Source organism: Balaenoptera ricei, chromosome 5 (genome assembly GCF_028023285.1).
Source record: "Balaenoptera ricei isolate mBalRic1 chromosome 5, mBalRic1.hap2, whole genome shotgun sequence".
Lineage (NCBI taxonomy): Eukaryota > Metazoa > Chordata > Mammalia > Artiodactyla > Balaenopteridae > Balaenoptera > Balaenoptera ricei.
In genome coordinates, this window is record NC_082643.1 from 100134548 (window position 1) to 100369995 (window position 235448).

A 235448-nucleotide genomic window follows, 5' to 3' on the forward strand; every position below is an offset into this window, starting at 1 on the left:
TGCTTGTAGTAATCTCTCATGATCCTTTGTATTTCTGCGGTGTCAATTGCTATTTCTCCTTTTTCATTTCTAATTCTATTGATTTGAGTCTTCTCCCTTTTTTTCTTGAGTCTGGCTAATGGTTTATCAATTTTGTTTATCTTCTCAAAGATCCAGCTTTTAGTTTTACTGATCTTTGCTATCTTTTCCTTGATTTCTTTTTCATTTACTTCTGATCTGATCTTTATGATTTCTTTCCTTCTGCTAAATTTGGGGTTTTTTTGTTTTTCTTTTTGTAATTGCTTTAATGTAAGGTTAGGTTGTTTATTAGAGATGTTTCTTGTTCTTGAGGTAGGATTTTATTGCTATAAACTTCCCTCTTAAAACCACTTTTGCTGCATCCCATAGGTTTTGGGTCATCATGTTTTCATTGTCATTTGTTTCTAGGTATTTTTTGATTTCTTCTTTGATTTCTTCAATGATATCTTGGTTATTTCATAGTGTATTGTTTAGCCTCATGTGTTTGTATTTTTTACAGATTTTTTTCCTGTAATTGATAGCTAGTCTCATAGTGTTGTGGTCAGAAAAGATTCTTGATATGATTTCAATTTTCTTAAATTTACCAAGGCTTGATTTGTGACCCAGGATATGATCTATCCTGGAGAATGTTCCATGAGCACTTGATAAGAAAGTGTAATATGCTGCTTTTGGATGGAATGTCCTATAAATATCAATTAAGTCCACCTTGTTTAATGTATCATTTAAAGCTTGTGCTTCCTTATTTATTTTCATTTTGGATGATCTGTCCATTGGTGAAAGTGGGGTGTTAAAGTCCCCTACTATGATTGTGTTACTGTTGATTTCCCCTTTTATGGCTGTTAGCATTTTCCTTATGTATTGAGGTGTTCCTATGTTGGGTGCATAAATATTTACAATTGTCATACCTTCTTCTTGGATTGATCCCTTGATCATTATGTTGTGTCCTTCCTTGTCTCTTGTAACATTCTTTATTTTAAAGTCTATTTTATCTGACATGAGTATTGCTACTCCAGCTTTCTTTTGATTTCCATTTGCATGGAATATCTTTTTCCCTCCCCTCATTTTCAGTCTGTATGTGTCCCTAGGTCTGAAATGGGTCTCTTGTAGACAGCATATGTACGGGTCTTGTTTCTGTAGCCATTCAGCCAGTCTATGTCTTTTGGGTGGAGCATATAATCCATTTACATTTAAGGTAGTTATCGATATGTATGTTCCTGTTACCATTTTCTTAATTGTTTTGGGTTTGTCACTGTAGGTCTTTTCCTTCTCTTGTATTTCCTGCCTAGAGAAGTTCCTTTAGCATTTGTTGTAAAGCTGGTTTGATGGTGCTGAATTCTCTTAGCTTTTGTTTGTCTTTAAAGTTTCTAATTTCTCTGCCAAATCCGAATGAGATCCTTTCTGGGTAGAGTAATCTTGGTTGTAGATTTTTCCCTTTTGTCACTTTAAATATGTTCTGCCACTCCCTTCTGGCTTGTAGAGTTTCTGCTGAAAGATCAGCTGTTAACCTTATGGGGATTCTCTTGTATATTATTTATTGTTTTTCCCTTGCTGCTTTTAATATTTTTTCTTTGTATTTAATTTTTGATAGTTTGATTAATATGTGTCTTGGCGTGTTTCACCTTGGATTTATCCTGTTTGGGACTCTCTGCAGTTCCTGGACTTGATTGACTCTTTCCTTACTCATATTAGGGAAGTTTTCAACTATCATCTCTTCAAAAATTTTCTCACTCCCTTTCTTTTTATCTTCTTCTTCTGGGACCCCTATTATTCGAATGTTGGTTTGTTTAAAATTGTCCCAGAGGTCTCTGAGACTGTTCTCAATTCTTTTCATTCTTTTCTCTTTAGTCTGCTGTGCAGTAGTTATTCCCACTATTTTATCTTCCAGGTCACTTATCCGTTCTTCTGCTTCAATTATTCTACTATTGATTCCTTCTAGAGAATTTTTAATTTCATTTATTGTGTTGTTCATCATTGTTTGTTAGCTCCTTAGTTCTTCTAGGTCCTTGTTAAACATTTCTTGTATTTTCTCCATTCTATTTCCAAGATTTTGGATCATCTTTACTATCATTACTCTGAATTCTTTTTCAGGTAGACGGCTATTTTCTCTTCATTGGTTTGGGCTGGTGGGTTTTTACCTTGCTCCTTCATCTGCTATGTATTTCTCTGTCTTCTCAGTTTGCTTAACTTACTGTGTTTAGGATCTGCCTTTTGCAAGCTGCAGGTTCGTAGTTCCCATTGTTTTTGGTGTGTGCTCCCAGTGGGTAAGGTTGGTTCAGTGGGTTGTGTAGGCTTCCTATTGGAGGGGACTGGTGCCTGTGTTCTGGTGGATGAGGCTGGATCTTGTCTTTCTGGTGGGTAGGAACGCTTCTGGTGGTGCATTTTGGGGTGTCTGTAACCTTATTATGATTTTAGGCAGCTTCTCTGTTAACGGGTGGGGTTGTGTTCCTGTCTTCCTAGTTGTTTGGCATGGGGTGTCCAGCACTGTAGCTTGCTGGTTGTTGAGTGAAGCTGGGTCTTAGCATTGAGATGGAGATCACTGTGAGATCTTTTGCCATTTGATATTACATTGGGCTGGGAGGCCTCTGGTGGACAAATGTCCTGATCTTGGCTCTCCCCCCTCAGAGGTTCAGGGCTGACACCCGGCCAGAGCACCAAGACACTGTGCACCATTTGGCTCAGAAGAAAAGGGAGAAAAAAGAAAGAAAGAACGAAAGAAAGAAAAAAATAAAATAAAGTCCTTAAAATAAAAATTGAAAAATATTATTAAAAATAAAATAATTAAAAATGTAATAAAAAAAAGAAAGAAAGAAGAGAACAACCAAACCAAAAAACAAATCCACCAATGTAACAAGTGCTAAAAACTATACAAGAAAACAGAAAAATGGACAGACAGAACCCTAGGACAAATGGTAAAAACAAACCTGTATAGACAATATCACACAAAGAAACATACACATGCACACTCACAAAAAGAGAAAAAGGAAAAAATATATATTAAGAAAAAAGGAAGAGAGCAACGAAATCAGTAAACAAATCTACCAAAGATAATAAGCTCTAAATAGTAAACTAAAATAAACATAAAACCAAAAACAATTTAGATGCAGAAAGCAAACCCCAAGTGTACAGTCGCTCCCAAAATCCACCGCCTAAATTTTTTGATGATTTGTTATATATTCAGGTATTCCAGAGATGCAGGGTACGTCAAGTTGACTGTGGAGATTTAATCCACTGCTTCTGAGGCTGTTGGGAGAAATTTCCCTTTCTCTTCTTTGTTCGCACAGCTTCTGGGGTTCAGCTTTGCATTTGGCCCCAAATTTAAATTTTGGCCTCTGCTTGTAGGTTGCCTGAGGGTTTCTGTTCCCTGCCCAGACTGAAGGGGGTTAAAGGAGTGGCTGATTTGGAAGCTCTGTGTCACTCAGGCTGGTGGGAGGGAGGAGTATGGAATGCAGGGTGAGCCTACGGCAGCAGAGTCTGGTATGACATTGCAACAGCCTGTGGTGTGCCATGTGTTCTCCTGGGGAAGTTGTCCCTGGATCACGTGACCCTGGCTGTGGCAGGCTACACAGGTTCCCAGGAGGGGAGGTGTGGATAGTGACCTGTGCTTGCCCACAGGCTTCTTGGTGGCTGCAGGAGCAGCCTTAGCATCTCATGCAGGTCTCTGATGTCCTTGCTGATAGCCAAGGCTCGTGCCTGTCTCTGGAGCTCGTTTAGGCAGTGCTTTGAATCCCCTCTCCTGCACACCCCTAAAGAATGTTCTTTTGCCTCTTAGGCAGTTCCACACATTTTCCCAGCTCCCTCCCGGCTAGCTGTGGTACACTAGCCCGCTTCAGGCTGTGTTCACGCAGCCAACCCCAGTCCTCTCCCTGGGATCTGACCTCTGAAGCCCGAGTCTCAGCTCCCAGCCCCCACCCGACCCAGTGGGTGAGCAGACAAGCCTCTCAGGCTGGTGAGTGCTGGTCGGCACTGATCTTCTGTGCGGGAATCTCTCCACTCTGCCCTCTGCACCCCTGTTGCTGTGCTCTTCTCCGTGGCTACGAAGCTTCCCCCCATCACCCCCCCCGTCTCTACCAGTGAAGGGGCTTCCTAGTGTGTGGAAACTTTTCCTCCTTCACAGCTCCCTCCCCGAGGTGCAGGTCCCTATTCTTTTGTCTCTGTTTTTTCTTTTTTCTTTTGCCCTATCCAGGTACGTGGGGAGTTTCTTGCCTTTTGGGAAGTCTGAGGTCTTGTGCCAGCATTTAGCAGGTGTTCTGTAGGAGTTGTTCCACATGTAGATGTATTTTTGATGTATTTGTGGGGAGGAAGGTGATCTCCGCGTTTTACTCCTCGCCATCTTGAAGGTCCCCTCTCCCTTATCTTTTAATATTTAACTAAACTAAAGCAGTTCATAAGAATTATACATCTCCTCATTATGTTCTAAAATTATTGAAAGGCCTCATTCAAATATGGCATTTCTTGCAAAAATTCTTATGCAAGCAAAATAAATGAATCTAGCAGACTTGTTTTAAATTAAAATGCAAAAATCTCATTCTTTTAGGTTAAGTGTTCCTATGTGGCTGAAGAGTTTTTAATCATGAATGAGTGTTGTATCACAGCTTTTTTTTTTTTCCTGCATCTTTTGAGGTAATGAAATAAGACTTTTCTTTTTTCATCTCTTAATGTTGTGGATCACAGTGACAATGTCAAACTTTTCTTGCATTCCTGGGGTACACTAAACTTGGTAAAGATGTTTTAGAAATTAATTGTTGGATTTAGTTACTAATATTTAGATTATTTTTGCCTTAATGTTCATTACTGAGTTTGGCTTATTGTTTTTCCTTTCCTGTATTGTTCTTGAGAATAAAGGATATTCTAATATCTAAAAAGAAGACTAATCTTTTTCTTTCTCTCTCTCCCTGTTGTCCTCTGTCTCTCTGTTTCTGTTTCTCTCTCTCTACCTCTTTAACACACACACACACACACACACACACACAATCTGTTTTATGAACTTGTCCATAAAACTTTGGGTATGGTGAGATGTTTTTATTATACACACACACACACACACACACACACACATATAAATGACATTAAGTTTTCCATTTTAACCACTTTTAAGTGTACAATACAGTGACATCAGTTACATTCACAATGTTGTGCAACTATCATCCCTATCTATTTCAAAAACTTCTTCATTACCCCAAATAGAAACTCTTTGCTCTTTAAACAGTAAATCTCCATTTCTCCCTTCCCCTAGCCCCTGGTAGCCTCTTATCTACTTTCTGTCTCTATGCATTTGCCTATTCTAAATATTTCATCTAAGTGGAATCATATAATACTTGTCCTTTTGTGTTTGGCTGTTCATTTAGCATAACATTTTCATGGTTCATCCGTGTTGTAGCATGTATCAGTACATCATTCCTTTTTAAGGATGAATAATAATCCATTGTATGCATATACTACATTTTTCTTATCCATTCATCTGCAGATGGACACTTGGTTGTTTCCAACTTTTGGCTGGTATGAATAATGTTGCAATGAAAGTCACATACAAGTATCTGTTTGAGTCCCCATTTTCAATTCTTTTGGGCATATCTATCTATCTATCTATCTATCTATCTATCTACACACCTAGGAGTGGATTGTTGGGTCACATAGTAATCCTATGTTTAACTTTTTGAGGAGATGCCAAACTGTTTTCCAAAGAAGCTGAACCATTTTACATTCCCATTAGTCATGGACAAGGGTTCTAATTTTTGGATATCCTCACCACCACTTGTTATTTTCCATTTTTTGATGATAGCCATCTTAGCAGGTGTAAAGTGGTATCTAAATGTGGTTTTACAGTAAGTCCCGTATATACGAACAATTTCCCTTCTGAGAGTACGTTCGTAAGTCCAATTTCTTCAAAAGTCCGACAAAGTTAGCCTAGGGACCCAACTAACACAATTGGCTGTATAGTACTGTACTGTAATAGGTTTATAATACTTTTCACACATAATACATAAAAAACAAACACAAAAAATAAAGAAAACATTTTAAATCTTACAGTACAGTACTTTGAAAAGTACAGTAGTACAGTCCAACAGCTGGCATACAGGAGCTGGCATTGAGTAAACAGGCAAAAAGAGTTACTGACTGGAGGAGGGAGAGGAGGTGGGAGATGGTAGAGCTGAAGGATCGTCAGCAATAGGAGACAGAGGGCAAGCTGCAATTTCACTCATGCCTGACATTGATGACACAGGTTCTGGTTCCTTGCTGGAACCAGATGCACGTTTGCATCTTTGAAATTTCGCAGCCTGAAGGTTTGTACATAGGGGACTTAGTGTAATTGGTATTTCCCTATGAGTAGTGATGCTGAGTACCGTAATTCATTGTATTTATTGGCCATTTGTACATCTTCTTTGAAGAACGGTGGGCGTGTGTATTGGTGGGGGGATGGTTGTAATTAGATTTTTGACCACTGATTTAATTTCTTTAATGCTTATAATCCTGTTCAAGTTCTACATTTCTTCTTGTCTTAGTATATTATATATTTTATGAACTTGTCCTTGTTTTTTGTTTTTAAATTAATTGGCATAAGGTTTTTCAAAATATTCCTTATTAATTTTAAACTCTAATATACAAGTAGTTATATTCCTTTTATTATTCCTAAAAATAAACATCCTGTGACCTATCATGATATGCCCTGTGGTGGTTTTAAAATGAAACCTCCAAATTCATTGATATTCCTTCCATCAAGAAGTGGTGTCTATTTTCCCTCCCCTTACAACTGCATGGACCAGCAGAATATGGTGGAAGTGCTGCTGGCTTGCTGGCTGACTTCTGAGGCTGAGTCATAAAAGATGATGTGGTTTCTATGTTGTTTGCTAGAACTTTTGTGCTTAGAATCTTGAAGAAGTTTGACTATTCTGAAGCTACCATGCTGTGAGGGACCCAGGCCATCTGTAGAGGTCATGTGTACACACTCTGTTTGGCAGGCTTAGACTGAGTTATCCTAGCCAAGGTTCCAGATGTGCACCTGAACAAGGCTTTGGATGTTCCCAGCCCCTAAACACTGAGTCACTTCCCAGAGTTCAAGTTTGCTTAGCTGAGACCCCAGACTTTATGGAGTAGAGATTAGTTGACCAGCTCTGCTCTGTTCAAATTCCTGACTCACAGAATCCATGCACATAATAAAATTATTCTTTTAAGTCACTGTGTTTTTGGGGTCATTTGTTACACAGCAATAATAACTGTAGCAGTCACATCTTTAAATAAGTAAATAAATAGATGAAGGAATGGATGAATTGATAAATAAAATAAAGTCATTATTTTTTACGTGGGACTCCAAGGCGCATAATTTTTACAGTGTATTCCTAAAAAAATAGACAAATGCATTCAATGCCTTCAAGTGTAATGTCACTAAAACGATGCATTTGAAGCTTCTTTGGGAGGTTAGAACACTAGAATAAACATGGAAAAATTAAAGCACCTGAGATGAAAGTATTATGCTGTATAAGAAAGCACATAGAGAAAAGCTGCAATGGTGCATTATTTATTTATTTATTTATTTATTTTTGGCTGCTTTGGGTCTTTGCTGCTGTGCACGGGCTCTCTCCAGCTGCGGCGAGCAGGGGCCACTCTTCACTGTGGTGTGCGGGCTTCTTACCATGGTGGCCTCTCCCGTTGCAGAGCATGGGCTCCAGGCATGCGGGCTTCAACAGTTGCAGCACGTGGGCTCAGTAGTTGTGGCTCACAGGCTCTAGAGTGCAGGCTCAGTAGTTGTGGCACACGGGCCTAGTTGCTCCGTGGCATGTGGGGTCCTCCCAGACCAGTGCTCGAACCCGTGTCCCCTGCATTGGCAGGCGGACTCTCAATCACTGTGCCACCAGGGAAGCCCTGGTGCATTATTAAATCAATAAATGGCTAAAATATGCTTTTTACACCTGGACATGTGGAACACAATTTCAGCTTTAGATGAATGTGTCATTCTTACTCAGCTCTTGGAATTTTACAATATTTTTGATTGTAGCTGATTTATTCTCCATGAAAGAAAAATGTTTCACAAGGGAAAATGCATCACTAAAATAAGGCTCAACTTGGAAGCTGAAGAATCACCTTTGAATCATAAATTTTATAAAACCGTGTTCTTCTACATTTGATTTATATTTTCCAATTTATTGAATGAGATACATCTTCTCCTGAAATAAAACTTGAACTCCAGTAAATTTGAACCTCTTGTTTCTATAGTAAATGGAGAGAAACACTTATTGACTCAGATGTATCGGTTGTGTAGCCTATTTTTATTTTATAGATATTAAAGCATTTAATTTTCTTTCTTCAGGGCTATGATTTTCAACCTGTTTTGAATTGCAACACTTTCTTCTCGTTTGCTTCATTTCACACCATTTTCACCTCCTGAGAGAGCTGTATGAGCTACTGAGAATAAAATGATGTAGGACTCATTTTATTTAGAGACTCATGTCATAATTTGAAATTACTGGAGATGCTCTTACATAGAGAAAACTGCTGCTCTAGTATGAGTAGTGAATTCTCATACTTTTCTCATTGAAAAGTTACTTTCCTAGAAATTTTTTTTTACATTCTATTCTCTCTAGCTACTTCCCTTAAGTGCATCTCACTAGTATGACCTGTGTCAGGAGCTTAGGGTAACAATTATCTTCATGACACTCTCATTTTCTAATTAGTTGCTTGAAAATGCTTGCTTTTATTAGCAGGACATCCTTGAAGCCCCATTTTCACTCGGAGTCGTTCATAAATCTTGAGGGGCTTACTCGATTCAAACGGCGGTCCTATGTCCAGATGTCAGAGGAGGGAGAACAGAGGCATCTAGCTAGCTGCTTACCGTGGGAAATGGCTCCCAGGAAGTCTGAGCATTTTTGCCCTCGGCTGCACTGATGTGTCTGTTGGTCCAAATACCCTACCCAGATTCCTCACATTTGATTTTTCAAAGTTACCTTCTTCTGTTCATAACAGTGCTTCTCAATCAGTGTTGACTTTGCCATCCCAGGGGACATTTGGCAAAGTGTGGGGGTAGTTTTGGTTGTCACAACTTGGGGCAAGATGTTACTGGCATCTAGTGGGTAGAGGCCAGGGATGCTGCTAAACATCCTACAGTGCACAGGACAGCCCCCTCCCCCACCTCCCCAGTGGAAAAATGATCTGGCACAAAACCTTAATAGTACTAAGGCTGAGGAACCCTGGTTTCTCCAATATGCTTTATGCCAATATTATCCAGCCTCTGGAGAGGTTTTAGACCTCAATCACAGCTATGCTTAAATCAGCAAACAAACACCCCTTCCTCGTCCTTCCCCTTCCCCTCCCACCACTCCTGGCCTTCTGAGTTCTGATTGGAACCCGCATCACCAATCCAGTCCACATCCCCCTCTACTCCTGTTGCACTCTGCCCCATGGTGCTAAGTATCCCTTCAGGCTAATCAACTCAGTTAGGACCATCAAGTTTATCAGAGAGGTTTTAGTGCTGTCGAAATTCAGCACGAAAGAGGTCAGCATCTAAATCTCTTTTGTCTTTTCTCCACACCCTCTCCAGCATTTACTGTTTGTAGATTTTTTGATGATGGCCATTCTGACTGGTGTGAGGTGATACCTCATTGTAGTTTTGATTTGCATTTCTCTAATGATCAGTGATGTTGAGCATCCTTTCATGTGTTTGTTGGCAATCTGTATATCTTCTTTGGAGAAATATCTATTTAGGTACAATGGAATATTACTCAGCCATAAAAAGAAATGAAATTGAGTTATTTGTAGCGAGGTGGATGGACCTAGAGACTGTCATACAGAGTGAAGATATATGGAATCTAAAAAAAAAAAAAGGTTCTGAAGAACCTCAGGGCAGGACAGGAATAAAGATGCAGATGTAGAGAATGGACTTGAGGACACAGGGTGGGGGAAGGGTAAGCTGGGATGAAGTGAGAGAGTGGCATGGACATATATACACTACCAAATGTAAAATAGATAGCCAGTGGGAAGCATCCACATAGCACTGGGAGATCAGCTCAGTGCTTTGTGACCACCTAGACGGGTGGGATAGGGAGGGTGGGAGGGAGACACAAGAGGGAGGAGATATGGGGATATATGTATATGTATAGCTGATCCACTTTGTTATAAAGCAGAAACTAACACACCATTGTAAAGCAATTATACTCCATTAAAGATGTTAAAAAAATAAAATAAAAAATAAATCTCTTTTGTCCCCAGGACATTTTGTAGATTTATTTGCTGATGTCAAGGACTGCAAGGGGCACTTGGAAAGGGCAGCATCTGTCATGTCACAGAAAATCCTGTGATATCTCCCTTTCCCAGGGCGGTGGGTGTCCCCTTGTCTTACGTTTGCATAATCAAGAGGAGGTGCTCAAGTGACACTTCACTGAAACAAGATCTTATCCAAGGAGACTTGCTGGGCTCACTAGATAGAGGAGAAACTGACAATATCTCTTGATAAAAAAATATTATATTTGGCTTCACTCTGCACTGATCCATCTGTTATTTTCTCATGTCCTGTGATGTCACAAATTGTACTGCATTTCCTTCAAATGCACCAAATGCTAAAGATACTTGGGAAACAGGCAGTTTGCTAGACTCAATTTAGGAATGATCTCTCTACTGATTCCAGGTCACAATTATCTTGTCTCTGCAGCCACAGGTCCCTATAGGGGCAATTATGCTTTGTCTCCTGATGCAGAATTCTCGGGAATCTGGTAGGGGATTTGGGTCCTTATATTGGTCAGATGATATTTGGGTATAGAGAGTGTCTAGGACCATCTATACTCGCTTCCTGATTTCTGCCAAATTGGGAAGCTGTATTTCTTACATCCTTAGATGGACCAGGGTATACATAGAACTTTCTGGGACTTGCCTCTGTTTTAAATCACTGTTGATATTTTGGAAATGCATGGGAGGTTCCAAAAAACTGTCTAGCAAATAGATTTCTGGAGTAAAAGCCATCTGTAATTTGGCAGCTGCCTGTGTTTTTACAATGTGAGAGATGGAATTTGGAGCAGAGGGAAAAGGGACCCTTGTCATCATGAACATTTCTGCTCTCTTGGGCTTGGACTCTGAGGGGCTTTGACACACTTGAGGAGTTTCCTGGGGTAGTAGGGAAATTTGGACACTGCCATATGCTGTCTATCCAGAGCTAGACAGGGAAGCAATCCTGTAGGAATCTGGCCAACCTCATGAGGGTGGCCTGTAGGTCTTAAGTGTCATCATGTCTAGTTGCTATCTTTTAATAACTTATAATTCCTCCCCTTTTCTCTGAGACTTCAGTAAAATCTTGTAATTGTTCCAATATGGTCTCATCTGTGCTGTGGGGAATTACAGAAAGGGCTTATATCCATGCTTGGGATGGAAGGGTAAGGAGAAGAAGAAGAATTTCTGGAGCCAGTATGATGGTATCAGTAGAGATGCTAAATCCTCAAAAGCCAAGTGAATTCTGGGAATAATAGTTGGGGGAAAGGAGACATGAGTTTTGTCCCTTACCATATGAAGGTTCTCTCCCTTCACCACCAAACTGGGTTACTTTACCAAGGGATGCTGAGGTTTACTCATAAACTCTTGAAGATTTCGATCTATGCTCGAAACCTTCAGGGCTATGTCCTAATTCACATCTCCACTAACACTGGGGAAGGATCTATCACCAATATCAAGACTTCCTTCTTTCTTTATCTTCCCAGCACTTATCACTAGCATAGTGGTTGGGACATCATTTTGTCTTTCTCACTGGGTTCTCATTACTAAGGGAAATTCATGACACATTGTAAACACTCAGTAAATATGTGTTGAGTGATTGAAGAAACAAATCAACACATGAAGGAAAGTTTTTATTGGGTCATTGTTTGAGGGCAAAAACTTTTGCCTGAGCATCTGAAAAACACAGTCTCCTCTTGAATCAGCTGTGCTAATTCAGAGAGTCAGAAAGGCTGCTTCTGTGAAATTTAGGACGGCCACCCTCAGTAGCAGGGGTCCCTAGGGCAAGTGGTTGGGATGGTAGCTTTTAGTGTAAGACTGAACTGCTGCTCTCAAATCTTAGATCTGCCACTTGCTAATTGGAAAATGAAGCAAGAGGCTTTTGGTTTTAGTTGATGTCTAATTTCAAGTTCAAATTTATCTGTCCATCTATCTACCCATCCATCTGACATTTATTAAATATGTGCCATGTGGCAAGTATGGTGAAAAGTACTAGAGAGTCAAAGATAATTAAGAAAAAAATTCTTACCTTTTAACTGTTTACCATCTAGTGGGAGGTTGAAATCTCTATCCACATTTATCCAATCAGGTTTGTGGCAAGTCACAGAAGGGTTGTCTGAAATTGGAATTTGTCATTGTTATTCTATTCTATTTTATTTATTTTTTATTGAAGTATAGTTGATTTACAATGTTTCAGGTGTACAGCAAAGTGATTTAGTTATATATATGTGTGTGTATACATATATATATATATGTATATATATATATATATATATTCTTTTTCAGATTATTTTCCATTACAGGTTATTACAAGATGTTGAATATAGTTCCCTGTGCTATCCAAAAGGTCCTTGTTGTTAATCTATTTTATATATAGTAGTGTGTATCTTTTAATCCCAAATTCCTAATTTATCTCTCCCCGACCCTTTCCCTTTGGTAACCATAAGTTTGTTTTTCTATGTCGGTGAGCCTATTCCTGTTTTGTAAATAAGTTCATTTGTATCATGTTTTTAGATTCCACATATAAGAGATAGCATATGGTATTTGTCTTTTTCTGTCTGACTTACTTCACTTAGTATGATAATCTTTAAGTCCATCCATGTTGCTGCAAATGGCATTATTTAATTCTTTTTTAATGGCTGAGTAATAGTCTAATATATATATATATATTTATATACAACATCTTCTTTATCATTAATCTGTTGATGGACACTTAGTTTGCTTCCATGTCTTGACTATTGTGAATAATGTTGCTATAAACATTGGAGTGCATGTATCTTTTTGAACTAGAGTTTTCATCTTTTCTGGATATATGCCCAGGATTGGGATTGCTGGATCATATGGTAACTCTATTTTTAGTTTTTTAGGAACTCTGCTTATTAGTTGTAGTATATATGGAAGGGTAGCTTTTAAGTACGTGCTGGGCAATGGGAGGAGATGAACCGAATGAAAGACAGAAGATCTTGGCTCCAGTCCTGTCTTAGCGACCACTGACAAGTTCCTCATCTTTTATGGATCTCTGTCTCCTCTTCTGTATCATGAAGTGGGCAGAGAAAGATGAACTCTAAAGCTTCTCCAAGCTCACTCTTGGATTTTCTCAGAAAATCTGTTCTCTAGCAGAGGAGTTACCATTGCTGGCCACTGGAGGTCAGTCCCTTAAAAGTAAGCTGGCTACATTCCATTCTCCTGTCATCAAAGTCAGCCTTGAATCAAAAGCAAAATTACTATTTTTTCCCCTTGTTTTGGGAAGGAAGAAACATTCCCAAAGAAACAGTTTTACTTTTGACATATTAGAGCCTCGGTCTTGACATCCTTAAACTCCCGTGCTAAACGCTGACTGCAGAGTTTACTAACAATCCAGGTGTGAGAGACGGAATGAACAGAAGATACAGCCCTACTTACTGAAGCATTTATGGTTTCTGTACAGACCTAAATGCAGTGACGTGTAACAGGACGAAAGAGAAATAGAAAATGACTCTTCTGTAGAGCAATTCCCTCTGCATATCCATCCATTGGCGGCCTTGCTGTTATCCATTCACTGAGAATTAAAGGGGAAATAGGTTTTCAGATCAGCTCTTCTGATAAGAAATAGGTTTTCAGCTCATAGAAGCACAGGGAAGGCATCATTTTTCTCCCTCTCCCTGAGTTCCTGCAACCTTGAAAAATAGGAACTTTGTGTCTCTTACTGGCTTGAAATTGCCAATCTCTATCTTTCAATGACCCTTTCCAATGGTGGGAGGGAGAAGTAATTTCTCTGTCTGGTGAGATGGCAAGAGTCTAGAAACCACTGGTCTTTATGTCATTCTTGGGAGTGGTCTGTGTGTAAAGGGCCACTTGCAGGTCTGGCCAATCTGGGGTTCTATGAAATTGACTTAGGGTGAGGCAGACCTTGGTCCTTTCTGAGGACCAGAGAAGTTTCTGATCTGCAGGGCAAATGCTCCCCAAGGTCTGGACCTAGAGACAACCATTGGGAAATTTTTTTCAGCCTCATATCCAAGTTGCATTCTCTGATTTTGTGCTACAGGTAGGAAAGCCAGTGTTTGGTTCCATTTTTGACTTACGAGTATATTTCTCAATTGGCTTAGTGCTGTCTGAGGAGGGAAGCTGGATAACATGGAAGCATCTCTCAAATCCTGTCAATGGAGGTGGGTTCATATTGTCCCCTCACGCTTATTACTGCAATCTTGTTTGTGACCTGATTAGGGTGGGGTTTAAGCAAGAGTAGGGCGCAGGGTTGTCTTTGGGGACACAGGACTGGGGAAAGAAGACAAATATGGCCCTCCTCCACTGATCATCACTGTATACAGCTGAAATCAAACTGAAATGAATATAAAGGACAAATGGTAGAAAAGAAGTTATTAAAATACAACTTGAATAGTATGTAGGTGGAAGATATTTCTTAGGCTTCATCCAAGTCATGGTAGTGGTGCCAAAAGAGTTGGTATTAAAAACCAGGCCTTGGGCTTCCCTGGTGGCACAGTGGTTAAGAATACACCTGCCAATGCAGGGGACACAGGTTCGAGCTCTGGTCTGGGAAGATACCACCTGCCGCGGAGCAACTAAGTCTGTGAGTCACAACTACTGAGCCTGTGCTCTAGAGTCCACGAGCCACAACTACTGAAGCCCACGTGCCTAGAGCCCGTACTCTCATTCCACTGCAATGAGAAGCCTGCGCACCAAAACGAAGAGTAGCCCCCGCTCGCCGCAACTAGAGAAAAGCCCACGTGCAGCAGCGAAGACCCAATGCAGCCAAAAAAAAAAAAAAAAAGCCAGGCCTTGTCTGGTACCAGCTGGTGGTCCTTTGTCCTGTTTAATGCTCCGTTTTACCCTTCTCTAATCATATTAACTCTTTCATTGGCATAAGGAGGCAAACAAATAAGGATCCACAACAATGGCCCCAATAATAACCATTACATTCATTTATATAGAACTTTTAATAATTCATTCATTTGCTCATTTATCCCTTAAATATGTCTTGAGCATCTATTATGTGCCAGGCACTGTTTCCCCTCCCTCATAAAGCTGACATTGATTTGAGAGTTGACAGAGTGCTACAGGTGATGTCAGCGCCTCTCCTCTACTTCTTAGACATTAACCAGTTCAGGGTGCACTGGAAGATATCCATCTGTCTTATCTTCCTCTCTGTGCCTGAGGCCTTTTTCCAGAACCTTGGAAAGCCACTGTCCTGGAACACCAGTGTATGCCCCAAATGCTGGGAAAATAACAGCCCCAGGAGTAGTCCTCCACCAAGGACTATTGGGAGTTGGTCTTTAAATAGTTCAGCTTCCACACTTTTGGGGTGAGCTCATTCTAGAGGGGGTGTGTTTTCTCCCATTTCCCTTAACTTCCCTCTGGGATAGGCTTCAGTCAGCTACTGTGGTAGTTGCTTAGTAGCAGATGCTTATGAGTTGTCTTCCTTTCCTTCGATCGCTTCCTCACTACTTTATTGGTGTTTCCAGCACCTCCCAAATAAACTGCTTACACTCAGGTCCCCACCTCAGCGTCTGCTTTTGGGAGAAACCAGCTAAAACGTCACTTTTGACATACATGGTCACCTTTGGTCCTTGAAAAGACCCTATGAAGTTATGAACATCATGGTGCCTGCCCTTCAGACCCTTTTGAAAAGAAAGAGAGAAAGCAAACAAACAAACAAAACAACAACCCACTAACTTCTTCTGCTGATGGGCTTTGCCCAGGCAACCATGTTTTATACAGGTACTTAGAGTCCTAGCTGATTGGACCAATGGAGGGCTCTGACTCAGCGTGCAGCCAGTCCCCAGACTGGCCCCTTGGCAAACAGGGGCTGGCTAAGACATGAGACCCTCCCTCTGGGGCATCCGAACTGGGAAATGGGAAGAGAATCAGGCAGATATTGAGCAAATGGATCTGAAGCAAAAAAGATTTCTTGACCTTGCGCTGGACCACGAGAGGCTAGGAGAGGTGGAAATGATGAGAAAATAGAATCCATGAAGCAGAAAAGATACACAGAGCTGAGGAAGCCAGGGGGTAGTACGAGAAGCCCGTGGGTGCAGAAGGAAACAGACACGAGGAGGAGTGGAATCAAGGTCAACGTTGAGGGCAGGAATCAGGACCTGCCTCGTCCTCCACTGAGGTCCTTGAGGACAGTTCCTGCAAGGTCTGGTCAAAGCAGGACTCCATGACCATTTCTCCTGCTCTGAATTAAAAAAAAAAATCTACTTCAGAAGGCAGTCATGTTTTGATTTTAACTGAGGTGTGAAACTAGGTATGATCTTGCCTTTTAGGGTTGAATTTGGAACAAAAAGTATTCCAAACTTTCATTGGAGCTGGCTCATTTAATTCAAGGAAGATAAATAGATTTCTTCTCAAGGGTGTAAGTCTTGTCAATGGATGGTGGCTCCCTGGAGACTTTGCTGAGAAGAATTCTGAGGCTGCACCTGGGCACAGTGGGGAGGAATGCTGTGATCGATTGGCAATGTCTGCTGTGAATTCAGAGAAAGGAATGCAGCCGCTTATTTTCCACTACAGATATAATATGGAAACAGAATTACAGGATTTAGGTGACTTGTCCAAAAGTCACGCAAAGCTGGTTACTGGAGTTGCCAGGACTAGATCTTCTGTCTTCTGACTTTCCATCCAGCTTTTCTTATGTCTTTCTGATTTCTCAATTTTTTAAATTAAATTAAATTAAATTTTTTATACAGCAGGTTCTTATTAGTTATCTATTTTATACATATTAGTGTATTTATGTCAATCCCAATCTCCCAATTCATTCCCCCACTCTCCTGCCCCAGCTTTCCCCCCTAGGTGTGCATATGTTGGTTCTCTACATCTGTGTCTCTATTTCTGCCTTGCAAACTGGTTGATCTGTACCATTTTTCTAGATTATACGTATATGCGTTAATATACAATATTTGTTTTTCTCTTTCTGACTTATTTCACTCTGTATGACAGTTTCTAAGTCCAACCACTTCTCTACAAATGACCCAATTACAGTCCTTTTTATGGCTGAGTAATATTACATTGTATATCTGTACCACATCTTTTTTTTTTTTTTTTATAATAATTTGCTTAGTCTTTTTTTTTTTTTAAGAAATTCACGTTCTTTCTTTATTTATTTATTTATGACTGTGTTGAGTCCTCGTTTCTGTGCGAGGGCCCTCTCCAGCTGCGGCAAGTGGGGACCACTCTTCATCGCGGTGCGCGGGCCTCTCACCATCGCGGAGCACAGGCTCCAGACGCGCAGGCTCAGTAATTGTGGCTCACGGGCCCAGTTGCTCCGCGGCACGTGGGATCCCCCCAGACCAGGGCTCAAACCCGTGTCCCCTGCATTGGCAGGCAGACTCTCAACCACTGCGCCACCAGGGAAGCCCAATACCACATCTTCTTTATCCATTCATCTGTCGATGGGCATTTAGTTTGCTTCCATGACCTGGCTATTGTAAATAGTGCTGCAATGAACATTGGGGTGCATGTGTCTTTTTGAATTATGGTTTTCTCTGGGTATATGCCCAGTCGTGGGATTGCTGGGTCATATGGTAGTTCTATTTTTAGTTTTTCAAGGCACCTCCATACTGTTCTCCATAGTGGCTGTATCAATTTACATTCCCACTAACAGTGCAGGAGGGTTCCCTTTTCTCCACACCCCCTGCAGCATTTGTTGTTTGTAGATTTTCTGATGATGACCATTCTAACAGGTGTGAGGTGATAACTCATTGTAGTTTTGATTTGCATTTCTCTACTAATTAGTGATGTTGAGCAGCTTTTCATGTGCCACTTGGCCATCTGTATGTCTTCTTTGGAGAAATGTCTATTTAAGCTTTTTGCCCATTTTTTGATTGGGTTGCTTGTTTTTTTAATATTGAGCTGCATGAGCTGTCTATATATTTTGGAGATTAATCCCCTGTCCATTGATTCGTTTGCAAATATTTTCTCCATTCTGAGGGTTGTCTTTTTGTCTTATTTATAGTTTCCTTTGCTATGCAAAAGCTTTTAAGTTTCAGTAGGTTCCATTTGTTTATTTTTGTTTTTATTTCCATTACTCTAGGAGGTGGGTCAAAAAACATCTTGCTGTGATTTATGTCAAAGAGTGTTCTTCCTATGTTTTTCTCTAAGAGTTTTATAGGGTCCGGTGTTACATTTCGGTCTTTAATCCATTTGGGGTTTATTTTTGTGTATGGTGTTAAGGAGTGTTCTAATTTCACTCTTTTACATGTAACTGTCTAGTTTTCCTAGCACCACTTACTGAAGAGGCTGTCTTTTCTTCATTGTATATCTTTGTCTCCTCTGTCATAGATTAGTTGACCATAGGTGCGTGGGTTTATCTCTGGGCTTTCTATCCTGCTCCATTGATCTATATTTTTGTTTTTGTGCCAGTACTGTATTGTCTTGATTACTGTAGCTTTGTAGTATAGTCTGAAGTCAGGGAGTCTGATTCCTCCAGCTCAGTTTTTTCCCTCAAGATTGCTTTGGCTATTTGGGGTCTTTTGTGTCTCCATACAAATTTTAAGATTTTTTCTTCTAGTTCTATAAAAAATGCCATTGGTAATTTGATAAGGATTGCATTGAATCTGTAGATTGCTTTGGGCAGTACAGTCATTTTCACAATGTTGATTCTTCCAATCCAAGAACATGGTATATGTCTCCGTCTGTTTGTGTCGTCTTTGATTTCTTTCATCAGTGTCTTATAGTTTTCTGAGTATAGGTCTTTTACCTCCTTAGGTAGGTTTATCTAGGTATTTTATTCTTTTTGTTGCAGTGGTGAATGGGATTGTTTCCTTAATTTCTTTCTGATTTTTCATGTTAGTGAATAGGAATGCAAGAGATTTCTGTGCATTAATTTTGTATCCTACAACTTTACCAAGTTCATTGATTAGCTCTAGTAGTTTTCTGGTGGCAACTTTAGGATTCTCTAGGTAGAGTATCATGTCATCTGCAAACAGTGACAATTTTACTGCTTCTTTTCCAATTTGTATTCCTTTTATTTCTTTTTCTTCTCTGATTGCTGTGGCTAAGATTTCCAAAACTATGTTGAATAATATTGGTTAGAGTGGACAACCTTGTCTTGTTCCTGATCTTAGTGGAAATGTTTTCAGTTTTTCACCATTGTGAATGATGTTTGCTGTGGGTTTGTCATATATGGCCTTTATTATGTTGAGGTAGATTCCCTCTATGCCCACCACCTGGAGAGGTTTTATCATACATGGGTGTGAATTTTGTCAAAAGCTTTTTCTGCATCTATTGAGATGATCATATGGTTTTTATTCTTCAGTTTGTTAATATGGTGTATCACATTGATTGATTTGTGTATATTGAAGAATCCTTGCATCCCTGGGACAAACCCCACTTGATCATGGTATATGATCCTTTTCATGTGTTGTTGGATTCTGTTTGCTAGTATTTTGATGAGGATTTTTGCATCTATGTTCATCAGTGATATTGGCCTGTAGTTTTCTTTTTCTGTGGCATCTTTGTCTGGTTTTGGTATCAGGGTGATGGTGGCCTCACAGAATGAGTTTGAGAGTGTTCTTTCCTCTGCAATTTTTTGGAAGAGTTTGAGAAGGATGGGTGTTAGCTCTTCTTTAAATGTTTGATAGAATTCACCTGTGAAGCCATCTGGTCCTGGACTTTTGTTTGTTGGAAGATTTTTAATCACAGTTTCAATTTCATTACTTGTGATTGGCCTGTTCATATTTTCTATTTCTTCCTGGTTCAGTCTTGGAATGTTATACCTTTCTAAGAATTTTTCCATTTCTTCCAGGTTGTCCATTTTATTAGCATAGAGTTGCTTGTAGTAGTCTCTTAGGATGTTTTGTATTTCTGCAGTTTCTGTTGTAACTTCTCCTTTTTCATTTTTAATTTTATTGATTTGAGTCCTCTCCCTCTTTTTCTTGATAAGTCTGGCTAAAGGTTTATCAAGTTTTTTATCTTCTTAATGAACCAGTTTTTAGTTTTATTGATCTTTGCTATTGTTTTCTTTGTTTCTGTTTCATTTATTTCTGCTCTGATATTTATGTCTTCTTTCCTTCTGCTAACTTTGGGTTTTGTTTGTTCTTCTTTCTCTAGTTCCTTTAGGTGTAAGGTTAGATTGTTTATTTGAGATTTTTCTTGTTTCTTGAGGCACGATTGTATTTCTATACACTTCCCTCTTAGAACTGCTTTTGCTGCATACCATAGGTTTTGCATCATTGTGTTTTCGTTGTCATTTCTCTCTAGGTATTCTTTGATTTCCTCTTTGAATTCTTCAGTGATCTCTTGGTTATTTAGTAATGTATTGTTTAGCCTCCATGTGTTTATGTTTTTTTACATTTTTTCCCCTGTAATTTATTTCTAATCCCATAGCGTTGTGGTCGGAAAAGAAGCTTGATATGATTTCAATTTTCTTAAATTTACCGAGGCTTGGTTTGTGATCCAAGATATGATCTATCCTGGAGAATGTTCCATGAGCACTTGATAAGAAAGTGTAATCTTTCTTCCTGATGGGAGGAACTGGTGGTGGGTAGAGCTTGGTGTTGCTCTGGTGGACAGAGCTCTTTAAAACTTTAATCTTCTTGTCTGCTGATGGGTGAGGCTGGGTTCCCTCCCTGTTGGTTGGTTGGCCTGAGGCGACCCAGCACTGGAGCCTTCCCGGATCTTTGGTGTGGCTAATGGTGGACTCTGGGAGGGCTCACGCCAAGGAGTACTTCCCAGAACATCTGCTGAGAGTGTCTTTGTCCCTGTGGTGAGCCACAGCCACCCTCTGCCTCTGCAGGAGACCCTGCAACACTAGCAAGTAGGTCTGTTTCAGTCTCCTATGGTGTCACTGCTCCTTACCCCTGGGTCCTGATGTGCACACTACTTTGTGTGTGCCCTCCAAGAGTAAAGTCTCTGTTTCCCCCAGTGCTGTTGAAGTCCTGCAATCAAATCCCGCTGGCCTTCAAAGTCTGATTCTCTGGGAATTCCTGCTCTTCTTGCCGGACCGCCAGGTTGGGAAGCCTGAGGTGGGTCTCAGAACCTTCACTCCAGTGGGTGGACTTCTGTGGTATAATTTTGCTCCACTTTGTGAGTCACCCACCCAGCAGTTATTGGATTTGTTTTTATTGTGATTGTGCCCCTCCTATCTTCTCCTTGTGACTTCTCCTTTGTCTTTGGATGTGGGGAATTTTTTTGGTGAGTTCCAGTGTCTTCCTGTCGATGGTTGTTCAGCAGTTAGTTGTGATTTCAGTGGTCTCATAAGGAGTGAGCACACGTCTTTCTACTCTGCCATCTTGAACCAATCCTCTCTTTCTGATTTCTGATTCAGTTAAATTTGGCTCTTTGTCACTGTTTTTGGAAGCTAAGGATCCCTTCTCATAAGAAAAGCTGCTTCTTATAGGAGAAATTAAGGCATAGCTCTTCTGAAGGTCACATGGAATCATATCATGCCTTTGCAGGAGAATTCTAGGGGGTGTAGAGTTACCAGATTTAACACTTAAAAATACAAGGCACCTGGTTAAATGTTTGGAACATCCTTATACTAAATAATTATTTGTTGTGCTATGTGAAATTCAATTTGATTTGACATCCTGAATTTAATCTGAATTTTGTGCCTAGGAGGAGTCAAGTGGATAAGAACTTCTTGTGTGTGTGCCTATCTTTATATATTGATGTATGTGTATCCTGGGCTCTGACAATCTCGCCTACCAACCATCTGATTATTTTTTTGCCAATTATCTGACCACTGGAACACTTCAGGCAGCTGTACTTTAATTTTAGTTCTGAATACAGTTGGTTCTCAGTATCCACATGGGGTTGTTTCTAGGTCCCCCGCAGATACCAAAATCCCTGGATGCTCCAGTACCTTCCAGTCAGCTTGCGGTATCCTCGGAAGCAGAATGGGGATACCGAGGGGTGACTGCACAGTAAGACCTGGGTGTTTTCTGTAGAAAATCCCTGCAACTCCCTGTCATTGTTTCAGAGTAATTTCAATAATAACAGGGACACACTGCAGTGCAAAGAATGTTATCTGAAGTTGTGGTAGGGAGAGATTATAGAGACAGCTTTTTCCTATTATTTCAGCCAAGGCAGCATCTCACAAGCAATCTTGTAAAAGATAGCACTGTAATTTAAGAGCATCTCTGCAACCTCTTAGAATTTATGATTTTTCTACTTTCAGTGTTTTCAGATCATTTCTTGGAATTCTGACCAGGTTGAGCAAGGCTTTGCTTCAGTAAATCCTGCCACCTCCGTGATGGCACTGGAGCAAAGCCACAATTCAGTCTTCTTCATATGGCTGCTCATAAACGTCTTTGCTATCCAAGAAATGCATCGATTCTAAATGACTTCATACTGTGGTTAACCCATTGAGTTTATGGTTCCTGACTCAATAAAAACTCAATAAAATGATGTCAATTCGAGTCTCATTTCCTTCCCTGTTCATGTTAGGGTGGGATAATTTAAAATATATATAAACTAGGGTTATTTTGTTTTATTCTTGCTTTGAAGAATCCTCTGGAATATACATGCAAATGTGCCACCAGAAAACTTCAAGAATGATGTTGGTGCATACTTCAACGTACAGTGTTGAGATTGTTTTCTTCTCTTAGACTTTTTTTTTTCTGTAATCCTTTGGGAGTGTAATAATGTACAACTACCCTGATTATCCAAGAGCTTATATAAAAAAAGTTTTATGTAAAATATGTTTATTATAAAAATTGAAATTCAAGATGTAGAAATTTAAAAGCCTCTATCAATAACTAATTTTTATCCAGACTTTTTCTATACACACATGCAAAGATATTTTTAAAATGAGATAATCACTGAGAATGTTTTTAGTAATCTACTTTGTTTTCTTAATATTTCATAAATGTCTTATTGTGCCAATGCATTTCCATCTTCATCACTTTTAATGACACTGTATATATTCTATTGGATGAATGTATCACAGCTCATTTAAACATTATTCTATTAACAGACACTTAGGCTATTTCCCAGTTTTCTATATTATGAACCTTGCTGCAAAGATCTTTCTTGTAATTAAATCTTTGCACATTATTAATTATTTTCTTGGAATACATTCTTAGAAGTTGGAGACTTTGTGATTTTTGTATCCTAGACAAAACAAAAAAGAAATATGTTGGCTATAGTGAGAGGGATTTGGGTGAGGGTAGAGTTTCTGGCTGCTTCTCATGTGCTTTCAGGACAGGGTACACTTCAACTAGGGGTTCTCAGAAGGGAGCAAATATCTTACCTGAAATGGTGAACAGCCATGTGGTTATGTCTGTAAAAAAAAAAAAAAAAAGTCATTTGGAAAATGGTTGTTGGCAAACAGGTAGATTGTGGGGACTGAGTAGATTCTGCCACCATGAACATGTTGAACAGAAGTTCTCAGCTGGGGACAGTTTTGACCCCAGGGGACATTTGGCAGTGTCTGGAGATATTGTTGATTGTCACCACTGGAGGGGGGTGCTCCTGGCACCTCCAGCGTAGAGGCCAGGGATGCTGCTACACATCTTAGAATGCTCAGGACAGACCCACAGAACAAAGAATCATCTGACCCCAAATGTCAATATGGCTGAGGTTGGGAAACCCTGATGTAGAGCAGAAAGAAAAGGCATGTCAATGTCACTGTGTCTCTTGGAAACCATGACACAGCATTTAAGCAATCCTCATGGCAAATTTTATGTTTTTTTTTTTTTTTTTTAATTATCTTCTCCAAAGGACTCTTCAGTTACCCAGTGTATTTGGCACGTCTTAAACTTGATCTGCAACCACATGGAGGGACACATGAGGTCTGTGAAAAGGGTTGTCCTGCTTGCTCCTGGCTTCTGTTTGGATTAATCTTGACAAGAACGTGTGTGTGTGTGTGTGTGTGTGTGTGTGTGTGTGTGTGTTTACTATAGAGACTGTCTTGCAAAGAAAACTGAGGCATTCAGGCTGCCTGATTTTTCTAAGCATGTGATATAATGATGATGCTAAAAGATTGCCTGGGTTCTCCTTGGCAGAGCTAAACCAGACCCACGGACCCAGCACCAATCTCTTAGGGCCAGTCTTTGTCCCTTTTGCAGAACAAGGGAAGTTGGTGCAGTTTTAGCTTCTTAAAATTTGCCTGGTCTAGCCACACTGAATATCTTGGTCGTGCTTGAGCATGTCCTGATAGTGATGAACTTAGTTCCCAGCTGAAGTAGGAGGGAAAGGATATTTACCAGCATCCAAGGAAGAGGACTGAGGAAGGAAGCTTTTCCCTCATAGTGCAATGATCTATCTATGAAACAGTGTCTCAACGAAGTGGTGTTGAGAGGTGGGGAGTGAGGTGTGTGTGCTAATGACAGAGCATGGGGGTTGGAGGTGAGTAGGCAGGACTTCGAACCCCATGTGTATTAAGGCTTGGCTCTGGTCTCCTTGCTCAATGGCTCTGAGCCTTGGTTTTCTCATCTCTAATGGGGTAGGGGGAGCAGTTAACTCATGATGAGCTGGAAAGCTATTTGGTAGAATCTTGAACCCTTGAATGCACAACCAGCTGCCTGTGGCCTTTGCAAGTTTAGGAGAGGGATTTACGGAGGGGACACCTCATCAACATCTCTTCAGCACTGCCAGGTCTTGGCCCCAAACGCCAGTGTAATTTTCTTGTAAGTCGAGCTGGACCACTCTGAGACTGGAGGGCTCCTTGTGCATGAACTACCAGGCAGCCCTAAGCAGCACTAGAAGGTTTCCCTTCTGCTCTTAACAACATGGGGCACCAGTTCTATTGCAGCCCATCTATGGAGTTTTGGAGAGACTCTAGAGAGGGGAGGGATTAAAAAAGTTTTTTTTTTATTGGAGTATAGTTGATTTACAATGTTGTTTTAGTTTCAGATGCACAGCAAAGTGAATCAGTTATACACATACATATATCCACTCTTGTTTAGATTCTTTTCCCATATAGGCTATTACAGAGTATTGAGTAGAGTTCCTTGTGCTATACAGCAGGTTATTATTAGTTATCTATTTTATATACAGTAGTATGTATATGTCAGTTCCAATCTCCCAATTTATCCCTCCCCACCCTTACCCGCTGGTAACCATGTTTGTTTTCTACATCTGTAACTCTATTTCTGTTTTGTAGATAAGTTCATTTGTACTGTTTTTTTTAGATTCCACATATAAGCTATATCATATGATATTTGTCTTTGTCTGACTTACTTCACTCAGTATGACAGTCTCTAGGTCCATCCATGTTGCTGCAAATGGCATTATTTTGTTCTTTTTTATGGCTGAGTGATATTCCATTGTATACATGCACCATATCTTCTTTACCCATTCCTCTGTTGATGGACACTTAGGTTGTTTCCATGTCCTGGTTATTGTAAATAGTGCTGCAATGAACATTAGGGTGCATGTATTTTTTTGAATTATGGTTTTCTCTGGATATATGCCCAGGGGTGGGATTGCTGGATCACCTGGTAACTCTATTTTTAGTTTTTTAAGGAACCTCCATACTGTTCTCCATAGTGGTTGTACCAATTTCCATTCCCACCAGCAGTGAGGAGGGTTCCCTTCTCTCCACACCTTAGAGATGGAAGGTATTAAAGAGAGGATCCCTGTGCTGTTTAATTTCCACTTGCTCCCACCCTAATTCGTGACTTGCCATCAATTTTCTATCCTTCCATATACTGCTCTTTATGTGAGAATCCCCTTTCTGTGCGTGGCATCACCCAGTCTCCCTTGCTTCCCGGAGCTGTTGGGTTTGGCAGGGGGAGGACAGATAGGAGACTGGAGGGTGGAGGAGAGCATGGTCAGAGATCTACTGCCTTGGCTTCTTCTCCACTTCTGCCTGGTTCTAGCAGTGGCCAGGCTCTTCTCCAGGTGTGCTTCCTGGAGGAGGGTCTTCTTCCAAGTCTTCCGCTCTCTGCTGCACTCAGCAACGAGTCTTGCCTCCTCTGCCCTTCAGACCTCGGGGTCGTGATGGTTCTTGCCGTTGCTAGTGCTTGGATACCTCAACACCTCTGCTTGGTTCTTTTAACCTTGCCTGCACTTCTGAATCCAGTTATTCCACTGAACTCTCCATAGGGAAATCCTTTTGAGTGTGTCCTGCTGCTCCCTTCTTGGACCCTGAGTGACATGTTCCCAGGAGAGAAGAACCCATTTAGACTGTGGTATGTGACCTCAACTTTGACCTCATCCCTTGTCATTCTTAAGCAACATCCCAGGATTGGGCGTCCTGACATGTTCACACTATGCTCCTCCTTCTAGGGGGAGAGAGAGGTGGAGAGGCACTGTTTTTCCTGAGAATGAAATAAGGTACAAAGCTAAAAGGACCCAGCATGGTACTGGTTACTAAGAAGACACAGAGTAAATGACAGCTGCTGGTATCATTAGGCATCGATTGATGATCTTTCAAGAAACAAGAAGGAAAACATGAGGACAGCAATACAGTCAGTCGATAAGCTAGGATAGCATTTCAATCCCCAATTTCAGTGCTGTTATTATGTTGGCCAAGAAATGAATTGGATTTACTGGCCATTTTTTAATTCTACAAAGAGACTAATCTCCAAGGATGCTTTCTCCCCTCTTTTTATAGTTATCAAAGATAACTGCATAGATTATTGTACATTTTAGGCTATTGATGTCAAAAATCTGAAGGCTGGAGGGGGAGAAGAAGATTTCAATTGAGGATAATACATTCTTTCGTTAAAAGTGTTGACTGGGAGCTAGCATTAAGACAGCCTGTAGCAAGAGATCATCACAGATGCCAGGTTCATAGAATATACAATATTTAGTCGTCTGACAAAATATTATAAAAAATTAAATTATCTCAGAGAAAAATCATTCTGGCAACAGATTTATTTTGCATAATGCAGACAAAATAAATGTGGTTTTGATTTTATATGAAATCAACCCACAAGGGTCACCTGTTGCTTTTGACTGACTATCAACAATCTCTCTTTTTCTAGACCTGGCACCTTTATTTTTCATATGATTTAGGTGGGACTGATTCTGTTTTTAGCTCTGGGGATGGGCATATGACATGGCCCGGCCAATGGGAACATCACATCCCCTTAGATGATCATTGATTACGGGGCATACTCATGACTCAAGCAGAACCAAGCAGAACGAAAGGGCTGTCATCCCCAGGTCTTTTGCTAGGACTACTGAGAAAAAGAAGTATATGTATTTTTCCTGCTGAGGCTGCAAAATGCAAACCTGGAGCTGTTGGTGGCTGTCTTTGCCACAATGGCAGGTGCCTGCCTGAAAGTGAAGTCTGCACTGGGGAGAGGTGATCTGTGAGATGGGGAGAGATGAAATCCTGATGATAATGAATGAGAACCCAGATATGGCTCTAGAATTTTATGTGACTTCAGTGAATTCCCTCTTCTTGAGCCAGTTTGAGTTGGATTCTGTCAGTTGTAATCTCAAGAGTCTTGATTAATTCACAGGACGATCATAGGGCTTTTCTGTTGTGATCTCTTTCTCTCCACATGCAAAAATTGTATTTGAAAAGAACTTGTCACTGATTAATTCATCCCATTTTTTATTGAGCACATATTATGGCAGGCATTGTGTCCAGTCCTGGAATGTAAAAACGATAGGACAAAACCTCCATCAGATAGACAGATGTAGAAATAGGCATCATATAGGACCAGCTATATGGTGATGGCACTGCTGTGAAATGAGTGTGAAATAGGACAAGGACCTAGCATGATGATTAAAAAAGTAGACTCTGGAGCCAGACTGCCTAGGCCTACTGTGCCACTTACTATTTCTTGTGCCACTTATACATTTCTTAACCTCTCTGTCTCTCTGTTTTCTCATCTGTAAAATGGGGAGAATAATTGTTGTGAAGACTGAGTGAGATGATACACGTGAAACACTTGAAATAGTGCTCAGTAAGTGTTCACTATTGCTACTGTGACTATGCACTAGTTCCCAGATGGTAAGGAAGACACATGAGGTCACCTGTGATTCCCCTTGTGCACAGGGGAAGAGGAATAGGAAGATTAGAGAAAAGGAAGTAACTTTTGAGCTGAGCTTTGAAAGGTGACCTGGCCAGGCAGAGAAGGACAGCAATGACATTATGAGCAAATGAAACTGTGTGCAAAGGTCCTGAGGCATGTAAGAGCAAGGCATCCTGGGACTGCATTTATCTGCATTTTCTTCGATTATAGGTTGCATGTGGGTGACTTTTGGAAATGTGACTATAAAAGTCAGCAGAGGCTAGATCCCAAAGGGTCTAATGTGCCTAGCTAAAGGCTGCTTGCATTAATATTAGGTAGGATAACATCTCTTGTAAATGACTGAATACCCACCTCAAAAGGGCTTAAGTGAAAATAGCATTTAATGGCAGCCATAACTGAAAAGTCCAAAGGAAGAGCTGGCTATTATAGATATGTCTAGATCAGGATCCAAGTGATGACTCCGAGTGCTATTTTTCTCCCTTTATCTCTGTTTTTCGACTTCATCTGTGTGTGGTTCTATTCTCATATGGTATTATGCTTTGTTATCATAAGATGTGTTAGAGTTTTACAGGCTCAAGTCCACTGGGAAAGAATGAGATTCTCTTTTACAGACCTACCAGCAAAGTCTCACGGTTCTGTTTGAGTCACCTGAATGAATTATTTTAGTGAGCAGAATGCTATGTCTGATTGATCAGGCCTGAAATTTACAAACTGCAAGAGTCAATTCTACTTAGAAGCTTAAAGACTTAGCATGTAAAGGATGGTGGTCCTTCAGGAGGAAATTGGGTATGAATACCAGAAAAAGGATATACATATCAGGTAGCAAAAGCCAAATAAGTTCAAGACACATTTTATATTGTAGAGATTGGAGGGACATTGCTGGCTTCTAAGCTGTGGAGTGACATGACCATATGTGTAATTTAGAAGGATAGATCTAACCTAATGCGGAGAATGGATTGGAGGGTTGTGGCCATAGGAAAAGGCTCAGTTAAAAAGTTTTTACTAGCCTGGAGAAGAGATGATGAGTATATGAATGAAACTTTGGCATTGGGAATGGAAAGCTGCAATGACTCAGAAATGTACACACAGGAGCTAGAACCATAAACATTTACGTTGAACAAAATTCACTGGGGAAGGGAAGGAAGACATATAGAATATCTCTTCGGTTTTGGCTTTGGTGACATGGTGAGTAGTGATGCCATTCACTGAAAGTGGAACTACAGAAGGAGAGAGAGAGGAAGGTATAAAACAACAAATAGCTAATATCTAAAATGTATTTATGTCCATGATCTTTTTCATTGAGTGGCAGAGAAAAAGTATACTTAAAGTTTGTGCAATCTTTTTTTTTTCCACTACAAACAACATCATTCACAGTGATGAATGACCTGAGGATGCCCTTTTGCACACACAGATACAAGGAAATACACAGGTTCTATAAATGTGTAACATAGGTACAAGCATGTTCACGTACACACAGTTTTGTATCAGCCTCACTTTGGTTAGTTTTGTCCTTTTCTTCTCAACTGCTTTTTTTTAAAAAAATATATATTTTTTAACATCTTTATTGGAGTAAAATTGCTTTACAATGGTGTGTTAGTTTCTGCTTTATAACAAAGTGAATCAGCTATACATATACATATATCCCCGTAGCTCCTCCCTCTTGCATCTCCCCCCCATCCTCACTATCCCACCCCTCTAGGTGGTCACAAAGCACCAAGCTGATCTCCCTGTGCTATGCAGCTGCTTCCCACTCGCTATCTATTTTACATTTGGTAGTGTATATATGTCCATACCACTCTCTCACTTCATCCCAGATTACTCTTCCCCTCCTCGGTGACCTCAAGTCCATTCTCTATGTCTGCGTCTTTATTCCTGTCCTGCCACTAGGTTCTTCAGAACCACTTTTTATTTTTTTTTTTGATTCCATATATATGTGTTAGCATATGGTATTTGTTTTTCTCTTTCTGACATACTTCACTCTGTATGACAGTCTCTAGGTCCATCCACCACACTACAAGTAACTCAATTTCGTTTTTTTTATGGCTGAGTAATATTCCATTGTATATATGAGCCACATCTTCTTTATCCATTCATCTCTCAATGGACACTTAGGTTGCTTCCATGTCCTGGCTATTGTAAATAGAGCTACAATGAACATTGTGGTACATGACTCTTTTTGAATTATGGTTTTCTCAGGGTATATGCCCAGTAGTGGGATTGCTGGGTCATGTGGTAGTTCTATTTTTAGTTTTTTAAGGAACCTCCATACTGTTCTCCATAGTGACTGTATCAATTTACATTCCCACCAAGAGTGCAAGAGGGTTCCCTTTTCTCCACACCCTCTCCAGCATTTATTGTTTGTAGATTTTTTGATGATGGCCATTCTGACTGGAGTGAGGTGATACCTCATTGTAGTTTTGATTTGCATTTCTCTAATGATTAGTGATGTTGAGCATCCTTTCATGTGTTTGAAGGCAATCTGTATACCTTCTTTGGAGAAATGTCTATTTAGGTCTTCTGCCCATATTTGGATTGGGCTGTTTGTTTTTTTTGATATTGAGCTGCATAAGCTGCTTGTATATTTTGGAGATTAATCCTTTGTCAGTTGAATCATTTGCAAATATTTTCTCCCATTGTGAGGGTTGTCTTTTCGTCTTGTTTATGGTTTCTTTTGCTGTGCAAAAGCTTTTAAGTTTCATTAGGGCCCATTTGTTTATTTTTGGGTTTTTTTTACATTTCTCTAGGAGGTGAGCCAAAAAGGATCTTGCTGTGATTTATGTCATGGAGTGTTCTGCCTATGTTTTCCTCTAAGAGTTTTATAGTGTCTGGCCTTACATGTAGGTCTTTAATCCATTTTGAGTTTATTTTTGTGTATGGTGTTAGGGAGTTTTCTAATTTCATTTTTTTACATGTAGCTGTCCAGTTTTCCCAGCATCACTTATTGAAGAGTCTGTCTTTTCTCCATTGTATATTCTTGCCTCCTTTGTCAAAGATAAGGTGACCATATGTGTGTGGGTTTATCTCTGGGCTTTCTATCCTGGTCCATTGATCTATATTTCTGTTTTTGTGCCAGTACCATACTTTCTTGATTACTGTAGCTTTGTAGTATAGTCTGAAGTCAGGGAACCTGATTCCTCCAGCTCCATTTTTCTTTCTCAAGATTGCTTTGGCTATTCGTGGTCTTTTGTGTTTCCATAAAAATTGTGAATTTTCTTGTTCTAGTTCTGTGAAAAATGCCATTGGTAGCTTGATAGGGATTGCATTGAATCTGTAGATTGCTTTGGGTAGTATAGTCATTTTCACAATGTTGATTCTTCCAATCCAAGAACATGGTATATCTCTCCATCTGTTGGTATCATCTATAATTTCTTTCATCAGTGTCTTATAGTTTTCTGCATACAGGTCTTTTGTCTCCTTAGGTAGGTTTATTCCTAGGTATTTTATTCTTTTTGTTGCAATAATAAATGGGAGTGTTTCCATAATTTCTCTTTCAGATTTTTCAACATTAGTGTATAGGAATGCAAGAGATTTCTGTGCATTAGTTTTGTATCCTGCTACTTTACCAAATTCATTGATTAGCTCTAGTAGTTTTCTGATAGCATCTTTAGGATTCTCTATGTATAATATCATGTCATCTACAAACAGTGACAGTTTTACTTCTTCTTTTCTGATTTGGATTCTTTTATATCTTTTTATTCTCTTATTGCTGTAGCTAAAACCCAAAACTATGCTGAATAATAGTGGCAAGAGTGGACATCCTTGTCTTGTTCCTGATCTTAGAGGAAATGGTTTCATTATTTCACCATTGAGAAGGATGTTGGCTGTGGGTTTGTCATATATGGCCTTTATTATGTTGAGGTAAGTTCCTCTATGCCTACTTTCTGGAGGGTTTTTATCATAAATGGGTGTTGAATTTTGTCAAAAGCTTTTTGTGCATCTGTTGAGATGATCATATGGTTTTTCCCCTTCAATTTGTTAATATGGTGTATTACATTGATTGATTTGCATATATTGAAGAATACTTGCATTCCTGGGATAAACCCCACTTGGTGATGGTGTATGATCCTTTTAATGTGCTGTTGGATTCTGTTTGCTAGTATTTTGTTGAGAATTTCTGTATCTAAGTTCATCAGTGATATTGGCTTGTAGTCTTCTTTTTTGTGGCATCTTTGGTTTTGATATCAGGGTGATGGTGGCCTTGTAGAATGAGTTTGGGAGTGTTCCTCCCTCTGCTATATTTTGGAAGAGTTTGAGAGGGACAGGTGTTAGCTCTTCTCAAAACGTTTGATAGAATTCGCCTGTGAAGCCATCTGGTTCTGGACTTTTTTTGTTGGAAGATTTTTAATCACAGTTTCAATTTCAGTGCTTGTGATTGGTCTGTTCATATTTTCTATTTCTTCCTGGTTCAGTCTAAGAAGGTTGTGCTTTTTAAAGAATTTGTCCATTTCTTCCAGGTTGTCCATTTTATTGGCATACAGTTGCTTGTAGTAATCTGTCATGATCCTTTGTATTTCTAAAGTTTCAGTTGTTACTTCTCCTTTTTCATGTCTAATTATATCGATTTGAGTCTTCTCCCTTTTTTTCTTGATGAGTCTGGCTAATGGTTTATCAATTTTGTTTTTCTTCTCAAAGAATCAGCTTTTAGTTTTATTGATCTTTGCTATTTTTTCCTTCATTTCTTTTTCATTTATTTCTGATCTGATCTTTATGATTTCTTTCCTTCTGCTAACTGGGTGTTTTTTGTTCTCATGTGCTTTTGACTAATGTGTTCTTTCTGTATTTTATCAATCTTTGTAAGTGGCTTTAAATCCTTCTGGATCTGAAAACACGTTTTGTAATGAAATGCATTTAAGAGATAAGTAAGTAAACAACGTCCAAAAATGAATGCATTAAAGGTTCATGATCGGAAGAAAATTTAAATTACATAATGCTCTTATGGGTTTTGACTGTCTGTAATGACTTCTCCATTTGCAGTTTCTCCAGCAAATCCCATAGTCTTCAAAGGGCCCATATTTTGTTGTTCCCCACATTGGCTTCTTCCATTGGGTGTTTTTAAAAATACTTTATAGTTTGGAATTCCAGGTTCAGATGCTATTTAGAGGTAGGTGACTATCTCAAACACCTCTTCTCTCTGTTCTTTGTCTAATCTTTATTGCCCTTGGTCTCCCAGACACATGTCCTGACTCAGAAGGAGAGAAAAAAATGGATAATGCATGGTAGGTAGAGGAAGATGATGAAAGCAAGATAGATCTGCAAGATGGGAGAAGGAAGTATTGGCCTTATGTACAGCTGCTTGATCATTGTAAATTTCACCCTTGATAATAGTAGCACCCAGCTTTGGAACACACAGGGGTTTCACACTTTCTCATGAATAAAGTCCCCAATCCTCAGGTAGATATTTGAGACTTTTGAAATATGGCCTATGGATTCTTCTTTTTGGTCTCTGCTCTCACTTTCATGCTTTGTCCCCATTGTTCCCTCTGTTGGAAGTGCCCTTCTTCCATTTTGGCCCCTCCACTTCTTATCTGTCACTGCAGGCCAAGGGGGCAGAGATTTCCCTAGTTGTTTTCTCTTACATCCCAGTTTTGGAGTTAACATGTTCCCCTCAGCATTCCTTCTAAACTATTTTGTCTTTATCTCCAGTTTAGCACTTAGCATATTTCAGCATGTTTATTTCCAGAATTCTAGGTATTTTGTGTGTGTGCATGTCATTTCCTTTCTTATGTCCTTAGAAATTTGATGGCAGGGGCTGCTCTATATTCATCTTGGTGTTGCTCTGCCTTCACAGAACCCAGTGTGATGATTCACACATAGGAAGCATTAAATGATATTTATTAAATGAAAGAGCAAAGAGAGGAATACATGGAAGGAGGGTCAGATGATGCCAAAAAAGAGGGAGCAAGAGAACACCATTATTATCAGCCAAGGGAGTGTAGGTGAGAGTATCATGGGTGAGATTAACTGAGGAATTGCAGTTCAGTGGCGAACAAGATGTTGACACTAAGAGAAAGTGGAACTAAGGTATGTGTGAAACTTTGAAGAGACAGCTATTTGCTCAGATATTTGGTCACACCCTCTTCTCCTCCTGTTCACTCCTCCATCAACTTATTCATAAATCAATGGTCATATGCTTTGCTTTATTTGAATTTAATACTTGGGAAATCCATGAGAAATAATGTCTTACTATAATGTAAAGTTGTGTCTTTATCTGTGAGAAAGCTAAGAGGACAAATATATGTCCTGGGAAACCATCACAATAAAGAATTTAGGAGAATGATCTACTGACTGGTCTCTGTAACTTGTTTCTCTTCATTTCCATTACCCCTCCCAGGGTATCTCTAGATTTTTCACCCATTCCTGATTGCAAATACCAATGGTGTTTGAGGATGAGATGGGGAGAATGCAGCTTCTGAATTCCCTGTTTTATTTGCATACCTCCCACCTACTTAATAATATACACTTAGCACACATAATATCCTTCCATGTGTAAAATCTTCTCTGTCCCCCACCCCCAGGAACAGATGCCTCCAGCATCCAGTCAATTTATTTGCCATGGTGCTCATCACACTGAACTGTGAGAGTGTGCTCATCACACATTAGCCTGTATGAAGGTACAGATATTGTTTTAAATTATTAAATCTGACCCAGCATCAGAGTGTCTGGCTCATATGGGCTCATTAAAGAGTTGTTGAGTGAATATATACAAGCATGAAGGAATGAATAATACAGTAAAATAATCACTTCTCTTTAACTTGCTTGAAATTACTTGGCTTCTCTTACCTTTGGGTTTTTATTTTTTGAGAATTGTCAAGGACTTTGGGATGTTATGACTCTCTTAAGTAACAGGCAAAAATGTAATTTTATGAAGATTTAATGATATAATATCATTGCCAGCTGGTTTTAGCACTCAGGGAATTTAATAGAAAATTTGTAACATTGTCTTTAATTTGTTTAAATATTTATGAACATCGTTTTTGAGAAAACATATCTGGGGTTATTGTTTTATAGAATTCAATTTGGTGTGGTTTCAATGGTTTGGTGGTTCAACCTGTTTTAATAAATTCTGCTAGAACTGTCTGTAAATTCTCTGGAATCTGAGTGGGTGTCTTTTTGTATCTCATTTCTGCTTGTCCCACCTTCCAGGGCCCCAGATTAAATCAATGTGTCTGTCACAAGGATCTTGGGACATTCAGACCAGCAGTCCTCATCAGAACTCGTCATCTTCTGATATGGAATCTAGATAATCTGTGTCAACATATAGGAGAAATCCAGAGAACAAGCTGTCTGCCCAACCTGGGTCTGAGAAGAGGCCATTCTGGTCAGTGAAGAAGATCTCCAGCCAGACTTCATCTTCTGGCTGCAGATAGATGACTGTGGACCCTGAAGCCACGTCATGGTTTCCTGTGTTGGCGTCAAAGGTCTTTATCCGGTACTGCCCATTGTGTACCAGCCCAATTGCCAGATGCTTATTTGCCAATGTGATATCATAAGAAAAGTAATAGATCCCTGGGAAAGCACAGATGAACTTCCCTGTTGCAGGGTTGTAGTGCTCTCCCTCATTGAAGAGGACCTTGTTAAATATAATTGGTAACCTTTCTTCTGGGTAGCTGGTTGTGATGCCAACAGAAAAGGCAGATTTGAGCACGATGCTTCCACATCTACAAACACCAGGCAGCCCTGGGTCCCCTTGCTCTCCTCTGTCTCCCTTTGGTCCAGGAGGCCCAACAGGACCTACTTCTCCTTTCTCTCCCTCAGGTCCCATGGGTCCTTTCTTCCCAGTCTCTCCTTGGTCCCCTTTCTCTCCAGCAAGGCCCAGTGGTCCAGTCTTACCTCTCAAACCTTCAAAAAGAGTTTATAGTTTAATTAACAGTTTCTGTAAATATAGAGTCACAAACAACATGCCCACATACCCTAAATATTTTTTCTCAGTCAACTTTCAACAGTATACTACTACATAATTAATATTTAAATAAATCACTAATGCACTAAAATGGAAATAGAAAAATTTCATCAAAATGTCAAGAAAATTTTCCTGAATATGTAAGAAATCATTTAAAACCGGATTAATTTAAAATAAGTAACCGTCATTTTGATGACAGATTACCTGCTGCTAAATTAGACACATATAGATACTTATCTCTATAGGAGGAATTCAAGGAGCATGATATTATTCCCCAGAGTGAGGTCATGGGGGCAGACAGAACAAGATGAATCCTTAGAGGCTACTTAGTCTTATGCACCATTCTACTTCTATCAGGATTATTAATATTAGGTTGGCCAAAAAGTTTTGTTTGGGTTTGGAAAAAGTCCGAACGAACTTTTTGGCCAATCCAATAAAAAGTTAATCAAAGTGAGATTAGCTCATATTTATTGAACATTTACAATGTATCAGGGTCAATGCTTTAGGTGCATGCATTATCTTCTTTAAGTCCTGCAACAACTTTATGAACTAAGAATTATTATCATTTCCACTGTAGATGAGAAAACTGAGCCATGGAGAAATTAGTTTGCTCAAGGAAACAGAGCTAGGGAGTGATGGAGCTGTGATCTGAACTCATGCCTGCCTGACTCTGGCATCCAAACATCTGGGGCAGTGGCCAGAGTGTCATTTGTAAAGTGCACCACAGTAAGGGCTTTTCAATATGTCACGATAACCAAACAACAGTGACTGCCACCACTGTGCAGGAGTTCTTTTTTGGAGGAGAAAACTGAATCCCAGAGGGGTGAAGAAACTTGCTTCAGTAGCAAGACTAGGACTGGAATCCAAGTCTTAGCCTAACGATGTTTCTCCTTCATCAAAATGCTTCTTACTTTTGGGGCTAAAATAAAAAACCTTTAATTCTTTTTGGCTCTGCAGCTAAATGGTTGTATTATTTTAGGCAAGTCCTTTACTTTCTCTGGGTCTCCATATTTGTAGAAAATACATAAGGGCTGTGAAAGGATTTCAACAAATTTAAAATCATCATACTGGAATATTTTCTGTTTGTTCAGATATTTATATCTACAGGTCAACCATAGGCTAAATGTAGAGAAATTGTGATCATGGGTTGAAAGTGATAAGCAAAATCTATTTAATTTTTAAACCTTATATGTAATAACAGTGACTTAAAAGTATAAAAAATGTCATTCAATTTTATGGCCAAATCCATTCCATAAATATTTTCTTGAAAAGTATCCAAATGATTGGTAATTTGTAATGCACTTTTGTAGTCAGGGAAAGCATATTGTTGTTATATTGTGTACTTTTACTCTTAATTATGTATTTGTTCTCAGGAACTTTTATTAAGCTAAACCTTTTATTTGATAGTGCTTTGATATCATTTATTTGAATATTACACATACATCAATGTATGAGTTTGATCATTTTTCAGTTATTTGGCAAATTTAGCAATGAAGTGTTCTGGATAATACAAGTTTCAGGAGAATTAAAGCTTTACCCTTTAAACATCAAGTATTTTGTTTCAGTAATTTTAGAAAGAGGTTGTGTAATAATTTATGATGCATAGAAAATGCTAATAATGAATGTAACCCTTTTATGGTGACTAGGATCAGCGTTGTTACGAGTCATAGGACCATCCTCCAGCTCTAGATGACTTTTGTTATTAAGTCGAAATTCCACTAGCCCCAGCCAGAACAAACTGGTATTTATTTCTGGAAATAAGGCCATAATAGTCTAATCTTTCAATGTTTGTTTCTTTTTGGTAGAAATGAAATATGAATACTATTTTACTGTTAAATTAACTTTTGAATCAAGGACTACAACTTATACATTGTTATTTTATTTTCAATAGGAGCTAACTTTTGCTGTCTTCATCAGTGACTGATGCATCAATAAAAAAATTTTGGCATCAGTAACAATTTCTGCCATTAAATTTCATTATGTACTGAAATTTCTTTGCCTCTATAACTTTGGGCAAGTCACTTATTGTCTTAGTTTCAAATGCCTCATTTGTACTATGAAGAAATTGGATCTAAGTTCACTCTAAAGCCGTTGGGAAAGTAGTAAACAGTGACTCAGCAGACTTGGCAAGCCCTAATTCAGCCATGGATTAGTTAGGTGACTGTGAAGAAGGGGCTTTACCTCTCTGACTTTAGTTTCCCAGTCCTTGAAATGAAGGTGTTGGACTAGATTGCTTGAGGTTTCATCCTCTTGAAAATTCTTTGAGACCAAACCGTAAATACTAAGATGCAATTTTACAATGCTAGCCGTGAAAAAATCTTTATAATCTCAGCACTTGGATCTCTGTAGCTATTTAATATTTTGAACTGCTGGGAGTTAGATAATCAGGGACTAGTGGTAATAATTTACAGTAATTCTTTCTGTTTGCGTGAAGGATTTACCCTTGTGATAAAAGCCAATTAATGAAGAATGGAATGAAGGGATAAATCATTCCCCCTCCCTATTCAGTCAGACATAGGCTGGGTAGAGAGGAGAATTATGGAGTGTTAGTCTATGCTTAGATACTGAAGCTTAGAGAGAAAGAATTTCTTCTTAGTTCTCCACAAAACAAGCTTACAAGGATTTTTTTCTTCAGTGCCATTTCTTTTTTTCATCCATCCATCCATCCATCCATCCATCCATCCATCATATATGTATGTGTGCATGCCTACATTTATCTAAACCATCTAATACTGATTGGTCATCCACTACATGCCAGGCACTGTTCCAAGGGCTGAATGCCATTGACATGAATGACACCTGTCCTACCCTCAAGTTAGCTGTTATGACATATGTTGTGGTCTGCAAATATGGGCCATAGCTAAGTTCATGAATATCTGAAGTCATATAATGAAATAGAATAATCTGTTCATGAGGTGTTTCTAGTGTTATCTGAAGATATTTATATGGATGTGCATTCACATTAAATTAGATTTTAAAAATATGCTACCACAATAATTGCTATATACCAGTGAGGGAGACAGATATTTTTACAGAAAATTGATAATTCAGTATAATAAACTCTGTATTTGTAATTTAGAGTAGGGAAGTTGGAAAAGACATATACTTGACCTTGCCAGCGGGTTGAGGTGGATGTGGTGGGGATGAATGAGAAGACATATATGGTATTAAAGGGGAAACAGGAAGCAGAAGCTTCCAGCCAAGTTGTGTCCAGTTCCAGCCACATTAAAAGCTAATTCTCAAAGCCACAAGACTCTGTTCTTATTGTTTGTAAGTGAGGTGTGCTTCTCTTCATTGACCACAAAGGCATTCTTACCTTTCTTAGCTGTCGTATATCCTTACTTGTGTATATGTATCAATATATATTGGATTTAAATAACTAAGGTTGGGAAAGTCTTTTTTACTTTTGAATCTCAGTTTTGTCATTTGTAACATTATTATTATTGATTGTAATTTTAGCTAATAAGGTTATGGCTGAAATTAAGTACTAAATGTAAAATTGCTGACACCTAGTAAGTTCTTAATTAATGGTGATGATGGTGATGTTGATGATGATGATAGTGACATATTGTAATCATGTGTTTCCACATTGGCCTCCCCCACCCAAATGTTTGCTTATCAAGGCAGGGACAATGTCTTGTTCATGTTTGCATTCCCTAGATCAGTATTCTCAACTGGGGGCAATTAAACACTGCCCACCAAGGGAAAGTTGGCAATGCCATAAGACATTTTCGTTGTCACAATTGGTGGAGGATGTCACTGACATCAAATGGGATGCTGCTAGATGTCATTCAATGCACCAAATAGCCATCCCACAGTTAATAATTATTTGGACCCAAATATCATCAGTGTGGAGGTTGAGAAACACTGGTTTAGAACAAAACTGGAGAGCAAGAGGTGCACAAAAAAGTTTGTTGAATGAAAAATGCATGAATGAATGCATGGATGGATGAATGAATGGATTGATGAATATGGGGGATAGCTGATCTCATATATGGTTAAAATTGTAGCAATTATGAACGTTCAATTTGCTCTGAATACATATCCATATACATATCTTTAAATAACACTAGAACTACCTCATGAAATGGATAGCTCATTTCTAGTTTATTATATGGCTTTGGATATTCACAAACTTAGCTAAGACTAATATTTGCAGATCACAATGTAATAAATAATAACAGCAAACATTTACGGAATGCTTACTACGTGACACTTATTCTATTGAGTACTTTACATGTATTACCTTCCTTAATCTTCACAATGACACTTACTACCCCCAGCTTACAAATGAGGAAACCGAGGCTCAAAGAGGTTTTTTCCTCAAGGATGCTAAGTTAGTAATTGAAGATGTCATGTCTTTCTGACTCCAGTGAATGTTTCTGTGACTCCTACATTATTGCTTCTAGACACAATAAACTAAAAGGACCAGTAATATCTAACTATGATCCTGGTGTTATTATAGGATTTCAAACGTATTCATGATCATGATACAGCAGTAAGAGTGTTCATATGTGCTACCAAATAGAGCCTTTGAAAGACGTAAGCTCCAAATGAAAAGTTCTTTATCTGATGTTGAAAATTTACCTAAAGATACTTTATCTAGTGTTGATTAAGGGTCATAGATTCAGTAGCTGCTTATTTGCGAAATATTTTCTGCATGATAAATTCAGCAATGAATTGGTATCTAACCTTCTGAATATATATTATGATATTGTTTCATATAACACCAGTAAATCACGTGCAATGACTAGATAGAGATGTATTTCTTAGATCTACTGATTTTTTCTTCCTGTCTTTTGTTCCACATTTTACACTAAGAAACTTGTTTTCAAAGATTGATTCCATCCAAATCTTCCTCTTGTAGGTTTAACACAACCTTACTAGAATTTCAATTCGGTTTACTTTGAAGGATTGCAGAATCTGGCAAGCTTCATGGGCCAACTTATTTGTGGGGAAAAAGTGAAAATTACTGAAAGAGTAGGACACAATTGTGTTGCTGTAAAGAGCAATAAGACGTCTATATTTCAGCTGCTACAGGACAGGTGGGAGAGTGTTGAACTAGGAAAGGTAGGCTATACAGTATTATTGTCATTTCCTTTGTGACAAGTAAGCCTTTTGTGTCTTTGTTAAGGATATGAGTGCAGAGCAAGATGGCCCCTGTGCTTTTGGCTCCTAGTTCCTGCCTCTCCTTCATCTCTCCGTCTCCTCCCCGTCCATCTGTCTGTCTATCCATCCATGCTCTCTTGCATGCAGCCACTGCCCGCTGGCTGTACCAGCCCAGAGGTCACGGACATCAGATGTTCCAGATGACTCCAGCTCTGCCAGTCACTAGACATGCACTTCCATCTTCAGTAATTCATTTAATCATGCTACCGCTCTGTGTTCTCGTGTATAAAACGTGATCACGTCCCCTTGAAAGAGGTGTCATTACGATGCAGTGAGAATGCAGGTAGAGGGTTTAAAGCAGTATCTGAAGCATAGTGAGGACTCAGTAAATTGTTACGATTAATGAAGGTGAAGTTGAGAAGGGACTTAAAGGGCAATTCTCATTAGAAAAAGCAACAAAACAAGCGAGTGATTTTCAGGTGGGGGTGACAGAGGGGTTTTTTTATGGAACTTCATTCATTACCTGCAGCCCCCTTTTCACCTTTCTCTCCTTTCCTGCCGTCTCTACCATCTCGTCCTGGAAGGCCGATCCGACCATGGGGCCCAGGGGAGCCATTTGCTCCAGGGGGGCCTGGAGGTCCAGGTAAGCCAGGAATGCTACAGATATATCTTGGGGAGTAGCTGTCTCCTTTGAACTGATTACCCCGAGGTTGTCCACTCGCACAAATGGCAAAACTTGTAACATAGAGCAAGACAAACATCTTTGGCTCTGGAAGAGAAACACACGGACATAAATGCACCCTCTTAGGTAGGGATTTTGGCATAACTGAACATGAGAATGGACATTTGCAACAATTCACCCCAGGGCTCACCTCTCCATGTGTGTCTAAATACCCTGTTTGCCCTCATAATACCATTGAAAATTATTAGCACTTTATTGATAGAGAGTTCTCAGTGCCCCACACAAGGGCTGGTGGAGATGAAGTCGGTGAAGATTTTAAAAATTCCAGAATAAATCACTTTGTTGCATTTTCTTTTCTGCAGGAATCAATGGTGGACTTTGAAAAACAATGTTTTGTTTTTGCAAAAGTACACATTTTTAAAAAGAAAATTAGAGATGCAAATGAATAAGATAAACATTAAAGTTATTCTCACCACTCACAGATAATTACTCTTTACATTTTGACGTATACATCCTTCTGGTGTTTTCTTTCTATGCTATGAAGAAAAGTGATGTTATGACATTCCTGCAAGTCTTTAACTTTTTTTCACTTAACAATATGTCGTGAGCATCTTCCCATGTCAAAAATTATTCATAACATTAAAAAAATTGTTGCATTTGCTTCTACTGTCCTTTATGTACAACATTCCCCATTATAGACGTTTGCTTCCAGTTTTCTGCTAGTATAAACACCATGCTAGATAGACACCTTTATATCTAATCTTTGCATGCTTCCACAGTCATTTTCTGAGAATTTATAGGCTTTTTAAAGCAAGAAAAAGGAAGTGACATTTTCAGGAAAATCATGTTTTTCATTTGATAATCATGTGTAATGTCAATTAGTGTTAATTGGAGTACTGTGCATGTCCTGAGTGGAGGTGTCTCAAACTGTAATTTAAAATCTGCAGGATATAATGCCGTACTGTCCCATTAAGCTGTTAGCACTGCGGCTCAATTAAAGGGGTGAGTGAAATTAAATCATGCATGTTGCCACATGGTCCGAGTGAAGCAGGAAACAGATCTCTTCAGCTCTGATCTAATGGGATTTGGTTTTTCCCTCCACAAAGCCTGGCCACTGAGGATGATGGATCATTTATTAGCATCACATTTGGCATATAGGCTAAGGGGTGCATAGTGTAGGCTTGGGACCCTTGATTTTCTAGGCTAATGTCTTAGAGCTATCAGCATCTTGGGTGGGAGTATACATGTGATTCTGGGATGGTATAAATGAGCAGTTTTTGCACAGTTGGACCTATACTTTAATAAGAAATCTGTGGAAACAACCTGAAAGTCTATCGACAGATGAATGGATAAAGAATATGTGGTATATATATATGCATACACACACACACACACAAACACAGTGGAATATTAGCCATAAAAAAGAGTGAAATAATGCCATTTGCAGCAACATGGATGGACCTAGAGATTATCATACTATGCAAAGTAAGTCAGAAAGAGAAAGATATGATACCATATCAAATACCATATGATATCACTTATATGTGGAATCTAAAATATGATACAAATCAACATATCTAAGGAACGAAAACAGACTCACAGATATAGAGGACAGACTTGTGACTGCCAAGGGAGAGGGTGTAGGGCAGGGAAGGATTGGGAGTTTGGGATTAACAGAGGCAAACTATTATATATAGGATGGATAAATAACAAGGTCCTACTGTATAGCACAGGGAACTATACTCAATGTCTTTTGACAAACCATTATGGAAAATAATGTGAAAAAGAATGTATATATATGTCACTTTGCTGTACAGAAGACATTAACACAACATTGTAAATCAACTATACATCAATAAAATAAAAAAAAGAAATCTGTACAGTGCTTGATGTATATGCCTGGTGTATACTTGTCAAAAGGAAATAATCATAACATGTGGGAAAAGCAGTTAGATAGAGTTTCTTTTTTTTTGACAGCCACATCAGAAAATTAATCAGCACACTGTACCACTTTTATAGCACCCATGAGGAAATTGCAACATCTTGGAATTAGATCCAGAAATTTGCCAGAGCATAGGAATGACAAACTGAGAAAAACATAGTGTGCACATGTGGTTCAAAATAAGTCTGATTCCTAGAAATCTTATTAGTGAAACACTGAAGCAACTTATCCAAATATAGGCTCTGTACCCTTGACCAAATCTCCATGTTACCAGTGTCCTTACCCCTCACCAAAAAAAAAATCAAAGAGAACATTTTTCTATGCCCTGTCTTCTTATAGAACACAAACTCAAAATTATTTATCTTATTACTCACCTGGGATTAAGGCACGTTCTGAAAAGCCCAGCAGATCTGATAAACATACCAGCCCTTCCAAAGGTGCCTCAGATGAAAGAAAATGGAAAGAATCTTTTATTCAAACCCTTGTCAGTTAAAACAAGACAGGATGATTAAATTGCTAGATCTTCCATCTTGCAAAAAAGCTGATTAGAGGAAGCTTTGGGAAGGGATTTAAAAGAGGAGAACAGATACTTATAAGGAGGCTTTTAACCAGACATGGAATGCGATGCTGTAGCTGAAGCCAGGAGCTAGTCCTAAGAGGGACTTGAAACGATCTGGTGAGAAGGTGCTTTGGGCAGTGGCATCTCAGACACTGGTGGAGATGCTGAGAACACACATGCCAATAGTTGGGGATCAGTCTATGAAGGAGCGTGTGTGTGGTCAGAGTTGAGGTTATGATGGATAGAGGATGCAAAAGTTTTAAAGATGTGCTTGGAAGAAAGGATGTTAATATTTCCAAGAGCCAGGCAAAGGTACTCAAAGAAAGAATAAATTAAAACAACTGAAGCAAAGATACTCATTGAACAAATGGTTTGCAATTCTTTGACAAATGCACTAGAATATTGTCTGCACAGTAGTTTAAATGCTGAAAGCATTCCCAGTTAGAATACTTTGAAAAGCACTCAGAATGGTTATCCATTAATAATCCTCATCAGAATTGAGGGACGAGGTGTTGTGGCACCTGACCCGTGATGATGACATGATGGTGAGTGGCTTGGTTCAAGGCTTGGGACTCAAATCGTCAGGATGACAAAGGGGTGTGGGTTACAATGGAAAACTACAGTGGCATTATCTTGTAATGGTTCTTCATTTCATTTAAAATCAAAAGCCTCGTGGTACATGGTCTACAAGGCCCTACTTGATTTGTTGCCCACCTTTCTTACCTCCCTGACTTCATCTTCTTCTACTCTCTTCCCACTTCCTCATCATCTGTCACACTGGATTCCTTGATGTTTCTCGAAGATGCCAGATACGCTCTGCCTTAGGGCCTTCACACTGTCTCTTCCCTCTGTCTGGAACTCTTTTCTCCAAGATGCCTACATGTCTCCCTCCCACATCTGCTTCTGCCTTTGTTCAAATGCTACCATTTCATTAAAGCCAACCTTCACCTCCTCATCTAACATTGCAAATGACCTTCTCCTACCCATGACGTGCCCTCTTTCTGTTCTATTTTTTTCTATTCTCCATTGTACTCATCATCCTCTAATTTACTAGATTATTCTTAATTTTATTATGCTTTTAAATTTGTAAATATCTCTATCTGATAGAATGTAAGCTTCATGAGGGCAGGGATCTTTGTCTTAGCCATTGATATCTCCAACCACCTAGAATAGTGCTTAGCACAAAAAACTCAGGCTGAGGGCAAAGGAGATTTTGGGGGTGGGGAAGGTGTGATTTTTGTGGGAAAAAGACTAGATAGAAATTATGGAATATGAGAATATTACAAAAGAAAGAGGAAAGAGAGAATTTAAAGAAATATTCCTGGGGTCTATGGGTCCCTTTTGCAGTATCTGTTTGAGAAATACAGATAAAGGATTTAAGTTGTTTTAATTTTGTATAGTCTAAAGTATTTAAAATATTTATTTTTGTATAGATAAAACATGCACGTTCATAAAATTTAAAAAAGATGTGCAATGAAAAGGAAATCTCTTCTCTTTCCTCTCAGTCTCCCAGACATGTAGGTTCTCTCTCTAGAGGCAATAACTGTTGCTAGTTTCTTGTGAGTCCCTCTGCCTGTAGGCATACTGTATGCAAATTCCTGCACCTTTCTTTTCCACTTAGCTTGGAGATATCAGTATACAGATAAAGCTGCCTCATTCTTTTTTAAGTCGCAATGGAAGATCCATCGTAAGAATCTATTATATTTAACGAGTCACCTATTGATGGATACTTGGGACATTTTTATTCTTGTGCTATTACAAACAATAGTGCGATAGATATTTATATGTATATTCTTTGCATGTGGTTTATGACAGGAGCAGCAAATAGCTTTTCCCAGTTTGTTTTTTCACTTCATTCATGTATTTTCAAAAATCTTCTTATCTTGAAGACATTTTTGGGGGTTCAATTTCTTGTGTTTAGAAGACCTTCCCCACTTCAAGATAATAAAAAGAATTCTTCCACTTTTCTTTCAATTTTATTTTCATTTTTCACCTTTAAAATTTGAGCCATTGGAGTTTTTCTGATTAAAAAGTGTGAGGTAGGGATCCAACTTTATATTTTCAACACCTTGCATTAAAAAATCCATCCTTCAACCACTGCCCCACTGGTTTGTGATGAATTTGGTTATTCTGGCTGGGAATGAACTATGTGAGTCATGGCTCTATACACATTACAATACTTTTAAACAGCTTTTTGAGATTTAATTTACACACCATAAAACTGACCAATTTAAGGTATACAATTCAATGTACACCATAATCTAATTTTAGAATATTTTTAAAACTACAAAAAGAAACATACACATTAGCAGTCACTCCTCATACAAAATACATTGAAAGATTGCATTGAATTATGTAAATTTATGTAGAATATGTGCTAAAATATATTATTTTTTTCCACTAGTGTGCTCCTTTGGAGTTAGAAAATCAAAGCTCTGGAAATATTGTTAATTTGAACAGATCTGTCTTGGATGTTAGCTGTAAATGACTCTCTATCCTATTTTTCTGTAAGGATTACAAAGTAACAGATCTTTAATTTTTTTAAATCCCTATTTTAACAATTATAATACTTTGTGGTACTATAGATTTCGAAGCCTTCATGTTAATGTATATTTTGAACCTGTAAGGCAGGAATGTAGTATATAGTGTTTTGTAAAATTTTAAAGTCATAAAACCCTTTATTTTTGCTAAACTAGCTATGGAAAACACTTGGAGAAATACTGAATAAATCAGTGCAAAGATTCACCTTCTAGAAAATGTGTCCACAGTTTGAGAGCTTTCAGTAAATAACATGTTTTTTCTTTATTATAAAATAAAATAAGCCCATGCATACATGGTCAACTAATACTTGACAAGGGAGCCAAGAATACTCACCAGGCAAAATATAGTCTCTTCAATAAATAAATGGTGTTGGAAAAAACTAGATATTCACATGCAAAAAAATAAATAAATAAGAAATTGGAACCCTATCTCACACCACTCAAAAATATAACTCAAAATGGGTTAAGGACTTAAATGTTAGGCTTAAAATCATAAAACCTCTGGAAGAACACCCAGGGAAAAAGCACTTGACACTGGTCTTGGCAACAGTTTTTTGAATATGACACCAAAAGCATAAGCAACAAAAGCAAAAATAAACAAGTGGGACTACATCAAACTAAAAAGCTGCATAGCAAAAGAAATGATCAATAAAATGAATAGGCAACCTATGGGGGAGAAAATTTGCCACTCATGTATCTGAGAAGAGGTTAATATCCAAAATACATAAAGAACTCATACAACTCAATACTAAAAACCAAATAATCCAATTAAAAATGGGTAAAGAATCTGAATAGACATTTTTCCAAAGAGGACATATGAATGGACAGCAGGTACATGAAAAGATGCTCAACATCACTTATTATCAGGAATTTGAAAATCAAAACCCCAATAAGCTATCACCTCACACCTGTTAGAATGGCCATCATAAAAAGACCAGAGACAATAAGTGTTGGTGGGAACATGGAGAAAAGGAATACTGTACACTGTTGGTGAGAATATAAACTGGTACGGCCACTAGGGAAAACAATATGGAGATTCCTCAAGAAATTAAAATTAGAACTACCATATGATCCAGCAATATCACTTTTGAGTAGTATCTATCTGAAGGAAATGAAAATCATTACCTTGAAGAGATATCTGTATTCCCATGAAAACTCTAATTCGAAAAGGTACATGCAGCCCAATGTTCATAGCAGTATTATTCACAATAGCCAAGATGTGGGAGAAACCTAAATTTCCATCAACAGATGAATGGATAAAGAAAATGTGATATATATATATATATGTATATATATATAAAATATACAATGGAATATTATTCAGCCACAAAAAAGAAGGAAATTCTGTCATTTGTGACAACATGGATGAACCTTGAAGGCATTATGCTAAGTGAAATAAATCAGGCAGAGAAAGACAAATTATCTTGCTTATATGTGAAATCTAAAAAGCTTAACTCATAGAATCAAAGTAGAATTGTGATTAGCGGGGGCTGGAGTGTGGAGGAAACAAGGAGTTGTTGGCCAAAGGGTACAAACAAAGGATCTTCCAGCTATGAGATGAATATGTTTTGAGGCTCTAATGTATAATGTGGTGTCTATAATTAACAATACTGTATCATACACTTGAAAGTTGCTGAGAGAGTTGATCTTGAATGTTCTCACTACACACAAAAAATAATAATTACCTGAGGTGATGGATGTGTCAACTAATGTTATTGTGTTAATCATTTTGCAATACATATGTGTACCAAATCTTCATGTCATATACCCTAAACTTACACAATGTTATATGTTAATTATATCACAATAAAGCTGGAAAATTTAAAATGTAGTTGATAGACATGTAAAATTGTCCAGCTGCTGTACAAAACAGTATGGTGATTACTCAAAAAATTTAATATAGAATTATCATATAATCCAGCAATTCCATTTCTGGGTATACCCAAAAGAAATGAAAGCAGGGGCTCAAATATGTTTGTATAGCCATATTCACAGCAGCATTATTCACAATAGCCAAAAGGTGGAAGCAACTCAAGTGTCCATTAACAGATGAATGGTTAAACAAAATGTGGCACATACATACAATGGAATATTATTCAGCTTTTAAAGGAAGAAATTTTTGACACATATTACAACATGGGTGAATCTTGAAGACTTTAATGCCAAGTGAAATAAGCCAGTCACAAAAGGACAAATATTGTATGATTCTACTTATATGATGTGTCTAGAATAATCAAAATTGTAAAGAAAGAAAATAGAATGGTGATTGCCAAGGGCTGGAGGGAGGCGGAAATGATGAGTGAGTGTTTAATGAAGACAGAGTTTCAGTTGGGGAAGATGAAAAGTTCTGGAGATGGATGGTGGTGATGGTTGTACAGCGTTGTGAATGTACCTAATGCCATAGAACTGTGTACTCTGGCAAAGTTTATGTTGTGTATATTTTACCACAAAAAAACTAAGTAAAAAAAAAAGATTAATTAGGATGTATGGAACCTACTAGTATTCTTATTACTGTGCTTTAAAGACACCATTTACTCAATCCCCACACCACTTTAATGAAGTTGGTGCTATTATCTTCACTTTACAAATAATAAAATGGAGAGTCTGAGGGTTCAAGTCCACACAGCCCAAAAGATGGCCCAGGCAGGATTTGAACTGAGCTCTTTTGTCTCTAAACACTTGGGTTTTCCCTGACATCATGTGAGGGAAACTGTAACATTACTTCATGGCAAAGGGCTTGATTACTAATTCAAGTTGAAAATGTGTTTTGCCTGGAAATCATTAGAAGGAGGGTAGGTAACCATGGAGGCCAAAACGAGATATATCCTTGGCCTGCAGGGGAAGGGATTTCACAACAGCAGGGTTTGTCCTCCTCTGGCTGCACTAGGAGTGCACCGTGAACAAGATGGGATCGGACCTGAGCTGCTCACACCCCAGTGCCTTCTGTTTGTTCTTCCTCAGCTCTCCCTTTGGGGCCCTGGTTTTCCTCCTCAGAATGGCTTCTTCTGTTGGCCATGAAGTCCCTTCCTTCTCCTGTCTCTACTCCACCCAGCATAGCCACACAACCACATTGTGTTATGGCTAACTATTGCTTTTTCTCCACCAAAATGCAAACTCTATCACGAACATTTGGGACAAAGACTGATCTACAGTAGAGGCTCAACAAAGGTTGAATGAAGGAAAATATTCATCAATATTTATTCTTATAAACAGTTCATAATTTATAAAGCTCCTTCTGCTGTATGTAAAAGGCTATGATGGCACAACAGTAATCTGTTCTAACATCTGTCAAATATTTTGTCATCTACAGAGCAACGTTAAGCCTGTATCATCTTCCCAAGGACCCTTTTGTGTTAGGTCGGACAGGGAACCAATGTCCAGAGAAGTCAGGTAACTTGTTTATGATCACAAAGCTAATGTCAGACCAGAGATTTGAGCCCAGGTCTTCAGTTTCATGGATTCTTCTTCCAGAGCCATCTGTTTAATAAACTCAAAAGCTACCATAATGGAATAGGACATTGCATCCACATCTGTCAAAATTCTAAAAAAAAGTAAACACCATACCTTGCTCTGGGATGGTGGGTTGCTCCAGAATTCTAAATCCACAAGAGACTGAGGATCTTTCATGAGAGCTCAGAGAAAATCTTGCTTTGGTACCAGACAGAAAAACAGATCCAAGTTCTCAGAGGTTTCCAAATAGTTGTGCTAAAAATAATTCTCTCCGTTAGTCCCAAAGAGCCAGAGGCACTGGAAGTCATTCATTGGGTGAGGCTCAATCAGGGCCAGTTAAAAACCTCGATTTTGTTTGAGTTAAACCTGAAAGTGCCTGCTTTTCTTGACCGTTAACTGTAGAGGCGCCTCCATCTCTGTGTGTTGCGGCCTCGTTTTCAGATTTGTTTACTTAATTTTTTCCCCTCTTCATTTGTTTTCCACTGAGTGGATGTTTCAGGAAAAAAATTACTCACTGAGTGGAAATTATTTGTTAACTTAGAGAAAAAAGTTATGTCCTTTTTGAGCATTTTCAATGTAGACTCTTCAGATTCTGGAAGTGGGATTGTGTCTCGTGAGATAACAAGGAAAGATGTCCTTATTCTGGGTAAATACGGCAGGAAAATGGTCCCTCATCCTATGTGCTGCAAAATGAAAGAGGGTGATGAATACTGTACTGCTGTTTTCTTTGTTCTCTGAATGGATAAATGATTGGATATTTTCTGAAGACTAATAGGTCTTTGTTTGTATAGAGAATGGATCACAACTCAAAAGGCAGAATGCTTCTCCAGACCCTATGACGACTCATCTTCAGTGCTATCAATTTCTTTTTGTCCTTTTGATACGAACTTCATGTATATCCTTACAACAGCAATATGTAATTCATAATGGCGTTTATGGAAACTGAGTGACCGAAAAATTTTGTTTTTATCTTGCTTTCCCCACCATTCTTCTCAAGCTACTAAGAATGCAAATTGAAAGAAATACTTCCAGTTGGGGAAATGAGCACGAATCACAAATTTGACCGAGAAGATTCATGGTCTTTATTTTGCCTTAGCTATCCACCCTCCCATCTGGAAGACATAGTCTTTTGAATTTATTGGCTGTCCAAAATCTGAGTGCCAACATAGAGTCATAAAAATAATGCCTTGAGCATAGAAGTGAGGCACAGCTTTTGCTAAAGTAGAGTAGGATCTTAATCAGAGAGAGTTTCCTCATCCTCAAAATAAAATGGTTGTCCTTATATTACTCAGCTATAAAAAGGAATGAAATTGAGTTGTTTGTAAAGAGATGGATGGACCTAGAGTCTGTCATAGAGAGTGAAGTAAGCCAGAAAGAGAAAAACAAATACTGTATGCTAACACACATATATGGAATCTAAAAAAACAGTACTGATGAACCTAGTGGCAGGGCAGGAATAAAGATGCAGAGGTAGAGAACAGACTTGAGGGCATGGGGGGGAATGGGAAGCTAGGGCAAAGTGAGAGAGTAGCACTGATATATATACACTACCGAATGTAAAATGGATGGCTAGTGGGAAGCAGCTGCACAGCACAGGGAGATCAGCTCGATGCTTTGTGATGACCTAGAGGGGTGGGATAGGGAGGGTGGGAGGGAGGCTCAAGAGGGAGGGGATATGGGAATGTATGTATACATGTAGCTGATTCACTTTGTTGTACAGCAGAAACTAACACAACATTGTAAAGCAATTATACTCCAATAAAGATATAAAAAAATAAAATGGTTGTCCTTGATTATTTCTAAGTTTTCTCACCGTTCTTAATATTCTCTCATCTTGTGCCTCGTGAGGTGGAGCTTAAAAAATAATGTCAGCCACTCTATACCTTACATACAAGTAGAGATACAAGTCACCTGGAAGGGGATACTTGTTATTGAGAGAGGTTACTCAGGTGACTCTTTGCATAAAGGGAAGCACTTGGTAGTGGTTTGATGAAGGTTTTCCTCTCAGGGACCCTTGGCTGGAGAGGGGTTAAGACTATTTACTTATAGCATCCAGGGCCTTCTGGAAAGGAAGGAACCAATGACCCAGCCCCTTCTTTCCATGATGTAAACTTAAAGAAATTAGTCATGGACGACAGGGTTGGTTTGGTCCAAAGCCTGCTGTGAAGAAAGAATACTGTGGACCACAGAATGGAATTGAGCGGGAGGTACTTGGGTGTCTGGGCCAAAAGCATTAAAGGATTTGGGGGTGGCTGGTTTTGGTGGAGTATGTGGATGAAGCTGAAAGTTCGTCTGTCTTCAGTGATTCTGTCATCGCAGCTCTCCTTTGGGGAACAGTGGTTGAACACACAATGGTGAATTAAGAGGGTCATTATATTAAAGCTTAGTAAGGTGGTAGTACCAGGGTTAGTGAGAGCATCTCCTACAAATGGACAAGCATCTACTAGATTCTGCACAATCAGAGTGTGGCAATTTGGTGGCAGCTAAAGCAACAGGACTAGTGGACAAAACTTTTGTTTTTCACTTTCTGCCTGGGGTAGAAGTAGACATGACCCCATTTGAACCAAGAATGCCCCTAGAATTCTTAGATCATTCATGGAGGGGAGGATTTAGATCTTGACTAGTCTACCTGCTAATAAAAGAAAATGGGATCCTGAGAACTAATTGGAAGAAAGAAAAATAGCATGACTGTATTTGAACTTGAACTGGCACATAGGTCATAGAGGCTGAATTCTTTCATTAGTTCACTCCTAGCCTAACACCACAGAACAACCCACTGTCTTGTGTAAGAAGGCCCTAACTATCTGATTTGAAGGTAATCTCTCCACACTCCCCTCTGAGGTCTTCTAAAAGGCTGGACTAGAATAGCAGTCCTTATAATCTTAATTTCTGGGATGTCAGCCTGTGGATATGTTCATTTATTTTTATACAAGGGATGACTTTATTTTTACTGAAGTACAGTTGATTTACAATGTTATGTTAGTTTCTGGTGTACAGCAAATTGATTCAGTTATATATATACATATTTTCTTTTTTCAGATTTTTTTCCATTATAGTTTATTACAAGATATTGAATATAGTTCCCTGTGCTATATAGTAGGACCTTATTGTTTATTTTATGTATAGTAGTGTGTATCTGCTAATCCCAAACTTCTAATTTATCCCCCACCTCCCTTTCCCTTTTGGTAACCATAAGTTTATTTTCTATATCTGTGAGTCTGTTTCTGTTTTGTAAATAACTTCATTTGTATCTTTTTGTAGATTCCACATATAAGTGATATTGTATGATGTTTATCTTTCTCTGACTTACTTCACTTAGTATGATAATCTGTAGGTCCATCCATGTTGCTATAAATGGCATTATTTCATTCTTTTTTATGGCTGAGTACTATTCCACTGTATATATATATATATATATATATATATATATATATATATATATATATACATATACCACATCTTCTTTATCTATTCATCTGTCAGTGGACACTTAGGTTGTTTCCATTTCTTGGCTATTGTAAATAATGCTGTTATGAATATTGGGGTGCATGTAAATGATGACTTCTTAAAGGGATTTTCTCATTCAGTCTTCTTTGGATTGGTACAATCTCCATCAAAGAGCTTAGAAATGGGTAAATTTTTTGACCTCCAAAAGAGGTAGATGTGTTCTTATTTTTCTGTCTTAACTTGACCAAGTGTTGACACAATTTATGGGTGTTCATATTTGTTTTTTCTGTGTCATTCATAACTTCCTTAAATTCCCTTTAGTGTTTTATGGCAAGGTTTCTTATATTATTAAATTATAACTGTAATTTTTCTGTTCTGCAATATTTGATTTTTTCTTCATTATTTTTCATCTTAGCTAACTTATTATAATCTATATCTTCCTGGATTTACTCTTCTTCACAGAGAGAATAAAACCTTTGAAATTGTGTCCTAGAGCATTCAGACCTCAGATGTTACTAAAGCTTGTTATTGCCTATTTCACTCAGTTATTTTCACACTTATTTTAGAGACAGTAGCAAAAAAAAAAAAAAATGATGGGTAGAAAAATATGCTGAAGGAAGTATTGGCTTAAAGTAAAAAAGTCGGGTTCCATTTACACCTGCCACTCATGCCGAGGCCAAGGTCTTATTCTGTCTTTTCTAGGCAGACATTTTTTTCTCCTCTCAGCTTGTGCTTATTTTCCTGTAACCTTAACTCACTTTTCAACTGAATTCAGTTCAATCTAGATCAATCCAATCAACGTTCACGGAACATCTCACAGTGTGCTGGTGAACCAGCTCTCAAGAAACAGGTACAGATTGATAGCTTTGTCAGTTTCCTTGGTGTAAATACTTCCATCACGGCCAATTTCAAGCTACCAACCTGATATTCACTGAATACAAAGTTGTGTGGAGTTGGCCCTTGCTAGCTGGTCTAAGCTAAATCAGCACAGCACTGGGAATATATATAAGCCAATTCTCGGTACTAGAATTATTTTAAAAAGAAGGTTCTAGCTTATGTGCTAAGACATTACATCATTTTCTCCTTTAATCCTCACCATAACCTCTTGAGGTGAGTAATTTTATCATCCTCCCTTTGTAGATGAGGGATTTGGGCAGGCTGATCCACAGTTGGCCTACCTAACCACTGTACCATGTATCCCCATAGGGTGTTTCTAACTTTACAAGACCAGGTTCCTGCATCCACACAGCTTGCTGGTGGGTGGATTGCACGCCTGACTCCTCCTTTTCCTCCCCATAGCACTGGGTTCGGGCGGGAATCTAACCTTGTCTTTCTAGCCTCAGTGCCTTGCTTATATCATCTCCTCTTGCTTGCAAGTCCCTGTTGGCCATGTCCTTCCCATGCCCTTTTCTTCATATGCTTGCTTTTGTCCTCCTTATGCATTGCTTTCGCCAGAAAGTCTCCCTGATACTCTCAGCAGGTACAGCCTTCACTTCACTCGAACCCTCCTAGCACATTATTTGGATCTCTCTTATGCACTTTAACTCGTGGATTCTTAACTAGATCTACTGTATCAGCACACCAGTGGATTAGTTCTAGATACTGATACTTTTCAAAAGCTCTATGGGTAATTCTGATAGGCAGTTAGAAACTGGGCATCGTTACCTTATCTACTTTTGCTCAAATGATACCTCCTCTGTTAGTCCTTCCAAGCCAGGGAGTGTCAGTGATATAAATCTGATCTGGTCTTCTCACTCTTTTATTCTGTTCTTTTGTTAATCACCTCATTACATACTTATTGAGCTCCTACTATGTGCCGGATACTGAGTGCTTGATCTTGGTATTCAATGGGGAGCAAACATGGAGCCCTTACCGTTAGAGAGAAAAAGTCTAGTAGGGAAGACAGACATTCATCAAATAAGCATAAGACTATGTTTAGCAGATGTTAATTGGGATTTTCCATCATCTTGGAGTTTCAGTTGAGCACTCAAGGCAGAGAATAATGGGCAATCAGTTCTCATACATCCATTTAAGACTTGCCAAAAACCAGCTGGATCTGATACTAGCTATAGTCCATTTTTACCCACATAAGAGAAAACTAGAAATTCGAACGGGATGAATAGTTGAAGGGAGCCATCAAGGTAGAGAGTCATTAGCTGATAAGGGAGTGCCAAGGACCTCTCCTCTCCCTTCCTATGAGGGAGGAGATGGAGGAATAATACCCCCTTCCCCAACTCCCAGACTAGTGGCAAGGACCCCAAGAGATTATGGATAGTATTAGAGGTGCCTGCAAGAAAGAAACCATCTTGTTCTCCAGTTGGATATTAACTGAACTGTGAAACTGAAAGCCTTGCAGTTCTCATGAGATCAGAGAAATGTGGGGGAGCTTGACCTACCCCTAAAGTTTGATGTCTTATGTGATCATAGAAATTAGAGAATTCTGAAGGCAGAAGGCTGTCTGGAGAAGAGAGAGCAGTGTAGAAGCAGCTATTGGAGAGGCAAGGATGTATGAATTTCCCAAGAGGAAGATGGTACTGAGGATGACAACTGGGATTGGGCCATTTATTTGGGACCTCTTGAGCCAGGAGGGAGTCCTTCTAGGATGAGGAAGCCAGTAAGAAGCCAGCTAGCATACCACTGACTGCAGAAGCTGAGGATGGTATGGGGGCAAAGTGGGGTATCACCCAAGGAGTTTATCACCCATATTAGGAAATTGTACAACATGGAGGTCCCTCAGAAAGCCTCTAACGGCCATGGGAAATGTTCAAACAGAGAGAGCCATATTTGAATACCTGGAGCACCAAGCAGGTATCGGCAGTCAGAAAAGAACCATACAAGTACCTATTAAGTAAACATACTTTGGTCACATTTTTCTAATTCTCCTCCCTTCTGATCTGACTCTGGACATGCCCAAAGTAGAAGGAGAGGTAGGAGATGGGGCAAGAGTGAAAAGCATAACATATTCTGAGCTGAAGACTTGGAAAGGACAAGCTTTCTATTGGATGTGATATTGAGGTGTTGATTTAGATTTGTCTTTTTAATGTCTGAAAATGAGTCACAATTAACCAACGAGATTATTCATGTCATTCAAAGTGACCAGAAAGCTAAGGAATTTGCCTGAGTTGTCACGAAAGGGCAGGGAAGAAGATCCAACAGGATTTGACTAGAAAAAGTGATGGGAGAAAAATGAAGTCGCTTCTTATTTATATCATATTTAAGACATAGAAGATCATTTGATAAATTCAGGAAACTCTGGAAAGTGTTTTCTGAAGGGAAAGTAAAGGGTGTTATGGGAGTGTTTAAGCAGGGCAACCTAGTTGAGACCTAGGGCTTGTCTAAAGAAATGACATGTGACCTGAGATATAAAAGCGGAACAGTCGTTAACCAGGAAGAGAAATTAGAAAACACTTCCAGGCTGAGGGAGTGCCATGTGCAAAGGCTATGAGGTGGAAGAGGATGATTTTGAAAGAAGGTCATTGAAAAGAGCAAAGGAGAGCATATGCCTGGAGGGAGGATATGCCTAGAACTAGCAGGGCTCTGCTGGGCTTGGAAGGTTCTGGTCTTTATCCTGAAAGGCTGTGAGCAGGGTTTTATGGGGCAGGTTGCCAACTCTCCCTCAACCCCAACTCTCCCTAACCCCATTTTCCTGCCTCTCGTTGAGGTGACTTCAATAAGCTATACAGACTTCATTTGGCTTATGAACTGAATCTGCTTTCATTGTTGAGAAAGATGTAAGTTCTTGTGAGAAAAGTGGTTTGCATATTTAAAAAAAGGCAATTCACACAGTCATTGAATGAACAAATGTCATGACCTCTACCTTGTGCCAGGTGCCACCGCAGGCCCTGGAGATGAGGAGCTGAAAGAGGAAGACAGGATTCTAATGCCTTGGAACTCACTCCAGTGAGAATTTCAAGTCATTAGGGAAGGAAGGGGCCTCCGAGGGCATCTGTCTGATTTTCCCATTTTAGAGAGAAGGAAATACCTTCAGTGAAAAGTGACTCTTCCAAAGGCCCCATTTATGGATAAGACCAGAGTTAGAACTCAGGTCCCCTGTAAGATTCTGTCCTCTGTACAGCATAGCTGGATACCAGGACCTGATTCCTGACTTCACACAGAGAAGACACTGCAGTATTTTTCATACACATAAATACTTATTACTGTGGATAATTGAGAGTTAATATGGTAGTATTATCCCAGATCATAATACTTGATTTTCATCTTTCTACCCCAAATATCACTTCTTATATTTTAAATCATAAGAACATTCTTAAAAATTACAGAAAATTTTGAGCGTACACAAAAGTAGAGACCAAATGGAAAATGAGTTGCTGTGTACCCAGCACCCGGCTCAATAGTTACTGAGAAGAATATAATTTCATTAATACCCCTACTTAACTAATCCTTTACCCCTGCATTTGGTATGTTTAGAAGCAAATTCCACACATCATATCATCTATTGCATAACTATTTCAGGAAAACCAAGGAATTTTTTATCATCTTGGGTAATAAATAACAGAGTGATTGACACCATACAGCTTCATCAGCCCTTGAGACTTTTAACCAAAAATGGGCTTACTTTAGAGTAGTTTAAAATGTCTTAAAAGCACTTTACTCAAGAACTGCTACACTGTGCACTAAAAGTTGCGAAATGTAATTTTATGTAGCCTCAAGCTTTCTCAGTGAAGTTTTCAGGGTCCACAGGGGAGCTCTCTGGCGACTTGTTACAGAAATTCCAAGAAGTTTTGAGCTCATTAAAGGCCTGTCTGTGGGTCCGTGGGTTCCAGGAAAGACTACAGGTACAGAGCTGGCCTTTAGTCCTGCCACATGTCAAGGATGGGTGATACTGCTGCCAGGTGCAATTTTTGACTTTTACCAACATAAGCTGTCATACCATCCTAAGACTGTTTAGGAAACACGAGAGAACTAGCATCATCTTTATTTTTTTCATGGAGCATAAGCTTTTGATAGTCATACATGTTCCTTTCTCTGCTAAGCACTATTCCACTGTATGGGCGTACCACTTCTGGTTTGTCCATGTACAAGCTGAGGGACATTAGACTTGTTTCCAGTGGTCAGCTCTTCTGAATTAAAGCTGAAATAAACATTCATGCACAGGTCTTTGTGTAAACATGTTTCTATTTCTCTTGGCCGAATACCTAGGAGACAGATTGCTGGTGAATATGTTACATGTATATTTAACTTCATAGGAAATTGCCAAACTGTTTTCCAAAGAGTGTATGCCATTTTGTATTTTCAGCAGCAATGGATGAAAGTTCTAGGTGCTCCAAATCCTTGCCAACACTTGATATTACTGATTTTGCTTTCAAATTTTAACCATTCTAATTGGTGCGTGGTGGTATTGTGTTGTGGTTTTAATTGCATTTCCCTAATGATGTTGAGTATCTCCTCATGTACTTATTTGCCATCCATATATCTTCCTTGTTGAAGAATCAGTTCAAATCTTTTGTTCACTTTGGGTTACCTGCTTATCATTTGTTGTAAGAATTTATATATTCTAGATATATATATCAGATGTGTGTTTTACAAATAGTTTCTCCAGTCTATGATTTGACTTTTAATTTATTAGTTATGTCTTTTGAAGAGAAGCATTTCATTTTAAGTGTAGTTTATTAAATTTTTTCTTTTATATTTAGTGTTTTTATATCTTATTTAAGAAATCTTTGCCCAACTCAAGGTTACAAATATTTCCTCCTAGAAATTGTATAGTTTTAGGTTTTATATTTAGGTTTATGATATCTTTTAATTTTTTATATGGGGTGAAGTAAGAGTCAAGCTTTTTTTTGGGAGGTTGGGAATTGAGAGACTGAATATACAGACAATGGCCAGACCATATTTACAATAGACTCTGACCTACAACCTTAGGCAACCTACCCAGGAATCCAACCTTCTTACCTATCATAACAGCCAAGGAGGTCAACTTGTTGTTGTAAGCTAGATGTGCAGGAAGTCAGACTACTGTCTCTAGTAACAATCCTGGAAGCCAAACAATAACCCCTGTAGCAATCAGCCCCACATAGCCAGGACTTGATTAATAACTGACAGCTTCCCTAATTTTTGTCTCTACTTCCAATGTAAGTCTAACCAAAGAAAGCCAAATATACACCTCAATCAATCACATAGGATATCCCTTGTCTGGTTATCCCACCTACAGCTTTCCTATGAAAATTCCCTCCAGTCAGGGCATACCTGAAACCTTCTCTGTCTTCCACTATAAAGCTTTCCCACTCCTCTGCCTGTTTTTGAATCTCTGTCAAAATGCAAGTGTTGGTGGCTCACTCCCTTGCTATAGCCAGCTCAGTTCCTTGTTCTCATTTAGTTGGTCTTCATTTATTTCCACAATACGGATGCAAACTGCTTCGTTTTATTTCTCAGTTTGCGTAAAATCTGGCAGGGAAGCAGGGGTATTGTTTATTGAGGCCCCCAATAAGTGTGGGAAAGCCAACTCCTACTTTTAAGGGGTTTGCAGTCTGTAGGGAGAAGCCAGTCTTTTGTACCTGAGTTACACTTGATATAAACTCAGGGATAAGAATGTGCACCTTACAGTGTGCTCCTTTAGGGCAAGAACCCTGTCTTATTCTTCTTTGTATCACCCACTTATAGCCAAGGCCTAAAATCTAGAATTGCTCAATATATGCCAGTTGACATAATGACTAATTCTAATTAGATGCCCAAATAAGAGCATGACAAGCAGTCGACAATGAGGATTGGGTTTTGGAAATAAACACAATGGGTGTGTATGAACAGCCAAGTAAATAACTCTCCTACTTTTCTACTTTCCTCGGTTTAGGCCTGGATGTCTCATACCTGACCTCTTGCAACAGCCTCTTAACGGCTCTCTCTGCCCTTGTGGTTTTTTTGCCTTCAAGTCCAACCTCTTTAGTCTGCTGCTAAAGTGAACTCAAACAATGAGCATTTGATAAATAAATATTGGTTAAATGCAAGAAGAATAGCATTCTCCTATTTAAAACCATTCCAATAATTCAAACTACTCTGTGACTTTATGACCTAAAGAAAATAAAAATCTACAAAGGCAGGAAATACACAGTAAACAAACATGTGTTCAACGTCTACTATTTTCCAGGATGGATAAATAAATAAACAAACCAATATTAATTGAACTCAGACCTCATTCATTGGTAGTTCCCATGTTAAAGTGTTGATGACAGCTAGATGCCTGGTTTGAAAACGTTTGGAGTGTCTGAATCTTGAACTGGATTGTTAAAGAATGAAAGCATTCACAGCAATGCTGATAATCATAATAATGCTGATAACAAAGATGAGAGCTAACTGGTATTTCATGCTTACTACACGCCCAGCATTGTCCCAGCACCTAACGTTTATTTTATCTTCCTAACAGTTGCATGAGGTCGGTATGCCACATTCTAAGCTCCCTGAGGACAACAATCAAGGACTTGTTCCCTCCCAGAAAAGTGCATGCATCAGAGGAGGCCCTCAACAAATGACCGCTGAATGGATATTATTATTCCCACTGCGTATCTACATAAGCTACAGCTTTAGGTGGGTAAGGGACTTGTCCAAAGTCACCCAGTTAGTAATTGTTGGAATCAAGGTATGAAGTGTTTGGTTTTAAGCAGAGTGTTCTTAGGTCCCAGGTTTCCACAATAACTGCTTCTGCTAAGATATCCAGCTAGACCACGGATGGAACTTGAGGAATCAAGAAATCCTGTGTGGAGTTTCACTCTGCTGGAGCCCAGCAGGCTGATTTGAGGCAAAGCAAAAAGGAAGGAGGGTGTCTCTGAGGTCAGCTGGTCAACTCTGGCTTTAGAGTGGCTCATTGGGGTTATATCCCTGGCCCTGGGAGCAATTCTCCTGGGACCCTCACAAGACAGGAAAGAGAGGAGTTAAAAGGGAAGGGGGACCTGAGATCTCATCTCCTTGCCTGGAGAGGAAGTAGGCAGCATTTGCGGCCAGCTAACAATATCCTCCAGTTTGTTAAGAGTAATAAAGAATGAGCTCAAAGGCATCCATTATGCAGAACTTGGCCATGTGACAAATACCAGGGAAAATCATAGAAGGTGCGAATGGAAAGTGGGATTATTTGCTAGTACATCAGTGCCATTGGTTGGAATGGTGAGATCCACCTTGCTCTTGGATTCTGGGGCAACTTGGAAGCCAAAAACACCTGCTGTCCTGTGCAGCTGGTTACACAGGGCCACTCTTTTTCTACTGGGCAGATGTGGTCACTGAGACGTACATATCTGGCCTCTCAGGACATTAGCCAGTGGCCAGGACAAGGGACCTATCTGAAGGGTTGCCCCTGGCAGCCCAGAGGAAGTTCCTCAAGGGGCTAATAGTCAACACCATTTATTGGGATTCCTAACTTGAAGGCAGCAAATAATAGCATCCATTTATTAAGCACCTACTCTATGCTAGCCACAGTAATCCTGACCACCTAGTGAAGTAGGTATTATTACCTACTTATTACAAATGTTTATTTTTTTATTGTTCTATATGTGTCTGTTCATAGATCTTTTGTTCAAAGATTTGTAATATTGCCCATACACTGTTGCTGTTTGCTTTTTTTTTTAATCCTCTCATTGTTCTATTTTACAGCAGATTTCTTTCATGTTTGTATTCTAACATTTCTTTTCTTTTTTGTTTTTAATATCTTTATTGGCATATAATTGCTTTACACTGGTGTGTTAGTTTCTCATGTGTAACAAACTGAATCAGCTATACATAAACATACATCCCCATATCTCCTCCCTCTTGCATTTCCCTCCTACCCTCCATATCCCATCCCTCTAGGTGGACAAAAAGCACTGAACTGATCACCCTGTGCTATGCGGCTGCTTCCCACTAGCTACCTATTTTACATTTGGTAGTGTATATATGTCCATGACACTCTCTCACTTCATCCCAGCTTACCCTTCCCCCTCCCTGTGTCCTTAAGTCCATTCTCAATGTATGCGTCTTTATTCCTGTCCTGCCCCTAGGTTCATCAGAACTTTTTTTTTTTAGATTCCATATATATGTGTTAGCATACGGTATTTGTTTTTCTCTTTCTGACTTACTTCACTCTGTATGACAATCTCTAGCTCCATCCACCTCACTACAAATAGCTCAATTTCATTTCTTTTTATGGCTGAGTAATATTCCATTGTATATATGTGCCATATCTTCTTTATCCATTCATCTGTTGATGGACACTTAGGTTGCTTCCATGTCCTGGCTATTGTAAATAGAGCTGCGATGAACATTGTGGTACATGACTCTTTCTGAATTATGATTTTCTCAGGGTATATGCCCAGTAGTGGGATTGCTGGGTCAGGTGGTAGCTCTATTTTTGAGGAACCTCCATACTATTCTCCATAGTGGCTGTATCAATTTACATTTCCACCAAGAGTGAAAGAGGGTTCCCTTTTCTCCACACCCTCTCCAGCATTTATTGTTTGTACATTTTTTGATGATGGCCATTCTGACTGGTGTGGTGATACCACATTGTAGTTTTGATTTGCATTTCTCTAATGATTAGTGATGTTGAGCATCCTTTCATGTGTTTGTTGGCAACCTGTAGATCTTCTTTGGAGAAATGTCTGTTTAGGTTTTCTGCCCATTTTTTGATTGGGTCGTTTGTTTTTTTGATATTGAGCTGCATGAGCTGATTGTACATTTTGGAGATTAATTCTTTGTCAGTTGCTTCGTTTGCAAATATTTTCTCCCATTGCGAGGGTTGTCTTTTCAACTTGTTTCTGGTTTCCTTTGTCGTGCAAAAGCTTTTAAGTTTCATTAGGTCCCATTTGTTTATTTTTGTTTTTATTTCTATTTTTCTAGGAGGTGGGTCATAAAGATCTTGCCGTGATTAATGTCATGGAGTGTGGTACTTATGTTTTCCTCTAAGAGCTTTATAGAGTCTGGCCTTACCTTTAGGTCTTTAATCCATTCTGAGTTTATTTTTGTATATAGTGTTAACGAGTGTTCTAATTTCATTCTTTTACATGTAGCTGTCCCATTTCCCAGCACCACTTATTGAAGAGTCTGTCTTTTCTCCATTGTATATTCTTGCTTCCTTTATCAAAGATAAGGTGACCATATGTGCATGGGTTTATCTCTGGGCTTTCTATCCTGTTCCATGATCTGTATTTCTGTATTTGTGCCAGTACCATACTGTCTTGATTACTGTAGCTTTGTAGTGTAGTGTGAAGTCAGGGAACCTGATTCTTCCAGCTCCGTTTTTCTTTCTCAAGATTGCTTTGGCTATTTGGGGTCTTTTGTGTTTCCATACAAACTGTGCATTTTTTTTTTCCTAGTTCTGTGAAAAAATGCCATTGGTAGTTTGATAGTGATTGCATTGATTCTGTAGATTGCTTTGGGTAGTAGAGTTATTTTCACATGGTTGATTCTTCCAATCCAAGAACATGGTATATCTCTCCATCTGTTTGTATTATCTTTGATTTCTTTCATCAGTGTCTTATAGTTTTCCGCATACACGACTTTTGTCCCCTTAGGTGGGTTTATTCCTAGGGATTTTATTCTTTTTGTTGCAATGGTAAATGGGAGTGTTTCCTTAATTTCTCTTTCAGATTTTTCATCATTATTGTATAGGAATGCAAGAGATTTCGGTGCATTAATTTTGTATCCTGACACTTTACCAAATTCATTGATTAGCTCAACTAGTTTTCTGGTAGCATCTCTAGGATTCTTTGTGTATTGTATCATGACATCTGCAAACAGTGACAGTTTTACTTCTTCTTTTCTGATTTGGATTCTTTTATTTCTCTTTCTTCTCTGATTGCTGTGGCTAAAACTTCCAAAACTATGTTGAATAATAGTGGTGAGAGTGGGCAACCTTGTCTTGTTCCTGATCTTACGAGAAATGGTTTCAATTTTTCCCCATTGAGAATGATCTTGGCTGTGGGTTTGTCATATATGGCCTTTATTATGTTGAGGTAAGTACCCTCTCTGCCTACTTTCTGGAGGGTTTTTATCATAAGTGGGTGTTGAATTTTGTCAAAAGCTTTTTCTGCATCGATTGAGATAATCATATGGTTTTTCTCCTTCAGTTTTTTAATATGGTTTATCACATTGATTGATTTGCATATATTGAAGAATCCTTGCATTCCTGGGATAAACCTCACTTGGTGATGGTGTATGATCCTTTTAATGTGCTGTTGGATTCTGTTTGCTAGTATTTTGTTGAGGATTTCTGCATCTAAGTTCATCAGTGATATTGGCTTGTAGTTTTCTTTTTTGTGGCATCTTTGTCTGGTTTTGTTATCAGGGTGATGGTGGCCTCGTAGAATGAGTTTGGAAGTGTTCCTCCCTCTGCTATATTTTGTAAGAGTTTGAAAATGATAAGTGTTAGGTCTTCTCTAAATGTTTGATAGAATTCGCCTGTGAAGGCAGCTGGTCCTGGGCTTTTGTTTGTTGGAAGATTTTAAATCACAGTTTCAATTTCAGTGCTTGTGATTGGTCTGTTTATATTTTCTATTTCTTCCTGGTTCGGTCTCGGAAAGTTGTGCTTTTCTGAGAATTTGTCTATTTCTTCCAGGTTGTACATTTTATTGGCATATAGTTGCTTGTAATAATCTCTCATGATCCTTTGTATTTCTACAATGTCAGTTGTTACTTCTCCTTTTTCATTCCTAATTCTGTTGACTTGAGTCTCCTCCTTTTTTGCTTGATGAGTCTGGCTAATGATTTATCAGTTTGTTTACATTCTCAAAGAACCAGCTTTTAGTTTTTTTGATCTATGCTATCGTTTCCTTCATTTCTTTTTCATTTATTTCTGATCTGATCTTTATGATTTCTTTCCTTCTCCTAACTTTGGGGTTTTTTTAAGTCTTCTTTATCTAATTGCTTTAGGTGTAAGGTTAGGTTTTTTTATTTGAGATGTTTCTTGTTTCTTGAGGTAGGATTGTATTTCTATAAACTTCCCTCTTAGAACTACTTTTGCCACATCCTATAGGTTTTGGGTTGTCGTGTTTTCTTTGTCATTTGTTTCTAGGTATTTTTGATTTCCTCTTTGATTTCTTCAGTGATCTCTTGGTTATTTAGTAGTGTATGGTTTAGCCTCCATGTGTTTGTATTTTTTACAGATTTTTTTCCTCTAACTGATACCTAGTCTCATAGTGTTGTGGTTGGAAAAGATACTTGATATGATTTCAATTTTCTTAAATTTACCAAGGCTTCATTTGTGACCCAAGATATTATCTACCCTGGAGAATATTCCATGAGCACTTGAGAAGAAATTGTAATCTGCTGTTTTTGGTTGGAATGTCCTATAAATATCAATTAAGTCCATCTTATTTAACGTATCATTTAAAGCTTGTGTTTCCTCATTTATTTTCATTTTGGATGATCTGTCCGTTGGTGAAAGTGTGCTTTTAAAGTCCTCTACTATTATTGTGTTACTGCCAATTTCCCCCTTTATGGCTGTTAGCATTTGCCTTATGTATTGAGGTGCTCCTATGTTGGGTGCATAAATATTTACAATTGTTATATCTTCTTCTTGGATTGATCCCTTGATCATTAGGTAGTGTCCTTCTTTTTCTTGTGTAGTAGTCTTTATTTTAAAGTCTATTTTGTCCGATATGAGGATAGCTACTCCAGCTTTCCTTTGATTTCCATTTGCATGGAATACTTTTTCCATCTCCTCACTTCCAGTCTGTATGTGTCCCTAGGTCTGAAGTGGGTTTTTTGTAGGCAGCATATATACAGGTTTTGTTTTTGTATGCATTCAGCCAGTCTATGCCTTTTGGTGGGAGCATTTAATCCATTTACTTTTAAGGTAATTATCGATATGCATGCTCTTATTACCATTTTCTTAATTGTTTTGGGTTTGTTTTTGTAGGTCTTTTCCTTGTCTTGTGTTTCTTGCCTAGAGAAGTTCCTTTAGCATTTGTTGTAAAGCTGGTTTGGTGGTGCTGAATTCTCTTAACTTTTGCTTGTCTGTAAATGTTTCACTTTCTCCGTCGAATCTGAATGACATCCTTGCTGTGTAGAGTTATCTTAGTTGTAGGTTTTTCCCTTTCATCACTTTAAATATGTCCTGCCACTCCCTTCTGACTTCTAGCATTTCTGATGAAAGATCAGCTGTTAACCTTATGGGGATTCCCTTGTATGTTGTTTGTTGTTTTTTCCTTGCTGCTTTTAATATTTTTTCTTTGTATTTAATTTTTGATAGTTTAATTAATATGTGTCTTGGCTTGTTTCTCCTTGGATTTATCCTGTATGGGACTCTCTTCGCTTCCTGGATTTAATTGACTCTTTCCTTACCCATATTAGGGAAGTTTTCACTACAGTCTTTTCAAATATTTTCTCAGTCCCTTTCTTTTTCTCTTCTTCTTCTGGGACCCCTATAATTCGAATATTGGTGCATTTAATGTTGTCCCAGAGGTCTCTGAGATTTTCCTCAATTCTTTTCATTCTTTTTTCTTTATTCTGCTCTGCAGTAGTTATTTCCACTATTTTATCTTCCAGGTCACTTATCTGTTCTTGTACCTCAGTTATTCTGCTATTGATTCCTTCTGGAGAATATTTACTTTCATTTATTGTGTTGTTCATCATTGTTTGTTTGCTCTTCAATTCTTCTAGGTCCTTGTTAAACGTTTCTTGTATTTTCTCCATTCTATTTCCATGATTTTGGATCATATTTACTATCATTACTCTGAATTCTTTGTCAGGTAGACTGCCTATTTCTTCTTCATTTGTTTGGTCTGGTGGGTTTTTACCTTGCTCCTTCATCTGCTGCGTGTTTCTCTGTCATCTCATTTTGCTTAATTTACTGTGTTTGGGGTCTCTGTTTTGCAGGGTGCAGGTTTGTAGTTTCCATTGTTTTTGGTGTCTGCTCCCAGTGGGTACGTTTGGTTCAGTGTGTTGCGTAGGATTCCTAGTGGAGGGGACTGGTGCCTGTGTTCTGGTGTATGAGGCTGGATCTTGTCTGTCTGGTGGGCAGGACCATGTCCGGTGGTGTATTTTCAGGTTTTTGTGAACTTATATGATTTTAGGCAGCCTCTCTGCTAATTGGTGGATTTGTGTTCCTCTCTTGCTAGTTGTTTCCCATAGGGTGTCCAGCACTGTAGCTTGCTGGTCGTTGAGTGGAACTGAGTCTTAGCATTGAGTTGGAGATCTCTGGGAGAGCTTTCTCCATTTGATATTACATGGGGCCGGGAGGTCTGTGGTGGACCAATGCCCTGAACACGGCTCTTCCACCTCAGAGGCTCAGGTCTGACACCCAGCCAGAGCACCAAGACCCTGTCAACCACACAGCTCAGAAGAAAATGGAGAAAAAGAAAGAAAGAAGGAAGGAAATAAATACATAAAATAACATAATTAAAATAGAAAAGAATTATTAAAAATAAAAAAGTAATACAAAAAAAGAAAGAGGGAAAGAAAGAAGAGAGCAACCAAACCAAAAAACAAATCCTCCAATGATAACAGGCACTAAATCCTATACTAAAACAACAAAAACAACAACAAAAACAACAAAACAGACAGTCAGAACCCTAGGATAATATATATATATATATATATATATATATATATATGAAAAGAAAGAGAGCAACCAAATCAATGAACAAATCTACCAATGATAATAAGCTCTATATACTAATCTTTGTTAAACATAAAAACAAACAAATCAGATGCAGAAAGCAAACCCCAAGTCTACAGTTGCTCCCAAAGTCCACTGTCTCAATTTTGGGATGATTTGTTATCTATTCAGGTATTCCACAGATGCAGGGTACATCAAGTTGATTGTGGAGATTTAATCCACTGCTCCTGAGGCTGCTGGGAGAAATTTCCCTTTCTCTTCTTTGTTCACACATCTCCTGGGGTTCAGCTTTGATTCGGCCCCGCCTCTGTTTGTAGGTCACCTGAGGGCATCTTTTGGGAAGTCTGAGGTCTTCTGCTAGTGTTCAGTAGGTGTTCTGTAGGAGTTGTTCCACATGTAGATGTAGTTTTGATGTATTTGTGGGGAGGAAGGTGATCTCCGCGTCTTAATAATCCTCCGCCATCTTGAAGGCACCTTCTGCTCTTTGCTTTCAATTTCACTCTTTAATTGAAATATATTTGTCATATAACATTGGGTAAATTTAAGGTGTACAGCATGTTGATTTGATATGTTTATATACTGTAATATGATTGCCATTGTAGTGATAATTAGCACCTCTATTATGTAACATGTTTCATTTCTTTTTTGTGGTGGGAATAATTAAGATCTAGTCTCTTAGCAATTTTGATAATTATATTACAGTATTGTTGTCTGTATTCACTATACTGTGCATTAGATCTTCAGGATTTGCATTTGTCCACTGGTTGCAGGTTTATACACTTAAACAACATCTTTCCTCTTCTGCCACCCCTAGTCCCTGAGAACCACCATTTTACTCTCTGTGTTTATGGTTTAGCTTTTTTAGATTCCACATATAAGTGATATCACACAGTATTTTTCTTTTTCTGACTTATTTCACTTAGCATAACACCCTCAAGTTCCATCCTTGTTATCTCAAATTGCAGGATTTTCTTCTTTCTCATGGCTGAATAATATTTCATTATGTATACGATATCATCTTTATCCATTCAACTGTTGTTGGACACTTAGGTTGTTTCCATATTTTGGCTGTTGTGAATAATGTTGCAATGAACATGGGAGTGCAGATATCTCTTTGAGATTCTGTTTTCATTTCCTTTGGATATATACCCAGAAGTGGGAATCCTGTATCATCTGTTTACTTTTTCTTTAACCTAATATAATATCATAAGCATTTCTCTTCTGTTATTCTTTGGAAGAAGTAATTGCCAAACAATATCTGTCAAGAAATTATACCATAATTTATTTAATCTCTACCCCCCCTTTATTGGACAATTAAGCTCTTTCCATTTTTTTCCTATTATAAATGAGATTATATTGAAAACTTTTGTACATAAGCCTTCATCCTTATTTAGGATTATTTCCTTAGGATAGATTCCCAGAAATGGAATTACGGGGTCAAAAGACTTGTATGTTTTGTGTCTCTCTTGGTACATGCTGCCAAACTACTTTCCAAAAGGCTGTGTGAATTTATATTGCCCCATCCTTTTATGAAAATAAATGCAAGGGAATGTAAACCCCTTAACAGTCAGGCACTCCTAGTCCCTGGAACACAGACAGAGCCAAGAAACTCCAATTTGGAGGTGACGTTAAAGGTCAGTGAAGCTGACCCGTACTGATGCTCGATCACAGAGGTGTGTTTTGTGGAGAGCACATCAAAGCTTGTTCCACAGTGGTGTTGATAATTGTACCCTCTCTGGGTTGGGTGGCCCCAGATTCTCTACACAACCTCATCCAGGGGCTAAGCCTGTTCATTTGTAATTTCACAGAAATTTCACAGCCCTGTTGCATGCTGGACACATAGTGGTTGCTGAATCCAGCTTGGCAGATTGGATATAGGTGATGAGACACACTGCCCGGATTGAAGCACTCTCATTGTGCCCCTGGGTAGACAGCTCTGGCAGGACACCAGAGGCAGCTTTGTGTTGGGACAGAACAGTTGGCCTCTGGTATGGCCAGAGCTCAAGGGCACCAGAGACCCTCAGTCCCCAAGACTCCTCTTCTATAGGGTCTTTGAAGTGTGGGGCACTCTTAAAAAGCTTCCTAGAGACCCTTGCTCAAAGAGTCACATGACCAAGGAGGAATCATGTGACCAGAGAGGTAGAATCCATTTCTATCTCTTCTGCACCCAACGTGTCAAGCCCTCCTGGCCCTCCCTTCAAGGTACTACCCTGACTCAGACCTACCTGTGACATTTGCCCTGGTTATGTCCTTCAACCTGGCCTTCCTTTGCCCTTCAGGCTATATAGAACTCACCACTTTTCCAGATCCAGCTGAAAGCTGGCTCTGCTAACTCCAGGTAGTTTATTCATTCCATGGAGATTTATCCAGCATCCCCTAGGTACCAGCCCCTGGCCATGTGCTCAGGGTGGCAGTTAGACAAGCCTGTTCTAGTCCTCGCACACACTTGATACTCTTAGAGCTCTACAACTTTGTATGTTGCTCCTCTCTTTCAACCTTCAAGATCTTTCTCTCTGCTTCTTTACCTGGTTCACCCCCACACTCATTCAAAATATCTTCATTAATATTCAACTCTGTGCCCAGGCACTGGCCAACATTAAGTCACTTCCTCTTCTTACAACCTTAGAAGGTAGTTACAGTGACCATTATTTTCATTTTATACATGGCAAAACTGAGGCACAAGAGGTAAGTCTCCTGTCTGAGGCCGCACAGTCTTAGACTCTTAACCACTATATTTTACTGCCTCTTTTAGTAACTACATACACTAAAGACAGCAAGGGCTACAAAGAAAAAGAAGAGAGGCTGGTGATAGACAATAAAAAGGGGGGACCTACTTTAGTTCACGGAGTCTAGGAAGACCACTCTAAGGAAGGGACATTTAACAGGATTCTTGAGGGTGACATAGCTGGATAAAGATAGGAGAAGAGCCTCCCAGGAAGGGAGAACAGCATGTGTAAAGGTCCTGTGGCAGGAGAGGGCTTTGGGAACTCTAGGAAATGAAAGGACAGTGGGTTGGAGCTCACAGGACAAGGCAGCCTGTAAGAGAGGAGGTCAGAGAAATAGGCAAGGTCACATCATTTCAGAGCTTGAAAAATTTGGCTTTTATCCTAAGAGCAATGGGAACCATCAGTCAGGGGAAACCATGATCTTTTTGTTATGTTGAAAGTGATGCTCTGGCTACTGTGTAGGGAATGGGTCAGAGAGGGCTGGGCAGGTGAGGTTGCTGACCAGTTGGGAGGCTGATGCAGCCAAGCGGGCAAGAGATGATCATGGTTGGTCACTATAGTGGCAGGAGATAAAGAGATGGAGAGATTTTGAACATATTTTTGTTTAAGTCCTGATGGTGTCCCATGGGAATCTCCTTCCACACTTGTCTACACCAGCTAGCTCCAGCACCTTCTTTCTGCTCCCATGGGACCTCACCCTCTTCTCAGCCTCTTGTCACATGGGCAATGATCTCCACCTTATCTCCTCTGCTTCCTCTCTGGACTGTGAGCTATCTGTTGTTCATTGTTTTGCTTGCTGCTGCACCCCTACTTCTAGAACAGTGCCTGTCAGTTGGTAGGTGCTTGATAAATGCTTTTACAATTTGTTGAATGGGTCATTTACTGTGTACCAGTCTCTGAGCAAAGTTTTATGTGCATCATCTTGTGTGCTATGCTCAGAAATCCCATATGAGGTGGTTACTATTTCATCCTCATTTTACAGACGAAGCAAAGGCATAAAGGGTTAATTTCCTTTTTCACACTCATGTAACTATGAAGTATAGAGCCGAGGCTGGAATCCAGGTCCGCTGGTGACAAAGACCATGTGTGGGTCACCTAGCTATGCTCCCTGCCTGCACCTCCCTCCAGATGTGTCTATTAGGAGAGCAGGATTCTTGCTTGGATCATCACTGCATTAGACATCCTGGCCCAGTGCAGGAGGCAGCAAGTAGTTGTGAATGAAACTCAACCAAATTTAGTATAGACATACAATGGAATATTGTTCAGCCATAAAAAGGAATGGAGTACTGATACGTATTACAACACAGATGAACCTTAAGAACAGTATTCTGATTGAAAGAAACTAGACACAAAAGGCCACATATTGTATGAGCCTATTTGTATGGTATATCCAGAATAAGTTAACCTGTAGAGACAGAAAGCAGATTGGGAATTACCAAGGGTTGGAGTTGGGATTCAGAAATGGAGAGTGACTTCTTAATGGGTCCAGAGATTTCTCTGTGGGCGATGAAAATGTTTTGGTACCTAGATAGAGGTCATGACTGTACAACATTGTTATTATACTAGTTGCCACTGAATTGTTTAAGATGGTAAATTTTATGTTATATAAGTTTCACCTTGATAGAAAAATAATACATGGGAATGAAATGTATTGATACTAGCTTCAGGGTAGTAGTTAACTGAGGAGCAAGAAAAGGATCAAAAATGGGGCTTTAGCTAAACTATAATTTTTTATTTCTTTATAAAAGATCTGAAGCAAAAAAAAAAAATCTGTCATTACTTGAGTTGTCGCTGGAAATTCTTTCATATAGAGAAATGGAATTAAGACAAAATGGAGTGCAATAGCTGAGCAAGAGGCAGAGTTGGCCAGATTTCAGCATAATTCTCTTTCCACCAAAGCCTCTGACTGTAACGTACAGGAGGGACTTCATACAGTGTGTTGTGGCCACAGTCCCTGTTGCAGAATGAATGCAATGTCAAAGTGAGACCTAACCACAGAGATCAGCTTCCCATAATTAGTCTCTCTTCCCTCCAATGGCAGAGGAGTTGTCCGAGGCAGCAGGGCGCATCAGAGTGGAGGGCTGGATCTCCCCAGTCGAAGCCAAATCCAATGTCATGAAAAGAGCTGATAGTGCTCAGGCTTGTAGGGGAGTGGGGTTCAGGCACCAACACTTACTGAGGGGTCCGTGGACACTGCCTGGGCCCCATCACTGTGCACGTGCCAACGTGGCTTACTTTCAGAGTCACCTCTTGGGTGGGCTGCATTTGCCTCTGTTTTGCAGCTGAGAAAATGGAGGCTCAAATGAGGAACATGCTCAAGATCACAGGGGAATAAGACAGGGCTGGGATTCCAACCCTGTCTGTCTGGTGCAGTAACCTGTGTTCACTGCAGTGCTTCCAGCCTGAGAACAGACTCTGGCACTTAGAAGGTGTTGGATCAGCACTTGTTCAATGAATAAATGAATGGTAGCAAAACAAGACAAATTTTTAATGGCCTAGTAGTTTGGTAAAGATGCAAAGAATTCAAATCGGCTAAGGGACAGGTGTGCTCATAGGTTATTTGTGCAAATATTAAGCGGTACAGTCATTCAGTGGTACCACATTTATATTGACAAATATATATGAAGAGTCTGAAGATTTTGCAGTCCTTTGTCTCAACACTTCTATTCTTAGGATTTAATTTGAAGAAAATTTAAAAAATGTAGGCAAGCTATATGTACAATGATGATGATCATAGCATAATATGCCTTTTTATTTTGGTCTTATCTGTTCTACAGCTATAGATTGATTAAGTCAATGACACATCAACAAAAGGACTACTTTGTAGCCATTAAAATCTATGTTCTGCAAGAACATTTAATGACAAAGACAAGTGTTTATAATATGTTACTTAAAGGAAGAAAGTAGGCTACCAAATACTGTCTCTAGAGTTGGAACATTCATTTTGGCTTACAAAATAATATATTATCAGAAGATGAGACACCTCAATTTTAAAATACTAATGTGGCTGTATTGCCTTGTGAGGAGGTTATGGGTGTTTTGTACTTTGTACTTTAATTTCTACTGTGTTTTCTAAGTTTTCCATGAGGGACAATAAGCATATTCCTTTTGGTTTTAAAAAGTCAATAAACACTAACCCACTCTACCTATGCAATGGACAGTATCTTGTGTGGATGAAAAGAATGCCCTTTTTCTAAAAGAAATAAAACATTGATAATATAAAAGATTATTTGTGGATATTTATCTCAGTGTATTTTCTCTTCCTCCTCTTTTTTTTTTTTTTTTTTTTGGTTCTTTAATGTATAATTTTAGCTCCTCTTCCTGGTACCAGATTTAAACATTTGGTTAAAGTCCCAAATTCTCTTCTTCTATACTTTCTCATTGATGAATTTGACAGCAAAGAGTCTTGAATTTTAGACATCTGGGAATGGCCGTGATTTTGGATTTGTTTTGTGAAAAGATGTATTTGTTCAGTTGAGCAAGTGTGAAGCAAATGCTTTCAGCATGTCTATTAATCTTAGTGGCCTGAGTGATGTAAGGGTATGCTCACTCATGTTTTATAGTGTTTGGTTTCATAAAAATATGTTTGGTTTCAAGGCACTGGCCCCTGTTCTCTGTTTACTAGGAACGAGTTTGGAGTATGGAAGGCATCTTGAATTTTTTCCCAAACTTAGTTTGTTTCTTAATCATCGACTGGAACTTTGTGATGGTTATGACTAACACATTTTGTGAGTTCATGAAAACGTTTGTTTTAATAGGAAAAACCCCAATAGAATAGCACTAGAACCAGAAATGCCCGACACCATGTTTTACCAAAAGACTCCTGCTGGAGGGTTTAGGGGTAGATCTGAAAGGCTGTTTCTGCTTACCACACCAATGAGACATGGAGGCGTCTTCATTTTGGTCATGGATTCTAAAAGGTAAAGGAGGAAAAACAAAGGGATTTTCCACCAGAGCTGAAGAACTGCAGCCTGATTTATAATAGTTGGGACACAGGTGAAATTCTCTTTGGCTCATACCAGAACTGAGGTTAATAATGTGCCCAATGGCATAAAATTAGTTTGTGTCCTCAAGAATCATGTTAGAACATTCTTTATCTTCATCAAGCTTCAGAAGTATGAGATGGCATGCAGCATTGGCTATGTTAATATTTAGTAAGAAGGTCCCAACACAGAAATGTGTGCATAGGATTTTGTAAGGAGAAAATAAAAAGAAAGAAAAAACACTCTACATTAAAAAAAGAGGAAAACATAGGCAGAACACTCTATGACATAAATCACAGCAAGATCCTTTTTGACCCACCTCCTAGAGAAATGGAAATAAAAACAAAAATAAACAAATGGGACCTAATGAAACTTAAAAGATTTTGCACAGCAAAGGAAGCCATAAACAAGACCAAAAGACAACCCTCAGGATGGGAGAAAATATTTGCAAATGAAGCAACTGACAAAGGATTAATCTCCAAAATTTACAAGCAGCTCATGCAGCTTAATAACAAAAAAACAAACAACCCAATCCAAAAATGGGCAGAAGACCTAAATAGACATTTCTCCAAAGAAGATATACAGATGGCCAACAAACACATGAAAGAATGCTCAACATCATTAATCATTAGAGAAATGCAAATCAAAACTACAATGAGATATCATCTCACACCGGTCAGAATGGCCATCATCAAAAAATCTAGAAACAATAAATGCTGGAGAGGGTGTGGAGAAAAGGGAACCCTCTTGCACTGTTGGTGGGGATGTAAATTGATATAGCCACTATGGAGAACAGTATGGAGGTTCCTTAAAAAACAAAATAGAATTACCATACGACCCAGCAATCCCACTACTGGGCATATACTCTGAGAAAACCATAATTCAAAAAGAGTCATGTACCAAAATGTTCATTGCAGCTCTATTTACAATAACCAGGACATGGAAGCAACCTAAGTGTCCAACAACAGAAGAATGGATAAAGAAGATGTGGCACATATATACAATGGAATATTACTCAGCCATAAAAAGAAACGAAATTGAGTTATTTGTAGTGAGGTGGATGGACCTAGAGTCTGTCATACAGAGTGAAGTAAGTCAGAAAGAGAAAAACAAATACCGTATGCTAACACATAGATATGGAATCTAAGAAAAAAAAAAAAAAAAGGCCATGAAGAACCTAGGGGTAAGACAGGAATAAAGACACAGACCTACTAGAGAATGGACTTGAGGATATGGGGAGGGGGATGGGTAAGCTGTGACAAAGTGAGAGAGTGGCATGGACATATATACACTACCAAACGTAACATAGATAGCTAGTGGGAAGCAGCCGCATAGCACAGGGAGATCAGCTCGGTGGTTTGTGCCCACCTAGAGGGGTGGGATAGGGAGGGTGGGAGGGAGGGAGATGCAAGGGGGAAGAGATATGGGAACATATGTATATGCATAACTGATTCACTTTGTTATAAAGCAGAAACTAACACACCATTGTAAAACAATTATACTCCAATAAATATGTTAAAAAAAAACGGTCAGAGAGAACTATAAGAAAATGTTTCTTGTTTTTCCTTTTTTTTTTTATGATCATGGAACTATGTTTGTTGCTCTCTACCTTTCACTATTTCTGAAATTCTTAATGATCAGGCATCATATTTATAATAAGAGACTCATTCATTTATCCAACAGAGAGGTGCCAATCACTAACATTAGAGATTCAAAGATAACTAAACCACATATCTGCCATGAAGAAGCTTATAGCATCCCAGGGGAAACAGACAAATAGATTAGAAGTGAACAGTAGCCACGAGGGAGGTATGTTTGAGGTCAAAGTGTGAATCAAAAAAGCTGTGACCAATAAAACTCTTAGAGGAAAACATAGGAAGAACACTCTTTGACATAAATCACAGCAAGAGTTTTTCTGATCCACCTCCTAGAGTAATGAAATAAAAACAAAAATAAACACATGGGACCTAATGAAATTTCAAAGCTTTTGCACAGCAAAGGAAACCAGAAAGATGAAAAGACAACCCTCAGAATGGGAGAAAATATTTGCAAATGAATCAACGGGCAAAGGATTAATCTCCAAAATATATAAACAGCTCATGCAGCTCAATATTAAAGAAACAAATAACCCAATCCAAAAATGGGCAGAAGACCTAAATAGACATTTCTCCAAAGAAGACATACAGATGGCTAAGAAGCACATGAAAATGTGCTCCATCACTAATTAGTAGAGAAATGCAAATCAAAACTACAATGAGGTATCACCTCACACCAGTTAGAATGGGCATCATCAGAAAATCTACAAACAACAAATGCTGGAGAGGGTGTGGAGAAAAGGAAACCCTCTTGCACTGTTGGTGGGAATGTAAATTGATACAGCCACTATGGAGAACAGTATGGAGGTTCCTTAAAAAACTAAAAATAGAATTACCATATGATCCAGCAATCCCACTACTGGGCATATACCCAGAGAAAACCGTAATTCAAAAAGACACATGCACCCGAATGTTCATTGCAGCACTATTTACAATAGCCAGGTCATGGAAGCAACCTAAATGCCCATCAACAGACGAATGGATAAAGAAGTTTTGGTGCATATATACAATGGAATATTACTCAGCCATAAAAAGGAACGAAATTGAGTCATTTGTTCAGACGTGGATGGATCTAGAGACTGTCATACAGAGTGAAGTAAGTCAGAAAGAGAAAAACAAATATCGTATATTAACGCATGTATGTGGAACCTAGAAAAATGGTACAGATGAACCGGTTTGCAGGGCAGAAGTTGAGACACAGATGTAGAGAACAAACGTATGGACACCAAGGGGGGAAAACCGCTGTGGGGTGGGGATGGTGGTGTGCTGAATTGGGCGATTGGGATTGACATGTATACACTGATGTGTATAAAATTGATGACTAATTAGAACCTGCAATATAAACAAACAAACAAACAAAAACTAATCCTAAACTTTCTTTGGGTTTTTTGTATGGAAATATGTTAATATAAATGTTTCAGACATTACATGAAATTTCTAAAAATCTTATATGTTCTGGTGTAATGTTATGTCATAATTCTAGTTATTACTTTAAAATGTATATCTCAGAAATAACTAAATTTCCTTGTCAATTGCATTATTATGAACTTTCATCAAATCTTTAACCGTGGTCATTTTTAAGTCTTTTGTCATTTACAGACAGTTCTGGGTGTACTCTGATGCTTTTGCAAAAATGTTCCTATAAAAGGCTTTCACCTTCAAGGAATTCATGGAAAAGACTCCGGCAAGTACAGGTTTCTGGTAACTGACTCTACTGCTGAACTGAATGAATAAGCATTTTCAGAACTCTAATGGAAAACTGATGAATTCATAAAAGTGCTAACAAAAGATCAAGATGAAAAAAAAATTAATTACATGGGACTGAGTGAACTGATGAAGATGATTATAATTTTTGTGACTTTCTGTTTGAATAAAAAAAAAATCCCACAAGGACTCAGAGGTAAAAAATATAAAATCAGTTTTCACTGCAAAGTAAAGGAGCTGTTACAGTGGAGGATTACTGGACTGAATGTCAATATTATGACATAGTATGAGTGTGTTTCGTGTTTGGTAATTGCAATCATTGTTGCTTTTGTTGTGTTCATCCATTTACAATGCTTGGTGTCAGTTTATTTATCTCTTGTAAAAATAAAATACAGTGTGTGTGTGTGTGAAAAAAAAGAAGAACTGACTATATTAGAAATTAATGAAATAACGTCTACAAAAGAATACTTTGGCATATTGAAAATTAATTAAATACTATGTGTATATATGTTTGTGTGTATTTGCACATATATGCTATATCTGTGTGTATATACATATATGGTGTATATATACATATATGTGTGTGTTGTACATATATATGTTTATATATATAGTCTCTTGGTATGGAATGGAAGCTAATTTTCTGCTATTCAGGAAAAATATTGCTTTAAGCTAAAAAAAAAAAATAAAGCAGTGGCCATTATACTTATGTGTAGAGTCAAAATTTTAAAATAAATGAATGCACATGACTTGACCATGAGACAAAGTTTTCTATGTATGAAAGAATATCATCTCTTTGAGTCTGGGTCTGGGTCACTCTGTCTAGTTATGTGTGTTTGAGAGCATGGGACCTAAAGACTGAGGTGGTCCATCCTGCAGGGAGCTGAGTGAGACACACACATGTGCTGGGGTTGAGGCTTGGCAACTTGTCAGTTTGAGGAATGTCATGAGTTAGTCTCTCTGAATCTTGTCTCCATCTACAGAGGCCATAACTTTACTGATGCATCTCTTGAATATTATAACATTGATGTACAGTTACCTCGCTCCCTTGGATCCTGTGTTTCAGATGGATGACCTTCTTTTAAAATTTTAACTATAACAGAAGGATATCCTTTTTAGCAGGAAGTAGAGTGATAAAGAGCTCAACAAATTGGTTAGAAATCACTTTCCAGAAAGAGAATACAGGTTCTGCATTAGGTCTCCAGGGGTTTTCCAAAGAGATAGAGCATTAATTTGGATTGAGAGTTGTTTGTTTTGGCTGTTGAGAAGTCTTATTGTGGTGTTTGTTAGTTTTTAGCATCCCTTCCATGTTGTAAGTGGTTGAGTTTGCTCACATTGGTTATCTCTGAGTCAAAGGACTGTTATTAATTTATTACTGAAATATTTCTTTAGTGTCTGCTATGTTCCTGGCCTTTCTCAGAGCTGAGGGGACAGCGAGCAGAAAAAAACAAGATTCTTACCTTCATGGAGCAATAGATAATAAACACATAGACAAACAAATAAATAAGGAAATGGGTGACGGAAGGGTTGTGTGCAGAGGCTGCCTCTTGTTAGATCCCCATTGCTGGTGATGTTCATTTAGATCAATTTTGGTGTCAGTTGTCTGGACAGTGTGGACAACACCTGGACTTTGGGGTCACAGCCACCTGGGTCCAAATCACAGGCCTGGTGCCCATCAGCGTTCTTAGCTGTGTGACCTCGGGAGAGTTACATAACCACTCTGAACCTGTTTTTCTCATTTCTGCTTTGGGGACAAGAGTACTCCCTCTCAGGGCTGTTGTGACGATGAAATGCATTAAGGTAAGTGAAGTACGTGGGTCATATTCAGTGCTCAAAAACTGAGATACCTGCTCTTTTTTATTGGACTATAGTTGTTTTACAATATTGTGTTAGTTTCTGCTGTACACCAAAGTGAATTAGTTATACATATTCATATATCCACTCTTATAGGTCATTACAGAGTATTGAGTAGAGTTTCCTACGCTATACAGTAGGTTCTTATTAGTTATCTATTGTATATATAGTAGTGTGATACCTGCTCTTTTTACGCTATCTCCATCTCCTATTGCTGGTTCTGTTGGGATTGCTGGAATCCTAAATCGAACAGCTTTTCCCTGTTGTATCATCTCCAGAAAAGTAGCTCTGCAGGACACTTGTGACTTTTCCAGTTGTCGTGTGGCTTTCTTTACTGGTCATAATCTGAATAATGGCCACCCGAGGATGTTCATGTCCTAACCTGTGAATATAGCAAAGGGGCTTTGCAGACATGATTAAGTTGAGGGTCTTGAGAGAGGGAGGAATATCTTGGATTAACTATGTAGGCCACTGATGTCATCGCAAGGGTCCTTATAAGAGGGAGGCAGGAGGGTCAGAGTTACAGAGAGAAGGTGATGTGAGGATGGATGCAGAGGGAAACAAAATCAGAGGGAGAAGATGCTATAATGGCTTTGAAGGTGGAGGAGGGGACCAGGAGAGGAGAAGTGTAGGCGACCTCGAGAAGACAGAAAAGGCAAGGAAACAGCTTCTCCTCTAGAGCCTCCAAAAGGAACACAGCCCTGTGAACCCATTTCAGACTTCTGGCCTCCAGAACTGTAGGTTAATAACCGTGTTGTTTTAGGCCACTAAGTTTGTGATAATTTGTTATAGCAGCAACAGAAAACGAACACAGGTGACAACGGGAGACCCTGCCTGAGTTCCAGGCAACAGGCAGAGTACGGGTCTCTGGGGCTGGGCTTCTTAACATGATTTCTGAAGCTCGAAATCATGGTTTGAAGCCCAACTCTACCACCTGCTAACTGTGTGATTTTGAGAATATGACAGTCTCTCTGTACCTCGGCGTGCCTTCTATAAAATAAGATGAAAGCATACGTTTAGAAAATATATTAGGACATTGTCACGTGGTGAGTGCTCAATGAACAAAAATTATTAACATAAATGAGTTCTTACTGAAATGAATGGCTGTCTCCCTGGAATAGCGAGGATGAATGTGCTGTTGCCAAGGTGCTGGTTGAAACTCACCAGTTGTTTGAATGTTACCAAAGATGATTTTAGTTAGTATACATGTCCATTTCCTTACAGAGTCTCTTTCAGCTGGGGCCAATGGTAGTGTCTTTCCCTTCCTGTTCACATATGGAAAGGGGATGCAAATTGGATGACAGATGCTTCTCAAAACTCTGTTTTGTCTTGGTTATAATTCAAAATTCATGTTGAAGCTCTAACAGCCAAATAAAATGTTGCCCTTTGAACTTTTTGCAATTCCATTTGTCTCTGGTAGATCACAGGCTGCTTTGTTTCTGCTCTGCACAGAGTTATTCCCTGATAATTCTGAAAATCAGGGAGAAAGCACGTTCACATGAAATGGTTGTGATTTTTCTAAGTTTATCTAGTTAAGGTCATACTGTTCTCTAATGTGGTTTTATATTTGAAAAACAGAAGACACCATTTGTGTGAATTTAACCTAAGGAAATAGTTCTTAATTCAATAAAAATATCTACATATAAAGATGTTCATTGCAGCATTAAAAACAACCAAAAAATCAGAATAAACTATAATGTTACAAAATAGGAGAATTGTTAAATATATTGTGGGATAGTCACCCAGTGGAATATTATGAAGCTAGGTTCAAAGTGTGGTTATAATAGGGAAAGTATTTGCAATCCACTGTTAAAAGAAAAATCAGGAGATGAAATCTGTTCAGTGTAAATATAATGCTTTTTATGATTATAGCTCACACATTAACAGCTTAGCAGGAAATATACCAAAATACTGTCATCTATTGTGTTAAGGTGGTGGAATTTTGAATTGCTTTTTTTCCCTTCTATTTTCCAAATATTTAGCAATATATTTACATATCTAAGGGAAAAAAATAGTTAAAAAAACAAAGCAATAAGCCAAAGCTTCAAAACAGTACGGAGGATGTCCAAGAAAACTATGAATGCACACTTTTATCTAAACGAAAACACCTAAAGAGTTCTAATTTCTTAGATCAGTGCTGATGGCAAGAAAACAGGGGTGAGAAGTCTTGGTCATTAGCACTTATCAGGGCATGTGGAGACCTTTCTGTCACATACACTTTCTAGCTTAAAGTCAACCAATTTGGTTTCATGAAACAAAGAAGAATTTTTCCTTCCAAAATAATTCAGTTCTGATCATATCAATAATCCCCATTTCAACACAGGGGCTACAGAAAAAAGAAAGAGGAAGAATGGCTATTATTTACTGAGGGCTGGCTATGTACCAGGCTCTGTGTTGAGTGTTTTACATGCACTGTCTTCACTTATCCTCACAGGTCTGTTAGGTGGGTACCATTATATGGGTTTTACAGACGAGGTGCTCAGAAGAGTGAACACTCGTTGGGGCAGAGGCAGGTTCAGACCTGAGCTGTTGGACTCCTAAGCTCATTATTTCAACCAGGAACTTGACCTAACTAGGCTGCCCTGAGACCTTAAGCTAATTCTGTATAATACTCTATTTTTAAGAGATGCAACACTGTCTTGCTAGATCTGTAGTTCCCTGCCGTGGCTGTGCAAGGGGAATTTTTAAGTTTAGTTTAGTTTCAAATAGGCAACACACAATGGTGTTTGAAAAATTCATATAATAGAAGTATATATAGTGAGAATAAGTCTCCTTCCCACATCCATCTCTCATTCTCCAGTTTGTCTTTTCTGAGAAAACCATCGCAAATGGGGAGCACTAAATAAATACAGGTATCAGGGACCCATTCTCACGTTTTAATGACTTAAAACCTAGGTTTGCCCAAGAACCTGAATTTTTTAACAGGCTTCCCTGATAGTTTGGATGCAGGGCCTGGGGCTGAGGATCATTGTTCCAGTGATACAGTGGTGTCTAACCAAAGAAAAAAATAGTAAATAGCAAATTCACACTGCTTATGTCAACAATATTTCACTTGCATACAGCCTTTCAGGAATATAGGTGTTTGATAAAACTAGTTCACCTTTTCTTGGATTTGCAAAATCCAACAATTTTAGAGAGTGATATATTTTATTTGGAAATGTTTCTCAGCAGAGGTAGATTTGAAAATGATCTCAGGATTCCGTGTGTCCTCAGACTCCAGCTGGTGCCTGGGAAGGAGCACTGACTTAGGGGAGACTGGATGTCTCAGTCAGCTCAAGCTGCTGTAACAAAATACCACATACTGGGTGGCTTAAACAATGGCATTTATTTCTCACAGTTCTTAAGGCTAGGAAGTCCAAGATCAAGGTCCCAGGCAATTTGATTCCTGGTGAGAGCCCTCTTCCTGGCTTATAGATGCCATCTTCTTGTTGTGTCCTCACATGATGGAGAGAGCGCACTCTGGTCTCTCTTCCTTTCCTTATAGGGACACTGATCCCACCAAGGGGGGGTCCCACCCTCATGACTTTATCTAAATTAATTACCTCCCCAAAACTGCACCTCCAAATACCATCACACTGGGGGCTAGGGCTTCAACATAAGAATTTTGAAGGAACATAAACATTCGGTCCAGAACACTGGGCTCCAGTCCACTCTACCAATGTCCAGCTGAGAGTTCTTGGGCTACTTCGATTGTCAGGCTTTCGTTTCCTCATCTATAAAGTAAGCTGATTGGACCTGCTCAAGGGTTTCCAAAGTGATCTCTAGGGGGATCTGGAGCTCTCTCTGGGGCTGAGATGGAGGAAGGAGGTGGTAATTGGGCAGGTAGATGTCTACCTTAACAGACCAGACGCTTCCTCACCCTCATCATTCCGCAAGAGCATTTATCTATCTACCTATCTATCTATCTATCCATCTATTATCTATCTATCAAATCATCTATCATCTCTCTATCAAATCATCTATCATCTATCTATCTATCTATCTATCTATCAATCATCTATCTATCTACCTATCTATCATCTATCACCGTTTTAGTATTAGTTAAACTCCAGACTGCTCAGATTTCACCAGCTTTCCCACTAATGCTCTTGGTCTTTTCCAGGACCCAATCCAGGATACCACATTGCAGTTAGTGTTTTATTTGATTTTGCCTTTGATTAGATTTTATTCAAACTAATGGTTCCAGAATAACAACACAAAATGCTTGATATCCACTGGATTAACTGCTCACTATGTGTCTTCCACTTATTTGGGCTTAAGGCAGACATGTATGACGATTAACTGATGCAGGGAAATGAGTAAGGTCTTTGGAGTCAGGCAGAGCTGGTCTAGTTTTTACTCTTGGAGGATATCGGACAATTCACTGAGCCTCCCTGAACTTCAGGATTCTCATTTGTAAAATGGGAGAGTAACACCTAATTTGCACATTCTGAAGATAAAGTGAGTTTGGCACAAGATGCAACTGTAAGTGACATTTTGGCTCTGGGGGCTGTTTTCCACGTCCATACGGTGCTACTGACCCTCAGTTTTAGGGCTGCCTAGGCCACCACCTGGCTATACTATTGGTGCTGTCCTCCTGACACGCTTGTCCCCATGCCACCTGAGCCTTTTAAACATGTACATGTGCCTGGAATAATATTTAACAGCAGGTTGCTCTCCTGCTCCAAGGAAATGCCCTCTGATATCCAGTGTTTTTTCATACTGTTGAGGTGGGATTTAAAACATGCATCCTGATTCATTTATTTGAAACTAGAAAAACATTACATAATTAATACATATTAATCATGGAAAAATTAGACTATATGGATAAACAACAACAACAAAAAAGAAAATAGAAATCAGCTGTTAATCAGACCACCCAGAAATAATCCTGTTATCATTTTGGCATCTACATCTGGAAAGATACATATTCTCTCTCTCTCTCTTTTAAATTATACTATTCTATGCATTACTTTTTTGGAGAATCCTATTGTCATTTACTCTATATTTACTCATATTTCCATATAATAAATATAATTCTGTAATGTAATTTAAAAATGATATTATAAGTTTGTATGGAAATTGTCTTAACTAATTCCTTATTGTGGGATGGTTTGGTTGTTTTCAAATTTTGCTTTTGCCAGTAACATTGCAATACGCATCCCTCTAGTGAAATCTTTGTGCACTATTCTCCAATTTGGAAATTTGAAGCTGGCAGCTGTCATACTCGGCCCACACCCTCCTTTCCTCTTGCTTCCCTTTGCAGAGTCCCCTGTGTGGTTTGTTATGCGTATGGTGAAGGGTATGCTCCTTTGAGGGCAGCGAGCACGTGTTATTCATCTTCTCCTCTCTGATACATGGCACCATTATGAGCTCTCCATGTGTTCCTACTGTGTCTGCCTCCCTGAACTTGTGCCCCCATTGCTGGTTCTGCTTGGATATTGATGTCTGGGTTCTTCACTCTGGTCCATCCCCTTACTCATTCAGTAGAGATCAGTTGAGAACCTAAGACGTGCAAAGCAGGAATCCAGACACTGGGGAAACAGGGCAAATAAGACAGAAAATGGTCCTGCCCTCAGGGAGTGGTGCTGTAGAGCGGTACGCAGACAACAAGCAAGGGGAACAAACGCAGTGTTAACCTCAAATAGCGGGAAGTGCTGGAAAGACCAGAAAGCACTTAGGAGGATGGAAAGTCTTGGGAAGGAGATCAGAGGAGGTTTCCCTGAGGAGGCAATGTTAGAGATCTAAAAGAGGCAAAGGTGTGACCAATGAATCTGGGTGGACGAGCGGTCCCTGTAGAGGAGTAGCGGTCCCTGTAAGGATCCTGCAGCAGGAATAATCCTGCCTGTTCCCAGGAAGGAGATGAGATAGCCGGGAGAGAACAAGGGCCAGGGTGTTGAAGATGAGCTAGGTTATGCTGGGCTACATCATGCTAGGTCATGGAGGCCATGGGGAGGAGTGTAAATTGTATTTGAAGTTCAGTGGGAAGGCCTTGAAGGAAACAGGAGAGGAACATGATCTGGTTTTCATTTTCAAAAGATCACTCTGCTCAAAATTTATCCTAAGCCAAAATTATCCAGATGACAAAGCACTCAGCAGGGAGAATGATAACTCCTCAGCAGATACTGATTTAGAGGAAGGAACAGGGTTTTCTGAGTTTTAGTCTCCTGAGCTTTCCAAATTTCTTTTTGTGGCAGATACTGTTATAAAATCAGTATTTGTTCCCCATCTGCTTTTGCTACTACAATTCCAATTTTGTCAGCTGGCAATATAGGTCCACTGCCTAGCCTCATTTGCCAGTGGCCTTGGGAGGCATGTGACATGATTATAGCCAATAAGGTATATATATATATAAAAAAAAAATTGAATGGAGAATTCTAGAAAGATTTGCTTTCCTGAAAGCACCATACACAATTGGTACCCACCCCCTCCTTCTCCTCTGCCTGTGATGAGCACAGAGGTGATGTTTCAAGCACAGAGTCATCTTGATGACAAGCATGAGGATGAAAGATAACATGTTAAGGATGAAATGGTGGGAAAAGAGAAGCAGGCTGGGTCTCAGGGGCTTTAATGAGCAACTGAACCCATGCCAGCGACCCCTTGACTTTTTGTTGTGTGAAGAAATAAAAACCCTTACTAGTTTAAGCTGCTGTTACTCAGATATTCTGTTGATTGCCGCCAAAACATTCCTAAGTGACGCATTTATCACTGAGGAAAAGTGAGCGCTGACTTCATTAGTAATTCCCCGGAATAATATGCAAATCATTAAAAGTCTGAACAACCCAATGTGTTTAAATTGAAATGATTACTGAACCCAACTTGGGAAGCCTGAGTTTTGTGGATTAGGGTCCATGATCTCCACGCTAAACCTAAGTCTACTTGATATTACCCAAAGAAAAACAAACCAGAATCAAACTGAAGGAATGGTTGAACTTCAGATAAATATTTGTTCATAACAACTGATATTAGTTCCTAAAAGATGTTTCCAAGGTTAAAAGACAATTTTGAAAAAATATTGTTTGACATTATTTTGCTTTAAAGAAACTCTGTATGTTTCCACTTATATATTTACTTTCTGCCATGAAAGAGGAGGATTTTATTCACTTCCTGCTCCCTACCACCCCCAACCTCCTGATTTTTGTTAGTTACATTATTATTTTGGGATTGCCTGGAATGATCATGTTTATATTCTGTTCTGCCAACTCATTCCCACTGTTCGTCTGTCTTGGTTCTGTGATTAAATGAGTTCAGTACTTACTGTTGTCCTTTTCTCCACGGCTGGGTGTTTAATTTTGATTCATGCCTTGTACGCTGGATTTCATCATCAGATATTTCTCAGGAAGCGCTTTGTTACTATAGCCCTTGAATTCCTGCATGTTTAAGAATGTTTCTTAACATTCTTGCATGTTAATGCATGTTTCTTTTATAGACAGCAGAATTTGACTGAGTAGAAAACTCTTTGGGTCACCACCCTTTTCCCCTTAGAACGTGATAGATGTTGTTCTGTTTACTCGTGTTGAGTGTTGTTTTGGAATGAGAAAAATCTTGTGATTCTTGTTCTTTGTATGAGGCAGACGGAACATTTCCCCTTGAATTTCAGTATCTTCACAGTGCATTCGCCGATGTTGCCAATTCTGCTTTTTTTCCCCTAGGATACGGTGTGTCCTTTAAATCTAGAGATACCTAGCTTTCTTTACTTCAAGAGCCTTTTAAGTTTTTTCCTGTCCCCTCTTTTTTTCTGTTCAGAATACCAGTTTGTGTTCCTCAGTTCGTATTGTCTTGTCTGTCATCATTTTTATCTCATTTTTCCTTTCTATTTCGTTTCATGTGATTTCTTACACTTGGCCTGTGCTCTCAACAGTATTTATTTTCTGCTGCTTCTAAGTTGACTTTCATCTCTCTAATTGCTTTATTTTTATCTTCCATTTATTTCCTGAGCTCTGCCGGTTCACTTTTCAACTGGTTTTCTTCTTATTTCTCTTTTGATCACTTCTATTACTTCTTTGAACTTTCTTTTATGAAAAACTATGCTGTCAGTTCGTTTAAGACTGAAGAGAACAAATTTCTTTGTTCTCTGGAATAGATCATTCATGTCGTGTGTATTTTTAATCTGCCTTCTGTATTTGTTTTTTTCTTCCTCTTGCAATACCCATGCTGGGGCCCTTGCCGCCTGGTTTCTTTCTCAGTATTACTCAAATATGAGTAGGTGCATCCAGCTGTTTGACTAACAGTAGTGCAGAGGGGGGTGGGAGCATTTTTAGCTGGGCTCCAAATTTGGTTGTGGTCTCTGCCCTCCCACCCAACAAGCCTTGATGAATTGTTTCCTTCAGGCTTTTGTCTCCAGAGGGTCAGTGTAGCTCATAATGAAACATTTAAAGCTATGACTCCAGGGTTCTCTCTCCCAAGCCCTACCCACCCCTTTTCACGTCCAGGCTCTCCCAATCAGAGACTCTTTGTAAACAACAAACATGGCGAGTCTTCTTGTTTCCTCTTCATATATTTGCCACTCCCTTCCCCCTGTCTATCTGCAATGTGGAAACAGAGTTTTACAGGGATGTTCTGACTTCTCCTGTGTGAGGTCCACAGCACTGGAGCCCACCAGTATCTCCCTTTCTATCCCCTTCTGTAACACCTCCTTCCTCCATCCTCAAAGCTAAGCATGGCCAGATGGATTGCTTGGCCAGCAAAATGTGATTGGAAGTGACATGAATCACCTACATGCTTTCATTCCCTTCCACAGTGAGCTATGAAGCCTCAAGTTATGATGGTGGTACAGGAAGATGGTGGAGTTGGCCATGTCCCTGAGTGCCTACTCTGTTGCCCCATGTTGAGCATGTAGCTATAGCAATATTGTAGCAACAACAAAGTGTAGCAATAATAACAACAGCAATAAACAACATAAAAACTTTGCTGTCTTAAGCCACTGAGATTTGGGATTTGTTTGTTACTCCTGCATAAACTAGCCTCTTTGACTAAAACAGGGAAAGAAAAGCCAACAATTTCTGTATCAAATGGTAGGAAGTGCAGACACAGAGGAGGTTGGAAGGGCTGGTTGGAAGGTGCGCATCAGAGCAGAGCATTCATCAGCCGTCCTGGACGCTGACCAGCTTCATGGTTTCCCTGAGTGTTGGAGGGGAAATTTCATAGAGTCGCCAAAGGAAGGTCTCTTGTTGCAGAGGGTTTCAGATTTCTTGTGTTCACCAGGAAACAAAACAATAGAACTTTTCTGTTTCTCTCTGCTTCCTTTCATATATCTTCTTGTGCACCAAATTTAGTGCCATTGACAGCTTTATTTACTACCTCTGAACAAACTTGGCTGATTTCTGATGGGTTATACTGATCATCTAACCCTGTAAGGTGATCATGGGAGCTCATGGGAACAGCTGTCTTCAGGTCTTCCTGCAATTTATGGTCTGTAAATGCTTTCTTCTATTTTGTTTAAAAAAATAAGGTATTTCTCCTCTCCACAATTAAAAAATGCGTGTGCAATCCTAGACATTCTTTAAGAATAAAGCATTACATCTTTGATGTACTATTGAGCCTAGAGACAGTGATCTTAGCTCCAGTCTTGTTTCCCTAAAATCCAGCATGCATGTTAGACCACAATAATATCTCTTCCCTGGAACCAGGCAATCTAGGCTTAAACCCCTGTCTTGCCATTCTTTAATGGCACAGCCCTGGAAAAATTGCATAAACTTTCTGGGCTTATTTTTCTCATCTGTAAAAATGTGATAATAAAAATGGACTTTTTCATCCCTTAGGAATATTGAGAACAGCAAATGCGCTGATATCTGGGAAAGCCCCTGGAGCAGTGCCTCACCCCAAGTGGACACTCAGGACAGATTTCTTGAAAGCATCTTATAAATTTTGCAAATGGCATATCCATTCATTCATTCATGTACTCAACACCTATAGAGTTATTTATAGTAACATAAAGAAGTGATAGTCAAATTAAGGTACCAATTAAAGTCAAGTGTTGTACATATCCTGAGATTCCAACAGCTAAATTTGTGTGCTTACTCTGTGCTCAAGCACCAGGCCAAGGCTTTACATAGGCCGTCTCATTCAATCCATACAACTCTCCATGTAGTACTATCATTATCCCCATCCTAGACAGAAGGCAACTGAGGCTTAGGAATGTGAAGGAATTGGTGCAGCTCACAAAGCAGCAGAGTTGGGATGGGCGGTGCAGGCAGTGTGACTCAGAGTGTGTATGCTTATCTAGAGCGCTTGCAGAGATACCATAGATGCTGGAAGCCAACTGCTGCCTCAGGATGGATGGTCACGAAAGGTCGTCTGGAGAAATGGCTGCGTGAGCTCAGCCCTGAACTTTGAGTAGGCGGTGCCCATTCAGAGGAGACCTGAGCATGGGCAAAGATGGTCACAGAACAGAAATGTTGAAAGCATGGAGTTTTTGAAGGTCAATGTTGGAGGAGAAGGCTTGAGTAGTAGGCAGGAATCTGATCAAGACATCAAACAAAGGTGCTCAGACACTGATGAGACCAGTGATAGTTAAACATGAGTCTCATATGACTGGTTTGCCATTAGTGTTTGGTAAATGGATTCTAGCCAGGGTTATTAGAACTCTTGGTAACTCCAAGTGTTTTAAAATTCCCAGCTGGGTGTGGAAGAATAAAATTGCTATTGTTTCTAGGGTCTATAGGCTCCTTTTTACCTAGGGTCATATCTCATCATGTTTGCATTTCTGGAACCAAATATAGCATCTGACCCGTGACTAGCACTCGAGAAATTGTTGGCTGAGTGAGGGAATAAATGAATGACTAAGTAGATTAAGGATAGTAGCCAAGATGGAGGAAAACAGCCAGACCAGATTGTTGGAATGCTCGAGTGCTGGTCTGGTAGAGGATGGGCTCTGCTGGGGGATGGGAGGTGAGTGGTGGGACTCTATCCCACTGTGTGCTCTGGCAACTTCAAAAGCGGTTTGGATGATCTGGGGATCTTTGGAAGCAGGACTACATAGTTACGCGCCTCAGGTGGGAGATTTTCATGTGGTTTGTTAAAGCAACTCCCTGGCTGTGGGTGGGGCTTTTTGAGGTGGGCTGTTAGGTGTCCTATGATAATTTAGGATCTAGAGGGAAGCTGATTCCAAAGAATGTTGCTTGTTTTTGTTTCTCAGAAAGCATGTTTCTGAGTGAAGCCTTAAGGACTCTTGGGAGTGTTCACAGCCTGGAGGGGGTTGAGATCGTCTGGCTCTTATGCCTGTGAGCCCCTTGAAGGTAAGGACCATGACTTAGTGCCCTCAAGCCCAGTGTGGCTCAGAGCACATGTGTTTAACCACTATCTATGGAGCCTCTAGTGATACGCATAGGAACTAGGAGCAGACTACCACCTAAGGGTGGATGGTCACCAAAGGCCTTTTGGAGAAATGGACGCCCAAGATCAGCCCTGAAGTGTGATGAGCGGATTCCCAATCAGATGGAGGAACCCTGAGCGCGGGCCTGGTTATAGAGCAGGTATGCCAGGTAACTGCAGACAGTTCAACGTGGAAACACAAAGTCTACGAGGGCTCTCTGAGGATCAGAAACTCGGGTTGCCCTGCTCCATGGCCCTCGACCGACCTCAGACCCACTTGCTGTGGTGGGAAAGCCCCCTCCACACTGACAACTGCCCCCAGAGTTACCCATGGCCCTCTGCTTCCCTACCCGAGGGGCCTGCTTTGGAGCTTGTTCAGCCAGACTGTGGGCTGCCAGGAGGGCTGGAAATGGGAAGCCCCAGGGGCAAACCACAACCCATGCGGGACACGGATGGTGGATAAATACCCCAGCCTCCCATCTTTGATGAGACCACTCTGAGGTGTGTTCTACCCAGCTCCTCAGGGTCCCCAGGGGGATGGAGACGCAGCTGCTCACAGTGTTAATCTACTCAGTAATATACCATGTTTTTGGTTTTATTATCCCTCTTCTGCCTCACTTTCCTCACTTCCTACTTTATGTCGCCAAATCTTTGTCTTAGGGTCTGCTTTAGGGAAAACCAAGCTGCCAGGCAAGTACTATGATACCCTGTGTTATGTATACAGCTGATGCTCAATAAATATTGCTGGAATGTATGAGATTTGCTTAATCCCCTCACCCCACCCCCAAACCACGATTAACACTGGCAGAAGAGTTAGTGCACAATTCACTGACCTCTGGATGGGGCCTCTCTGGATCAGTCCCTGTCTGCCCCTGGACCTCCCGTTTGGAGACACTGCTCCCCTCCCATCCACAGATGGTCCAGTCTCATCTTCAAACTTGCCCGAGGCTGGCTCAGGCCCACCTCGGTGCAGATCTGGACTTAGGGGGCCCAGGATGCAATTCTAGTGGCCAAGTGTTCACACCTGGCTGCCCTCAGGCTGCAGCCCTCCTGCATGCCTGCTGTCCACCAGGACTGGAGTGACGTCTGCCTTGATGAGATCCTTGTGAAAATCTCAGCTGCGCTAAATTACTTGCTTGGCAGCTCTGCTTGGAATTGTCATGTGGCTGTGCCCTGATAAGGAACCGCTGTTGTTGAAAGCGCTCATCCTTCCCCTTGACTCACCAGAATCAGTCTCCTAAGGGTAGCATCTGCCCAGGTTCAAGCCCAGATTTATGAGGAATCAGGCTTTAAATTTGGAGTTATACCGACTGAGGTTTAAATCCTACCTCCACCATTTACTGGCAGGATGAATTTGGGTAAGATATTAATCCTCCCTGAGCCTTGGTTTGCTCATCTGTAAAATGGTGATAGTAATACCTGTTTCAAGGGGCTAGAGATAATAAATTTAGGGTGCTGCATATTTGCTCAGCACATAGTAGGCCCAATGATTTTCTGCTGTCTCTTCAGTCTCATTTGGATTGTTGGCCCTGCTCGTGGTCCCTTGGTCTTGACCCTGCCTCCCTCTTCTTTCTCCATCTTAACTCCCAACCCATCATGCCTACTGCAGAGAAGGTCTGAATTATGACCCAGGAGCATGGTCTCTTAATTGGGTCATTGTTCTAACTGTGTTTTCTTCAATTCTGAATCTGTCTCTTTGACATTCATTCATCACAGAGCCAATTGTATTCACCATATTTTCTTATTTTCTATATTCTTGATGCTCTAGCATATATGGCCTCACTGCCCTGGGAGAGACTGCCCTTCCCAGGGCTTACCAGTTTGTGGAGACAGCAAAGGGCTGGACTGGAAGTGTTCCTCTCCTATGCAAAGCCAATCCAGAGCCCAGACCCCCAAAGAGCTCTTTTACCCAGGTCTCACACACCAAGCCAACATTCTCCCTGCCCTAAATCATCCCAGTGACAGGTGCCAGGCACCCGGGGACAGTCCCTATGCCCCAAAATTGGCTGAAATTTTTGAAACTAGCCAATCCCCTTCACCCGTTCCTGCCTCATCTTTCCAGTGGAAAATGTAATGAAGGTCCTGGTCTAGCGTTTTCTCTCTCTCCCTCTGCCTCCTGACCAACCAGGTGCTTCCCCAGGTGGCCCTGGGTGTCGTGGTCTCTCCATGTCATCATCAGGCACCTCTATAAATTAAAATCCCATGGGTCCATTTTGAGATAGTCCTACTTTTGGGAAACAGATGGAGTGTTTAAGTTGTTATTAATGATTCTAATTATTAACTGGGTACAAATTTCTTAACCAAGGCCCTTTAGGGTGCTCTGGAAGTGCTAGAGCCAGGTCTCATGGTTTATGCCCAGTGAGACCCTTCACCATCTCACCTGTGATCCCTGAAATGTGAAGAGTGGATTCCAATTCAATTTGGATCAGACACCTATTTTGGGTATTTTTTTGAAAATTATAAAATAAATACCTTTGTTGTGAAAAATTAAAGCAATATAGAAGTATGTAAAGAAAAATGTGAATCCCTTTCCACAAATATCCTCCTTTGAATCCTAGTCCTCAAAGAGTCCCATTAACAGACCTGTGTGCACATCCTTCCACACTTTTTTTTAAACTCTACACAAACATGTACACATATTGAGATATTTTCTTTAAAAAGTGGGATCCATACATATCAGTTTTCTACAACATGCTATTTCACTCCACAGTGTTCAGTGAGTGTCTGTCTCTGCCCATGCGTCTGTTTCTGTGGTCTGAGGGGACTCTAAGTCATCTGGGCATTCCCCTACTGCTCTGCACCAGGCTGTCTAGTTTTGTCAACTCAACGATTTCTTGCAAGTTCTCTATGCTACAAGCTCAGAGAGGTACCTCCGTTGCCCCAAGTCACACAGCATGGGAGTTACCTGGAGTGATGGTTCTCTAACTCATCCAGTCCTCAGAATATCCAAGGGACCCTTTTAAAACCACAGATGCCCAGGCCCCACCCTACATGTTCAGAATCAGGATCTTTAGGGGTAGGGCCTGGGAGTCTGCCTTTTAACAAGCTCCCAGGTGATTCTGGGGAAGGCACGGGTTGGGAACCCACTGGCCTAGAACGTGTGTCAGCTTTCCCCTCCCACCCTCTCGCAGGCACTGTGGGAGAGTCCTGCAGAGTGGCCCTGTGGGAGGAGTGTCCAGTTAGGGAGACAGTGTCTCCAGGCAAACTCACAGTCTATTTCCAGGCTTTTATTGCAGTTGTTATGATTACTTCCTTGTTGGAGGTTAGCAAACTCCCAGGCTTTGGCATTCACTTGTTTTCCTGGTTCCTCTCACCTTGACACTTTCACTGAAATCCCTCTTGAAAACACCCTTGATGCTTTTTTTAGAAAATGAGAATTATTGCGGTTTCTTGCTAAGAGATGGAGAAAGGAAATATGTTCATAGGGAGACAAAGCAGACTCACAAGGAATTTCTGGCTTAGACATCTCTCCCACTATACCCTCTAATTCGCTCTCCCTGGGAGCCTCATGGCCTCAACGCCATGCTCCTAGAAAGAAGGTTGCCTCTAAGCACCCCTGGAGAGGCTGAGCAGGGGCCAGATGAACAGGGATGTCCCTCAGGGCTTGTGGATTGTAGAAGGTAGGGCTAGCACCCTTGGGCTGGGCTGCTCTCCTGGACAGATGCCTGTGAAGAAGCTGAACAGGCACTGGGTTTGGGAGAGAAGGTTTGGTTCACATATGGGCTCTGCCCCTCTGTCCTTATATGTACAGTGGAGCCGACATGAAGTTTGTATCCACGCTGGGGCCATTGCGGTGAGGAGAAAACAAGGTGATGCAAGGTACGTGCCTCTAGATACACATGGGCATGGACCACGATGGGATAAACGTGCAATCTCAGTCTCCTGGCAGAAAATGGAGTCAGGTTTCTCCATGTCTGGAGTGGAGAGTTTAGGGATTTTGATAAAAGAACGCTTAAGTGCAATGTGGTATCTATGGCACATTCCCAGAATTTTCAGTTTTCTTTTTTGGTGCTGGCTAAAACTTTCTCTAACAAAGCCATTCAGATTACTATCACTCAATCCAAGGCTAAAGGAATATTCTAGAATACCTGGTTTACTCCTGCTTAAAGTAAGTCCAGGCAATAACCTGGATATCATAAATGCTTTTTCCCTCCCTCCTTCCCTCCCTGGTCCCATGTCTCCCTCCCTGCCTGCCTGTGTTTATGAGGTCTTATTGAAGTTGAGAGTCGAAGTGTACCAGATCTGGGTTCAAATCTTACCTTATCTACTTAATTCCTTTATGCATCAATTTTTAAATCCAGAAACAAATGGGAATAAGAATACCTACTAACTCAGATGATTTTGAGGACCAATAGCAATAGTTAATATTTATAGAACACTTAGTATACGCCCAGCGCTTTACCTATGTTAACACTTTTAATCCTCAGTTATCTTATGAGATAGGTACTGCTATTATCCCACTTTGCAGATGAGGAGACTGAAAGAGTGAGAGATTAAAAAACTTGCCCAAAGTCACGTAGCTATTAAGGAACAAATTTATAGTTCTCACTACTATTATTCCAATTCATTCTCTCAGATGAAAATTCTGGATACAAAGGATCACCTGTATTAACTATATTAATAGAACAGAACAAATCTCTCTTCTCCTGGGGGCAACTTTGTCCGGATAGTGATACTTTTTCCTGCTAGCTTTCTTTTTCCCTGCTTCCCCTTTGCAGCACAAACTCAAACCTCACCCCATGGCTAAAGCTCTCATCATATCTTATTTGCATATGGTTTATTATTTATAAGGAATATTTGCATATATTGCATTTGACTTTTAATAATACTTGTAGTTATGAGACGTAGTAAGTTTTGTTATTAGCCCTGCTTTAGAGATGAAGAAATTGAGCCTCGAGGTTAGAGCAGGATGTCCAATGGGATTCTCAACTCTGTTCTGACTTGCACTGGTTTCTGGATCTTGAATTGTGATGTTCCTATAGAGGGCCCTGCCTTTTATTGTCTACCCAATATCTGTTCCTACTTCTGGAACAACCTCCTGATTTTCTGTTGGGAACCTTTTTCTCTCTCCACCCATGCTCAGCCTCTCCAGGTTATTCCATTGCTCTGGTCACAATGATTCATTCATGGGAGGGCTAGTGACTTACAGGAGTCCAGTGAAACTCAACCCCGGGACTTTTCTGCTGGAATTAAACTGCTCTAGGATGTAGGCCTGGAGCTCTTGGTGACTCTTTCTGCTACTGCCAGAAGAGACCTGACCAACCATGAAGCCGCCTCAGAGAAAAGCAGAACAAAGAGATGCGGAAAGACAGAGTTCAGACTATGTTCTTAGAGTACCTGGATCCAACTGAACCTGAAGCTGGAGATCTATCCCAGACTTTAGTTATATGCATTAATGAATTCCTCCTCTCCCTTTTTTTGCTTTGAAGCATGTTGATTTGGATGTTCTCTCACTTTCAATTGAGAGTGCTAGCTGATAGCCTCCCCAGAGAAACTGCCTCTTGGGGAAGAGGCAGGAACAGTGGCTAATTATTTTTTTTCCTATTTTCATTAGGATGCTGGGTACTGATTAGGTGCACATAAATATTTGTCAGTTCATTAATCATAAGTTTAGTGGAAGATGGGGTAATTGTTGGGAATTTTGAACTATTACTTAAAAATTCTTGCACACTGGACAAATACTTCCTTTCTTGAAATATCCAGGGAAATTTGGAATAACTTTTCTTTGGGGTTCTTTCCAACTTGCTTATTTCCCACTGAGATAAACTATAATTCACATGGATTTGCACTGGAGAAAGTCATATATTATTTATAGTACTGTTAGCTCAAATTCCTTCCTAAGAATTTTTACCACTTAAGCCCAAAGATTTGATTTTTCTGAAGTGCAAGGTGGACCATCTTACTCCTCTCCCTATAATGCTCGGTGGACTCCTCATTGCTCACAGAAGGAGCTCCTACCATGGATCTATAGATTTTAGGGAGTGAATTGATGTCATCATCCTCAGTTTGATGTATCAACTTGGTTAGACTTCAGTCCCTGTTTTTTCACCAAACATTCGTCTATGTTTTGCAGAGAAGGTATTTTATAGATGTGATTAAAATCTGTAACTGGTTGACTTTAAGAAAGGGAGGATTTCCTAGATAATCTGGGTGGGCATGATTCAATCAATTAAAAGGTCTTAAACGCAGAGCGGAGGTTTCCCAGATAAAGGAGAGATTCCACATACAGACCTCAGTATCAGCTCGTCCCTGACAATTCTACTCTGCCCTTCCTGGAGGTCTCCCCGGCAGATTTCAGACTCTCTAGACAATCTCCACAACTCCATAATCCAATGTCTCACAGTACATCTCAATATATATTATCTCCTACTGGTTCTGTTTCTGTGGTTGAACATTGACATATACAACTGGTAAACCCCTAACTCCCTGAAGTTGTAGGTGGAATGGATGCATAGGGTTATGTGGAGTGGAAGTAAGACCATAATCTTCATAAGGGCCCTGTCACATCACAAAGACTAAGTCTGTGGGATAAAGGCTGAAGTTTTCAGCACGATGCACAGTTCTCCATAATTTTCCCCTGCTGACCCCGTCAGCCTCCTTTCCTGCCTCCTCAACCTTCTCACGCTTTATAATCCAGGATTACCAATGCTCCTGGGCCTCTCTAGATAGTAAATTAAAATCTATATTGGGAGCAAGGAAGGCACCCCAGAGCTTTCTGGGTGCTCCAGGTAAGGCTTCTCACTCTCCCAGCTCCAAGCCTCTGTGGACCTGTCATTGTTCTCGGAGACCCCAGCTTACTTCTCCTTCCCACTTACAGTCTCACTTACCACCACTCTGCCTTGAGACCCTCGGGGGAGCCTCATCACACCCTTAATGCCAATGCATGTCCTTCAAGCTCCCAGGTCATCACTCATCCTGTGGACTCTCACTCTGATGGCCCGTTTCCCAGCCCAGCACCCACCCTTTCCAGGGGTAGACCAGAAGTCCCACCCTGGTGTCTCTTGGAACTGAAGTTCCATTCATATCAGCAAAGTCCTCTGTATCCTCGTCTTCCTTTCTGGATATTCTTTCACTTTCTTGTTCTGACTGAAGCCTGGGTCTCCCCTGGGGACATCTCTGTCCCTGCAGCCCACTCAAGTGGTAGCTCTTTCCTACTCTCACTCCTCATTCCACTGGGCCTGGCTGTGAAGTTGGTCACCTCTTAGCTCCTCCCTGATGTTACCGGATCATTCATTCTATCCCTCCAGCACTGAATCTCATGCCATTAGTCCATGCCACCCACCAGTCATCTACTAATCTGTACCATGCCCCCTCATTTTTGGAGATGTCTGCTCCTGGCTCCTGTCATTCTCTCCAACATCACTGTCATAATTCTCAGTGATTTCAGTATCTGCTTAGAAAACCCATCACATACCCTGGCTTCAGAGTTCCTGTGGTAGTGTAATAGACACAATATATACATTATATAGAAATAGAAATTATGTATGTGGTAAAATATATACATATATAATCATACAATAATATATAGAAATATATAAAGTAAATTATATTTGTAGGAAAACATATTACTATTTTTACTAGATACATTACTAATATGTTACCTTCTCCAGACACTTCCCCTCCAGTTGCTGCCCCATTTCGCTGGTCCCCTTTTTAGGGAACTCCTTGAATAAATGATCTCTACTCATTGTCTACAATTTCATTCCTCCCATTCTCTCTCAAACCTACCCCGTCAGGCTTCTGTGCCACCACTCCACTGAAATCACCTTTGTCAAGGTCATGAACAACCCCACATGTCTAAATCAGTGGTCACTTCTCAGACCTCTTGGTACTTGACCTATGGATCTTCCTTTTTTTCTTCATTCATCCCTGAGAAGCCACTGTCTCTTGGTTTTCCGCTTGCCCTTTGGTTCTTCATTGCCTCCTTTCCTGGGTCCTGCTTCTCTTCCTAACCTGTAAGTGTTGGAAGCCCAGGCTCAGTCCTCAGACCCCTTCTCTTCTCTATCAACACCTTCTCCCTTGGTGATCCCATCCATTCACATGGCTTGAGATGTCTATTTCCAGCTCAGAGCTTCCTCCTGAACTCTGGACTCACATCCAACCACCAGTAGACATCTTCATGTGTGTGTCTACTAGACACCATGACCCTAATGTGTCCAACATAGGAGCTCCTGTCTCCCTCCCCAACTGCTGCCCCTTCTCTGTCCCAGCTCGCTAATTGGTAAAAAATTCTTTCAGATGCTCAGACCAAATAACTTGGAAACCCCTTGATGCTCTTCTTTCCCACGAATCCTTCTGACTCTCCTTAAATGTTATCTTAGTCATCTTAAATGTTATCTCAAGAATCTCACCATTGCCACGTTTGTCCCTTTCAACAGTATCTCCTGCCTGAATTATTGTGACGACGTCCATCTGGTCTTCTTGCTCCTGCCCTTGGAGAAGGCACTCAACAGAGAAATGTTATGCTATGACTCTCTGATTGATCCTTCATAAGAGGCCCATGTGACCCTTCTTAGAGTGAAAATTAAAGGCTTAGAAGGAGCCACAGTCCTGCCTTTCCCCACCATGTTACCTCATAGTCTCCTTCTCTCTTCTTCACTCATTTGGCTCCAATCATACTGTCTCTGTGCTGATCCTGAAGCATATTCCTGCCACAGGATATTTGCGTACACTTTTCTTCCAGCCTGGAAAGCTTTTCCCTCAGATGTGTGTCTCTATCTCAATCTCTGTCTCTGTCTATATTATTGTGATATTGTGATATATATAACAAGAAGTATATACTTGGTCTTCCACTAGGTTCTGGCACAGGGCTTCTAAAACTCTTGGAATTTCCTAAGTGATGAGAGCGTTAAAGGTATCTTTTGTCATGTTAAGAAGGTGATTTTTTGGAAAGCTCCTAAGATGGGGGCTGGTTGCCAGTGGAACCAACCACTTGCATTAGAGGGTTGGAATTTCTGTTCCCATGCCCCACCCTTTGCCTCCAGCCCTCATCCCCACCTCAGGGGAGGGGACAGGGGATAGAGATTGAGTTCAGTCCAATGGCTAATAATTTAATCAATCATACCTTTGTAATGAAGCCTCCATAGAGACCTAAAAGGACAAGGTTCAGAGATCTTTCGAGTTGGGGAACACGTGGTGATTTGGGGAGAATGGTGCCCTCAGAGAGTATGGAAGCTTGGTGCCCTTCCCACGTATCTTACCCTGTGCAGTTCTTCCATCTGGCCTTTCCTGAGTTGTATCCTTTCATAGTAAACCATAATCTAGTAAGTAAAATATTTCTCTGAGTTCTGTAAGCCTCTCTAGCAAACTAATCAAACCCAAGGAGGTGGTCGTTGGAACCTCTAACCTACAGCTTGTCTGTAAGGAGCATAGGCCCCAACCTGGACTTGCGATTGGCATCTAAAGTGGGGCAGCCTTGAAAGACAACACTTAACATGTAGGATCTGATGTTATCTTTGGGTAGAGCCAGAGTTGAGTTGAATTGTAGAATGCCCAGCTGGCACAGGAGCAGAATCATAGTTGGTGTCACAGAGAATTTCTTATTGCGGGGAAAAATCTTCACACATGGCAATTGGAGTTAGAATTGTAATCATCTATACCTATATCTATATCACCTGCCTATACTACACCTACACGTACATCTACGTAATCTACATCTAAACCTCTATCTCTCTCTACCTTTATCATCTCTTTTTGATCTAAATCAAATAGTCTTCCAGTTATTTCTCCAGAAAAAAAAAAAGGTTTATTCGGAATCATCAGAGAATTGCAATTTGTCATCTACAAAACCACGATGAGCTGCGTGCAAGTCCCCACATGGCAGGGGGAGGAGAACGCTTTTATAAAGGGGACAAGGAAGTTGAGAGGGCTCTGGTAAACAAAGAGTTCATGGCTTCTTATTGGCGAGTCCTTGCCAGGAAGGAACAGGAGTCTTTGATCACAGGGCATGAGAACTCCCCCTTCTGACCTCCTAATTTTATTTAATTGAGGTTTCTGTTTTTTAATTTTTTACATTCGTTCGTCTCTATCATCCATACCTACCTCTATCTACACTCACACCAATACCTACACCTACACTGACATCTACATCTATATCTGTACCTGGATCATCATTTTGCCCTATCACTTTTTTTTAGGTTTGCATTCAAATTTCACTTGGCCAATGAGGCCTCTCCTGACCACTCTTCTTAAAATTGCAAACCTAACCATTCTGCACCCTTTTAAACTTTATTTTCTCCATTACATGTATCATTATCTAACATACTATTGTGAACAAAAAAATGTTTCCTGTCACTTCAGTAGAGAAAGAAGGTTGCCTGCCATTCCAGTAAACAAAGGACACTGCTGCCATCAAGCCCTCAGCCACTGCAGCCCCCCAGGCAGTGCACCCTGTGGGGATTCAGGATGAAGAAAAACAGAACACTGGCTCTAGATAAGATGCGTGTCTAAGGAATGACTTCAAAGAGGCCAGACTCTCGCACCTTCCCATACATTAAAAAACACGTAAATCATGAACTTGAGATGTCTGTTTTTTCTGTGATTAGCAGTACTCTTTTAATGTTTGATTACATTTTTTTTTTTTCAGCAGAAACTCCTCTCTATCCTGGCTCCTTCCTCACCTCTTTGGAACAGTTCCTCAGAGCAATCTGAGACGCTGTATCCTGGGCTATAGTCCTCAGTAAGTTCCCCGAATAAAACATATCTTATAACTCTTAGGTTGTGTGTTTTTGTTTGTTCGTTTGTTATTTTGTCAACATTGTGTGTTTTACTTATTTATTTTTCTGCCACGTTTTTTCCCCATGATGCATGAGGTGAGATGCATGAGGTCAGGTATTTTCATTTGTGCTTTTAGTTGCCGAGTGTTGAGCATCTAGAATAGTGTCTGGTGAGTATCAGGGACGTGTATGTGTTGATGAAATAATTAAATCAAAGCTAGCAATGTTGATAAACAATATTTAATTGGGACCCATGACCACTCACATCTAAGTCTTCTCTTAGATAGTTTCTGTAGTAAACCTCCCTCCACATGGCCACCTGAAGGGTCTCATGCACACACAGACCAGGCAAAGGAACATCTTGTTACAGCTGGTGCTTTGGTCCCAAATGCCTGAGAAGGATCCCAGAACCCTGGTGGGCTGAGCTGGGACACAGATATCGTTCGTGTTCTCTGTGGATATCACTCTGATTGCCAGGAAAGGCAAGTCCAGGGAAAACAAAGACAAACAGACAGCTTTTTCCTTTGGCTTCTAGGTCTGGTTTTGAAATAACAGTTTGGTATTTAAGCTTTTTGGCTGGCAAAATAAAATGCCACAAATAGAATGTCCTTAGTCAACTTAATTACATTTTATTACTGTGCTATGATGGGCTTTGTCTGTCCTTAGGCAGAGCAGCATAATGTAAAGTGTAATCCATAAGGTGAAGATTGTCAAACTTTTAACGTATGTCCATTTTGTTGTGAATTCTTTATCAAGGGAGCCTGCTATTGGTGTTGAAACCACAATAGTCCTGGAAAGTCTACTGAGTGCTAGAGCGGGGATGATGTGATTTACACAGCCTTGCCACCCCTACAGTCCATTTTCCGAACAGCAGTCGGAGTGGTCTTACAGAATTTAAGTCTGGACCTGTCAGTCACTCTCTTGTTCAAAACCCAGGAAGAGATTCGCGCATCCCTCAGGATAAAGCTCAAAGGCCCTTGCAAAGGCCTTAGAGGCTCCGGATCCCCACTCCCTTCCGACCTCACGTGTCCACCTCATGTGCTTCCTTCCAGCCACCTGGCATCCTCCTGTTCCTGCAACAAGCCAAGAGTCATCAATCCTGCTTTCTCTGCTGCTTGTTAACGCCCCAGCCCAAAGCACTCTCCTCCCAGATGCTGGTGTGGCTCATTCCTCTCCGCCTTCAAGTCTCTGCTCAAATGTTGGCTTTCCTTGCCCCCAGCCTTCTCTGACCCACCTGTCTAAAGCAGCACACCTGCCCTCTCTTACCCCACTTCCTTCTTTGTGGTCCTCATCACCTCTGACACACACACACACACACATCTTTGTGTTTTCTTTGTCTATCCCTCAACTGGACTCTGGCAGGAGGGAATTTGTTTTGATCGCAGCTCTGTTTCAAGTGCCTAGAATAGTGCCAGGCACTTTGTGGATACTTAATCCTGCCTCCCTGTGACTGTGCTGGTTTTGTGAGTGACCAGAAGTCGTAAAAGGCAAGCCAAAGAGACCAGTACTTACTTATTTGCAAGAGATGAGATGAGAGAGAGGGGAAGAGAGAAAGGGGAAAAGAGAGAGGGGAGAGAGAGAGAGAGAGAGAGAGAGAGGGACACAGAGAGACAGAGACAGAGAGACAGAGACAGAGATTGAGAAAACCACTGTTCAGGAAACCCCCAAGTTTTACCCTTGTTCTCACAAGAGAATCCTTGTTTGGGGATTCCTGAAACACTAGCTGAATCTAGACCCGGTCCACCCATATCTGTGCTCCTCCCACTGTGATGTGGGCGAGAGAAGGTAGGACCAGGGAAGGAGAAGTCAGAGCTCCCCCCAGAGGTCGCTACCTGCTCTGGTTCACCCACCAGCTGCCCTCAAGTCTGAGCACGAAACTTCCCTGAACTGACCCTTATGATTTTAAATAATCAAAGGAAGACAGTCTAAATCTGAAACATTTGGGAGCTAAGAACCTGATTTGGCCCAGGAAAGCTGATGCTTATTAAAATCTTCAAAGGCCAAACATGCAAACGGCCCATGTTTTAGATTATCTCCCTCTTTTGTCATGTCTGCAACAATTGTCACAGCACTAAAATCAAAAGCTCCAAGAGTTCACTTTTCCTCCTACACACACCTCTTTGCTGGAGAAGTTCCAGAACATTCTCCAGACTTGTGGGTCACAAAGAGAGCGTGTGTGTGGTCAGGGGGCCTCTCTGACAGTCTGCACTTGGGCCAAGTTATTTTCAAAACTGAGATGAGTTTAGAGAGGTCATTATAGTTCAGGATTTAAAATAAAAGTTTCAGGAAGGCTCATGTGTTTCACTTAAAATGCAAAATATATGGGTGATGTCATGCTGCCTATTTTTATATGAGGCCTTTTGGAGATAAACATTTGCTATAAATTTCAATCCGTCAAGGGAAAAGAAGGGAATATAATTTTTTTTTCTAGTGCTTACTTACTCTATGACAAGAACTAGTCTGGGTGCTTGCAGCACACACTTAACCAGCTCACTGTCCTTGTCTTAAGCAATGACCCCAGTTCCAACCTCCTAGAGAAAAACAAAGAAGCATCATCATGATTCCCTCAATTTCCCTCCTATCCTTAATTTATTCACATTCCCAACCATCCTCACTCGATTCCTGCCTGTCTCAGCGGACACAGGTGTGAGTCAAGACTCATGATTTTTTAAGACCAAGCCTTCCCCTCAGGTGGTTGTTTTGACCCACCTCTTGCCTCACCTAGATGACCTTCTCTCATTCTCGGGTATCTTCAACTTCCACCACTGACTGTTTGCTCTCAGCCTGTACAAATGTTCAAGTCTCTTTCCATCCTTGAAATAACCTTGACTTGGCTCCCTTGACCCACCTGTAACCACCATGCGTCTCTGTTCTTCCAAGGAAAATAAAACCTGTAGGTTAATGGCATCTCATAGGACCAAAAAGGGGTGAAGAAAGCATATCAACTCTTCAGAAGCCACTTTCTGAAAGCATCCATATGTGCCCGGCCATTCTGTGCTTAGGAGTAGGTGGTGATGCCTATTTCCAAACTATACCAATTTGAAGGCTCAAAACTTGCCATAAATTTCCCATTTCCTTGGTTTCTAGAGTGGTCTAGCCAAGTCCAACGAGACATTAGAGATTGACCATTAAGGGTGAGAGCCTTGGGGGATGTGTCTGCACAAGTATCTGAATAGGGAGGGGGATATATAAAGACAGTGAGGAGTAGAGATTGTTTCTGTTCTGGTTTTGAGGCTTCATAGAGAGAGTTGTTAATGTCAGGGGCTGAAAGCAGTGTTTCTTGGAAAACTTTTCAGGAAGACATTTCCAGTAAAGACTTGAGTCTTTGGGTACAAGCACAACTACTTTGGGGCCAGGTGACTCAACATGGAGAGGTGGCTTTCTCTCCATTTCTGACCAGAACTTAGTAACACTCTGGCTGCATGGAGATGATCAGTTTTGGGAAGACAAGAGATTACATTCTTCATATGAAAGTTACCATTCTCAAGATGACACCATTAAGGTATATGATTTGCATAGAGGACAGTGATTTGGTCCATGATTTGCCTAAGGACTGTCGTAGAGGAATTCAGGAACACATGTGGGCACAGTATAGAGACACTAGGGGGAAGTTGCTCAGAGAGAGGAGAGGGCATGACACTGGATTGTTGATATTATCAGTGTCTTTATCAGTATGCCTGGCCTGGGGAGGCCAGAGGACTGACATGTGATCTCCAAAAGGGCAGAGAGTTTTGTCTGTTTGGATCACTCCTGATTCAATAAATAAATATATATTCAGACAGATGTAGAAAAGAAACTTAAGGTTACCAGGGGGTAAGGGGGGGGGAAGGGATAAATTGGGAGATTGGTATTGACATATACATAGTACTATATATAAAATAGATAACTAATAAGAACCTACTGTACAGTACAGGGAACTCTACTCAATACTCTGTAATGGCCTATATGGGAAAATAATCCAAAAAAGAGTGGTTATATGTACATGTATAATTGATTCACTTTGCTGTACACCTGAAACTAACACATTATAAATCAACTATACTCCAATAAAAATGAAAAAGTATACATATATTCAATGAACATGAGATGAATTTGGTTGCATTGGGGACAGAAAAAAGTGGTGAGCCTGCAGAGAGCTGGATATTTAGTCTGACGAGCTACACCCCAGGAAGAAGTGGCTAAGTTCAGACTAAGGGTATGAAAAAGAGAGTGGAGAAAGATAATGGCCTCTTGTTAAGAAAGTTTGGTTGTAAAAATAAGGTGACAATTCAGATGCAAGTCTAAGAAGGTTATGGGATTCATTACATGCTGCAATGTGGTACAAACTGTACCATAACAGGTAGGAAATACAAAATAGGCTTGAGCAGATCAGACATTATTTTGACTAGCAGGTCTTGCATTATCTCAATGACCTTCCTATCAACCAGGTGAGAGGGGAGGGGCACTTGTGTTCATTCCTTTTTCCAGGTAAGGATCCAGAGAATAAGTTTAAATATCTTGCTCAAGGTCACAGAATTCATACGTGAACAGGAATCCATGGCTTTGAATTACATTCTGTCATTTTTTTCCCACCTTACCATAGTGCAGAAATGAGGTTTTGGCTGATGACCAGATTTCGATTCTGTGAACTCTTTTTGGTTTGTTTCGTTTCCTCTTTTTAATTTTGCAATGGTGATTATGAGATAATAAGCTTTAGTCATCCATCTTTGACTGGAAAGGTCAGAGTGACATGAGGAGATAAATAAAATAGAAAGAAACTCAATTTAAAACTTGGCTTCCTGGGTTAAGATGAAGATAATGTATTGAAACAGTTGAACGTTTCCGTGAAGGTTTCAGTTCACATCTTAACCGCACAGAACAAGTTGCACAAATTCTAAGAATTATATCCCTTGGTAACACACACTGAAGTCACTTTTCAAAATGTCATCAAATGGCTTTACTGACTCTGTTTTGTAATATGTCATAAGCAGATGGCACTTTGAAGTATACGATGCAGCTTGAAAAACATAATTACTTAGACATTTTTGTCTGGTTTGCTAAGATAATGTGGTGAAGCCCAAAATGAAAGAATCTTGGTGTGTGTTGATCAAGAAAGGCCACACACCATTCAGGGGCTTTGTTCTAATTTCTTGCAGTCAAAGAGTTGATTCTTCAACTGTCAGCTCTTGGCTGAATTTGGTTTTATGAAGGTTTTTGCACTGGCCAAATAAAAGGTGCAAAGCAAAAAGAGAAGAGAACTACTATCTCTTGAATGTCTATTATCTGTCAGACTCTTTATATGGTAGTTAGTTTAATTCTAAAGCAATTCTATGGGTAGCTATTATTACTCTTATTTTGGATATAAAGAAATTGAGGTCCAGAGACATTCCACACCTAGTTGTGTATAGAGCTGGAATCCACACCTTGATCTGACGTCCAATCCACTTCTTTCCATTACTCTGTAGTACTTTAGGTAGAATCCTGTCCCCACCTACTTCTTATTACTTGTTTTAAAATATTTTCATGCTCACAATTAAGTATTAGAATAAATGCAGCTAAGAAATGTTTATGTAATGTAGTTCTATTTATGTATCAAATTCCAAATTTATTGCTTTCAAAAATAGGAATTTATAGCATATTTTGACAAATACTGTAGACCGGCTCACAACCCATCCCAATCCACTTCTTCCCTGCGTTTCTCTATATGGAAGACTGGAAACAGAACACACAAGCTTCCAGAGTCCCTTGAAGCTAGGGGTGGCCATTTGACACAGTTTGGTCAATAAGATGCACACAGAGAATCTCAGAAGAGGGTTTTCCTTCCCAAATAAAAAGCCAAGGTTTGACAAGAAGATTTTGCCTTCCTGCCTGGATTATGCACTCAATGCCTAGAGATGCAGCAACCGTCTTGCCATCATGAGGATGTAAACCACATGCTAATGCTGGTGAAGCAGGAATATAGAAGGAGCCTGGTTTCTTGGTGACATCTGAACAGCTACACCATCTTTTGATCACCTACCTCTCAGCTTCTTTTTATGTGAGAAAAATAAACCCCTTCCATGTGAAAGGAACTGGGCTTTCAGATACTCACAGACAAGTGCAATCCTAACTGATATACATAATAGCCAGAATTTTAAAAGACATTCCTGCTTTCCAACAGTGTTCCATTTTTTATGTGACTTTGGACCTGATTTATAGTTCTGAAACATTGGAAGTACAGACTCAAATTAGATACTAGATTCATTGGAATGTTGTTCATTTAGTTGGGCACAAACTGGAACAGAGTTAAGTCCCCACCCTAATTGTGGGAAAATGGCCAACAAAGCCTGTGATCATAGAGACTATGTTTCTTCCAAAAAGTCTGGACATCACCTCACCCAAAGCAATCGGTGTGGAGCAGGAGAGGGAGAGTAAGATGGCTGGACTTAACCCATCACCACCATTTTGCTTTGCACGGATGCAGACTTAGTCTTTGGTTGGAAAAACTAGAAGGGAACTTGGGGAATCATTTTGTCCATCTTTTCACCTTGGGTAAGGACCCCTCTGGAGTTATACCAGACATATATGATAACCAATCTTGTTTTAAGAGAATCTGATAAAGCCCAAGAAACTGCCAGCAACACCGTAACTACCAGGAACATCATTTAAATCTGTACTGCTTATTGGTTGATATACCTGGTTCTAGTATTAATAAAGAAAAATGTCATTAAAATAGCATACATACTAGTTCTTCTTCTCCAAAGAAGACAAATCCTCTGCCTTTTCCCTCAGGAGGCCATTTCAACACTTAAAAACTTGCAGTAAATTCCTTTTTTATTTAAATAGAATGTGCATTGCATGTGGGAATAAAAAGCCCTTTGTCTTTCTAAAGCAGAGTAGTGGAGTGGCAAGTTGGTTGGTTGTGGAGTAAGGCAGCCCTAGATTCAAGCTGTAGTTCTTCCACTTCCTAGCCAGTGAACTTGATGGTTACTTAACTACACTGAGCCTCAGCTTCTCATCTGTAAAATAAGCAGAGACATAGGCACACTATACTTGGATTGTGGCAAGGAGCTAATGTATGTAAAATGCTAGAACATCATTTGCATTGAAAGTGAGTACACAGGACTTCCGTGGTGGTGCAGTGGTTAAGAATCTGCCTGCCAATGCAGGGGACATGGGTTCGAGCCCTGGTCCGGGAAGATCCCACATGCCGCGGAGCAACAAGCCCGTGAGCCACGACTACTGAAGCCTGCGCACCTAGAGCCCGTGCTCTGCAACAAGAGAAGCCGCTGCAAGGAGAAGCCTGTGCACTGCAACGAAGAGTAGCCCCAGCTCGCCGCAACTAGAAAAAGCCCGCACGCAGCAACGAAGACCCAATGCGGCCAAAAAAAAAAAAAAAAATAGTGAGTATACAATAGTAGTTCTCTCCCACCTTGCTCTCCCTACTGGACAGCAGCTCACTGCTTACAATAGCTTTAGAGCGTCAAAGAGCATCCTTGAATTGCCCACAACTCTCTACTACCAGTTAACTAAATTCAAAGTCCTAATCTCATCCTCTTTGCTCTTATTTTTCAGTCCTTGGATTCTAACATTGGACCTTGTTTCCAAAACAATTTTTAAAAATGTGTTTGCAATTTGGAGAGATCACATTTTTATAAATTAAGCACCAAATATCAGTATTTGAGAATCAAAAACATTGACCTGTACATTTTAGGTTGCCATGCATACAAAATTCTCGATCTAAGTCGTCGATCCATAATTGGGGTTTACACCATGGTGCTAACAGCAAAATGGAGCCATGAGACAATCATCTGGATTGTTCCAGCCAACAATACTCTGACCACAAATATTTGGTGGATTGGGAGACAAAGACTCCTCTGGTACAATTATCTGCACCGTGACCTTCACTTTGGATGGATGCTGTCTCAGCCCCAAGTGAGGTCTGCTGCACAATTTTAAGAAAGGAAACATTTCAGACCATGGATTGTTTCTTAAAGCCATGCACATGACTCTTGGCTAATAGAATGTTGGATCAGCCAACTTCTGGCAGCTTTGCCTCTTGGCTCCACTGACATGTGTGCAATTTCAGACTTGAAGCCACACATGAAGTCATTGGGAAGCTCACACAATTCATCTCTAAAAATCTGCCATACAGTGGTTCTTGTCTTTTCCAGCAATGTAATCCCTAGGAATTGTGATGATTTGAGCATTTTAAAAGGAATCACTAATTAATCGTCATTCACTTAGGACTTATTCATTTATCTTTGTTAAGAAAAACCTTTTGAAAAAACCCAGAAAATGGAATGAAAGAATGAAATAACTGTAGTATAGTTTGGTTCAGGGATTTTGTTTTTCTTGTTCTTATACAATCACTCATGGCATAAGATCCTAACACAGGGAAAGGAACCGACAAAACCCACTTTCAGTACTAACAGAAGCCCCATAGATTTCCTCCACCTCTGCAGTTTGGAGGTGATGAAACCAAGACCTAACGAGTTTCAATGATTTGGTCAGTGTCATGTGGTGAGTAAGTGGCTTAACCATGGCTTTGGTGTTTTTCTTATGATCCGTGACTGTGCTAACTACCACTTCCTCAGTGAGGCAATCCCGGACCACCTTAGCTAAAGAAGTATCCCCTTCCCCACCCTTGCAGTCACTCTGTCTCATGACCACATTTTATTTTCTTCATAGCACTTATCAGTCTTCCAAATTACATTCTGATTTATAATTCTGTTCACTCCTCCTCTACAGGTATGAAGGCAGAGACCTGGGCTCTTGTTCACTGCTATATCTAGAATAATACTTAGTACATAATAGGTGCCCAATAAATATTTGTGGCTTGAATGGACCAGAACTGGGAGGAAAGGAACTTCTGTTCATTGGGCATCTACTATTCTGGGTGTTATGCTGATTGTTTATGTCTGTTACACACGCTTGAGAGGTAAATGACATACTTGGAGTCTTGGAGTTAGAAAGTGGTGAAGCCAGGATTCAAAGCCAGGGATATTTCACTTCAAATCCTGAAGCTGGCTAACACTGGAAATTATTTCCAGTGTTCAATGGTTCCTGCTCTACCACGCCTTCCGTGACCTCTCTTTGAGGTATCTGGACTTCCCGGTATGTGTTTTGACATCTCCCTGTTGGCTTGTATGTCTCTGTGCCGCCCTAATCTCCAGAGAAATCAATCTGATTATGTTTTATTCAGCACTGTGAATATTCTATGTTGCTGGTTTCTCTGTGTAAAGTTCATTGAGTAATTTTCTCAGATTATAGATACAGCTCTTCTAATACGGTGGTGAATTCCACTGAGTTGTACTGACTTATAATAAAAGGCCTACAAAGGGAAAGAAATCTACCCATCGGCTTACACTGAAGACTGATGCAATCAAAGGGGTTGATGACAAGAAGTTCAGATGGTCACAGGGCTTAGAAGGTCACATGTGCCGAAAGATGAGGAAAACACTGGGATAGAAACAAGACAGTAAATCACTCTGAAATAATGTTGATTCTGACCACAGGGAAATCCAAAAATTTGAATGGGGAAAGTGCTCCATCTCTTGTCCTTAACAGAACTTTTCACCTCCTTCAGGTGAAGGTCGTATGGGATGCCGCAATCCATTTTTCCCCAGATTACAAAACATGATGACCACAGTGACTGTCTAACTTTGAGGCAGATCTGAATCCTCTGGTGAATGATTAACACAGGGACCCAGGGACCTGCTTTATTTAGTTAATGAGGCACAGAGTAAAGGCCTCCTGAATGACAAACATAATCATCTTTCACTAGCTCACTCTTCCTTGTAGGGGACAGTATGGGCCTGACCCGGTCCAGAGGATGGAGTTGTGAAAAGAGCACAAAACTTCAAAAATCTGTGCTTCACCCCCAGCCCTGCTAATTTCTAAGTGTATGACTTTGGATTACGTCTTCACATCTTTGAGCTTCAGTTTCCTTGTCTGAAATCCTCACGGTCCATGGTCAGCAACATTTACCTAGAAGGCCATGAACAGATAAGTGACCTGGAAGATAAAATAGTAGAAATAGCTACTGCAGAGCAGAATAAAGAAAAAAGAATGAAAAGAATTGAGGACAGTCTCAGAGACCTCTGGGACAACATTAAACGCACCAATATTTGAATTATAGGGGTCCCAGAAGAAGAAGAGAAAAAGAAAGGGACTGAGAAAATATTTGAAGAGATTATAGTTGAAAACTTCCCTAATATGGGAAAGGAAAGAGTCACCCAAGTCCAGGAAGCGCAGAGAGTCCATTACAGGATAAATTCAAGGAGAAACAGGCCAAGACACATAGTAATCAAACTATCAAAAATTAAATACAAAGAAAAAATATTAAAAGAAGCAAGGGAAAAACAACAAATAATATACAAGGGAATCCCCATAAGGTTAACAGCTGATCTTTCAGCAGAAACTCTTCAAGCCAGAAGGGAGTGGCAGGACATATTTAAAGTGATGAAAGGGAAAAACCTACAACTGAGATTACTCTACCCAGCAAGGATCTCATTCAGATTTGAGGGAGAAATTAAAACCTTTACAGACAAGCAAAAGCTAAGAGAATTCAGCACCACCAAACCAGCTTTACAACAAATGGTAAAGGAACTTCTCGAGGCAGGAAACACAAGAGAAGGAAAAGACCTACAATAAAAAGCCCAAAGCAATTAAGAAAATGGTAATAGGATCATACATATTGATAATTACCTTAAATGTAGATAGATTAAATGCTCCAACCAAAAGACATAGACTGGCTGAATGGATACAAAAACAAGACCCGTATATATGCTGTCTACAAGAGACCCACTTCAGACCTAGGGACACATACAGACTGAAAGTGAGGGGATGGAAAAAGATATTCCATGCAAATGGAAATCAAAAGAAAGCTGGAGTAGCAATTCTCATTTCAGACAAAATAGATTTAAAACAAAGACTATTTCAAGAGACAAAGAGGGATGGATAAAGGATGCATGTGAAAGAACCTGACAACACAAGGGAAGGAGGCAGTGGTTAGAAACGTGGACTTCCTCCATTATGATAAAGCTGGATCATTTACTCCCAAATCCAGCCCTGCCAGCCATCACCTGTGTGGCCATGGGCAAGTTACTTAGTTACTGCTAGCCTCAGTTTCTCATATATGTGAGATGAAAACAATACTTTACTTACATTAACTCTCAAGCTTCATGCAAACCCCACTATTATTACCTTCATTTTATGGAAAGCAAACTGAGGCACAGAAGAGTTAAATAACCAACCCTGGGTCACACAGAGGCTAATCAGTATGTGTCTCCGGGTGCTCTGGTTGCAAGACACTACTCTTTACCAGTGAGCTACCTGCTCCAAAGACCACATGACACATGGCCAGTAGACAGCCAAACATATGGCAGATGCTCAGTAAATGTTTCCCAATCTTTGAAGAATTTCCTTTCACATTCCAGACATACATCCCTCCACCTTATGATCCACTGCATCACACATGTTCCCTGCAGCCATAGGGTTCTTGATGAGGGACCCTGGAAAAGGACATGAGGTCCTGGGGAAGCTGTAGGGACTCACGGAACAGAGGTCGATCGAAACAGAACTATTTCTTTTAAGTGAGCTACATTCCTGCAATTACTTCTAAGCCCTTAACCACAATCTAATTTAAAATACACGTAAAAGGGAGACTTTCAAGATGGCGGAGGAGTAAGACGTGGAGATCACCTTCCTCTCCACAAATACATCAGAAATATATCTACACGTGGAACAATTCCTACAGAACACCTACTGAATGCTGGCAGAAGACATCAGACTTCCCAAAAGGCAAGAAACTCCCCACATACCTGAGTAGGCAAAAGAAAAAAGAAAAAACAGAGACAAAAGAATAGGGACAGGACCTGTACCTCTGGGAGGGAGCTGTGAAGGAGGAGAAGCTTCCACACACTAGGAAGCCCCTTCACTGATGGAGACAGAGGATGGCAGGGTGGAAGCTTTGGAGCCATGGAGGAGAGCACAGAAACAGGGGTGCAGAGGGCAAAGCAGAGAGGTTCCCGCACAGAGGATCTGTGCCGACCAGCACTCACCAGCCTGAGAGGCTTGTCTGCTCACCTGTGGGATGGGTGGGGGCTGGGAGCTGAGGCTTGGGCTTCAGAGGTTGGATCCCAGGGAGAGGACTGGGGTTGGCTGAGTGAACACAGCCTGAAGGGGGCTAGTGTGCCACAGCTAGCCAGGAGTGAGTCCAGGAAAAACTATGGACCTGCCTAAGAGGCAAGAGACCATTATTTCAGGGTGCACAAGGAGACAGGATTCAGAGCACCGCCTAAACGAGCTCCAGAGATGGGCGCGAGTTGCAGCTATCAGTGTGGATCCCAGAGACGGGTATGAAACACTAAGGCTGCTGCTACAGCCACCAAGAAGCCTGTGTGCAAGCACAGGTCACTATGCACACCTCCCCTCCTGGGAGCCTGTGCAGCCCGCCACTGTCAGGGTCCCTTGATCCAGCGACAACTTCCCCGGAGAACACACGGCGTGCCTCAGGCTGTTGTAATGTTATTCTGGCCTCTGCCGCCGCAGGCTCACCTCGCATTCCGTACCCCTCCTTTCCCCCGGCCTGAGTGAGCCAGAGACCCCGAATCAGCTGCTCCTTTAATCCATTCCTGTCTGGGTGGGGAACAGAAGCCTTCCAGTGACCTACACACAGAGGTGGGGACAAATACAAAGATGAACACCAGGAGCTGTGTGAACAAAGAAGAGAAAGGGAAATCTCTCCATGCAGCCTCAGGAGCAGTGGATTAAACCCCCCCAATCAACTTGATGTACCCTGCATCTGTGGAATACCTGAATAGACAAAGAATCAACCCAAAATTGAGGCAGTGGACTTTGGGAGCAACTATAGACTTGGGGTTTAATGTATGCAACTGACTAGTTTCTGATTTATGTTTATCTTAGTTTAGTTTTTAGCGCTTGTTATCATTGGTGGATTTGTGTTTTGGTTTGGTTGCTCTCTTCTTTCTTTCTTTTTTTTAAATTACCTTTAATTTTTTTTATTTTTAATAACTTTTAAAATTTTTTATTTTTTAATAACTTTATTTTATGTTATTTTTTCTTTCTTTCTTTCTTTTATTCTCCCTTTTCTTCTGAGCTGTGTGGCTGACAGGGTCTTGGTGCTCCGGCCGGATGTCAGCCCTGTGCCTCTGAGGTGGGAGAGCCGAGTTCAGGATATCAGTCAACCAGAGACCTCCTGGCTCCGTGTAATATCAAACAGCGAAAGCTCTCTCAGAGATCTCTACCTCAACGCTAAGACCCAGTTCCACTCAACGACCAAAAAGGTACAGTGCTGGACACCCTATGCCAAACAAGTAGCAAGACAGGAACACAACCCCACACATTAGCAGACAGACTCCCTAAAATCATAATAACGACACAGACACACCAAAACACACCACCGGACACGGTCCTGCCCACCAGAAAGAAAAGATCCAGCCTCATCCACCAGAACACAGGCACCAGTCCCCTCTACCAGGAAGCCTACACAACCCACAGAACCAAACGTACCCACTGGGAGCAGACACCAAAAAACCAGGAACTACAAACCTGTAGCCTGCAAAAAGGAGACCCCAAAACACAGTAAGTTAAGCAAAATGAGATGACAGAGAAACACACATCAGATGAAAGAGCAAGGTGAAAACCCACTAGACCAAGAGGAAATAGGCAGTCTACCTGAAAAAATATTCAGAGTGATGAGAGAAAAGATGATCCAAAATCTTGGAAACAGAATGGAGAAAATACAAGAAACACTTAACAAGGACCTAGAAGAACTAAAGAGCAAACAAACAATGATGAACAATAAAATAAATGAAATTAAAAATTCTCTAGAAGGAATCAATAGCAGAATAACTGAGGGAGAAGAACGGATAAGTGACCTGGAAGCAAAAATATTGGAAATAACTACCACAGAGCAGAATAAAGAAAAAAGAATGAAAAGAATTGAAGACAGTCTCAGAGACCTCTCGGACATTAAACACATGAACATTTGAATTATAGGGGTCCCAGAAGAAGAAGAGAAAAAGAAAAGGACTGAGAAAATATTTGAAGAGATTATAGTTGAAAATTTCCTAATATGGGAAAGGAAATAGTCAATCAAGCCCAGGACGCATAGAGAGTCGCATTCAGGATAAGTATGAGGAGAAACATGCCAAGACACATATTAATCAAACTATCAAAAACTAAATACAAAAAAAAAAATATTAAAAGCACCAAGGGAAAAACAACAAATACCATACAAGGGAATCCCGATAAGGTTAACAGCTGATCTTTCACAGAAACTCTGCAAGCCAGAAGGGAATGGCAAGACATATTTAAAGTGATGAAAGGGAAAAACCTACAACCAAGATTACTCTATCCAGCAAGGATCTCATTCAGATTCGATGGAGAGATTAAAACCTTTACAGACAAATGAAAACCAAGAGAATTCAGCACCACCAAACCAGCTTTACAACAAATGGTAAAGGAACTTCTCTGGCAGGAAACACAAGAGAAGGAAAAGACCTACAATAAGAAAACCAGAATAATTAAGAAAACGGTATTAGGAACATACATATTGATAATTACCTTAAATGTAAATGGATTAAATGCTCCAACCAAAAGACATAGACTGGCTGAGTGGATACAGAAACAAGACCTGTACATATGCTGTCTACAAGAGACCCACTTCAGACCTAGGGACACATCCAGACTGAAAGTGAGGGGATGGAAGAAGATATTCCATGCAAATGGAAAACAAAAGAGAGCTGAAGTAGCAATTCTCATATCAGACAAAATAGACTTTAAAATAAAGACTATTACAAGAGACAAAGAAGGACACTACATAATGATCCAGGGATCAATCCAAGAAGAAGATATAACAATTGCAAATATGTATACCCCCAACATGGGAGCACCTCAATACATAAGGCAAATGCTAACAGCAATAAATGTGGAAATTGACAGTAACACAATCATAGTAGGGGACTTTAACACCCCACTTTCATCAATGGACAGGTCATCCAAAGTGAAAATAAATAAGGAAACACAAGCTTTAAATGATACATTAAACAAGGTGAACTTAATTGATATTTATAGGACATTCCATCCAAAAACAGCAGATTACACTTTCTTCTCAAGTGCTCATGGAACATTCTCCAGGATAGATCATACCTTGGGTCACAAATCAAGCCTCAGGAAATTTAAGAAAATTGAAATCGTATCAAGTATTTTTTCTGACCACAATGCTATGAGACTAGATATCAATTACAGGAAAAAATCTGTAAAAAATAGAAACACATGGAGGCTAAACAATACAATACTTAATAACCAAGAGATCACTAAAGAAATCAAAGAGGAAATTAAAAAATACCTAGAGACAAATGACAATGAAAACACGACGACCCAAAACCTATGGGATGTGGCAAAAGCAGTTCTAAGCGGGAACTTTATAGCAATACAATCCTACCTCAAGAAACATGTAGCATCTCAAATAAAAAACCTAAACTTACAGCTGAAGCAATTAGAGAAAGAAGAACAAAAAAACCCAAAGTTAGCAGAAGGAAAGAAATCATAAAGATCAGATCAGAAATAAATGAAAAAGAAATCAAGGAAACAATAGTAAAGATCAATAAAACTAAAAGCTGTTTCTTTGAGAAGATAAGCAAAACTGATAAACCTGTAGCCAGACTCATCAAGAAAAAAAGGGAGAAGACTCAAATCAACAGAATTAGAAATGAAAAAGGAGAAGTAACAACTGAACCTGCAGAATTACAAAGGATCATGAGCGATTACTACCAGCAACTGTATTCCAATAAAATGGACAACCTGGAAGAAATGGATAGTTTCTTAGAAAAGCACAACCTTCTGAGACTGAACCAGGAAGAAATAGAAAATATAAACAGACCAATCACAAGCACTGAAATTGAAACTGTGATTAAAAATCTTCCAACAAACAAGAGCCCATGACCAGATGGCTTCACAGGTGAATTTTATCAAACATTTAGAGAAGAGATAACACCTATCTTTCTCAAACTCTTCCAGAATATAGCAGAGGGAGGAGCACTCCCAAACTCATTCTATGAGGCCACCATCACCCTGATACCAAAACCAGACAAAGATGTCACAAAAAAAGAAAACTACAGGCCAATATCACTGATGAACATAGATGCAAAAATCCTCAACAAAATACTAGCAAACAGAGTCCAGCAGCACATTAAAAGGATCATACAGCATGATCCAGTGGGGTTTATCCCAGAAATTGCAAGGATTCTTCAATACACACAAATCAATCAATGTGATAAACCATATTAACAAATTGAAGGAGAAAAACCGTATGATAATCTCAATAGATGCAGAAAAAGCTTTTGAAAAAATTCAACACCCATCTATGATAAAAACCCTACAGAAAGTAAGCATAGAGAGAATTTACCTCAACATAATAAAGGCCATACATATCAAACCCACAGCCAACATCATTCTCAATGGTGAAAAATTGAAAACATTTCCTGTAAGATCAGGAATAAGACAAGGTTGTCCACTTTCACCACCATTATTTTACATAGTTTTGAAAGTTTTAACCACAGCAATCAGAGAAGAAAAAGAAATAAAAGAATCCAAATCGGAAAAGAAGAAGTAAAACTGTCACTATTTGCAGATGACATGATAGTATACATAGAGAATCCTAAAGATGCTACTAGAAAACTACTAGAGCCAATCAATGAATTTGGTAAAGTAGCAGGATACAAAATTAATGCACAGAAATCTCTTGCATTCCTATACACTAATGATGAAAAATCTAAAAGAGAAATTAAGGAAACACTCCCATTTACCACTGCAACAAAAAGAATAAAGTACCTAGGAATAAACCTACCTAAGGAGACAAAAGACCTGTATGCAGACATCTATAAGACACTGATGAAACTAATTAAAGAGGATACAAACAGATGGAGGAATATACGATGTTCTTGGATTGGAAGAATCAACATTGTGAAAATGACTATACTACCCAAAGTAATCTACAGAATCAGTGCAATCTCCTTCAAACTACCAATGTCATTTTTCACAGAACTAGAACAAAAAATTTCACAATTTATATAGAAACACAAAAGACGCCGAATAGCCAAAGCAATCTTGAGAAAGAAAAATGAAGCTGGAGGAATCAGGCTCCCTGACTTCAGACTATACTACAAAGCTACAGTAATCAAGACAGTATGGTACTGGCACAAATACAGAAATATAGATCAGTGGAACAGGATAGAAAGCCCAGAGATAAACCCACACACATATGGTCACCTTATTTTTGATAAAGGAGGTAAGAATATACAATGGAGAAAAGACATCCTCTTCAATAAGTGGTGTTGGGAAAACTGGGCAGCTACATGTAAAAGAATGAAATTACAACACTCCCTAACACTATACACAATAATAAACTCAAAATGGATTAAAGACATAAATGTAAGGCCAGACACTCTAAAACTCTTGGAGGAAAATATAGACAGAACACTCTATGACATAAATTACAGCAAGATCCTTTTTAACCCACTTCCTAGAGAAATGGAAATAAGAAAAAAAATAAAGAAATGGGACCTAATGAAACTTAAAATCTTTTGCACAGCAAAGGAAAACAAACAAGATGAAAAGAAAACCCTCACAATGGAAGAAAATATTTGCAAATGAAGCAACTGACAAAGGATTAATCTCAAAAATTTACAAGCAGTTCATGCAACTCAGTATCAAAAAAACAAACAACTCAATCCAAAAATGAGCTGAAGGCCTAAATAAACATTTCTCCAAAGAATATATACAGATTGCCAACAAACACATGAAATAATGCTCAACATCACTAATCATTAGAGAAATGCAAATGAAAAGCAGAATGAAGTATCTCCACACATCAGTCAGAATGGCCATCATCAAAATATCTACAAACAATAATTGCTGGAGAGGGTGTGGAGAAAAGGGAACCCTCTGGCACTGTTGGTGGGAATGTAAATTGATACAGCCACTTTGGAGAACAGTATGGAGGTTCCTTAAAAAACTAAAAATAGAACTACCATACCACCCAGCAATCCTACTACTGGGCATATACCCTGAGAAAACCATAATTCAAAATGAGTCATGTACCGCAATACTCATTGCAGCTCTATTTACAATAGCCAGGACCTGGAAGCAACCTAGGTGTCCATCGATAGATGAATGGATAGAGAAGATGTGGCACGTATACACAATGGACTATTACTCAGCCATAAAAAGAAACGAAATTGAGTTATTTTTGGTGAGGTAGATGGACCTAGAGTCTGTCATACAGAGTGAAGTAAGTCAGAAAGAGAAAAACAAATACCGTATGCTAACACATATATATGGAATCTAAAAAGAGAAAAAGAAAAAGAAAAAATGGTTCTGAAGAACCTAGGGGCAGGACAGGAGCAAAGATGCAGACGTAGAGAATGGATTGAGGACACGGGGAGGGGGAAGGGTAAGCTGGGATGAAGTGAGAGAGTGGCATGGACATATATACACTACCAAATGTAAAATAGATAGCTAATGGGAAGCAGCCGCATAGCACAGGGAGATCAGCTGAGTGCTTTGTGACCACCTAGAGGGGTGGGATAGGGAGGGTGGGAGGGAGACCCAAGAGGGAGGAGATATGGGGATATATGTATTTATATAGCTGATTCACTTTGTTATAAAGCAAAAACTAACACACCATTGTACAGCAATTATACTCCAATAAAGATGTTAAAAAACAATACTCGTAAAAGACACATGTTCTAGAACAATGCATTATTTATGAAACTATGCAATCCATTCATAGAATTACTATTAATACAAACTCGTAGTTTTACCAATGCAGTCTAGATATTTTCATACATATATCGCAGTGAATGCATTGTCTTTTCCAAAGTTATGTGCAGTTATGGGCACATTCATTTAATAAAATAAACAGTAAATAAATCAGCACCCTTAACCAAAAGTAAATTGAGCGCACGGTTTATACTGCTACAAGGAAATCTCTGCAGGACAGTAAGAGCTTTAATGTTTTCTTTTTCCTCTATTTAAAGCCTACAAAACAAAGGAAAAACCTTCAACTTGAATTATGTAGCCACTGACTCGATGATCATTCTGTTTTTCAGAGGAGGTGACGGAGCCCCTTTTGTTTGCTCCCACAAGTGTGCACATCAGCCTCTCACTCCTCTTGTTTATGGATCTATAGCCATGAGAGAGCGTATCTGCCAAGTCAAGGGCTGTTTTCAAAACTAACCCAAGCAAAGCAGATTCTGACTTTTGCTTTCTCTCTTCTGTTCCAAATGAGCTGCCCCCAGAGGAGATGTTTCATTGAGAAAGTCCAGGTCAATAAACACCCCCAAACCTCAGAGAAGAACAGAGAAAGAGTAACACCAGCGTGAGCCAAACGACTCATCTCTGGGAGGAAAAAAAGACTGAAGAGGTTTCATTTCAATCGGGAGAGAGGGATATTTACTTACATCGCTTGCAAGACCTTCCAACAGCTTGAGTCTTTGAACTCTACTGCACACAGATGTGGAGCTTTCACTTGAAATCTCCCTCCCTTTGGCAGTGAGGAGGACTCATAGCTCTTTGGGGCTTCAGATTGATAAGTAATTTCCTGATTCATTTCAAAAGCATCCTCCCAGGCTCCGAGCAGAGACAGGGGGAGACGAACCAGCCAGGCCCACGCTGTGCGGAGATGCCACGGCCTACACAGACCTCCCAATGGTTCGATCGAGCCTGAAAGAAGGGTTTGTGAACCTCACAAACAAAAATAAATCTCCTCCTCTATCTGGTGACTCACTCCCCGAATCACACTTGAGAAACAGCACAAAGAGTCTAGACAATATTTGCTCTAAAAGTGTAAAATTCAAGTTGAACGACATCTTATATTTCTTGCTGGGGGAAATCGGGGGCACCTTTGATGGGTCTTCAGGGCAGGTCGTGATTGTTTCCTCATGAGCCACTTCAGAAAATGTTCTTAGAGACCAGGCCATCCAGCCCCTTCAGTTTACAGAGGAAGAAGATCAAGATGAGGGGTGACAGGCCTTGGCCAGGATCACACAGGCCATGAGGGGAAGGACTGGAACCAAAAGGCCTCCTGGCAGTCAAACCAGAACTCTGTCCCCTACAGGTAGGTGGAGACAGACACAAAATTTTGAGGTCTGGCTCTTGATCTTTAGGACACATGTCACTGGATACTTCTGTCCTTAATTCTTCTGTGTCTCAGTTTACCCAGGTGCAAAATGGGAATCCTAATAATAGCTCTCCTTGCTTGGTCATACAATATGGTGATCTCTATGAATAAGCGTCATCAAGGATGAAAGCAATTACACTATATGATGGACTTTTATCAACCTGGCCCAAATTACACACTTCTCTTCTCCTTTCCATTCTCATGTTCCACCAACATTATTTTCTGTGCTAGAAGAAGACATCAAGTGACCTTGGGGGAAAAGGAAAATATTGGTTGGAAAATGGTATGGGGCATGGAGAAAACTTTGACCTTGGAAAACTAGGTCAAGATCAGATGACTAGGTAGAGCAAGGCTTGACATTTGCTATGGAAAGGACTCCGGGTCTGGAATCAGAAAATCAAGGCTTGGCCACTCTGCGTCTAACACTTACCAGCAAAGGGAGCCCCATTTAAATATTCCAAACCACAGTGTCATCCCTGGAGACATGATCCCTGTCCTGCTGTGCTCACCTCCTTTTGCTGTGGTGAAATTCAAATGAGGTCTTCACTGAGATGGTGCTTATCAGCCTGTGCAGGCTTTGAAACTGGAAAGCAGTGTTTGCCAGCACTCAGCACAGCACTTCACACAAAACACATTGTTGATGGGGTGGTGCAACTATCACTTCCCATTTCTTCTGTGACATTGGCTCACAACCCTTAGTGCCTGAGATCCTGGGTCCTTGGCCTTTTGTTCTTCTCCTTTTAAGGAGTATATTTCACCTTTCTTCCCTGTCATCCCATCTCTTGGCACTTGTCTCCCCATGCTGGCCACTACTGGTTTTCTTAGGGTTTAAGTGACTTTCCATTTCTCATGCAACAGTAAGAATAAAAACAAGGAGAAAACATTTGCTCAATCACATGGAAAAGCATCAGAAGTCTTAACACAGACTGGATCTTTGCTTTGGAAGTCGTCACAACCAAACACCAAATGAATCGAGGTCAGCCTCATTTTTGAAAATGCTCAAGCCCCAAACCAGCTCATGTTTAGTTATTCCACTCACTTCCTTTGCCCTTTCATAAATCTATTCTTTAAATGTCATTGCAATTAAGATTTGCACTTGATCATCTATAAGAGCAATTTTCTAAGTGAGCCTCATTTTAGTCGGCTTAGGCTGCCATAACAAAATATCATAGACTGGTGGCTTCAACAACAGAAATTTATCTTCTCACAGTTCTGGAGGCTGGAAACCTGAGATCAAGGAACCAACATGATCGGGTTCTGAGGAGAGCCCTTTCCCTGGTTTGTAGACTGCCTCTTGTTGTGTCTGCTCACAAGAGAAGGAGAGATCTCTTTCTCTCTTCCTCTTTTTATAAGGCCACAGTCCTTTTGGATCAGGGCCCCACCCTTATGACCTCATTTAACCTTAATTACCTCCTAAAGATCCTATCTCTAGATACATTCACATTGGGGGTCAGGGTCTCAACATATGAATTTTGGGGGGGACACAAATTCGGTCCATACTGAACCTGGAGAAAGTGAGAGAAGAGAACTAACATTTATTGAGCCCTTACTGGGCATAAGGTCCTACTTGTTTCTTTTCTCAGTCAATCTTCACAACAACTGTGATAGTCGGTATTTCCTTTTCCAAGGTCACAAAGCCAATAAGGGGCTGTGTCCAAATGTAAACTGTGGTAACCAAAGCTCTGCTCTTTCCATGACACATTCTGCCTCCACCTCTTTTTCTCTCCTTGATTCTGAGCCAGGAACCTCCATTTATCTTTCCTGCTAATTCCCAGCTCAGTTGCCTTGAGGCAGGACATTGTTACCCACAGCACTTTGAGAAGGCAAAGGGGGTAGAGGGAGCTCTGTGGTTTCCCTTGGGGTCCTCACTGAATTTAGGCTGACAGCTGTGGAGAGCCTGCCCAGAATATTCTCTCCCTGCTTTCTTCGCAGCCTCCTTTATGTTGATAAATTTTTCTCATCATTTCAAACTCAACTTGTGTTCCTTCCTCAGGGAAGCTTTCTTTGACCTGCTCCTCACCTACCTTAGCTCTCTCTTGCTCTCTCTTATATATTATCCTATACTCCCCCTTCATAATTTTTTTCCTTTTGTAAAACTTCATAAATGTTTCTTCACAGTTGTAGAAGTTGTTACAATAGCTATAATACTTCTAAGATAATTTGTATAATGTTTGTCTTTCTACTGGTTTGTAGACTCCCTGAGGGCAGGGATGTTTTTCCCACTGAAGTATCTGCAGCAATTAGACCACTAACAAGAGGACTTACAGGGAAGGAAGGGCGGGGTAGGAAAAGGTGAACCAAGGAAAATAAATAGTAGAAAGAGGCTAACAGATTCCTTTACAGTCATGTGACTGGCACATATATGCCTGAGAGAGAGCGCCATCTAATTGGAATCTTTATTAAGTCCTCTGCATACCACCAATTTTATTCTTCTCCTTGTTATTTTGCATGGGGGTTCTAGATTTGGCTGATCAAGGATGGAGTTCTTAGACTAAGGAGGGGTAGCTGAGGAACAGATCTTGTGTCACACCTGCTGGCTTGCTTGTCCACCTCTGGACTCCTGCAAGGGCAGCACAGCCTGGCTCTCTGCACGATGGGGATGCCTGTTCATATCCCGTCAGACTCAGTCTCTTTCAGGAAAGAGAGGAAGCAAGACCTTGGTGGGACAGGGTATGAAGAGGTATAGGGCCTGCCAGGAGGAATTTGTTACCAGGGATAGACATTCTCAGCTAAAGAAACCACATGCACGAAGACATGAAAAGATGGTGTTTTTTCTTCAGAAAACTACAAGGAGCACACTTTTGTTGGTGGGTTGCAAGGAAATGTGATACTATAAATAAAAGAGTTAGATAAATATTTTGTGTTTTCATTATTATCTATTTCTCAGCATTGTTTGGTGGGTCAGTGAGAGAGTGCATGTGGAATTGTTTTAAAAACTGGAAAAATCCTATGAAAACTTGCTTATTATAAATTATTTTAGATGAAGATAGCTTGGAAGAGATACCAGGGAATTATGCTGGGAAACTGAATTATTTAAGAATGTCTTTTATATATAAACTGAAAATTTTGTCTAATTTCCTTCTTCTAATCCCCTTTTCAAAGACTAGATTATAAATTTATAGTATCTGTTAAATATCAGTGAGCTGGGGTATATGTTTTCAGCTTGGCATCATCCATCCCTGGACCTTTCTACTCTCTCTCTTACAGACCAGGGAGTGGGACAACATTTCCCAGAATCCCTTGCAGTCAGGGTCCCTGATCAGAGCCAGCCAAGGAGGGCACTCACAGGGATGTGAAAGGCAGAAAGGACTAAGAGGACATTCTTTGGTGGCAGTTTCAGGCAGCATGAAAACAGTCAACTGATGCAAGGTTTATAGGGGCTTCTATGTGAGATCCTGTAAATCACACATTAGTGTGGCTTCCTAGCAATCCTGCACTTCTGGGTTTCCAGCAAAACAGTATGTTCTTTCTTCAATTGTTGGTTCTACAGCCCCTTTTAAAAAAAGCTTTTTATTTAGAAATAATTATACATGAATCAACTAGTGTATATAATATACTAATATTATATATAATAATATTATTATACTTAATTAATATATAATAATAATTTATAATTTTAATTCAGAGGAAGTTGAAAAATTTCATAAAAACCAAATGAAACAAAAACTAGCCTTCCTCAAGGGTGACATCTTACATCACTGTAATAGGAGATCAAAACTGGAAATTGGCATCAGTGCAATAGTATTAACTAGACTACAGGACTTATTCAGATTTTAGCAGTTTTTGCATGGATTCCTTTGCGTGTTGTATAGGTCAATGAAATTTGATCCTACGTATAGATTCTCTATAGTTCTTTCAATGATTGTTTAAGGCTTTGATTCTCATCTTGAATCCCTACCTAGAGTGATTTTACCTAACTGAATCCTGACTGGTATGATGGATAATTTCCTGGTGTTATCTCATATTTAAAGCCTGTAGTTAAGTTTTATTTCTTACATTTATTTACTCAATTAACATATTGCTCATTGGGGTACCACCTCATACAGGTCAGAATGGCCATCATTAAAATGTCTACAAATAACAAATGCTGGAGAGGGTGTGGAGAAAAGGGAACTCTCCTACGCTGTTGGTGGGAATGTAAGTTGGTGCAGCCACTGTGGAAAACAGTATGGAGATTCCTCAGAAAACTAAAAATAGAATTACCATATGATCCAGCAATACCACTCCTGGGCATATATCCAGACAGAACTATAATTCAAAATGATACATGCACCTCTATGTTCATAGAAGCACTATTCACAATAGCCAAGACATGGAAACAACCTAAATGTCCATCAATAGGTGAATGGATAAAGAAGATGTGGTACATATACACAATGGAATACTACTCAGCTATAAAAAAGAATGAAATAATGCCATTTGCAGCCACACAGATGCCAACTAGAGATTATCATACTAAATGAAGTAAGTCAGAAAGAGAAAGACAAATGCCATATGATATCACTTATATGTGGAATCTAAAACATGATACAAATGAATCTACCTATGAAACAGAAACAGGATCATGGACATAGAGAACAGACTAGTGTTGTCAAGGGGGAGGGGGTTGGGGGAGGGATGGAATGGAAGGTTGGGGTTAGCAGATGTAAACTTTTATATATAGAATGGATAAACAACAAGGCCCTACTATATAGCACAGAGAACTATATTCAATATCCTATGATAAACCATAAAGGAAAAGAATATAAAAAAGGAATATATGTATATATATGTATAACTGAATCACTTTGCTGTACAGCAGAAATTAACACAACATTGTAAATCAACTATACTTCAATAAAAAAATGAAAAAAATTATTGCTCATTGGTACTTTTTTCCATCTGTTTTTTTTTTTAACCCATTGTCTTTGCCCAGGGCATTGTCACATTACATCATTTACTGCAACAGATTTTTAGCTATTTCTTGGGCTTTTAATTGCTATATTCTCAAAGTCATCCTTATCATAGTGGATCAAAAATACAATACTATTTTAATCATTCCTAAATGATGGTAAAATAATTTACATGTGATGACACAGGAAACAAAAAATTAGAGGTATAGGAACTGGATTGGAGGAAGCAAAGTTATTATTATTGACAGATAATACAATTGTGCACCTAAACAATGCAAGCACATTTTAAAAGGCTATTAGAAGTTATATATCTTCAATATGGCTGCCAGATTAAAAAAAGAATACACTAAAAATAGCTTTCCTATATTCCCAAAATAATCATATATAGAATAGAATGTTTAAAACATTATCAAAAATCCTTGTGATAGCAAAATGAGGCTGGCTTCTCTGCAGAGGAAGGGGAGATCAGACTCTCCCTAACTCTGGGCTGTGTTTTCTCACTTGGGCACTTAATCAGCTTAACTTGTGCAAAGAGACTCACAAAATCTTGGTAAAATATATTTTTTTCCCTTCGGATTCTTACCTCTGACTCAATAACTACAAGTGATACAAATCTGGTCTTGGGGAAGCCAATTTAGCAACAAACACTATAACACTGTTTGTCCCTAAGGAGCTAGATACATTTCCTCCCAAAGTGGCCTCCTCTGCAGAGATGCCCTCTGGTTTCAAATTAAATTTTTTAAAAAATTGTTTCCCATAATGCATTGAAATGACTTGAAACCACTTATTTCAGAATTTAATCTTTGCATTACATTCCACATTTAATTGGCTTTCCCAGAGTAAATGAACTGTCTGCCCTACAGGACTATGCAAGCCTTCATTCTCGCTACTAATGAACTAAGAAGAAATCCTTGCTAACATTTGTTAAGTGCTGGCACTGTTCATTGATTATTTCTAGGAGTTGTCTTAATTAATCCTCACACTCATATGGATAGAAAATTAAAGTCACTTATCCAAAATCTCGAGGCTACCGAAATGTAAAACCAAGATAAGAATCAGGTAGTGAGGCTCCAATCCTTTTCAATGTCACCAGAGTATACTGCTTTTCTTGTGGGTGAAAATACTTTTCTTCCCACAAAAGTTTAAAAATCATTAGAGTCTGAGAGTCAGCCTGGGCTCTCAGGACACTGCTATGCATGAGCCCTAATGAACTGCATTGGCTACATCATCTTAGTCTAAAAAAGTAAACTTGTGCATAAATGGTACAAGTGGTACTATGTATTGACAAAAATTGTGAAATTGATGTGAATGCTGTTATTTGGAAAACCCAAAGGTAGTGGAAGTCCCAAGTATGTGACCCTGACTTGTGGATGGAACCCCTGTCATGAGGGAGTATTTGAATTTGCCTCCAAAGTGGAGCTACTTCTTTAGAAATTCAGCACTTTAATAAGGGCAGCAAAATTCTCATCCCTCACCAAAGTGTAATTCAGAAGGCTCTGTTTTCCTCAAGATAACTCTCCTTCAAAGACTAGACATTGCTTTCTTTCTAATTTTATTTTAAGATTTTGATTGAAAACATTCAAATGCAGGCCTGGCTTCAAAGCATAGTTTGTAACCAAGAAGGATTTCCTGGTTTACATTGCTTAATTAATGATAGTATTGATTTAAAAGAAGAAGGAGTTCCCAAATCTCAGCAATTTCCATTAGTAGTAGGTGCAACCCCTATGTAAACAGTTAAACCAAAATGTCCCTTGAAAGAATTCAATCTAAAGTTCTTCCAGTCTCCAGTCTATTCATTTCACAATCATCACCATCTTCTTTGCTTTGCTTTTTTTCCCCCCAATTTTTTCATTCTTCATGCTCAGCATCATGACCATGCTGGCTCAGCAAGCCCACAGTAATTGCACATACACTTCTTGTCCTAATCAACAGTGAAGTTTCCACTTACTTGGTGGATTAACCACTATAAATGTATTTAGTGAGGCTGGTGTGTTTTAGTCAAACAACACATAACAGCTCCTTTGAAGATCACAAACAAATCTAAATCACATGTTATTTGAAAGGTGAATATGTTACCAAACAAGAAAGGAAAAGAAAAAGAAGAAAATAAGAGAGAAGGAAGATGGGAAGGAAGGAAAGAATGAAAGGAAAGAGGAAAAGGGAGAAAGAAAAACACTGAAATAAAAACAAAGAAAACAGAGGGGGAAGGCAAAGCAAAGGAGCAGATATGTAACTCTAAGTAAAACACATGGTCTATGCATTTTTCCATGGGACTATCTATAGAAATAGTATTTCCCTACTATTTCGATGGTTTTGGGTGTACCATAGCATGTCAATCTTCTATTGATGCAACAAACTAATAAACTGACCTAACAAGACCTCAACTGCAGTTAAGATTTACACTTACAAGTGCTGTCTTTGAGTAGGGTGACCAGCTGTCCTGGTTTGCCTGGGAATGAGGGGATTCCCCAACGTGGGACTTTCAGTTTTAAAACAGGGATAGGTTAGATAAACCAGGAAGGTTTGCATGGGACTGAGGAATTTTCCAGGGTGTGAGACTTATACGTTGCTAACACCAAGAAAATCCTGGGCACACTGAGAAAAGTTGGTCACTTTGTCTTAAGTCCTTTGACTATAGTGTAGGAAACTGTTCAGCTAATTTTAGCACATCTTCTGTGTGCCAGGATCTGTAATAAGTGTTGTACATACTGTAGTGGACTTTTTTTCCCCTTCCAGTCTAATACCCCAGTATTCTTTGGGTACTGCTTCACTATCTTTTGTGGCTCTAATCAGGGTCTCACGTACAGCGCCCTTTGCTCCCGCCATCACCCTGGAGGTGAGAAACTCAACCAGGCTGGACCAAGCCTAGTAGTTGGCACCTGACACAATGGAAACAGTGATTAGCTGAACATGTAACACAAGAAAAACAGCCTTTGGGAGAGAGCAGTCCCTTTTGCTTCTGGTGAAGACTATCATTGGTCATCCTGTCCACCATACCTGACAAAGTCAACAGACACAGAAGGGGGCAGGGCAGCAGAGAGAGAGAGAGTGAGGATACAGTGCATTATTTGAGCCCCTGGATCCTGCCATGCATGAAGGTGGCACCATTCCTAGATTGCCCAATTACAGGAGTTAATGCATTCTCTGCCCTTTTGACAACGTTCTAGCTTTATCGATGTATAACTGACAAATAAAAGGGAAAGATATTTGAAGTGTACATTGTGGTGATTTGATATATATTCCCTTTTTTCTAAAGCTACTTTGAGTCGGGTGCCTGTCACGTGTAACAGTAGAGTTGTGACGCATAGGCATACATGGACTTAGTCTTCTAATCTGGACTCAGTCCTGTGAAACAGGTACAGGCCGAACCATATGGAATCACCAATATTTGACTTCTCTTGACTTCAAATATGGCAACTTCACTTGGCTCAACTTAAGTATTATTTCCATTTTACAGGTGAGGAAAAAACTCAGTGGTGATAAGTAGTATGCCTAGTGCTGCACATTTATTAGACAGCAGTCCTGGAATCAAATCCAGGTCTGTTTGATTTTTAAGTACGCAAATACGTTTCCAGTTGTTTATGCTGCTTGACAAAAAGAAATCTCTTGAGAGCTACCTTTTGCTATCTAACAAATGCCTTGAAAAGACACTAGGTTATGACTCATACCCTATGTATGAAGTTGTATATGGTGCCAAACACCTGCTTATTGCTTCCAAAATTCCAGTTTCACTGGATGTTTTATGAAGAGAGGTCTGATACATAAGTGTGTCAAGCAAGATGGAAACCCCATTCAACACTGGTGTGAATTTACATTTTGGTAGGGATAAACCTCCAGGCGACCACATATCAGATTTCCAAATTTACTCCAGCTTTGGTTTTCACTGACAATCAAGAGATCCAATTTTTGACAAAGGAGAGGTGCTTTACCCATTCTACTCTCTGTACAGGGATTGTTTAATTGTTTCCCATAAGTCAAACCTAATGCATTTATAATGCAGTTGTGTCAGTGAGATAAGCATTCTGGGTATTTTCTTTTGTCATCGGCATCCCATGCACTTGCCCACTGATGTAACAGAATGATGCTTGCTCAGAAAACATTTCCTTCCATGGTGGTGCTTTACATGCTCTAAAAACCTCAGAGTAGGATTTGGTGAAGTTCCTGTGTCATTTTTTAAGCACTTTTTATATGTGAGGCTATTATAATTCAGGATTGTCTATTAATTTTAACAAATGGTAGAGAAAAGAGTCTTGTTACAGGATGGATGTTATTCTATAGTAAATATCTTTGGCACTATCTGCTGAGCATCTCTTTTGCATGAATTTCCCTCCCTCACTAACTGGTGGCAGGCTATAGTCATCAGCTATTGCAGCTATAATGCCACAGCATGATAAAAAAAAATCTCTAAAACAAGCATTTCCTTTCTCTCATCATGGTAGGTCTGAAACTTGTCTAAGATCACACACCTGGTAAATGATGAAGCTGAGATTCATTTGTTCAATGGATATCATTGAGCTCCTATTAAGTGCCAAGCAAAAGAAGATGCTGATAAAAACCAAACGAAAGGCTATTTATTTCTTAGCTGATGACATTGCAAGTGAAAACAATATCATTACAGCTCTGGAGAGGAAATCAAAAATAGAGAATATATCAAGCAGGAAAAATTTGACATGATCTAACAAAGTCAGCAGTGCTGTGTTTGCCAGAGGTTGGGGATACGGACACACTGGCCAGACCAGTAGCTATAGTTAGATCATAACAAGATCAATTAGACAATGCAGATATAAAGGCACTCCAAGGGGAAGCTGGTACTGCATTTCTAATTTCCTTTGCGAGAGAGGACAAAGAAAAGGGAAATATTTAAAACCATTTTTGAGTGTCTATTCTGTGCCAGGCATTGTCACATGAGAAAAATCCACATGCAGATCTTCTGAGAAAAATGCATGTCACATTTCACATCTCTCTGGATATCATTTTCTTTAGGAAATGATTTTCTAATGCAAGGATAGTGTTCTTTCTTTTTTAGCATTGTTTTAGTTTGTGTCTAGCACATTGCAAGACCCCAGTGAATGGTAGTCTTCTTGGCAGACTCTGTTAGTTGCTTCTCAATGCCGATTTTGATATTCTTTCTCACTAACAGAGATCTCATCTGTTTGGGGGCAGCAATGGCACCTGGTAAATACCCATCTTCCCAGACTCCCTGTGGTCAGTGAAGGTCATGTGACCCACCCAGTAGGGACAATAATATGTAAGCAGAGGTTGATGGAAGATGTTGCTGGGAAACTTCCAAAAGAGGAAAGACAGCTGATGTCACCTGTTCAGATTCTGTTCTTTGTATTTTGCCTTCACGCAGAAGGCAGTTATGACACTGATGTAGACTCGACATCTTGTGATCCTGATAAAGAGAGTCATATACCAAGGTGGAAAAGCAGAAAGGTAGAGGAACCTGGGTCTCTGATGACCTTGTGGAGCCATTGTACCAACCCTTAACTGCAAGCCTCCAAACTCACTTCTTTTTAGGTGAGAACCACAAGCCCCTATTTAGCCAGGGCACTGAAGTTGAGTTTCTGTCATAATACATGAAGTCACACATTCTTTTTTTTTTTTAAATTCACACTTTTTTTAAAAAAATGTATGTCTGTATTATTTTAAATTTTTATTTATTTATTTATTTATTTTTGGCTGTGTTGGGTCTTCGTTTCTGTGCTAGGGCTTCCTCTAGTTGCGGCAAGTGGGGGCCACTTTTCATCACGGTGCGCGGGCCTCTCACTATCGCGGCCTCTCTTATTGCGGAGCACAGGCTTCAGTCGCGCAGGCTCAGTAGTTGTGGCTCACGGGCCTAGTTGCTCCGCGGCATGTGGGATCCTCCCAGACCAGGGCTCGAACCCGTGTCCCCTTCATTGGCAGGCAGATTCTCAACCACTGCGCCACCAGGGAAGCCTTGAAGTCAGACATTCTTGATTGGCACAGCTCTACTTCACCTTCCCACCTTGTTCTCAATATGGACTATTTTCAGATTTGTGTATAATACTTCATGGTTGCAAAAGATTTGGCCTCTCTTTGAACAAACCTTCTGGAATAGTTCATTTTTCTTTCTAAATGAGGCATTATTTGGCTGCAATATAACAAAATGCTGCTTGAAAGAAAACACCAATTAAACATGTCTTTTTTTTTTAAACCAGTCATCCAATACACAATCATGATAGCCTACAGAAACAGCTCCAAGCTGGCTGAATGACTGTGCTGAGCTTGATTTTGCCAACCATGGCAACATAAGAGAAAACAAAAATCAGAGCTTAAAATAAAAAAGGACATCCAATGGAAAGTGATTCAAGCAAGGAATTCATAAGGCTTCTTTTAAGGCTTGCACTCTTTAATCCTGTAACTTCAGCAGTGAAATTTGCTAGAAGAAAAGCAAAGAATTTCAGGGCAGAGAATCCAGGTTCACATCCCCACTGAATCACTTACCAGCTGCAGGATTTGGGGCAAGCCTTTTCATCGGTCTAGGCTTTAGTTTTCCATACTGCAAAATTATGATCATAACGATAACAAAAACAACAACGTCAGTACCTACCTAAAGAGTTGATATAAAAGTAAGGTGATGTACGTGAAAGGGATCTGTACGTGCTAAAATATTACACAAGCTTTCATTGTTACTGAGAGGTGAAAATACACGTCAAGTATGAAATAGCACTGTTTGTCTAGTTGCTTTCTAGCACGGATGCATGGTCTAGAGGTGTGAAACTGAGTTGCTAAAGGATATATGGACTGTAAGTTCTCTGTTGAAGATGAGCAATGAAGGTCTTGCATGGTTATAATTAAATATTTCTGCAAACGTAGGCATCAGTCATTAATGGCGGTGGGGAAAAAAGGAAGAAAAATGACATTTTTTTTGAGCACTTATGGCACTTTGATGTTTTACATATATGATGTCCTATAATTAATTGGAGGTGTGAAGCTGCATCCGCAAATCCTCCAAGGACAGAGCTTTTACATTTACGTAAGTGGAGCTATCCTGGATGCAAAGTTGGTTGGATGGCATGGCTAAGGCAGAAGGTTGAGGAACGATGACTCAGGTAGGTAAGTCTGGGTCTGGACCAGGCTGAGGGGAAAGGTCTGGGATCTGAAGTTAGATTATTAATCACTCACGGAAGGATGAGAGCCTCCTTAACCTTGGATTAAGCTCTTTTATCTGGAGGAGAAGAAGGGAAAATAATTTCTAACCATTAAGATGGGCTCCATCAGCTCTCCATACTTACACCTCTTAGGTAATAATGAGTGCAAACATTTTGCTGTGTGGCTGGTACTGTGCTGAATACTTTAAATTATTAAGTCACTTATCTCCACAACAACCCTGTGAGGTAGGTACTATGATTATCCCTCTCTATTCCTCTATTTTCCAGATGAGAAAACTGAGGAATAGAGAGTTTAAGTGACTTGCCCCAAATCTCCCAGTTGGATTGAGATTGAGGTAGCCGGGCTCCAGGGCCCTGCATTTCATGATGATGTTATTTTACCTCTTAAGGGGAGAAATAAAGCAGAACAGATGTCAGACAGCTGGGCTGTGAATCTTGAGGACTCATTTCCTAAAGAAAGTCCAAAGAGTTCATGTGTTTTCTTGGTGAGATAAAGGCTGAAGAATTGCCCAGAGATCCTTTTGGCTTTTCAGTGAATTAAAATGTAACCCTCTACTCATATACAGCAAAGAGTCTCCTTATTCTAATGTGAGATTTAGGAATTTGGGAAGACATCTGGAATTTATTTATGCCATTTGGGTTTTGAAATTCAATATTAACTTCTTATAATGAAAGAGAAGAAGTCAGAGTGGGTCAGATTAGCGAAATCTGACACACAGGACATAGATTGGCGAACTCGGCTTTAGTCTCTGGCTAAAATATTGCTCCAAATACCCTGGACCATTCCTCTCCAAAAGAAAAAACACATTTTTGAAATCATTTTGACCTTCTGTATATATGTCAATGGAATAGGCTGTATTTCATTCAGGGTTTTCTTTCTCTTCCAGATAACTTTGTAAATGCTCAAGTGATTCACTTGCCCATGCTAAGATTAAATATGGCACCAAGATAATTAGAAAAGTATCAGGTTGACTGTGTCAGTTTTTCATTCTGATCCTGGGGAAGCAGCATGGGTTTCGGAGACAGGCAGCCAAGATTGGTTTTGCCAGTTGTGTAATATCTGGATAATCTCCCCAAACCAGTTTCTAAACCTAGAGGATATCTCAAGCAGAAGGTGTGAGGTGGAAAGCAGGGATAAAAACTGGGGATATTTCAGATGGCTCATTATGACTAAAGTGGAAATTACTTGTGAGGCCAGTTAGGTGATGGAACCTAAGAGGTAAAATCGTAAGAAGTCTTGTGTCCCAAGCCAGGTGTTTGGACTCTTTCCTGAAAGCAATAGGGAACTAACAAAGGGTTGTTTTAATTGTAATCTTTTAAAACACTGAACAGAACTGTGTTTTTTAAATAATGAATGTAATAGCTTATTGTAGAAAAAAATAGATAAAGAAGAAGGGAAACACTTTGAACTAAACTTCGAGAGTTTTGTTAACCTCTTGGGAATGTTTTCCTTTCTTATAGATGGATGTTTTAATAAAATGTAATCAGATTGTAACCACTCTTTTATAATCTTCTTTTCTATTACAATTTTATAAATACCTATGTAAGTCAACGTAGATTTGTTCACATTGTCATTTTAATAGCTGTATTGATGTGCCATAATTTCTTTAATATTGTTCTATTCTTGGGTGTTTCCACATGTTGGGATAATAAAGATCCCTGTAATGAACATCTAAACTAAATTTTATTTTATTTTATTTTTTTGTGGGTTTTTAATTTTGGCCGTGCCACGGGGCTTGCGGGATCTTACTTCCCCGACTAGGGATTGAACCTGAGCCCTTGGCAATGAAAGCATGGAGTCCTAACGACTGGACTGCCAGGGAATTCCCTGTAACTAAATTATAGCACATGTCCATAATAATTTCCTTAGTATAAACTTTAAGACATGGAAGGATGTGCTTATTTTAAAAGAGTTTCACATATATTGCCAAGGTACTCCTCAGTAAAATTGTGTATTGATACCTTAACCAGCAGAACTTGAGGCTACTCATTTCGTTCTAGAGCCTAAGCAGGACATGGCAGTTAATTTCCGATAGATTAGAAACAATGTTCCAAGAAAGCAACAAAGATGGTGAAATTAGAGTAATTACGAGGAATGGGGATTTCCAATGCGGGAAATTGCCAACTTGAAAGAGGGAACTGGTAGCATCTTCAGATATTTGAGAGACCACAGTGTGGAAGGAAGCTTGACCCTGTTCTGGGTAATTCTCAAGGACAGAGCTAGGATCAATTAGTAGGAGTCCCAGGAAGAGAGTCTGCCTTAATAGGCGGAAGATTTTTGTTTTTTTTTTTTATCAATTTCATGCTGAAATATGCAAATGGCCGATGTAGTATCTTGGTAAGATGTCTCAGGGATAATTCCAGTTGTTTTCTGTGTCCTTTCAACGGAAAAAACCAATTCTACAATGCAACATTTTATCTTTATCAACATCCATGATGTCCTCTGGGCTAGTTAATATTTACACATCTTAAAAATAAATTGAGTTGATAGAAATTGACCAGAGTCCTGCCAGGCTGAGTTTAAATGCAAATGTTAAGTGTGTGAATAAATTTTAGATACAGTCAATACTCATTATTTGTGAATTCTGTATTTGCAAATTTGCCTACTTGCTAAAATTTATTTGCAACCCCCAAATCAATACTCATAGTGCTTTCCTGGTCGTTTGCGGATATGCACAGAACTGCAAAAATTTGAGTCACCTGACATGCATGTTCCCAGCTGAGGTCAACCAAGGCTATGGTTTACTTTCTTCTTTCAGCTTTCGTACTATAAAACAAGTATCCGTTTCATAGTCTATGTACTGTCATGTTTTTTGCACTTTTTGGTTTTTGTTGGTGATTTTGCTGTTTAAATTGGCCCCCAAGCAGAGAAGTGCTGTCTAGTGTTCCTAAGTGCACAAGAAGGCTGTGATGTGCCTTATGGAGAAAATATGTGTGTTAGATAAGCATCATTCAGGCATGAGTTACATTTCTGTTGCCTGCATTCAATGCTAATGAATCAACAATATGTATTAAAGTGTCTTTAAACAGAAACACATGTAACACAAGGGTATGTGTAGGTCAGTTGCTGAAAATGCTGTGACCAGAGACTTCCAGGAACCTAACTTTGTATTTCCCCTAGGAGAAATGAATTTGCTAATTCAGCCTTTGGAATGACCTTAAATAGAACGTAGCTACTGTGAACAGCAAGAATTGACTATATGTGTTCTTAAAAGACTGATGGAGTCCTTTTGCTCACAGAACCCAACTCTCAAATGCCAAGTCACCCACCCCAATCCCAAAGCCCTGATTATTCAGAGGATAGCTGGCTGTCCAAGTGGAGTACTTGAGGCTTTTCAGTGAGCCAGACCATGATGCCACCTGCCAGACCTTGATGGAGGAGGCCAAACCCAACCAAGTCAGGGGTCAGGGACAGCCCAAGTCTAGTGACATTGCCTTTTTCTGTGATGAGTTATTTAAATATAGTCTGTCCTCTAATAGTTAGGGTCTGTGTTTTCCTCCTATTTAATCTCCCTTAACATAGAGCACAGTTTCAAGTGACATGAAGACCTTTCTGGATGGGGAGTAGCAGTGAACCTTAACGAGCCTTAAAAATAACTGCTGTGAAAAGACCAAAACTCTAATTTGAAAAGATACATGTACCCCAATGTTCATTGCAGCACTATTTACAATAGCCAAGACATGAAAGCAACCTAAGTGTCCATCAACAGATGTATGGATAAGGAAGATGTGGTATATATATATATACAACGGAATATTCCTCAGCCATAAAAAAGAATGAAATAATGCCATTTGCAGCAACATGGATGGAACTAGAGATTATCATACTAAGTGAGGTAAGTCCGACAGAGAAAGACAAATATCATGTGATATCACTTATATGTGGAATCTAAAAAACTGACACAAATGAACTTATTTACAAAACAGAAACAGACTCACAGACACAGGAAACAAATTTATGGTTACCAAAGAGGAAAGGGGGCATGTCTCCTTCCTGACTGTCCTCTGTGGTTTGTCTCTGAGAACTGCTGATAGCAATATGTCTTCAGCAAATGCCAAAATTGGGCACCGTGCCCCCCGTTTAAAGCAACTGCTGTAATGCCAGAGGGTCAGTTCAAAGATATCAGCCTATCTGACTACAAAGGAAAATATGTTGTGTTCTTCTTTTACCCTCTTGACTCCACCTTTGTGTGCCCCATGGAGAGCATTGCTTTCAGTGATAGGGCAGAAGAATTTAAGAAACTCAACTGCCAAGTGATGGGTGCTTCTGCAGATTCTCACTTCTGTCTCCTGGCACGGATCAACACACCCAAGAAACAAGGAGGACTGAGACCTGTGAACATTCCCTTGATATCAGACCTCAAGCGCACCATTGCTCAGGACTATGGGGTCTTAAAGGCCAATGAAGGCATCTCATTCAGGGGCCTTTTTATTATTGATGATAAAAGGTATCCTTTGACAGATTACCATAAATGACCTTCCTGTTGGCCGTTCTGTGGATGAGACACTGAGACTAGTTCAGGCCTTCTAGTTTACTGACAAACATGGGAAGTATGCCCAGCTGGCTGGAAGCCTGGCAGTGATACCATCAAGCCTGATGTCCAGAAGAGCAAAGAATATTTCTCTAAGCAGAAGTGAGCGCTGGGCCATTTTAGGGCCAGGCTGCAGTAGGTGGCCATGAGAACAAAACTGTTGTCTTTTGTACTATTGTCATGCTTAAAACACAAGACCTTACAGTCAGCCCAGATGTGCTGTGGGACAGGACAGGCCTTTCCTGCAGGGGTTGGGGAGACCAGCCTTTCTTCCTCTGGAGGGAATGGCCTGAGCTGTATTATGGGGCAGGCAAACTGATGTGTATAGTAGTAGGGTATCACTTTTGGTCTTTTGTAGTTTTATTAAACTTGAGCTGAGACCTTGTTGATTCTTCATTTTTGGGGGGCATTAGCCTTTGAGTGCAAGAGGAATTTACTTTTTGCTTTCCCTCTTTAGGGGAAAATGAGGTGTGAGAGCTGCCTCAGAATCAGGAAATTATATTGAGGGGAAATGCAAGTAGATACAGGGAATGGACCTGAAGCAAGGTGTTTCATTTCACCATATCTGGAGAAGAGCAAGACCTACTACAGTATTGGCCAAGGCACTGCAATTTATGCTATAGGCTGGGTTGCAGGTTAAGAGCCCAGTGAGATTACTGACATTTACTTTTACACTACTGGGAGGACTGTATGAAAACCTGAAGCTTGGCCTCTTCTGATTAAATGCCTGGTACTGGTTCTGTAAAAGGTCAGAGATATAGACTTCAGTAGCTTTGGAACTAAAAGGGGGAGGGGGAGACAAACACAAGCGCTGGTGTTCATAGGGTAGGGCTTTCTGTGTCAAAAGCACAGTGCTGGGCACCTCGTGGCTTCCCTGGGTTTCTATCCTTGATTTGAGGGTAGTTCTTTCTTGTCCTCATATCATTGTCCTGAGGGAGGGTTGTCAGTGGGGCAAAGGTGGATTCCTCCTGGGCTCTTGAAGCTAAGGCAGATGCAGGACTGAGAATCCTTCTGTATATCATGTGGTGCCCTTCTAGACACCTTCCAGACACGGCTACCCCAGCCTACCTACCCCTCCAATATTCAGACAAGCAAGAGCTATGAGCAGCGATATAGGATTCCCGGGGCCTTCAATAATAGCTTATTATATTCCAGGCACTATTTCGTATTTATTCAGTCTCCATAATAACCCTCTGAGGCAGGTACCATTATTTAGGGGATAGTTGCTTCTTAAGCCCTGTAACAAGTAGCATCTTGAAGCACTGCAGAGAAATGGTAACAGGTAATAATCCCATATTCCAAGGCAGGTGGCAAGTCTGGATCTGCTTTGGCCTTTTGACCAAACTTCTTTGAGCCTTGTTATCTTAATTTAAGATCTCTACTATAATTCTTTATCAAAAATGATCATCTTGTACCCAATAAAAGTCTTGTCTAGCCAAAAAAAAAAAAAAAAAAAGAGGAAAGTGAGGGATAGATAATTAGGAGTTTGGGATTAACGTATACACACTACTATATATAAAATAGATAAACAAAAAGAACCTACTGTATAGTACAGGGAACTCTATTCAATATCTTGTGATAACCTATGATGGAAAAGAATCTGAAAAATATATATATATGTATACCTGCTATACACCAGAAACTAACACAACATCGTAAATCAGCTATACTTCAGTTAATAAAAATAACTGTTGACACTTGCTGAGCATTAAGAAGACTGAAAAATGTATGAAGGACTTTGGTGAAAGCTGTTGTGCCAATCTCCCACCCAGCAGATTTCTCTGCAGACCAGTAACTAAAGGGTTAATGTCTGGCAGAGCTGGGGGGGTGGGCTTCCATCCCCCAGCTCCAACCTCCAGATTGCTGAGCCGGGGGCACATGATCTCAGTTAATCTCCAGCACTGCCCTCTACATTGCCCTTCTTATCCACATTTCTTTGATGAGAAAAGTAAGCTTTAGAGAAGGTGTGAGACGTGTCTAACACACACAACTAGAAAGCGGCAGAACTGGGGTTTGAGCGTAACAGTTTGCAAGCAGCCAGTCCATGTCTGCAAACTGGCAGCCGAATTTGATCCACTACTTTGTTTGGGGTTTTACAGGTGATCTGAATTAGTTGCTATTATTTAAACATTGGGAAGTAAATTGAGGGTGACCGAGAAACTGGTACCAGAGCATGGAAGCTCTGGTTTTCAGGTCTTCACTCAGCCCACTGCATTCATTTGCATTTCCTGCTTGGCTCTGGAGACATTGATTTATGATCATGCTGACCTCTGTAGTCAGCCCCTTACTTTGAGTATAATGCTGTCATCTCTATTATTTCATCTCATCCTCATGCTTTTGTGACTATTCTGCAGCCAAAGGAATTTGCCCAAGATCAGATGTCTAAGTGAGCTGAGATGCAATCTTATTTCTCCATCTCATCCTCATACTTTTATGACTATTCTGTAGCCGAAGGAATTTGCCCAAGATCAGATGTCTAAGTGAGCTGAGATGCAATCTTATTTCTCCATCTCATCCTCATGTTTTTATGATTATTCTGCAGCCGAAGGAATTTGCCCAAGATCAGATGTCTAAGTGAGCTGAGATGCAATCTTATTTTTCCAGCCTCTTCTCCCACACCGTCTTCTTGAATGATGCACAGACCCACTGCCCGCGAAAAGCAAGGTCTGGTTAGGATTTTCCTAATGCAATGGACTCTGGAGATTGCTCTGATAAAAGCGAGGATCCAGCGGCGCAGAGCAGGGGTGGGGTGAGGCAACAATGTCTCTATGGAAAATTGTTCTTTAAGTGTGAAGTTCAAGTGAGCCCTTCACGTTCTGCCATTCCTGCTTTGGGGCCGTAGTTTAAATTTGTGTTCTAGGGCATTGGGAACAATTCTCTAAGAGGCAAGCACATTTTTTCCCCCAAGCAGCTTGCTTCTCATCACCATCTCCTTGCTTCCTTAAGGTCAACATGCTGGTAGTGGGGGCCCCCTTCTTTAGTAGGTGCTCTCTGCTGGAAGGGTTCCTGGAATTCGCTCATCACTGTCAGGATGACATTTCCACATCAAAGGCCACAGGAATTAGGCCATTCCACAGGAGCCCACTGGACAGAGCACAAACAGCCTAAAGATGCCTGCCTCATCCAAAGAGCACACAGCACAGCCCAAATGGCATGCAGAGCCTCCCGACAGCCATGGCCTTGAGTGTCATGGAATTCTTCTGAGGAAAGTTCCCCAGCTGGTCTCCCCACTTCCAGTCTCTCTTCCAAACCATGGCCAGCTTAATCCTTCTAAAACTCTGTTTCCTTCTTGTCTCCCTCACTCAAAAGCCTTTGATGTGTTCCCAGTTCCTTGAAAATAAAGTCAAAATTACCTCTCCTGTATTCTGCGTCCTTCACGGCTTGAACCTTCTCCAACCCTTATCTAACTTTCATCTCACTACTTTCCTTCCGGAACATTCTTCTCTGATCAAACAGGGATACTTGGCCTTCACCAAGGACTCCATCTGCAAATCTCTCTTTTTTTTTTTTTTTCTATTCTCCACTGGGTGTGTGGGTCTGTATCCTTTCAAGACCCAGTCCAACCTTCTCTCTTTTGATGTTTAAGACTTCTGATTCTCATTTTCCCTAGTTGGAAAGTGCGTTGTGATGAAGATTAAGTTCGCTTAACTAGCCGACCACAGAAACTGCTGTGGAGGAGGAGGAGACGGTGGTGCTTCTTCATGGAGATCCACGAATATTGGGATGTCCCTTGACTGAAGCTTTAGACTCACACAAAACATCGGCTTCCAGTTTCCAAGTGTTGAAATGAATACAAGGCTTATCAACTCCCTATATAATATATTTCTTTTTTGTTACCTTCCAAGATTCATTCATTCACTGATCCAAACACAATTTGGATAAATAGTAGTCTCAATCTATGCTTCAACTCATATCTTATCCATACACTTGCCACATTTTCTATTTCTTTTTCTTTCTTGGTAAATGGGACTAATACCATTCTGAAGGGGTAACTGGGAGGACTGAATGAGATAATGTTCATCCATTATTGTGTCTGGCATGTGTAAGGCACATGCCAGACACAAAATTGGCACTTAGCAAATGCCCCAGCTTTCCTTTTGATGAATTTTGTAATCAATCCGGGACATCACAGACAGGAAGCTTGTCCAAATTACCACAAATTCCCTGGACTGATTTTGGTCTGAGATACAAGCTCTACCTGAAGTGTTTGTATTTCATAGGTGTATTGCATGGCTTCTCTTGAATTTTTATTAGACTAATTTTTGAAGAAAATCTGAAAATAAGAGCCAAAAGAAAATGTTCAGCCGATCCTTCCTTTTATGGGCATGTTGGCAATTTTTCTGTTCAAACTAAACAGTCTCTGTTATGTTCTTACCCAACTTGATTCTCAAAGAGTCTAAAACTTGTCCTGGAATGAACTTGCTGGCCACTTTCTTTTAAAATATTATATTAAAATATGTTTTAAAAAGGCAACACAAAATGTCTCTGGCTCTTTCATGTGGACATTGCATCAGCAATTTCCAGGCCTTTTGATTGGAAGGAAAAATAATGTTTTGCTCACTCCGCCATCTGAGTATAAGGGATAACTGATAATAATATCTACAGATGGCAGCCCAAATGGAAATCATCTCTTTGACACAGATGATGCAGCTATTTGGAACTCATACTTTTTTATTAAATTTCATTCTCCTCTAAGCTAATATCCCAGAAATCAAACAGCCCTCTGGACCCTATATACCTGGACGTACTAGGAGGGAAACATTGCTTGCAAATGGATACTAATCAGTTTTCAGGGATAATCAAGGGACGTGGAGATTCAGTTTGAGCAAGAGAAGATGGCCAAATGAACTGGCACAAGTTGGATGATTTGGCAGGTAGAAGTCAGCAAGGATGATAAATCCACGGAAGGAGGAAGGCATGGGCAGATGGCAGAGAGGAACGATGTTGAGAATGACCATTGCTGTCCAAACCCCGCTGCACTTGCGCATGGAGCGTTTTCAGGTTAGTGTCTGCTGTGGGCAACCTCAATTCTGGCTGCCCCTCCACTATCTTCCTGGGCATCTGTGTCAATGATGACAGACCTCATGCCCACCTCTCTCTGAAATGCTTTGTACCTTGCTCAAGCCCTTCTGCAGCCTCTGATACATTTTCACTTTTTCATCCATTTTATCCAGAGGTCCTGGAGCCAGGACACCACCTTTCACGGCATAGTTTTTGTCATTTGGCAGATTCTGAAGGAAGCACGCAACTCTCCAAGGATTGAATTTGTGCTTTATCTGGAGGCATAGGGGCAGGGTAAAAAGACTGTGGGCTTTGGGGTCATAGAGACTCAAGTTCGAATCTTGGTTTTGTCATTTATTGACTCTGGACAAACCATGGCGCCTCTCTGAATCTCATTTCCTCATCTGAAAAGTTTCCTCATCTGTAAAATGGGAGGCAGCCACTTCACAGGATTTTGTGAGGATTAAGAGCGGCCATCAAGCGACGTATTTGACACACAGCAGAAAATGGAACAAATGGCAGTTAAAATGAAAGGAGTGGTGAGACATAAAGCAGAGGGCATAACTGGTCAAGAGCCTGTGATGTATCTGAAATCGTCAAGATGAAATCTATTTGATCAGTGCAAACATTTTTTCACTATTTCCCCAAATTTAATTTGGAAGTGTACAAGATGTGGTAGACTCAGCTTTGGTTCAAATATGTTTAGGTCTCCCATATTCTAGAAATAACTTGTTTTGCTTTTGCTAACTCCTCACGCTGTCTTCCTCACTCTTCCCTTCTGTGTTCCACCATATTTGTTGAAGGATTAAGATACGCCTGCTGTAGACTCTTCCTAGCCACTCACTTCTTCCTTTCAAGTCTGATTTCTGTTCCCACAGCTCTCCTGAAAAGCCTCTCTAGAGTTTAGAAAATTATCGATGTGCTCACACCAGTGTGTACACATCCAGCCTCGTCAACTCTGCAGCTTTCCACACCATTGGCTAGTAACTTCCTCTAAAACAGCAGTTCTCAACCTTGGCTGTATATTAGAATCACCTGGGGGGCTTTAAAAATTATTTACGCCTGGATCCCAGCATCAGGGATTCTGATGTAATGGTCTGGGGTGCAAACTGAGCTTTAGGTTTTTTCAAAGCTCCCTTGTTGATGATTAAGGTGCAGCTAGGGTTGAGAACCACAGCTAAGACTCTCTTTCTCTTTTATTTATATAATATTGCAAAGCTCTGTTTCACATCTTCTGAATTTCTTTTGGGGTCTTCCTCAAATCCTGTTCTTACAGTCTGTTTTTCTGTAATAAAGGATGCAAGTGTTGCAGTTAAGGCAATTTATAGTTAGAGTTTTTGCTATGGTGTTGCTAAAGGAAATCTGCAACTTGTGGTTAATCAGAAAACTTACCGAATGCAGGTTCAAGGTATGGCTGGATACGATGGGGAAAGAATGAGGAAAGGAAGGAAGGAAGGAAGGAAGGAAAGAAAATCTTATGCTTTATGATCCAAACAATAACCCTGTGTATCTAATGCTTTCTCTTCTATTGCATTTCAACAGAAGTACCAGGAATATTAATCTTAGCTATGACTGATTGAGCACCATGGTATATCCTCATAGCAACCTCAATGAGATGGATACTATTATCCTCATTTTTTACATCAAAGAAATGGAGATGGGCAGAGTTAGTTCCCCAAGGACACAAGCCTAGAAAAATGACAAAACTGTGATTTTTAACTCAGGTCAAATCCTCTCTGGATTAGAATCCTAAGTAATTGATGCCAAATCTTGGAGAATTGCTTCCAAAGTCCTACTTGAGGGAGACATTCAAATACCTGAAATCATACTCACATCTCCCATTAGTTTTCCCATCTCCAGGGTAGGACCTTGCAATCCTTGTTTGTGTACTTTGGTTTTAATATTTCTCATCCTCTGGTCGCACAAGCTACCTCTACTTCAGCTTGATAATGGCCCTATTGGCATGTGGTGTCCAGAGTCTAGTATAACAGTGATAGCCTTAGGCATATTTTGGGATAATGGCTGAGTCAGTAACAATACAGAAAATCTGTGATGATGGTTACATTTCTATGTTCAGGAGAAAGTATTGAAAATAAAGGACTAGGTTTTCATGGAGAAGGAGTGGTCTGAGATGGAGATACAGTTTTCTCTGCAGGCTTCAGAGGGAAGGTGACAGTGACAGAAAAGAGGAAAGAGTACAATGTAAGGGAAGATGAGGAAACTGAGTATCTATAGGGGAAAGTAGAAAAAGATTCAGAGAAACATTTCCTTCCTCCTTCCTTCTCCCCTCCCTTCCTCCCTTCCTTCTTTCCTTTATCTGATAGTTTTCTCCCATGAACTTCACAGCTGTTGCTTGAACCCACATTCAATAAACTTTTTTTTTTTCATACATAACTACTCTCCATATTTGATAAAAATCTCAAACCATTATTTTTGCTTCCCACAAATATAATACATACAAATTTTTTTCTGAAATACTAAGGTCAGCAAATTAAGTATCTTGAGACTAATATAACCACATACAACTGCTGTTCTACTGACTTCCAGGAACAAAACAAAAACAAAAAGATTCTTATCAAGATGCTCTGGGTTTCCTTTTATTAGTGTTAGGGATTCGGAATTATAATCATCTGCCAGTAATAATTTATACATTCTAGTTGATTGTCTACAAATAAAATATCGCAGGCTCTGCTTTGTGAGTTCTGGATTTGACACGACACTGACAATACTGCGGATTTCCTTTAGCAACCTCCTAGAAATACCCTCAACTACAAATTGGCTTCATTATAAGATTTGCATTCTTTACTACACAAAACAATATTCTAAACAGGATTTGAGTGAGCTTTAAACATAATACAACACTGGATAGCCAGTGAGAGATTAATGAACTGTTGAAAAGAAAGCTGTGATATGGAGAGAACAGTTGCCCGGGTCAGGGCAAGAGGAAAGGAATTCATTTCTTCTCCTCCAGTACTTTACCCCAGCACACCAGAGAATACATGGGTCACTTTAAGTCTGAAAGGACTATGCATTTGGCTTCCAGGAAGTGAAATTTCACGCTCAATCACAGTAACCAAATTGGGTCTTGTGGTTCACATATTTTGTTTCCTTTTTGCCTCAGGGCTTTGACTTTTTAATTTCCACTTAAATTGCTTCATTTTGCACATTTCTTTTAACTTGCCTCAAATCTTGTGTAAAAGGGGCATTCTGACACTTATGAGGTTTCTACTATGTACCAGGCACTGCTTGGGGCACTCCAGTTATGGGGGTGTACATCCTACAGGGTATGAAGTATAAAGACGAACAAACAAAAAATAGAATTTAGACTTCAAGGGTTGTTGTGGAGAAGAGGACAAGAGGAAAATGAAGAGAGGGGAGAGGACTTTGGAGAAGGTGATGATTGGGATGAAAGAGAAAGGCTGAGAAAGTAGAGGAAGAGAGAAATAGGAGGAGAATGCATGAAGAGGAGGTTACAGAAAGTGAGAAAAGAGAAGCTGTGTAGAATAATGAACTGAAGGACACAAAGAATAGGGTAGAAAGAGGGAAATGGCTGAATGGCGTGGGCTGGGTGGGAAGAAGTCTAAGGGTAAGGGTGGAAAAGAAAAAAAGGCAGGAGAGGCTGATTATCTGTAGAAGAGGTTGGGTGAGAAGGACTTAATTGTGTCCCCACCCCCCAAATGCAGAGGTCGAAGCCCCAATCCTCAATGTGACTATATTTGGAGGTAGGACCTTTAAGGAGGTAATTAAGGTTAAATGAGGTTATGAGGGTGGGGCCCTGATCCAACAGAACGTGTGTCCTTATAAGAAGAGGAAGAGATTGTACTCCTGTCCTGCTAGAAAGAAACACAAACCCACCCATTAGCAGAGAGGCTGTCTAAAATCATAATAAGGTCACAGACACCACAAAACACACCACTGGATGCTGTCCTGCCCACCAGAAAGACAAGATCCAGCCTCATCCACCAGAGCACAGGCACCAGTCCCCTCCACCAGCAAGCCTAAACAACCCACTGAACCAACCGTACCACTGGGGGCAGACACAAAAAACAATGGGAATTACGAACCTGCAGCCTGCAAAAAGGAGACCCCAAACACAGTAAGTTAAGCAAAATGAGAAGACAGAGAAACACACAGCAGATGAAGGAGCAAGGTGAAAACCCACCAGACTAAACAAATGAAGACGAAATAGGCAGTCTACCTGAAAAAGAATTCAGAGTAATGATAGTAAAGATGATTCAAAATCTTGGAAATAAAAAGGAGAAAATACAAGAAACGTTTAACAAGGACCTAGAAGAACTAAAGAGCAAACAAACAACGATGAACAACACAATAAATGAAATTAAAAATTCTCTAGAGGGAACCAATAGCAGAATAACTGAGGGAGAAGAACGGATAAGTGATCTGGAAAACAAAGTAGTGGAAATAACTACTGCAGAGCAGAATAAAGAAAAAGAATGAAAAGAATGGAGAACAGTCTCAGAGACTTCTGGGACAACATTAAATGCACCAACATTCGAATTATAGGGGTCCCAGAAGAAGAGAAAAAGAAAGGGACTGAGAAAATATTTGAAGAGATTATAGTTGAAAACTTCCCTAATATGAGAATGGAAATAGTTAATCAAGTCCAGGAAGCACAGAGAGTCCCATACAGGATAAATCCAAGGAGAAACATGGCAAGACACATATTAATCAAACTACCAAAATTAAATACAAAGAAAAAATATTAAAAGCAGCAAGGGAAAAACAACAAATAACATAAAAGGGAATCCCCATAGGGTTAAGAGCTGATCTTTCAGCAGAAACTCTGCAAGCCAGAAGGGAGTGGCAGGACATATTAAAAGTGATGAAAGGGAAAAACCTACAACCAAGATTACTCTACCCAGGAAAGATCTATTCAGATTCAACAGAGAAATTTAAACCTTTACAGACAAGCAAAAGCTAAGAGAAGTCAGCACTACCAAACCAACTCTACAATGAATGCTGAAGGAACTTCTCTAAGTGGGAAACACAAGAGAAGAAAAGGACCTACAAAAACAAACCCATAACAATTAAGAAAATGGTAATAGGAACATACATATCGATAATTACCTTAAAAGTAAATGGGTTAAATGATCCAACCAAAAGACATAGACTGGCTTAATGGACACAAAAACAAGACTTGTACATATGCTGTCTACGAGAGACCCTCTTCAGACCTAGGGACACATACAGACTGAAAGTGAGAGGATGGAAAAAGATATTCCATGCAAATGGAAATCAAAAGAAAGCTGAAGTAGCAATTCTCATATCAGACAAAATAGACTTTAAAATAAAGACTATTACAAGAGACAAAGAAGGACATTACGAATGATCAAGAGATCAAACCAAGAGGAAGATATAACAACTGTAAATATTTATGCACCCAACATAGGAGCACCTCAATACATAAGACAAATGCTAACAGCCATAAAAGGGGAAATCGACAGTAACACAATCATAGTAGGGGACTTTAACACCCCACTTACACCAATGGACAGATCATCCAAAATGAAAATAAATAAGGAAACACAAGCTTTAAATGATACATTAAACAAGATGAACTTAATTGATATTTATAGGACATTCCATCCAAACACAACAGAATACACCTTCTTCTCAAGTGCTCATGGAACATCTCCAGGATAGATCATATTTTGGGTCATAAATGAACCCTTGGTAAATTTAAGAAAATTGAAATCATATCAAGTATTTTTTCCAACTACAAAGCTCTGAGACTAGATATCAATTACAGGAAAAAAAAAAACCGTAAAAAATACAAACACATGGAGGCTAAAGAATACACTACTTAAAACCAAGAGATCACTGAAGAAATCAAAGAGGAAATCAAAAAATACCTAGAAACAAATGACAATGAAAACACGACGATCCAAAACCTACGGGATGCGGCAAAAGCAGTTGTAAGAGGGAACTCTGTAGCAATACAATGCTACCTCAGGAAACAAGAAACATCTCAAATAAACAACCTAACCTTACACCTAAAGCAATTAGAGAAAGAAGAACAAAACAACCCCAAAATTAGCAGAAGGAAAGAAATATAAAGATCAGATCAGAAATAAATGAAAAAGAAATGAAGGAAACAATAGCAAAGATCAATAAAACTAAAAGCTGGTTCTTTGAGAAGATAAACAAACTTGATAAACCATTAGCCAGACTCATCAAGAAAAAAGGGAGAAGACTCAAATCAGTAGAATGAGAAATGAAAAAGGAGAAGTAACAACCAACACTGCAGAACTACAAAGGATCATGAGAGATTACTACAAGCAACTGTATGCCAATACAATGGACAACCTGGAAGAAATGGACAAATTCTTAGAAAACACAACCTTCTGGGACTGAACCAGGAAGAAATATAAAATATAAACAGTCCATTCACAAACACTGAAATTGAGACAGTGATTAAAAATCTTCCAGCAAACAAAAGCCCAGGACCAGATGGCTTCACAGGTGAAGTCTATCAAACATTTAAAGAAGAGCTAACACCTATCCTTCTCAAAATCTTCAAAAATATAGCAGAAGGAGGAACACTTCCAAACTCATTCTATGAGACCACCATCACCCTGATACCAAAACCAGACAAAGATGTCACAAAGAAAGAAAACTACAAGCCAATATCACTGATGCACATAGGTGCAAAAATCCTCAACAAAATACTAGCAAAGAGAATCCAACAGCACATTAAAAGGATCATACACCATGATCAAGTGGGGTTTATCCCAGGAATACAAGGATTCTTCAATATACGCAAAGCAATCAATGTGATACACCATATTAACAAACTGAAGGAGAAAAAACATATGATCATCTCAATAGATGCAGAAAAAGCTTTTGACAAAATTCAACACCAATTTATGATAAAAACCCTCCAGAATGTAGGCATAGAGGGAACTTACCTCAACGTAACAAAGGTCATGTATGACAAACCCACAGCTTACATCATTCTCAATGGTGAAAAACTGAAACCATTTCCACTAAGATCAGGAACAAGACAAGGTTGCCCACTCTCACCACTATTATTCAACATAGTTTTGTCAGTTTTAGCCACAGCATTCAGAGAAGAAAAAGAAATAAAAAGAATCCAAATCGGAAAAGAAATAAAACTGTCACTGTTTGCAGATGACATGATATATACGTAAAGAATCCTAAAGATGCTATCAGAAAACTACTAGAGCTAATCAATGAATTTGGTAAAGTAGCAGGAAACAAAATTAATGCACAGAAATCTCTTGCATTCCTCTACACAAATGATGAAATATATGAAAGAGGAATTAAGGAAACACTCCCTTTTACCACTGCAACAAAAAGAATAAAATACCTAGGAATAAACCTACCTAAGGAGACAAAAGACGTGTATGCAGAAAACTATAAGACACTGATGAAAGAAATAATAGATGATACAAACAGATGGAGGGCTATATCATGTTCTTGGATTGGAAGAATCAACATTGTGAAAATGACTATACTACCTAAAGCAATCTACAGATTCAATTCAATCCCTATCAAGCCACCAGTAGCATTTTTCACAGCACTAGAACAAAAAATTTTACAATTTGTATGGAAACACAAAAGACCCCGAATAGCCAAAGCAATCTTGAGAAAGAAAAATGGAGCGGGAGGAATCAGAGTCCCTGAATTCAGACTATACTACAAAGCTACAGTAATCAAGACAGTATGGTACTGGCACAAAAACAGAAATATAGATCAATGGAACAGGATAGAAAGCCCAGAGATAAACCCATGCACATATGGTCCCCTTATTTTTGATAAAGGAGTCAAGAATATACAATGGAGAAAAGACAGCCTCTTCAATAAGTGGTACTGGGAAAACTGGACAGCTACAAGTAAAAGAATGAAATTTGAACACACCGTAACACCACACACAAAAATAAACTCAAAATGGATTGAAGACCTACATGTAAGGCCAGACACTGTAAACTCTTAGGGGAAAACATAGGCAGAACACTCTATGACATAAATCACAGCAAGATCCTTTTTGACCCACCTCCTAGAGAAATAGAAATGTAAACAAAAATAAAAAATTGGGACCTAATGCAACTTAAAAGCTTTTGCACAGCAAAGGAAAACATAAACAAGACGAAAAGACAACCCTCAGAATGTGAGAAAATGTTCGCAAATGAAGCAACTGACAAAGGATTAATCTCCAAAATTTACAAGCAGCTCATGCAGCTCAATATCAAAAAAACAAAAAACCCAATCCAAAAATGGGCAGAAGACCGAAATAGACATTTCTTCAAAGAAGATACACAGATTGGCAACAAACACATGAAAGAATGCTCAACATCACTAATCATTAGAGAAATGCAAATCAAAACTATAATGAGTTATCACTTCACACCTGTCAGAATGCCCATCATCAAAAAATCTACAAACAATAAATGCTGGAGAGGGTGTGGAGAAAAGGGAACCCTCTTGCACTGTCGGTGGGAATGTAAATTGATACAGCCACTATGGAGAACAGTATGGAGGTTCCTATAAAAGTAAAAATAGAACTACCATACAATGCAGCAATCCCACTACTGGGTATATACCCTGAGAAAAGCATAATTCAAAAAGAGTCATGTACCACAATGTTTACTGCAGCTCTATTTACAATAAGAAGTACATGGAAACAACCTACAACCTAAGTGTCCATCGACAGATGAATGGATAAAGAAGATGTGGCACATATATACAATGGAATATTACTCATACATAAAAAGAACCAAAAGTGAGTTATTTGTGGTGTGGATGGACCTAGAATCTGCCATACAGAGTGAAGTAAGTCAGAAAGAGAAAAACAAATTCTGTATGCTAACACATATATATGGAATATAAAAAAAAAAGTAGTTCTGAAGAACCTAGGGGCAGGACAGGAATAAAGATGCAGACATAGAGAATGGACTTGAGGACACACGGATGGGGAAGTGTAAGCTGGGACAAATTGGGAGAGTGGCATGGACATATATGCACTACCAAAGGTAAAATCAATCGCTAGTGGGAAGCAGCCACATAGCACAGGGAGATCAGCTCGGTGCTTTGTGACCACCTAGAGGGGTGGGATAGGAGGGTGGGAGGGAGATGCAAGAGGGAGGAGATATGGGGATATATGTTTACATATTGCTGATTCACTTTGTTTTACAGCAGCAAATAACATACCATTGTAAAGCAATTATACTCCAATAAAGATATCAGAAAAAATTAAATTAAATTAAAAAGTAAGAAGAGGAAGAGACACCACACCAGATCTCTCTCTCTCTCTTTCTTTCTCTGACATGTGAAGACATAGAGAGAAGCTGGCCATCTGCAAGCCAGAAAGGAAGTTTTGGCTGGAAACCAACCCTGCTGGCACCTTGATCTTGGAATTCCATCCTCCAGAACCACAAGGAAATAAATTTCTGTTGTTTAAGTTCCCAGCCTGTGGTATTATCCTGTTATGGCAGCCTTAGTGGACTAACACAAGGCATATGGAGGTTTAAAGTTAGCAGAAGCGGCCAGGAGAATCACTGTTCACCCCACCTTGCCCATCTCTGGGCACACGGGCAGTAAAATACATTTTACTTTTCTTCCTGAAATTCAAGAGACAGAAGGACTCAGGCTCTGTTGGCAAGGGGATCATGTATTCACGTACATATGTGTCACTAAAAACTGATGGTGGGGCTTTGGGTGTCATTTGTAAAATAGGATTAAACATAGTACCAACCTTACAGGTGTGTTGGGAGGATTAAATGAGGGTTTATCTAGATGTATACCTCTGTGTAGGAAGTGCTCTGTATTAGCTATTGTTATTAATAGTGTGTGTGTGTGTGTGCAAAAAAAAGAAAATTTTTTGAAGGGTGAGGGCTCCTGAGGTTTCCCACATAGCAGGAAAATGGGAACAGTTTTTATGTCTCTAGATTATATTAGGTTGAACCATATGACGTTGTCATTTCTATAGGTCAGAAACACAGCAAGTGTTTTTAAAATCGGAACATGTCACATAAAACTCCAGATTATGTGGATTTTCTTGAAAAATCTGAAGATCTGGCTCCATAGGGTCACATTGCGCCTGGACACCCCCCACTGGAGCAGGCGGTGACTGCCCACGTTAGGTGGAGAGTGTGGTTTCCGGCCTCCTGGGTCTCCGCCACATGCTTACTCATTCATGCGCAACAGCTTGGTCCTGTAGATTTAGGATCGTCGCCCCTGATGCAGTATATGGTGCAGAGCTACGCTAATATGCTGCTGACAACACCCAGAGAAATGGGTATATTTTCTTTCGCAGGCAAAAGCATTAGGCCAGCAATGTAGATTTGTGTAAGCAAATGGAAAGCACAAATCATCCCAAACCAAACATCTTTGGCCTTGAATAATCAAAACAAACAGGGAGAGGCACTCTGGATTTCACTCATCATTTTGCTTTGACAACATGGTGGAAACACTTTCATCTTGGCCGAAATTCTTTCCCTTGACGAGTTTACATTCACGTGCAAGTCCATTCACTGAGTATCTAGTGTGTGTCCATTCCTCTTTGCTTGTACTTTTGTTTCTAATCCCCTACTAGATGTCAGTTTGTCCAGTGAGAAGAAATCCCCTAAGACAAAGAGGCTGAGATCAAAAATTAGCTGGCCAGCCAAAACTATCAGGCTCCTAAGATTAACTAGTATTTGTATTTCACCTTCTGACTTGCAAATTTTTCTCACATAATATCTTATTTAAGATACCAATGGGTCCACTGGAGTAGGTACTTATTGTTCTCATTTTCAGTGATGAACATAGGCTCAGAGCATTCAAATAACTTGCCCACAATCACACAACCAGGAAGGGTTAGGACTGAAACTGCCACAAAAGGAGATCACAGTTCCAGATTCTTCATTTTTTTAGTTAACTAGGAAGAAAAGCAGCACCATAGCACGGATGAAAATAGGCTTTGCTGTAACTAAGTTAAAGAATAATCTGAGTGTCTTAGTTGTTGTTGTTGTTGTTGTTTTTATGAGATTGGCTGACTAGCAAAGCTGATGCAAATTTAGCATTAAGGAAAATAGAGTATTTAAATCACAGACAGTAATAGCTCCCCTGTGCCCTAGGCTGTCAGACAGTATCCAGAGTAGTAGTTAGTGCAGCTCTGGAGAGTATCTGCTTCTCCCTAGGGCATCACTAATCAAACTCTACGTTCTTTCCTGCTAACCTTAGATTGGGTTCAGATTTTTTCTCACTACAGGGCTCTGTGTAGCTGTTATCCATCCCAGAAAACTGATATGGAGCTAGCACTAGATGTGAAACTCATCTGGTATCTGGTGTTCAGGTATAGATGTCATTTCAAGAGAGGCATGAATATTTTTGGTGAACCACATAGTGTCTGGGGAAATTCCTCCCTGCAAGTCCAGGGATACCCTAGAGAGAGTTAGGAAGGGAGGTGGTGATGGTCTTTAAATATTTAAGAAGCCAGAGGAAAGAGGTGGACTTCCTGCTACTGCTAAAAGCAGAACAAGGACCAGGGGAGAACCATTTAAAAAGAGCCAGATTCTGACATAAGAAAGAACTTTCTGGTGACCAGTGGTATTTTAATGGAAGAGGCTGCTTTATTAAGTATGAGCTTTTTGCTATGGCTTGCGTTGAAGCTGAAGGTAGGGTCTGTAGTGTGGACAAATTCTCAAAGTCTTTTTGGAGACCATTTTATCTCAGACTCAAGGACAAACAGGAGGACGACCAACAATTTCTGTAATATTATAAGGACACCACACATAATTTGTTTTCAAGAAATGAGAGTTTTTAAGTCTCTAAGTTATATTGGAATTATATTAAATTGCCATTTTTTGTAGGTAATAGAATGGTTGAAGGCCAGCAGTTGTATATGGCTCAACATAATTTATACAAAGCCAAGGGAATAGACTCAATTCTTTAGACCTATGTCATATGGAGAAAAGGGATGCATGAGAAACTGTGAAGACTTCACTGTGCATAGCTTTTGGGTTGTCCCGGACTGAATTGGGCTTCCCCAAAAGTCACATGTTGAAGTACCTCACCATGTGACTATTTGGAGATACCAACTTTTAAAGGGGTGATGAAGTTCAAGTGAGGCCCTGAGGATGGGCCTTAATCCAATCTGACTGGTATCCTTATAAGAAGAGGAAATTGGGACACACAGAGAGACACCAGGGATGCTCTGCACAGAGGAAAAACCACGTGAGGACACAGCGAGAAGGCAGCCATCTGCAAGTCAAGGAGAGAGGCCTCAGAAGGGATCAAACTTATGGCACCTTGGTCTTAAACTTCTAGCTTCCAGAACTGTGAGAAAATAAAGTTCTGTTATTTAAACCACCTAGTCTGTGGTATTTGGTGTACATGGGTACATGGATATGTGGAGGGGAGCAGTAGGGGTGCAGGGAAAGAGGAAGGTGGGTAAGAGACAGGTTTTCAAAGCCCCCCTATGACCATGCCAAGGAATATGGCCTTTATTGTGAAAGAAAAGAGGGGTTGCTAATGATCTGAGGAACTGATATGAACACCTGTGATAAAATGGGTTGGTAATTCAAAGAATCCCTAAACTGAGATTCTACTGATGTTAAATTAGATTTTAGAGTGGCCGGGGGTCAAAATTACTCCTAAGAAGTCTTTTCTAAAAAAATTAATGATGGAAGAAAGAAACTGAAACAATCACTTACCAGCTTAAGAGAATAAGCTGCTTTGAGGTGGCAAGGCCACCAGCTAAAGTTTTAATGACAGCTCTCAAATATCATTAGTCTCCATCTGGCAGGATGCGTTTTAAAGCAATGACATCAGCTATGGTTTTCTGTTATTGGTAGTATGAGAAGGCACTAAAAGTGTAAATATTTAATACTGGTTTGTAATTAGCTTTTCTTTTGAGCCCTTTATTTGATGTGAATCTTTAAGGAGACTCTATTCTTTTTTTTTTTTTTTTTTAATTTTATTTATTTATTTATTTATTTATTTTTGGCTGTGTTGGGTCTTCGTTTCTGTGCAAGGGCTTTCTCTAGTTGTGGCAAGCGGGGGCCACTCTTCATCACGGTGCGAGGGCCTCTCACTGTCACAGCCTCTTGTTGTGGAGCACAGGCTCCAGACGTGCAGGCTCAGTAGTCGTGGCTCACGGGCCCAGTTGCTCCGCGGCATGTGGGATCTCCCCAGACCAGGGCTCGAACCCGTGTCCCCTGCATTGGCAGGCAGAGTCTCAACCACTGTGCCCCCAGGGAAGCCCTGTAATTAGCTTTTGATTGATTAGGACTAACTTCTTCCCCTTGACTTGGAGGCAGAGACAGACAAATGCATGTTCGACTTTGAGTTTCCTTCTAGCTCTGTGGCCTTGGAAAAGTCACATTACTTTGCTCTAATCTTTCAAATAGGATTAAGTCTCCCTCTCTGCTGCCTTGCAGATGAGTGATGAGATGGGGTAAAAAGCCATTCCATGAGATTATCAGTATGTCAAACAGAATCACACTATGTTCATGGTGGGAAAAATCTCTATTTAAAACAAATGTTATAGAAAACAGCCTTGTGGTTGCCAAGGAGGAGGAGGGTGGGAGGGATGGGCTGGAAGTTTGGGATTAGCAGATGCAACGTATTATATATCAGATGGATAAACAACAAGGTCTTATTGTATAGCACAGGGAACTATACTCAATATCCTGTGATAAACCGTAATGGAAAAGAATATGAAAAAATGTATATATATATATATATATATATATATAACTGAATTGCTTTGCTCTGCAGCAGAAATTAACACAACATTGTATATCAACTTTACTTCAATTAAATAAATTTTAAAAATGTTAATTGGAAATGTCTACTGAAGGATTAGTCAAGAACAGAGCTCTGTTAGAGAATAAGGAATCCTTTCCAGGAGTCCATATGGCAGGGTGGAAAATGTATGGGTTTTAGAGATGGGAACAACTTTAAATACCTACTCCATCCCTTAGTGCTCATAGGACATTGGATAAGTAACTCACCTCTCTCATCCGAAAAATGGGGACACATAGTAAGTACATGTAAAGTACTGGCACATAGTAGGTTCTTAATAAAAAGCCTCTACTAAACTCTTGTGGCAAACTGAGCAACTTTGGAGAAGCCATTTCATCAATTATTGGGACATGCATTCCACTGACCATTATTGAATACCTATTGGGTATGCAACAAAATAACTTAGGGAAATATTTATTTGTGTGTGTTCTCCACTCCCAACTTATCCCAAGAATGTTGCCTGGCTTTTTGTGCTTCCTTGTTTCAAGGTTGTATAGGCAGAGCAGGAAGCAGAAGTTTCTTGAAAATAATCCTTTTTCCTTTCTTTTCTGAACGTCCAAGCCCAAGAGTATATGTTGGGAAAGGGGAGAATGCAGGGCCTTTGATGGGAGATTTCCCCAGACCTGGAGGGACTGGGGCTCAGGGATTGTGGATCTGTGAGAAGTGGAAACGCTCACTCTGTGTGACCAGACCTCGGAGGGGAGGGCTGCCTAGGATTGCTCAGACCCCAGGTTCCTGGCTAGACAGTGACTGCCAGTTCCCAAGCAGGGCTGGAAAGCAGAATCCTCAGACATCAAAGGGGCAGGCAATTTATAAAAGTGGGCATAGCTGACATGAAGGAAGACCTCGCCGGTATCGGTGTCTGTGGGAGTAGGAGCCTGATCATTTCTGAAAGTAAAGTTCCTGCTGCCATTAACTCTTAGAATCAAATTTAAGTTGTATTAAATAAAATGGAAAAATATGAAATTTCTTGCAGACCTGTGTTTGTAGATTGATTCAGACCTACTATAATTGTAAGGCACTGGAAAATCTAAAGATGAATTCATTCGTACTCTCTGAAACTCACCCTGTGTGGGAACTGGTGGAAGTCATATGAGCCCTGCATGAATAATTGTCATTCAAAGCACCACAAGATCCTGATGTGGTATCGCACTGCAGGAAGAGTTTTCAGTCACAAGAGGTAGACAGCTGGATTTTGCAAAAGGCAGACAGCCAAGAGGATGGATAAAAATTTCCCCTGAAGGGATATATTAAAATACACTATCCCCCAATCACTGCGTGCCGCTACCACTATTATGTAATTGCCATAGCTGTAAACTGATAAAAATTTTGCAGACTCTGAAGTTCTTTGGGAAATATGCCTGTTTGATGTGAAGTCTGGAAACTGGTGATGGAATAGGGAACTGCATGGTTATTGATTTCCATAAAAGTGCTTAGAGTTTTATCTCCATGGAGATTGAAAGCTGAGAAGGCTTTCAGAGGTCAACCAGCTCCTCTTGGACCTTCCATTCCCACCCCCTGTCATCTTAAGGGTTAAATCTGGATTTAGTGAGGCCTCAAGGTTGTTGTTTTGAAAGACCACTATGACAGTCAAGGCTTTGGTGTAGCACGTTTAGGAGACTGGGTCCAATGAGTATCTTCATCCCTTAGCTGCTGTGGCACCAACTACTGCCGTCTCCCACCTGGACAAACATCGCTTCCTAACTGGAGGTTTAGTCTCTGCCCCTGCTGTACAGACCGATTACTCATCTTAAATTATTATTCTAATAAACTACCAGGGAGTTACGTTCTCGTTACTTTCTTGTTTACAAAGTTTTAATGATTCCTCCATTAAAAAAAATCCAAACTTTGTGGTTTGGCATTCAAGGCTTTCTAGGATCTAGTTCCAACCACGTCTTTTTTTTTTTTTTTAACCAAGTCTTTTTAAAATTTTTCCAGAAAATAACATAACTTTTTATTCATTATACATTTCTATAACAATATAACACTATTTTCTAACATTTTCTAGCTTAATGCATTTTCCTACATTTTCTTTTTTAGAATTTTCTTAATTTTTTTTTCTATTTTTAAATTAAGATATGATTGACATATAACATTATATTAGCTTCAGGTGTACAACATAATGATTCAGTAATTGTATATATTGTGAAATAATCACCACAATAAGTCTAGTTAACATCCATCACCAAACGTACTTATAAATTTTTGTTCTTGTGGTGAAAACTTTTAAGATCCAACCAAATCTTTTGAGCTCATTTCCCTCTTTTTCTATGCACACCCTTTGTTCTACCAGGGCGGCTTTCCTGCTACTCCCCACATTGGTCTCTTTCATACTTTTGTTGAGATTCTTTTCACTGCCTGAAATTCCCCTCCCATTAATCCTCATCCACTCTTCAAGGCCAAGTGACACATTATCTCCTCTGAAGAGTCTTTCCTGGGTAAGGGATACAGAGCATCACATGGACTTGAGTTTGAGACCATACTCTGCCCCTTACTTCCTGGAAGACTTCTGGCAGGTTACTGCTTTTCTCTAGGGCTCAGTTTGTTCATCTGTGAAATGGGCAAGTCAACACCCACCTTGTAACCTTATAAAGTACATATGGGTTATCATATTGTAAAGTGCTTAGCACAATTCCTTACACTTGGTATATGTCAAAGAATGTTACCTCTTACTCTGATTATTCCAGGGACCCAAGGTCTCCTTTTCTCTGAATTCCCATTCACTTTGAACCCCTCTTATAGCCTTCCTTGTAAACCTAATTTTGCATTTTAGACATAAGAGCACACATTTTATTTTCTCCACCCAATTGATGACTCCTTGAAGGTGGGATCATGTTTTATCCTAGCTTGTGCCCTTGCTTTGCCCTCTATACACAGGCCCTCAAACCATAGGCAGAGGTTGGCCTCTTGGGTGTGAAAGCCAAGACGGACAAGAATTTGCTTTGCTGTTACTTTTCTCTTCCTTCTAAAAATTGACAATAGTTTTAAGAAAAAAGTCAATTTCCTTTGACAGGAGAATCCCAGTTTGGGGGCTTTTGTTTCATAGAAATATGGAAGACAATTCGTGAAGTGACTGGTGGAGATTGATAAATTTCAATTAAATCTCGGGAAACGTCATTGGCTTGAAGGCCACATAGCCTCAACTCATTAGGCCAACCCAATCATTTTCCAGCATGCATTCCGAGTTGCATGGTTTGTGTGATACTCTTCGGAGAAAAGAAGTGGTTTCATATTCTAACAAGTTGGAAAACATTAGAGTCTAATGACCCACTCATGGAGAGACAGAGGACATGTTAAGGAACTAAAACATGTGAGAATTCCTGCAGTAAAGAAACCAGTATCTAATAGCTAGTAAGAATAACTAAAATTCGTGGAGCTCTTACATGCCAGACACGTTGATAGTAGGCCCTTTTCATGAATTCTCTAATTAAATCCTCAAAATGCCCCCATAAGAATGTATATAATGATCCTCACTTAACAGATGAAGAAACTGATGATTGAATGGGTCCAAGTTCACATGGCAGTTAAGGGGTGGAGCAGGGATCTGAAGTCAGATGTTTGTGACCCGAGAGCCTGAGTTTTGGTCCTCTGTGGTGTATAGTTTTTCACTTTCCCAAATTTGCCTGTCCAGGAAATACTTTTGGTTATTCTCTTATTAATAACCCATGAAACTGGTATTCCTTGAAATGCACTTGGGGAAATAGCACCTCAACACCCACAGGGAAGCAGCCATGACCTTTACATCTCTGTGCCTTTGTCCCCTGGCTTCTGCCTGGATGCTCTTGACCCCTTTGTCTCTCCCATGATATTTTACTCCTCCTCCAAGGTCTAGTTCAAATGCAACTAGAAGCTCTCTTTGATTTCAGCAGGCTGATTTGCAAAGCTCCTCTTTGTGTTTGCCATGAACTTTCCAGGCTGTTACCATTTGGTCTCTCTGTCAAGGGTCAAGTTCAAAGAGCCTTGGTTTATTGAATTACAATGGTGTCTTTTTCCCAGGTGCCCTAGGGGTTGATTCTGGAGTCGGGGGCTTCTCAGATCCTGATCTACAGACTTGTGGTGTGAGGCTGTAGTTGGCAACCTGGGCTAAATTTGGTCCAAACTCTTTATAGGTTCAGACAGCGTGGCTCCTGCACTCCCTGGCAGCTCATTAGTTAATACTCTCCTCCCTTGTCCCTCGCAGATGTTGCCTCTCTCTCAGCCTCTCTGAGGTGAGGAGGCACGATTAGGTCACAATGGGCTGATCCTCAGTGTCCTTTTCGGGACAACCCTGACCTGTCCTTTCCAGGGCTCTATCCATGTTTCATCACAAAGCCCCCCAGTGGCTGTGCCTCAGATGAGTCAGCTGGCTTGGGGCTTCATTAGAAACTCTAATTGCCTTTTTTTTAAATTATTTTTTTAACATCTTTATTGGAGTATAATTGCTTTACAATGATGTGTTAGTTTTTGCTTCATAACAAAGTGAATCAGTTATACATACACATATGTCCCCATGTCTCTTCCCTCTTGCATCTCCCTCCCTCCTTTTTTGTTTTTGTCCTCTTTGGGGCCTCCTCGGGCCCAGAGGCGGGGCCTGGAGGGTCTGGCTTCCAGAAATGCCGCCAGCTGCCATGGGAGCCCAAGATGGGAAGTGCGCACTCCATCCCTGGCAGGCACCTCACGCCACACTGCGCATTTCGTGGCCGCACCCATCCCCAGGGTACACTCAGGCGCCACGCAACCCCTGGCCATCCCAGCTCTCCGGCTGCCTGCGATGAGGTCACGGGGTGGGGTCCTGGAGACCCCCCTCCAAATAGGGTGGGGGCTTCCCCAACTGGCCTGGGAATGGCCAAGAGGACGGGAAGGAGGAGATGCTAATCATCTTGTCTGTCCAACCCACCGTTCCCTTTCTTGAGGTTGCATGGCTGGCTTGGACCGAACAGGAGGGAGAGAGGGAGAGCAGAAGGGTCTGGGAAGGAGCAAGACAGCGAAGCCGCAGGCGGGGTCCCTCACTTCCTCCATTCACAAGTGCGGATGGAGAAAGGAAGTAATGCTTTCTCCCTGCGACCTTGACATGAGTTGATGGAACTGCCTTCTCGGTTTTCTACAATCACATCCTTCCCTCTGATCTGAATTTCTCTCCTTTCCCTGAGATCACAGAAGGCAGGGGAAGTCGCTGTAATCCACTTTATGTCATCAGAATTTGACACACAAGGAAAAACAGTCCAGAAACAGATCAACAGCTGGTACAGCAAAGCAGGTAGAGCCCTTTGCACCCCAAGAGCCACGTCTTTGGGGCAGCATCTCACTTTCTCACCCAGGCCTAACTGGCTTGTTGCTAGAGTTTTTGCAGCAGTGGGTTTCACAGACTGAGGTCGCCTAGATGTCCCAAACCACTCAAGCTCCAGCAAACCTACAGGGCTTTCTGAGTACATGTGTGTGCATGAAGAATGAATGTGAGCTCTGCTAAAATCGCACCCTGCTGGGGGGATTCGCAGATCCCTGTGGATATCTAGTTTTTTGCACCTGGAATTCTGCTTCAGAAAGACTGCAACACTGATAACAGAGACTTTCTCAAGGAAATAATAATAACACAGCAGACATTTACTTGCCCCTCCACCTAAAACCACAGGATGCTTCTCCTATGACCCATGCACAGAAAAACCAGGACTGTCTTAGGCTCTCTGCTCCCTACCTGTTTCTGAGGCACAATCAAGAAGACACAGCCACCCTATTCAGATGAGAGCATTGCCAGTCAATGAAAACTTCACAGATTTTGAGTTGAACTTTTTCACTCTGCCCGGGACACAACATCTATAACGGTCTTCTCATGTCACTCCAAAGGAAAAGTCAAACGATTTAATTAACTTTTAAAAAACATAGGCTGCAAAACAAGTTTATAAGAAGTCAGAGTAAGCACACTTCAGAGACCTTCTGGAAGGATGTTAAAATCTTCCATGGGAAAGATTTCTGAGTTAATAGAAAGATCATAGCTCCGGAAGTTGAGTTGCATATAATAGGATAAGAAAACATAGGTAATCTGACCTTTGCAATAAATGAGCCCACCACCACACTGGCAAATGCTAGGTGCATCAGATTGGAGATTTTGAAGATCTGCACACACTTTCTGAGAGAAATGGCATTTTTCATACAGTCAAAAATAGTTCACAGCTGTTCCTGCGACAAGCGGAATGAAAGTAGGAGGAAACACTACAGCTGAGGTTTTCCGACCTCTGACTTATCATTTGTTGACATACTTTCTACAAGTTCCCCATTTCTCTACAAGTAGCTGTCTTAAGTCTTTCCAGTAAATATTGTTGACAAAGGCCAAGTAGAAGGGGAAAAAAAAGAGAAAAACTGCAGTGAAAATAGAAGCTTACCTTTTCTAGGCATTGCTGACATCAAACCTTCCCCCAAATCATGAGGCTTTCTTGTTTTGGTTGTCCCATGAGTTTAGAAACCATTAAAAAAGTTTACAGCAAAAATATGTGTTTATCATTCAAAGCGGCTTCAAAACAACACAAAAAAAAACTTGGTGAAAAATAAAGTGCTCGTCTGCGCGTGAGAATGCTTTTGAAGCTTGGAGTTCATGCTGCTGTGCAAAGTTTTGCAACTGTCTTTCTCAGTTTAAAAAACCTCCCTCCCCTCCCAGGCACTTGCCAACTTCTATAATTTAAAGCAACTGTGATCCTTCCCATAATACTCACATTTCAAAGAGCTTACTATATACTCTTGTTAGGAATCAGTGGGAGTAGGTGACGTCCTTCTGCAAACCTCAGGCTAAGGCAAATGAAAAGCAAGGGTTTCAGATATCTAAACAGTTCTGTTTCTCTCTTTTATGCATTGCTCTTCTCACCGTGTTCCTTCAAGTGGCTTTTGTCTTTTAAAGTGATGCCTTAAGACCAAGTGGTATCACTTCACTGGAAGCAAAAAGCACATAGGAAAGTTTAGGTCCCTACTTATGGAGCAATAATGCTAGTGAAATTGTGTTTAAACATCACTTTTGCTGACACAATTATTTCCATACAATTTCTCCCTAATGTATCTGTTTGAAAATTTAAATTAGTGTACATTATGTTTTACTAAGAGGGGAAAATGTCTAAAATGATGTTATTTGCATTGGTCTTATTTTAACCTTCATTCTGTATGCAAATCATAACTCGGGGAAGGAAATTTGCTTTGCAGTCTTTCTGTGTAGCTGAAGAAATCTTCTGACATTAAGTCTGTGACCAGTGTTAGCAATTTTTACGATTTCCACCACCCTTACCAAACTGCCATTAATCTCTCTCTCTCACACACACACACACACATTTGTGAATTGACATTTCAGCAAACGTAAAGTGTGGTCAACTGAAAATGGTGATTTAAAAAATATTTATAGTCTATCTTAAAGCATGTCTTGCTCAGCACCTGATAAATGGTAAGTGCTTAATAAATATTTACTGAATGAATAAAGTATCATGTAGACTCAGATCAACCAACAGTTTTGACAATTTTGGTTTGCATATATGTTCCCATAAGGAAGGTTAATATGTCAAAGCTTTTACAGAGAGTAAGCATATGACAATGTGTACCTCTGCCAGATTTAATGAATGGTTATGGTATAATAAAATTCCCTAAATGAATACAGAAAACGTTCATTAAACAAATAAACCACTCAGTGGAGAATCGAAATGTTGACACAGGCACAATCCATTAAGTAAGCTCACTGTGTAAACTGACATAAATAAATTTTGAGACAAAGACCTCGTTCATTGTTTCAAAAACTACAGATTGTTTTCCAGTGTGTTTTTGAGTCATCTTAAGTAACTATTATTATGCTATGGATAGAGGGTAATACCTCTGAAATAGTGTAAAGAGAGAAAGGATCGGAAACTACAGGGAAACGGTCAGGTTTCAGATTTCCTTTGCTATAAAAGCAGAGAACAAGGTGGAGCATATTTTTTGCTCTGGCTTCTACTGAGGAGACGTCCAGAGGCACAAGCACAGGTGGTGTCATAGACCTGGATCAACCATTCCAGATATATCTGGATCAATCTGTTCCAGATTCCAGTAACACATCTCTGATGTGTTACTTAATTTCTTTAAGTGTTGGTTTCCTTAATTGTGAAAGATTAAATACAAATATGTTCAAACAACTGATTTGCATGTATACACCTAATACTGCATTTTTCAATAATATTAATAAGCACCTCACTACGTATAAGGTACTTAGCAAGACCTATTTATGAGTCACCTTGATGTAACACAGCGCCTAGCGTTATTTCCCCTGACCAGTACCAAAATTGGTAATGGACATGGGCTGCTGCTCTAACAAAATCCTAAACTTGGTGGCATTGGCCTAATAGTCACGAGGTGGGTGGCAAGGAAACTGATACCAAATGCTGGAAAGGTGAGATGCTATGTTTTGCAGCGACAAAACATTTGGTTAAACTGACACCTACCACAACTTGGAAGGTTCTGTGTGCCAAGTAACCTTGTAGATCTAGAAGGGGAAAATGCGGGGAAAATCGTTAGTTGTGTGTGGTGGCCACTATTGACTGCATTGGCAAGTGTTTCAAGAATGAGCTGAGCCCCAGAAAGAAATAGATAAATTACAAAGAGAAATAAAAGGGAATAGAGACAGTACATAAATTTGATGGCTTGCAAGACACTGCCAATTTTTTTGAGGGACTTATATTGTTAAAATAACCGTAAGCCTATCTGAAAAATGTCATGAAAGACTGAAAACCACTTCTTCCACTAGCAGGAGGTGGACTGTTGGCTGCGTGGAGGGCCAGCTCTACAACACACACCTCAGAGGTGGACAAGGGGACCCTCTCGGAAGGCACAACTTCTGGCCATAGGGAAAAACAGACAAGGAGTTCCCCAAGAGAGCAGATCTGGTGCCTTATGAAGAATCTTCTCTACCCACAAGTCAGAGGGTGGGTGTGTCAGCCTGGCCATATGCAGTATCAATGACTGCTGTGTGTCTCCCATTTTTTCCTTTTCGGGACAGGAATTTTTATTATAGTTATCCTATTGCTATTTTGACATTTGTACTTTGTGTGTATTTGTGTTTGTGTGTGTGTGAGAGAGAGAGCACACTTGTTATTCTGGTTTATCGATCACTTTCTTTTTGGTTCATAGGACACTGGATCAAGAGATGCCACATCCAGACTTAGACAAGAACAGGAACTTCACAGAACCAGGAGTCCTGGACTTTGAGCTGGATGCAATGACCAGATGGGAGTTCCTTTGGGGAGGGGTAAGTGTGCTCTGTGTTTGAAAAGAGGGAAGGAAATCTCGATATATTTGGTGAACAGAGAGTAAACTATAGAGGATACTTTAAGTGTTTACTGGTGTCTACATTTTCCTCACCATTTCCCAGCCTCTCTTGTAGTTTGGTTGACCATGTGACTGATTTCTGGGCGATGGGATTTGAGCAGAAGTAATGTAGGTTAATTGTGGGCTGAGGTAGGTAGAAACTGGTATACCTACGCCACATTCTTTCTTTCTCCCTGTCTACAGGGCAAGAAGCAAAAGACTCAGAGGTGCTGAAGCCCTGTAATAGAAGGAACCCCACGCCTCAAGGCATCCTTTAGAGGCCTGCTACCCAGGAAAGCTGTGTGACCTGCATCAGACATTATTCAGTAATATGCAAACCTAGATTGAGTTCCCCCACTGAGTTTGGGGGTTTATTTGTCAGAGTTAGCTAGCATCAGTTACTCTAACACAGATAGCTATCTTGAAAGATTCTTGGAAGATCGATTGAGATAATAGAGGTAAAGAATGCAGAACAGGGCCTGACACAATAATAAGTGCTCAACAAATGATAGTTATTTTCATATTAACCATAATTTCTCACTTTCTTGCTCTTGCAAAATGAGTCTAGCTAAATGCCAGTTGTGAGTACTTCTATAAGTTTAGGTTTTCTACATTGTGTACTAATTGGCAAGATAAATTGGAAACCATGGAAAGATTAGGGAGAGAAATAGATGTTGAAAACAAAATTTATTACGTCTTTCAAAATATATGCATTTATTAAGAAAATTGTCCAGTGGTTTACTGTCAGATTTCAGAAGCAACCTTCAACTCAGGGGATAAAGAAAGTTATAAATTCCAAGTTACAAGTTAAGTAATCTCCTTAACCTTTAACTAGTAAACGCCAAAAAAAAAACATTTGTTTTACTATGTATACAGAACAAAGCCATCATCCTGACATTGACTGTTCCAGGCTACTCCTCTGTAGAAATGGGTAAATATCTCATTAATACTAGTTGAGATCTAACTTTTCTGAAAATTGCCCCCCACTCAGGCCATGTGTTTTTTTATACTGTCTTTGAACAGAGGTATAGAAAGCCCTGGTTGATATATTTTGTTTCTACCTCAGGTATTTTGAGCAATTCCCAATGGACATGTGGCTTCCTTCATTCCACAAACTCAAAAAGAGGCAGGCCTTTTTCTCTTCTACTATTTTAAAGCAACAGCAACAATAATTACAATTTGTTGAGCACTAACTACATACTAGGCACTGTTTTATGTGCTCTGTAAATGTATTAACTCACTTTATCCTTTCAATAATCCTATAAGGTAGATACTAACATTATCATCATTTTATGGCTGGGGAACCTAAAGCACAGAGAGATTAGGTGACTAATTCCAGTCACACAGCCAGTAAGTAGCAAAGCTGGGATTTGAACCAAGTTGTCTGGTTCCAGTACCTAAACTTTTGAATGCTGGTTAAAACACATTCTTCATGCCAAATAAAGAAAATATGCTTACATCATGTATTTTCCTTAGCATCCACTGCACTGGAGTACTGATTACTTCTGAAAAACACTCTAAACTCTTAGAGGCAGCAGGTTGTTTTTCTTGGAAAACATGTACTTCCTTATCTGAATGTAATTACAAAGTTTGAACATTTTTCATATATTAAGCTTTGTGTTCTTATAGTTGACTTTATTTCTTCCCCTTTGCATGCATCAAAGCAGCCAAGTTTCCAATTATATCCTGAATCCCAGGTGGTTTCATCTGGATTTTATAATAAAGCCTTTGCTGAGTTTTATCAAACATGTGAAGACATCGAGGAAGAGGCCAAAGAAGAAATGAACCTTGTTGGGAAACTTCATCTTCCTCTTGGAAGATATTATTAAAGGTTGGAGATTGGAGATCAAATGAAATGTTATTTATTGAGAGTGGTAGGAAATACAGTCATCTCTCAGTACCCATGGGAATTGGTTCCAGGACTCTGGCAGATACCAGAATCTGAGGATGTCCATGTCCCTTATATCAAATGATGTAGTATTTGCATATAACCTACCCAAATCTTCCCTGTATACTTTAAATCATCTCCAGAATACTTATAATACCTAATACAAAATAAATACTATGTAAATAGTTATAAATCAGTGTAAATGCTATGTAAACAGTTGCTGGTATGAAGCAAATTCAAGTTTTGCTGTTTAGAACTTTCTGGAATTAAAAAAAATTTCTATCCATGGTTGGTTGAATTTGCAGGTGTTGAACTGGTGGATATGGAGGGCTGACTGTAATTCAATCCTAACTTCAAGGTGCAGCCACATAGGAGGTGCTGATCTTCTCCAAATTGTCAGGTAGTACACAGATGTGTATTTTGTGCTTATCACTGTTGGGTATTGGAGACACAGATGGAGCAGAAGACATTTCTTTGAGTTTTCAGTCTCTGGCTAACTCATCATGGATTTTGGTCATGGGGAGCAAATCTGAACTCCCTTTTTACTTTCTTAGTGATATAGGGTAGCAGATCAGCCTATAGAAAATAGTCAAAATTAGGAAAGGAGATGACTTATTTGTAGATCCAGGATCACAGATTTGGAAGAAGATTTGAGGGTGTTTTAATTCACTCTCATACTATTCATGATCCATCTGCATAGCTTTGACAGTTGGCTACTCCATTCTGCTTGATGATTCCCAGGGGAAGGAACCACAACAAAACATAGAAGAATCCTCTAAGTAACAGTGACTATTCCTGCTCCATTTTCCGCCCATAAAAGCCTTTACAATATCTGAAGGCAACTCTCAGCCTCCCTCCTCCACCACAACTTCCTCTTCCTTTTTCCATGTTCAATGATTCTGGCGCTTTCAACTGTTCTTCATGCAACATGATGGCAATTAGTTCACCATCTTGGTTGGTTGCCCTCCAGTGAATCAATATCCAATTAATGGCTAAATGACTCATGAGCACTGTTGTAAGGTTACCAAGAAATCAACAGCTTGAGGTACAGTCTCTCAAATCTGCCTTAAAATGTACCTCAAAATGAGGTACAATCTCATTTTCCCACCCTTTGCCCCTGTATGTATGGCTCACCTATATCACGAAATTTTGAGGTGCCTTACTCAGCTCCTGACTTTCTTCCCTCTGCAGCGTCTTCTTTCATGAGTTGGTCATTCACCATTTAGAATCTGCAGAACCAACCCAGCTCTCTCCCCTGGCATCATTCCTGATTTTCTGATGTCTGCTAACTCTCACTTCCTGGAGATAGTACATTCCCTTTAGGTTTAATATCTCTAAAGCAAATCTATTTTCACTCAAACCCACCTCTCCTGAGTTGCATAATTCTGTCATTACTACCACAATCCTCGACATTCACAGAAAGATAGACAAGATGAAAAGGCAGAGGGCTATATACCAGATGAAGGAACAAGATAAAACCCCAGAAAAACAACTAAATGAAGTGGAGATAGGCAACCTTCCAGAAAAAGAATTCAGAATAATGATAGTGAAGATGATCCAGGACCTCAGGAAAAGAATGGAGGCAAAGATCGAGAAGATGCAAGAAATGTTTAACAAAGACCTAGAAGAATTAAAGAACAAACAAACAGAGATGAACAATACAATAACTGAAATGAAAACTACACTAGAAGGAATCAATAGCAGAATAACTGAGGCAGAAGAACGGATAAGTGACCTGGAAGACAGAATGGTGGAATTCACTGCTGCAGAACAGAATAAAGAAAAAAGAATGAAAAGAAATGAAGACAGCCTAAGAGACCTCTGGGACAACATTAAACGCAACAACATTCGCATTATAGGGGTCCCAGAAGGAGAAGAGAGAGAGAAAGGACCAGAGATAATATTTGAAGAGATTATAGTCAAAAACTTCCCTAACATGGGAAAGGAAATAGCCACCCAAGTGCAGGAAGTGCAGTGAGTCCCATACAGGATAAACCCAAGGAGAAACATGCCGAGACACATAGTAATCAACTTGGCAAAAATTAAAGACAAAGAAAAATTATTGAAAGCAGCAAGGGAAAAATGGCAAATAACATACAAGGGAACTCCCATAAGGATAACAGCTGATTTCTCAACAGAAACTCTACAAGCCAGAAGGGAGTGGCATGATATACTTAAAGTGATGAAAAGGAAGAACCTATAACCAAGATTACTCTACCCAGCAAAGTTCTCATTCAGATTCGATGGAGAAATCAAAAGATTTACAGACAAGCAAAAGCTAAGAGAATTCAGCACCACCAAACAAGCTCTACAACAAATGCTAAAGGAACTTCTCTACATGGGAAACACAAGAAAAGAAAAGGACCTACAAAAAAACCCCCCAAAACAATTAAGAGAATGGTAATAGGAACATACATATCGATAATTACCTTAAACGTGAATGGATTAAATGCTCCAACGAAAAGACACTGGCTTCCTGAATGGATACAAAAACAAGACCCATCTATATGCTGTCTACAAGAGACCCACTTCAGACCTAGGGACACATACAGACTGAGAGTGAGGGGATGGAAAAAGATATTCCATGCAAATGGAAATCAAAAGAAAGGTGGAGTAGCTATACTCATATCAGATAAAATAGACTTTAAAATAAAGAATGTTATAAGAGACAAGGAAGAACACTACATAATGATCAAGGGATCAATCTAAGAAGAAGATATAACAATTATAAACATATATGCACCCAACATAGGAGCACCTCAATACATAAGGCAACTGCTAACAGCTATAAAAGAGGAAATCGACAGCAACACAATAATAGTGGAGGACTTTAACACCTCACTTACACCAATGGACAGATCATCCAAAATGAAAATAAATAAGGAAATAAAAGCTTTAAATGACACAATAGACCAGATAGATTTAATTGATATTTATAGGACATTTCATCCAAAAACAGCAGATTACACTTTCTTCTCAAGTGCACACGGAACATTCTCCAGGATAGATCACATCTTGGGTCACAAATCAAGCCTCAGTAAATTTAAGAAAATTGAAATTATATCAAGCATCTTTTCTGACCACAACGCTATGAGATTAGAAATGAATTACAGGGGAAAAAACGTAAAAAATAAAAACACATGGAGGCTAAAGAATACGTTACTAAATAACCAAGAGATCACTGAAGAAATCAAAGAGGAAATCAAAAAATACCTAGAGACAAATGACAATGAAAACACGACGATCCAAAACCTATGGAATGCAGCAAAAGCAGTTCTAAGTGGGAAGTGTATAGCTATACAAGCCTACCTCAAGAAACAAGAAAAATCTCAAGTAAACAATCTAACCTTACACCTAAAGGAAGTAGAGAAAGAAGAACAAACAAAACCCAAAGTTAGCAGAAGGAAAGAAATCATAAAAATCAGAGCAGAAACAAATGAAATAGAAACAAAGAAAACAATAGCAAAGATCAATAAAACTAAAAGCGGATTCTTTGAGAAGATAAACAAAATTGATAAACCATTAGCCAGACTCAACAAGAAAAATAGGGAGAGGACTCAAATCAATAAAATTAAAAGTGAAATAGGAGAAGTTACAACAGACACCGCAGAAATATAAAGCATCCTAAGAGACTATTACAAGCAACTCTATGCCAATAAAATGGACAACCTGGAAGAAAAGGACAAATTCTTAAAAAGGTATAACCTTCCAAGACTGAACCAGGAAGAAACAGAAAATATGAACAGACCAATCACAAGTAATGAAATTGAAACTGTGATTAAAAATCTTCCAACAAACAAAAGTCCAGGACCAGATGGCTTCACAGGTGAATCCCATCAAACATTTACAGAAGCGCTAACACCCATCCTTCTCAAACTCTTCCAAAAAATAGCAGAGGAAGGAACACTCCCAAACTCATTCTATGAGGCCACCATCAACCTGATACCAAAACCAGACAAAGATACTACAAAAAAAGAAAATTACAGACCAATATCACTGATGAATATAGATGCAAAAATCCTCAACAAAATACTAGCAAACAAAATCCAACAATACATTAAAAGGATCATACACCACGATCAAGTGGGATTTATCCCAGGGATGCAAGGATTCTTCAATATACACAAATCAAACAATGTGATACACCATATTAACAAATTGAAGAATAAAAACCATATGATCATCTCAATAGATGCAGAAAGAGCTCTTGACAAAATTCAACACCCATTTATGAAAAAAACTCTCCAGAATATGGGCATAGAGGGAACCTAGCTCAACATAATAAAGGCCATATACGACAAACCCACAGCAAACATCATTCTCAATGGTGAAAAATTGAAAGCATTTCCTCTAAGATCAGGAACGAGACAAGGATGTCCACTCTCACCACTATTATTCAACATAGTTTTGGAAGTCCTAGCCACGGCAATCAGAGAAGAAAAAGAAATGAAAGGAATACAAATTGGAAAAGAAGAAGTAAAACTGTCACTGTTTGCAGATGACATGATACTATACATAGAGAATCCTAAAAATGCCACCAGAAAACTACTAGAGCTAATCAATGAATTTGGTAAAATTGCAGGATACAAAATTAATGCACAGAAATCTCTTGCATTCGTATACACTAACGATGAAAAATCTGAAAGAGAAATTATGGAAACACTCCCATTTACCATTGCAACAAAAAGAATAACATACCTAGGAATAACCCTACCTAGGGAGACAAAACACCTGTACTCAGAAAACTATAAGACACTGATGAAAGAAATTAAAGATGAAACCAACAGATGGAGAGATATACCATGTTCTTGGATTGGAAGAATCAATATTGTGAAAATGACTATACTACCCAAAGCAATCTACAGATTCAATGCAATCCTTATCAGATTACCAGTGGCATTTTTTATGGAACTAGAACAAATCATCTTAAAATTTGTGTGGAGACACAAAAGATCCCGAATAGACAAAGCAGTCTTGAGGGAAAAAAACGGAGCTGGAGGAATCAGACTCCCTGACTTCAGACTATACTACAAAGCTACAGTAATCAAGACAATATGGTACTGGCACAAAAACAGAAACATAGATCAATGGAACAAGATAGAAAGCCCAGAGATAAACCCACGCACCTATGGTCAATTAATCTATGACAAAGGAGGCAAAGATATACAATGGAGAAAAGACAGTCTCTTCATTAAGTGGTGCTGGGAAAACTGGACAGCTACATGTAAAAGAATGAAATTAGAACACTCCCTAACACCATACACAAAAATAAACTCAAAATGGATTCGAGACCTAAATGTAAGACCGGACACTATAAAACTCTTAGAGGAAAACATAGGAAGAACACTCTTTGACATAAATCACAGCAAGATCTTTTTGGATCCACCTCCTAGAGTAATGGAAATAAAAACAAAAATAAACAAATGGGACCTAATGCAACTTAAAAGCTTTTGCACAGCAAAGGAAACTATAAACAAGACGAAAAGACAACCCTCAGAATGGGAGAAAATATTTGCAAACGAATCAATGGGCAAAGGGTTAATCTCCAAAATATATAAACAGCTCATGAAGCTCAATGTTAAAGAAACAAACAACCCAATCCAAAAATGGGCAGAAGGCCTAAATAGACATTTCTCCAAAGAAGATGTACAGATGGCCAAGAAGCACATGAAAAGCTGCTCAATATCACTAAATATTAGAGAAATGCAAGTCAAAACTACAATGAGGTATCACCTCACACCAGTTAGAATGGCCATTATCAGAAAATCTACAAACAACTAACGCTGGAGAGGGTGTGGAGAAAAGGGAACCCTCTTGCACTGTTGGTGGGAATGTAAATTGATACAGCCACTATGGAGAACAGTATGGAGGTTCCTTAAAAAACTAAAAATAGAATTACCATATGATCCAGCAATCCCACTACTGGGCATATACCCAGAGAAAACCGTAATTCAAAAAGACACATGCACCCGAATGTTCATTGCAGCACTATTTACAATAGCCAGGTCATGGAAGCAACCTAAATGCCCATCAACAGACGAATGGATAAAGAAGTTTTGGTACATATATACAATGGAATATTACTCAGCCATAAAAAGGAACGAAATTGAGTCATTTGTTCAGACGTGGATGGATCTAGAGACTGTCATACAGAGTGAAGTAAGTCAGAAAGAGAAAAACAAATATCGTATATTAACGCATGTATGTGGAACCTAGAGAAATGGTACAGATGAACCGGTTTGCAGGGCAGAATTTGAGACACAGATGTAGAGAACAAACGTATGGACACCAAGGGGGGAAAACCACGGTGGGGTGGGGATGGTGGTGTGCTGAATTGGGCGATTGGGATTGACATGTATACACTGATATGTATACAATTGATGACTAATAAGAACCTTCAGTATAAAAAAACAAACAAACAAACCTAAAAAACAACTAATACTAAACTTTCTTTGGGTTATTTGTATGGAAATATGTTAATATAAATGTTTCAGACATTACATGAAATTTCTAAAAATCTTATATGTTCTGGTATAATGTTATGTCATAATTCTAGTTATTACTTTAAAATGTATATCTCAGAAGTAACTAAATTTCCTTGTCAATTGCATTATTATGAACTTTCATCAAATTGTTAACCGTGGTCATTTTTAAGTCTTTTGTCATTTACAGACAGTTCTGAGTGTACTCTGATGCTTTTGCAAAAATGTTCCTATAAAAAGTGTTCATCTTCAAGGAATTCATGGAAAAGACTCCGACAAGTACAGGTTTCTGGTAACTGACTCTACTGCTGAACTGAATGAATAAGCATTTTCAGAACTCTAATGGAAAACTGATGAATTCATAAAAGTGCTAACAAAAGATCAAGATAAAAAAATTAATTACATGGGACTGAGTGAACTGATGAGGATGATGATAATTTTTGTGACTTTCTGTTTGAATAAAAAAAAAATCCCACAAGGACTCAAGAGACAAAAAATATACAAATCAATTTTCACTGCAAAGTAAAGGAGCTGTTACAGTGGAGGATTACTGGACTGAATGTCAATATTATGACATAGTATGAGTGTGTTTCATGTTTGGTAATTGCAATCATTGTTGCTTTTGTTGTGGTCATCCATTTACAATGCTTGGTGTCAGTTTATTTATCTCTTGTAAAAATAAAATACAGTGTGTGTGTGTGAAAAAAAAAAAATACCACAGTCCTCTCAGGTTCTCAGGCTTTTAAACATGTTATTGCTTTTACTCCCTCTTCTACTTCCCTAAGACACCCCATCATTAAATCCTTATTGTCGTTTCTTTATTACGTCTCTAAAATATGACATCCTGGAGCACTTATTTACTGCAAGTTATTTACCCCAGTGTCTCTCTGGACTGTTGTCTATGGAATCATATTCTGAAATGTCCCATGGAGAGGGACATAATGGTGAAACAAGTTTGCATGATACTAGTTATATATGGGAATCTCTTAGTCTGCTTGGCCTGCTATAACAAAGTGGTGGCTTAAATAACAGACATTTATTTTCTCACAGTTCTGGAGGCTGGAAGGCTGAGATCAGAGTGCCAATATAAGAAGTCTCTTCCCATCTTGTAGAGGTGCTTTCATGTTGTGCCCTCACATGGTAGATGGCCTTGGCGTCTCTTCCTTTTCTTATAGGGCACTTGTCTCATCATGATGGCCCTCCTCTCATGACATCGAAATTTAATTATCTCCCAAAGGCTCCATTTCCAAATACCATCACATTAAGTGTTAGGATTTCAACATGTGAATTTGGAAGGAACACAATTCAGTCTATAACATTCTGCCCCTGACCCCACAAAATTCATATTGTGCTTACATGCAGAATACATTCATTCCTTCCCAATAGCCCCCAAAGTCTTAACTCATTCCAGGATCAACTGAAGTCTAAAGTACAAATTCTCATCTAAATACCATCAAATCAAATGTGGGTGAGACTTGAAGTATGACTCATCCTAAGGCAAAATTCCTCTCCAGCTGTGAACCTGTGAAACCAAATACGTTATGTGCTTCCAAAATACAATAGTGGAACAGCATAAGACAGTCTCATTCCAAAAGGGAGAAATAAGGAGGAAGCGGTGATGGGCCCAAGAAAGTCCAAAACATAGCATGTCAGTTTGCATTAGATCTTAAGACTCTAGGATAATTCTCTTTGGTTCAATGCTCTGCCCTTCGGACTCACTGGGGTGGTTGTCATCGCCATGTCTTAGTGGGGTAACACAACCCGTGTGGCTTTGCTGCTGGTGGTCCCACCCGGTGAAACAGAGGTGGAGGCAGCTTTGCCTCATGCACCTGTGCATTTTGGGCCTGCCATGAGAGTGGCAACACTGATGGTCTCTGAATTGCGTTGGAGATTCTTCTTCCCTTTTCTTGAAAGATAGCACATGTTTACTAATACTAATCCTATCGTGAGCCCACCCTCATGACTTCATCTAAACCTAATTGCCTCCTAAAGTCTCCATCTCCAAATACCATCACATTGGGGGTTGAAATTTCAACATATGAATTCTGGGTTGACACAATTCAGTCCATAGCACTCTCTAAGAAGGGTGTATCACTTAGCTATTTCTATGTAAAAAAACAAAACAAAACAAAAAAACCCCCACAGTTTTTAAAACAGCTTTTTAGTGGCTTTTAAAACAGCAGTCATTTATTATTCCTCATGAACCTGTTGGTCGACTGGACAGTTCCACTGATCTTGGCTGTGCTTGGCTAGGCAGTTCTGGTCTTGGCAGGCACTCCTTCATATGTCTTGTGGTCTGCTGGCTGTTGGCTTATCTTGGATGGCCTTGGCTATGGCACATGACTCCTTTCCATGGCTCTCATTCTCCAGAAGGATAGTCTGGACATGTCCTCAGGTAATTGTAAGAGTCTAAGAGAACAAGTTGAAATATGCAACTAATTTTTCAAGTTTTTGCTTGCATCAAGTTTGCTATTGACTCATTGGCCAAAGCAAGTCACATGTTCAAGCCCAGGGTCAGCATTAGAGTCTACCATATCTGAATTGATATGGATGCAACAATGTGCGAAAGTTTGTGTCATGGGTGCTATCAATCTTCCACTAAAGGGAAAAAATATTCCACCTTTTTTCCTAAAGAAACACTTGATTCAAAGAATGCCTATTTTGAGGCACACATTATGGTACAAATATTGTGCAAAGCAGATTTAGGAAGAGGCTGTTCTAAGGTAATTAAACTTATTGGGAGAAAGGGAATTTTCCACCCCTCTGCTCACATCTCATCTTCAGCCCTTAGGAGAGAAAGAGATAATACTACTACTTTTTCTTTCCATAATCTTCCTTTCCTTGCCTAGTGTCCCTCTAATAGAGAAAATGTTGGTCCAAGACTTGGTCTACTTGGTCCAAGACTGAAATTTACTGGCCAGAGTTCACTGGGTGGAGACACATCCTTGACGGCCTGGGGCTTTGTTGTCTGAGCTCTCTTCTGATTCTGTGATAGATCAGGGGATGACTTCTGCTCTCAGGGCTGGGCAAAGACAACTATCCTGTTTACCCGTTCACTTCCTCTTCCCCTGGTGAGGTGTGTGGTTTTCAATTTCCTATTTCCATGTAATAACAGGAAAGTCATCTCCCCAGAGATGGGTCCACCATTCTTTCACTCTGTTAGACTTTTGGACCAAACAGTTGCTTAAGTAAGTGGGTTTGGCATTGGTTTGTGGATTTGGGGGTGGAAGATGGAAAGTAGCAATGCTCATTTGGAATATGAAGCATAAACCTTGTGCTTCAACACTAAGCATGAGAAAAGATCAGCTTTCAATCTCCTTGACTAGGGTGTGGTATGAATAGGCATTTGCAAAGCTATTAAATAGCATTATTTTATTCCTCACTTGGCCACTAATTTTTACGTACATAGTTCTCTTGTCCCAGCAAAACCCTGCCTACAAGGACACTCAATGCTTTCAAGCTGTAATCATTTATCTCGCTCACAGGGTATTTATCACTTTCTGCTTTATGTCAGTTCTTTATACGACTGCTTTTTTTTTTCATATTAAAGTATAAGTTTCTCAAAGGCTGGGATTATGTCTTAGCCTTCGTTGTAACTTTCTATTATCCCCATGGTGCCTCACATAATACCTTGTATTTATGAGCATACTAAAAAAAAAAAAAAGCTACCAAATGAAACCACATAAGGGAAAAACCATTTGGAAGGTTATGTTATAAAAACATGTTCAGAGTTACCAAGCAAATTTAAGGTGTGCATGTATGCTTTCATCCATTTTCAAACAGATGTGAAGCACTACCCGATATAATTCTTGGGACTGGACGTTACCATATTGTGAACCCTATGAGGGAAGAGAGAGACTGTGTGAAACTGAAATTATTACATTCTGATAGTAGTTCATTGCCAGAATGAAAGAGGAAAATGGGAAGAGAGTCAAGAAAACATTTTTGCTCGGATTTGATTTCAGGGATGGACAAAATCCCTGGCTCAACTTTTATTTTGCTTTCATGGATGAATTTGTACCTGATTGTGGAGTGTGATTCTTTCAATTCACAAAAAGTAAAAATAAAATGTTAGGATAGATCTTCAGATTTATTTCAGAATTGGCCAGAACTTGAAATAATATATTTTCATTGATGATAGTGGTTCTTTAAACTTGCTGTGTGCTTTCTGTCTTTCTTATTCAAACCAAAATATTAGACTGGAAGAAAGTTAAGAGTTCAGTAATATAATGCATATAGTGTTATATACTTTTTAATGTTATCAAAGTTTATAATAATTGTAGCATGAATGTGATGGGACCTCACTGGGTAACTTCTACTCTTGGCACCTGACTTATAAACACAACCTTAACCTCAAACATAGTGGTGAGAAATGTATATTTACTAAAGGTTTTGAGAGGAGATAGAGGAGATTGCATCACGCACGCAACAGCAACACTTCATCCAAATTACAAGGCTGCTATGTTTAGATAATTGTCAATAACAGAATTCCTCCAGGCTACCTCTTTTTGGCCCACTCTGATGCTACCAGCCTTCCTGGCTTTTGCTCTATGACTTAGATTCAGCTCTGCACCCAGCCATGTGAACCAAGAGCAGAGCCTGGGGCCACCAGGGCTGGGATGTTTTCCAAGAAATTGTTTCCAGGTATTTGGTACCCTCCTTTCATGAGCTCCTCCTTCACTTAACAGCTATCTCTAGGGCAGCATCCTTGAACAGAAGGATCATAAAGTTAATTTACCAACCAAGATTTTTCAAAAACCAACCAAGGTTTTTCAAAATCAGAGGCTCAGAGGTAGTACATGATACTCCCCATGACAACTGCTGATGCCTGGTTGAGAGCCTGAGTTCTAGATCCCAAACTTTCCTCCAAGGCAAATGTTCTTTATGTTATGCACAAATTCAGCGGCATGCCTATATCACTCCCAGGATATGATTTGAAGGATTTAAGAGGCAAGGCCCTCTATCTAAAAATATCTTCTCAAAAATGCTATTTGGGTGCCTTGTCTTTGAAGTAACTCCCATAAATTGCAAGTCATTCTGGAAGGATTTCCTGAGCTTCCTAGACCAGGTTAGAACCCCTCACTATTACCCTGAGCCATTAGCTCCTGGAGGGCCCTGTCTCCTAACTGTTGACATCCCATTCCAGTGAGGACAGGGATGATAGCTGGTTTTGTTCACTAGAGCAAGTCACCCACTAAACACTGAACCATTTAATTAGTTATTCCATCAGTCTTTTGCATGTCAGAAAAAAATGAACTTAATACCAGAGTTGCTTTTCTAATAATTTAGGAAAACCAGCCTCCCTAAGTGTATAGGAGTATTATTCGGAGGAAGGAGAGAGAAAGGAAGCATGCTTGACTTTTAAGCAGGAGTTTAGGTTCAAATACCAGCTGTCTGTGCACTTGTCCTGTAACCTTGGTGGAACACTGAGGCTCTCTGAGTCTCAGCTTCTTCATCTTCAGAAGGAAAGTAGACATTACCGTACGTAAGCTGACTGAAGAATTAAATGAGATAATGCAAGTGCAATCTAAAATGAGCTATATTTGCTCATAGTTTGCCCTATGCACTTCTTCCATTGCCTGTTCCAGAGTTATACCCTCTTTTAATAAACTGGTAAGCTAGTAAGTAAAATATTTTTCTGAGTTCTGTGAGCTGCTCTAGAAAATTAATTGAATCTGGGGAGAAAAAGGTTGTGGGAACCTCCCATCCATAGCTGGTTGTTCAGAAGCACAGGTGATAACCTGGACTTGTGATTGGTGTCTGAAGGGTGGAGGGGCAGTCTTTTTTTTTTTTTAAAGGCAAATCTATATTATTATTTTTGGCTGAGTTGGGTCTTCATGGCTGCGTGTGGGCTTTCTCTAGTTGCAGTGAACAGGAACTACTCTTCACTGTGGTGCGTGAGCTTCTCATTGCAGTGGATTCTCTTGTTGTGGAGCACTGTCTCTAGGCATGTGGGCTTTAGTAGTCGTGGTGCTCGGGCTCAGTAGTTGTGTCTCTAGGGCTCTAGAGTGCAGGCTCAGTTGTTGTGGTGAAGGGGCTTAGTTGCTCCATGGCATGTGGGATCTTCCCGGACCAGGGATGGAACCTGTATCTCCAGCACTGTCAGGCGGATTCTTAATCATTGCAGGAGGGGCAGTCTTGTGAGGCCGAGCCCTTTATCTGTGGTATCTGACACCATCTCCAGATAGGTAGGGTCAGAAGTGAGTTAAATTTGTGGGAGGCCCGGTCAGATTTTGCTGAGAATTGGAGAATTGCTTGAGGTGTTAGAAAAAAACACTTATCATACAGGAACCTGGGAATGTGATGAGATATATCTCTGGTGATTGTGTTTTACGATGTGGCACAGTTGACCTGAAGAGAGGGGATTATCTAGGTGGGTCTCGTCTGATCACAGGAACCCCCCAAAGTGGAGAGCTTCTTCTGGCTAGTTGGTGGCAACATCAGATGTCAGAGATTCCAAGGGTGAGAAGGATTCAATGTGTTGTTGCTGCTTTGAATTTGGAGGTGGCCCCGTGAGGAGAAATGCAAATGCAGAGAGTGGACCCCAGGTTACAGCCAGTAAGGAAGCTAAGCTCTCAGTCCTATGACCGCAAGAAAATGAATTCTGCCAACAACCTGAATGTGTTTGAAGTGGATTCTCCTTCAGGACCCTCAGATAAGAGTGGCCGGGCCAATACCTTGATTTTGGGCTTCGAAGCCTCTGAATATGATATCCAGCTGACCCAGTACTGCACCCCACTCTAACTTCTGACCTACAGAACTGGGAGCTAATAAATGGGTCTTGTTTTCAGTCACTAAGATATATGTATATGTATAACTGATTCACTTTGCTGTACACCTGAAACTAACACAACCTTGTAAATCAACTATACTCTAATAAAAGTTAAAAAAATAAGTTTATGGTAATTTGTTATGTAGAAATAGAAAACAAATATACCCAAGGCTCTTGCTAAAATGATCATTCTGAATCTGTAGGTCTGGCATGGAGCCTGAGTTCTGCATTTCTAATGAGCTCCCAGGTGATTCAAATGCTGCTGGTCTGGAGATTAAATTGGGTAGCAAGATGTGAAAGAACACAAACATCACAATAACTCTGGTCAAACTTTCTTTTCCACCAGTATTATACCATTTAGGAAATAAATGAATTGTTATTATTAGCTCTACTTTTTTTCCTGGCAGTCTTTTTTCCTAGGATTGTTCTTGTAGTTTGCTTATTTTACAAGTTCAGTTGTCTCTCCATATCGTAATGTGCTGGAGTGGAGAGAGTGGCCTTCATCTAGGGTCAAATTCTATCTACCCTTCTCACTAGTGATGTGACCTTGGGTAAATTATCTAATGTCCAGGAGCTTCAGTTTCCCCACACTAATGGGTCTACTACAGCCTTCCTCACAGAGAGTGATGGTCAATCTTGTCTCAACTTGGCTATGGTGCCAACTGTTTGGTCAAACACCAGTCTAGATGTTGCTGGAAAGGTGTTTTGTAGATAGGATTAGCATCTATAATCAATGACTTTTAAGTAAGGGAGACTAGCCTCAATAATATGTGTGGCCCTCAACAAATCCAAGGAAAGCCTTGAGAGTAAAAGCAGGTATCCTAGAGAAGAAGGAATTCTGTCTCAAGAGTGTAACATAGAAATCCTGATGGAATTTCCAGCTTGCCAGTTTGCCCTACAGATTTTGGATTTAGCAGTCCCCAATCACATGAGCCAATTCCTTTAAAAATACATATATATATATATATATATATATATATATATATATATATATATTAGATCTCTCTATATCTACCTATCTATAGCTATCTATCTCTATCTATCTATCATCTATCTATCTATCTATCTATCTATATCTATCTATCTATCTATCATCTACATATCTATCTATTTGAGTTCTGTTTCTCTAGAGAATCCACAGGAGTTAAGAGAAATAGTGGCATATTGGAGGCATTAATAAATGTTTATTATTATTTTTAATTTGTATCTCTCCATGTTGCAGTAGATGGAGGAATGTACAAAGGAAGAATTCCCATATTTCATCCCCCTTATTTGGTCACATCTGTTGACCATGTTCTTAGTTCTTTTTCCTATTCCAAGAGTGGGTGGTGGTAGAGATTCAGCAGGTTTCAATATATTACAGACAATGGAGATGATTATCATTGACATGAGCAGCCAAATTGGGGATCAAGTTATAATCATTCTGTGAAGGGAACCTGAAAGCAATTGCTGGGGGTAGATGGGCAGGAAGGAAGCACTTCTCCTGAAATCATACCAGGACCATAATGATGATGGTGCTGGGGTTTCCCCTTTGAAGTGTCTCTGATTATCCACATCTGCCTTCTAATGGACTTGTCAGCAGAGTTTGTACACTGAAGAAGTCAAGGGTTGGTTGGTGGTTCTGGATGTGGATAGAAGGATCACTTCATGTAGGAGAAACTGGAAGTGCCTGGATTGAAAAACAGTAGCAATTTTCTGTATCTGTATGGTTTTTGCACCGTTAAGAAGTGATTTTCATTTCTTTATGTTGTCTCACTTTTATAAGTAGTGCCTTGCTATCTCCATTTAGATATGAAACCATGGAGGCACTAAGACTTGGGGGTTTCTCTGTGCAAGTCTTCTCAGCAAGTCAAATGCAGAGCCTGGGTCTGTCTGGTTTTAGGATAGTCCCTTTATCTCTGCAATAGCCATCTCGCTATCCTATCTGTGCAATCCAGCAGGTTGCAAAAATCACTGGCATCAGAAACTCTTCTTTGATCTTCCCTTCTGTGGTGAGTGGAGAAGCCTAATGATTAGAGAGAAACTCTTGGGGCATGGGGCCCTTCAATGTTGGAACCATTGTAATGTGACTCAGGGCAGGAAGGAGGGGGTGGAGTTGGCAGGAAAGATAGGGACCAACAGATGCATAATATGGCTAAGTTTATTAGTGCTCAAGAAATGAGGTCAGTTACATGAGGAGCAGGATTATAAATTTTTTAATGTGGACCAGACAAGAATTTTTGGAAAGAAATTAATTCTCTTGGTTGTGAGGCACATTTAATTTTATACATCCCAGAGAGGTTCAAACTCTAATGCTTTTGGGGGCCAGAAGATAAGTGAATGAGCTGGCTGTGTACAAGATAGTGGCAAGTCAAGTTTACTCTGGAGAACTGGGGAGTCCAACCAAACATGACATCTACAGGTCAAGTTATTGAGGACATGGTGTTCCTATCTCCATCTCTAGGACCAAACAGTTCTATCCTTCCCGGTCATAAGGCAAGAGCTCAGGTTCACACTCCCTGGGGAAACTGGAAAACCACCAGCTGGAGCCCAGCTCTCCCCTTCAAGTGGGAAAGGGAGACAAGCCTATGACATCTAGGGGAGCATGGTGTCTGGGGCCCCTCTCAAATGGGAAGAAATTCAGGATCTAAGCAGTGGATGAGGTCCCCAGGATCCTAGTGGAGGATATGAGATTTTGAAGGATTTGCAAAGGAAGCAGCAGGAAAAAATCAGAGGTCAGAGCTATCTTCAAAGAGGGAGGGAGGGAGCCCACATGAATTGCTAGCGATTCACAGTACACGTTTGCAGTGGAGCCCATGTCTAAAGAAGTCTGAACTTTGAATTTCTAACTTAAGCAGACCGTGGACCATAACATCATAAGATGGGCCTCCTGTGCTACCTGACCTGGCTGACTCTCCAAGGTGACTTCCCCTTTTGCCAATTTTGGTTTTCAATGAATAATCTTTGATTTCAAGAGTATTGTTCACTGGATTTGAATACTTGGGTTTTCAACTTTTTGTTTTCCGTGAATAACTTCCCTCGATTTATCTGAAGTCACATAGATGTTAATTAAGGAACAATGGCTGTGCCTGTAAATGCTGATGGGGAGAATACGGTGCTGATCTAAAAGGGGAAAGACTCAAGTTCATTCTTTGAGAAGAACTGCCGGAAGAAACCCCATTTTCATTAGTCAAGGGACTGCTACACGGAGCTGGGGATTTGGCAGTGATCACGACAGGCCCGTCTTCCCGGCAGCACTGGTGGAGAGGGAGGTTGGGAGACACCAGTCTGTGTGTGGAAGCCCATGAATTCATGTGACATTCTATTTACACTGCTGGAGAGAGCGGTCTCTTAAACTCAAATTTGGCTAGAAGCTTGGGATTCTTTGGTAGGCTCATCTCGATATAACTGTGATGAGTCAGGGACCCCTTTGAACTTTTAAATGAGAATTATTAGTCACTTATTTGTCTTTTCACTCATTTGGCAAACAGTTATCAACCACCCACTGTATGGCAGGCTGTGTCCTAGGCTTTAATTAAAGCGATTCACAAAATAAACAAAGTTCTGCTCTTCCAGAATGTATGTCCCAAAGGATTGGGGCAGACCACAGAGGCCAAGTAAACAAAGACTGCATTTCACCAGTTCTTAGATGGGCATTTTTAAAGTTGCAATAATAAGAACTGGAAATATGTCTGCATATTTACATATACTCACACTCAGTGTATCCTGGTACCTGCAACAACCACAAACAAACAAGCAAACAAGACTTTGCTTTGTAGTAATTACTGATTTCAATGGTATAATTACTCCCACTGCAGCCAATTTTAAGCTACCAATGTGATGTCACCACTGAATGTGGAGTTGGGAACAAGTACAGTAAATGCAAGTAACATCAAGAGCATAGATAATAATAAAATGTAGTAAAATATTGAAGGTGTTATGAGTTTTTTATATTTGTTACCTTTATTTTTAATATTATTTTTTAATTTTAAGTTTATATAATTTAATTTTAATAACAGCTGTGTTAACAATGGGCTCACAGAGTGTCTGGAAATTTAAAAATGAGATCTCATGAGCCAGTACGGCTGTGTCTGGCATGCCACTGACACACATACATACACACACGTGCACAGTCACATGCATACACGCATACATGTACATTTTGGGAATCACGTGTGTGCACTGACTGAAACCTCCAACTCCAATCTGGGTGGTTGTTCTTGCTTTTTCCCATTCCATCTTTATTTATTTTTATTTATTTAATTAAAAAAAATTGAAATATAGTTGATTTACAATATTGTAATAGTTTCAGGTGTACAGCATAGTGATTCAGGGTTTTTTTTTTTTTTTTTACAGATTATATTCCATTATAGGTTATTACCAGATATTGGGTATAATTCCCTGTGCTATACAGTAATTCCTTTGTTGCTTATCTATTTTATGTATGGTAGTTTATATCTGTTAATACCTAATATTAGTCATTTGCTCAATCTTATTATACATCTAAAGTAGTTATAAAATTGCTTTACCCACACCACTAAGCAAAACAAATCTACTAAGAGGAATTCAGTTGTTCCCCAGTCCTCAACCCCATTTAAGACTGAGAGTACACAGTGACATACTGTGTCATAGTTACTCAAATTAGTTTTCCACCTACTGAACCCCATAAGTATTCATTTTAAATACATTTGGGTTTATTTATTTTAGTTTATTTTCTGCTTTAGGTTTTCTTTCCTCCTTTCCATCCTCGTTGATTTAAGATTATTTTTTAAATATGTAGAAAATAAACTTGCTTCTGAAAGTCAAATCTATGCAGAAGGTGTACTCAGAGAAATGTCACCCACTCCTGTATTTCCTCCAACCTGTACTCCCTCCGCCAACATCAGTACTTTCTGCTTTATCCTTCATGGGTTTCCTTTTGTAAAGTTAAGCAGGTATATATTTCTTAATTCCTCTTCTTTTTTACACAAAGGATATATTTTTTGCATGTTGCTTTCATCATTTAACATTATTTCCTGGAAATCACTCCATATCAGTTGTTAGAGCTCCTCTTCATTCTTTTTTTTCCAGATACATAGTACTCCATTGTATCTATGTATTATAGTTTATTCAACCAATATCCTATATTTGGACATTTAAATAGTTTCTAATAGTTTTAATTATAAATAAAGCAATGAATAATCACATGCACGTGTATCTTCATATTGTTGAAAGTGTATGTTTGGGATAAATTCCTAAATGTAGGATTACTGGGTTGATGGGCTTATGTTTTATGTTTAGGTTATTTTGTTAGGTATTACCAAATTTCCCTCTCTAGGAGTAGTAGCACTTTGCATCCCCTCCAGCACTGAATGAGCGTACTTGTTCTTCCAAAGCCTATCGTATTTCTATGCTTAAAGTGAAAAATAAAATTTCAAATGGACTGGATTTGAAGTCTGGGAGTCTTGGATTTGAGCCAAATCTCTGATTTTTACCACCTGTTTGAGTTTAGGAACTCCCCAGTTTCCTTATGTAGAAAATGGAGATGGTGGTTGCAGGATTAAGGAGAGGGTGCAACGTATCAGACAAAGCTTTGGAATCTGAGAAGATGTGTACAAATGTTGCTTGCTTCTACTATGCTTTTGCTTGCTTTACATTAATCTTGATTAAGATAAGTTTCAAAAACAAGAACTCTGGCAACTCAAGGTTCCAAGTAGACAGGAATCTCCTTCCTTATGGTTTTACTATCTGGGGACCATAGGGCTGCCAGATAAAACACAAGACACACAGTTAAATTTGAATTTCAGATAAACAATGAGTAATCTTCAGTATAACTATGTCTCGAATATTGTATAGGGCATACTTATACTCAAAATGTACATATTTATATATATATGTTTTTTACCTGAAATTCAACTGGGCACTCTGTATTTTTGTTTGTTAAATTTGGTGGTGCTTCCCTGGTGGCGCAGTGGTTAAGAGTCTGCCTGCCAATGCAGGGGACACGGGTTCGAGCCCTGGTCTGGGAGGATCTCACATGCCACGGAGTGGCTAAGCCCGTGAGCCACAACTACTGAGCTTGTGCGTCTGGAGCCTGTGCTCCGTAACGGGAGAGGCCGCGACAGTGAGAGGCCCGCGCACCGTGATGAAGAGTGGCCCCAGCTCGCCGCAACTGGAGAAATCCCTCGCACAGAAACGAAGACCCAACACAGCCAAAAATAAATATAAATAAATAAATAAATTTATTTAAAAAAAAAAAGTAAATTTAGTAACCCTATGAAGGGGATGAGAGAATAAAGATATCTAAGTGAAATGTCCTGTCCTTGGTCCAAGAGGGTTAAGAATCCAAATTCAATATCCATCAATGGATGACTAGATAAACAAAATGTGATATATACATGCATGCAGTGGAATACTATTCAGCTTTAAAAGTGAATAAAATTTGCATCCATGCTACAACATGGATGAATCTTGAAGATATTATGCTAAATGAAAGAAGCCAGACAGAAAAGGTTACATATCATATTATTCCATTTATATGTGGTACTTAAAGTAGTCAAATTCACAGAGACAGAAAGAAGAAAGTGTGTTTACTAGGGGCTGAGGGAGTGGGGAACAGGGAGTTACTGTTGAATGGTGATGGAGTTTCAGTTGGGGATGATGAAAAAATTTCTGGAGACGGATGGTGGTGATGGTTGCACAACAGAGTGAATGTACTTAATGCCATTAAACTGCACACTTACACGTGGTTAAATGGTAAATTTTATTTATATTTTACCATAATAAAAAAATTCAGTGTGAGTTACTTGCTTTTTCTGGTTCTCAGCTTTCCCATCCACAAAATGGACCACTAGACCAGTGAGGAAAGATGGAAATAGAGTGTCCTTGCCTGCTTCAGAGTCATGTATCGTCTTGTTGAAAATATGAGCTCCTCACCCACCCCCACCCCTGCATCTGGGCTTTTAATTCAGTATGATTCAGATATGGTCAGGGAACTGATAGTTTTACTAAGCTCCTCAGATACAATGTAAGCAGCAAGAGAGTCTCATTCACCAGAAGAATCTCAGCACTCTAACAAGGACTTCAGGAGCTGAGATAATTAATGGATCTCACTGAGTTCCTGTATTCACACCCGGCATCCTCCTTCTGGAAGAAATATCTTTAGATGTTTTTGAAAAAGTTCAAAGCCATTGGAAATCAACCCAAACAGAAACTCAAAGGCTTAAATAAAATATGTCTAGGTTGATTTCCTGCCCTGGCATAGATTTTATTAATCCATTTTTTCCCCTTCATCTTGCAACTTTCCTCTCATATACTTTGCATATTTCCCCCCATGAAGTTTTCGGCTTTAACATTGAACTTTGCTCTTTGAGAAACATCACCACACACAATATTGATCTTTGTCTTATTTGTCCCTTTTATCGGAGAAAGAATGTAATTTCCAACAAGGTGTTAATCTGTAGATTAAAGGGGATTTCAAATTGTCTTTAGAGAAAAGGTCTATACTATTCATTACTGGAAGGAAGAAAGAACAACAAATTTTCAGACTTTTAAAAGTCATTTTTCACACACACACAAAAATCCCTGTCTGCATTTTGGAACTCCAAAGCTGTCTCACTGGTTCATATTAAAACACTTAATAGAATCACTACCGTATAGGCTTCCGTGGTCCAAAATGGGTAATCAAAGCAAGCTGCCCCATCCAATAAGACCTTCCTTCCTTGTTTTACAGGATCTAACATTGTCTGCCCTGCCTGGTCTATAAACAAGGCTAATGAGGTCAACCTGGAAGTAAAAATTCCAAAGGCGCTGCTAATTCTATCATTCATCACTGAAAATAATCAGAAAAACCCGTTTGTTAAGAACTTAAATGACTCTGGGAAAGGAAGTATATGATATAATTGTTTATACTAGTCAGTGGGTGTAAAATAAACTTTTCTCAAGGGCAGGTGGAGAGGGAGCTGGGAATGTAGCGTGTAAGAATATCAATTTTGGAGACAGATTTTGCTCAACTTCTGGTTCTGCCTTTACTAATTGTGTCATTTTAATAAAACTACTCAACCTCTTTGTAAAAAATAGATAAAAATCCCTGTAGCTGATGCCAGAGGTACAAAGGTAGATGATGATGGTGATAATAATAATAATAATAATAACAACAACAACAGCTATTATTTAGACGACAAGTCCTTATGTAGTCCCTACTCTGTGCCAGATGCAGTTTGGAGCACTTCATATTTAATAAGAAAATTTCCCTTACTACCCCATGAGGAAAGTTCAGCTCTTATTACTATTTCACAGATGAGGAAATTGAGGCACATTATGAGGTTTAAGCAGTGTCACTAGAATAGGAGCTCCCTGAAGGTAAGGACTTTTTCTCCAGCTCTGTTTTTTTCACTGCTGTGACCTCAGTCCTTAGAACAGTGTCTGGTACCTAGTAGAGGCCTAATAAAGCTCACTGAATAAATGCGTGCATGAACACCCAGTAGAGGACTTGTCATATGTTCGGTGCCCAATAATTGGCTGGCCCCTTCCACCCAATGTCTATGGTGCCCCGGTTGACAGGTATTTGTTGAGTGGTTACTGTGTGCCAGGCACAGACGTAAGTCTTTTACATTTATTACTTCATTGAATTCTCACTGCAAGTGGTGCAAGTGGTAATTCCGTGCAAGTGGTACCATTATTTCTCCAATTTTGCAGATGTGGACACTGAGACCCAGAGAGATTCTTACTTGCCCAAGATCATACTCTTAATCAAAGACACAGCCAGGACTCAGAATCAGGTCCTTTTGACCTCAGATTTCATGTTCTCCATTACCATGCAGTGATACAGCAAAGTTCTTATTTTTGAGATTTAGAAAATCAAACAGAACTTGATAGAGACGACAGAGACACACATGGCTCAGCATTTATGGGAGAAAATGTTTAGCTACTTTTCAATTTGATAACACTAGTTTCTCTCCCTTTTCTTTCTGCAGCTCAGCTCTGATTTCAGCACCGAGCCCACTAATGACTACGCGTGGCCCCTGCATAAAGTACCAGGCTCTTCACAAAGTCACCACCCACCAGTCACTGGCATGTTGCTGGTGGTCAATAGACGTTTGCTGTGTGAATGGACCTATTCAATCAGTGACCTGATTTCTCAGTTTCTCCACATGCAGCCAACAGCCAATGTGAAGTTATGTTAGCCTCTAAAGTATCATGTGTATCCATCAGTGTGAGCAGGACAGGGCCTTGGGAACAGCAGGATTTTTAAAATTAGCATTTGTTGGAAGAATGACAAGTTTATAAATTCTCAACATTCAAATGTGTAGTGAGAGTAATCAAGTTCTTCCATTCATTCATTTATTTGGTATTTATTGACAAACAATACATTTCAGATTCTATGCTTCATAGTAGAAATAGAGAGATGAATAAAATATTATCCTTGTAATCTACTTGCTTAGAGCTATTGTGAGAAACAGTTATCAAAACAATCAACTTTAAAAAAAAAGCCACAAAATTGAACTTAAAAGAAAAAGAACTTTTAAAAGCCCTAAAAAGGAGGCATATATATACTGTGATAGAGTCCAGCAATTCACTTGCTATTTCTTCATGAAACTTCCTCTTAATTGTATTTTTAAAGCACTTTCTGGGCAATAACTTATTAATACCCAGAATAGTTGGATCAAGACCATCTAGAGAACATTTCCAGCTCTGTACTCTGTTGATTGTGTTTGCAATTAATTACACAAAAGAGGAGGAATTGCAATCAGATTCAATACTTTGGTAAAAAATTTTCTAGATGTTAAGATATATTTTCCCCTATCTGAGCATCCGACTAGCCATCCAAATATCTCTCCATCTGTCAGTCCGTCCATCCATCGATCCATCCATCCCATCCACCTAACTGTTCATCCATCCATCCATTTTATAAAGCAAGAGACTGAGGCCAGAAGAGATGAAGTGAATAGTGCCTGGCACATAGTGAATTTGCAATAACCACTGGCTATTATTATTCTTCACTTCTTCAGTCAGCCTTTACTGAGTATTGCCGATTACTGTGCTAAACCCTGAAGATGCAGAAATACACCCAGAGCTGAGAGGCAGATATGCAAAATCTTAGAGATAGTAGAATAAGTTCAATAAGGAGAGGCATCTGTGCTTAATGAAGGGTCTTCAGAAGACCTAAGTCCTTCTACTTCTCTAAGACAATAGACTTACTTATTTTCTGACAAGCCTACCATAGAAGTCAGGTTTAATAGAAAGAACTCAGGCTTTGGTGCTAGGAAGAGCTGCCCTTATCCTTTATTGCCCACATGATCTTTGGCCTCAGTGCATCTGTGCATTCCATTCTGGAGGCTCTAGAGGAGAGCCCATTACCTTGTATTTTCTACCTTCTAGAAGCTGTCCTGATTCCTCAGCTTATGGTCCCTGTTCTCCATCTACAGTGTCAGCAGTGATAGCTTGAGTCCTTACATTACCTCACTCACTTCCTTTCCTGCCTTTCTTCCATTTGTAAGGACCCTTGTGATTACATTGAGGCTACTCAGAAAACCCAGGATAATCTTCCCATCTCAAAGTCCTTAATTTAATCACATCTGCAGAGTCTCTTTTTACCAGGTAAGGTAACATATTCCCAGGTAGTGGGGGATTAGGTCATGGACATCTTTGAGGGGCCATTAATCAGTCAACCTCAATGAGTAATGCCACATGAAGTATCAATAAGTCACAAGGGACAATTGGGAAAAAATGGTAAAGATCCAGGTGTGAGAGAAAACAGTGACAGCTGGGCTTGGAAGAAGTGGGGAGTTTGGACATTCATGGCTAGAAAGTGAGACACTGGGGCAGTAGAGCAAAGTAAGAGAGACGTCCAGGGTGAGGTGAGGTGGTGGAGGAGAGCCACCCTACAGGGCAAGTGCCAGGACTGGCTGAAGATGGATGGAGGGAGGACAGAGCACACCTGAAGGACAAACAACAGGATGAGACAGGATGAGAAAGTGGTTGCAGGTGTGAGAAAGAGAAAGCATCATGGGAGGGACGTAACTGCATTTGGCTCAGTAACTGGGTTTTAATGGACACTTTCAAGAAGACAGGTCACCCCTCCTCTCACCATCAGCAGGGAGGCCCCAACCAGTAAATCATAGTAACCCAAGTGCAAAGGGGGAGATGAGGCATTAGCAAAGGAGGCCTCTGCCATCACTTTCAAATTGAAAACTAATGACAGAGACAGACGTTGGAACTCAAAAGAAGAGAATGTGGAAACAAAATTCATTTTGACATGACATTGCAGATGAGAAGCCAACCAAGCACATATTTCTATTTGAACAGATAGAAAAGGAAGAGCCTGTCTAAATTCGGGCTGTGTGGAGCCCCTCAGGCCATGGCCTCCTGTTAGGGGGTCTGGAATTAGTATTCCAAATGTTGTAAAATGATTATGGAACCTACATTCCACCTCTCATCTGTGCAGCCTTGTTCAAATAATTAAATCTCCCAGGGCCTCAGTTCTCAACTGGAAAATGGGGGTAATGGTATCTAACTCACATGGCTATTGTGAGGATTAACGAGGTTAAATGAGAGAACATATGTAAAGGGCTTATCACGTTATTGGACATATAACACATGACAATTGACACGTAGTCAGAGCATGACTACACTTCCTTGCGCTGTATGATTACTCTTCCATTCTTTCTGGGTCCCTTCATCTCTTGCTTGTTCTGGTAACAGTTTCCTTAATTCTGTGTCATGCAATTTATACCAGTGCAGTGTACAACCCCTTTCCCCTCCACCCAGTAAAACACTGGATCATCTGGTGAAAAGTCTTCAGAAGCTCTTTGTTGCCTTCAGGTTAGAAATATGAACTTCTCGGCCTATTATTCAAGGTCCACCACTGTTTGACCACAGCCTTCTTTTCCTACTCACTGCTCCCTAAACATGAATCTTTGACTTCAGCTCAACAAATAAATCCCTGTTGGGATCCCCTCTCACTCCAACCCCCATCCTGCCATTAAGTCAGCCTTGTTTTAATCTTTGGTCATACCTTGATCTCTGTCTGGAATGTCTTCTTCATCTACAAGTCATTACACTTCTGATGTAGGCTGATAGAAGAGGAGAGGAGGAAGGGGATTATTAGTGATGAAACCAATAATGACAGGAGAAACAGTGGGCGGGGTATGGGGGCATATGCTGGTAGAGGTAAGGATAGAGGGAGGTGTTGGGGTGGAGGAGAAAGAGTAAGAACAGATTCAGAAAGCGGGAAATTGCTATCCTAAAGGCAAATGGAAAACCTTCACGTTGAGGTGGTGGAGATTGAGTGGAGATGGGTGAGATACAGATAAGTCACCATTTCCAGGCCCAGTAATCTATGAAATAAAGGGAGACGGAAGAGGACATCAGAAGCATCTAAATTCCTTGAGATGGCAAGAAATGTCTGCAGTCATCTGACCCCTTCCTGCTCGGTCAGCCCACCTCACTTTACCTTCCATGACACACGGCTGCCTATAGTCTCCCCCGACCCTGGTTGCCCACACCCTGTGTTGTTCACTGCTTTAAGTTACTCATGGTCTTTTTCTCAGCCTGGAACACTCTTTCCCTGCTTTGTCTGTCTCTCATACATTAAAATGCAGCTTCAAGAATAATCTCCAAGAAGCCCTATTCAATGGATGCAGCTTTCTGCCCCTCTTCCCTCCCTTCCATCTCTGTGCTAGCTCTGCCCCTCCTTGCATATCTGTTGTTACAAGCATCCTACTTTCTGCACTCCATTTATTCACTTGTCGTTAGCTCCATTACTGTAAACTGTCAAGTGTAGGAGCTGTGGTTTAGTTGCTTATAAATGTTCAGTGCTTATTCTATCATGTAGTAGATACCCAGAAACATTTATTAAGCTAAATCGAGTATCATAGGAAGAGTTGTTGACATGGTAGGTAGGGAAACAAAATGAGAAACTTTAAAGTAAAAATCTAAGAACGACAGTGGTTTTAGTACATAAAAGGAATGGAGGTGAACAGTGCAGTGGGTATAAAAAATAGTGTTGCCTAGATCAATAGAAAATGTTTAACAAAAACCATGTAATGGCCCCAGCCGATCAGAAGCTATAAATCAAGAATGATTGCTGATGATTTTGTGTAAGTCAAGCTATCATTATGATTAGTATCTAAAGGTGTTGCCATTTCACCCAAGTCCTGAAAGATAAGAAGGGAAGCAGTGTGGTAAAGAAGTAAGAGAAAGAACCTTCTCAACAAGACAGTTCTTTTGTGTCTGGTAGCTTTTGCCATATAACAAACCAGCCATAAATAACAAACATGTATTATTCCTCACAATTCTTTGGGCCAGCTGGGTGGTTTTCTGCTCAGGGCTGGCTGGGCTGATGTCTCTGTTCACCTGTCATTGTGGAGGGTCTATAGTGGCTCCATTCAGATGTATAGTGGCTGGTAGGATGCTTGGTTCAAGGGTCCTCAATTGGTTGCCTCATTTCTCCTTCCATGGTGTCTTCTTCTAGGAGGCTGGTTTGGGCTTCTCCTCATGGTAGCCTCAAGGTTTCAAAGAGCAAAAGAAATAGAAAGCCCCAGTGATCAACTATCTGCTTATATCACAAGTTCTATTGTCTTCCTGCCAAAGCAAATTACATGGCAAATTTCTAAGTCAATGAGACAGGGGGTTGAGGGTAAGAGAACAGGGAGATGTGAATAATTCGGGAGCAATTACAACAACAGTCAACCACACTTTGGGAAGTCCTCATGGGGGAGGCAACCCTTTTTGGAGAGCTTCAATCTGGTGTGATGGAAGTGAGAGAGGGGTGAGGGCCATGAGGTGAGGGTGGAAAAGCAGGCATGAAGTAGGACCATGTGCTTTGATTTGGCAGGCCAAATGTAAGTGGAAATGATGTGACTTCCAGGCCAATCAACTAATTGCCCATGTGAGATTCAACCACCCAATTTTCTCCTACCTTAGCAATAACATACAGAAGAAAATGTTGAACCATCACATGGAGGAAAGCCAATAGAATGAGTCACCCAGACCCTCAGGGCACTTTGTGTGAAAGGTAAATAAGTCTTTGTTGTTTAAAGCCTTTGAGGCTTGGATATTGTTTGTTATTACAGCATATCCTAACCCTTGCTGACTACTATAGAAGTTAAAATCATAGATCAGTTAAAACCACAGAGACAGATGACCTAAAGAAAGCAGGAAAGTGTGTCCAGGACTGAGTCTGGGGTAATTGCAACATTTACAAATTAGGGAGAAAGAGAGAAGCTAGCAAAATAGCCATTAAAGAGATAAATCTTTGGGGGGGGCGGAGTCAAGATGGCAGACTAGGAGGATGCAGAATTCGCGTCTCCACAAAACTAGGGCACCTACCAGGCACCAGTGGGGGACAATGGACACCTAAGGGGTTGGGAGGAACCCTCAGTGACAGGGTAGGACATGGGGCATGGGGAGGAGTGAGAGGAGAGGAGAAGTGGAGGTGGGACGGGACTGGTGTCCCTGAGGGGCGGCTGGGGGAGGGGAAGGGATTCCACGCCCGAAGGGGGAAATTCAGGGACCACTGGGAGGGCAGAGGATCAGAAGGGAGTGTGGTCAGTAGTCCCCTGCCCACTTGGACCCCCAAGAGCCTGCTGACATCTGGGCTTGATCCTCTGCCCACTGAGACCCCCTCCAGCCATGCCGGTCCTGAGGGAGTGGGAGGGAGGGAAGGGGGAGCAAAAATAAAGTACAGACCTACAGGACCGGCACCCCTGAGGGGTGGCTGGGGGAGGGGAGTAGTTCCTACACCTAGCGGGACCCACCCATGGTTAGGGGTCCAGTGGGGATGGGGGAGACCCGTGGCCAGGGGGCGTGGAGGAACAGAAGGGAGTGCAGCCAGCACTTTCCCTGTCCACTTAGGCACCAGGGAGCCTGTTGGGCTCCCAGGCCTAATCCTCTGTCCTCAGAGCCTCCCTCCTACTAAGCAGAGCCCAAACCCCGCCCCTACACTCCCACCCAGGGCCCTACCTCTACACTTGGAGACCCCCTCTGAGACCCCCTTCAACTGCGCTGGACCTAAACCACACCCACACACCCTCACCCAGGGCCTTACCTCCAAACTCCGGAACTCCACACTCGGGAGGCCCTCCTTTGGAGGTGCTGCCTCTCCCCTTCCGCACACAGGTCCTAAGCAGAGGCCCTGTCCCACGCTTGAACGTCACCCCCCACTCGCCTAGGTTCTGCCCTACCCTAAACTCCGCCCCTGCCTTGTTCCACTCCCGCCTAAACTCCACCCCCCATAGCCAAGTTGTTTTTTTTTTCTGTTGTGTTTTTATTTTACCTTGTTGCAGTTGTTTCAATTATATTTTTTATTTTTCCTAATATATTTTTTATCTTTCTAATTTTATTTTGTTTTTATTCTTTGTTATTGTATTTTTTTTTTGCCATGCTACACGGCTTGTGAGATCTTGGTTCCCAGGCCGGAGGTCAGGCTCAAGCTCCTGTGGTGGGAGCTCCCAGTCCAAACCACTGGACTAAAAGAGAACCTCAGATCCCAGGGAATATTAATCAAAGTAAGGCCTCCTGGAGGTCCTCATCTCAGCAACAAGACACGGCTCTACCCAACTGCCTACAAACTCCAGTGCTGGACGCCTCAGGCCAAACAACCAGTAAGATAGGAATACAGCCTCACCTATCAAAAAAAAAAAAGAAACAACAAAAAAATACGTTACAGACGAAGGAGTAAGGTAAAAACCTACATGACCAAATAAATGAAGACAAAATAGGAAACCTACCTGAAAAAGAATTCAGAGTAATGATAGTAAAGATGATCCAAAATCTCAGAAACAGAAGGGAGAAAATACAAGAAACATTCAACAAGGATCTAGAAGAACTACAGAGCAAACAAACAGTGATGAAGAACACAATAACGGAAATTAAAAATACTCTAGAAAGAATCAGTAGCAGAATAACTGAGGGAGAAGAGCGGATAAGTAAGCTGGAAGATAAAATGGTGGAAATGGTGGAGGAGAACAAATAAAAAGAATGAAAAGAATTGAGGACAGTCTGAGAGACCTCGGGGACAACATTAAACACACCAACATTCAAATTATAGGGGTCCCAGAAAAAGAAGAGAAAAAGAAAGGGTCTGAGAGAATATTTGAAGAGATTATAGTTGAAAACTTCCCTAATATGGGAAAGGAAATAGTCAATCAAGTCCAGGAAGCACAGAGAGTCCCATACAGGGTAAACCCAAAAGAGAAACATGCCAAGAAATATATTAATCAAACTATCAAAACCTAAATACAAAGAAAAAATATTAAAAGCAGCAAGGGAAAAACAACAAATAACATACAAGGGAATCCCCATAAGGTTAACAGCTGATCTTTCAGCAGAAACTCTTCAAGCCAGAAGGGAGTGGCAGGACATATTTAAAGTGATGAAAGGGAAAAACCTACAACCGAGATTACGCAGCAAGTATCTCATTCAGATTTGATGGAGAAATCAAAAGCTTTACAGACAAGCAAAAGCTATGAGAATTCAGCACCACCAAATGAGCTTTACAACAAATGCTAAAGGAACTTCCCTAAGCAGGAAACCAAGAGAAGAAAAAGACCCACAAAAACAAACCCAAATCAACTAAGAAAATTGTAATAGGAACATAAATATCAATAATCACCTTGAATGTAAATGGATTAAATGCTCCAACCAAAAGACACAGACCCACTTCAGACCTAGGAACACATACAAACAAAGTGAGGGGATGGAGAAAGGTATTCCATACAAATGGAAATTGCAAGAAAGCTGGAGTAGCAATACTCATATCAGATAAAGTAGACTTTAAAATAAAGACTGTTACAAGAGATAAGGAAGGACACTACATAATGATCAAGGGATTGATCCAAGAAGAAAACATAACAATTATAAATATTTATACACCCAACATAGGAACACCTAAATACATAAGGCAAATGCTAACAGCCATAAAAGGGGAAATTGACAGTAACACAATAATAGTGGGGGACTTTAACACCCCACTTACACCAAAAGACAGATCATCCAGACAGAAAATAAATAAGGAAATACAAGCTTTAAGTGACACAATAGACCAGATAGATTTAATTGATATTTTTAGGACATTCCACCCAAAAGCAGAAAAATACACTTTCTTCTCAAGTGCACATGGAATGTTCTCCAGAATAGATCATATTTGGGGTCACAAATCAAACCTTGGAAAATTTAAGAAAACTGAAGTCGTATCAAGCATCTTTGCTGACCACAACGCTATGAGATTAGAAATCAATTACAGGAAAAAAACAATAAAAAACACAAAAACATGGAGGCTAAACATGTGCTGCTAAATAACCAAGAGATCACTGAAGAAATCAAAGAGGAAATAAAAAAATACCGAGAAACAAATGACAATGAAAACATGATGATCCAAAACCTATGGGATGCAGCAAAAGCAGTTCTAAAATGGAAGTTCATAGCAATTGAAGCTCACATCAAGAAACAAGAAAAATCTCAAATAAACAACCTAACCTTACACCTAAAGCAACTAGAAAAGAAGAACAAAGAAAACCTAAAATTAGTAGAAGGAAAGAAATCATAAAAATCAGAGCAGAAATAAATGAAATGGAAACAAAGAAAACAATAGCAAAAATCAATAAAACTAAAAGCTGTTCTTTGAGAAGATAAACAAAATTAATAAACCTTTAGCCAGACTCATCAAGAAAAAAAGGGAGAGGATGCAAATCAATAAAATTAGAAATGAAAAAGGAGAGATAACAGCTGACCTTGCAGAAATACAAAAGCTCATAAGAGACTACTACAAGCAACTATATGTCACTAAGATGGACGATATGAAAGAAATGAACAAATTCTGGGAAAAGTATAACCTTCCAAGATTGAACAAGGAAGAATTAGAAAATATAAACAGACCAGTCACAGGTAATGAAGTAGAAACTCTAATTAAAATTCTTCCAACAAACAAAAGACCAGGACCAGATGCCTTCACAGGCGAATTCTATCAAACATTTAGAGAAGAGTTAACACCTATCCTTCTCAAACTCTTCCAAAAAATTGCAGAGGGAGGAACACTCCCAAACTCCTTCTACGAGGCTGCCATCACCCTGCTACCAAAACTAGGCAAATATATCAAAAAAAAATTATAGACCAATATCACTGATGGACATAGATGCAAAAATCCTAAACAAAATACTAGCAAAGGGAATCCAACAACACATTAAAAGGATCATACACCATGATCAAGTGGGATTTATCCCAGGGATGGAAGGATTCTTCAATATACACAAAACAATCAATGTGATACACCATATTAACTAATTAATGAATAAAAACCTTATGATCATCTCAATAGATGCAGAAAAAGCTTTTGACAAAATTCAACACCCGTTTATGATAAAAACTCTCCAGAAAGTGGACATAGAGGGAATCAACCTCAACACAATAAAAACCATATATGACAAACCCACAGCCAACATCATTCTCAATGGTGAAAAACTGAAACCATTTCCTCTAAGATCAGGAACAAGACAAGGATGTCCACTCTTGCCACTATTATTCAAAATAGTATTGGAAGTCTTAGCCACAGCAATCAGAGAAGAAAAAGAAATAAAAAGAATACAATTGGAAAAGAAGAAGTAAAACTGTCACTGCTTGCTGATGACATGATACTATACGTAGAAAATCCTAAAGATGCCACCAGAAAACTACTAGAACTAATCAATGAATTTGGTAAAGTTGCAGGATACAAAATTAATGCACAGAAATCTCTTGCATTCCTATACAATAACAACGAAAGATCAGAAAGATAAATTAAGGAAATAATCCCATTTACCTTCACAACAAAAAGAATAAAATACCTAGGAATAAGCCTACCTAAGGAGGCAAAATACCTGTACTCAGAACACTATAAAACACTGATGAAAGAAATCAAAGATAACATAAACATGGTGGAGAGATATACCATGTTCCTGGATTGGAAGAATCAATATTGTGAAAATGACTATACTACCCAAAGCAATCTACAGGTTCAGTGCAATCCCTATCAAATTACCAATGGCATTTTTCACAGAATTAGAACAAGAAATTTTACAATTGGTATGGAAACACAAAAGACCCCGAATAGCCAAAACAATCTTGAAAAAGAAAAACGGAGCTGGAGGAATAAGGCTCCCTGACTTCAGACCCTTACCTTTGATAAAGGAGGCAAGAATATACAATGGAGAAAAGACAGCCTCTTCAGTAAGTGGTGCTGGGAAAAATGGACAGCTATATGTAAAAGAATGAAATTAGAACACACCGTAACACCATACACAAAAATAAACTCAAAATGGTTTAAAGACCTAATAAATGTAAGGCCAGAAACTATAAAACTCTTAGAGGAAAACATAGGCAAAACACTCTATGACATAAATCACAGCAAGATCCTTTTTGACCCACCCCCTAGAGAAATGGAAATAAAAACAAAAATAAACAAATGGCACCTAATGAAAATTAAAAGCTGTTGCACAGAAAGGGAAACCATAAACAAGACAAAAAGACAACCCTCAGAATGGGAGAAAATATTTGCAAATGAAGCAACTGACAAAGAATTAATCTCCAAAATCTAAAAGCAGCTCATGCAGCTCAATATTACAAAAACCAACAACCCAGTCCAAAAATGGACGGAAGACCTAAATAGACATTTCTCCAAAGAAGACATACAGATGGCCAACAAATGCATGAATAGATGCTCAACATCACTCATCATTAGAGAAATACAAATCAAAACCACAATGAGGTATCACCTCACACAGGTCAGAATGGCCATCATCAAAAAATCTACAAACTAAATGCTGGAGAGGGTGTGGAGAAAAGGGAACCCTCTTGCACTGTTGGTGGGAATGTAAATTGATACAGCCACTATGGAGAACAGTATGGACGTTCCTTAAAAAACTAAAAATAGAACTACCATATGACCCAGCAATCCCACTACTGGGCATATACCCTGAGAAAACCATAATTCAAAAAAAGAGTCATGTACCACAGTGTTCACTGCAACTCGATTTACAATAGCCAGGACATGGAAGCAACCTAAATGTCCATCAGCAGATGATTGGATATAGAAGATGTGGCACATATATGCAATGGAACGTTACTCAGCCACAAAAAGGAATGAATCTGAGTTATTTGTAGTGAGGTGGATGGACCTAGAATCTGTCATACAGAACGAAGTAAGTCAGAAAGAGAAAAACAAATACCGTATGCTAACACATGTATATGGAATTTAAAAAAGCAGTACTGATGAACCTAGTGGCAGGGCAGGAATAAAGACGCAGACGAAGAGAACAAACTTGAGGGCACGGGGGGTGGGAGGGGAAGCTGGGATGAAGTGAGAGAGTAGCACTGACGTATATACACTACCGAATGTAAAATAGATAGCTAGTGGGAAGCAGCCGCATAGCACAGGGAGATCAGCTCGGTGCTTTGTGAGGACCTAGAGGGGTGGGATAGGGAGGGCGGAGGGAGGCTCAAGAGGGAGGGGATATGGGGATATATGTATATAGCTGATTCACTTTGTTGTACAGCAGAAACTAACACAACATCGTAAAGCATTCATACTCCAATAAAGATGTGAGAAAAATAAAAAAATAAAGAGCTCCTGAAAATTAAAAAAAACAAAACAAAGAGATAAATCTTTGGGCGAAAACTCCACATCCTAATTTTTTTCTGTAAATTCATGTATGATAGAGACTAATGGTTTTAATTAATATAGAGATACTGCCAAGGGAAGCAGATGCCACCTTTGGGTTTTTCTGGGTCACTTCACACCCTGAAGCTGCGTTTGGCAAGGAACCAGTGAAAGGGTGTACAGACCAGTCCACAAACAAACAAGCAAAACTCTCATGTGAATGCAAATCACATCTTTTTATCTAAACGGGGCATGCTTAAGCTGAAAAAAGGGCAGCCGAGGTACATTCCTGCACTGGTCATTCTTTTCATCTTCCTCTCCATGTTTTCTTGAGTTTTTCCAGTAATCCCCTGAAGGACACAGGCTTGTATCTCACTGGCCTTTCCGAGTACCCTTCCCATATGTGACTTCTAGTTTAAAGCTGCAGGGGCTAGGGGCTAGGAGTCTGGGGGTGGCTTTGTTTCCTGGGGTCATTTGTTGCAGAAAATTTATTTTCTGTCTTCAGAGGTGTCCTGTGCATGTTGAATATCAGCCTTTCCCCCTGTAGTGGATGTCTGCAAAATGTAACTGTGCTCGGCATTGTAGTCTGTCCTTCTGATTCTCCTGGGCCTGGGGAGAAGCTGCCAGAATTTTCAGCTTTGCTAATTTCTTAGATGGGGGATGTGCTGACCTTCCTTACACTGTGTCTCCTCGCTGTATAATTTTGTTCTTCTGAGGGGTATGATCTAGCTCAACTTTGAACCACTCAAAACGAGCTTTGCCAAGCTCACCCTATTCTGTGTCAAATTTCACATCGAATGCAGGTAGCAAGGGATGACGACACTCCAGAGACATACCTTCCATCCTTCCCTTTGAGTTCCAGTGTCCCAAACAAATCAGGGAGATTTGGCTCTGCAGTTGAAGCTAGACTGGTCCCTTATGGGCAGTTAACTCAAGATCAAGTTTTTAAACTTCAAGATTCAACTTCCTTTGACCTCAACTAGGCAGTAAAGCTGTTTTATCCTCCAGGGCACCCCCGTGGTGAGAGAACTCTGTGGAAGACTCTATCTACATAATATCCTGGATCTCATGATTTCTCTGCTTCGAGTGTTCTCCGACACCATACCCAGTCAGCCCTGGCTTGTTCTTTGACAGTCACCCCAAGGAACCCCCTCCTCCAGAAAGCCTCACTGGCACCTCCTCCCATCCCTGTCTGAGTTGGGTGTTCCTCCTCTGTGCTTCCATAGCCCCTGTGGTCTACTGCCTTCATGACATTTCCCACCCTTTGCTCTAAGTACCCAGAAGGAGCTGCTTGGGTCTACATGGGCTGTGTCCCGGGCCAGGTCTTTATGCATCACATCTCATGCAAAGCTCAAGGTCAGTGCCATTGGCCTCTTCGTCTTGTGGATGAGGAAATGGAAGGTTGCAGGGATTAAGGAACATGTTCAAGGTCACAGGCATGGTTAACAACTGGCACCTTAGATTCAAATCAAGGCGGCCAAACTCTACATGGGCCTCCCCATGACTCCCCTGACTTCATCTAGTCAGGGACATGGCATGTCCATCTTTGTGTCCTGAGCACCCAACAGAGGGCTTGGCACATGGTGAGAACTCTAGAATTGGCTGGCAGACTGATCACATACAGAAGTAAGCCACGCACAGGTCTGTCTTGTGGGGCTGCAAGTTCTTTGAGAGTAGGGGCCATAACTATTTTATAACTGATGGCTAGTCATCAGCAAAGACTCTGGCACAGAACAGTAAAATCAAAAAGAACAGCAAACACAACACTGAGCGCTTTCCCCATATGCCAGGCACTACTGGAAGCACTTTATATCTACAACATTTTTAATCTTGACAACAACCCTATGAGGCAAGTTCTCTTATGATGCCTCTTTTATAGATGAAGACCCTGAGGTACAGAGAGGTCAGGTAACTTGCTCAAAGTTGCACAGCTGGAAGGTTGGAGTTCTGATCTATGGTCCCAGTCAGTCTATAGAGGGTAAGTGCTTATCATGAAATATAAATGAAATAATGGGTGGGTGGCTTTCTGCACGTGGTTTGATAGCAGTGTATCTTCTTCCTTATCCTTGGGTGTCCTTGGACTAAAGAGTTACTGAAGTGGAAGCTGAGATCCAGGTCCCCTTTCTCACAGTTTCAGCCAAAGTTCCTGCCTGGGCATATGGAAAAGAAGAGAAGCCAGTGTGTTCCCTTCTTGTTTCTTTTAGGCAAAAAAGGCAGCATCATGGCCACGGACATTAGAAAACTATTGCCATACCTCACATGTGGAGGGACAAGAATAGACCTGGGAGGGAACAGAAACTGCTGAAGACCTCACAATGGGAGACATCTTCTCTGGGGAAGATCAAAACAGCACAGTCTATAGAAATCTCATATATTGCTCAACTTCATCCTCTTTTTATGAAGAAGGAAAATTGGGCCCAGAGAGGGTCTGACTTGGTTTTATCACACAGCAGCTAAGGAGTGTTATCAGGAGCACATCTCCAGGTGGGAGGAAAAAGAGTTCAGTTGTACTTGAAAGAGAAATGCAATCAGTGTCTTGAAACTTTGTATGTGTCAAGCACTGTGTTAGGCCCTAGAAAAACCTGATTTCATTTAATCCTCAAACAAACCTAGGAAATCTGGAAGATCACCTTTCAGATGAAGAACCCCAGACTTTGAATCCATTTGCCCAGGGTCATGCAGCTTGTGTGTATTTGAACCAGGGGATTTTGAAAATATCTATTTTGTCTAGAGGTTCTTAAATTTCTAAAGGTGGAACAATTATTTAGCATGAGACCAACTGCTCAACATTTTCACTAGCCATAATAAAGAATATTACTCAAAAGGCAATTAATTTAGTGTTGCTAGCATGATAAAGAAGACTCCTTCACCTCCAGACTCCTTTTCTTTTCTGAGTATTTCTTTCAAGAGCTAAACACATTGACTGCTTAGTATAGATTAGAATCCTTCACTTAATCTGGATGTCCAGTCCCTCTCAAACACAGATGAGGGAGAATACCTTGTTTAACCTCACAAAGCACGCAGTCCAAGAAAACCAGTTGCATGATGGAATGACCAGCCGCTCCCTGGAATTTCTCTCTGTGACTCTGGAGATGCCTAGGGCCCCGGGTCCGCTGAGCATGCTCAGAGCATGATTTCAGCCATAGTACAGGCTGCTTAGCTTCCCCTGTCTGCAGACCCCTTTTGCTCATCTGCAGGTGAGGAAGGGGAGGTGCGGGCTGAGGTCACACCTATTGCCCATCTTCTCAGGGCATCTCTGTCCCCATTCTCCAGGTTGGGACAAGTCCAGCTCCAGTGCAGGAGGATGTTCCTGGGCTGGGTTGGTGGGCTCTGGCATTTTCCCAGAGTAGCCAGCTGAGGCAAGAATCCACTCTAAGTTGCCAATTTAGTATGAACTCATAGCAGGAGTGCAACAATCTCCAAAAGTCAAGGAGGGGGGCAATTTAACTTTATGAGGAAGGAGGAAGGACATTTCTTTTGGCATCATTCTTAAATGGACCTCGAGACAGGTCTGCTCCAGGTCACTGCTTGAAAATCAAGATTCTTACTCACATTTTTGTACCATAGAGTGTCTTCAAGCAGCAAGTTGATGGAAATAGTGAAAGAACTGGAATATTCTCTGGAGGGGAAGCAGGAATTTTGAGATATGTTTTCTGTCCACCTCGTCCAGGATTTATTGAATGTTATCTTCAAATCACTTAACTTCTTCATGTCTCAGATTCCTCAGCTATTGAGAGGAAAGGAATTCATAGGCCCTTTTTGGCACCCCATAAAGACGTTGCTAGAGGCCAATTAGTTTAAACCTGAAAATATTTGTGATTCTGGTACAGTGTATGATAGAAAAGAAAAGGGATTGGAATTCCCTCATTTATGTAATGAACATTCACAAACTACCTACCAGGTACAAGGACCTTTTTCTAGGTACTGAATCATTACTCGTATGTTACTTTATGTATTTAAATTATCTTGAGATCTTTAAACATGTCTAGCTCAAGCTGCTGTCTGGCGCTCACTTGCTGGAGGGAATCCAGTGCCCCAAATGACGTCATCTCTGCCTCTCACTTTTATCCAATTACAGCAGTAACCTGGATAATATAAAATCCCTTCTAAGTCATCAGTCATAGCTGACAGCCTGGGCTGATTTCTTGAAGAACATTTTTCCATTTCAGTAAAGTTAGGCTCATGCCAAAAAGCTGCCGGTGCACAAAAGCATCATGAGGAAATTAATCTGTGACTTGTCATCAATGACAAAGCTATGGACAACATGAGACACACACCTTCTCCTCCCTGTCCCATCCTCTTATTTTGGAGAACTGGTCTCAGGGTTCCATCTTCACATGCATCCCAGGTGATGGGATGTGTGATCGCTCCATTGTCACAGCATCCCTCTCTCACACAGCATGTGTGTGTGCATGCTCCTGGTGACACACTCCAGTGGCTGAAAGTGGGTGTGCTTTAATCTTCATTTTCATCCGAGACCTGCTGTAAAAAGTTGAGTGCTAACCAAGATCTCTGGAACACCACTCATCATTCTCACGGATGCTTTTTTCCATCAGCGTCATCAACCATTATCCACCATGGAAGATCCAGCCACCTGCCATGGGGCTCGAAGAGTCACAGTGTTTTTCTGATGGGCTACACAACTTCTTGAAAGTTAGTTGTAATAAATTGGATATTCTTTTTGTCCACTCAGCTACAATTATGCTTCTACTGGTGGTCTGAATTGTAGATTAAGGACCCTTACATTTTTTGATAAAGGTTTGCATCAGAGACTGAATGTAAGTCTTTACAATTGGGCTGAGCAGACAACATTCTAAAATTGCGGTACTGGTTCCAAGACACTTTTCACTCAGATCCTCAAGAAGACAGCAGGTATGCAATCACTCATCCACTTAAGCCTGTCAGGAAGGAAATTGCTTATGAGAGGAAGGGCACTGTTACGTGAATTTCCATAAGATTGCAGGCCAAGACAATAACGTGTCACTACTTTTCAAATATTGGGGAAAAAAACAACACCACCCTATCATTTCTCTGGCTAAATGCAACCTGCTCTTCTATTTATCCAATTCACTGAAGAAATTGTATTTAGCTGCTTAGAAAATTGCAAGACAATCTATAAGAAATCGTGTATTGGGTATTATGTTTGTTCTGTGGATATTGGCTCGTGCTCCATGCATTTGCTTTAGCTCACTCTGCCAGATGGGGTTTGAACTGTCTAGGGAGGAGAGAGCGGGGAGGGAAACATTCTCAATTAGTGGTTTCATTCACCTATTTAGGGAAGGGATTGTGTCCTAAAGTTTTTGATTGCAGTGCGTTGATTCTCCTTTTCAGGTATCAGTGTCTCTTACTTTGGGAAATCACTCTTCCCCACTCCATGGTCTGGGTATTCTACCCTCTACTCAGAGATGCCAATCGGTTTCATGCTGGCCCATCATAGTACCATATTCCCCTGGCCACAGTGATTGATTCAGAGTTGGTCATACGAGCCAAGCAAGGCCAGTCAGGGTCTTCATTGGGATTCCTGTATGGGCATCAGGTAAAGAAGTCCTCCTTCCACTAGCATTAGTAAATCAGGAGGCTGTGAGTCCGAAGTGCTGTGTGGCTATCTTATCAACCATGTGAAGAGAACCAGTGTGAGAATAAAGCCAAGAAGAGGCAATTAGATCTGAAGTGTGGTGAGAAGGCACAGCCTTGATCATCTCCCTCTGTACTGACTTTATCAGCCTAGACTGGCTTTAAGCCATCCAGAGAACCCACCCTTGGACTGATGGTTGGTTATGAACAGCATACAAAATCAACTCCACCTTCTATTAACATGGTTTGAGTTAGATATCTGTCATTTGCATATACCTCAAAACATTACTATGTGCCAGGCAAATGGCTAGACACCATTCTCTCTGGATCTCTCTTAATCCACACAGCTTCCACAGGCATGAGAGAACATTGTCCCCATTTCACAGATAGGGAATATCATTCCCATTTTACAGAGGTTCAGAGAGCAGTGAGAACTCACCCATGTTCCCATGACTAGTGATGGTACGTACACCCAGCTTTATAGCCAGGCTATGTAAGCTCTCTCCACCCTGCAGAGTGGCTCTCTGAGTCATTTATCCTCACTGTTTTTCAACATTATCTTGGGAAATCTAACTAAATTGGCACATGTAAACATGGAAAAACTGCAAGGAAATGGGAATGAGGCTGCCATAGTAGAGGCACACCTTGGAACATGAGCTGTTCTGAAGAGAAACCAGCTTCATTTATGGACATTGACATTAAGTTTCTCCTGGGACTTCTTTCTGTGTTTTACATGAAATTAATGAAAAATGCAACATACAATTTTTGAATTAGATTGGGGTAGCCTCACCAAATCTGTCCTGAGGAGTTATTATCAGATGAGAAGGAGAAACCATTTGGAACTAAAAGCCACTCCTGATTTTCTTCAGTAACTGGATTAGGACAGATTAGGATTAGATTAGGAAAGAGTTTTCACAGCAACTCATTGATAACTCTTGGAGGACCTGTCTGTATCTTTTTGTTCTTACCTGATGCCATTTTTCTAGCATCTGGCAAGTAAACATTAATCTGGACATAAATGCTAAAATGGATGTGGAGGCATACATAGCAACCAATCTACTCCCAAGTCTTATGTTCAATAACGATCACAAAAAAAGGATGATAGAAGCGTCTAGATTCTTAAATTGCTCAATGTGCTAATTAGCAGGCAATATAGCTTAGGCACCTAGGAATAGGGATCATGATAGCCACTTTACTGGGCATTAGGTACTAGATACCTGACATTTTCTAACATACTTATAAAAACTTTTTAAGGTAAATATTCTTGTCCCCATTTCATGGATTAGGATATTAAGGTTCAGAGAGCATAAGTAACTTTCTTGAACTCCCCCAAATGAGGAAGGTAGGGTTCAATTCAAGATCTCTCTGCTTTCAATGCCTGAGATCTTCCTGCTTTGTCATGTGACCTTTCTGCCCAAGATCTGGACTCTACTCCACCAAGTTCATTATTGAAAACATGATTTCCACCCCCAGTGTATGTACTGACAAGGACATAAATTGATGGTGTAAGGGTGCCTAGCTGTGAGTTTCCTCACCTGCCAGGTGTCAGGCTGGATTAGGCTGCCCTGGCTGTCAGGTCAAAGTCAAATTCAAGATATTTGTCCTTAGACGTAGGTCCAAGTCCCATCTCTAGCTGTTTGGCTTTGGGGAGCATCTGGCCCTCTCTGGGCATTGACTTTCTCATCTGTGAAATGGGGCTAATCAGGTGCTTCATGAAGTTGAGGAAAGAAACAAATGAGCTGACACATAAAGTCCTTAGCACAGGGCCTGCCTCAGTGTAATAAACAGTCTGAATCCATTTTTGGTATTTGACTGTTGACAGCTCTTAAGATTTACCCCTCCCTTCTCCCACTTCTGCCTCACATCTGGGCAAGTTGATTAGAAAGACAGGGTGGTCCCTCCTTTGGAATTGATGGGATGTTCAAACTATTTAAGCCCCTGAAATCCTCAACCAGCCCCACCCCTTAACCACAATCAAAACCTCAAGCCAGTCTCCTCTCCTTGCTGTTTCAAGCCAGTTTCAGGCCAGCCCGGGAGGCTTGCTCTGCTTTCCCTTAAAAGCCTTATTATGTAAATAATAAACCTTTTCATACTTTCTTGGTTTGTGCGCATTATCAGTCTTGACATCTGAACCAGATTTGGGATGGGTGAGGTCCCTCCTGTTTCTGAAGGGTGTCCAAAACACACAGAGTATATTAGCTATCATTATTATTACTGTTATTAAAAAGTTGAATTTTGGGGTTTTAAATTTCATGTAAGAGCCTCATCATTGATAGTATTAACTTGAACCTATACATTTAATTGACAGTAGTCACTCTAGAAGGAATGGGAGTTAGTAGCATTTTTAGAAAGACTGGTAGGAAGGTTGCTTATTCCAGATTTGCACAGCTGTGAATCCAGGGTGAGGAGCGGGAGGTGGATATTCCTGGGATGGAATGGGGGCTTTGGCATTTTCCCAGAGTGGCCAGAAGGTGACTGAACCAAGAATTCACTCTAAGTTGCTGATTTAGTAGGAAAAATGAAGGTCGAGACTGAAGAAGAGGTTTCCATTGTCACGTCCGAGGAGGAGATGGGAGGGCTAAAGGACCAAGGCCAACAACAGTTTGGGAGCTGAGTGCATGGCCATCAGACGCAGAATACTTTATTCATAGGCTCTTATTAAGGTAAGCTGGTTGGTTCCTCCTTAACCCCCTCACTAAACTGAGTGTCTCCTTACTGCATACCAGACTAGCTTAAAGCAAGAGTAACTGAATTAATAATTTGCATGCTATTTTCTCAGGCAATTGATAAATGACCAGCTATATGTTGGCAACTTAACGCATCAGTCTCCTGAAGGGAATATGGCCTGAACCCATCAGTTCTTACAAAGCCGCTGGGACCGTAAGTCTGACTAATTTTCCTTCTCTAGAAGTTAGACCCTGAAACATCCTGAGACGACATGAATCTGCACCAAATCACCTGGCCAAACAGTGAATACAATCTGCCCACTGGACAATGTTTTCCTAATGTGAACATTGTCGAAACACAAGGAATGTAATTTCTGTTTTTAGCTCAGTCAACACAGTAGCATGAGCAGATTTTATAAGCTCTGTATAAACAAAGGTATGGTGTTTAGATTCAGAGTGACAGAGCCAAAAATATGAAACCTGGATGCTGTGTGCTATTGTCTGTGTGCAAAGACTCATATTTCTTGAAACAATGAAATAAAGGGTACCCGTGTTCAGAACCTGGCAAGCACACCCAAGTGAGATCTTTCAGGGTGAGTCAGCTCTCCCCATACACGAATGATGATCTGTTACTCAAATGGGATCAAGAGACAAGTGCTCAGGAGAAAGCCTGATGGAGCAGAGACGTGTCATTACTTGTGGATACCATACCCTCCAGGAAACTTATAGCAGTGGTGTACCTCAGTAATAGATGTAAATTGCCTTAGCACCCTTTCAAGAACTTGGCTTCTATGCAAACTTCTTTCTATCTGAATTAACTTTTTAAAATGCTGGTTCGCCCCAAATTGGTTTTGCAAAATTTACTTTATATAGTATGATCATAAAAGTAGTTATTCATAAAAACATTAGTTTAGGGGTATTTTTCCCCCAAAGATTTTTTTTTTTTCTCACTAGGGAGAGGAAACCATTGTGAAGATAGTGTGAGTTAAACATTTTATGCTGTTAGTTGCCTAGATGTTTCTTTTTGACAATTGACTGTCTCACCATTTCCTCACCCTCCAGAATAAAGATTTTATTTATTTATTTACTGAAGTATAGTTGATTTACAATGTTAATGACTGCTGTATAGCAAAAGTGATTCAGTTATACATATATATACATTCCTTTTTTAAACATTCTTTTCCACTATGGTTTATCATAGGATATTGAATATGGTTCTCTGGGCTATATAGTAGGACCCTGTTGTTTCAGAATAAAGAGATTCATGTTTTTAGCTCCTAAATCTTCCCCCCTTCCTTCCTCCCTCCCTCTTTCCCTCCTTCCTTCCATCCTTTTTACCTTCCTTATATCGCTCCTTTAATAAACAATAACTGAGGTTCTACTATGTGTCAGACTATAGTTTAAACTCAATTAGTTGGTTAATCAAAATGACACAGGACTCAGTTTACCACTGATTAGCTAGAAGATGAGGAAAAATAGAACCAATATAAAATAGAATCTCTTCATTGCCTTAAGAGGGAGAGGTGAAATAGTGAAGAGATCAGGGTCACGGCCCTTGTTATTGGACACCCCTCGTCTACAGCCCTTGTGCTCTCCATCCTTCTCACACCAGTCATCTATAATCTTCATTTCAGTTTCCTGATCAGCCACTTTAATTTGGCTTGGATAATCATCACCCCAGAAGGGCTCTTGCTATTAGTCACCAACAGCTTCTAAGCTGCTAAATCCAAAGGATATTTTTCAACTATAATCTCACTTGATGTCAGAAGAATTTCATGTTTTTGAAACAAGCTCTTTGTTTTGTTTACAATGATACAATACATTCTTTGTTTTCGATGATCTTTGCAGGCTTATCCTCCTCTTTTTGTTCCTTACATTAAACTCCAACATAGATCATTTTCTTAAATCATTTCCTTAGTCTCTCCTCAAACAACATCATCTTCATGGCTTCCATTTCATCATCTATATGTTGGTGACTTATGCATTTATATCAGTCAAGGCCTTCCTTCCGTCTCTCCACTCAACCTCTGCACCAGGGTGATTCAAAGGCATCTTACGTTCACCAACTCCAAAGCCAAACTCACAATTTCCTTTCTGCCTTCCCATCCAAGATCCTTCCGCTCTCTTGTTCTCAAGAACAGAACAGCAGAATCTTTCCAATTCAGTTGGAAATCTAGGGTCACGCTTGACAGTCCTATATCCACTCAGCAAGTCCTATAATTTTATCTCCTAAATACCTCTCACAACTGTACACTTCTATTGTCCCTACCAACACTCCCGTTCTTTTCCCAGTTAGCCCCAAATCATTGTTCAGGTTGCAGCAGAAGCAACTCACCCTGAGGAAAGAGCCTTTTCTGACTTCCCAGACAAGGAGAGGTTCAAACGTTGTCCATTTCACAGCATGGCTGCCCCTTTCTTCACTTATCACGGTTTGCAACTATACCTTGAATTTTGTGATTATTTGATTAATATTTGTCTCATCCATGATAGTAGAGAGCTTGCCTGACTTTACCCTCATGGTATTCTCAGTACCATTGTTCCTCAGTATCTGCAGGAGATTGGTTCCAGGAACCCAGGGGGACACCCAAATTCACAGATGCTCAAGTTCCTTATATAAAATGTCACAGTATTTGCATTTGACCTATGCACATCCTCCCATATACTATATACTTTAAATCATCTCCAGATTACTTATAATACCTAATACAAGGTAAATGCTATGTACATAGTTGTATATACAACGTAAACACTATGTAAATAGTTACTGGCAAGTGGCAGATTCATGTTTTGCTTTATGGAACTTTCTGGAAATTTTTAAAAAATATTTTCTACCTGCGGTTGGTTGAATCCACTGATGCAAAACCTGTGGATACAGAAGGCTGACTGTATTCGAGAACTGTACCTGGAACCTAATGGTCAGTTAAATATTGCTGTTTAATGGGGAAAAATTCCTGGCTCTGTCTTTCCTTGCCTGTGTGGACTTGAGTGTATTTTTTGCCTTCCTCAAACCTCTGCTTCCTTGTCTGTGAAAGGAAGATATAATTCTTACACTTTTAGGGTTGACATGGTGTTTACATGAGATGCTGTATTTGAAATATTTCTCAGTGAAGTGGCTTGTTAAATACTCAGGAAATGGCTGCCCTCCCCACATACAAGTTCATGACTTGGAGTTTTTGGGGAAAGAAAGTCCTATGGGAAGACAAAATGCATTTTAAATTATTATTATTTTTTATTTAAGATTTTTTTTTTTTTTTGATGTGGACCATTTTTAAAGTCTTTATAGAATTTGTTACAATATTTCTTCTGGCTTATGTTTTGGTTTTATGGCCATGAGGCATGTGGGATCTTAGCTCCCTGACCAGGGATCGAACCCACACCTCCTGCATTGGAAGGTGAAGTCTTAACCACTGGACCGCCAGAGAAGTCCCTAAAATTATTTTTAAAATATGTTGTGGGAAACTGGATATGGGGTCATGGGCCACCAAACAAATTCAGAGCAAGCACCACCCAGATGCAAGGCCAGTGAGGATGGTGGCTCCAAAAGCAGGGTTAAGGGGTGCTTGGGTCCTATTAGTGTTCAAATACCTAAGAATAAGCAAGACTTCCTCCCTAACTAACCAGTTTTGCAGAAAACACTCAGGGATGCATAGAGATTATATTGCATTTCTTAACGGGCAGGCATACTTCCTGGGGTCCAGCAACAGCCAGAAGGGTAGGAGAATATTGACTCTTGCCCCTCAAACAACACCCAGTGAGAATGGCAGAACCTTGCATCGTGTACGGAATTAGCATCCTCGTGGGGGAGTGGGATGGTGTCCCTCCAACTAAGAATATGCTGCCATTCCTCTTGCTTTGAAAATTTATGCCATGCAGAAACTTTCTTTGACCTTTACCACTAAACAAACATGGTGGCCTCTGTTGTGTTGGACTCTTCTGCTGATTATGTTATGATGGGTTGTGCACAAAGATGGGTAGGATTAGGTCCACATTGCAGGAGTAAGTATTCTAGGTGGAAGGGACTTTTATATGCATAAAAGCACAAAGGCAGGAAGGTAAAATGAAAGATGGTCATCCTTGGCATTGGAAACGTAACATTCATGAAAGAAATAAATGACTCTAAATCAGGAAAGAAAATTTGGCACGAGATAAGGAAGGGTCCTGAATTTCTGTCCAGGAGCTTTTATTTTATCTATCTTTCTATCTATCTATCTACCTATCTATCTATCTATCTATTTATTTTCTGCAGGCCATACAGAGTCATTGAAGACTTTTAAGCAGATGACTGTCAAAATGGCTTACATTTAATAAGATTACATCAGTGTAACAGAGTGGTTAAGAAAAGAACTCATTCTTTGGAGTCAGACTACCTGGGTTCAAAACCCAGCTCTAATACTTACTTGCTGGAAGACTTGGGGCCATGTGCTTATACTCTCCGTGCCTCAGTTTCTTCATCTGTAAAATGGAAATAATAGTTGTACCTATCTCATAGGTTCTTGTCAGGATCAAAAGAAATAATAGAAGTAAAGTGCTCAGAGGGGTAACTGCCTCTGAGTAAGCACTCAAGAAATATGTCTGTGATGGTGGACACTGAGGCTTTCGAGAAAGAAGAGATCCATATTGCAACATAGAAGAAGAAAAGACAAACTTAGGGAAAAAGTGGGTGACTTCAGCTTTGGCTTTGTTGAGCTTGTGTTCCCTTCCCGATAAGCAGATGGGAACTTAATTCTAACACTGAGGAGTAAGTTTGGGGCTAGAACTGCAGATGTGTAGAAAGTAACTGCAAAATAATCATATTTGAAGTTTTAGGTGTTTTACTTAGTTTGGGTCATTTACTTTATAAAAGCTCTATAGTAGAGATAGACTCTCTCCACGAGCTATGGATTCCATATTTGTGAATATGCCTACTTGTTAAAATTTATTTGTAACTCCCAAATCATAGCATTTTCCAGGTCATTTGCAGATATGCACAAAGCAGTGAAAAGTTTGTCTCCCAACACACATTGCCAGCTGAAGCTGGACGAGTTGTTGCTTTACCTTCTTGTTTTAACTCTTCTACTATAAACAAGTTGTTCTTTCCATGGTCTGTTTAGTGCCATGTTTTTCTGCATTTTTGTACCTTTTGTGGTGATTTTGCTGTTTAAAATGGCCCTTGGGCATAGCGCTAAAGTGCAGTCTAGTGTTCCTGAGTACAAGAACACTTAGGATGTGATGTGTCTTTTGGAGAAAATGCATGTGTTAGATAAGCTTTCTTCAAGTATGAGTTACAATGCTCTTGGTCATGAGTTTGGTGTTAATGAATCAACAAAATATCAATAATATACTACATAACGTACTCTAGACTAAAATGTACATGAAACAAGGTTATGTATTGATCAGTTGACAAGAAACTTGTGACCAGAGGTTCACAGGAACCTAACCCTGTATTTCCCTTAGGAGCAATTGTTCAGTACTTAACCAAATTAGTTCTTATGATGACATTACAGGAAATAACTCCTGCAGATAATGAGAATCAACTCTAGATATAAGAATACAAGTTGCAATAGAAACACAGAGAAGGAGAATGTGATCAATTCTCTTTGAGAAGGTTAAGTGTCATAAAGGAGGTGCACTTCCTAAAAATTATCCAGAAGTTCATTAGGAAAATGATGTCCAATTGGCTAAAGGCAGTAGAAGGAAGAGAAGTGACTAATATCCCAATTTTCCATCTTTAAATTGAGCTCTTTGCCACATACTAGATTTTCCAGTCACAGTACAAAGTTGCATGATATTGAAAACACGTGTTACCCAATTGCATGGAGGGTGCTAGCATTTTAGGGAGTAGTTGAGAAGTTGCATCAGCGTCTTCAATCCCATTTGCCTTTAATCTTGTTTAGCTTGAGTTGTTGATTTTTCACAAAGCTTCTCTGAGTCTCTAAGATACCATCTCTAAGATGGCATTCCCTGATCATTTTCATAGGAAGCTATGGTCTTATGAATGATAAAAAATTACTATCTTATTGATACAATGATACAATTGATACTTATTGATATGACTCACATTTGTACAGTTCAACATTTTCCAAAACAGTTTGCATCCTAGCAACTTCTTTTTTTCTTTTCTTTTTTCTTTTCTTTTATTTTAACATCTTTATTGGAGTATAATTGCTTTACAATGGTGTGTTAGTTTCTGCTTTATAACAAAGTGAATCAGTTATATATATACATATATCCCCATATCTCTTCCCTCTTGCATCTCCCTCCCTCACACCCTCCCTATCCCACCCCTCTAGGTGATCACAAAGCACCGAGCTGATTTCCCTGTGCTATGCAGCTGCTTCCCACTAGCTATCTATTTTACGTTTGGTAGTATATATATGTCCATGCCACTCTCTCACTTTGTCCCAGCTTACCCTTCCCCCTCCCCGTATCCTCAAGTCCATTCTCTAGTAGGTCTGCATCTTTATTCCTGTCTTGCTCCTAGGTTCTTCATGACCATTTTTTTTTTTTTTTAGATTCCATAAATATGGGTTAGCAGACGGTGTTTGTTTTTCTCTTTCTGACTTACTTCACTCTGTATGACAGTCTCTAGGTCCATCCACCTCACTACAAATAACTAAGTTTCGTTCCCTTTTATGGCTGAGTAATATTCCATTGTATATATGTACCACATCTTCTTTATCCATTCATCTGTTGATGGACACTTCAGTTGCTTCCATGTCCTGGCTATTGTAAATAGAGCTGCAATGAACATTTTGGTACATGACTCTTTTTGAATTATGGTTTCCTCAGGGTATATGCCCAGTAGTGGGATTGCTGGGTCGTATGGTAGTTCTATTTTTAGTTTTTTAAGGAACCTCCATACTGTTCTCCATAGTGGCTGTATCAATTTACATTCCCACCAACAGTGCAAGAGGGTTCCCTTTTCTCCACACCCTCTCCAGCATTTATTGTTTGTAGATTTTTTGATGATGGCCATTCTGACTGGTGTGAGGTGATACCTCATTGTAGTTTTGATTTGCGTTTCTCTAATGATTAGTGATGCTGAGCATTCCTAGCAACTTTGAAGATAGTTAGACTCTTAATTTACAGATGACAATCCGAGTCTCAGAAATGTTAATGACTTGGCTGGGGCAAGCAGCTCATAAATGCAGTAGCTGAGACTCAAACCCAGGCCTTCTGGCCCCAAAGTTCATGTTATTCCTGTTACTTAAGTGAATTTCTAGTTGGGTCTCAGGGTGATCCAGGTTTGTGCTGAGATGCCTCAAAGTGTGATGGGAGGTTGGTGATGACCAGAAACATTTGACTACACATTCTCAACTGCCACTTTAACCCGACCAGCTCTGCTTTTATTTTTATTTTTAAAAATTATTAATCTATAAATTCAGGTTTATATGTTTCATTATAATGAAAGGTATGAAACTTAATTTCCTCTGCTTTCAGAGGTTTAAAACCTGTGGAGCCACAGCACTGAAGATATACCGAAGAGGGAGAAATGATGTGAATTGAAGGAAAGTCTTTGATCTGGGAGGGACTTCCTTGGTGTTTATCCAAGCTCTTGATTTTGCTGATATGGAAAAACAAGAGCAAGAAGGGGAGGTTAGTTCCCCAGATTGTGTCGTAAAAAGAAGATCGCTTGTTCAAGTTAACTCAGGGTGGAACATTGCTTTCTGGGATGGCAGCTTCGCATGAGCATGGGCCATAGGCTTTGAAGCCAGAAAGACTGGGTTCAATTCCACCTGTATGACCCACTGTCTCTCAACAGCCCTGGGCAAGCTACTTAATTTCTGAGCTTCAGATTCTTCATATATTAAAATAGGAATGGAAGTACCTGTTTTGGGGGCTTAAAGGAACCATTAAATAACAACCTTGTCACCTCCACTGTGTCTGGAGCCCCTTGAAAAACAGCTGCAAGAATCACACAGGTGGAGATCAAAACCTCAGTTTTATTAGCATCAAGGCTGAATTGAAGAAATGTGGTGTGACTCTATACCCACGTGAGCTTCCTAAAATGTCCTCCCTGAATTCTATCTCCTTTGCTATTCCCAGGTGGAGTCCAAGACCCACTCACGTCTCAGGAAGGGGCAGAGTGCTTCCCTGGAAGCTTGTCAAAACCAGCATCAGAGAGTATGTGTGTCCCTGAATGGGAGTGGGGCAGGGGGCTGCTGCTAAATTCTTTCTCTTGGGAGCATACATTAGGGAAGCCTTTCTTTCTCCCTTGGGGAGGGGATATGAGGGGTGGAGAAAAGCCCTGTGTGTTCAGATCGTTGTCCTTTAAGGGCCTTTAAATGAGGTGCTACCTGTAAATTTCTCGTTTGATGCCCTCTGCACTGTATGTTCTTGATATAAAGATAGTACATGGTGTTGGAAGAAGCAAGCCCACAAACCCAGACCCTTAGTCCATTATTCTTTCCTCTACGATTAAACACGTGAGTATATTACCCAGGGTTGGGCCGTCTTCAGGGTGGTTTAGAACTACGTTTCCTACCACACTCCATTTTCTGTAGCACAATACCAGGTGGCAACACAGAATCAACATAATACACACATAGTGTTTCCTTAGTTTGTCCACCTAATGGGACCTGGAGATTCAGGGGTTTGTGTTTGTGTGCGTGTGTTGAATCTGGTGAGGTAACAGGAAAGCATCTAGCCCAGTAAAATAGGCATCAGAATACATGGGAGTCATTTATTTAGCACTTGATCCATACAGAGCACATGCTAAGAACATTACTTGCATTATCTGTAGTCCTCATAATAACTCTGCAGGATGGATGGGTATTATCCTTGAGAATGAGGAAACTATCAGAAATTAGGTTTACAATCAGGTCCAGCTTGTTTCAAAGTTTCTCCCCTTTCACCACTGCCTTCTGCTATAATAGGTCATCTTTTCCCTGCTTTGAAGGAGGTGTGCATGGAAAGAGGATGACTGTTCTTCAGATTCAATAGGAAAACAGCAGCAAACTCTACCTGAATATAAAGCGCAGTGGAACCGACAGCCCCTGCATGCAAAACCGCCTTTGAGAGAGAGTGGATTCTGGATGCAATGGCAGAAACCCAGAGTTCCCTCTGCAGGATGACTTTCACTTAGATAAAGAAAATCCAGTGTCCAAGGCCACAAGGCATCTCCCTGTTTAATGACTTGGTGAGAAAAACAGGGCTGATCGGGAAATTACCTAGATCCTGTTTTTCAAAAGATCAGCTTGGTGCTTTGTGACCACCTAGAGGGGTGGGATAGGGAGGGTGGGAGGGAAGGAGACGCAAGAGGGAAGAGATATGGGGATATATGTATATGTATAGCTGATTCACTTCGTTATAAAGCAGAAACTAACACACCATTGTAAAGCAATTATACTCCAATAAAGATGTTAAAAAACAAAAAACAAAAACAAAACAAAGAACAGCTGCAGAAACTGCCGTTGCCAGGTTTGCCGCGGCTCTGGCTGGATGGCAGATGCCCAGCGGGCAGCCTGGGTGGATTCCTGCCCCTACCTTCCCACAGTCTGCCTTTGATGTGAGTTTCTTTCTCTTGTCAGTGCATTTCTCTTGTCAGTGCAAGTCTTGATGTGACTTGCCTTCAAATAGATCCAGCCTAACTTGGATGTAAGCCTTCTTTTCTCTCTCCCAAGCCCCCTTTATGTCCTCCCCTGGTGTGACCAGAATCAGGTCATCAGAGCCATGGACGGCACTAAGTCAGGGAGAAACTTTGGGGAAGAGACAGAGAAGGGGTTTGAGCCGGGCCTGGGTCCCAATCAAGGTCTTACAGACATCAATCCAACATCCTTTTCCTCTTGGCAGGAGACATTTCAACCTCTTTTCTTTTTTAAAAAAATAATTCATTAATTAATTTAAAAATTGAAGTGTAGTTGATTTACAATGTTATGCCAATGTCTGCTGTACAGCAAAGTGACTCAGTTATACACATTTAGACATTCTCTTTTTATATTCTTTTCCAGTATGGTTTATCACAGGATATTGAATATAGTTCCCTGTGCTACACAGTAGGGTCTTGTAGTTTATCCATCCTGTATATAATAGTTTACATCTGCCAATCCCAAATTCCCAGTCCTTCTCCATCCCCAGCCCCCCGGCGACAACGAGTCTGTTCTCTATGTCTGTGAGTCTGTTTCTGTTTTGTAGGTAGGTTCATTTGTGCCATATTTTAGAAAATCAGGCTTTTAATAAGTGTTGTTAGGAGAATAACAATTACATGACATGTTGATAAATTGTGACATTTACTGTCCTGTCCTTGGGTCTCCCGGTATACCAGTGGCCAGTAGGGTGTATATATTTCTAAATGAATTTCCAAAGCATCATTAAAAGGAAAACCCAATCGACAGCTGCAGCCTCTTTACTTATGAACAAGGCCTGACCACATTCCACAGTTTCTCGGCAACGCAGAGAAGAAGGGTGTCAAACTCCAGCCATCTGGCTGAATGGTATCCTGTCTTCCATCTCAAAGGCTGGTTCCTTCTTATTTTGTGTCTGAAGACTGCTGCACTGCTGACACCACAGAAGTAATTTTATCGAGAAGTGGGAGGAAGGATTCCTCTGCCTATTGGTAATTAAGAGCCTTGGTTCTATTGGGAATGAATTCCAATTTGGAGGGGAGAGAGATTTGAGAAGCAACCACTTTTCCAGCTGTTGTATGAGGCAGGCCATGGTATCATAGGGGGCATTCTGCTCTTCTGTCTTGTTCCCCTCTGTACCCCTTCCTTCTGGTCATCATATCTTTCTTCAGACTGTGACCTTTGAGATACTACAAAAATAAAAAAAGTTCTTGCTTTATTTTCTTGTTATGATATCATGTTTCTATTATTTTTAAAATTCTTTCTTACATTCCTCTCCTTCCTATTGGGTTCAAATCCTTTCTTTTTGAATGTGGTTGACAGATTGGCTTACCCAAGCTCTAAAGTCAACCCAATTTTCTATGACTGCCTCCATTATAGAGCCTATAAAGGTGAAATAGTTGATTTTCCAACCTTCCTTGTAGCTCCAATAATAATTTGACTCAGTTCAGGCCAATGAGAAATAAGTTAAAAATTGCAGAATCTATCCTGAACTATTCCTCTTTTTTCCTGTCTTGAATGAAGATCTGATGTCTAAGCCCGAAGCTACCACCTTGTCACCACGAGGTGACAAGCATAAAGGAAAGACAAAGAGAATCTCAGAGAGACTACTTCTGATATCATATCGGATAATAATTAGTATTTTTTTATTTTCTGTTTATCCAAGTGCCCATTTATGCTACTTGCTTAAAAGACACACACACACACACACACACACACGTGTGCATGCACACCCACCCCACCTCCCCACACACACTGGGCACTTTCTACGGCCGGCCTCTGCTCTAGTAATTTGAGATTCATTAGTAAACAAAGTAGACAAAGATTCCTGTCCTCAATCTCATTCTTTCTCTTCTCAACTTCTGGAACTCTCATTAGATACCTGTTCAATCCTGTACTTCTCTCCTTCCCATCTCTCACCTTCACTTTCATATTTTCCATCTCCTTATCTCTTTCAGCTACTTTCTGATTGATTTCCTCATCTCTATTCTATTGTTTTCTTATTCTCTCTCAATTGTGTTTAGTTGAATTTAATTGTTTAATGAGTTTTTGGTTCATCTTCTGATGAAATTCTGGAAATTCTTCATTTCTAGGTTATTTTAGAGTTCATTTTGAAATCTACAGTTGCCCTCAGTATCCATGGAGATCCTGGAATTAATATTCAATCCAAGGTTGGTTGACTCTGTAGATGTGAAACTCACAGATATGGAGGGCTGACTGTACCTGCTATTTTATTCAAAAAGTTCTGCTTTATATTACCTTATTTCTTGACTTGACTATTTAAACATGTTTTACCTATTTATAAGTCCCTTTCATGTTATTCTATTATCACTAATTGTTTAGTTGTGAATTATCCTACTAACTGAATCAACTGGCCTGCCCTTTCCTTTAACAGTTGCAATCTTTGGGTGCTTTGTAAATTTTAAAAATATGAATTCATCTTTAATGGGAGTTGTCTTCCATAGGAGTCTCTCTTGTACCTAGTATTGAATGAATCCTTTGCTTTTTTCTCTGCATAGGTCCAAAAGAAGATGAAATATATATATAAGTAAATTTTTTAAAAAGTCTTAATGGAGGACCACACTAAAGGAATTTTGTATTACTTCATATATATATTGATATATATAATATATATAATATATATATATATATGTATATAATCTATACTACCAGGCATAATATAGTGAGTTTTTTAAAGAGTAATTCTTGAGGGGACTTCCCTGGTGGCACAGTGGTTAGGAATCCGCCTGCCAATGCAGGGGACACGGGTTCGATCCCTGGTCTGGGAGGATCCCACGTGCCACGGAGCAGCTAGGCCCGTGCGCCATAACTACTGAGCCTGTGCCCTAGCGCCTGTGAACCACAACTACTGAGGCCCAAGCACCTAGAGCCCATGCTCCGCAACAGGAGAAGCCACCACAATGAGAAGCCCGCGCACCGCAACGAAGAGTAGTCCCTGTTCGCTGCAACTAGAGAAAGCCCGCGTGCAGCAACGAAGACCCAACACAGCCAAAAATAAATAAATAAATAAATGTTCCTTTAAAAAAAAAAAGAGTAACTCTTGGAAGCATTAGTAATAGCTGGCTTGAGGATTTTGGAAGAGAGCATTAGTGAAGGATTGAACTCCACAAGTGCTATATTCTGCTATCAGTGTATCTTAATAGTGAAGTTTTTGTTATTATAGTCCATGAACAGACATTTTTCAAGAACATTTTCAGAGATGTCAAGTAATTGTGTAGATTTAGTAGAAGAACTGAAACAAATGTGAGAATTGAGGCTCATGAAATTGTAATCATTTATCATGTCAGGAAGTGGGATGGTTTTAATATGGAAAAGTCTTTTAGAAACTGGGAAGCCAGGGACTCTAATGAGGTTTCCAAGGCTGCCTTTTAAAACCATCCTGTAAATCTAAAAAAAAAAAAATGGTTCTGAGGAACCTAGGGGCAGGACAGGAATAAAGACACAGACGTAGAGAATGGACTTGAGGACACAGGGAGGGGGAAGGGTAAGCTGGGACGAAGTGAGAGAGTGGCATGGACATATATACACTGCCAAATGTAAAACAGATAGCTAGTGGGAAGCAGCCGCATAGCACAGGGAGATCAGCTGGGTGCTTTGTGCCCACCTAGAGGGGTGGGATAGGGAGGGTGGGAGGGAGACGCAAGAGGGAGGGGATATGGGGATATATGTATATGTATAGCTGATTCACTTTGTTATAAAGCAGAAACTAACACACTGTTGTAAAGCAATTATACTTCAATAAAGATGTTAAAAAATAAATAAATAAAACCATCCTGTAATCCAATGACGTAACGTATTGACTAATACCCTTATTGCCATTAAGTGCTGGAATCCGGTTAATCTAAGAAAAATTTAAAAATACACTAAGAGCAACATCCCTGTTCTTATAGTATATAAAATATAACCAGCATTAATTCAGAATTCTGTCCTTAATACTTGCATTTGCTTTTAATTGTGCTCTGCTAAGATTTACAGGTCAACTTCATTACATACCTGCTGCATTTCCTTTGCCAAGTTACCATCTGAGACTCAGTTTCCTTCTTTATAAAGCCAGGATATTAATTGTAGCTACTGTTAGGGCTGTTGGAGGATTAAATGAGATTAGTTTCATGGAGTGCTAGCACCGCATCTGGTCCCCCGAGAAAGTAGGTATTATTATTTTTATTTTCAATGTTCCTAGCTAGCCCAATTGTCCAAGGTTTTCCTTCCATGTAAATTTCACATCAAAGACATAATCCAAACTTCTAAGTACCAAGAAGACTTATTTCCTGCAAGAGCCACAGCAAAAATCCATCCTGTTCACTGAGCATCTGTTGCATCATCATTGGCAGCAGCTCACAATTGAATAATTCTGCTCTGGGCATGGTGCACATTCTCAAGTACAGAGAAAACATCATGACAAGAGAACCAATGAGCCTGCAAGTTCCCTCACCCCAGGCCTGTAATTCATCTGTACCATGAGAGGATATGGCCTCTGAGCATTTGAAAGCTTTCTGAGGAATGTAGAAATAAGCAGAGTGCAGATTATTTTTTTAAGCTTGTTGACAACCTGGAATGAGGAGTAGCTGTTGCCAGCGGCCTGTAGAGAGAAAAACTGTGAAAAACTGAAAATGTTAGAGCCTTACACTGTCTATAGTTAGACGCTGCAGACACAGAGTGGGGGATTTTAAAGAAGGCCCTAGAACACAGTGTCTGCAGAGGAGTGCAGTACAAAGGTCTCAAGGTTTGGACTCAAATGGCCTGGATTTGACTCTCAATGCTCCTGCTGAACAATGTCTTAGTCATGACCAGTTAACATCAGCTCTGTGAATATTAAGTTGTGATCAGTAAAATGGGGACAATGATAATCTAACTAAAAGAGCCATTCTGAGAATGAATTTACATGGACTAATTCCATTCGTTCACTCATTTGTTCATACACTAGTAGAGGCCTTTCCTAAGTGCCTCTGCAGGTGAGGCTCTGTGCTAGGGAACTGGAGAAATAGAGCTGCAGGAGAATTGGACCCATCTGATCCCATTGCAAATGAGACTTTAAAATTCTCTAAGTGTTCTGCTCTTTTACATAAATGTTCCTACTCGTGATCCCAGGGTACGAAATAAGTCAGAAGTCAGCCTCTCTAGTAGACGTAATGTTGATAGGTCTGGAGTCCCATCAGATCAGCATCCTCTTGACTCCCAAAGCTGCTCCTGAGTCAATTCCCTGAGGACTCCTGAGCGGCCTGGAAGAGCTGGAAATCCACTGCCCCACAATGGGAGCTGCCTTTCTGTGTTATTCAATGAAGTTTCTCATGTTCTGTGCTCCTCAAGCAGGATTGGCTTTCAGAGTCTAAAGAATCAGAGGCAAATCCTAGCAAGAGTGGCCTGCTGTGGGGGCCACGAGAATGTGTCTCCAGACCCTCGACCACTGAGAGCTGAGTCCTAGGAAGGCCCAGCTGCTAGGCTTTGAAATCCACTGTCGCGTTTGTGCCCAAGCTGTACCTTCCACGGCTGTTGCTGCTAAGGACTGAACATGGTACTGGAGATACTAGGAAGACTAAGGGACTTCTCTGATGGGCAACTTTATCTCAAGGACTCGCTGGTCCCTTGGCCAAATCCTCTTTTAACTTGATGGCAGACAGTCTATGATGCCTCCACTTAATCTCACCTTCTTCTCCCCTTCACCTAGTCAGATGGCCTCCCAGCCTTTCCAGGCTCCCTTTTCATTCTCTTTTACTGGCACTTCCTCCAATAAAATCCTGGCACTTTTAATCCTGCCTTGTCATCTGCTTCTCGGAGGACCTAGACTAACACATCTGCCAGTTGCCTCATCCTGCTTTCCTCTGGGAGTTCAGATTAAATGGTCCGGCTGCTGCTTGTGGATCCCAAGAGAACCAGTCCAGAACATTGAGCATCTGTGAAGCTGGGCTGGAGTATGAGGGCTGTGGGGCCGAGTCAGTGAGGGAGGGTGGTTCCCCCAGGACAGCAAGTGGAACAAGCCCACCTCTGAAAGAAGAGAAGCACAGGAACTGGCGAAAGACCTAGTCAAGTCAGTAGCAAGGTGGGAAGCAGAACAGGATCAGGAGGGATAAATGGACCTAGGAGGGCAGTTGAAAACGAAGAACATCAAGTGCTTAGGGAAGCTCACTTTTTAGGTGGTGCCTGATGTCCATGATCAGGATGGTTCTGGAAACTTAAATGGACCCCACAGGAGTTAATATAAAATATGTGGCAAGTAGATTTTGATACGGGGTGGTGGTCAAGATCAGGGAAGCCGAAGGAGTTGGTGAGAGTTCTGAACAATGAGCCAGACTGGGGGTCAGCAGTGCATGACCTTCACCAAGCCTGACCTTTCTCCTTGACCAGACATTCTGACCGGAAGGAGGCAAGGGTCCAATAAGCCTCTGGAGAGGGAGATGACCTGGGGATCCTGGCAGACAAGTGGCAACGTGCCATGATGGAAAAACATGTGTAGTAGGACCAGTCGCTGCTGCATCCTAGGGCCAGCGTGGCCAGTTACCAGCTGGGAGACTTCAGGCAAATTTCTTCATCTTGCTTCACTTCACTTACCCCATTTATAAAACAAGGATAATAATACCAGCCTTGAAGGTCATGGTAAAATGAGAGATAATGTAAATATAGTGCTTAATATAATATTTGGTGCATAATGTGTGCTCAAAATATGGGGCTTATTATTAATATCAGAAACCAGGAAGTTTGCATTAGCAGGGATATGTCAGACCAGGTAACAAATGAATAGCCCCAGAATTCTGATAATTAGAAGAATGAGTTATTCTGAGTCCCAAGTAGTTTTTCTATACTTTACATTTGAGCAGAATTCACTCTTAGAATAAGACCTATCCTATTACTCAGGAGTTTCTCATTTGCAAGGCTTTCCTTCCACCTTTCAAAGTCAACTAAAATGACTGTCATCAAAAAGGAAATTTGGGCTTCCCTGGTGGCGCAGTGGTTGAGAATCTGCCTGCCAATGCAGGGGACACGGGTTCGAGCCCTGGTCTGGGAAGATCCCACATGCCACGGAGCAACTGGGCCCGTGAGCCACAATTACTGAGCCTGCGCATCTGGAGCCTGTGCTCCGCAACAAGAGAGGCCGCGATGGTGAGAGGCCCGTGCACCGCGATGAAGAGTGGTCCCCACTTGCCACAACTAGAGAAAGCCCTCGCACAGAAACGAAGACCCAACACAGTCATAAATAAATAAATAAATAAAAGAACGTGAATTTCTTTAAAAAAAAAAAAAAAAAAGGAAATTTGTTGTGTCCAGCAACTGAGAAGTTCACAGGGTGCGCTTGGCCTCCGGGTGCTGGACCAAGTGTGCAAATGATACTTGAGGCCTGTCTCTCTTTTCCTTAGCATTGCTTCACTTGCCTGAGTAGGCTAAGATGACTGAGGGCAACTCGGGGACTGTAGCATCTTTCCAGACCATGATCCCAGGGGAAAGAGGGCATCTCTTTTCAGAAAATTCCAGCAAAAGACCCGAGGAGTAACCGATCGGCCTGGCCTAGTTCAAATGTCCATACCTAAGCCAGTCACTGTGGCCAGAGAGTGGAAGTATCTTTGATTGTCCAGTCCTGGTCAGTTGCTCATCTCTGGAGCCGGGGATAAGAACAGGTGAGGAAGGTTTCCAGAAATGGTTGTATAGACAAAATCATATGCCCAAGACATCTGCTCATAAGAGGGCTTTTCTTCCTTCTACCATTTTTCTTCATTACCAAAAATTCCCTAGAGGGCCATATCCCTCTTCAGAACTAGAGACAGCCTCACAATTAGCAGTTGGTTCTATTCGATCTTACAGATTGGGGAACCACTTAGAGACACCTTTAGAAATTTAGACAGAAGAATAATTCAGACCCTATCCTTAGAGATGGACATTGGGGTGGTAGTTTAAGTCATACATTATTTCAGATAAAGGACTTAGAATGGGAATCTCCCTTCTAGTTGAAGGAATGAACAATGCCTTCTCAAATATTCTGGGACTTAAGTGTATAAAGTGACTGTCGACTCACATCAGTTCCTAACTTTTTAGGCTCTAAAACAGTCTAAACATATTGGAGGGTGGTTATGTATTTTTCTTTGCCTCCCATCCTCTCTCCTTTTCCTGCCCATGTTCAACGATGTATGTCATGAATCACATGTATCCTCAGGAGCCAACTTCTCCTGGAGGGGATGAGATTCCTCCCAACAAGTGTGCTGGGACACATCTGTGCTGTGTCAGGCTATGACACATTGGCATGAAAAATCTTCCGGACCGTACAGATGCTGCTGGCTTCAACCATCTGCTGCCTTTGGCATTAGTTCTTTCTTAAAAGCTGATTATGTAACACTTCATTTATTTATTTACAGCCAATAAATACTAACTTTTAAAAACTAGAAAAAATATAAGTATAGAGAAGAAAATACAAGCCATTCGTAATTTTATCCCGTCCCCAAGAACCTGTCACATTTAATATTTTAATGTATATCATCCCAGCTTTAATCTACATAATTCCCTTTGATTTGAGGGATTGGTTTCTAAAGAGCTCACCTAATTTAAAAATAGCAAATCTTGAACCTGATTCTTTCATAGGAATTAAATATAAAGCAGCTGGGATTGTGTTCTTGGTGCATGTGAATCTACAACCCTTACGCTGAAGGACACTTTTACCATGTACATCTTGTAACCAAGTAACCAGACTTTTTTTCTTCCAGTTTTTCATTATCCTTTGCTGGTTACATGATGACTTTGGTAAGCCATTGTCTCATTTCATGCTTTTCTCACTCCAAAATTCACACTACAACATCTCATTTCAGGCCATATTATGACCTTCTTTGTAACACCTAATTGCATCTAGTATTTAATTCCAAAGTTGATTATTTAGAAAGGTTTTCCCATTCAAGTATCACTTTCTAACGAAAGTTCAGTCAACATTATTTGAGGGTATAAAATCAAAACAGTTATAAACAACAAGGTCCTATTGTAGAGCACAGGGAACTATATTCAATATTCTGGGATAAACCATAATGGAAAAGAATATAACAAAGAATGTATATATGTGTATAATTGAATCACTTTGCTGTACAGCAGAAATTAACACAACATTGTAAATCAACTATACGTCAATAAAAAAATAAAATAAAGACAAATTATTAAAAAAGAGTGAATCTTTAACAGTGTGGTGGTGCAAGAAATCCCCCACCTGAGGGCCAGAGCAGACAGCCATATGGACCCCAAGATGGTGAAGATTCCTGATTAGCAGCAAAGGGGGCCCTCCCCACAGCACAAACATCAATGAACATTCCCTCAGACCTTTAGATTTCAAATTCTTTGAATCCTGACAGTTTTTTAAAAGCTCGTATGGATTTATAGTATTTTGATCTTATACTGAGATTCTAAACATTTCTATATCCCACCATTGTAGATCCACAAAAGCTGTGACCTTCTCTTTGTGTTCGTGTGTGTGTGTGTGTGTGTGTGTGTGTGTATAAACCTTCGCTCACAGAAATAGGGTTCACAGCTGACACTGTTTGGAAACTTGTCCTTTCAACTTAACAACAAATCATTGTTTACAATGTGTGACACACAGAAAATAATTCAGAATCAGCCAGAACAGAGACTACGATTTTCATCACATCTTTTAAAGTGTTCTCACCAAGTGGAGACAGATATCTAAAGGCACCCAATGCCTGTGATAGGTCATTTATCTAAAAGTCTGTAGTAAAGTGTTCCTAGTTCTTACTCTATTCTGTGGACTCCAAAATTCTTAGCAAAACCCAGGTCTTCTTAAAATCCCTCATTCCAGTGGAAATTAACCAAACATCCCTCACGGCTGCTCTAGGTGCCGGGTTAGAGCAGCAAACATCATCTGGGCTCCCTCTGAGCATGAGTCTCGAGGGAAGACAAGTGATAAAGCAAAGGCAGGTGACAGACAGCTGCTCAGCCTGAATGATAGGACGGCATCCGACTTAACTCAGTGCCGGAAGGCTGCCCCATGGAGGAGACATTTCAGCTGAGACCTGAAGTATCCCTCTTGGGAGGGAGAAGCAAGGAGTTTTTTGGAGAGGAAGAGAGCAGTGTTCCAGGATGACAGAATGGAGAGTTTGAGAATCTGGAAGGAAGAGGGAACATGGTAATTAGAGTTTCTGAAGGGCATCCAATTCCATAGAACCCAAAGCAGAATGAAGGGGAATCTGAGGGAACATCTTGGAGACAGATTTCAGGTTGATGTAAAGGGACATTCAGAGAAGCCAGAGTTGACTGGTGACATCATGGCCTTTCTCAGTGTTTGTCCCAGGTGTGTGTAAGCAGGGTGGGGTTGCTGGAGGGGGAATCAAGCTTTGGGATGGGGTCAGAGAGATGACCCAGATACTCTTTGATCCTATAAAACATACTCTACCTAAAAACCACAGACACAACTAGAGCCTCTTCCCTTAGTTTTATGACTTGGTGTTTTTACTTTGGCCAAATACCAAAGAATATTATTTAATCCCTGTAGAACTGTGCACAGAACTCAGCTTGTGCTCAGCACAGATCTCATTCAACTGCCATTCATCTGAAGATCTAAAGAAAATTTAAATTGCTCCTGGGCATTCACGTAGCAGAGAATAGAATTTTGAAAAGTGTTGAAAAACATCTTTAAAAAGATAAAGTCCATGACCAGCATTGAATTTAGAACTGGAAGGGACTTGGGCCAACAAGCTGACATCTTCACTTTACAGATAATAAATGGAAGCAAAGACAGACCCAGTCACCTGGGCCACGTCTCCTGGACAGTGAGGTCCAGACACAGGGCTGGTGAAGCAGGCCTCCTGACTCCCAAGCCACTGTCTTTCCGTTTGATCTGGGCACTTCTGGGGGGCAATTCCTAAGAAATAACACCCATGTATTTCACAAAAATTCAAATTAAGTTCAAGGACTCAAATATCTAAAGAGCTGTATGTGTCAGAGGCTTTTGTTCATGCTCTACCTCGGTCTGGGATGCTCTTTTTAAATCATCCACTTGGCTGGCTCAGCTGAAATGGTACATCCACAGGAAGATCTCCAGTCTAAAAGTGATCCCTTATTATTACCTCCTATGGTGCCTATTTTTTCCTTCAAATGTTTAGCCGAGTTCATTGGTGCATGTACCAATGAACCAATGGTACATGCACCAATGCAGAATTTACAGTAAATTCTGTGAAGTCATGAACCAAGACTATTTCCCCAACTCCTCCACATTCAGAGATAGCATAGTGCCTGGCAATGATGGGAGGGCTCGGTATTCTCCATCTGCCCCTCTGCACCCACCCCGTCTTCTCCATCCTGTTCTGGAGCTGAGAAGCTGACTTTCATTACCTGCATCAATAGGTTTCCCTTGACCTCTGACTTATGGTCAGGTTCTGCCAATGAGAGGGGCAGGCAGGAGAAGGGGGAGGTCTGTTTTCCTTCTTCTGCACCTTCTCAAGTAGGTCCAAGGGTGCTGGTCGAAACTTTCCACCCAAAACACAGATTCAGTCTTTGGTTCTCTCTTGAAGTTAACCACTTCCTACCCCAGCCCCTCCTGGGTGCTGAAGGTGGTAATGGCTCCCCTCTGTGGCCAGTTCTGGTTAGTGCATCACACCATTGTTTCATTTTAATCCTAAGTCTTTGGACATATAAGTACATTTATTAAATTTTTCTCAAGGGCTCCATCTGAATGTGCTCTCCCTGACTTGCTGAAACTCTTAACGGTTGCAGTAGTTTTTTGATAAAATTTAATTACATATATTAAAATGGGGGGAAAATCATACACATTCCATAGAGTTCCAGGGAGGAGAACCAAGACCATTGCAGGGAAACTTCAGTGAAACGTAGTAGTATGTTTAAAGAAAAAGACATGAGAGACATGTGAAGGCCGATCATCAAGGAGAGTGAGTAGGTCTTATAAGTGGGAATTCAATAGATGCTTGTGAAGGGAAATAGTTTTAATCATTTCCATGCCATGTAGATCACACATCAAGGGAATGGGGCTGACTGCATGGTCTTGGTGTAAAAAGGGAGTCTTTGGGGCTGGGCTAGCCTCAGTGATATGGGAACCGCCATATCACAGATTTCCTTTCCTCTGCTGAAAACAAAAAGCCCAGACTAAGTGATTTATAAGAGCTCTTTCAACTCTAAAATTCCCTGATTCAGCATTTCCATGATGTGGGCTGGCTATAGCATGGCCTAGAATTCTTAGGAAGGATGGAAACAATCTCAGAAGGAGGGTCTTTTGCTTGAAGACATCTTAGCAGTTGTTAAAGCTGCTGTTTTGTTAGATCTCTTCATGAAGAGGTCTGCCTCTCCCCTTGAGCTTGGACTTTAGGTCAGACAAGCTCACCCATGTACCACGTGGCCAGTGTCCACCCAAAGAGAATGTTGGATTCCTTGTAGGCAGAGACTGAGTTCTCCAACATGGAAACTGGCACATTGAAAGTGCTCAATGAACATTCAGAAAATGGAGGAAATAAATGTTTGTGGCAGAATTTCCTGGCTCCTTTTGGCCACTGCCTTCAATCCCATTTTGATTCTGTATTTTCCTGGCTCTTAACCCCTTTTGACCTAATTTTCTGTTGCTGGCTCCATATTTTCTCCTTGGAACCAATGATGGCTTTGACTGCTCCAGAACTGGCCTTTGATAATTGCCACCTGTGGAGTCTGCATTCACACACTGCCTCATGTGCTTCAGGAGACTACAGCCCAAACATACCCTTTTAGATGCCACACAAAAAGCAAGTTATGTGCCAAATGGATCTCCATCGTTCAGCCTCATCTCATTTTTGACCTTTACTTCATCCTTAACTCACATTTCCTAAACTCCTATCAGAAAGGTTTATCATTCACTGAACAATAAAATTGCTTAGACCATTTAAATGTCTTCAGCAACAAAAAGCCATAATTAACCTGTCCTGAGAAACTGTCACACACTTTGACTGTCACAGTAGTTTCTCAGTACATTTGGTAATAAAGAGACTGCTATGCATTCATCAACTCCTGTTTCCTTTTCCCTCTTGGGCACATAGCTAAACTGCATCTCCCAGGCTCCTTTGCAGTTAGGTGGGGTCATGTGACTGAGTTCCAGCCAATGGAATGTGGGCACCAGAGATGTATGCCGCTAACAAGCCTGATCCCTAAAATCTCCCACGCTAACCTCAGTGCTCTCTCTCTTTTTCTTTTTTTTTTTTTTAAATATTTATTTATTTATTTGGTTGTGTTGGGTCTTAGTTGAGGCTCGTGGGCTCCTTAGTTGCAGCTTGCCGGCTCCTTAGTTGTGGCATGCGGACTCTTAGTTTCAGCATGCATGTGGGATCTAGTTCCCAGACCAGGGATCAAACCCGGGCCTCCTTCATTGGGAGCGTGGAGTCTTAACCACTGTGCCACGAGACAAGTTCCATCTCTCTCTTCTTCTGTTTGCTCTTTGGAGTCAGGGTATCCAGTGACAGATTCTGAGGCCTCAGGGATGTTGGAGCCAGTAGATGAAGGAGTCTGAGTCCCTAAAAATGATAGCAGAGCCACTGATGAAAGAGCCTGGGTCCTTGAATGCAACAGAGAGGTCTCTACCAGCTGACTTTCACTGGAATTAACAAGAAACAGCCTTGACTGTGTCAAGCCACTGAGATGTGGGGCTGTTTGTTACCGCGTTTGATCTCTGACTAATTCAATACGTTCACTTTCCCCAAACTTTGAGGCTTCAGATCAACCTCCTTGAATCTCTAAACTGGCACTTTTCATGGGAGAAATTTGACCAGTTCTAAAACAGAATTCTACCAAGAAGTACATGTTTAGACAGAAATATTTCCCTTAAATATCTTTCCAATGTTATGTGTATGTGTGTGTGTGTTTGCATTCAAAGTTGAGAGAAATTCTTTCAGTAAAGTAAACAGATTGGCTTTGAGGTTTAATAATCTGGTATATGTTGTTACAACTAAAATGACCAAATAGAAAAATACCATCTTAAGGGGAAAAAAGAAGCTATCTCCATTGTCTCTGGTGGCCAATGATTACTGTGGCAAAATTATTGTCTGTTCTCCCAGCCTGTGCTGTTTTTGGCAGAAGCTCCGACTTATGACCTTTCTAAATTAAAGTTTTCCCTTGGAGAAGGATTTTAAGAGAGGAATTTAACAATGAGGAAAGAACAGATAGGTTTCTGCCCTGTAGAGTGTGCCAGCTACATCATGTCTGAATCTTCAGATAGGGCATGCTCCCCCTAATTAGCCAACAACCTCATGCATTTCAGTAATTTGGTTTTCCAATAGCTGCTGCCCAGGGCATGTGAAATGAGGAAAACTTCAAGTTGTTTCCTAGTTGTTTTGATCATTTCTCTAAGAGATATCATCAAAAATATAATAGGGGAAAAACCAAGGCAAGAAGAACTTCATATTTTCCTCTGTGTTGTTTTTGCTACAATTGATATCTGCCTTTTCTTCTGCCATGTGCAATGTGCAGTGAACTGGCCAATGTTACTACAGCTGAGATAATCAGCCAAAATATGGGAAACTCCAAAACCTTGTATCTGGGGAGAACTCCAAAGGCTACTTGGGATTGTTTACCATGAGGTTTCTTGTTAAATCTAAATGATTTAGTACTCTATAAGACCAATATGGCTAAATTAAATTGTAAATTAGTCCATTGCAAAAAGCTGGGAAATACCCTTTTTATTTGCTTCCCATTTGAGCATTCATAATGACGTTGGAAAAGTATTATCAGCAGCAATACTTGATGTCAGTTCTTCATAGACCCAAGGTTCCTAAAGGATAATTTTCATTTCTCCAATGTCCTGAGATTGTCTGGGGGCAGGGGTGGTTGGGATAGAGGCAGACTTGGATGGAGGTATAGATTTTGCCACTCTCATTTAGTGTGACTTTGGGAAGGTTACCTATGCTCTCTCAACCTGTTTCCTCTTTCATAATCTAGTGATAGCAGAACGCACATTGAGGCTTACTGACAGGTTTATGCGGGTTAGCAAAGGAACAGTGTCTGGATCAGTGACTGGCACTTAGCAGATGTTCAATAAATACTGTCTTCCTCCCAGAGACTGGCAGTGGAGACCCTGATGA

At 40.1% G+C, this 235448-nt stretch overlaps 1 protein-coding gene and 1 pseudogene across 5 annotated transcripts; one reads left to right on the forward strand and one right to left on the reverse strand.

Annotated features, from left to right (window-relative positions):
- Positions 1 to 35000: 35000 nt before the first annotated feature.
- Positions 35001 to 164337, reverse strand: C1QTNF7 (C1q and TNF related 7). 5 transcript variants are annotated; one of them, XM_059923320.1, is made up of 4 exons: positions 164289 to 164337; positions 44081 to 44147; positions 41606 to 41851; positions 35001 to 35912 (listed from the first exon to the last, which is right to left on the reverse strand). In XM_059923320.1, exons 3-4 carry the CDS (start codon positions 41841 to 41843, stop codon positions 35281 to 35283), a joined length of 870 nt encoding a protein of 289 aa, XP_059779303.1. In that variant the 5' UTR covers positions 41844 to 41851; positions 44081 to 44147; positions 164289 to 164337; the 3' UTR covers positions 35001 to 35280. The 5 variants fall into 5 exon arrangements, with proteins under 5 accessions (XP_059779303.1, XP_059779300.1, XP_059779301.1 ...); XM_059923317.1 differs by lacking the exons at positions 44081 to 44147; positions 164289 to 164337 and adding an exon at positions 163962 to 164154; XM_059923318.1 differs by lacking the exons at positions 44081 to 44147; positions 164289 to 164337 and adding an exon at positions 121556 to 121792.
- LOC132366580 (peroxiredoxin-1-like) lies at positions 138342 to 138986 on the forward strand (annotated as a pseudogene).
- Positions 164338 to 235448: the final 71111 nt, after the last annotated feature.

What these genes read in the sequence shown, in the direction of transcription:
- C1QTNF7 (XM_059923317.1), bottom strand. Translation starts at nt 163,983, where the DNA reads ATGTCAGCAATGCCTAGAAAAG. An exon ending in GTCAGCAATGCCTAGAAAAG is followed by an intron (nt 41,852 to 163,961) that starts GTAAGCTTCTAT and finishes TTTCTCTTCCAG; the next exon opens with AGCCAAAGATGTTTGTCTTG. An exon ending in AGGTGAAAAGGGGGCTGCAG is followed by an intron (nt 35,913 to 41,605) that starts GTAATGAATGAA and finishes CTCTTTTTGAAG; the next exon opens with GTTTGAGAGGTAAGACTGGA.